At 35.3% G+C, this 288,358-nt stretch overlaps 5 protein-coding genes across 17 annotated transcripts; 4 read left to right on the forward strand and 1 right to left on the reverse strand.

Moving 5' to 3' along the window:
* Window positions 1-10,673: 10,673 nt before the first annotated feature.
* On the forward strand, window positions 10,674-19,155 carry LOC149774483 (sex peptide receptor-related protein 2-like). Its single transcript, XM_089945130.1, has 2 exons — window positions 10,674-10,787; window positions 16,511-19,155. The coding sequence occupies exons 1-2, from the start codon at window positions 10,784-10,786 to the stop codon at window positions 17,788-17,790; spliced, it is 1,284 nt and encodes a 427-aa protein (XP_089801256.1). The 5' UTR covers window positions 10,674-10,783; the 3' UTR covers window positions 17,791-19,155.
* Window positions 19,156-56,374: 37,219 nt separating this feature from the next.
* On the reverse strand, window positions 56,375-76,398 carry LOC149774484 (uncharacterized). 11 transcript variants are annotated; one of them, XM_089945162.1, is made up of 9 exons: window positions 76,010-76,398; window positions 73,923-74,008; window positions 73,493-73,641; window positions 73,210-73,338; window positions 72,681-72,987; window positions 72,068-72,252; window positions 62,524-62,638; window positions 59,153-59,230; window positions 56,375-56,748 (listed from the first exon to the last, which is right to left on the reverse strand). In XM_089945162.1, the coding sequence occupies exons 3-6, from the start codon at window positions 73,516-73,518 to the stop codon at window positions 72,190-72,192; spliced, it is 525 nt and encodes a 174-aa protein (XP_089801288.1). In that variant the 5' UTR covers window positions 73,519-73,641; window positions 73,923-74,008; window positions 76,010-76,398; the 3' UTR covers window positions 56,375-56,748; window positions 59,153-59,230; window positions 62,524-62,638; window positions 72,068-72,189. The 11 variants fall into 11 exon arrangements, 8 of the variants coding, with proteins under 8 accessions (XP_089801288.1, XP_089801290.1, XP_089801289.1 ...); XM_089945164.1 differs by having other exon boundaries at window positions 59,149-59,230; XM_089945163.1 differs by lacking the exon at window positions 76,010-76,398 and adding an exon at window positions 74,236-75,190.
* Window positions 75,495-238,675, forward strand: LOC149774485 (multifunctional protein CAD-like). Of its 3 annotated transcripts, none has more exons than XM_089945160.1 (45): window positions 75,495-75,567; window positions 79,256-79,389; window positions 81,809-82,078; window positions 86,494-86,552; window positions 90,623-90,706; window positions 94,490-94,631; window positions 97,438-97,609; window positions 100,665-100,850; window positions 101,679-101,780; window positions 105,114-105,258; window positions 107,914-108,045; window positions 109,850-110,083; window positions 110,524-110,745; window positions 111,737-111,925; window positions 118,149-118,382; window positions 118,743-118,880; window positions 122,486-122,653; window positions 129,973-130,055; window positions 132,287-132,533; window positions 132,874-132,972; window positions 144,136-144,237; window positions 147,694-147,816; window positions 150,201-150,383; window positions 152,731-152,949; window positions 161,429-161,596; window positions 163,080-163,262; window positions 163,969-164,073; window positions 165,787-166,029; window positions 169,424-169,505; window positions 172,758-172,924; window positions 176,237-176,401; window positions 176,890-177,021; window positions 179,052-179,253; window positions 184,134-184,252; window positions 185,870-186,323; window positions 193,600-193,623; window positions 204,491-204,660; window positions 210,241-210,318; window positions 218,719-218,860; window positions 219,360-219,430; window positions 223,505-223,630; window positions 227,363-227,518; window positions 228,326-228,427; window positions 231,127-231,221; window positions 235,092-238,675. In XM_089945160.1, exons 2-45 carry the CDS (start codon window positions 79,302-79,304, stop codon window positions 235,192-235,194), a joined length of 6,708 nt encoding a protein of 2,235 aa, XP_089801286.1. In that variant the 5' UTR covers window positions 75,495-75,567; window positions 79,256-79,301; the 3' UTR covers window positions 235,195-238,675. The 3 variants fall into 3 exon arrangements, with proteins under 3 accessions (XP_089801286.1, XP_089801285.1, XP_089801287.1); XM_089945159.1 differs by lacking the exon at window positions 75,495-75,567 and adding an exon at window positions 79,032-79,129; XM_089945161.1 differs by lacking the exons at window positions 75,495-75,567; window positions 193,600-193,623 and adding an exon at window positions 79,032-79,129.
* Window positions 238,676-243,617: 4,942 nt separating this feature from the next.
* LOC149774486 (perlucin-like) lies at window positions 243,618-257,214 on the forward strand. The gene is made up of 5 exons (XM_089945276.1): window positions 243,618-243,759; window positions 251,826-251,914; window positions 252,366-252,456; window positions 255,319-255,529; window positions 257,143-257,214. Exons 1-5 carry the CDS (start codon window positions 243,723-243,725, stop codon window positions 257,168-257,170), a joined length of 456 nt encoding a protein of 151 aa, XP_089801402.1. The 5' UTR covers window positions 243,618-243,722; the 3' UTR covers window positions 257,171-257,214.
* Window positions 257,215-270,839: 13,625 nt separating this feature from the next.
* LOC149774487 (perlucin-like protein) lies at window positions 270,840-282,550 on the forward strand. Its single transcript, XM_089945122.1, has 5 exons — window positions 270,840-270,958; window positions 272,266-272,354; window positions 272,941-273,031; window positions 274,200-274,410; window positions 282,405-282,550. The coding sequence occupies exons 1-5, from the start codon at window positions 270,922-270,924 to the stop codon at window positions 282,424-282,426; spliced, it is 450 nt and encodes a 149-aa protein (XP_089801248.1). The 5' UTR covers window positions 270,840-270,921; the 3' UTR covers window positions 282,427-282,550.
* The last annotated feature ends 5,808 nt before the right edge of the window (window positions 282,551-288,358 follow it).

Raw genomic sequence — 288,358 nt, forward strand, 5'->3', positions numbered from 1 at the left:
TATATATATATATATATATACACTAAGGTACTGAATAAACCCTAATACTAATATATTTTTGTTTTTACACACATCATTTGCTTTAAACTATTGACATCTTGAAAACAAGAGATCACGGACACTTGAGTGATTTAAGTGTAGGAATAACTATAACTCGTCCTCTTCAGGCGTATTTACTGCTATGAGTGAGTGGTAGCCGCCAAAAGGTGTTTAATGGGCACCGCGAAGGAAATGACCGTGAGCGGTGGTTTCGGAGCTTAGTAATAAATAGAATCATCACAGTAACGAAATAACGTGGAATTCTTATCGCATCTGATGGTGACAAGATACGTGAATTTTTTTCTCCATTGTATCACTGAGACAATCTACTGAAACAATGGTGATATATGACATAAGCAGAAGTATGAATCTTCCAACGACAACTTTCATAAAGTATGTCAGAGTAAACCACATTATGGATAACAATATATAAATAAATGTATTGAAATTAAGAATGAATAAAAACATTTTTAAAGTCACTTACAAATTGAATCTCTTTTCATGCTGTGTTGTCTGCATTTTTAATTTTTTTCATTTGATATGTAAATTCTTCAGTAACATACTGTATGTAATGTCACGAATCTGCAGTCATAAACTAAATAAACAGAAATTAGCAAAATCATTAGGTGTTCTGAAATATAACAAATAATTTCATTATCAAAGTTATAAAATAAGAATGTAAGATAAACTTAACTGTTCTTACGAAATACCCGACAATGCTTGGCTAGACCACCATAGATTCCAGTATTATTCAGGTTACGTGTTTGGCGCATCATATTATTTTTGTAAATATACTTTTTCCTTACATCACGTGGCTCCTAAATTGCTTGCGCCGCACATGCGTAATACATGTTACCGCGCGCGACTATATTTATATACTTGAGTTGTTTTACCATACTTTTAGTTTAATTCACCAAGAGTGTTGTTGTTGGCATCCGTTAGTCTCGAGAGACGATGGAACTGCGCCCATGAGAGATGTCCTGGTTGGTGGTTGTGCAGCGTCTGCTGTGGCTAAGTAGTCTAATGCGGGAGTGGCAGTCCCTGCTGCACTTGCTGCACTTGAAGGTTGTGTCAGGTGTTGGTTGAAGCTGCTTCTTCTTCCTCTGCGATCGTCTTTTATCAGCTAGCAAGCGTTGCTTGTCCTCTCCGGCTTTCAGACCAGTGACCAGAGCATGTCGCCAGCCTGATCTGTCTAGAGCAAGCTCTTCCCAGGTGTTAACATCAATATCAAGGGCTTTCATGTCATGCTTACAGACTTCCTTGAAGCGGAGATGTGGCCGTCCGATCGACCTTTTGCCAGAGGCGAGTTCCAAATAAAGAATGTCTTTGGGGATCCGTCCGTCAACCATCCGACGTACATGGCCCAGCCATCTGATGCAGCGTTGGCAGAGGAGTGTGATCATGCTGGGAATCTTGGCACGCTCGAGCACCTCGTTGTTTGTTACTCGATCGCTCCAGGTGATCTCGAGTATGCGTCGGAGGCATCGCATGTGAAAGGCGTTCAGTCTTTTCTCTTGTGAGGCGTACAGAGTCCAGGTTTCACTGGCATACATGAGAGTGCTTAGCACGCATGCACGGTACACGGTGATCTTAGTGTTCATGGTCAGCATGCTGTTGTTCCACACTCTCTGCGACAACCTGGAGAGAGTTGTTGATGCCTTTCCGATCCGCTTGTTGAGCTCAGCATCGAGCGAGAGGTTGTTGGTGATGGTAGAGCCAAGATACATGAACTGACTCACCACCTCAAGTTCGTAGTTGTTGATGATGATGCTTGGGGGGGTCTGCGTCCTGAACCATCACGTTTGTTTTCTTTAGGCTTATGGTTAACCCAAACTCATCACATGCTTTAGCAAAGCGGGCCATCAGGCGCGGAAGCTCAGCTTCTGTGTGGGTGGCTAGAGCAGCATCGTCTGCGAAGAGCATGTCCCTGATGGTTACTTCACGCACTTTGCTCTTTGCCTTCAGTCGTGCCAGGTTGAACAGTCTGCTGTCTGATCGAGTGTGTAGGTAAATCCCTTCTGTGGACGTCCCAAAGGCGTGCTTGAGCAGGACTGCGAAAAAGATGCCGAAGAGCGTGGGGGCAAGGACACAGCCCTGTTTAACTCCACTGCGGATGTCAAAGGGGGCGGATGTTGAGCCATCGTACTGCACTGTGCCTTTCATGTCATCGCGGAAGGACTGGATCATGCTTAGCAGCTTTGGAGGGCAACCAATTTTCGCCAGAATTGTGAAGAGTCCGTCTCTGCTGACCAGATCGAATGCCTTGGTGAGGTCTATAAAGTCCATTAAGAGGGGTCTGTGTTGTTCTCTGCATTTTTCCTGCAGTTGCCTGACAGAGAAGATCATGCCAATTGTGGACCTCTCTGCGCGGAACCCACACTGCGACTCTGGGTAACCTCTGTTAGCAAGCGTCTGCAGTCTGTTCAGGATGACGCGGGCGAAAACTTTGCCCACGATGCTGAGAAGTGATATGCCCCTGTAGTTGTTGCAGTCCCTTCTGTCGCCCTTGTTCTTGTACAGGGTTATGATGTTAGCATCTCTCATATCCTGAGGCACTGCACCCTCGTCCCAGCACTGGCAGAGGAGCTCGTGTAGGTGTGTGAGCAGCACGCTACATCCACACTTGATGAGTTCTGCTGTGATGCCATCCTTCCCTGGGGCTTTACCTAGGAGCAGTTTCTCTAAGGCCTTCTTTTGTTCATCTACAGTAGGTTTCTCATCCAGTTCGGCCATGAGAGGAAGGTTCTCAATGGCGTTGAGGGCCTCATTGGTCACGTGGTTCTCTTTGGAGTACAGTTCGGAGCAGTATTCCACCCAACGCTCCATCTGCTTGCCCTTGTTGTGGATGGTATCACCTGTGGCAGACCTCAGTGGTGCTGTCAGTTTCTTCGTGGGACCCATTGCTTTCTTTATGCAATCATACATGCCTCTGATGTTTCCAGTATCTACTGCTGACTGGATACTCTGACAGAGCTGAAGCCAGTATTCATTTGCACACTGCCGTGCTAATCTCTGCACTTTGCTTCTGATAGACCTATATGCCTGTAGTGTCTTCTGACAGGGGGATCGCTTGTATTGCAGGTGAGCACTGCGACGCTCTTCTATGGCTGGCATGAGTGTGGCAGAGTTAGCTTCAAACCAGTCATTGTTCTTTGATTGCTTCTTACCAAAGATCTGTGTGGCTGTGCTGTATACAGTCTCTCTAATGTAATCCCATCTTTCTTTGGCACTGTCGTTGGGGGGTTCTGAGTCAAACGTCTTGAAAAGAGCATATGTGAATTCCTCAGCCTTGTCTGGATATGATGTCTTGCTCACATCAATGCGTGGTTGACCCTCTTGCCTACAGCGGTGGATCTTCTTTGGCTGAAGCTTCATTTTGCAGCACACCAGCGAGTGGTCAGTGTCGCAGTCAGCACTGTGGAAGGTACGGGTAAGAAGCACACCCTTCATGGCTGACCGTCTTGTAATGATCAAGTCGAGCTGGTGCCAGTGTTTAGACCGGGGATGCCTCCAAGACACTTTGTGCTGTGGCTTTGTCTGAAAGAATGAATTGGTGATGCTGAATTCGTGGTACGAGCAAAGCTCTAGAAGGCGCTACCCATTCTCATTCATCTTCCCAACGCCGAACTTGCCAAGACAGGAGGGCCAAGAGTCATGATCGGCACCCACCCTAGCATTGAAGTCGCCCAGCAAAATCAAGTTCTCTTCCTTGGGAATTTTGACAATGAGCGAGTTTAACTCATCATAAAACTCATCCTAGGTATCTGCGGCGGATCTTAGTGTGGGAGCGTAAACACTGATCAGGTTGACAGGCCCGTTTGTGGTGTGGAGGCGGAGGGATAGCAGTCTTTCATTTCCTTGTTGGCAGGGTTCTATCATTCCCAGCAGAGTGTTTCTGACAGCGAATCCAACACCAAACTCTCTGGCTTCATCTGCACTCTTTCCTTGCCAGAAGAATTTGTAGTTCTTTTCTCTGAGGGACCCAGAATCTGGTAGTCTCCAGTAGTGAGGCGATGTCGACCTGGAGCCTTGCAAGTTCGTCGTTGATGACTTTAGTCTTACGAACATCACTGATTGTCTGCAGATCATCTGAAAGCCCAGTCAGCATCGTCCGGACATTCCAGGTACCTAGCTTGAGGATTGAAGTCTTCTTTTTTATTTTTATTTTGTTATTTCTTGGTGCAGTAGTTGCAGTCCGCTTGTCAGGTACTCGCGTACCTTAAGCCTTACGCACCTAGCAAGGCAGGCGAACTGTGGCGGGACGGCACCTTATTGGCTGGGGGCTGCCCAGTTTGAGGCGGGCGGTAGCTGTCCAGTGAAATATGTTGGTCTCTCCCACCGTCAGAAGCAACCCCTGGCGTCTGGCTCTACGCCAATCGAGCGGTGACTTATAACCGGTAAACTGCTGATTCCCGTGTTGTGTCGACGCTATGGAGCGAAGCTGGAGTGTCCTCTCCAGGGCGCAAGCCTGGGCAGGGTGATATGGAGAATCAACTGTTGCCCATGCAGCTGATCCCCCCTCTCCACGCAGCTGATGGATCCAAGGGAAAGGACAAGCCGATACGTCATGGCACCAACTGCGTCGCAGGAGTTGCCGAGATGACACTGAAATCAATGCCAAGTCGCCTTAGGGACTCCGACTCCGGATTTTCTGTTGGTGTTTACTCCCTTAGCCTTTCCCCTGAGAGGGTATAGTCACAAGGACGCGAAGGTTTGAAATCGGAGTTTACCTTCTCCTAGATGGGCGGCCACCCAAGGTTAACAAGACCCATCTGCCCGAAGCATCTGGTTTTGAGGCGCCAGAAGCAAGCCTGTCATCCCTTCTCCAGTCAGTTTAAACAGGTTCCGCCACTCGTGAAGGCCTGGAGCTGGATTTGGTTGTCAGAGGGTGTATGGCTTTTGTAATCTGGTAGCGGAAGGTTATAGTGCGATTCAGATTATTGACAGGGATATGAACAAGTATGCAGTACTCTGTTTGCATGTTATTTTGTCGCTATTATAATAAATATTGAAAATGTTTGTGTGTATATAGAAAAACTCATATGGCTAAATAATAATTTTATTTAGCCATATGAATTTTAGTATATCATGTTTTTTATTTAGCCAATCAATGGTATGTCATTCGTACATTACAGAAAGTCGAACATAAGGAAATATTTCAGGTGTGTTTATACTGATTCATTTGAAACGCTCAGATGCTATTAACCCGAATATAAGCAGAAAACAGATTATTTGGAATATTTTCTCGTATTCAGCTTACTAGGTGTGGATAACTAGGTGTGGATATATAGGTACGGGCTAACTAGATGTAGCTAGAGACTGATGTAGTAAGGAGAGATGAAAGACCGTCAGTAGAAGTGTCAACGTGTGTGTGTGTGTGTGTGTGTGTGTGTGTGTGTGTGTGCATGGAAGGCCATGGTGGTTAAAGTGACCGAGCCGGGAAAGTAGGCCAAGAGCATATGAAATGTCAAGTAAACATTGGCCATATGCATGAGAAAAGTCACAGTAATGTTTGACTATAGGGAGAATTGTCATTATAATGTTTGACTATATAGAGAAATGTCATTATAATGTTTGACTATAGGGCGAAATGTCATTACAGTGTTTGACTATAGAGAGAAATGTCATTATAATGTTTGACTATAGGGCTAAATGTCATTATAGTGTTTGACTATAGAGAGAAATGTCATTATAATGTTTGACTATAGGGAGAATTGTCATTATAGTGTTTGACTATAGAGAGAAATGTTATTATAATGTTTGACTATAGGGCTAAATGTCATTATAGTGTTTGACTATAGAGAGAAATGTCATTATAATGTTTAACTATAAGGGTAATGTCATTAAAGTGTTTGAATATAAAGATCAAGTCAGTATAATGGTTGACTATACAGACAAACATCACGATAGTATTTGACTAATACAACGTCATGGTTATTGAATATTCCAAATAATTATTTGCTATTCATCATCGTTTTCCATTGGTGCCATATTATTTATGTCCCTTTGTATTTATTTCAGCGTCCTGTTTCTTTATTTTACAATCATTAGTGCGAGAGGACAATACATTTTTCATTGTCACTCACATACGTGTTTCTTATTTCTTGAATCCAATTTAGTTTCAGAGCGTGATAGTTCGAATAGGTTACAACTGTATTATGAACGAAATCGAAAAATAAAATCCTAAAAATAAGTTATATTTGAGTCCAAAAGGATCGAATGTTTGGAATAAATTTCCGATTCTCGAATGCACTGATCTGCCAACAGTCTTGGCACATTAAAACGGCATTGTCCAGATCTCCTCTGAATAATTTAATATAGTGATCCTCGTGATTCATTTTGAATATTCCAAACAAATGTTTCCTTTCATATATGTAAACCCACAATTAAATAAATCTAAACAACAACAACTATTACTACTGTAACTACTACTACTACTACTACTACTACTATTAATACTACTACTACTACTATTAATACTACTACTACTACTAATAATAATAATAATAATAATAATACTAAAACATAGTAAATGAGACTCCAAAATAGGAATCCGAGATAGGAACGAATCCAAAATAGGAATGAAATAATTGTTCTGTTCTCTTCCTTTATACGTCTCCAAGTGTCTGTTACGTTTGTATGTCGCATTATACAAGTCATACACCCTACTGCTCAAATATTTCACAACAAAACTGACCTAATTCGCTCCAATGGAAAAAAAAACAACTTAATTTTAAAGAACCCATCAGTTAATAAGAAATTACCCCCAAAGTGTCAACATTTCAATAGATAATTTGTACTTAAATTGTCAACACCAATTTATAGCTTAATATCAATACAAATAATAAATATCAATGAAAAAATAATGATTCTGTTTATAGAAAATGAATACAATTTAGTCATGAACATAAATTGCACTCAACGTAGGCACAGTCATGTACCAAAAAGATGCAAAACTATATATATACATAACGATGATTTAAAGCACGCTTCTGTGATCTATTTCAGCGCAGAACAAACATATTTGTTGGTTTCACAGGTATTCAAATTGGTGGAAGCATTCGACTTCACCCTCTACGGAGATTCCAACAACCCACTTAATATTTTCTGTAAATAATTGTAACAAGAGCTGACACGGCTATGCTTACTGTACAATGCTTCAAACATACTTGGCAAAATAAATATTAATGAATGGTATCAGCTGATTTCAATGTGTACCAGATTATAATAAAAATCATTTAAATACATATTGTTATTAAAAGTCCATTGTTTAATCTGGGTGGGCCTTGTCCAAGAAAACTGTGTTCCACCTAATTCCGATATTCCCGTCTGTCAAACGCAGCTTGTCATGAATTGTTAGCTGCCGTCAGTCGTATCAACACTTCTTATCATGGATCGTCCTTTACGCAGGAAATCAGCTATTTTCTGCATTTCTGTCAAAGGTTCCTTGCTTGTGGAAAACATTGTTTCTGGCTGCTACATATTTGTCATTTTCGTCGAGGATGACCGTAAATTATTCCTTGAATATCTTGTTGTTGTATAGGCCTTTTATAACACGTTGTCGAGGATCGTATTGAACTTTGCATTGGACAACAAGCAAAGCTTGTTGGTCAGTGTGGTGCTTTTAGCCTTCATGTTCGGATGCCGACTAACGAATTACCAACTTTTCAACAGCCGACCTCAAAACAGCAAAGGGATGTTGTGGTCCATTGTAATGGCAAGTGGATAAATGTTGACTGATTCAGCCACACTATCCGCTACAACCACAAAAGAATGGCGTCGATCGCATTTATGGCGCGAAAGTAACTTTTGTAGATACCACGCCATTGCGAAGTCTCATCATGTATTCTCAAGATCCGAAATTTCTTTTCAAGCTAAGTTGATGGGGATCATCTAGCTAACAGCTGGTTAGCTCAGGGCATTTCTTTAAAAATACAACCCAGTGTTCAATGTCTTCATGGTTTGCATTCTCGTTTCATTATAATATGTAATGTTGTTTTTCATAATCAGTTAGGGTAGATTCTCTTACCAAATCATTTGTGCTCATTGTCTATATCAAATTGTTTTGTAAGCTTCGTCAACACTCCGTTGTCAGGATTGTCAGGCGGCATCAATTGTTCGTATTCTATGTTCAGCTGACTGCTTCTTGCTTTGTTTAAAGCAATAACGATACAATGTGAGATACCCAAAATTGGTTCGAGTCGTTGAAAATCCCGTGAACTGTGCACACCTAATAATGTTTCTGGTGGAAAACATATACAGAACGATACTTGAAAGGCTTTCATCTGAGGCGTTAGCCAGAACGGCAGTACTGTCATTATGTACGAATAATACCCAGTTTACATAGATTGAAATCGATGACCGGTGTCTTACCTTGGCTGCCGTAAAGGTTAATGAAGTACGGACTGGCGACAGCTACGGTGATGGAGTAATGTTTAAAAGTTTTGGTGAGGTAAATTCAACTATAATACCTATCGAGAGCTCATAGATGCCGCTATTACATAATGTGGTCTTATTGTCTCCTACACGATATTATAAGATTATCCGATTGCGACTCACTGCCACATAAACAAATCTTGTATCAAGGCATTTGTCAGACCAATAGGAATGACACTGCAGCAAATAAACGCTTTAATACCGATGTATAATAAAGCGTCCTCTGCGACTTTAACACTAGCGATGCAGAAGTATCCAACAGCGATGCAGACAAACTGCAGATTTAACAACTGTTGACCAACAACCACGTGTAGTTTGGGATAACATCTCATTAAGAAACAACAAATTGCTCGATGTATTCCATCAGTACTTGCTGACCCATGTCGAGACGGAAGACGTATAACCAGTGAAGCTCAGGAAATGTAGACTGTAAAATGAAGTTCTGAAAAAATCAAAAAGACCTTTTTGCCGTTTGGTGCGCGATGAACGGTAGTGGCGTTAACATGTTGTCGTTTCGACTGCAATATCACGAATAGCAACGTTAGCACGACGAAGTTTCTATTGCTTTTCCGATTATTATCAGGAAAGACAAATTTAACATCATATGAAGTGCCCCTCACCGGACTTCACTAAAGACTTTGGTAAAGCCTTTGTGATTTCTGCAGATCCTGAGGATTATCTCATTCTTAGCTTGGGTTATAAGGTACCAACTATATGTCATAACAAACTGTTCCACCAGCATAGGGCTCGTATTTTGTTGCTTTACGGGTGGCATTTATATCGTCCCTCTATTAGAATATGATATTGTGCACCTCCACAAGGTGAGGGTTGCTGGCTGTGTCGTGCATGGTCGTTCCACAATTTTAGATGTCTTCGTAATCGACGTCCCACAGGGTAATTACACGTTTAAGACATATTATGATGTTGGCTATGCCGTTGCATTTTCTCCTACTTTATGGATTCGCATTTCGCACTGCTCCAGCATTTCTGTGACGGACATCAGTCAGGCCCTGTCGTCTGCCACCATTTTAAAGAATCCCACCATCCACCACGCGATTCAAATTAGCTCAGCATCCACAAGCTGGAAAATGTTTTGTTTTTTCGGTTGGTCTCACACATTTCAAAGAGATTTTATACTAATGCTACCAGTGGAGCTTTCGTAAAAGGATTGTCAATACATGGAAAAGAGTGGACATGTTTCCATGAAGTTCTGCATAGGCTACTCGCAGGTGACCAATCCTTCTAAAAAACCTTTTAACGCCTCGCTGCTCATGGGCAAGGGATGCTCACCAAAGGCAAGCTCGTAATCCTCGCGATATAGCTCCCGATAGCATGACTCATCACAATGGCTTAGTATATATTTTCCTGTAGTGCATTCCCCACAATAGGATCAGTTTATAAATGACAACATCTGTCTCTAAAACAGCAAGTATGACTCAATCATTAGCACTCACGTACTTCATACAGCAACTCTGTGAACATCTACATACTGCGCTTTAGAATATTTTCCCACACGCTGAAATTTGGCCCTCATATTAACGTTGGGTCTTTTCTCCGCGTGCCTTTTCTAAGAACATAGGACAATTTAACTAGTTTCTTTTATGCAGTGTCTACGGGTGCAATATCCAGTTGTCAAGCAGGGACTAGGCCTTCAAAACTTTTTGTATCAAAATCCATACCCACACCCACCTTCACCTGGTCAGCACATGCAGGTAAAATGCATCTAAAACAAACAAAAACGTCCGCTGAGACCCAGCTAGAGTAGGACCGGCTAAATTAGTTTTGTCACCACCGCCACCTAACTTCTCATTTGGTTGGCCTCACCCGTTACTTGAGATTGTCTCATGGTTCAGGGGGCCCATGTTATATCCGTTAAAGATATAGAAGTCCTAAATGACAAGGGTAGTAACAATGTGTGCTAAATTGGCATTAGGTGTCTTCCATTCTCACAATGTTAGCAAAATCAAGAAAACGCAATCCACCTGGTACATGTTCCATGCGATCATAGTTGATACCAATGTTAAATTTCTCCTTATGGCTTTATTTACTCCATATGATACCTTTGCCTAGAGCACAGGGTCATACCAATCCCCTTAACTACTGAGAGAAAGGCTGAGCGGAAGTTGCCTCAACAACAATATTTTATGCATAGAACTGCGCATATTGAACACATGTACATCAGGAAATTATAGATACTTTATCAGATATACAACGCCTGTGTCAAGTGGACACATTGTGAGAAACACTGATTCAGTGATTCAAAGACACATTTGTAACCGGGGTAACGTATAAAATGCTTTCTTAATACATGTGTAAGAATTATATTACTGTTAGAGTGCTCTTTACTAATTAGTGGACAGCTAAGTTGTTTGAGGTATAATAAAATAAATATGTCTAAATATTGTCATAAGGACACGCAGTCTCCCTTGCCAATTTCTAGCTACTAGATAGAATGCTAAATCAAGGTAGATTTAATTTTTATTTAAAGGTTGCAAACATCAGTTTCACTGACTATTCTCGATTTTGTCTTGTCAATCCTGTGTAGACCGGTAAACCTTAGTACTGAATAACAATAAGACTTATCAATAGTCACCCTCTATGTAATGCATTGTATCGTGTACTTTGTTCAAGATAATTACTATTTTACACAAGAAATGGTTTTCTTCCGCAATACATATATGATGCATATTTATATCAAAAAGACTGTTTTGGGTGGGGTCTCATCACCCTGGAGTTATCTAGCTCGAAAGTTTTCAGAGTGTAACGACGTTTATTTTATTAATTTCATATGTTATCGATTGTGAGTTTGCATGTTATGATCTGTGGATCGCTTTCGTATTTCTGAATTCAAACTTGAATAGTGTGGCCTTAATGGTCTGGCAGTCTAGTTCAGTAACATACGCTGAATTTAATTTTGATTTATTTTTCAATCAACACTCATCCACGATAGGACTGCTCGACTGTTGACAAACATAGGCATGTGTGTGATGACAGTTAACGTCGAATGTTACATAGGTGTTATTGTTTAATTATTATTAACTTCAAAAAAACTTTCCGTATAATGTTTTGTTTGTCGTTGGGGTTACACTGAATTTTGGGTATAATCATATAGGTGAAACTGTACTTTAAATAGTACCAAATCATCCAATGCAGAGATGATGACATCGTATATGTAATATAACAAGGCCATGGTAGGTATAGGTAATGACACCGTGTATATAATATAACAAGGCCATGGTAGGTATAGGAAATGACACCGTGTATGTAAAATATCAAGGCCATTGTAGGTATAGGAAATGACACCGTGTATGTAATATAACAAGTCCATGATAGGTATAGGAAATGACACCATGTATGTAATATAACAAGGCCATGGTAGGTATAGGAAATGCTACAGTTTATGTAATATAACAAGGCCATGGTAGATATAGGTAATGACACCGTGTATGTAATACAACAAGGCTATGGTAGGTATGGGAAATGATACCGTGTATGTAATATAACAAGGCCATGATAGGTATAGGTAAAGACACCGTGTATTTAATATAACAAGGAAATGGTAGGTATGGATAATGACACCGTGTATGTAATAAGAACAAGGCCATGGTAGGTATAGGAAATGACACCTTGTATGTAATTTAACAAGGCCATAGTAGGTATAGGAAATGACACCGTGTATGTAATATAACAAGGCCATGGTAGGTATAGGTAATGACACCGTGTATGTAATATAACAAGGCCATGGTAGGTATAGGTAGTGGCATTGTACATGGATTTGAACAATGCCATGGTAGGGATAGGTAATGACACTGAATATGGAATATAACAAGGCCATGGTAGGTATAGGTAATGACACTGTATATATAATAAAACAAGCCCATGGAAAGTATAGATTATCACACTGTATATATTATAGTATAAGGCCATTGTAGCTATATGTAATGACACTGTATATGGATTTGAACAATGCCATGGTAGGTATAGGTAATGGCACTGTATATATGATAAAACAAGCCCATGGAAAGTATAGATTATCACACTGTATATATTATAGGATAAGGCCATTGTAGCTATATGCAATGACACTGTACATAGATTTGAAGAATGCCATGGTAGGATAGATAATGACACTATTTATGGAATAGAGCAAGGCCAGGGTAGTTATAGGTAATGACACTGTATATGGAATAGAGCAAGGCCATGATAAGTATAGGTAATTACACTGTGTATGGAATAGAACAAGGCCATGGTAGATATAGGCAATGACAATGTATATGGAATAGAACAAGGCCATGGCAGGTAGAGGTACTGCCATTAAATTTGGAATGGAGCACGGTCTTGGTTAGTATAGTTAATGCCACTGTTTATGAAATAGAGTTAGGACAGGGTAGGTATATGTTGTTGTTGTTAATGTGGGGTTTAACGCCATTTTTCTGCACACGATAGGCTATACATGGCGGCCAGTATTAATGGTGGAGGAAGAACCCAGGGAAACCCGGAAAGAACCAGCGACCCACGAGAAGCTACTGGCAAGCTTTCTCACATACCCACACTGGCTGAATCTTAGACTCGAACCGCCGCAGACAGAGGTGAGATGGCAGTGATCCGTAACGAAGAGCGCTTTAGACCACTCGGCCACTCGGCCACTCGGTTGGTATAGGTAATAATAATAATAATAATAATCATAATAATAATAATGAGGACTTTGTATAGCGCCTAATGTTTAGAAGCTCTAAGCTCTTTACAACATTAGACAACACCTATAACATAAAAGACATAATAATATTATTACAAAAACAAACACTATGAAATTAGAAAAACATTCAAAAATAATAAACATGCTGAGAATATTTCAGGTAGGAAACATTATTAGGTCTTTTAGTCGAAATAAGTGAGTTTTGAGAGCCCTCTTGAATGCGATCACTGTGTCTTTGTGTCTAAGTTCAGAGGGCAATTCATTCCACGTTGCTGGGCCCTGATATGCAAAAGAACGCTCACCATATGACTTTGTTTTCATACTGGGAATAATGAGTATACGATTGTCAGAAGAGGAGCGTTAGTATCTTGATGGTGTGTACACATGGGTGAGATCGGATAGGTATGTTGGATTAGAGTCCGACAATGAAACGTAACACAGAGAACAAAATTTGTCTTTGATTCTGGATCGAATGGATAGCCAGTGTAGGGTGCAGAACAGTGGGCAGGTGTGCTCTGATCGTGGTACTCTAAGTATGATCCCAGCAGCTGTGTTTTGAACTTTTTGAAGTTTCTGGAGTAGATATTGAGATGAACCAGACAGAACTGAGTTACAATAGTCCAGTCTTGAAAGTACTAATGAACACACAAGTGTTTTAGTGGCATCAACTGAAAGATATTAGCGAATTGAGCTGATGCGTCTCAGCTCAAGATATGCAGCCTTGCATACGTTCATGACATGTTGGTGCAATGTGAGAGTACTGTCCAGAGTAACACCTAAGTTTCGTACTTATTGTGTGAATTTAATGTTGGCGTTGCTGATATTTATTGTTTGAGGTAAAGGATATGAATGAGAAAGTCTTTGTGTTGTGATCACAATGGCCTCGGTTTTATCATCATTCATCTGCAGCTTGTTACATGTCATCCATGATTTCACAAGTAATGACACTGTAGATGGAATAGAGAAAGGCCATAATAAGTATAGGTAATGACACTGTATGTGTAATAGAACACGGCCATCGTCGGTATAGGTAATGACACTGTATATGTAATACAACAAGGCCATGGTAGATATAGGTAATGCCATTGTATATAGAATTAAAAAGGCAATGATAGGTATATGTAATGACACTGTATATGGAATATTATAAGGCCATGGTAAGTATAGGTCATGGCACTGTATATGGAATTGAACAAAGCAGTGGTAGGTATAAGTAATGACACTTTATATGGAATATAACAAGGCCATGTTAGGAATAGGTAATGACTGTATGCAGAATGTAACAAGAACATGGTAGGTATAGGTAATGACACTGTATATGGAATAGAGCAAGGCCATGGTAAGTATAGGTAATGACACTGTATATATGATAGAACAAGGCCATGGAAAGTATAGGTAATCACACTGTATATATTACAGAGCAAAGCCATGGTAGCTATAGGTAATGACACTGTATATGGAATAGAACTAGGACATGGTATGTAAAGCTTATGACACTGTACATGGATTTGAACAAGGCCATGGTAGGTATAGGTAATGATACTGAATATGGAATATAACAAGGCCATAGTTGGTATAAGTAATGACAATGTATATGTAATATAGCAAGGCCTTGGTAGGTATAGGTAATGACACTCTGTATGAAATAGAACAAGACCATGGTAAGTATAGGTAATGACACTTTATATGCAATAGAACAAGACCGTGGTTGGTATAGGTAATGACAATGTATATGTAATATAACAAGGCCATGTTTAGTATAGGTAATGACACTGTATATGTAATATAACAATAAAGTAATGAATTTAATGTGGGGAACACATTATCTATGGGCACATGGATCTCCGGAATGGGAACAAGAAGTATTCCCCAACGTCGTTCCGTGATGGTGGAGTTATCACTTTTATTGCAAAAGAGGCGGTGTCAATATTTTTCATAATAAAGTATTTTATTGTTCCTCTACCATATACATTCGAAATTAGTTTACATACTAAACTCACTTGCACACTTACTTACTACTTTCGTGATTCATCATGCATCATAATAATTACGTTCCGTGAGTTCTTGCTTAACCTATTTCGTTGTTTTCGTTATTTTGTTATTGTGCTATTGTATTTTTTTCTGCTTTCCATCTGTTGTTAATGTGGTTAAACTTCCCCTAAATTGATATGTTTGTATGCATAGGTTGGTGTTGTCAATATAAATCTGATAGCAATTTCAACTTTTTGGTTGATTCCAAATAACTGGGACCTCTGTGACTTTGGACGAAGGACTGGGACGAATCCTTCAATCGATATTATCATATGTTCCGACTGTTCCTTGATGAATTGAAGCGAGGCTAACTTTGATGTCAGCCGCGCTCGAACGTTAAAATTTCCTTACTTGTTTCATTATAGGCTGCCTAGTATGTACAGACATATTCTGTATAAAACTTTAGGATACAGCTGTGATATTTCTTGATTAATCATATCCGTATCTCGTCTTTACAGTCAGGCCATTGTAACAATTTGCCAGGAACGTTTTGGAAAGATTTTGAACCCTTGGACTTCCATTTAAAGCCAAATCCAACGCTCCCACCCATTCAATGACGACATTCCTTGTGACTTGACAAATACTTGCACACATAAATGTATATATTAGGCTAAGCAAGCGAACGAGGAAACATCAATTTAGGTTAAACTTTTATAATCTTATTTCGGACACAAGAATTATGTTAATTACCATGTGCATACCTGACAATTATCAACCTATGTACGTGTTATTAAAGCAATAGCTATGATGTAGGTTCTAGTCATCACGTACATACTTGAGAACTCTTACGTATATGCCTGTTACTTATCACATACGAATGTAGTTGTTCGGAAATACGTACGTACTATTTGCATGTATACGTATTAATTGTCACGTACATACTTGATAGTTGTTAGGTATATATTTATTAATTACCATATGCACACACACACACACACGGACGCATATATATATATATATATATATATATATATATATATATATATATATATATATATATATATATATATATATATGTGTGTGTGTCTGTGTGTTATAAAGATTATTTTAACATTTCATAGGGGCCTGGAAGATTTTAGAAAGTTATCACCGATACACGTTAGTTCCTTCTTCATCTTCTGTTCATAATAGTTATGTACTTGTCCACGTTCTAAATGGAGAAACGGGAAAAGTAATAAATGATTATTATGACGCGCATTGGTTGGTGGTATCATGTTAAGATTTAAATACGTATTGCAATTATGTTCATAATGAAATGACATCTTCCTTTGATGGTATAGTAAATATAGCCACTTAAAATATTTTCAGATTTGGAAAAGATTCACACAGCTCAACGTAGCCAGATGGCTCATACAAATAGCAGCTTTCAGAAACATGACGGGCCTGATATGCGTCCAGAAAATGATATATCCTGGTCAAAGTCTTCGGAAACTTCTGATAGCCAAGACAACCATCTCCTGCATCCAAATCATGGCTTATATACTTTCTTCGAGACTTCAGATTCAGTATACGATTCTTACTATTATTCCGAGTTCTTGTACCCATTGCATGATTTTGAAGAGAAGATTTATATCTACGTTTGGACATTCCTGGTTATTTTAACAGCCTTTGCAAATATGCTGATCGTAGCCGTTTTCGTCCGAAAAAGCATGCGAACAACCACCAATCTTATCCTTCTTTTCATCGCAATATCGGACTCTCTAACTGGACTTGTCACCCTGCCTACGTATATACATGTCTTCACCAGTGGAAAGCAGGGATGGGTCGGTCTGAGTGAAAGCTGGTGTGAGGCATTTATGATCTGTAAGTTTTACATATCTAAGGCTTTCCACACGGTGTCCATATGGCAGACATTGTTGCTTGGATTTCAAAGATTTTTTTGTGTCTGGTTTCCATTCAAAACAAACTCATGGTTTACGACTCGCCGAACTTTGATCACAGTCGCTGTCATTACTATATTTGCGTTCGTCATCCATATTTACCATCTTAATGAGAAGAAAGCAGACAAAACGCAAGGTTTCTGTCAGTGGGCTATAGAAAATCCATGTGTGGAATCTTGCATCTTTCTGTGGATAACTTTGCTTCTTGTGAATATATTGCCATGCGTCCTATTACTTGTCCTCACAATCTTAATGATCCATAAGTTGTTTCATCGAAACATTCGAAAAGGGTCATTCAGTGCTGAACAACGTCGAGAGAGGGACCAAGAAAATAAAAGAGCCTCCATTATTGTGGTCTGCATTGCTATCATCTTTCTGATTCCAGAAATCCCATACGGAATTTTTCTACTGGTGACTGTAGTTAAAAAGCACAGCGGTCAAGACATTTTGGCACTAAGAGAAAATCGTCTTTTCCATTTCATGTACGAGATAGCCTTGTTGCTAAGTTTCCATGCAAACTTTTGGGTCTATATAATTATGAACAGACGGTTCAGGGACGAATTGAAATCCATGTTCCTAGATATTATGAGAACATTGCTGCCAAAGCGTGTCATCGTCCCATTTATTACTGTTTCCATGGAAACAAGTCAGAGTCAATCCCATAGCACAAAGGTAACGGATGTGAACGAACATTCTACCTTAGTTTAAACCAACATCCTTAGCTAGTTACAAATATATCGGGTTTATATTTGTTTACCAGGGAAAGTAGTTCCTTTATGCACGTGAATGCTATATGTGTATTGGCGCGCGGGTTCAGTATCGGTTAATACTGCACGATTCTGACAATGTATAGTTAACAGGGGAAAAACAAATGAGCATATAATACAAATATTTAAATGCTGTATCATTGTAACATAGAACTAGATTCACAGACCAATATAAATTTATTTGGTTTACAAAATATGACTGAAATGTTAGAGATTAGCGCTATATTCCAATTATTAAATATATATGTCTTAATGCAAACATAAAAATAAATTCAATAATTATAAGCTGGTAAGTATAATAGAAAACCTGATTTAAACTCAGTATATGTGCACTCCAGACCAGTAAACAAAAATTCCAAAAAGATGCAGTATATAATAGGTCCACTTTAAATTCAAGATGCATACCAACAACAGCATACACTTAGATGTTTAGATGTTTTATGATGTTCAAAATGCACTCAAACACAAACACATACGTATGTATGTATGAATGTAGCTAAATCAGTATGTATGTATGTATGTATGTATGTATGTATTTATGTATGTATGTATGTACATAGGCGCCCGCATCATATGTCACGTGACCCACTGGAAATCATATATTTATATATTATGATATTGCACTTGCACAAATCAATAAAGTAACAAAATTTCCCGCGTTTACGCACGGAACTACGCAACTAACTGTCCCGGCCGTGATTGACTTACCCCGTACAAAAAATCCTGCGGGCGCCCATGTGTATGTATATGTGTGCGTACATGCGTGCGTGCATACATCTATGTATGTATGTATTTATGTATGTATGTATACTGCACATTCGTGTTTCATAGTAATCAAAATGTACAAATCACATACACATGTATGTATACATGCATAGTGTTTTGCTGTTGAATAACTAGCTATATTGTACATGAAATTAACATCATTTGGATATATATTATGGAGTATTTAAACTATTACGTCCGTTATTTACTCGAAACAATGAACATTTATTTTTATTTTGTGCTTCAAAACGTGTTGGAGGGCTACAGTGTATAGAATAATCAAGTGATGTCGAATGTTTATAGTTTATTTTCTGCTGTGCATTTTGTACATTCGAACAGAAAGTATGAACAGTGCCATAACTCTACAAAATACAAGGTAAACAAAGCACATGCACGGGGGAAATCTTTTAAAAACTAATATTCATATTCTTGCGTTTTATATTTTATACCAATGTATAAAGAGATTATCATCCTGGCGGATGACATTTTTTTCATCATAATGTTACCATATCTATTCAATAAAAAGATGAAAGTAATACAATCTTTCTCTTGGAACATCCACTTCTTCAAGTATTTCATAACACAAGAACTGTATACATAAGAGAGCACGTCACATTCGTCATGTAGGCTCGTCAGCGTTCGTTCTGTTTAGCATTGTGACATAGTTTTCGTGTGACTGATGCACGAAAACCATGTACTGAGGTGTGCCTGCTGTGGGAACGACGAGTGATAACATTACCGCTACGAATGCACCTATGATACTTCCAGAAAAAACCTTTAATGTGGATTTAGCTGATTTCTGACCCTATTTTCAAGCATTTTCCCCGCGCCAGTGGTACCAACTTCTCCGCTATTTTTTCCATCGTTAGTATCGGTGCAGGATTTCATAAAGAGAAGGAACAACTATAAATAATGTTACAACGACAGAAAAAAAGCAGAAACATTATGGTGTATTCAATAACAGCAAAAAGAGGAAAGAAAAAGATATTGAGAACAAGAGACAGTGAAAATATTACAGTGAAAGGGGATAAAAGAAATACATGAAAACCTCCCTCCTCAAAATCAATAAATAAGTACTAAGCTTTTAACGGAGACGACATAAATATAAATAGCATATACCCGAGGCTGATATAAAAGGGCTCTCAAAACTCACTTATTTCGACTACAAGAACAAACTTAAAGACCTAATAATCTTTCCTACATGAAATATTCTCAGCATGTCTTTTATTTTTTAATGTTTTTTCTAATTTCATGTTGTTTGTTTTTCTAATAATATTATTATGTTTCTTATCTTATAGGTTTTGTCTAAAGTAGTAAAGCGCTTAGAGCTTCTAAAGATTAGGCACTATATAAAGTCCTCATTATTATTATTATATATATATATATATATATATATATATATATATATATATATATATATATATATATATATATATATCACACGTGCAAAACATCTCTTTATATATTAACATGCATAAAAAGCGAGTACTTGTGAGCTGGAAAAAATAAATAGAAATTGCCTTTTATTGCAAATATTCAAGTTAATCTAAAATAAAGAAATTTCTTCAGACGAAGTTTGCATTTCTCTGAGATTACTTCCCTTTAATTCCTTGACAACAACGATAAACCCCATGCTGGATCGGACGGACTCGCATTGTTTTCAGATAGGTTCAAATAGTTTACAAAATGGCAATTTGTTTTAAATTTATTGTAGCAGATTAGATCGACCGAATCTTACCGCTTTCTTAGGTTTCGTATTTGTATATGATCAGCCAATGAAAGTACTGCAGATTTAAGAAAAGTTTGTGGAGTTTAGTGTGTTGTGCCGGAGAACGAGTTTAATTTTCTAAACTGCGATTCGGGACCATGTTAGGTATATAATTAAAAATAATTGTCTGTTTCTACCTCGCCCGATTCATACCAAAGACTTATCAAAACGATACTAACAGTTACTTCACAAAGAACTCAGCATTAAAAGGTTAAGGCTAGGACTGGTCGGCCTGGTGTCAAGATAATGTGCCTGAGTGAAACATGACGCAACATGTCTGCGGCCCCGGTCCTAGACATCACTATAAACTGCCACACTGCAGACAGCAACAGGACATGACTGAACAACTGTTAAAGCTACGTTAAAAAAAAAACTAAACTAAAACTCATACGTTAATATAATATATATTTTATCGCGTGAAACAAAAATCAAAACTACTCGTTACAATATCACATTTTGGTACCACACGATAAATATATCCATTATTAAGGTAATATATTTCCATGAAAATGTACTGAGATCTTGTTCGTGTTGGCGATGCTAAATACATTTAAAACAATATTCATTGGGCAACGCTTATTGTATCAACGCTAAATAAGTTGATAACGAGAAATTCAACATATTTTACCATTTATTACAAAGTTATTGCGAGATGAACATTTTGTTTGATTATATATTGTCATAAGCATCGGGTTTATTTTTGTCAGTCTAAGCTCTAAGTCTAAGTAGTCAAATCTGACTTGTACCTAACTTAGTGAAAAATGACTGCATGCGTTATCAGCATAGTTCAACCTAAGGTCATAACTAATAAGTATCTATGGAATCTAGAGTACATATCTGCTACATCGCTTGTCATATGACTAGATGTGCTGGACAGTAACAACGGTACACTGAATAGTCAGTTGAAAGTAAAGCTTGATATAGTCATCTTATATACACACAAATAATAATAATAATAATAATAATGTATATTTGTAATACAGTCATATCCACACATCATGCTGTACGAAAATATGTTTTAGTGCGGAAGACAATAACATCGTATCTATTGGAATTTATACAGGAATGTAATCATTATTGCATTTTTCGAATAGGGTAAGACACAAATATGTATTACAACGGAATCACACAAACTAATTTAAAGAGAATCCTAACGATTCAAGAGAGCAATTTTTGTGATATTGATTGAGATTCTTATGAAGCAGGAGTCGATGATAAAACGATTTCTCTAATATCTAAGGCTTTTATAGTAAACATTGCTAAGTTAGTCATCTGAATTTTACACTTACCATTTTTGCATACCAGTCCTAAATTTTTCAAAAGTTGGATTTTTAGATACAAAAGTGAGTAAATAGTTTCTACGGAATTCTCCATATAACCGACAAGTAACAATATTATGGAATTCGTTTGTGATATTAACGTTACAAATTTGACATAATCTTTCTTGAAAACAAATACTTTCATATCTTCCCGTCTTACCTCTTTTTGGCAAGTTTCCCAATCTAAGCACAGTGATTATGTAACAAAAATCGCTATCTTCATCTTTGTCTAAAATTATCTTCACATATCTGGCTGAACAATCAAATAAATGTATTTTCATTTTTTACACCCTGGGTACGCCAAACTTTGTCAAATCCAAATGTAAATATAAGCTTTTCAACATTATTAGTCCAACAATCACAGTTTTCGCCCCTTAACTGTAAATTGTTATATTTTTTATAATATCTGTCTTTTGGCATTGTTATAATTCTTAGCCAAACTTTAAAATACGTTTATATGTTGTACTCTGCATACTAATTGTTCTTAATGCATTTTATATGAATACATCTGGAGTCGACTTGGATGTACCGAGAATATAGTTACAAAATGACAAATGAGAATTTTCAGTATCAGAGGCATTGTAAAATCCCGAAACCTCAGCCACATTGTTAAGAATGAGAGCTATTTTTTGAGTTAAACAGACGAAGCAATTCAATTACACAGTCACATCGGCAATAAGATTGTGGAACTTACCAAATGCTTTACATGATAAAAGTTACCATAATGATTCTTACTATTTTCCACTAATATCTTCGATAACTAGCTTGTGGTACCATAAACGCCTCTCTATCCTGAAGTTTCAAGCAAATTTCGATTTCGTCGTTTGTCACAAAATGTTGGAGATGATCATTTGTCTATGACATCTTCGGTTCGTACGTCATACATTTCAATAATTCTTATACACGCCAAAATAAATCTCTATAAATTTCCAACAGCTCTTACTCATGTTCTAAAATTGTTGATACATATTACCACATGATTGTGGCAGACATATGTTTGCATTTAGCTATAGAACTAACTTTAAATTTCACATTTTTATTAAATGGTAATGGACTACAGATAACACCGACAGGGATTATACCCCTACCATAATCTCTCCAGCTTATAAAGCAATATATTAAATGACTAATATACCAGGATAAGTTTAAACCTTTCACTCCTTTTCGGAATATGTTTATCAAAGATTCGACAGGCACCCTCTTCTCCTAAATGTTAGCATGTAAGGTGTAATTCACGGCTTTGCATTCACGAATTCAAGTATTCATTATTCTCTCAATCGTTTGCTTCTTTGTATCTTCGTGATTTGTATCTCTCTGTATTTATCCAGCAAGGTCAAGTTCTTTATTAAGGTCAAATGGTAAATGTATACCATTTTGGACTAAAAGAGCTAGCGGCACACAATTATTACTAAGATCACGGGAAGCTGATTTCAGCCATTTCAAGTTTAGATGAGTACTGTAGTCATTATTATTGTTGATAAGTTCTTCCTACTACTCTCGTTTTTAAAATTGTGCAATGTTTAAATATCAAAATTGGATTTTATAATACTCTTTTTCAAGTATCCGAAAAATGATTATTGTTTACAAATTATTCTGGAAATAGTTGTCTCGCCTTGACAGAAATAGCTATCCTTTAACGTAATTCCCATTCCTTACTTTATTATTTTGACAACGTGACTTCGTCTACTAATGTATCATCTTGGGGCTATAATGTAATATGGGACTAAGGTCGTCAGTCACGTGCGATCAGGACATAAATAATGCTAATTACATTTAACATTAACGTTTAATTAAGGTGATAGATGAGCAACATGCATCAAAATAAAAACACATACATTATGATCTAAAATAATTCAAATAAAATTCATTTATTAGGTGGTGTATCGTGACAATGCTGTAAAAGCCATAAGTGATTTAAAGGACTACTCATTCCGGCTGTTGTGAGACTAAAACTCGGGTAAAACGTCATCGGTACAAGATCGGCGGTACCAAATTCTTTCTTAGCATTATGATGGATATCTGTTTATTACGTGTCCCTTAATGTCAAAATCGTCAATAGCTGTCAAATGTATGACTGTCTGACGACAATGTCATATTAATATTGTTACCATTCATCAGGAATGCTCACAAATATAATCATGTCAATATTATATATATATATATATATATATATATATATATATATATATATATATATATATATATGCATAACAGAGGGTTAAATTTTGCATCTAATAAATAACGTTGACAAAACAACAAACACACGAAACACGGAGTTTTGTCAATAATGGCATGGTATCTGCTAATTCTAGGTGACACTGAAAATTATCATTGGTTCTTGTTCTGTATAGCTGACCTTATCAATATATAGGACAATTTCACATTTGGAGGTATATCTATCTACGGACGAGGTAGGATCATCTATAAGTGGACGCATCGGCTTTAATCACCCCATCTGTCGTTTGCGGGGTTAGGCTTGTTCCGGCTGCTGATATTAATATAGCTGATACCACTGTAGTTGTTGTCGATGCTGCTGATGATTTCATACCTTCCGGCCTAGTGTTATTTCTCTCTACCGCTTCTTTCTTTGCTTCTTCTGCTTTTCTTCTGTCCATGCCCTCTTAATTTTGTCTTCTTTTCCATCATACTATAATTAATACTTTAGCCTTCCTAAATGAAATCATCTCGATGTGAACATGTCTCTAGTATCATCCAGCCCAAGAAGACTCCCATCCGCGTAGGCATCACCGAGGCTGTGAGGTTTCCCCACACTGCAGTATTGGGTGTTCATTTTTGGCAAAATCGACCAAGAAGCCAATATGGGCAAAATCAGAACTATATACAGATCAGGCCCATATTAAAAGTGAACTTTATTCTATATCTGTCAGAAATTATGCATCGTATTTCAGGAATGGCGTGTATTTCATCAGCCGATCAGAAAGCTTATACCGTCTTTCAGCAATGGTATTTGTTGTATATGCCAATCAGAATGTATGTATTGTATTTTAGAAACGATGTGTGTTGTATATAACAACCATGAAACATGTATCGTATTTCAGCAATGGTGTGTGTTGTATCTGCCAATCAGAAAGTATGTATCATATTTTAGCAATGGTGTGTGTTGTATCTGTCAATTAGAAAGTATAATATTTCAGCATTGATGTTTGTTGTATCTGCCAATCAGAAAGTATGTATCATATTTCAGCAATGGTGTGTGCTGTATCTGCCAATCAGAAAGTATGTATCATATTTCAGCAATGGTCTGTGTTGCATCTGCGAATCATAAAGTATATATCGTATTTTAGCAATGGTGTGTGTTGTGTCTGCCATCCAGAACGCATTAGCATAAGCATGGTCAGATCCGAACGTGGAAGAACGTGTAATGTAAATTTCAGTTTCATGTACAGAAGGCAGAATAGACTGACACCGAGGAAATGAAAGTTATTGTTCAAGAATTCGTTTTACAAACTACAAAACAAGGAACATAAATTTGAAAAAAAGATTTGCTTCTGTTTTGTTTATAAAAGCTGCGTTGAATCAATAATCATCACATAATGAAGTGGAAAGATTATAACATTGCGTTATCTTCCTGTACAATCTAATAAAATTCCCAGGCAGATTCCACTAACAGAATAAGCTACTCCAGCTTTCTGTGCTTTGAACAACATTTTCACAATCATTACATGTGAGCTCAAACCTGAGACGATCGGAAAAATTAGCCTGATAGAAAGGTATATGGTCCGACAGTAGGTAAAACCCGTAAGGAATTTTTAAAAAAATCTGTTTTGAGAGGGAAGCGGCGAGAGATGAGCTGAGCTCTTTTGCAGCAACAGCATTACCAAACTGCCTTTTAAAAGGATGTTTTGAAAACCTAAGCGTGAATCTAACATTTACGGCTAGTTGTGATGGTATTTTCATTTTTAAGCTTAGAAACAAACAGTAAGTCGGATCACTTGAGGCTCTAGCCATTTCAATATTTGTCATTGTTTTGAGGATAAGGCAAATTACTGCATTAAAAGACAGCCATGCTCAAACAAAATTATCTGTTGCAGCCGACACATTTTCTTATAAAGTATTCTCTAAATTTGCTTAATAGCCTATAATTTCTACTCTAACAATAAAATATCCGGGATATAATTTGCGCTTTCAAAAATGTATATAAAACAGTAGCTGATCTAGGTCAATATAAATATTTTCCAGCATCCTCTACATCTTGAAATAAACTGGTTGGAAAACACTAATTTTAAAGGTTCGATTCCTGTAGAAACAGTAATGTAACATTTTGCAAACACAACGGTTTGTTTTGTGCTTTATTTGTTTGTCTTGTCTGTTTTGTATTTGCCTTTGAAAAAGACTCACTGAGAGTCGAAAGCATTCATGCTAACTATATATTAGTTTTTCACTGGTCGTTGTCAGTTTATTGCATTTATCTTAATATAGTAAGTTTATTTTACGCTGGAATAATTCACATCACGGTCAAAATGAACATGTGTACAAATCATGATTTGATAAACAAGTAAATATTTCATGTTTTAAGTTCCATCTGTGGGAATCGTTTACAGGTGATTCCAGAGGAAGAATCCGGGAAAACCCAAGGAATGAACCGACGACCCACGAGAAGCTACTGGCAAGCTTTCTCACATCCCCACATTGGCTAAATCCGAGACTCGAACCCACGCAGAGAGAGGTGAGATGGCAGTGATCCGTAACGGAGAGCGCTTTAGACCACTCGGCCACTCGAGGCCCCGCTAATAAAGTAGAGTGCTATATGCTGCATTTTAATCCTATGGGTGTATACATTTAAGTACTGTATAGCAACATGTACACCTGTATAATATTTTTATAATGTTTTAATTATGTGCACTGTGTAGCTGATTTTTCGTATTCCCGTTGACTTTGCGTGATCTTTTTGTCATTTCTTACATACTGATTCAACACCGGAAAGTAGTCGTATAAGTGAATCAATGTGATCAGGAAATTCTACTATGATACGGATCAGTACTTAACCAGTTTTCGAAGGAAGTAGAGAGTGTACTTGTCATAACGTCTTAACTGTTTCATTCGATTCAATTAAATGTCAACGTCTCCTTTCAAAAACAAGACAAAACTAATCAAGAGTAAATGGTGAATAAAGCAAGAGACTCGATAGCGAAATAGACGATATTTACGAGAACTCAAAGTGAAAAATATACAGAGCTCATAATAAATCAGAGAACAAATCTGTTCATATAGATTTTATAACGTGTCTTCAAAATGGAAAGGTCACTGGCTTCAATACCGCTATATTGCTTTCAAAATTATATTTCTTTCGTCAATTCAGTTAAGATGTAAGATTGATAGAGCACTGATCCATAACGAGTGATTGCTACTCTACTATTCTCCAGAATTAAAATTATTTTCTTGTAATTGTACGTTTTGGTTTCAATGGATTACAAAGTAGCAACATTTTGTTAATTTCAAATTTAATCCATAAATAATTTGAATTTTGTTAAGTATAATGATAAGATGATGTTAAAAAACAACTTACAAAAATAACATAAAACGTCCTCAGCGGAATTTAAAATCAATGAAGACATAATGACAAACTTTAATGGGTGTCCCTCGAATCAAAAAGAGATGACGGTACTTAACACTTATTCTTGATGACGCAAAAACGGTACCTACCTTACTTTACATTAAGGGCCTCGTCCTAAAAACACAGCACATTAGCTGCATTTACCACAGACCATATACCAGATGTCGCCAGCCAGGACCTATCCCAAATAAATGCCAAAATCCATACTTAATTAATAGATGCAAATAATATAATAAATACTGATAAATTAGAATATACCCATAAATATGGAATAAACCAAGAACGCCATTTTGATAAATTCTCCCCCATCAGAATCAAGTATGAAAACAGCAAAGGAATGAAAACTAGAGAAAACGGTTACATGAGGTCAAAGGACAGTAAGTATTACTCTTAAGTATTCAATACAGCATGAAATGGGGCCATACATTATTGAAGTTGTATCAATCGATAATTGATTTTTTTTTACATCATACACTTTATTTGTGGAGGAAAATTTCATTATCGCCCAAACAGAAAAGACAAGGGACGATGCATTCCACACCTAAAATATATACAAGAAGCAAATATAGTAAGGCTAATAAACCACCTAATAGGTAACACATTTTATGCATGGAAAGTGATATACATATACTAGTTTGGGTATACAGTTAAGCATGTCCTTCATTATACAGAAATAATACATCTATGGAAGTCATAGAACAGCCAATACACGTTTAAGAGTGCAGTTTAAAAATGCAGACTGTCAATCGACACCAGTAGGGAAAAATAAGGCAAAAGTCAAATAAAAAACAATTCAAAGCAAGACATATAAATACTTATATGATGTTTGGATTACACGAGAAAAAGATTTAAACACTCATGGTATACAAAATAACCCATGACCCGTGTACAAAAGGGAAATGTACAATAAAAACATGTAATAACAAAATGTACAGAAACAGAAATAACAAGAAACAAAATCATATACAACGTAAAATTCGAAATCACCAATACCACGAAAATAAATCTGTTATGTACAAACATCATAGATAACAAATTCCTACATCAGCAGATAATCGAATTTATAAAAGTATAGTGATATAGTGCGGAAAGTAACAATAATATAAAACACCTAATGTACGACAAGGCAACACATATGAGTAAATCGTTATGAACGTACAACATATGTACATGTGCGTGATATATGAATAATTTATATCGTATCACGGTACCAATTGTTTTTTCCATATACCTCAATGCTAATGTTTTGTGAAATAAATATACTTTATATCATACCTCAGCATGGATGTCACTCACTGTCAAAGAGAATAATACTAGATTGTTAATGTGACAATTTGACAAGGACAAAACCAGGTACTATATTGCATTTTAAGAGAGATAACTCTGCTGGTACTAGACAGTGCAAGAGTTATCTAGTAACAACAGGCAGTTTCAACCATGTGTACCACATTTAAAAAAAAGACCATAAAAATACAAAATATGATCTAGATATGAATTAACATAATCTCACATGTTGCCCAGAGGCACAACTTTTTTAAAGCCTAACAGAAAGTACAACTCTTACATAATGCACCAATCATAGCTAGTGTCGTTCTTTATTTCTGAATGCAATGTTCCCTACACTTTAAGCTCCACCCACCAGGACTTGCGCAATTTGTACCGTTATACCTATAGCAAACCTTAATTTTTCCAATAATCTGTGAAATTGTTCGGGACTGTATAAGTAACAAATGTACTTAGTCTCACTTGCGAAAAACAATTGTATGAGGTTGTTGTTGTTGTTGTTGTGGGGTTTAACGCCATTTTTCAGCACGCGATAGGCTATACATGGCGGCCAGTATTAATGGTGGAGGAAGAACCCGGGAAAACGCCGGAAAGAACCACCGACCCACGAGAAGCTACTGGCAAGCTTTCTCACATACCCACATTGGCTGAATCCTAGACTCGAACCGCCGCAGACAGAGGTGAGATGGCAGTGATCCGTAACAAAGAGCGCTTTAGACCACTCGGCCACTCGGGGCCCCCAATTGTATGAGGTACTAAGCTATATCTTATATGAATGTTTATAGTAATGTCATTGAGCTGTTTGAACTCTTGTTTTCATACTTTTGCTTCACTATCAAAATCATCTTTGGAAATAAAATGAATTATTTTAACTACGAATTGTATCTTATTCATATCAGCTCTTATTGAACTTCACCTGAGTGATATGGGATAAATCACATTATATCATAGTATGTAATAACTAGGTTAAAGGTCAATGTACCAAATAGTATGTACCTATTCTACTTCAAAAAGTACAATTCACCTAAACGAAATGAATTTATATTTGTTTTGGTAGATGAAGAACTTAACTTCAGAGACAGGTGGATATAGGGGCCCCGAGTGGCCGAGTGGTCTAAAGCGCTCGCCGTTACGGATCACTGCCATCTCACCTGTGTCTGCATGGGTTCGAGTCTCGGGTTCGGCCAATGTGGGTATGTGAGAAAGCTTGCCGGTAGCTTCTCGTGGGTTGGTGGTTCTTCCTGGGTTCTCCCTCCACCATTAATACTGGCCGTCATGTATAGCCTATCTTGTGCTGAAAAATGGCGTTAAACCCTACAACAGCAACAACAGGTGGACATGACCCAATCTTATTATAAAGTATAAGCTTTGAATAATTTACACTGTCTGAAGCTACATGAGGTCACTAACTCCCATTCCTCACACAAAGGTCTACTTTCCAGTCCTCTTTGTAACACAAATAGAAGGCTTCCATCCTTTGTGTTGTGAATAAAATTGATTCAGTAAGCCACTCATTCAGCAAATATAGCAGATTACAGCTTCTAAGTGGTTATGTTTGATTGGGGGTTAAATTAGTGAAATCAAATACATAAAAATGCCAAATCTAAACATGAAGCATAGCGCGTCAACTGGAGTTTAAAACAGGAAGAAAATGTGTATCTAAAATGGAGATGTATCTGATGATAAAGGAATTAAAGGAGACAAAAGAAGTAATGAGGAGAATGAGAAGTGAACGTTTGTGTTACAAAGGTAGACCTTTGCGTGAGGAAGTGAAAGTTTGATGACCTCACCTTGGACAATATATGGAGGAAGTGTCCCATATGTCTAAGGACAGCCCGAAGGCACCTGTACTAAAACATCCCATACAGGCACCAAAATTCCAGGTGAAATGGTGTTCATTCCCATCTAATATAAAAGGGCGAATAATGTAGATCATATAGATGCATACCATTTATATTTCTTCTACACAAGAAATTAATAATAATATACAGAAAATACCTAAACCAAACAAAACATACTTTATCAGTTTTTAAACTTGTAAACGTTACTGTGAGAAATTATTAAATTGCTTCTAATTACATTTGCATAAAGATTGAGGGCCAATACATTACTTCACAAATCTTCTATTTATTTTCATGAGTTTTTATTTCTTGAAATGCTATGTCTGGTGTAAGGGAGATAACTGAATGATATACATAAGGTGTGATATTTTTAATTACTCCAATAGATGAGTTCATGAACACATGTATTAACTTCAATGCAATTAAATTATCCAAAAATACATTACTGGTAAAGTGAGAACCTAACATTCAGGTTTCTATATGTAATGGATACCTCAATATTGATGTAACTTTGCTTTGTGATATGATGTGACATTTTTATATCACATATTTTACTGTTCTCTACAATGCTGGCATATGGAGTGCAGCCTTCCATAAACATGCATATATGGTCCCATGCCAATTGGGATTCTTGCGATGGGATGCAAAGTTTGAAGAACAGTGTTGACTTGAATGAAAGGAATGGGCCATCTGTGACTAATATGGTTATCACTCAGGAATGTTTAACCTAATATGGAAATTGCACAAGAACAGCTGGACAGAAATAAATAGAATTAATTGAAAGTCAATAGTAGGTTATAACTGGGCTTATACAAGTGTCAATGGGAAATGCTGACTTCAAGAAACTGCTCTTTTCTGTTGGTATTCCCTGCAACTTCAATAAAATGGTATGCAAAGAACTTCTCGAAATAAACTGCATGAACAAGTTCAAGGCAGAAAAGTGTACAAAAATGAATAATCAGAGCAGGACAATTAAAATAGAGGTGGAAAGGAGTACCATATCTTTAATAAAATTACCTAATATTACTCATACCAGAATATCCTACATGATACAAGTGATCTATCTACATTGTAGATCGAGTTTATGGTATGTCTTACAAGAACAAGATAGTTGTTTTTTACGCATTTTTTTGTAATTGTTTGCAGGTAAAATAGTCAATATTTGGCCAAAATCAAATATATGATGTTTACATACATGTTCTGTTACATGTATTCCAATCCAGTAGCTGACAAAACATACATAAAGGCATCAGGCAACACAAGTATATATCTGTCATAGTTATAGTTAACAAAAGGCCCCATCCAAAGCCAACTTGTGCTATTTTCTGGAGGTTTCGTACATTGTGTTCTCAAAAGACTTTCATTATTTTGCCAGAAGTGTTCAACAGCCATTTATTTTCCTACATCAAACTAGTACAGTTCATAAATACCGCCCACGTGTATGCGTTTCTGTGGATACACTGTGAGGCTATTCTTCCCTTTAGGTATCAAGATACCATTTTTTTTCCATATATCTCAGTACTAATGTTTTGTGAAATAATTATACTTTATATCTTACCTTTATAGAGAACAATGCTAGATTGTCAATTTGACAAGGACAAATTCAGGTAAAAATTCAGGTACTCTATTGCATTTAAGAGAGATAACGCTGGAACTAGACATGGGTAAGAGTTATCTAGTCACAACAGACAGTTTCAGCCACGTGTACCACATTTTTTAAAAAATCATAAAATATACAAATTATTATCTAGATATGAATTAACATAATCTCACATGTTGCCAAGAGGCACAACTTTTTTAACCTTTGCAGATAGTACAACTCTTACATAATGTACCAATCACAGCTAGTGTTGTTCTTTATTTCTGAATGCAATGTTCACTACACTTTAAGCTACACCCACCAGGACTTCCGCAATTGGTACTGTTATACCATATTTGAGTGGCACGGAATGCTGTAGCTGGAAGAAGAAAAACTAACTTTATTCATATTTGACAATGTTTTTAACTTGTCTACCAGATACACAAACAATACAGAGAAAGCAAACCTGCAGCTTTCGTCCTCACGCTATGGACTTTATCAGCAGACTGATTTAATCTCTATTGACAAATCTCTCACAGCAAAACATTAACATAACAGAACAAATAACATAAAAGGGGAAAACAGATCTATCGGTACTAACAACGGCGCGTTGTCTCTAAATAAACACAGCATGTATCCACTCAGCAAGAAAATGATTAGTTTGTGGGAGTCCATCTCTTTCGCCAGAGATACAAATATGGATACTAATTTATAGTACTCTAAAATCGTCCAAATTGAATTATCTACCGATATAGTCCTCAGAATTAATGTTTAACAAATATACAAACTGAATAAAATATGAATACCAAGTCTCAGCGTACGTTTTCCAAACAAGTATAGACGGTGATCCCCTACGTTTTGTTTCACCTGGCGCCTGATTAAACAAACACAGTAGAAACTTCTGAAAACTATTATAACCTACACAAACATTCAATTCTTAATAACTCACTTTGAAATGGATATATAATAAATTGGACACAAGCACACGCAAAATAATTATAAAAATTTGGGAAAACCAAAAGATAATACGATGATTAACATTGGGGATTGAACGAAGTAAAGCCATTGTGACGAAGGCGCGTGTGTATATCACTCCAAGTATTGTCTGGTACGTTTACCGGACCATCTGTCACCTCGCATGCTAAAACTCTTCTGCTAATGAGCACCCACCAGGAGAAACTGAAAAACTACTTTCCAATATTTTATTTTCCTTCTCACTTTTTAATGAAACAAAAATATTGACATAAAAGGTATAGAAATATGAGTCAGTTAGTCCAGTCCAAAGAAAGACTTATCGGATAATAGCACAACCAACAACAACACACCACAATATTCTTTGGTTACATAAAATGAACGAAAAAATATTCCTCCCTGGCTAGGATAAAAACAATCAACAAAATAGGTGATGAAACCTGCTATAACGTATAATGTCTAAGGAGGAGGCAATTTTATTTTCTGAAAAACTTTAGGCGAGATTAAGGAACCAATAGAAACTTGGTATGTGGAATCCAAACAAGCTCGTCCCCATAGAAAGGAAAGAAGACCCCTTATCAAAATCAACCCAAATAACTAAATCTACTATGTGTTTCGTTTAGAAGGAATTCCTAAAAGACAGCTGGTTTATGGCCATCACAAAGGCCTGCCAGTATATCATAGTCTGAGGTCTTGGATGTGTCTTAAATTTACTCATAAAGTATAATATTTATCTCACGGTACATCATCATACACGTTCTTAACGGAGTCCGCATTAAAATGCAATTGTCCACAAGCAACAACTGGTGGCTTCACGCCAATGATGGTCATGCTCGACAATAGTGATTGACAATTAGCAGTGGATCCCAGAATTGTTCGAACTACGGTTTGATATATATATATATATATATATATATATATATATATATATATATATATATATATATATATATATATATATATATATATATATGTATAAACTTATTCTTAAAAGCTTGCATTACAGTCTAGTTTCTCCTTTGAACAGGAAAAAGTTTGCTTTAAGTATATATTTAATACTGAGATATTGAAATATATAAGTGGAAAGAAATTGATAAGCCATAATTGCAATATCACTTTTGGAACTATTTGCTTGTCCGAAATGTCAGACAACTCATATTAGTTCAAGAGTTCAAGAATTGCGTCCATAGTGACGTTAGGATTTAGCTTGATGAGCATAAGGTCGAAACTCTATAGCATGCAGATCGTACTGCTGATTAGTATTCCTTAGCTTATAAAGTGTCTTTTGTCAGTAAGTCTTCTGGTACAAAATATTTCAACCTAACAGGAGCACTTCAACAATTCAATCTGGCACAACTGTTAGAAAGAAATCAAGTTTCTGATAAGATTGACCAGAAGTCCTAATCTCTTCATACGTGTACCTGTTGCAAGAAGAAATGACACGTTATTTATGATTGCTACAGACTGCAAAATAAGCAACAGAATCAAGACAAATGCTCTTACTTCTAGGAGGTCATGGTCACGATCATGTTTTGAAAGCAATTCAATTGTTGGGTCAGATAAACCCCAGTCTGAATTTATTATCGAGATGTATGGACCATTCATTTTATGATTCGGTTAATCCTATTCCTATCAACATTTTAAGGGACACATGAGCTTCTCAGAGTCTTTTATAGCCATATACTTTTTCTGATAAATTTTCTTCTAATGAGAGTGTTCTTATTCAGGGAGTAGAGTGCTGATTTGTTAATGTTCCTCTTCATCGTGTAAATTTGTCACCCGAATTAGTCTCAGGACCTGTGACAGTCTAAACTGTGTATTGTTTTTACACATACAGGGCATTCATTTATTACTAGGCAATGACCATTTGTAAGACCCTTGTTTCGTTCAAAAAGTTGATCATATTGTCACACGTGTCAAATAATACGAAAACAAAATTAGAAGATACTTAAGGCTCATCTGCAACCTATTCCTGCATTTGACGAACCATTTAGTAGAATAACTGTAGATTCTGTTGGTCCCTCGCCTAAGTCTACGTCAGGTAACCAATGCTTGTTGACCATAATGTGTGCGCCAACAAGGCTCTCAGAGGCACTAGCTTTGAGGAAAGCAAAACTAAATCAGTAGTAAACGATTTTATAAAGGATTTTACTCCTTCCTTTTGGCCTTCCGAAATCAGTTCAATCTAAATTTTATGTCTGGAATTTTCCAGCATGTTATGTACGAATTAGGAATCCAACAATTATAGTCTTCCGCCTATCACCCTGTGAGTCAAGGGGCATTAGAAAGATTTCATCGCACTATGAAAATAATGATTCGGTCGTATTGTTTTGATACGGGTAAAGATTGGGATCGAGGTGTTCCTTTACTACTTTTTGCTGTTAGGGAATCAGTTCAGGGATCTTCAGGAACCCGTCCCTTTGGACTAGTTTTTGGACATGCTATGCATGAGCAAATGACGTTGTTAAAAGATAAACTTCTTTTAATTGAAGATGTGAAAATTAATCTTCTATTTTCAGCATACGTTGTCAAAGGCTTGTGAGGTTGCAAGAACTAATCTGCACTCTTCTCAATTAAAAATGAAATTAAGGTATGATAAAAATAAAATGGAAAGTATTCCGCCTGCCGATAGAGTTCAGGATCTCTTGTCCGTGCCACAAAATCCTCTTCAGGCCAAGTATTATGGTCCTTACAAAGCTGAAGGGAAAGTAAATGATTTAAATACTCTAATCAATAATCCAGCGAGGGGAAAACACAAACAACTTTACATATAAATATGTTAGAGGAGCATGTGGATATATATAGCCATTTTAATCACGCAATTAATTTAGTTGTATCGTCCCCACACACTGACGATTTAAGCGATATAATGCAATCAGACTGTATTATATTGGAGTAACTAATCTTCAAAATTCAGAAATTATGAATTATCTAGACCAGAAAATTTAACATTTCCAACAACAAGAAAAGAATAAACTACAACAGTTATTACTTGAATATGAGCACTTATTTCCAGATGTTCTTACAAGAACAAATACAATCTACCATAACATTGAAATTATAAATTCCACACGTGTGAAACAATGCCACTAGAGGATGATCCATCACAAACATGAATGTTTGAAAAACGAAATTCAGTATTTGCTGGAGAATGATTTTATAGAGCCCAGTAAAAGTCACTGGAGTTCACCATGTCTACTTGTTCCGAAACCAGATAATAATTTCCACATGTACGCTGATTATTGAATGGTCAAGAGTGTGACTAAAACATATTCATCTTCATTACCACAAGTCGATGACTACATGGATACAATTGAAAATGCAAAATATGCCACCAAATTTGATCTTCCAAGAACATTTTGGAAATTTCCACTGACGGAAAGGGCAAAGAAAATTTCGGCATTCGTGACTCAAGACGGACTTTGTTAATATAAAGTGATGCCATTCGGGATGAATGGTTCGCCAAGAACTGTTCAAGGTTAATGAGCATGACTACATCTGGTCTCAATAATGGTGATGCTTACATCGATGATTTCATCATCCTAAAGGGCACATGGAAAGATCATTTAGCGACAATTCCGAAATTTTTTGACAGGCTCACTGATGCAAATTTGACAATTAATTTATCCAAATGTGAGTTTTGACATGCTTGTGTAACATTTCTAGGACATATCGTGGGACATGAATAAGTTAAAGCTATTGATGTTAAGGTCAAGGCTATTTCTGAATTCCTGTTCATATCAGTAAAAGCAACTGATTTTATTTCTAGGTATGGTTGGATACTATCGGAAATTTTGTTCCAATTTTTCCTATAACTGCTATACCCCTGACTTATGTATCGTGTTTATTGATCTCAATCCCTTTAGTTCCATCGGCAAGATCAAAAACAAAAATCAGAGATTATTAAAGTAGAGTTTGAAGTTGCAAGAATATCTTATTGACATCAGGCACGTTTAGGGAAAGACAATTGAATAGCAGATGTACTTTCAAATATAGTGTTCTATGTATAATTTGTGTCATTCTTAAGATTTCATCTCATGTAATTATTTTACCTCATGTCTATTTGAATTTTAGTATAAAGAAAGCTTTACTGCATACATATTTCTTTTTCTTTATGAAGGGAAGTGTTATGCATATTTAAGTTAATTCTTTGTTTGTTAGTTTTAAAACATTTGTATCTAATTACATACTATTCTTATGTAACATTATATGCTGGGCATGTCCATTTCCAAAAACTGAATGCATTTCCACTTGACCTGACTGAAATTTTTATTTTGTTCATTGTAAGCAACTAATACATATCTAAATTATTCTCTATGTATATAAGCCTAATATCAGGATCATTATTAATAGAAGAAACAAATATGTTTATTTGAGTTTAGGTTTTGAAATGTCTTGTGTGTTATCCAGGTTATGGTTTTGATTTTGTAAACAACGTGAGCATTCTTAAAGGTTATTTTCCTTTATATACTTTTATAGAAAAATTGAATTGCGGTCTGACGTCAAGTAGCGATCTATATAATCTTGTAATTGTGAGGACTTGTATATGTCTGTTATTCTTTGATTATTTGGGATTTATATCGCAATACTGTAAGTTATTTTTTCTTTTTTTCATTTTATGTTCCGGGGAAAAAATTTATTTGCTAAATTATAGTTAAACAGTTGAATATAATTATGTTTCTTTAGAAAAAGTTTTCATGTTTGATAGCTGAGAGTTCTCTGAATGTCCACGAGAACCTCTAAGTAGTGACTGTAGAAAGTATTGCAGCTGATGGATTCCATTAGAGGACATTTTCGATATTAAACTTTATATATATATATATATATATATATATATATATATATATATATATATATATATATATATATATATATATATATATATATATTAAAATACTGAACAAAACCTCTTACTACTATATTTTTGTTTTTATACACATCATTTACTTTAAACAAGTAACATCTTGAAAGAAGCAAGAATGAACACTTGCGTGATTCAAGTGTAAAAAGTAACTATACCTCATCTTAACCAGGCGTATTTACTCCCATGAGCGCCATTTATTGACCAGATAAGACTTAATCGAGCAACTAAAAGTAAATACAATGAGATTTGTTTTTGGAGCATAGTAATTAATAAAGTCATCACAATAATGAAGTAACCTGGAATTCGTTTCGCACGTGATGGCGAAGAGACACCTGAGGTTTTCTCCATTTTATCGGTGACAAAATCTAATCAAATAATGATGATTTGTGCCATGAGTAGAAATATCAAACTTTCAATTACATAGTTTATAAAGTATGCCAGAGTAAACCACACTATGGGAAGCAACATCCAAATGTATATATTCAAATTAAGAATGACAAATTGTATTGTTTAAAGTCACTTACATCTCGAATCTCTTCTTATGCTGTGTTATTTCCCTGTTCGTCCTTTTTTATTTTATATGTAAATTCTGCGGTAGCGTACTATATATAACGTAACAAATCTGCTGTAATAAAAAGAAGTAACAGAAAGAAGCTAAACCATCACGTGTTTTGAAAGATAACAAATAATTGTATTATCGAAATTATAAAATGAAATATTAGAGAATCTTAACAGTATTGCAAAAAAATGGTCTTAAAAATATATATTTGAGTCCAAAATGATCAAATTTTCGGAATCAATTTCAGGTCTCGAATGCACTGATCTGTCAACAGTCCTGGTGCATCATTATGGCATTGTCCAAATAAAATCTGAATAATTTACAATAGTCCCAGAACAATATCTCAGTGCAATGAGATCCTTACGATTCCTTTGAATAATCTAAACAAATGTGTCCTCTCAAAAAATATGTAAATATAACACTAAACACTTTTGAAGAAAACAAAATAGTACAGCAAGTATGCAGTATATGAGACTCCAAAGTAGGAATCCGAAATAGGAATGAATTAATTGCTCAGTTTTCTCCTGAAATATATCATCAATGTCTCTTACGAATATATGTCGGAAGATACACCACGTCACAAACTTACTACACGCTCTAATATTTCACAATATTCACTCATATGACTTAACCCATCCAATGGAAAACGAATTAATTATAATAAGAACCTATCTCAAAATGGGAAATAAACTCAAACGTGTCAATATATAGTTTGAGTTGAGGTTGTAAACACCTATTTATAGCTTATCTATAAAAATATAATTATACCAATGGACACAAAATTAACTATGTTTGTTTTGTCTATATAAAATTATTACAATTTATAGTAATTGCACACAACCTAGACAAATTCATGTACTAAAAATTGCAGAATATTATTAACATACACACCATTGATTTAAAGAAAATTTCAATGATCTGTTTCTGTGCAGAACAAAATTACGGTTGTTGGCCTTTAAGTTATTTAGTTTGGTAGTAGCATTTAACTTCAACCTGTTCTAAAATAACCAAATATACCTGTCACCACCAGAAGATTATGTGCATGCTGAGTGCTCGCTGGGTGATTGGATTGATTGCCGACATCTTGCGTTCCAACCATAAACGGTCACTTCTGCAACCTATTTAATATTGTTCTGTAAGTATATTTTGCAAGAACTGACTCGGTTAAGCTTATTGTACACCGTTTAAAAATTACTTGGCAAAATAACTTCAAATTTAGTACAACCTGTCTGGGTTTTTTTTTTTTGTTTTTTTTTTAAGTCCATAGCGGAGAGAATATTTCTCTAGTTTCAACCCTTATCATTTTTCAGCCAGGAGAAAGTCTTTCCTTTCTTAGAATGGGATTATTGAGGCATACGGACAAATTATTCTGGTGCGCATTTGATGGTATATACTCGAAAATCACGCTGCCGGTTTGATTTGCATCAAATAGACAACCGCTAATATTTCAAAGTGTTAACTTTTATTATAATTTAGTAAAGTATGAAGGTGTTCCAGAATAGTATTAGCTGATTTTGGTGTGCACTCGATTATAACATAAATCATTTAAATGCATATTTTGGCGACTTGTTATTATTATTGTTTGGAAATCAGTTTTCCAGATGACTCAAATATACCCGTCTATCCAACACGGCTATCATGAATTGTCAGATGCAATCATCAATGTAATATTTTTTCAAGAAATCTAAGCATGCATCGTCCTTTAGGCGGGTAATTAGCTCGTTTTCTGCATTGTCCTCCAAGGCTCATTGTTTATGGAAGACATATTTGTCATTCTCGGCGAGAATGAACTTAAATTATTCCTTGGATATCGAATTGTTGTAAAGAGCCTATGACACGTGGTCGTGGATTACATTGACACGGTTTAGATCAACAAGTAAATCTCATATTTTTGTTGCGGCTCATAGACTTCGTATTCAGTCCCAGACTACCTAATCTATGGCTATCAACAGACGACCGCAACACAACAACGCGATTCCAGTGCCGGTTGTGATGGAAAGGCGATGATTGTCGACAACAGGTTGATTCTGCTACACTCCCCGCCATAACCACCACAGAGTGCCTCGACCGCATTGACGGACAGCAGTACCTTTTGTAGACACCACACCACTGCTAAGTCTTAGTCTCAGCACTTAGGGAATTTTCAACCATCTAAATTTCTTTTCAATTTACACTTATGGGTATCAACGTTCTTTGAGCATTTCGGCACATTCATATTCCACAGTAAGGAGCGTAGTGTAAATTTATTTTTTGTTTGGGGTGGGGTAGAGGCCTCATCTGACGATAGCGGAAGGCATATTGCAATATGCCGAAAGACTGTACCAGCAAGACGGAGATGATTTCCAAGAAAATCTCAGTTGCCTTAATGATATGTGTAGATCCAGAAAAAGGCATGGTCTTCAAGAAGCTAGTCAAGAGTCACGATTAGAGCTCCGTCTGTTCAGAGGTTTAGTGATTGCTTCATTTGCTGGCTGATCATTCTAAAATGAAAGAATACATCTTTCTCGATAAGAACTATGTTGTTCCTGCCGGCGGGACGAGTGATATATAGTATTACATATCACTAAGGATATGTTATTATGAAGTACGTTTCGCAGAATATCAGAATGCATTGTAGTTGCAATCGAGCCAGCAAAGCTGTTTAGGATAGTACTTTTATATGTTTTGCCAAGCGCAATTACCCATAGCTAACAGAAGATTACCTCATGGCGCTATGGAAACAACCCAATGTTCAATGCCTTTATAAATTCCATTCTCTTTCCATTATAATAGGAATTGGTACTTTTCAATCACAGCTGGTGTAGATTCTCCACTTGCAAATCATTTATATTACTTGTCGAGTAATTGTTTTGCAAGTTGCGTCAACACTCCGTTGTCATGTTGCATCAATGATTTGTATTCCACGTCTAATTACACGTCATCGGCATTTTTTATGATATTTGGTTACCAATTGCGAAAGCCAAACATGGTTAGAGTGGATACACATCCTGTGTGCTGTGCTCACCTAAGAATGTTGCTGGCGAAAAACATGGATATAAAGTTAGTTGCAAATCTTTGGTGTGGAGCGTTAGCCAGAAAGGCAGTACTGCCCTTATGTGCCGTTAATGCCAAGTTTGCATAGATTGTAACCTATGCCCGGTTCTGTCGTCTTAATGCCGTGGAGGTTAATAAAGTAAACTCTAGCGACGGTGATGGTGTGGTGCTGATGACTGTGCTGATAGTACTAAGAATAACAACCACGCGGTTGATGTCCCAGCATGATGTCCCACATAACTTGTGCAGCGCCAAATCCCAAGAAACCAGACCAAAACAACTCATGGTGTGCCATTACCTGTGGTGAATTCAACTGAAATACCTATCGATAGCTCTATAGGTGGTATTATGGTCTTCTAAATGATACAATTATATTATCCCAGTAAGGCTCATTACCGCATAAAAAACACCATGTAGCAAGATATTTGTTCAACCAATATAATATGGTATTGAAGCATTAATCAGCGAGAGTAGGACGGCTCAATTAGATACGGTCAGTAACAGCCGCCCAGCTTATTATTTTGTTGGCCTACCCGGTTACTTCAGATGTTCTAATGGATGATGAGGCCGCAACCATTTGTCTTCACAACTCTTCCACCATATCTATTTCATGCCCTTTTATAGGGATCGGTCACATCAGGAACATCTAATTGAAGTGTTATTGTTTTATTGTTTTATTGGAGCTGGTATAATCGCACTCCTTCTTGCTCCACCTGGTACTTTCAATGCTATGTAAATCAAAGGTATAGTAGATCCGGTTAGTAACATTATGTGCTAACCAGCTATAAAGTGCATTGCATCCCCACGCCGTTAGTATATGGCTAGGCTTGTTTCAAAATTAAATAGAGAAAACAAAATGCGGTTGGTACTTTTTCCTTGCAGTCATAGTGACCACCAATATTAAATTTCTTCTAATAGCTTTATCGATCCCAGATGTTAACTTTTCGTTACAGACCAAACACATGGTTTTACCAATAACCTTAACTTCTGAGAGAAAGGCTGAGCCGGAGTTGCCACTTCAACAATATTTCAGACATAGAACTGCGCATATTGAACACATTTACATCGGGATATTAGAGACAATTTATCAGATATACAACGTATATGTTAAGTGGACACATTGGAAGATATCTAGATTCAATGATACGAAGAGCGTCATTTCACGTGCAACAGTTGGAAAATTATTTCAAAGAAGACACACTATTTTGCGACGAGGAAACTTGTCTCACCGGGGTAACGTATTAAATGCTTTCATAATACAAGTTTGAATTAAGTTACTGTTACTCTTACTAATTAGATGACCTCTACGTGGTTTGAGTTATAATATAATAAATAAGTCGAAACATTATATTGTCACGAGTCGCACAGTCATTCTTGACAATTTCTAGATATGATGGTAGATTTTCTCCCGAATATTTATATTTCAGGGCGGCAGACGTTCATTTTCCTGAGTCTTCTCCATCTTATAATGCCAACGCTTTGTAAACAGGTAAACTTTATTACTACACAGAGAATTGTATAATAATTTGGGAATAACACGTACCAATAGTTATCATCCATGTAATACATTATATGCTGTATTTTGTTCAAAATAATTGCTTTTTTATACACGACATTTGTTCCATAATAAATATCTAGTGCACATTGATATCAGAAAGATTGTTTTGGGTGGGAGTCCATCATCATGGACCTGTGTGAGTTTCCATATTATGATCTGCGGATCGTCTTTTCTATTTATGCATTCAAACTTGGATAATGTGGTCTTAATAATCTAAAATTCTAGTTCGGTAACAGTAGCACGATCATAAACGGTCTGGAATAAGCAAACATTTGCCTGGAATGCCATGGAAAGACTTTGAAACCTTGGGCTTCCACCCCAGGCCGAGCCCCATGCACCCTGCCATCATTCAATGACGACATTCTTCGTGACTCCCCTATCACTTGTACGAAGAAATCTATATATCAGGTTAAATAAGCAAATGAGGAAACAGCAATTTGGGTTAGAATTTTATAATCTTATTTCTGACACAAGAAAAGTGTTAGTATCCAAGTGCATGCCTGACAATTATCAACGAATATTCGTGTTATCAAAGCAATAGCTATGATGTAGGTGCTAGCTATCACGTACATATGTGATATCTATTACACATACGACTGTTACATATCACATACGAATAGTGTTGAAGGGTCCTTGGTGGCTGAGTGATCTAAAGCGATCGTCTTTACCGATCAATGCCATCTAACCAATGTCCGCTAGGGTTCCAGTCTAGGGCTCGGCCAATGTGGGTAATCACTAATTTCGGAAACAATATCCACATGGCAGAACACATTTTCATATCACACCTGTGACAGTTTCACGTTAGGAATGAACATAATCTAAGAAATATGCATCCTTTTTACCAAACCTGTGTAAGAGTCACGCTCCATAGCGAGAGGTTCATTAACATCGTAATCATTGATAATGACATTTGTTCGCTCAATAACTCCTGCCTTAACAAAATAGTTTGCAACACATTCTGTAGAAAGATCACGCTTTGAACGGTAAATCATATTCATTGCGGAAAGTTCATTTAATGTACGCACCTTTGTTGCTGTTGTAAATTTGTCGTTGTTGTTGTCGTCGTCATAAAGGTTCGTTAGGCATCTTTGGATTGGAGCACGTAGGTGCTTTGACGTATATTCCTAATATCTTTATTTCTAATTTTGTGTATAATCAAATATATTTTATTTTACTCACTTGGAAAATTTCAAACATGTTCTCAACAATCAGAATTGAAAACTTCACGCTGAACCTACTTAGCCAACATGACTGTTTAGAACTAAAGTGTTGCAAATCTATGATTTCAAACTAATTAATAGAAAGAAGCAAAGCAATAAAAAGTTAGTGAAATTAATGAATCAATTATTTATGCAAGTTACAAAATGCAAATGTGAGAGGAATTTTGAATCAAATGCCAGATAATTCTTAATATTGTATCACAAGTCTACAAGCAAAGTGTGTACCGTATGAATTTCAATACTTAATGTGTTGATGTTCCAATAATTTTGAAAATGTTAATGGTCCAACGATCTTGACGAATCATAATGAATTGTATATTCCAGAATGTCTTTAAAAGAACTGACAATAATCCGAAAGTTGTGTTATAGTCCAAAACGTCAATGAGCAATTACAATTTCAATGAGTTATTTTAAAAAATGATTCTTCCCTATGTCTGAACACAGCAGTAAATATTATACAGAGAGAGAGAGAGAATATCACTTGACCCATTGTGCAATTGTATTTGCCCGAAAACGTCGCTAACTTGTAAACAAGTTCAGGTTTCTAGTACAATATAATCTAATAAATAAGGTTAGGCATTGAACTCAAGCCGAATTAAAAATCTATACAAATTCTGAAAATCAGGTAGGCGAAAAATCTATTCTCAATCACTGACAAAGGTCAAGCACATAATATAAATTAAATATACATAAAAACAGCCAAAGGATTTTTGCTGAAGTATTCTTCAGAAACTATTTCAGGATTCCATTCAACCATCAATCCGTGATAGTATGGAAACAATTATGAACCAGGTATGATTATCATGCCTTTGTTCCATATCATCGCTGTTACGCTTTTGATATTTACTGGTTATTAATGACGTGTGATTATCATATTTTCGTTGCTTGTGGCTTTTGTGCTATGCCTTTGTTCGCTAAAGGACCGTCGTTGTTTTTAAATTGAATTAGAAGCCTCAGGTGATGAAAATCTTATAAGTGAGCCATTTATTGCAGGCGAACAACACAAATCAAACGCTGTATCGATCTAAACGTTATAAGAAAGGAATATAATAAACGAGCCTTACATAGTAAATAGAAATTTGAGCTGGTATACTAATGTCAAACGTTGTAACAGAAGAACCGTATCCAGGAAAGTAATAAATATTATCACGTTCATACATGAGAGTTCAAATGACATGCGTATTACAATCAAGTATGTACGAAAAAATCTTGCATTGAAAGTATAGTAAATCTATCCACTTAAAATATTTTCAGACTTTGAAAAGATAGATAAACGTATCTCAACTAAGCCAGATGTCACATGGAAATAGAAGCTTGGAGAAACACGAGGAGTCGGATATGCTTCCAGGCAATGACACTTCGGGGCCAAATTCTTCGGAATATTCTACAGTAAATGGTAGCCAAGACAACCATCATCTCCTCCCAAATCTTAGCTTAAATCATTACTACTATGATTCATATTATTCGGTGTTCTTTTACTCATTGCATGATTTCGAACAAAATGCTTATATCTACATTTGGACATTCCTTGTTATTCTAACGGCCTTTGCAAATGTGCTGATCGTAGCCGTTTTCGCCCGAAAAAGTATGAGAACAACAACCAACCTTATCCTTCTCTTCATCGCAATATCGGACTCTCTTACTGGGCTTGTAACCTTGCCTACGTATATACATGTCTTCACCAGTGGAAAGCAGGAATGGGTCGGTCTGAGTGAAAGCTAGTGTGAGGCATTAATGATCTCTAAGTTTTATATATCCAAGGCTTTCCACACGGTGTCCATATGGCAGACATTGTTGCTTGGCTTTCAGAGATTCTTTTGCGTCTGGTTTCCATTCAAAGCAAAATCTTGTTTTACGACTCGCCGAACTTTGATCGCAGTCACCGTCATCACTATATGTGCGTTCGTCATCCATACTTACCATCTTAATGAGAAGAAAGCAGACAAAACACAACGTTTATGTCGGTGGCTATTGAAGATCCATGTGTGGAATCTTGCACCTTTCTGTGGATAACTCTGTTTCTTGTAAATATACTGCCATGCGTGTTATTACTTGTTCTCACAATCCTAATGATCCAAAAGTTGTTTCATCCAAACATTCGAAAAGTCTCGCTCAGTGCAGAACAAAGTCGAGAGAGGGACCACCAAAATAAAAGAGTCTCCATTATTGTGGTCTGCGTTTCTATCATCTTCATGATTCCAGAAATCCCATACGGTATTTTTCTACTGGTGACTGTAATCAAAAGACATAGCGGTCACGGAATCCTGACACAAAGAGAATATCGTCTTTTCCATCTTATATACGAGATTGTCTTGTTGCTAAGTTTCCATGCAAACTTTTGGATCTATATAATTATGAACAGACGTTTCAGGAACGAGTTGAAATCCATGTTCCTAGATATTATGAGAAAGTTTATATCAAAGCGTGTCACTGCCCCCCTTACTACTGTCTCCATGGAAAGGAGCCAGAGTTAATCCCATAGAACAAAGGGAACGGATGTGAACGACAAATCTATCTTTGTGTAAATCTACATCCATAATTAGTTACAAATATATCGGGAGGTTAGTTTATGAAAATTACGGTAATGCAGACCTGTGAAACTAATGAGGCGCGAATTAAATGTCATATCTTTCTGTAAGATGTTGCTTGACCCTCGAAACAATTCATCTTGGAATACATCACGTCTAGACATGGATAATAGAAGAGATATATTTGGCTAATAACAAAGGATGGATATATGTCACTGATATCAAAATTTAATTAGTTGGATACTTGTGAGCCCCTTGAAATAGTTTGGAAATAGATACTCTGCAGCTCAAGAGGATCTGTTATCTTATTTATTTTTAAGACAACATGTCCACGTTAATGAACTTTCAATGTTTCAATTCGAATCAGTATGGTATATGCTTCAATGACCTAATACAGGAAAAATCGTAAATGTTGAAGATACAAAATTCACAACATACCAGTTCTAATTATATACAATTTATCGCATGTCGTATCAAATAAATGGAAACATTTAATTAAAAATCTGTAAATAAAAACAAATTTCAATGAGATTCTAATTAGTGGTTTAGAAAAATCTGTTGAGCATTGCTTTACTAGAAATGAATCATATCTGTTCTTAATTATGCTAATTAAAACATTTTAAAAGTGCACTAAGCACAAACTAATGAAATGGAATTAACATAATATTCGGTTTTACTACTTTTATAGCTATCCAAGACAACACGTACTAATATAAATATTAAATGCTGTATTATTGTCACACAGGTCTTGATTCAATGCCAAACACAAATTTATTTGCATCACAAATTATACCCGAAAGGTTGCCAATAAAGGTGCACATAATATATTCAACATGTATACAGTCAAAACACACACATATATGTATATATGTATACTATACATTCGTGCTGTATAATGTTCAAAATCTACACAAAAACAACATGTTCGAAATGCACAAAACACAATAAAAATTTATTTATATATGTATAACGTTTTGCTGTATAAGGACTACCTATATTGTACTTGAAATTGGTATTATTTGGACATATTTCGTCGACCACGTGAACATATTACGTCCGTTAGTTATTTGAAACAATGAAAATATATTTTTATATTATGCTTAAAAACGTATCAGTGCTTAAGTGTATAGCAGAATGAAGTAACAGATCTCTAAATGTCATGACATTTCTTCGTCGTTTTTGTTCTGCTGTGCCTTTTGTACAATCGCACAGAAAGTATGAATAGTACCATAATTCCTCTACCTAATCTGAAGTTTATAAAAGCACATACATGGGGGAAACAACTTGAAAAAAATAAAGTTCATGGTGAGGTTCGAGCGAGCTTCTCTTGCGTTACATATTTCATTCAAATGTACAAAGCGATCGCCATCATGGCGGATGACATATTTGCATGATAATGGTACCATCTCAATAAAGAAGTTCAAATAATAACAATCTTCTCTTGGAATATCCGCTTCTTCATGGATCGCATAAAATAAGAATTGTATTCATAGAAGAACGTCTGACTAGTGTGTGCGTTTGTGTCCATTTTACATCATTCAGTTTTTCACATGTATGTCTTGTACGTAGGTTTGAGGCAGTAGAGTCTCCCGCATATTAGCTATGGAGTCTAAGAATGTATGGCCTCAAACTGTTTCATAGTCTCAAATGGAATGCTAAAGTTAAAATGGCAATGTGATTATGACTCTAGTGGATTTAAGTTCTATTCTTTTGGTTTCATCACAATGAAACAAAGAACAAAATAATAACACAGATGTCACTGACAGACTAGTATCTCTCTGTTCTAGTGATGTGTGTGGTTCTGAAAAGGGCCGTTCGCGTTTGCAAACAAAAGAGAGTTAACATACGTGGCATCACGTCTTTCTTATTTTCTTCCCCTGACGTTGTCACACAAGTGGTCCACACAACGATGATCTTTTCAGACATTCTTGTCTCTCGTCAGAGATTTCTTCCTTCAATATTGCTTTTTTTCTGTGATGTGCGTGATAATGAGCTGACATATGATAATCATGGTTAAAATGCATTTCCGTAATCGATGTTGATGCCTCTACCCTAGCGGACACTTTACACATCTTGACCGTGCTGGGGACATGTGAAACAAGGGGACAAGGAAATCTTGTGTGAGTGTGTTCGTACATTCAATGGCATTATAACATTCCCAAAACTTAGTCTCACAAGTCATACAAAAAAATATTCGGATAGCCTTGTCTGTCCCCATACATTGTTCTCTTCAATATTGTGTTTTATGTGACGCGCATGATCGCCCACGATGGTCTGACATACATCTGATAGTCCTGGATGAAATGCATCCACAAAATAAGTGTTCATGCCTGTAATCTAGCAGGCATGTTATACGTCTTTACCCTCTTCAAAACATGTGAAACAATAGGATAAAGCAATTTTGTGTATATGTACCACCAGCGCAAAACACGTGTCACCAAATTCAGAATGGGAAGTCTCTATTTGAATGCGAATACAAAAGGCCCTTGACGTCCCATTCAGCATGTAGGCGCGTCAGTATTCGTACTGTTTATCATTGAGACATAGTTTGAGTACGTCCAAACCATGAGAACCATCTACAGGGGTGTGCCTGCTGTGGATACTCGGAGCCATAGTATTACCACTTCGAATGCAAATGTAATACTTCCAGAACAAATTTTCTTTCACTTGGAATTAGCTGATTTTCTGTCGTATTTGCAAACCTTTGTGAATACGATAGTAATGCTACTTTCACCTCCTTTGTCTATCGTTATCTTCGGTGCAGGATTTCAGAAAGAGACAGAAGGAAGAAATAAAAAGTTGGTTTTACAATGTCAGAAAGAAGTAAAAGTATTTTTATGTAAGAACAACAAGAATAGGAAAGAAGAAGAAATCGAGAAGAAATCGTGAAGGATGACAAAAGAAAGAAATGCAAACGAAACCCCTCTCATGTTATAAGGACAAAATAGAAAGAAATCTGGAGTGAGAGAGAAAAAGAATTCGTACTGGATGAAAACCTTGAAATAGAAATTACGTAAAGTAACCTCCAACAATATGGTTCGTTGTAAGGGTATGTGTACACTTGCCATGGGATTTATTTACAATGTTTATGTAATAAATGATACAAAGTTGCAAAACGTGTCGCCGGACTCGGTTACGTGGTAAACATAATGCGATGTATTTAATCTTTTTTTTTTTTTTGTATTTGCTTCCTAAACCTATTTTGATGTTCTGAAAATAGATTATTAATAATTAAATATGACAATGTCCAAAGCCCATCCACCACACTCCCCCCCCCCTCGATCTCTCTCGAGCATCGTAGCAAGAGAGATATGGCCGAAATTCCATGAAAAACGACCCTCGTTTCCATTTAATAAAAGATGTATACATCATGTGTGTTCGATCATTGATACACCGTGAATACTTTATGTGTGTGTGTGTGTGTGTGTGATATATATATATATATATATATATATATATATATATATATATATATATATATATATATATATATATATATATATCACAGAGAGAGAGAGAGAGCTGACATATGATAATCATGGTTAAAATGCATTTTCGTAATCGATGTTGATGCCTCTACCCTAGCGGATATATATATATATATATATATATATATATATATATATATATATATATATATATGTGTGTGTGTGTGTGTGTGTGTGTGTGTGTGTGTGTGTGTGCGTGTATTGATCTTATTCATTCTTTCTCCATGTGCTTGTCGTTTGTGACTAAATTCATCCATTATTATTTATTAATTGGCTGTTGCACTAAAAGATAGAAAACATTAATTGTTTGCAATATCTAACAAGGCTATATTCTTCAACATCCCTCACCTAATACATTTTTAAAATAAAGTCTTATTTTCTACATTTTGGTTCTCTTCTGTCCTCCAGGACTTAGGGTGTAGTGAGCTGATTTCACCTGTCAAGAGTATACATTCACTCAGTGATATATTCAAATAGACTACAGTTATGTTGATCCCTAACCGACTGTAAAAGAATACCCTGCACGTCCAGAATGCCAATAAACACAGTTTTATGGTTCACTCTCTGGATGGGTGTACTGACAATTTAGTATGTGTTTCTTACGGATTGACGGTGTGTGACTTTACCTTTATTCGTGAAGTTGTGACATATGTGATTTTGCATTGATCAGCGAAACATTTATGCATAGAATTGTCACGTCGGGCCTCTAACTTACAATTGATGTTGTATAGAAGTCTTTGGAAATTTGGGGTAAACTTATGACTTCTAGTGGAATCGTGCCAGTGTTTGACACCGCTCGGTCAAGCAAATACCCCTGGCTTTTAACAATACCAGGAAACTCGCCTTATCAGCAATGACAATTCATTTTTGACAAAATAGAGGAATATCTTCCTTGACTAATACGCATACCACTCTCTCTCTCTCTCTGTTTCTCTCTCTCTCTCTCATTTTTTCGTCTATTCTCACGATTCACCTTCCAAAACACTTAACTTATTCATTTGCTAATTCAAGGTACCTCGTAAAGATTTTTTGTATCGCTGATTCGAACTTTTAAACACTTTTATTTCCACGTCGCCTTCTGTGTAAAACATACTGAAAAAAAAGACTAAATGAGTAAGAATATTACAGTATAATGCTGCTCCAAATAAATGTTCTTTTAAGTTATAAATACAAGTCGGTCCAGTAGAACATCCTGAGCATTATGGCTATTGTTAACAACCTCTTTAAATTTGGGAAAACAATATAGATGGACGCCTTGTGTTTACATTTTGTGTGTTGTTTTAATAAGACTTTGTTTACAACAGAACTATCGATACAAACGTAATTCATGATATGTTAAGCAAAGTCATAAAATCAACAACTGAAGCAAGAATGTAGATTTGAAAGAAAACTGAATGCATTCAACAGTTTATCATTGATTGCACGTGAAGTTGCAAGTCTTAAGATCGCGGTATTGAAAAACATATTGCTATAATTAAATAGTTCATTTTTGGACTGATCATTTTGATGATAAATGTTTGACCGCTATATAATGTTTATCTTTCTATATATTTACTGAAATTCTGTGCGTGAAACTACCAAACTCGATTAGTGATAATTCTAACTCACCTTAGCGGGATTTTTTAGTTGGTTCACATTCATTCTCTCCTGTTTGAATATTAAGTAGGTAAATGATGAAATGGGGGCGGATATAGCTCATTCAATTATCATAAAATACATTTTGCATATCAAGGATGTCTTTTCATAATTTTTTGGGTATTTAAAATCTCCCCATTAACAGGACGTTTTTACTTTACAGATGGATGGGATAATTAGGCAATTTCGGTACAACTCTATAATGATGTCATGCGTATTTCAAATGACACTTTGATGTACTTATTTCGTACATGTAGATTTATTAGCATGTATTGGACGTATATGACATGAATATATCATGAGTTTCCCAGCACTATTGTTTCACGTGAATGAAATTTTTATATAGAAAAATATCAGGGACTGTTATATGCACCAGCTTTTCTTCTTAAAGTTTAAGTTTGGCATTTGATGCTTCGGTCTAAGGGGAGATTTAACGATTTTCTACAAATTATATCAAGTTCAAGGTTCATGTCCATCACAAAGAATTTTGTACTGCACGTATAGGAATAATGTAAACATGTCAGCTTGGACATGTAGGAAAAATACCATTTTAATAAATATTTGGTTTGGTGGAATTTTATAATGTATCAATGATGGTTACCATAAAAAAATAACAGGACAGTCAAGCATTTGCCCCTTTGAGGGGCATTTCCTTTTGTTAAATCAGACTATAAGGTCGGATTTCATCATGCACTTCACCAATAGGGAAGATCCTTGTGGGACAGCATATGATTACCGATAGGGAAGATCCTTGTGGGACAGCATATGATTACCGATAGGGAAGATCCTCGTGGGACAGCATATGATTACCTATAGAGAAGATCCTAGTGGGACAGCATATGATTACCGATAGGGAAGATCCTTGTGGGACAGCATATGATTACCGATAGGGAAGATCCTTGTGGGACAGCATATGATTACCGATAGGGAAGATCCTCGTGGGACAGCATATGATTACCGATAGGGAAGATCCTTGTGGGACAGCATATGATTACCAATAAGGAAGACCCTCGTGGGAAGCATATGATTACTGATAGGGAAGATCCTTGTGGGACAGCATATGATTAATTAATCCAAATCCTCATATTCATTTCATGAAGATTCTTCTGATCTCTGATATAATTTTTTCTGATCAAATTATTGTTTGCATCCTATTGCAATTAATCTTAAGACTTACCAGTATGTTATATATATAGTATTAAAAGGCAGATAATAACATGTAGCAAAAAACACTATCCACTGAAATACTTTTTACGGTCTAAGTGACATAGAATCAATATCATTTATATTTGAGTTGTTGATATAAAATGAGGAATATTGGTCAGCTATCCACCCATGAAAATTTATAGACAGCTCCATTGTTACCAGTCCAGCAATTGATGTACACTTATATATCAATGGATGCTCCAAAGTATGTTTAGGTATTGATCATGGAATCAAAATTTGGTCGAATAATGATTCTCCAGCTGAGAGAAGAATTAAGTTCAAGAAATGTAAGGACTTCGGGAAGATGAGCTGGCTGAAAGGAGTGCAAAAGGTGTTTCTTAGCACATTACATGACCTCATTACTGAAGCAAAAGTAGAAATTCTTCCGAAATGGGTCACATGTATTGTTCTTTTTTGATCATTTTCCTCTTTGAAGGTGTCGATATGTCATGTTTACTTCATTCGGACATAGTTATGCCTGCTGAACATTTTACATGTAAGTGAATTTATTTTCTCCACAACGCTGCATTTATATATATATAATAAAAAGCTTTATATGGATGTATGCATTACATTTGCAATCAAATACAAATCAAAATATGAATCAGATATTTATAGAGTACTTCAGTTTTAAAATTGTAAATGTTTTGACTAAAACTATCATTCTTTCAATTTGTAGTATTTTACTACTTATTGTTCTCATTTATTAGAAGCTAGGCACATGATAACACATACCTGGCTTAATTTAAGAAAATTTAATCTCATGATTCAATCTATGAAGTGCTCGGGTGAACATGTAAGGCAAAGGTCAAATCAGATAGCGCTAGGTTAGCCAAATCATTTACTGTTTTCACAAATATCTGGCAACAGTCACTGTACAGAGCTACATGGAGTACTTTGAGAATTCAGTACAACCACGTGGACTTGAAGCTTCCAAAGAGTTTCCATTTACCATTTCTGGCTGCATCTTCAGATGGTTTTGTAAATAGAACTCGTTGTGCAAATCATATGTACATACGTGTCTGGGGATTAAATTTTTTCCACTGATATCAGTTGATGTCAGTACCATAGAAGTGCCTGACATTTAAAGAAATTTTAACCTCAAAATTCAATCTAGGAAGTGATTTCTTTGTTTACCTATTGAAGGTAAAGTACAGAGGTAATCCTATTAATTGACTAGTAGCAGTGGTGGCACCTAGGTAGTAACGATAACTCACTACTTGCTCCCATTAAACCACTGATTAAGATCTTTTACACATTTATAAGTGGGTTGTTGCAATTAAACCATATTTACAGCATTTGATGAGTGTATAATTTCTGCATTTTTTAAAACAAACCCTTACATTATGCCAATCATCTGTCAAACGTACTTGCCCTAGATCTTATTTTAAAAGACACTGCCATACATGCCAACCCCCGATGAGGAAAAAGTGTAATCCAAGTGGACAAAAAGAGGAATCCCATATAACATGCTAAAAATTCAATAAACAATAATTTATTTGCCCCTCTCATCTCTTAACATTTTTTTCTGCTTCAAGTTTTCATATGTAGCACGTTTAGCTTTAGAAAGCAACAGATTTTCATGTTGCATTTTAAAACACTTTGTACCAGCTGAGACCATGAATGTTTTGCACACCATTAGAGCACAAAGTACTGGGTTACTGAGCCTGGCCCTGAATTCACCTTTTTGTTTGTTAACAATACTGAACAACCTCTCACATTCAGCATTAGAATGGTAAAGAACCAATATTCCTTTCATAACCTGACAAAGAAGAGGAAATTTACATCTTCCAGTGATTGTGTCTTTTAGCTGGGAAATAAGGTGCCACTGCATATCAACTCTATCTGCATTAAGTATATTGTCAGGTAGAATCCCAACTTTATACTTCAGGAATTCTCCTTTCAGATGATCCAAGGTACACAAGGATGGTAATAGAAAGGGATATCTAATGACAAAGAATCTAACACTTTGGAAGCTTTTTAACCGTCTCTCATTTACATCAGCAACTGAAGCATTTAAAAGCACTTCATCTCCATAGGGGAATTTCTGGAGCATGTAATCACAGGCTGTAGCATAATAATCTCTAACATTATCATAAAACACCTTCACAACTAGAGTAGAATTGTGTTCTATGAATTCTCTTGCTTCTGAACCAATAGCAAGATCTTCATTATTTTTCTATAAAGAACTCGGTAAATAACACCTCTGCATTTAAAACATTCATGTCCACACTTTAGTTCTGCTGCAGATAAGAAGTTATCTTAGTATTGGAGTTCGTAAGACAAGCTAATTCGACGCGTTTCTTTGTTTTCAAGTGTTTCTCCACATAAAATTTACCAACATGCCCAATATTAAAATCGTTTCTGCACAGACTGCAATGAGCATAATGCTGCCCTAGAATACAGGGACTCATACTGTTGCTTAAAACTGACCTATCATACATGTACTATAACATGTATGACATGTCAATTTTAGGCAACGACACGAGCCCCTGTGCCCGAGAATGGAACACTGTATTATGCCAAAAAGTGTAATCCATATAGGTTTACGCATAAGGTGTAATTTAGTGGAAAAAAACGTAATGATTACGCCAAAATCGTAATGGTTTCATGTACGCACTGCTAAATCAATCCTGAAATTTATCAATGTTTTCGGACTTTTGAATGTCCACATATTTACACTGGCTTCTTTCAATCAATGAATCAATAAATATTTATAACTAAAATGGATAAGAAGTACCCATGCTGTCATTGTTACCTTCTTAATGTACAAAAGCAGAGTACTGTTTGATATTCCTATGATCTGAACATGACCCCTAACTAGTGAGCGACACAAAAGACACTAAAATGGGAAGATAACCCTAGCATGAATCTCATGACTGTTGCTCTAGTAGTCCGTGACATTTAGTTCATTAAAACTGACTGTTGTTACAATAAATGGCTTTAATGTTTAAGTTATTGCAACCAAAAATACATTAAATCTTAAAAAAACCTGAGTAACACATTGTGAGAATTATGTACTGAATTAAAATTGTATGATGCAGACCAAAATATAATAAAAAACACCACATCGTTTAATATTGAACACTAGGAGATAGGTCAGTTCTGTGTGATTCTCACATAAACATTTCTATCTGAATCAGAGAAGCATACAAGCTGAAGTTTCATGAATGGCCTAAGGTGGAACAAAGAAATAAAAAATGGTATCAGAAAGCAGAATGCTGCTCCATTTTAGAACTTTTTTCATCTTTCAGCTAATGCAGAATAACAATTAATCATGTTATTTTCAATATCATGAGCAAGTGAGCCAAAAACACAATAGAGACTTAACTTTCTCAAAATGAAACATTTATTGAAGAATGAAGTTGATGTCTCAAAACATTTCAAATAGTGTATGATCTGCTGTAAGCATGTCCTAAGTTACATTATTATCTGGTTAGAAGATAATGAGATTATAAAATCATAAAATACACAATGGGTAGTTATTACTCTAAATGATTGTTTGGCTTCTCTCATCAGTTATGCAGCAAATAATCAATAGAATAACCATCAATGCTCCAGTCAGAGAGGAGTGCAAAGCTTGTTTCAGGTGAACATCTGTACAAAATCATGTATGATGTTCTTTTCTGTCTATATTGTTCACAATTAACTCCTTCTGTATGATTACTGCAACACCTGTTCCTTTTTCAAAGTATCTAAGATCTTCTGAAAAAAAGACAGAAAACAAATATAACTGGTGCACTATGATGTTTAATAAAATTAAAACTTTCTTCCAAATTTCACGTGATGCTTCTGTGATTTGTTCTATCTCATATGGATTTTACTACATAATATGACAGACACACTAACAGGGAAATGTCATCAACCAGTAATATAAATGGGTGACATCATTATTACAAGCAAAATTTTACTAACTTACCATGCTGAAATCTATTATGGGAAGTCCATCAAAGCTAGATCTTATGCAAAGATACCGGCCATTAAAGTTATTGTGTGTGTGTGTGTGTGATTTGGATTTTTAACGTAGCTTTAACAATTTTTCAGTCATATCGCTACAATGTCTCAGTGTGGCAGTTTATAGTGATGTCTAGCACTGGGGCATCATGCTGCAGACATGTTGCATAATGTCCCACCCAGTCACATTATCCTGACACGAGGCTGACCAGTCCTAACACTAACCTCTTAATGCTGAGTGTCAAGCGAAGCAGCTGTTAGTACCATTTTTATATATGGTTGTTTAGCAGATGGATGATGGACAGGTTTTCTCATTTTTGCCAGATAATCAAAACTACATCAATCCAAACTGTATCATAAAAACTAAACTGACATAATTTGAATACTGCAAATAGTAACATTTTAACAAGTATAACATTTTAAAGAATTTGGAGAGGAAGATAAACTGAGGAAATTATTATGTGCTGAAAATACACCTCATACATGATATCAATTACTCACTCACTTTAAATTAAGTTGATTTTAAAGCAACTGAAAAATTGTGATGATGTTACAATATTAAGATTTAGCATAGAATTTCACATTAACCCTTAAAGTGCTGTATTGTTTTGCAGTACAGGATCCCTCAGTGCTGATTTGTTTAAGAAAAAAAAGAAGAAAACTGCAGTTTTTAAATTGCATGTATTTCAATAAATATACACAACAGATACACAAACTCTTTATGAAAAATGATGGTGGATATCTAAGCTTTAAGATTATCATCAAGGCACATGTGTAAGTTTAACATATTTGCATGTACAGGTGCAAATACAGGTAAAATGACAAGTTATGATTGTATTTCATAAGTATTGTTGTTTGTTTTTTAATGGAAAAGTTCAAATATATAAAAGAAATATTATATTCTTTAGTAGTTCAACCATGTACATCTAATGTCAGTCACAATATTTTATCTAAATAGTGAAATTCACAGGTAAAGAAAATGTAAAAGTTTTGTAAACATCCACTCCATGAATGTCAGTCAGTAAAATAAATGTTCATAAACAATTTTCACTTATTTTTTAATCTAATATCAAAACTAATGTTCATAACTGGTGAATAAACCTCAGCAAATGCTTCTTTTTTTCTTCTTCAATCATTGAGTGGATCTTGTGTAAAGGGTGTAATTTGCTTAGAACAGCTAGAAATCTTTCCCATACTCATTTTTTTGCTTAAGTATGGTGTTGATGTCACATCAACTGTAGCCCAGTAGGAATCGAGATCAGATTTAATACCAAACCCATTGCTTTAATCAATGCAAAAAAAAAAAAAAGAGTTTTAGCTGCTCAGGTGTGACGGGCTGCCAATGCTTCATGCGACTGTTCTCCTTCAAGTCTGCCCAGTGAACTCTCTCATCTGCATAATGATCTGTTTGATCTACTATCAGATGCAATAACTCAGCATTAAAAAAAGTCCTAAATAGTCAATAGGTTTAGTAATTGCCATCTCTACATTTAGTTTTGAATTACCCGTGAATGCGGGATTGACAGGCATGCCATCCTTTTTTTGTCCAGCCAGCATGTACAACAGACTCCAGTTCCACGTCAATTCCTGGCTCAAAATCACTCATGGGTATTTCCATCAACACTTCACTAGCTCCAATAATTTCATCCACCTCAAATCCTTCAAAATCATTATCATCATCACTATCAGAAGCCAGCATTTGTTGCAAGAAATCACAATCATATTCAGTGTCAGCCATTTAAATTTTTTCCAGGTACCACATGCTCGAAAGCGAGTATTTGTAAAACTTCTTCACTAAATGCATAGTAAAGTACAGCGGAATGCTTGTTCTGGGCCTCTATAAACCAATCAAATATAGTTTTACAAGCAGTCATGGTGACATGAAGTAATAGGATGCATACATTGTTGTTTACCTGGAAAACGACTTAAGTTGCGACAAGCACTATGAGACATCGATCAACAGCGCAACTAATGTCGCGACTAGCACTTTAAGGGTTAATAATTGGGTATAAAATATCTTGCTAATCCTATATGCGGATGTCACAGTGTTTGCAAGCTAAAAGTGGTAATTTCACTCTCTTCCCTTCCCTCTTATCATGTTTCAAAACTTTATAATGCACAATCAAATCTGTAGACCCATATGGAAAATACCTACACAATTTGGGTGACTTTGGCACATCCACATGCTTTCACTGGTCAGAGCACAGATCACAAGATCAGCTGGCCAATGGACCTAAAATTGACAAAGGAAACATACTATATTAGACAGTATACCAGTTTAACTATCAATGATACATTATTTACTCACTCAGGCTGCAAAGCTAAAACAAGAAGATTGTTTGTTGCATATATTCAAATACAATCAACACATCTGAAGGATAAAATAAGCAAAACAAAATTGGGACCGCATGTATTTATTATCTTATAAAGAAGCCTATACAAGGTAAAAATTGCATATTTGCAATCTACTATAGCATAAATTATACAGATAAAATAATGCAAAAGAAAAGCTTTTAGATATAAAATTTTTTTAAAAATATTATATTGTTCATATTCAAATCCTACCTAGACATAGTTTACATTTGCTTATATATAAATATTCATAAGATGAAATAGAAATAAGAAGAACAAATAGATGTGCTTATAAAACAGGACAGCCCCATTGAAAAAAGCTACAGAGTAAAATTTGATGACAATTTTAAACATTGCTATACTTGCAGGACAATCCAAAGATGTATGCATATCCAATTGTCTATCTCACTTTTTGGGGGAGAGGGGGGAAATGTGATAACGGATTTTTTAACAAGCTGAGGGTAAAAATTTAAAAAAACATTTATTATACTGACAAATTTCTGTAAGGATACAAACATTTATTAAAATCCTCTGCATATAAATGCAGATAAGTCTACCAAATTTCAACAAACTCAAGTGTGAGGGTCCACATAATTTACAATTTAAAATATTTCCTGTAATGGACTAAAAACATAACCAAATCTATATCCCTGATAAAATGAGTATAATTTAATAGCTTTAAACTAAAATGGTTATATAATGGGTATATACAGATCAGGAAAAGTGAAATTCAATGACTTTTCACAGCTTCAAGTGCTCTACTTCAATTACTAATTTAAATAAAAGAAATAAATACAAACACAATACAGAAATAAATGAATGATTAAAACAATTCTTTGTTTCCTTTTGTGTGGCTACTTTGCGCAGGAATGTCCATTTCTTCAACATCTGTTTATCTTGCACATTACGCAAAGCAGTTACTGCTGCAAGGCTGCATCTTTAATCAGCCATTTAATAAAGTCTTTGTCTTGAAGCTGACTGTCAATGAATGTGCCTTTTCCAGGTATTTTGTGATGATTGCTCATTCAATCACAACCTTGCAAATTAATTGTCAAAGCTTGTGGAAAATTTAAAACCTTGAGAAATGAAAGAATGCACAATGTTAATAATACACTGTGCAAAGGATGCTATGCAAGATCACTTTCTTTAGAGTCTGTTAATGGGCATGACGGAAAAGCAAATCATAATTTCAGTTCCCACACAATGTAAATTAAATGACTGAAGCATACAATTTTCAATCACATTTTATTTTTAAGCAAATTTTCAAATTTCATGATTTTCAATGACCATCTTCTAGGTTAACCTTTATGCCAATTCCATAGTTACTTTCAGGATCCTTGGAAACTATGCCCCCAAGAAGGAAAATGACACTGCCTCAACAATGTAGAATGAAATGCACAAGACTGTCATAGAGAACTTAAAAGGATATACAAATTTTTATCATCGGATAGTTCTATACTTTAAAAAAAACGATGAGTTTCGTGGTCTTTCAATTGTCGAGTTTACCACATAAATGCTTGTCTGCTTTTGTTGGGCAATTGTTGTGTTGTAGAGAACTGTCATAATTAATAAAACTGCTCCGGTGGCCTAGTGGTTAGAGCATCCACCTCGGTTGCAGGAGCTCATCGGTTCGATCCCTGGTAGAGTCATACCAAAGACTTACAAAAATGGTACTAACAGCTGCCTTGCTAGGCGCCCAGCATTAAGAGGTTAGTGTTAGGACTGGTTGGCCTGGTGTCAGGATATTGTGACTGGGTGGGACATCATGCTACATGTAGGTGGCATGATACCCGATTTCTAGCCATCACTACAAACTGTCATACTGCAGGCATCCTAGCAATTTGACTCAAAATTCCATAATGCTGTATTAGGGTTTTAGGTCCATAAATGCCATAGCTTGCTTGCTCTGACAGTGGTATTCTGACCAAATAAATAATTGTACTTCTTAATATCAATTTTATTCTTATTTTTTCAACCGATCATAACCCTTAAAGGCTTTATAGGCTTTATAGTTTTGAAGCACATGATCCAGCAGGACTAAATTTTTTGAGAAAAGAAATGAAAAGTGCACTTTAATTTTAAATTGTCTGTAATTTAATTAGGCTTGGAATTATGTCTGCTTTACATTAAATTTTGAAATAACACTGACATTGGAGGGACTGGAAATACTATTCTTACCATTCAGCATGTACATTGGACTCGTATTTAACACCATTTTTGAGCTCAAAATCAGTCACTGGTATCTTCATTAACACTCTCCCAGCTCCAATAAATTAGATATACTTCATAACCAGAAAAATCATTGTCTTCATCAGTATCAGCGGCCAGTACATGCGGAACAAAAGAAGATGTACCAAGCAGGGAATCAGCCATTTTTATTTATCTAGGTTGGCTGTATTTTAAACGTGCACTTGTCAATCTTCCTTGTTACATGGCTTAAACTATGCCATAATGTTTGCCCAATGTGTCAATCAAATCTAGCTTAAGAACCATTGATGTCAAGCTGAAGAATACAGATGTAAACAGTTTCCTACCTGAAAAAAGACTCATGTTGCAAAAAACACGATCATACCTCTACTGTTGTGACTTAACTGAAGCACTTGAAGAGGTAATAAAAACTGTTTACAGTGTAGAGTACATTTTCAAGTGCCTGACTTTAAACTAAAATGTGGAAGTTCTTGTGCATCAATATTTGGTAAATTCGTACAAATTTTGCATGACTGATACCCTGGAAGCATCTCTTTATCTGCTCTATAAAAAAAACAGCTACTAGATAATAAATTGTTTCAAAACTTATTTATTAATGGATGGGTAGTGTGGTCTTTAAAAAATTTTAGTTCATTTTGCTCCTAAAGTAACTTTTATGTTCTCAGAAATTTTCCAGCATATTTTCAAAATATTTGTGGCTAAGCTAACAAAACCCTCAATCTCAAAATCAAAATCTCTATCATCACATCGCTTAAACGTAGCACTGTGAATAACTGTAACCAAAAGTAAAAAAAATAATGGCCATAATTGATAGTTTGGAAACAACTGGGTGTTCAGTTTACTACTAGATCAACGATTATGCAACCAACTTTTGACTCGTGGTAAGCAACTGATACATGTAAATAATATAAAAATTTCTAATGCTGCATCATTATACAGACAATACAATGACTGGTCATGCAATACCTCATACTACGGTTGGTGGTCATTATGGTTTAAGTTTCAGTCTGGGTGTGGTATTTACCCATCTGCCGTGACACCAGGTGGTTTCTCTGACAGGTCAGCAGAGAGGTATACAGTACTGAAAACACAAAAATAATTTAATTTTGCCACCAGAACAACTTCAAACAAATTTTAGTTACAAACACTATTCTTACAGTTGCATGGCTGGTTAATGTAAAGAGTACAACCTGTATCAATTTATTCCATGCTACTGCAGATTTAAAGATAAGCAGTGAATTTTTATATTTTACACAATCAAAATGACTAAAATCCTGGAGACAAATTGTTCGATGTGTTGAGAACACATTATCTAGGTTAAAGCTGTACAAATGTCACTTTCTGCCTATTATGCCAATACCGCATACAGCTGATTATTAAAACTGCCAATACCGATTATGAGACTGATTATTTCATTATTATTTGTTTTATAACAAGGACTGGTTCAGAAATATACATCTATTAGTGTAATGCAAGCAGGTATTTTGCTGTGTGAGTTATAACAAGGTTGTTTGTGTGGTAAGTGAAATTGAACTTCTATTAAAAAACAAATAGAAACCGGATAAGAAGTACATTGTTATTTATAGAAAACAGTGATCACACAAGCATGAAACTTGAACAACTTTAAAACTAACACTTATCAAACTTATGGTTTGCCAATTCAAGATATAAATGAATAAAAATGTAATAAGCTATTCTTTTAACTTACTTTCAATGATGCAGGTTGTCAATACTAGATTTCAATAAATTACTTTAAAAAATGTTAACGATAGCCCAATAATAATTAAAATTAATAATACGCATGCTTTAAGACTAAAGTTAGACATCACTGTACGCAGGCTGCAGCTAATACTGAAAGCCTAATTGAGGTAGGTTGTATTTAAGCAACAGTAACATTTCTCCCTTCTTGCCAAGTAACAATAAACGACAATCTAAAACAAATCTGGCCTATGCCACTAAACAGCTGCTCACTTGGAACACTTGAAGCTGGTGCAGACAAATAGCATCTAGCTAATTTGGCCAAGTAGGGGAACTGAAACCTGTGAGCGTTCCACCAGCTGTATATGTCTTTTTCTCATGGCAATAGAGGGCTGATATAATTCAAAGCATTGTGTCAATGACATCATCCACATGGGTTGTTTCGTTGACAGTACGAACAGGTTAGTCACAAGCCACAGAAAACAAATCCCAGATGCAATAGTCCAGTGGAGTTTGTTTCAGTTTTTATGTTTTTGGTCGGGGGTTTCTCCTGCTTATCAGCTGACACAACTATGATGCATTCTGCTATAAGCCATTCTTTGAATCCTGAGTGGTTTGGCTGAGTGGTCTAAAGCGCTCTGTTATGGATCACTGCCATCTCACCTCTATCTGCATGGGTTCGAGTCTAGGATTCGGCTAATGTAGGTATGTGAAAAAGCTTGCCAGTAGCTTCTCATGGGTCAGTGGTTCTTCCTGGGATTTTCCTGGTTCTTACTCCACCATTAATACTGGTCACCATGCATAGCCTATCGTGTGCTGAAAAATGGTGTTAAACCCAACAACAATAACAGTGCATCCCCCAGGGATGTAAAATTGAGGGTAAAAAAAGACCCTTGGTGTCAGAACTGGGGGTAAAAAAAAATGTGGGGGTCAAAAATGTACGGACAAATTTTGATATGACTTGTACTTTTTCAGCTTGAAATAGGATATTGCAACTTGCACAACTTTCTCTCTCTCTCTCTCTCTCTCTCTCTCTCATAACATACAAATAAAGCAGCATGCACAATTAACAAATGCATTGTCCATTCAAAGAATAATTGTATTATTTCCTTTTTCTTTTAAAGTCGTACTTTTAAGTCTTCTTATAATCAATATGAAGCAATATTATAGCCCAACACAGTACATACAAGCCAATACAAAAAGCCAAATAAATCTTTTTAACAAATTGGCAGTTAATTTACTGCCTTTCATAAAATGTGTACTATCATCGGTTTCATTGTACTTCATCCTTGAACACATTTATCCAAATATCAAGGAGGATAATGATTCATCTTCTTTCTAATAAGTTACACTTGAACTTTAAGATCTTTCTTTTATTGCAGCAAAGTTAAAAACCAACAAAATCTGCAATGACTCGCTGACTTTGTAATCTAGATAACGCATCTGTCTATGCAAGTTTACTGATTTCTTTGTTGTGAAAGAATGTCTTGGGTTATAATGTGTTCTCCAGATATCTTGTGGCGAACAAGGGCAGATTTTTTTAAATTCTAAAACCCTCTCACGAAAGGATTATTCACTTTTGCAGTCTTCGCAATCACACGTTCATAAGTCACACTGGTAAACAACTGTATGAATACGTATTCCAGTCAAGGGTAATATTTTCTCCATTTTTCATTAAAATTAGATCCACAGTTACTCTTTTGTGTTCCGTTTCTTTCACTTTCTTTGCTAATAGTTTTTTAGTGCACGATGTTTTAATCTGGAGATCAGTTTCTAGTACAACAAGCATTGAGATTAAACATCTAGATGACAGCTTGCTGAATATGAAAATCGTGTGACAGCTCGCAAGATTAGGGGAAGCTACTCCGCCATATCATTGCCTATGCTAGTCTGGTTCATTATTTCGTATGTTCCCTGCGTTGCACTCTGCTATACGAATAGAGGAGCGCAAGGCAGGGAACAAACAAAGCGGGGAACCAGTCAATGCCTATGCTCGAAGTATATACGATGCCATCAATCGTCCAATGCATTGGGTATTAACTAAATCCTGATCATATTATGAAAATCATTTGCGTCAAAAAAACGCACGGCAACAAAATGTGTGCATCAATTTTCTCCAGCATGTATCCCTGACGCACAAATGTGCATAAAGGCAAACACTGTAAAAAGCCATTCTTTGGATCTGATCACAGGTAATTCTTCGCTGAATAGGAGATGGTGTCCATGACAAGCTTCTTGTTGCTGGCAACATCAGCAAAGCCTGCGTTCAGTAGCATCAACATATCATGGTGCATTGCTTGAATAACTTGCTTCATGCTCTTGAGCCAGCAACATTCGAAGCATTTTCAGCATAGGAAGGATGACGGATGATGTTTGGCTATCACTTACTTCCCTTGTAATGTCCACGATTGGGCCTAACGCTGACGCTGGCATGCCAATATCAATGCTGCATAATATTTGTATGTCAGCGTTCCGCTGCTTCAGTGTGTGACCATTATTCGTTGATTAATATCATTGCAGGATTGGCTAAAGAACAGGTTAACTATAGTGAGTCATAGTTTCGTAGTACTGTAGTTGAAAATTTCGCTAGCTATCTAATCTGCCTAGCTAACTGCTAATGTGTATGCTGGAAGTTCAACAGCCACACAAGGTCTCATTGGCTGGTTCGCTGCTGTGATTGGGATGAGTGCATGAATGGTATTGATAATTTGTTGTGAGCAGACAATCAATAGTAGTTTTCAGCAAGTGTCTTAAAAAAATATTTACTTTTAAAAATATACTGTCTTTCAGTTAACCCCAAAATCAAATGTTTATTCCTTAATTTCCACTATTTAATTCTGATTTAAAGTTCAAGCCATGTCAAGATGAGTGTCACGATATTTACATTTTTATATATACGCGGTCACAAGAGATATTAACTGGTAATCACAAAACCAATATCATAGTAACATTTCTAAGGACGAAATTAAATCTTTATATAATCTAATGAATGACAACGGCATAATGATTAAAAAGGATAATCAGTCAAATGCTATTATTATTATGAATCAAGAAGATTATGTTAAAACAGTTGAACATCAATTAAATGTCTTTTTTTTAATGAAAAACACTACAAACATTTTAACAAAGACCAGTCAATAGAAATGAAATAAAAAAATGTCCACAGGCATTAATGAGTCGCTAAAAATAATAATTCTGCATATGAGGAATTTGATACTTTCCCTCTTAACATAACGTACACCTCAATTCAACATATTACCCAAAAATCATAAAAATCCTGACTATAATTTACCTTTAAATTATCCAGGTTGACCCATTAAATCAGGTTGTAATTCATATACTGAAAACCTATCCAAATTTATTGATAGGGTTTTACAACCTTTAAAGAAATCACTTTAATCATACATTAAACATACTACTGATTTTATTAAAAAGTCTAAGTCTATTCCATATCTATCTGATAATTTCAATCCTAGTATCAATAGATGTAACATCACTATATACCAACATTCCGCATGCAGATGGTATTGTAGCGTTTAAATATTTTCTTGATAACAATTTTAATAATAGCACATTATCTAGTGAAGATATTTTTAAAATAATAACTTATCTTGGAAAATAATGATTTCCAATTTAATAATACGAATTACATAAAATTTAACTGGTACGGCAATGGGAAGTCCTATGGCTCCTTCATACACTTTCCTTTTCATGGGTAAATTAGAAATTATTTTCAATTTATTAATACGAATTACATACAAATACATGTAATGGGTATGTCAATGGGTATCAATATGGCTCCTTCATCCTCTTCCCGTTCATGGGTAGATTAGAAAAGGATTTTCTTCAAAACGAAAAGTTTAATCTATCTCTTTGGTTCAGATTTTTAGATGACATATTTATGATCTGGAAGCAGTCAAATGAAGAACTGAAAAAATGTATTGATCGCCTAAATCATTTTCACCCAAAGATTAAATTTACTTACACTGCATCTAGTATGTATATTTCATTTTTAGATGCAAATGTAATAAAAAATATTGGTAATACTATCTCTACAAATATTCAAATCAAGGAAACTAATATCCACCAATATGTGGAATATTCTTCATGTCATCCCATGTCATCTAAAAATGGTATACCATTTTTCCAGTCCAAAAGATACAGACTGTAGCATCCAACCCGGTCTAGATCTTATAATGGATTCTGTTATACTAACTTAACTTCTAGATTTTCTCAGATTTTTCTATCCTCCCTATAACTGTTCCTGACGGTGACAAATTACAATCTTTTCCAAGATCACAAGGTCATTAACCTTACATCTGAAGCCTATAACAATATCACTGCCTAGAGAACACGCACCAGCCAGCTTCTGTCCTTATCAGATCCTCTCTCCATTTTAAGGCACCATTAGACAAACACACTGATATAGTGTGACCTCTATCATTTAACAGGCTTGCTTTGGGAACTATTTACAAAGTCAGCAAAGATAACTTCTACAAGACGCATTATTTGAGATGAATGTCAATGACGCTTGTACTTTTTACCTCTGTGAAACGTCACACGCAGTGATATCAGTTTATAAAATTAGCCATTCAGACAAGGCGAACCGGTGTAATGGTGTTCAGTGTTCTTTTCCGTGTTATTGTTTGTATTATTGTTCTTACTGAAAACCATGTACCAGGCGTTAAATTTGTTAATCTGAATATGGATGTGCATTCCAATATTTAGCTACAGTGGTACTTAAGCCTGTATAAAACATAATCACTTTTAATGAATCTTTCTAGAATGGTATAATACACAAATTGCTTGCATTTCATCACCTATAGATACACCCTGAATATTTTTAAATAAAAATTCCAAGGGAACTGTCAGCCCCACCACCTTAAATAATGTCGATGAAGTATTATTATATGTGATTCATGTTTTAAATAGAGAGGGATGTATGCAGGAAAGTGACTATTTCTGATATTTGGTTTAGCGCATAAAATTACACTTTGCTTAGCTGATGCGATATTATGTATGTACTATCGTGAAATGTTGCATATATTTTCCATATATTTAAAAACTATGCATCACTGTTTGTTTTTGGTTGTTTGGTTTGTTTGTTTTTTGTTATTGCTTTTGGTATTATGCATTAGTGATTTTGTTTACCTTTTCTGATTCTGATGTACTAATCGGTAACAAAGTTAATAAAAAAGGTGAGAAAATTTATGTTTATCTCAAACATCGTAATTTTGAATGACAGTTTAGAACATAAAAGAATGCATTGTGTTCATTAGAGTTACGGTGTTGAAATATGCAGCACTGGTTGATTATATTTATACAACGTGAATAATATGTTTCCTTTATTAAAAGATATATACAATTACATTTTGTTGGGAGGAATAATTGTATGAATGTGTTGATGGAAACATCAATTCAAAAACTGCTGTCCCTAATGACAACATCCACCCTTAACATGATACACATTTTACACACAAAAACTAACTGAAAAGGAAACAAAGTAGATATAAACAAATATTATTGATATTATTGGTTTCAACACGTTCATTTGGGGGCACACACCACACCCACACACACACACACACACACATATATATATATATATATATATATATATATATATATATATATATATATATATATATATATACAGATATATAAAATGTGCACATACAAGAGTTTTACTAAGCGTAGATTTAAAAACAACACGAAAAAGGTGACAGAAATAAAATGTACAAAATTGTTACTGTAGACACTCATGTTTTATAGTTGAATATATCCAGACGGATTATGGACGTTTCGCCCCATGGACGTTTTGGCCAAGGTCATTTCGCCCCACTTCAATTGACATTTCGCCCCATTTCAATGGGCATTTCGCCCCACATGGTATATGGATGTTTCGCCCGATGGACGTTTTGGCCCAGGACATTTCGCCCCACATCAATGGAAATATCGTACATTTATAGAAATTCACAAGCATTACACCATTGTCTTCATTTTACTTTAGGGGCCTACCGTTAAGATTTAATTTCATGCCCCATAATCCCATCACTCTCATCCATTTCAATTACATTCAGTGTGCCGTTATATCAGACAATATTTTCCTTTTTCTCTTCATTTATGTAATAAGACTGATCAGAAAATTAATCTATCGTTTACAGTGATCATTTTCTATATGGCAGTACTTTTATTTTCGCTGTTAAACAAACTGATGAAAACCACTTTTACTGTTTGTAGGAAATTGGCATATTGCCACTTATCAATCATGCTGTTCGTTTACCCAATCAGCGAGTGTAAATTAGACACAACTTAAAAGGGGGCTTTGTAATTCTAACAGTCAATATCAAGATCATATATATGGAGTTAGGTTTATTCCTTTCGCAAAACATAAAAACTACAATGATTAAAGACTTGTGGTTGCCTGCAAAATAGCTTCTTTTTTATTAAAATGTTGAACTTTACTCATTTTTTTCAAGCTCGGGTTAATTGGCTTTTTATCTCCTGCCATTTATTGTCATTGTTACTTTGAATTTTGTAAAACTAGCTAGAAATCAGGTCCTAATTACTCGACTGAACTGCTGACGGAAACAGTCCAAATTAATGTATTTCATTTCTATAGCCCGATCGTTATACATTACATCTTTTCAAAGCTGTGCACAGAATAGCCTGACATATCGCGAGCAAGGAAAACACGGGGGGTGGGGGGAGGAGGAGGAATGTTAATTGTAATTAACAAAAAAGAGATATAAAAATGGTTTCAGAGATTTATATTTTTGAAATAAGAAGCATGTATTTGCATTTTTAAATCAACACACATCACTAATCAAAATTACATCTCATGACAAGGTATAGGTGGCAAATTATGACGTGCAAAAGTATACTTCTAAACAGTAACTATCTATGATTTTATTTTTTTTGAAAATGCATGCAAGTAAAACATCAGCTACTACTATACGAAACTGAAATACAAATATACGTATTATCTCTACTGAAGTATAATGTTTGCAACATATGGACAACGCAAAAGGCATGTGTATATAAAATATGTCCAGTTTTGGAAAGCAATACTCCGTCCAGCTTTACTGTTGCTATGTCTAACACGGGCCATACAATCTGGCACAGCATTTAAGCAAGGTGTTCATGCTGATCTGGTGGTTTCCATACTTTTCCCATAACTTGATAAGGCGACCCTGAACTTTTGTTGTCTGTTTCTTCTGATGTCGTCTTATCTTCCCCTCTTGCAACAGACAAACTACAGATCCAATTTCTCTGGCTTCCTAATTTCCCTTTCTTGCTCTCCTGTTCATACGATTATGCCACCCATCCACATCATTATTGATTCGGATGCTTCTGCCATAAACTGACCAGGAGTCAACAGTCCATATGTCATTGTGAATCCAGGTGTCTTCCACATATCGTAGGAATGACTGCACATTCACTGCCTCTAGATCAACTCTTCGTTGTAATTCTGCAAATGATGGTGGTATGTTGTCTGCTGGTAATAGGGGGAGCGCGAAAACCTTTCGCAACAGTTTGTACATACTGTCGTGTTCCTGATAGACCTGCTATAATTGGAAACGAAAATACAATTATTTGTGAAGAAAATTTTAAAAATTTGGGATGAACAGATTATACATTTTCTTAAATAATTAAGATTTTGACTTCTCAAGATAATGAATTTCCCAAAAACATTTGAGTTATAAGTGATTTTCAGCATTTCGAAAATTGTTTTGAACTAGCTATCTAAAGTCTAAAGACATCGTAACTAGACTAATGAATATTAACATCGCAGCTCAAAGGAGTGGACTGAAATGTGTTTACCTGTAATTCCAATTCCTGAACCTTTCTTCAAAGGGCCTGTCCAAAATGAAATGTGCAACCATGTATTTGCGGGGTTTCAAAAGCTGCTCTGATCCCTTGCCAAAGACCCCTTTCGAAGTCAACAACAAATGACTGGACTTTCGTTTCAGGCAATAGGTCCTTGATTGACTGAAAAACCTGAAAATGGAAGAGAAAAAGTAAAACTATTCATGGACATACTGATTATTCAGTATCGTTTAGTGTCTTTTATTTGCTCGTACAATAATTAATTTGATTACTGATTTTCTAAATCGCTTTTTGATCTGGACTTGTATATTTAGGATAAATAAATTGAAAATATATTTTCTGTGATAAAATACTGTTCATTATTTTACACATTATGTTATTAAAGTAATTATTATAATCTTCTCTCATCCTCAGTACACACACACACACCTTTCTGTAATGTCTCTTCTTTCCTGACATGATGCAAAAACACAGCGGTATCTGTTTCAAGTCATCACTGGATCTCACAAATCCATGTATAGATAGCAGCTGATAAAATGGCTTCTTTACTAATTTGAATGTGCCATCAATATACCAGGTTTTGGCCATTCCAAGAAGCTCCAGCTGTTTGTTAGTGGCAAAGATCAGGTGACGCTTCCTGCCAACGACGACATCAAATCTAAAGAACGGTTCACTGATGGTCGAGTTAAGAAATCCGTCGTCAAGCTGGAATGTATATATATATATATATATATATATATATATATATATATATATATAGAGAGAGAGAGAGAGAGAGAGTTATAACGATACAAGAAACAGAACAGCAAGTGCTATCACTGGCTTCTTCAAGAGAATGTTTGATAATACTTGGCAGAATTTTATAAATATGAATAAATAACACGTAGAGTACAAATTAATATATATATATATATATATATATAAATAAATGGAAAAATACAATGCAACCACAGATTGTATACAGAAATAACCATTCACTTACAGTAAATGTAAGATCTCTGGGATCTTCTGGTCTGGTTGCGGACCTGGTCCGGTTGACCATTCTAACTACGTTCGTCTCAGCTACCCTGGATGCCTCTGGTTGTAATGGTTCTGCATGAACGTCTATAACCTATTAACCAGTCCATGGGCTGTTTCAAACAAATTCTCTTTCCCTAATGCCTTGGCCTAAACGAAAACAAAACCTTATATAGTATATGTACGGATCAATGTATTAATGTATTTTGTGTTTGTATGTATGTTGTGTTTTTTATGTATGTATTCATGTATGTTGTGTATGTATATATGTTGTGTATGTATGTATGTTGTGTATGTATGTATGTATGTGTAAGGACGGATCATTGTATGGATGGATGGATGGATGGATGACGAAATGTCGTTCATTATTGGCAGCGGCGTATAATTTATCAAAAATGCTTATTTAATATAGCAGAAGCTTGGAAGACGATCTTTACTGTATATAATAAAGCGATATTTCTGGAATTAGCATACATTAATTATAAATATATTGCTTACAATTTAACCATTATATACTGTTGATAATATATTGATAGAATATACCCAGTATTTAGATTAATCATGTTCATGCCAAATACCTTGGTTTTGAATTTGACGGCTGTTAACAACCCAGGAGTGGCAGTATGGTTATGGCTCTGATGACTTGGCAGAAAGTCTGATTCTGTCTGTCGCATGGTTGCAGGGCATTGCGTATTCTTCCCACGCATGCTACAACCCCATTCGATGGTTCCATTCTTCAGCTCACGCTTAACAACAGAACTATATCCAGCACTAGATATTAATTTCCTTTTTCCTCGAGTGGATCCTGTGGCTACTACTTCAAAGTTTATACGATCCTCAGAATCCACTGGCACTTCTCCATAAACAGTTTCATTCCTAACTGACCTGAAGAAAGGAGAAAAATCGTGATTATCAAAAAACCAATATTTTACATGAACAAAAAATATGCATCAGTAAAATAACACAAGATACCTAACAAGACTGAGTAAAGGATGATCATTCTTTGATTAGAAGATAGACTCTATAATGATTTATGTACATCAATATTACTGAAATAAATTGTTGCGATTTTCTGTGCTTTTTTGTCCGCTTCGATTTTTAACTTACGCTTCTTCTTCTTCTGGTGTCAAAGATCTGTGTGGGCGCTCAACGTCAAATGAAGAGATATCGGCTGCAAGTGTTGATGCAGCATCATTGTTGACCATAAACTCGTTCACCTGTTGACTTCTATCCAGCCTGTAATTAGAAATATGTCTGAACTTGTCAGAAAATGTTGAAAACATACAAGCAAATATATAGAAAACCAAGTTTAACTATACCGAATATGGTATTTACACATAAAGATGTATGCAAGCACCCATACGATTCTGATAAATAAAATAACATTCACCTTGTCGAAATATCATCTTTATTCATAGAAATCAACGTCTATTTTCTCGTGCTCTCCATCTGCCCCCATGCTGTACTGGTATACATTTCAAATCTGTCAGATGTATTTGGTATGCCGCTTAAGTCCATTTGGACATCGTAGCCATCTGCCTGTAAACAGTATTAATATTAAAACATTATAAAAGTGCATATAAGAATGCTTACTAGAATGGAACGTCGTGTAGCCCAAGAAAAACAACGAAATATTTGATACAAGAAAAATTATTTTTACTAATCTTCCAGCATTTGTGATAGGGAGAAAGTAGGCAGCAATCCACGTTTTGTTCGCAATTTGTATTTAACCGTAGCTTAAGTACATCGAATGCAAATGGAAACCAGCTACTGTAGCATGTCTTTATTCTTAAAATATTTTGTTTGTAATTAAATCTTACCTCAGGTTTAGAATTGCACAGGTCACACACAAACTGAAAAGATATCTTTTTACGTCTAAGGAGACCAAACTTGTAGCTTGATAAACCTGTAAATAGAAACCATTTCTTAGTATCATTTAGTTAATTCTATCGACGTCTTATGATAACATTTATTTTGAAAGACATTGGATATACTGAAACAAGAACAATAACATGCGAGAAAGGGTCACTAGATACATAAAATTATTATAAAAAATGTATTTATTTTGTTATGCCCGTTCAATTATGGAATGATCGTAATATGATGTAGAAATAAATAAATAAATAAACTTACCAGTATTTCCACATGCTCTGTGTTGCCATAGGCCGCAAATATCGCAATCTATGGCTTGCTGACGACGGGTAACTGGTTTTCTACAGTAAATGCATGAAGGCATTGTTCGATCTATTGATTTCGTGACATTAAAACAACTAGTACCAAGAAAAGGAAAGTCTGCAATTTATAGAGCCACTGATAAATTTCCATGCAAACACGTGCACGATCTTCTATACCAAACGATCTGTCGGACAATGCACTTGAAGAATCATAATTTTTATCCTAAAACTCAGATTTTGATATACTAAGATCAAACGTTTATTTATATGTCATTGTTTTTGTTATTAGTGAACGCCATAACATCTGTGCTAAATTGTAATTTCCTTTTCATAAAAGCTTACACGACTTAACTCAAAACCCTAGCTGCAGCTTAATTACATTGATACCACATTTAGTGGATTATTTAAATACGAAGATCAAAGAAGTTACCTGGCTGTAATTAAGTCCTATTAACACTTGCTGGGAGCAATAGTGAATGCCAGAACATTTTTTTTCTTTATGGCACCAGACAGATGCACCCCTATTTATAAAAAAAATAAAATTGTTTTATATGTGTATGTTTTCCCCAAAGGTATGTCGTTTGTTTACTTTATAAAAGATTTTTGAACAAAAATTTTTAAAATTTTGTCGGGGTATTTATGTATTTTCCTAAAGTAATCTATAGGGTTGTTCATCCTAGTCCGGTTTTTGTCACCTTACTCGAAATCACTCCCCATAATTTCAAGTTGACCTTGGCTAGAGGGACAGCCACTAAATCAAATTATCCATGTTTTATTATTATATTTTCTTATTGGATACAATCCATCCAATGATAATTTGTCATTGTTTTATTATTTTAAATTTAATTTGGGATTTTAAAATTTAATTTGGAATTTGGGCAAATAAACGGTGTATTATATTTAAATGACAAAAAAAAATATTGTTTTGTATGATTGATGATGTGTGTCGTTTCTCGCATTACCATTTTACTGAGACAGGCTATACTCTAGTGAGGATCCATACTTTATTTAATGTACTTCTCCCGACTGGAGCAGGCCGTCTCTTTAACTATTTAATATAATGCCAAAGAATTCAGATCACAAGGGACACTTAATTATATTTTTGAAGAACGTGGTGTAATGCTGATGAATTTCTATAAATGTCCTATATTTCCATTAATGTGGGGCGAAATGTCCTAGGCCGAAACGTCCATGGGGCGAAATGTCCATTGAAGTGGGGCGAAATGTCCATTGAAGTGGAGCGAAATGTCCATTGAAGTGGGCCGAAACGTCCATGGGGCGAAACGTCCAGGTACCTATCCAGACATTACATAGTGAGGGAAGTGCAAATGAAAACAGCTCTAATTTATTTCTGCATATTGTGCTTTGTCCGAAAACAACATGGCGGGAGCCGGGCACAGTGATGTTATGGTCTATGTTTAGCACAAGGTAGATTTAAGTACAAGCGCCATTACACAATTCGTTGAATAAATTACAAACATATTTTACAAAATATAAATTATTCTACACATGGAAAAGTTGAAAAACTGCAGATTTTACAGATTTAATAAGTTATTATTAAGTTGAAGAAAAAGAACAATAAATAAAGGCTTAACAACCATGTGGCGACATCTCAGAATTACTACTGTATATATGATCCTTGGGGCGACTTCTCCTGACACCTGGGATGACTTTTCCCAGGGCGAGTTCTCCATGGGGCGAGATATCCGCTATTTTTATATATATTTACCTACCTTGATGCATTTAAAGTCTCTTGTGTAATAGTTTCAGCTATAAAACAACCCCGTCTAGGCCAATTATTAGGTCTACGAAAATTGCTAAACATCTTGCCTGACATGACATTTTGTACTCTTCAATACTAAAGATTCAGCATCCCACAGCATTTCGAGAAACAACCAATTAGAGTGAATCTTAGTGAACACTTAGGTATACTATTGGGTCCAACGATTTCGCATGTGAGCGATCTTCCACGGCCAGAAAACTTAAAATCGGGTTTCTCTCTGAGAGCATTTTATTCGTGCATCATAGGGTAAACCAAACTCAGTATTTTGAAATAACTAAAGACCAACAAAAAAAAAAGATATAAAAAAATAATAATAATAAAAATAAAATAAAAATACCATCAGGCAATGCTGGACGCGGTAAAAACATAAACCGGGTACATTTTCGCTCTTTTATAAAACATCGACAGTACGAACATATAATTCCTTGACACTTGCATTATCACCATGAAAAACGTAGATAACTTATTTCTATCATATCTGGTAATAGTATGCCTTCTGAAAATTACATAGCTGCGATGCACAAAAATGTTTTGTTTGTTGACGACTAGACTGAATAATAGTGAACAAGTGGATAATTTTGCACTTTGAAAAGGTTTTTGACACTCTTCTTTGGGGATTGTTAAAGAATAACCTATTTCAGTATGCAACTGCAGGTAAAACTCTACGCCGGCTAAACTCTTTGTTTACGTTTCTGGGACCAACGTGTCGTGGTAAATGTTTTTAAATCTGGTTGGTCCAAAGTAGCTTCAAATGTACCACAAGGCACAGTGCTTGGACCAGTAGTCTTCTCCGTACATTTGGCATTAGACTGTAATTGACGAGAAAATTAGCCTCTTTGCAGATGTTTGATATGCTAAAGATCAATCAAAACCCTGCAGGATACCAATATATTACAAAATTACGATGTTAAACTAGACAGTGAACATGCGATTGCATCCTAACAAAATACAACACAATGCAGACAATATCAAAGTGATGCCTTAAAATCAGTATGTCATATTCGTTGGGAGGTAATTCTTTAGAAAACCTATATCAAATAAAATAGCTTTAAGTCTCAATTACCAATGGCCTATCAAGATATAAATTATCTTCTTGCCCACAAAACAGTTAATTTTTAATGGTTAAGTTAGATAACTTTTAGAATATTATTTTATATATCGGAATCCTCATTTCCAGGTTTTAGAGGATGAAGTTGAAAAAGTGTAGAATAGAGCAGAAACGTTTCTTACATGCAGTTATGACTATACCCCAGGAAGTATGACATCGGTGTTAAATAAATTGTCTTGAAACCCATTTAAATCCGTAGACTGAAAAATATATTAATGTGTTTCCTTAAAGGTCTAATAAAAGCCAAACGTACTATGCTACAGATTAATTAGAGCAAAAGAAGCAGTAGAAATCAGTATGAATATACTTATCTACTACCATACTCAAGAACGGAGAGTTAAAAATTCTGATTTTTCTCTTGAATTTGCTACCATAAATAGTATCGTAATCATGACTGAAGACCAAGCCTAAAACTTCTCAAAATTAGTACCTTTATACATTTTTATATATATATATAAAAGTCTTGTCAAGTTTGACGATGTGAGGTGCAAACATTACATTATGATGCAGCACCGAACTAATCAAGGTCATACGAATGCAACGGTGTTCGTACGCGGGCTGATTATAACCAAATGACAAGCTGATTCGGACGATGTGAAATATTTTGAGAAAAACAATGACACACTCATACCTAATTTATCTAAGTAGTTATCACTATTTTCAAAACATATTTAGAAAATGCAAAATTTGATATCCAGTTAATTTCTTCGTAAATTTCCATCCGAAATTAGAGCAAAATAGACATGATCGAACATATTCAGATTTATTATTTCAAGGCAAATAAAATTCAAAGTTGACAATAATAAAACATAAAGTTATTTTGTAAAATTAATATGGTTGAAAAACATTTAGAAACTTGTCACAAATCGGACTGTTACGGCTGACATTCATCACTGTAAAACAGTAGTTTATATAATTGATCAATAACTTGTATCGATTTCTCATTGAATTTAAAGAGTAATTGTTGAGTAAGACACTATTAAAACGTACTTGACTATTATCGCATTTTTTTTAAATCTTGCGAGTAAAATACCTAAGCAGCAAACAGCTTATTTTAGTTTCATTTTAACCACTGAAAATGTAGCAAACATCAATGAACGTAAATATATCATTTAAGCACGTATACAATTCCTTATTTCTTGACATCCTAATATTTCTTGTATCGTATTAATACATATATAATATAATAACATGTCCATGTAACTAAAGATTACAAAGTCATCTCAAGTCGGCATTACGTTTTGTATTCATGAATGGTATTAAATTCAACAGATCAGAACATGATAACAAAAACGTTTTAGTCAATGATCAGACGTATCTATCATATTGATGGTCAGGTGATCTTACAAGTATTGTTTGAAAATTAATTAGGGGCCTACTGATGGCGATGTTTATTGAATTTGGCTTCCGTTAGTCTCGAGAGACGATGGAAGTGCACCCATGAGAGCTGGCCCGGTTGGTAGTTGTGCAGAGTCTGCTGTGGCTATTGAACAAACAGGTTTTTTTTTCATTAGTGGCTGCATTATTTATCAATACAATAAAGTAAACTATTTCGATTTTGCACAACCAAGAATGGACTGCCTTTTTTTTAGATAATGTTTTACTTTTAAACTGGCATTTCAAGAGAGTTTTACTTTATTTAATTCATTTTCCGTATACATGAAAATGCCATTATGAAGTTTTTAACAGCTGGACGTACCCGGGAAATATTTAGAAATGTCATATTTGAAACGAATGTAATGGTACTTATATCTAAGACAAAACTTTCGAATCAGTCCGTAATATGGTCAGAATCAGGTTGGCTTTTTGTCCGAATCAGTCCGTAATTTGGTCCGAATATACGTCGTACCTTGAGTTGGGCCGGGAACCAGGCTACGACTCTGCGTGCACCTTAAGACATAAATAGCCGGATTTTGCTGTACGAAACATTATCAACTGTTTGACTAAATAAATTATTGCATGGTACGTATATTGTTCCTTTGTCCATTTAAGTCATTTAGGTAAATTATTTGAAACTTCCAACTTACATTTGATTGATGTCAAAATGGTTCACATTAGATAAAGACTGAAAAATATCGTTTTTTACAGTTGTACCAGCACGTGTCTATCCGTTGGTAACTAGGCCTACGCATAAATGGGAAAAGCTACTCTAATTCTTGAAGATGGTTCCAGCTTTGAAGGAGAAGGTTTCGGTGCCAATATCTCTGCACCAGGAGAAGTTGGTATGCAATTCCTTACAACATCGTGCATTGTACATTGACACACAAAAATACACCCACCCCTATAATAATGATAATAATAATAATATTATTATTATTATTATTATTATTATTATTATTAATAATAATTCGCCAATTTTCCACTTCACTACAAATAGATTCTTTTAAAATCTTTGTACAACTTTATCGCATAAATGTATTTTGCATTGTTATAGTTTAGATAATAAACGCCAGTAATGCAGTGCACATTTGTTTGGCATGATGGTATCGTTGCCGTTTTTGTATGATGAAAATACAATTAAGAAACTGTTAATTTTTGTAAATTTTTTTTGCATTTTCGTACATGTGTGAAGCCTGTTGATTTTGTTTTAGTTTTAAAGAACATGTACCATTGTACCAGGTGTACTAAATATTCATTGCGAATTTTCATTTATTTGATCCATGTTTGAAAAAGTTGTCCCCAAAATATTAACATTTGTAGATATATATATATATATATATATGTATATATGTATATATATATATATATAATCAGATAATAAAATTTTTTTGCTAAATTGTTGCTTATGCAACAATTTAGAATATTTATTGACAAAACCAAGTATAAATAAATGCTTCTAAGAATAAGACCCAAATACTAAGCTAACGGAAAAGTTGATAATGAATGGTTGTAATGGTGTGTGTGTGCTTTCAGTAGCCATTAGAACTATTTTTCAGGTAACTATTTGGACATGTAGCAAAACAAGAAATGAGGGAAGCGCATTAAAATTTATTAAAGAACAATTATTTATGGGAAAAAACCCACCTTTTTTTTAACAATTAGTAAGGTATTTTTTGTCCATCAGTGAAGTTAAAATTAGGGAGAAAAAACATATCTTAAAAATTAAGAGAACAATGTGGGACAGTCTGGGGTAATGTGTGATCACATGAGGGGGTGCTCACCAATTAATATGTACTTTAGAGAGAGTGACATATGTAAGGTAAAGTAGTTTGCATTTAAAACATGCACAATGGAGAGAATGTTGGCATACCTATATGCTAGAGTAATGTAATGTGGATGATATTTCTTAGATATTGTACTTTTGGAAATTTTACATGATTTAAGCACACTGCTAACTAAAATTACTGCTCCCTTGTGTTAAAAAATCAGCTTGAATTAGTCTAAAGTACACTATACATAGCAGCTATTAAAATAGGGAAAATGAATTTTGCCAGACTAGACAAGACCAGCTTCTGAAAGTGCAATGAATGAATTACCAAATATATAAAATGTAAAAAAAAATTATCATCTTTTTTATACAATTTACCTCTGAAGTTCAGGATGTGAAAATGACCAAGTAGAGCTAGCACTTTTTTGAAAGGTGCACATTTGAAGTAAGGCCAAGCTGTATACTCTATAATCATAGTACACCCATCAATCATACACCAGAATAGAGGGAATTAAAGGTTCTTTGAATAATACCTAAGATATACAAGGTCTTTTTTAAATAGCCAGTATAACCAGTGAGGAAAATGGGGGAAATTCTTTTTCTTTAAAATCCTAACCTTATGCAAAATACGAAACTGTAGAGTGCCACCTGAAGGGCATATGGGATACTTAATGTGAAGCATTATTATTGTGCCATTTGTAGCAAGAAGAGTCATTTGGTAAGTCTGCACAATAAATGGAAACTGCATTACCTTACAGGCATGGAATTTCTCACCCATCACTTTTTGCTTTAAGTATGGTCTCATTTATTAGTATGATAACAGCATGAACAACCAGGTGCACAACAGTTTTAGTCAGATTGGGTAAAATTGTTTGGCCAGATTCTTTTGTCCCAGAAGGTTGATATTTTTTGTGATCAGTCAGTCGATAAATGTGATATTGAGATGAGCATTCATACAGATCATGGGTTTGGTATGAAACGGGGAGCTTTGATTCAGTAGCATATATTGGTATATAATAAAGTAGACTTTCTTTTCCTGTGTTAATACTGGATATAATTCATGTTGTGTTTAAAAAAAAACATACTAGCTTATAAGTTGAGTAAAACTTAAAGCAACAAAAACCCTGATGATCTGCCATAGTAAAATGCACCTGCAGGTCAGATTCAGTGTTGTCTTTATTCTTTGGATTATTCATAACTGTATGGACCCACATCTGCTGGTGCATTAATGCACTGGCATGTCTGGTCTGCAGTTTGCAAATGGACTTGTTTTATGAGCAAGTATTTACGATACTGAACAAAAAAAGGCGCACGTGTAAGCCACTGAATGAATCTTTTTATTAACAGAAAGCCCTCTGCAACTTTTTATTACTCTCTGACAACTCCTGTCAGCTGTAATACATGGTCTGCACATGTAAATCAGAAGAATCCAATTTCAACAACCCTTTAAGTATCTCGGTTATAATCTTGTATTTTTTCTAACTTTTTTTCAGTGTTCCAGACTGGAATGGTTGGCTATCCTGAATCTCTAACAGATCCTTCCTACAGGAAGCAGATACTTATCCTAACATATCCACTAATAGGGAATTATGGGATTACAGAGGAATGGGGTGATAAGTATGGCATGTCCCAGTGGTTTGAATCTAAGCAGATTCATGTGGCAGCTCTCATTATTGGTGACCTTACAGAGGAGTACAGTCATTGGAGTGCCACCAAGTCATTGTCCGTATGGCTTCAAGAACGGAATATTCCTGGCATTTTTGGTATAATTTCATGTTCCAGAAGTTTTGTTTTGTGCATCGTTGTTTCTTTTTGTTTTGAAGTTTGGGTGAGAATTGCAATATTGTGCTGCTCAGATTAGTTAATGCATGTTGGTTTATTTTTTAGGTAATGTATTATTTACATATAATCAACCATCATAATTAATGCTTGCTACTATATTTACAGACCTGCCAACTCTTATGATTTTGCCATAAGTCTTAACAAAATTACCCTTAAAGTATGGTTTTACGGCATGCAAGCAAAAACTATGGAAAATTATGGTTGGCAAAAATTTTGATAATCAGTTGATATGGGTTTCATATTAGGATTAGTGAAATAAATCAGGGAATCAGACTAACTTTACAGCAGCATCCCAGATGCTTTAAACTGCGCCTATTTATTTGTGCAAAGGGTCTGCATGATCAAACTCTTGACTATAGAAGCTTGTTTAAAAAGCGATGCATGTCTAAGAAGAAAGGGAAAATAAACTTATAAAAAAGAGTTAATAATTAACACAGAAGATTAAAAAAGGAGTATTCAGATTCTTATGAATAAATGCTGGAAAGGACACCATTACATTTATTGGATATCACATGCCAATTTGAGTATGCCTTGTGGTGGGAGATATGATCGCTGTCGTCATGTGAAATGGAAAAAGACTTTCCAAGAATTATGTCAAGTTGAGATAGCAACAAGTCATTGAGTTGCTATGGTTTGGAACTAAACTTTGCGCAACTCTACTAGAGGTAAATAGTCCATGCGTACTTTGTATGATGTTTATCATCGCTGCGTAAAACTTTTAATTACGTTTTCCAGCTTTACAATAGCAGTTGTTGATATTTTGTTACACCTTGCTGAAAACTGATCAGTCTTAAGGAAAAAAAATAAACTGCCTTACTGAGGCAGACAAGTATTTACCGTATTAGTTGCGACACTGTATTAGTTGGAACACCATAAATTAATTTTAAAAGTAATTTCTTTTTGTGCACTGTTCTGGGACATTGCAAGTTGTAGGACACCTTTTAAATGATTCAAAAATTACATGTTGGAAAATGCACTCTTAACTGAAATTTTATTTTAAAAAATATTAAACTCTAATTGAGATAAAACTCCTTTATCCACTGCAGCAGCATCTCATCAACACAACCCTTCTCCTGCACATGTACAATCCATTCTTTTGGTGCATGAATATTTGTTTTAGTTTTCTCATGCTGCAATTTCTTTTTAGAGGCAACACATCACCTGAAACAGAAACTGCAAGGACTAAAGTGATTCTTTCAAATCTGCACCAATCTTGCCAATTCTCACACTTTTGACTCCCATTTTATTGTGTATCTGTCTGGGAATGCAATCAAAGTACACTTTAATTTCATCTATGTTAATGATCATATTGTTGGAGAAATCTGCTTTTGGCTTTCACAAATTTATCACATTTTATTTTCTCCAAATATTCTGGATGATGCTGTGTCATGAAGCACTATATTGTGTCACTTAAACATTGTTCCATTGTTTACATTTTTACAATTCCCATGGATACCGGTGAAAAGGAACCAAAGTTAGCTTCCATAACTTGGTTGTTTTTGTATATTCCCAAATAAATCTGCTCACTTAAAAGAATCCAAAGTTGGCTTCTGATGTCAGCTTGCTTTGCAAAAATATAACCTCTGTATTGATGTCCTTTAAAAAACATGGCTTCAAAGGATCCAAAGTCATCTTGCTTTGTTCCATTGTTATTTTAAAATTCCTATGAATACTGGTGAACAGGAACCAAAGTTAGCTTCCTTATCACGACCATCTTTGTGTATTAAAAAAAATAAAAAATTTGACACCCTTAAATGAATCAAAAGTCGGCTTTTGATGTTGGCAAGCTTTGCAGTAAATAACCTTTTTATTTATATCCTTTTTAAAAAAAAATGGCTCCAGTGTATCCAAAGATGGCTTGCTTTGTAATAAAAATAACCTTTGTCTTTGATGTCCTGTCGGTAAATTCAAAGGAGTTTACTGCTCACTGCCAGTTGTATTTATTCAACATCTGGGCTTCTGTGTTCTTGACATCTGTAGTTATAATCAATAGAATGGAGCATTGTTGTCTGTGGGTAAATAATAAACACTGCAATAACTTGCTTTAATGATACTTTTGTAATGTGTGCTGGCAAAAAGAGGTCACATGCACTCAAGTGAATGTGTTTTCAAATAATGATTTTATTTGCAAGATGCTGTCATACAGTAGACCTGGATATAATTTGTCTTGATTATTTTGCACCTAACTCCGTGTGATGACAGTAGTCTTCAAGATATCGGTTGATTATTTCCTTCTCGTTTGAAAATTTGTTGGATCCACTTTTCAGTTGGATAACATTCAAACCTTTGAGCACAACCAAACACGATTTGATTCTCGATGTTCATGTCACTGACAGACGTGTGTTGTGGGACAAGTGATGAACGCTACAGTATGGAAGCCTATGCTACATGTACAGATTTTGTGGTTATATTTTATTCTTTAATGTTCATGTTATAAAAAAAAGTAATAAATGATAGCAATACAAGGTTAGTTTCTTTCTTTTTATTATCCAATAATCATTTTGTTTGTTTTATTGCAGTGAGGAGGGGGCAGAAATGCAATACAAATTTATTTCGTTTCTCAAGTCTTGGAACATGTGTTTTAGGTGAAAAAGTTTCACCATAAGTTCTGGAACAGGAAAAAAATTTAACTATTTTATCGTCTCCCAATATATACGGTAAATATGGTGAGTGACCTTTAATAAGTGTGCAGTGAAATGCTTTCATTGATTATCACCAGTGAATATGAAGTACTGCCTTTGTCATATAACATGACCACTGGAGCTGTGCCAATAAAATGAAGATAATTAATTCATTAGGTTTCTTGAAACATACTGTGAAGGGTCTATTCTTACTGTTAGAATAACTGCCCTCCTTAAACACTTGAATCATGACTAACAAAACTGCGAGAGGGGAATTATATTTCCCGTTTGGAAGAAAATCCTAGATAATTTACTGTTTAAGAGGTGAGTTTTCATATGTGACGAGGCTAAGCCAATCGAAATGTTAAAGATATGTATAGGTCTGTGACCAGTCTAATAAAGGACTTTTACAGTTTACAGCAGATTACGTTACTCTGCCCAAAATAGTGTACACGTGGAATTAAATACCAAAATGTTCACTTTGGCAGTAAAATTACTGCCATAAAGATAGACCAGGTTTTATTAATACGAGGCCATGCAATATACAGAAAGATGGTCTGAAACCCTAGTTCATTGGTTCCCAGTCTTCAGGTCCTGGCCTAAAACAGGGTTGTGAGAACATTCCAGAGGGTTGCCAGGAGTTTTAAAGGGTTGCAGAACTTTCAGAATGTGGAAACTGGGCTGTGAGGCTCAGAACAAATAGTGTTATGATCAGTAAAAATTGAGAACCGACGCCCAAGATAATTAAATTTATTAACTGGCTTGAGGTGGAAGCAGATCATTTGTTAATTCCCCACTCAACTGAAATCTTTTGTTGATTTCTGTTTTGACCAAAGTTATTGGGGTTTGTACATGCTCTAAGTCACTTTTTGCTGCTATAAGTGTTTTTTATTTGGAGAATTTGATTACACATACCTTTAAATGGCATTTATTCACTTTATTTTGGACTTGTCCATCAAAAGTCCATTGAAGATTATTGTATAAATTCCTCGATAATGCTTAATGACACAACGTGCTATGATGTAAAAGGAAACATGTCTGCAGTTTGTAAGAAATTGTACTACAAAACATAAACAGAGATTCAACAATGTCATCATTTATAAACAAAGCCTGGCAGGGAAGAACAATATACGACAGACAAGTCCAATAAATTTGAGGCAGTTATGTATCTTCATATGTTTCTTCTGTATGGTATGCCATGTCTTTTATTTCAGTTTGTACATAATACTTATCTTTGCCACCGAAATAACAAATGGGTGTTTGTTTGGTCCATCAGAGTTGTTCCATAAAATGGTCCGGTTCTTTGGACCCTGACCATCATGTTATAGTGGGGTCACACTATAGGTGGTCTTTCATGATGGGTTACAACACTATATGATCAGTATATCCATGTGCTATGAATCTGTTCATTTTATGCAGCTAAAATAAATAAGTTCCTTTGTATGAGGGCCTCAAGGTAGATTAGTTCTTAGCTATTTGTGTTACCCTCTTTAAATAAGGTGGTTATTATTAATATTATTATTATTAGACAAATGGGTTTTTCAAGACAATGGGTTTTTCAAGACAGGCTTTACTGTTATGTTTAATGTCAGAGTTGTTTCTTGGCGTAATCTGCTGTGCCTTTATTCACTGTTACTGAACTATATACACAGATTGGGACCTTCATTAATGCAGTATATTCTCAAATTAGAATTTTTCTATTTCATTTCTTTCAGGATTGGATACAAGAATGTTAACAAAGAAAATCAGAGAGAAGGGAACTATGCTGGGAAAGGTAAGTACAGGCATACTGAACATTCCACTTTTTAACGAGGCATTCATTCTTTCAAATCATGCTTGCCTATTCTAATATAATCCAATAGATGAAGTTGACATTAATATTTATATTTTTAGCATTCATGTTTGAAGTTCATCATTTCATTACTTCAAGAAATTTACACTATAGTGAAGTTTTATATAATTTTTGGCTTAATATTCATAGACCAGAAGAGCTTGTGGGATGGCCATTGCTCATTCAGTGTTTTGTCTAAACTACTAGTTGGTCTTAAATAAATATGTTGCTGCTCTGACATCCAAGAGCTGCAATCTTGACCGCTCCAGTGGCCTAGTGGTTAGAGCATCCGCCCCGGATGCGGGAGGTCGTGGGTTTGAACCCCGGCCGAGTCATACCAAAGACTTCTAAAAATGTACTAACAGCTGCCTCACTAGGGGCTCAGCATTATATTGTGGTATTATAGAAAGGTCGACAGATGTAGCTCAACAATGTTACCAAATAATCTGGAATATCCAGTTGCACTACAAACTACAGATAGAAAAACCTCATTTTTTGTACCCTACTTTTTTTTACCCAACATTCGCCCGTGGTTGAAATCCGATTTTGTGTATGGATTTTAGACTTTTTGGTCTCAGATCTAAGGCAAACCAGTATGAACTGCAAACAGACAGATGAGACTTTGCAAAAAGTAGGATAAGATGGGCATTTGGGATAAAGAGTGGTCTCCATACAAAAATAATGGCTTCGTTTAGCAAAAAAAATAGTCTAACGTTTACCCTTCTGCTCATGCGCGAGTCAAATAGCCAACTAAAAATGATGTTTCTAACACATCTAGGCAGTTAGTTATTGAAAGATGACCGGGGATTTGGTGTTTTTGAGTCTATTCAGAAATAACTTTCAAAATGTGTTTCCTACTCAATTTTCAGGCAAAAATGACAAAAAGCTCCAGGGGTTCATGTGTTAAGCGACACAAAGAATGATTCATAATTTATACCAAGGATCACATTTTAAAAAACTAATTAAAATAAAATGAATATGATTGGTAAATGGTGTTAATTTTCCTAGAATTAGACCTATGAAAAATGGTCAAATATAATGTGATTTAAACTTAGGCCTCATACAATATTTTAAGCTGGAATCTTGAAACTGTTGTCCAGATGAATTCCTACATTCTTTACACGTTTATACTTAAAAATCATTATTCAGAAAGTTCATTAGGTCCTGATTATTTCCCTCATTTTTTTCCATTAACAAAACGTTTTAATTCAATAACACGCACAGCTTATGTGTATAAACTCCTCCTTACTTGCTAAAAAAGGCACTAAGCAATTTATACTAGTGAATACAGTAGTCCCCCTCTTATAAGGCCACCTCTATTGCAGCAGGAAAGTGGCCTTAGAATGAGGGTGGCCTTTCTAGAGGGGATGACAGTGCGAATAGTAAATACACATGAAGAAAGTCATTTAATTCTAAAATTTAATATTTTCATTAAAAAATCAAATGCATGTTGTGAACCTGTTTCATCATTTTCAAAAGACTGTTATGAATAATCATTTATATAGTTTTAAAACTGTCTTTATAATTATGTTACAGATCACATCATCTGTCACTTTGTTGGTAACAGTCTAAAAAACAAATTAGTCTCGGCACAATTAAAAATATCATTGCTGTCATATCCCCTGCATATATTGTTTCATCTTTTGTTCCAATCTTTGACAATTACAGTATTAACATCAGCTGATTCTCCACTAAGGACAGAACACTTAATATTGTGTCGCACTTGAAATCTGTGCAACCATCTGTTACTTGCGGTAAATTTCAACTGACAAAATTGTTGCTTTTTCTTGTCATTCAAATCAGGAAACAGTCATCTCCTGGCTCAAACAATCTTCCTTTCTCCGTCCATTTCACCTTCCCACTTCTGCAGAATTGTTTCCTTATCTTTCACGATATTGTTTATCTGAGTCTTTCCGACATTAGTTTTCTGCAAGGATCCTTGACCACCCCCACCACCCTGAACTTCTTGGTCAGTTGAATTTCTTTCACTTTCTCTTTTAAATTAAGATATTTTCTTTTCCTCGATGACATGTTGATCTTTTTGCAGTAAGTTATGTTACCAACTACAATACTGATAAAACAATTTTTTATGCATTTAAACAAATTGCATGTGATTTTAAAGGAAGTGATCTTGTCACGTGATTCGTTAGTCACAGTCTGGTACCCTATTGTGTTTTACATTTCTTTACAGTAAGTGAGAGAAGCCAAAATGGCTTCGATATGTACCATTAAAGTCACGCGGATTTGACCTCGCTGCCGTTAGGATTTGTAATTTTGACAACTGTTGTCATTAGTAATAGCCACTAATTATCAAAGTGAACAAGCTCAACATCTTACTGAGGGAAGCCATAAAGGCTACCAAACCATTTTCCTGCTGACTTGTGTATTGTACATTGATGCTGCCACATCTCAGCTGTTACTACTGTTAAATAATTGTAATCTTAACAATTATCAGAGTGACTAAACTGGACATATTATGATAACACAGCAGTATGGCTAATTGGATTACATGTACTTACCCTTTTGTATGGATTAAAATTTGAGTCTTTCTTGGCTTTATGGAATAAATGTGGCTTCTCTTGAGGCGTAAATGATATAATATTAACCTTAGTGGTACATGTACTTTAGTCAACACTTCTTTCAGTAATGAAAACCATAGATCGGGAAACAGAAATCGGATTACTTTACACACGTCATGAATAAAATACTGGTTCTGGATACATATTAAAATAAAATGCGGCCGCTTGTGAGGGGTAAATTTGATATTATTGCACTAATATGATGGTTGCATTAGCCGGGTGACCTTTCGTGAGGGGTACTTTTGAACACAAACCCATTGGTGCCAACAGATTCTGGCCGTAAGGAGCGGGTGGCCACTGGTCAGGGGGGCCTTTCAAGAGGGGGACTACAGTAGTATAACAGATTTTAAGCAAAACTCATTTTTAATATTGTGGGTTTATTTTCACTATTTATATTTTATGTGTACATTAATTCTCAAACATGCCAATATGTAGATTTTAGTTTTCATTTGTATGAAATACTGAATTGTAATACTTAAATGTAACAAAATTTGTACTACAGGAAAAGGGGTGCTTAATTGCAGTAATGCCTCTAGTTCTTTAGCCAATCTCTTGATTAAGCTGTGTACATTGTTTGACCTTTTGAATAAAGCAGACATTGTTAAATTAAGTGATGCACTTAAGCTGTGACATTTTCAGTGTTGGATTGGAAATCTTGATTGTGCTGTTGATGCAGTTAGTAAAGAAAAAGTTGTCCCATGAAGGTAACTTTTTGACATTTTCCATCTCCCCTTCCACCTCCCCCAAAAACAATTCCATAATTAAGGGTGTCTTTCAACATTTTCCAACCATAATAAAGAAAAATAATTGCATAATGAAGGTAAAATTTGCCATCTACCATCCTTTTGTATGCATTTGTTAGGGTCATGAGTTGTATTAAACCACATTAAATAGCTTGAGAAAGTGCTTGATTTTTAGAAAACTCCAAAAAGAAACACTTGTTCTGGTATTTTACTTTTGAGCATTGGGACACCTCACTGCTTTTTCTGGTTATTAAAAGCATTCTTCCAGTGAGAGCAGTGGAACACTTTCATTGTTTTTTCTGGTTATTAAAAGCATTCTTCCAGTGAGTGCAGTGGAATGCTTTCACTGCTTTTTCTGGTTATTAAAAGCATTCTTCCAGTGAGAGCAGTGGAACACTTTCACTGTTTTTATTCTGGTTATTAAAAGCATTCTTCCAGTGAGAGCAGTGGAACGCTTTCACTGTTTTTATTCTGGTTAATAAAAGCATTCTTCCAGTGAGAGCAGTGGAACGCTTTCACTGATTTTTCTGGTTATTAAAAGCATTCTTCCAGTGAGTGCAGTGGAACACTTTCATTGTTTTTTCTGGTTATTAAAAGCCTCCTGTATGAAAATTCCAGAGCAGGAATTTGCCTCTGAGATGATTCTGGAGAAATCACAATATCAAATATGGCATATTTTTGTTTTTATCAGGTTGTCATGGGTGATGATGATCCAGAGAAGATCCCATTTATGAATCCAAATGAGCTTCATCTTGTGGCAGAAGTGTCTACTAAGGTAGTCCAAACAATAAGCGTATTTTCTACATGAGTGCAAAGCACAGTATAGAATATATATTATATGTAGAATAAGTGTTTAGAATATATCCCAATGCTTTAAAGAATCCCATAGCGATATTATTCTACACCTGTCTGTCCATTAATCCTTTACCGTATCTCACCTAAACCACTTTTTTGTTAATTCATTTAACAACCTGGCTTAAAATTCCATGGCTTAAAAATGCTATTTCCGGTTGTGACAAATATAATTAAGGGTTTATATTTTTGCCTTTACATTTTATTGTTTTATACATTATACATTTTAAAGACTGCTCCCGTGGACTAGTGGTTATAGTATCCGCCTCGGATGTGGGATGTCGTGGGTTCGATCCCCGTCCAAGTCATACCAAAGGCTTGCAAAAATGGTACTTACAGTTGCCTTGCTGGGTGTTCAGCATTAAGAAGTTAGTGTTAGGACTGGTTGGCCAAGTGTTAGTATAATGTGACTGGGTGGGACATCATGCTACAAGTGTGCGGCATGATTCCCCAGTGCTAGACATCACTATAAACTGCCATATTGCTGACATCATAGCAATATGACCGAAAAATTGTTAAAGCTATGTTAAAAATCGAAAATCACATGACATTCTAAAGAATATTACCTTGTTACTCTTGTCTTTATCTGGTTGTACTTCAGGTTTACTTTCATTTGGATGGGTTTATCTTCTTAAAGCTTTTATGCAATTGGTCATTTTCGTTAGAACTTTTTATCAGCATCATGTATTCATTTTTATATTGATGTGCTGTTAAACCCCAACATATACATACATTCAGTCCAAAAGAGGGTGTCAAAGGCAGGGTTCTAATGCTCCTGGGAAGGTTTGCTGTTAAACCCCAACATACACATACATTCCATCTAAAAGGGGGTACCAAAGGCAGGGTTCTAATGCTGCTGGAAAGGTTTGCTGTTAAACCCCAACATGTACATATACTCCATCTGAAACGGGGTGTCAAAGGCAGGGTTCTAATGTACCTGGGAAGGTTTGCTGTTAAACCCCAACATACACATACATTCAATCCAAAAGAGTAGTAACTAAACTGATTGCGAGTTACATTTATCGAATTCTAACCAGAATATTTGGAGGGTGCAGTATGGATTATTTGGTTGCTTGCAATAAACATATATGCTGAGTTAATTCAAACACCCAGTGGGTTAGATTCATCTAGTAGACTTTTATTTTCGAGTCGGCTCGATATCCGTATCTTTCCTTAAATGGAAGATATGAAAACCAGTCTAGCATCACATCAGGCCAACATGGTGGTGGAAAAGTGTAGCCGCTTACCGGATGGCCTAGAAAACTTTAAATGTTGTTAGATCGAGTGATACATACATGAAATCGATATGAAAATTCCCAGAAATTGTCAGTATTAAAATCGTTATGTCTTTACTCTGCTGAAAGACATGATAAAACTACATCATTGGTGAAATGTGACCTGGTACTCATGATTTGCATTGCTAGTCTCATCAGTACCAATCTAACGACCCACATTTTCAAATGGTGTAGAGAAAAAATAAAATGTTAAATGAAAGTAGTATACTGGTTGTAATAAAAATACAAAAATGAATGAACAAAAAATTCTCCATATTTACATATTCCAAGAACTACCTCTGGCGTTTTGTTGTATCATGTGACTACCATGTTGACATTTTTCTCTGCTTGATTGCTGGTTTTACGAAAAGTATCTGGCTTCAATATAATTGAATTTCTGTACAACAACATAAAGGTGTTCGTTGTTGATATCATGTTGCTATAAGACTTCCAACAGCGTCGTTTGAGATTTGTGAAATCATGTGACTAGTAATGCAAATGGTGAGCACTGGGTCAAGTTTCATCTACATGGTAGTTTCGTCTTGTCTGTCAGCGGATTAACGACATAACAATTATAATACTTGCCGTTTCTGAGAAAATAAATCATTTTCTTATTGATTTCTTTCAGGTTTGAGTCGATACAAGTTTAAATTTTTTAGGCCCTCTGGTAAGCGATTACCATAAGTCGCCTCCGCATGGTGGTGGCAAATTCCAAATTTTCTATATGCAGTTGCAATGACCCTGCACCCCATCCTACTGTCAAAATATGAAAAATGGGGTGGGAATATTTGGAGGAAACCCTGATTAGAAAACAGGCTGCTATTAATTTTAAGCCAAATTTGTAGTCCAAATTGCTAAATCTCAGGGCTGAAATGAGAAATTGTCGTCCATTGTATTATATATTAAAAAACGATATGGGCCCCTGTATCAATACAGGTTTGGGGACTGGTTTAATGAATTAGAAGACAAGTTGATTTTACAGAAAATTCAATCATTTTTTATACAACAGTATATAATTTTGAATGTCTTTTGTCAAAATTTAAATCCATTCATTTGAAAATGTTTTTTAAATGGTGGATTTTTAACCAGATCTTCTTAAGGAGATTAGGTTGTTTGAAAAATCATGTTTGGGATTTTATTGGCACAGATATAAATTCAGGGTTAAACTCTTCATTACAAGACAAGATTCTAATTATTTTTATTTGTTTTTATTATACTGTAATAGGAAATGTTACTTTCTATGAAATGCATATGCATGCATATACATATATATATATATATATATATATATATATATATATATATTTATATTTAGAATTATTAAAGGTTTGAAAGGAAACAAAACATACCATAGGTTGTTCCCACTTAGCAACATAATGCAGCAAAACAGTTAGAATTTTTATTTTGTACATTGAAATGATTTTACATGCCAGTTTTAGGAATACAATCAAACTTGATTCATGTGATACATTTTGTGGTTTTGTACATAATAATAATAATAATAATAAAGAGGACTTTGTATAGAGCCTGATCTTTAGAAGCTCTAGGCGTTTTACAGCAATAGACAACACCTATAACATGAAAAAGAATTTTATCGTCCTTTCTGACTTTGATGTTTTTGGAGAGCATTGAAACAGAAACATCGTTTGATTTAGAAAATGCATGTTTTGTAATCAAAAATGTTTTTTAACACATTAACCCCTAGCGACGACTTTACGGGGCAGGAGGTAGTAGCCTACTGCCAAGCTCTGTAGCGTCATGGTCATTATTGATACACTAAAGTGGATGGTATTATAGAAAGGTAGACAGATGTAGCTCTACAATGATACCAAATAATCTGGAATATCTAGTTGCACTACAAAATACAGATAGAAAAACCTCATTTTTTTGACCCAACTTTTTTTAACACAAAATTCGCCTGTGGTCGGAATCCCATTTTGTGTCCGGATTTGAGACTTTTTGGTCTCAGATCTAAGGCAAACTGGTATGAACTGCAAACAGACAGATGAACCTTTGCAAAAAGTAGGATAAGATGGGCATTTGGAATAAAGAGTGGTCTCTATACAAAAATAATGGCGTTGTTTAGCAAAAAAAAAGTCCAACTTTTACCCTTCTGCTCATGTGCGAGTCAAGTAGCCAACGAAAAACGATGTTTCTAACACAACTAGGCAGTATGTTATTGAAAGATGACCGGGGATTTGGTGTTTTCGAGTTTGTTCAGAAATAGCTTTCAAAATGTTTCCTACTCAATTTTCAGGCAAAAATGGCAAAAATCTCCAGGGGTTAATGTGTTAATGCTATTCAGCAATGGTCATATGTGAACCTTGAAAAAGTAATTTCATCCTGGAAATTTGTCTTTAAAAAAGCATGGGAACCATGGCTAAAACAAAATTGCAGCCGCGAGACAGATCAGTAGTTCATTATTATTTTAGGTTCCAGCTGTGTATAACCCAGATGGAGACATAAAGATACTTGCAGTGGACTGTGGTATTAAATTCAACCAGATCAGATGCCTGTGTCGGAGAGGTGCTCGTGTCACTTTGGTACCATGGAATTACAAGCTGGATATAAACGGTAAATTTGCTCCTTCTCTTGTAGTTTGGTTGCTTATCATTTTTATGATGCTGTTTAATCCCACACTTCATATAAATTTATACTATTCTAAAAAAAAAGCTGCATAAGAATAAGTGTTTATGTCCATTGTAGATTTGCATATAATTTCCATAATTTCTATTTAAAGCAACCATATATTACACATAACCATGAAAATAGATGGGTTTCTTAACTTTGAAACCTTGTCTCACAGATTCATTATGATAATGAATAGAATTTGATAACAAACTCATCTAGACTTTAAAATATGGAACTAGATGATAAGCAAAAATGTTTTTTCCACTGACTTGTGGATGTTATAACTGAAAAAATCTTAGACAAGAGGGATCTTTTTAAACTTTAAAATGTGTCTGGTCAGTAAAATGACAAATAAGTGCTTTTTGAATTTAAAAAGAATGTGATTAATACAATATAGCACTCAGGTTGCCCACATTGTCATACTTTTTGTGGAATTTATGGAGTTTTCTGTGCGATCAATCAGCAAAAGTTAGACAACCAAAAGTGGGTGTTGTATATAATTTGTCAGTATATTTTATGTTTATATTCTGGTACTGATTAACAGATTTTTGACAAGAGCCTGAACCTGTTGTAGATCCAGGTTAGTAGCAATTAGAAATGTACATTGTTCATTCAGTTTATTGTAATTTTGGGCTTGTAATACATAAATTAAACTTTATGCACAGATTACATTTTTTTAAAATATTGGTAATGCTTATAACTCTCTTTGGGTTGGCAGGTATTTATTAATTTAATTTCATTTCTTACAAGGACACTCACGTTCATATAAGTGTCTATCTTAAAAGGAATGTCACATTCATTTAATTACCTGTCTTACAAGGAAAGTCACATTCATGTAGTTACCTGACTTACAAGGAAAGTCACATTCATGTAATTACCTGTCTTACAAGGAAGTCACATTCATTTAATTACCTGACTTACAAGGAGAGTCACATTCATTTAATTACCTGTCTTACAAGGAAAGTCACATTCATGTAATTACCTGTCTTACAAGGAAAGTCACATTCATTTAATTACCTGTCTTCGAAGGAAAGTCACATTCATTTAATTACCTGTCTTACAAGGAAAGTCACATTCATGTAATTACCTTACAATAACAGTCATATTCATATAAGTGTCTGTCTTAAACGGAAAGTCACATTTATGTAATTATCTTTCTTACAAGGTAAGTCACATTCATGTAATTACCTGTCTATTAGGAAAGTCACATTCATATAATTACTTGTCTTACAAGGAAAGTCACATTCATGTAATTACTTGTCTTACAAGGGAAGTCACATATACATGTTATTACCTGTCTTACAAGGGCAATGATATTTGATGTTTTTACCTGCCTCTTAGTAAGTCACATTCATGGAGTTAACTGTTTTACAAGGACAAGATCCTTTATGTAGTGACCGGTTCCAGCTTGTCAGTACCATTAGCTTAATAATGTGACTTCACGTGATGTATTATGCACACAGGTGTAATTGTACCTGACCATTAAAATTAACTGCATTGCATGATGCATGCATACAGCTGTATTTTGACATCATATATATGCATCCTATGGTTGCTGTGTCCATTACCTGGTTTTATTCACTCATTTACATCATAGGGTGTGGTTTTGAAAATCGCTTAATGTTTTACATTAATAGTATAAATTATGCACATCACATGCATGCATGCAGAGTACTTTCTATCAACTATATATATATATATATATATATATATATATATATATATATATATGCTGTAAGTCACATGATGCATGTACATGAGTATATCTATATATACTGTTAATAAATAAATATTACCAACATAAAAATCTTAAAGTTCATCCAGTTTAGTGAGCGAACTAATGTCACTAAAAGTTTGGTGAAGTAAAGATATATAAGCTTTTAAATATTGTGATGTAAGATACCTGTAACTGCTGTGTATTTTTCGTTCCTGTTGCTCGATTGTTTGGTGGTTAGTTTTATATGTCCGTCATAAATGTACTTGCGGACCGTTATGCTGGAGTTCTTTATCATCTCGTTTGACCTAAATTTGTGAATGGCTTACATTTGAGACAGGGAAGACACTTATTCAATTTGGAATTGAATGGTCTGAGGTCAAATTCATGGAGTCTAGATGAGGAAACAATTTCCACAAAACTACATGCCATGAGTAATTGTTGTAGATGGCTTGCAGATAAGGCTGGAAAGACACTTATTGATTTTGAGGTCAGGAGGTCTGTGTTCAAGGTCAGTTGGACTTTAAGAATGAAACAGTTTATACAGAATATATAGTCCAGTGCAACAAACAGTGACTTAACTTTGTGGATAGCATGCGTTTGAGACAAAATAGGGCACATGTCCATTTTGGAATCGATATGACAAAGGTCATAAGGACTTGAACGAGAAAAATGGTTTCAGCAAAAATGAACTTGACATGGTGGTCATGTACTGTTTCATTTATGATACCAATAAGAACTACCACAAATGATGCTTTGTTTGTAATTCTAAAACTGCTTGCTGTTGGCAGTGGTTTATTGCTTGACAATTCCCATGTGTTGCAGTACAGCAATCATACTGCATTTGTTACATCCAAACCCCACCACCACCACCTCTGTGTTACCCATAGTTTTCTGTCCATGTACATTTTTGTACTTTGATAAATGTCATATGCTGAAGTTGCTGGACAGGCATTTACAAGATTTTCATAAATATGATTTAAAAAAATATACATAGGTTTAATATGGAAATAATCACAGCATTTTTTTAAACAGAATTTGATGGCCTTTTCTTAAGCAATGGGCCAGGTGACCCAGAGATGTGTAAGGATACAATTGACAACATCCGCCACTTAATTGAGGATGCAAATTTCAAGCCCATCTTTGGCATCTGCCTGGGACACCAGATTCTCTCCCTTGCTGCAGGATCAAAAACTTACAAGATGAAGTAAGAAATAAATTGCAAAACAATTGTACAGCTATAGTTCGAACTATTTTATAAATCGGTTTGGGATATAGACAGGTACATTGATAGTGCATTGCATTATATTATACAATTAAATCATTGTCTCAAAGAAATTTTACAGGTGTTCAGTATGTAGACTGCACTGCAGGCACTAAAACTATTTGGACCCATTAAACATTATTATTTTCATGGAAAAATGCATATGACCATTTCCTGGTTTTCAGGTATCATAGATATGTGTAAATCTGAAATTGCAGAGTTTTTGTTCAGCGGGCTAGAAATGCAGTCCTGTTTTGACTAACATTTACATTTTACTGGTGAAACTACATAATTTTTGTTTGGTGTGCTTGTCTTTGCAATAAAACCAGATAGTTCTTTGCTGGTATTGAGCATCCTTTCTTTGTATTGATCATCATTTCATGGTTTTGAGCATCATTTCTATCATAAAGTACCATGTATCATTTCTAAATTGGCTGATTGCACTACAAATGAATGATGAATATTCTTTCTCTGCAGAGTTTATTGTGTGCATTGCTGTTGAAAGCTTTTATATAACTGAGTGGTTTTTGTTTCTTTTAATAAACAAATGGAGGGAATGCATTTTGAGCAGTAGTCAGTCTGGCAAAATAGTGTCAAGTTCTGCTGGTGACAAATTAAAATGTGTTTGTCACATTCAGGCAACATCCTTGTTAACACATAACCTGCATTGATACTGGAATGTGGCCATTCTTGTGTATAGTATTAAGTGGTCAAAATAATGCATCTCAAAGGAACAAAGGCATCTGCAATGCCGTGGTGAAACTTGGTGCCATCCCTGATATACACTATCTTGTATAGTTAGCATAGCAGCGAGAGATTAATCATTGGTAGAAATTTGGGTCTCATTTGTTTTCAGGTGATACCATAGTTGTATAACTGTTATTTGAAAATATTTTCATATTTTGTCAAGGGTAGGCCCATATTGACATTGCGGTACCAAAGTCTTCATCAGTCCAACCATATGTCCATACACACCCTAGATTAACCTCCATTTTGAGGTTTGTATGCAGTCAATTTCTTCAACAGATTTGGACAGCAACTCCCGTTACTTGGTATGTGGGTACATTTTGTTGTGCACAACAATTTTTCCAATAATGCCAGGGAAATTGACATGCAGGCAATGGCCAAGTTGTTCATTACCATCCTTTTTTCTCTTATTCAATTGGTGCCCATGTACTAAAGCACTTTTTACAGACTCAAAAATAGGTAATTCTTCCATATTTGTATTATTTTTTCACTCCGTTCGTATTAGATTCAGATTTTGCATTTATTGCTTTAATCCATCAGTTCTTTCCTTTTCACTAGTGTTATGTGTTTAGGCTTGAATAATCAGTAACAAAAGAAAGAGTGAAAACAACAAGCTTTGAAAAATTTAACAAAGTATTTATTTCCTTGGAAAAAATACTGTAAAAATAGAAACAATAAGAACTTAAGGTTTTAAGAATCAAACTAAAAAATAATCCAAGAATAATCCACAAATTACATTTTAGTTCTAATAATGAAATGTTCTAATGAATCCATGTTCGATTCGCAATGAAGAAACCAAGATGGATGGTGATGACGTATACTGTATCCTTTGTGTTGTTGGAATGTCTACAATTCTGTTATCCACAAACAATAATCCGGTGACTGAATAATGAAATGTCTTTGTCCAAGAATTCTTTATGAGCCCTCAAATATTTCCAGGAAAAATAATTAATCCTTTTGAATACAAATAGTTCATTAAAATAACTCCAAACTGACACAACAAAAGAAACACCTTTACATCTCAGCCTTTAGAAGCCTAACTGTGAGATATCTCTATAATCAATGATTATACAGTAACTCGAAATGCAAAATAAATCCCCGGATGAGGGTCAACTTTCCAGAACCTTCGAGAAGTATGTACATATAAAAACACGTAGTCCCAGTATGACCTTGACAAGAACTAATCATTTTACTCTTAAAAATAAGATAAAAAGTAAAAAGTTGTTTACTTCTCTCGCTGATTTTTGAATTAAGGTTGGAAACTAGGTCAACTTTAAGTGTTTACAAATGAACAGTCAAGATCATACTGTTTCCTGGAAAAGTATCGAGTTCCTAGTAAACAAACCTACATTATTTTGACATATAATGAAATTAAAAATAAAAAGATTTTAAAACTTACAAACAATTAAATTCAATATAAATTAAATCAAATATAGTAACACTAGTTTTGAACAAAATGGAAGTGCATCTACCAAATTTGGATTTTCTGCTTTTGAGTGTTAAAGGGAGAGAATTATAGCTTTTGCATCTAGCCTTGATAAATACTTTTAATGAAATACAAAATGCATCAGATGTAAAAGACAGTATGATAAAATGCAGCTGCAGCTAAAATAAGTGATAAAATAAAGATGTAGTTGTTCATTCACATATAGTACACAAGTACGACCACTGGTGATGTTATCACATCAGGATGGTTGCTGTTTATGTCTGCTTTGACACGAACGCTGTCAAGGACTGTAAGAGCTGAAAAATCAGTCTAAAGTATGTGATCCTGAATTATTATGCAAGAAGCAGTTCAGCTGTGGAAATTTAGCAGCAGCTTGAAAATGTTTTATTTGCAAATTAATTAATGAAATGTATATCAATACATTTTCTGTTTCTCATTCATCATTCTGTATGTTTTGCATATGTGCTCACCATTTTCTTCAAACTGCATTCATTTCATTTGCATTCATTCATCATTTAATTAGTTTGCATTCTGCATTTGTATTATTCATTTTCAATTTTAAAATTCAGTTTCCAACACCAACACCCACCACAAGAACCAATTGATTGTAATTAGTAAACTTTGAGTTTGTGACCAGAAACAGAAGGTTCGTGAAGCAATTACAAGAACTCTGCTCTTCTCGTGTTTGAGAAATGCTGTCAGGTGTTTGAAACTTAAATATACCAAACTGTTGGATGAATTTCATCAATGAAAGTGGTATGTGTGGCTTTCATACGTTGTGATAGATACAATTGCCAATTTCAGGTATGGAAATCGAGGTCACAATCAGCCTTGTTTGTATGAGGGGTCTCTACGATGTTACATCACCACACAGAATCATGGCTTTGCAGTGGATGCCACAGACCTTCCCAAAAATTGGTCCCCACTCTTCACAAATGCAAATGATCACACTAATGAAGGAATTGTTCACAACAGCAAGCCATTCTTCAGGTAAATTAGTATCTATTAAGGATTTTTTCTGTAGGTAAGTAAAGACACTGTGACCTGGTAACTTGATAAGGCACCCAGAAATGCTAAAGGGAAGTACTTAATAGGTTATTCTGATTCCTCAGTTCCAGAATAGATATGAGATCTTAGTGTACAGTAAAGCTGGATTTGAGCAACCTCTGCTATAAGCGTCATTAATGACCAGAATCGTTGTGCATGGATTGATTTTATTATACATCTGCACAGTTGTGAGTTACCACTATCTGTACAAGACCAGGAACCACAATGTTCTGGCCAAAGATGTGTTTCAGCATTGCTGTGAATGACTACATTGCAAAGTCAGATATAAATGCTAACAATCTTAATCGATTCATTTGTTGCCTTGATAGCTGAGGAAGATTTGCAGGTAGATTGTAGACTTTGTCAGCCCAGATAAAGAGAAAAGATAAAATGAGGTCTGTGTATCTGTTCAAAGAAGTACATTGGCTCATGTTTTGATTTGGAAGTTTTTCATTTGTTGGCAATGAAAAAGGCCTGTGGCGTTGTCAGTAAATAAATTTAGATGATTCTGTCTTTTTATTGGTACATGTATCTCCCACATTTACCCAAGGCTTGATCAGAAGATTCATTATTACAACTGTGCATTCATGAAAATCTCCCCCAAATTAAGATTCCCTGCAGAAATATTAGGTTCAGTGCGGGGAGAGGCACACAAAAAATGTGCTCATTGTGAAGAAGGCACTATTTTATAATAAAAAAATTTGAATCATCAGATATGTTATAGTTGTATAGTTGTGTTACTGACTGACATTTTTATACTTTCCTTAACAGTGTACAATTCCACCCAGAACATATGGCTGGACCCCAAGACATGGAGATGTTGTTTGACATATTTTTGGCTCAAGTTCGGGAACAGACTAATGGCTGTGATGGGTAAGATTTGCCAAGACCTTTCCTGCGGTATTTAAAATGCATTAGAAAGGTACTGGTTCAGACAAGTTTTAGACAGCCCAACTGAATAGGTATAAACATAAAAAAAATGCAATACCTCTGGATAAACTGATGCACACATTATGTTTATTTAGGCAAACAACGTTACTAGAAAGCCTAAGAAAAATGAACGTTAATTTGCATGTTGATGAATTTGCTGACTTATATTTGTCTTTTGCCATTTGCATAGTGTAGAGATGAATTGCAGTTGTGATGATGTATCATTCACCAACAAACAAGCTTAGTTCTTTCTCCATTTCAGGGAAATGATTCCAATTCGACATGCCTTGTTCTTTTCATCTCATCTAATGTTGATTTATTTTTCTGCCATTCCCATGCTTGCTTCTCATGTACACAAAATTTGCATGCTGCAACAGTTATTTGCCTGTGCACAATCTAATTAGTAACTTTAAGTTTGATGCCATACCATGAGCAGAATGCTTTCTTTCATTTCCACCGCTATTTATTTGAACTATTGCCTTAAACTTCTAGATAGAATAAACTTAAATAACCTGATATACTATTTTATTTAATTTTTCAATGGGTAGTTGATAATCAGATTTTATTGGATAGTTAGTTATCATTTCCTTTGTTTTTCGGCTTGATTCAGTAAAACAAATAAGATTGTCCTTGTACCACATCCAGAGTTCCTGTGTGTCCTTTAAAAGTTTTGGAATTTGAAAAATAAATTTCAGGTGCCTTGAAAAGACGAGGAATTTTTAGAAATCTAACAAAGTTTTGGAAAAGACATGGAATTTCTGACAATGGAGTTAAAAAAAATTGATAACTGCTAATTTCATAGAGCGCTAAGCAATGATTAAATGAATCAGGTTTTGAACACAAGTACATTTGATAAACAGTGATACTGTGGTCATTGAGTTGAGTGAGATGGCCCTGGAAAGGTTTTGGAAAAGTCAGATATTGTTGTTAAGTCTGAGGACTGTTCTGCTTTAAACATACATGGTGAACGAATAGTTTTTAAAAAAATACATGTTATGTTGCTTTGATTTCAAAGTTCATATTAAAAATGATAAGAAAACTCTAAATTGCATCTATGGGTGAGTACCCCACTTTAAAAGTGCCTTTCCTGGCTGCCGTGTATGTTTTAATGGAACAGCCCTGCAGTATACCTTTGCATCGTTACACATGGAACCACTTAAAGCAGATCATTTAACAATATACATCATAGGATTGGTATAAATTAGTACATTCATTGGCATTGTGAAACAAAACAAGCCCATTGTCTCTGAGGCATCATGTACCATGAATTGAGCAGTTGTTGTTCTCTTTGCTGTATTAACAACTATGGGTAAACAATAGATAAACTATGATTGTGGGAGCTACATTTTTGGAACTTGTGTGCTTTTATTTAAATCCATGTTGCTGCCTTTTTTATTTCCAAACACATCTGCAAATGAAATTCACAAATAATAGGCATATGTACAAATAATGATATTTTCATACAAATGTTGACATATTAATCATGTGGACTTGCATATTGCTCCTTGATATTTACACCTTTGTTTATTGCATCCCTGATTTCTGGAATCCCTTATAATATAGACAATTTGTTTTTGAAAATAATGAAATATTACAGAAGTGGAAACGTTTCATTATCACAAGTGGCAAAGTCTTTTTAATAAATCAAAGATATTAATGAATGTGAATTTATTAAGATATTTTGTATTTGGCATATTTCTGCATTAAAATATGCATGATATGCCCTTGGCAGGTTGCATTCTAGTTTAACAGATGCCAACCCATAATTTTGATCATAACTTAATTTAGTTTGATATCAATACTCTATCAATCCTGTTTTTCCTCCTTTTTCCAAACACGATTTTGAGCATGAGGAGTTAAAATCACTATTTAAACAATTTGTCAAAATACTCTATCATGCGTTTTCCAAAGAATGACTAACATTTGTAACAGGCATCGTATAGATGACAATGAATATAAAATAGAAATGCAAGTTGATCACTTATATTTGCAATGATTTATGTGGCTAAAGTTAAAATTTCAGAATTAAACTTTCTTTGCTTGGTGTTTAATTTAGACATTTTGTTTTCCTAAATTTTCAAATAGCTATCTCTCCTGGAACACTTTATTCTGGGATGATTATTGCCCGTTCTTCTAATTCATTCCGATTTAATTGGAAGTTGTTGCTGGTTGTCTCAATCGGCATGAAACTGTGACCTGATTGTGATATAGACACTTGCTTACAGCATGATATAATCACCTAGCTGTATATCACCATGACAACAAGCAGATAGATGCTGTTGATAGATCTTAGGTGTATTACAGATTGTGTCTATTTTGACATTATTCCAATGCAAACTCGAACGCCAGTAAATTGCAATACTTGACTGATAGGTTGACATAAAATGGCTATAATTTTAAATGAGTGATTTGTTAATTCCGAAATTTAAAGTTTGATAGCGCAGCCTAACCCAATGATAGCAAATTTGATATATTCTAAGACCATACTGGCCAGATTGTAATGTGTGCATATAAGGTGTATTGCATTAATAACCCCATTTGTATGTGATGTAAAAACCTGCTTTGATTAGGATAAAGAACATAAGTGCTTAGAAAGAATTTTTATCAGAATATGATGAATTAGGCAAATTCAGCAAGATAACGTGCTGGAGATAGTTTATGTAAGATTTGGTATTATGATAAACTTGCTTACTAAAGTAGTCAACTATTAAGTTTTGTAAGTCAGGTCAGCAATACCAGGCCCACTTGAGCATCTTGTTTGATAATTTAAATTTTTAGTGCATTTAATACCATTGTTGGAGAATAAAATGGAAATTTTTTTTTTGTTTATTTTGATTTGAAGAAATTATACAAAATACAGAAGGTAATTTACCTTGAACAATTACTGTGGTACAAAACAAAAATATTTTGAGTGCAAAATAGTCATTGTACAGATCTTTAATTCATTAATATTTTTCCGACTTATATGTTAGTGATTTTATATTTTTACCTTTATATTTTATTTTACAAATCTTCTACATAATTTAAACTACTTTACTGAATATGTGTCATCTTTTTGGACTGATTTTACCTTTTTTTAGAAGGGGTTGTCATGCTGTAGCTGTTTTTTTGTTGTTGCAATACTTCCTGTTAACAGTTTTAGAATGTACCTTTTAATTACACCCAGTAGTATGCAGATGTGCCATTAAACCTTGTACATATTGTACATTTGTGATGACCCTGAGAAATGCGGACACCAGTCAGGTTTTGTTGTAAGCATGTCAAACTGTTTTGTAGGTCAAGTGTCAAGGAGAAACTTCATATGGCACTGAAGGGTCCCATGGACAGAGTATTAGAGAGCCGACCCAAGAAGGTTCTCATTCTGGGGTCTGGTGGTCTTTCTATTGGACAGGCTGGCGAATTTGATTATTCAGGGTCCCAGGTAAATTCAGTATACTAGACATGTCTCAAAGAAAACTGAGTGAACGCCTAATGCTTCCTTCACATGATTGCATGTTGGCATGGTTTTACATACATGCCCACCATTAAGCTTTTGGCGTAATCATTACGCTTTTTTTCTCTAAATTATGCCTTCCACGTAAACATGTATGGATTATGCTTTTTTGTTATATCCACCTTCCAAAAAATATCGTTTGTTTTCTCGTTTTTATTAACATCCCATTAATCCCACAGACCATATTTTAGAAAAGACGGCTTCTTCATAACTACAGTATAAGGGTCCCCTTGTCCGTGCACTTTCCTAACAGTATAATGTTCTATTTATAGCAACTATCCTATTACCCAGAAACATGCTGGTTCTACTTTCAAATTTTCGACCTTGTATTCTATGTATAGCAGATGTAAGGATTAGCGAGGAGAGAACAGACTGGTTTTCTAATTTGTAATCTTTACTTGCAGATTCTTTTTTCTAATTTATATTTAGTGCAGAACCAGTCTACAGGTATTTGGCGCTAAAAAGTATAATTTATTTTAGTTGATGCGTGTATGAGAGCAGAAATATCTCCTTTCAAATAATTTTCACAGATGGATTAGAAAAACAAAACCTAAAATAACAGAATCCTCCAAAGATGAGGACACGAGGGTAGCATCACATGACGTCTATTGCAGGCCATTTGGAAATAATTTTACTATTTGGCGCTAAAAGTCATCAGATGTATTCTAGTCGATGTTTGTGTTAAAGCACATATTTTTTCAAAGAAAAAAAAAGAAAAAAGATTTCTTTAAAGATGAATACATGAATGGCATAATACAGCATTCCATTCTCAGGCACAGGGACTAGTATCATTGCTTAAAATTGACCTGTCGTACATGTACTATATAGCACATGTATGACAGGTCAGTTTTAAGCAACGATAAAAGTCCCTGTATTCTAGGGCAGCATCATGCTCATTGCAGTCTGTGCGGAAAGGATTATAATATTGGGCATGGTGTTAAATTTTATGTGGAGAAGCATTTTGAAAACAAAGAAACACATCGAATTAGCTCGTCTTAGGAACTCCAATACTAAGGTAACTTATCTACAGCAGAACTAAATTGCGGACATGAATGTTAAAAATGCAGAGGTGTTTACCGAGTTCTTAATAGAAAGATAATAAAGATCTTGCTATTGGTGCAGAAGCAAGAGAATTCATATAACACAATTCTACTCTAGTTTTGAAGGTATTTTATGATAATGTTAGAGATTATTATGCTACAGCCTGTGATTACATGCTCCAGAAATTCCCCTATGGAGATGAAGTGCTTCAGCTCGCTGATGTAAATGAGACAGTCAAAAAGCTTCAAAAGTGTTAGATTCTTTGTCAAGAGATATACCTTTCTATTACCATATTTGCCTACCTTGGATGATCTGGAAGAAGAATTCCAGCAGTATAAAGTTGGGATTCTACCTGGCAATATACTTAATGCAGATAGAGTTGATGTGCAGTGGCACCTTATTTCCCAGCTAAAAGACACAATCACTGGAAGATATAAATTTCCTCTTCTTTGTCAGGTTATGAAAGGAATATTGGTTCTTTACTATTCTAATGCTGACTATGAGAGATTGTTCAATTTTGTTAGCAAAAAGAAAAGTGGATTCAGATCCAGGCTCAGTAACCCAGTACTTTGTGTTCTACTGGTGTGCAAAACATTCATGGTCTCAGCTGGTACAAAGTGTTTTAAAATGCAACATGAAAATCTGTTGTTTTCGAAAGCTAAAAGTGCTACATATGAAAACGTCAAGCAGTAAAGGATGTTAAGAGATGAGAGGGGCAAATAAATCATTTTTTTGCATTTTTAGCATGTTATTTGTGGATTCCTCTTTTTCTGCTTGGATTCCTCTTTTTGTCCACTTGAATTACACTTTTTCCTCGTCAGGGGTTGGCATGTATGGTATTATCACTGATACCTTCATTAGCTTCTAAAGATGCTTACTGTAACTGGGACAGATTTGATGAGATTAATTTTCAAAGAAAGTTATGACAAATTGTTTGAGAGTTGTGCAAGAAATTTAAAAAAGCTGAATGGAATGGAGAAAAGTGAGAAAATGCTTCCTTTGATGCTTGATTTTATTGTCAGATTGACATTAATGGGAAAGTGACACACAGCAGCCACTTTTCAACCATTATTGTCATCAACAGTTTGATCCAACTTTTTGTTCATGTTTTTATATTTCATAACCACATGATAGATTCTCCTTGTACTTTGCATGAATCATTAAGAAGCTAAGACAATAAATTTTACAAAATGATTTCTTGCACCAGTGATCTGGGAGTTGAGGTCATAGAGTATTTGCCTTAACGTTTTGGTTTGTTTATATTTCCTAAATGTGCGATAGACTCGTCTTCTTTCTTGTTAAGAATGATTAGGAACTTAAGACAATTCATTCCACAATAAGTTCAGGAGCCCCCATAAACTTAGAGTCAAGGACATGGTTATAGAAAATTTCTAGTAAGATCTTTTATGTTTTTTATATTTCTTAATATATTTCCTGAACTCCTTTCATAATACTTTGGTTAGATCATTATGAAACTAAAAACAATTCGGCAACATGGTTGCATAACCTTTCAACATTTTTGGTATCTTTTTCTGTTTGCAGGCTATTAAAGCTCTGAAAGAGGAAGGGATCATAACATTGCTGATAAATCCAAACATTGCTACAGTGCAAACATCAAAGGGAATGGCAGAGAAGACCTATTTTTTGCCAATCACTGAGGATTATGTTACACAGGTACATGTGCATCATCATCTTGTTTGCATTATAATGCCTCTAGTGCTGGAGTTCCCACTGGTGTCAAATAACTGAAACATAGTATTATATTGCAGCTGCATCTTTTGACAGGTGTAGTTGCTGAGAAAAACAATTCTTGAAGCCATCAAAGAGAAAAGCTGACTCTGCTTCTACTGCTGTTTTGTGTGACTAATTGCTGATATCCTAAGCAACAAAAATATTGAAGAACCTCTATTTCTGCTTCATGGATGTTATTCCAAGGTTTTATTTCCTTTTGTTCAAAACAAATTAATAACCACATTTATTAGCCAAGGAACCAGCATTGTTTGGAGTTTGCTGCTATTTGTTGATAACTGTACATTTTGTGAACTTGTAAGCCATGCTAGAGGTATTGCAATTGGATTGTTTCCTTGAGGAATTTAGCAAATTCATCAATCGGTCAGCCATTAAGGAATTGTCTGAATTGCAACTTCAGTGTGTCATGTTGAAACCAAACTAATTTCTGTGGGGAAGTCAGTGAGATGGAAAGATATTCTGTTAACAACAAAAGTCGATAGGATGAAACAACTGATACATATTGCAGAAAGTGATACAGAAATAACTGGCATGATGTCATTTACTATTGTTTCAGTCTTGCATAGAGTCTTATACATCAACAGAATTGCCCTTCCCCAGGTAAATATGGGGGACCACCCCCTTTTAAGACATTTCTGACAGCATCTCTGCATATCTTAAATAGAAAGGACCATTAGTAATATTAATTTTCTGACCATATCAGTCCAAATAGGCTGGAAGGGATCTGTTCAGTGCAAAGGGATCTGCGTACAATTCTAGTGATATATATTGTATATTGTAATCCTTCTGTCTATTCTTTCATCTCTCCATCCTTCTGTCTGGCACTCGTTAGTGCACCTTGTCTCTCCCATTTTGATGAATTATCATGGCAAATGCTTCTGCTTTATTGCCTATTTTGTCTTGTAGCAGTGTATGACAATTGTCAAAACAGGTAGTCCCCATTTTGTAATGGATTGTCATAAAATGTTGTTGTTGTGGGTTTTAATGCCATTTTTCAGCACGCGATAGGCTATACATGGTGGCCAGTAATAATGGTGGAAGAAGAACTCTGGGAAAACCCCTGAAAGAACCACTGACCCATGAGAAGCTACTGTCAAGCTTTCTCACATACCAACATTGGCTGAATCTGAGACTCAAACCGGTGCAGACAGGTGAGATGGCAGTGATCCATAACAAAGAGCGTTTTGGACCACTCGGCCACTCGGGGGCCCCCATAAAATGTAGCAAACTTAGTAGCTACACAAAAGAAATTAGCACCAAATGATGTGGATTGCAACAAATCACTTTGCACCCATACATTTCAAAAAATATTTTTTGCCCTTTTGTGATGTAGTTTAATGTAGTATGAGACAATATTGTTAGCACAACTAGTCATGGTTTTTTCGGGGGATTGGTCAATATGACGGTCATCACCTGTAGAAGCACATATTGACAAATTGCTTTACTCCCACAAACTTTTTGCCCTTTGTATTTTGTAGTTTATGTGCTGTGTTTGAAAAAAAATTATTTAGCACAGTTAAATCTGCAGTTTATCTTGCCATTTTTAAAAGAAATAAATTGCCGTGAATTAGTGAGAAACACAACTTGACTAATCTTTCTGTTGGAATATTTGCACATTTTCAATTACAGCTGGATACAATCTGTCTTAATTTTGTCAGTGCAGTTATTTTCTGTAAGGTAAGGATTAAATTGTCACCTTTGTGCAAAAAACATAAAATATCATTGACAGGTGATCAAGAGTGAACGACCAGATGGAATTTTACTGACATTTGGAGGTCAGACTGCTCTGAATTGTGGCATTCAGTTGAACCAGGCAGGTGTTTTAGAGAAATACAATGTCAAGGTGCTTGGTACACAGGTTCATTCCATTGAATGGACAGAAGATCGCAAAATATTTGCAGAAAAGATGGCAGAAATTAAGGAACATGTGGCGCCCAGCGAGGCAGCTTATTCTGTTGAACAGGTAGGTGAATTAAATCTGAAACATTTGCAAACATGTCACGATCATTTTTTGTTGGGCAAGTTATATATAAATAAAGGGAAGTAACTAGTATCTCTTAGTTTAACCCCCCCTTGCCCTTGCTAGGTGGCCAACCATAACTTGGATGCTTGCCAGTTTACACTTTCAACCAGTTTAAGCTTTCACTCAGACTATTGAATAATACCTCTGAGAATCCTTTGCAGTTTTTTAAAATTTTAAGCCATCTAACATTTCAGTTCAGTGTTGTAGTAAGTCAGAGAAGCATAATGTACTAAAACATTTACTGATCCATGAATACATTTCTATGTAGAATTGTGATCTTGGTTTCAAACATGCAAAACTATGCTGTTAGGGAATATTTAGCTTTGGTTGAGATGAATATTGACTGTAAGAAATTATGGAATGTGCTTACTATCAATCAGGCTGTTAAAGCTGCAGATAGACTGGGTTACCCATTGTTGGTGCGAGCTGCTTTTGCCCTTGGTGGACTTGGTTCTGGATTTGCAGCCAATAAGGAAGAGTTACTGGCCTTGGTGAACACATCTTTTGCCCACACTAGCCAGGTGCTTATTGACAAATCCTTGAAAGGCTGGAAGGAAGTGGAATATGAGGTCATCAGGGATGCATATGACAACTGTATTACAGTAAGTTATGCATTATGTAATTGTCATACACTGTGCTTTGGAAAATCTTTTCCATTTAATTACAGTGAGATTCATACAATATCATTACATATAGGCACGTGTGTGTATATATATATGTATGTTATCTGTATATATATGTGTGTATATATATATATATATATATATATATATATATATATATATATATATATGTGGAAAAAACACACATGCAGTTATCATGATTGTAATTGATATTTTGCGTTATTGAGCAATATTTTTCTTCTCTTGAAGTTAATGGATTGAGATTCTTGGAGATGTACATAATTAAAATTATTTCACTTACACACACCATTAACTTGTTTCTCAACTGTTTCAGCTGCATTTGTATCCTGGTTAATGCATCATGCAGTATGAGTAACACATTCTGAAACCAGGTTTATTGTGGGTTCTGGAATTCTGGTAAAGTTTTGGAACTTAATTTTTTTTTTTCTAATGGCCTTGAAAAGTAACGGAATTTTTCAAAACCTTGCAATGTTTTGGAAAAGTCATGGGATTTCTGACTGGAGTTAAAAGTATTGATAACTGCTAATTTTATACAGTGCTGAGAACCGATTAAAAGACTTGTTTAGAATGCGATTGATAAATGGTTTCATTTCATATGTTTTTTTCATTAATATATCTTTCTTTATATTAATTTACTTGACAGTGCAGGGTATTGTGGTCCTTGAATTCTGTGAAATGGCCCTGAAAACATTTTTAAAAATCGAGTAATTTGTTTTTCTTAAGTCTGCAGGAAACCTGTGAAACTTATTAGTATGAAGCCTTTTCTTTTTACAAACTTGATTGGAATTATTGCCAGATGTTTATTTCTTGCAGAAAGTTGGAAATTATGAACATTTAATTGAAAGGAATCGATGTAATTATTCCCCATTTTGCTTTTGTAATCTTCGAAAAATGCACCATACATTTTTGACAGCATATCTTGCATCAATTTACCTTTTTCACCTTGTAGGTGTGTAACATGGAAAATGTTGATCCCCTGGGGATCCACACTGGGGAATCTATCGTAGTTGCCCCAAGCCAGACCCTCACAAATACTGAGTACAATATACTCCGTAGCACAGCTATCAAGGTTATTCGACACCTGGGCATAGTTGGAGAATGCAACATTCAGTATGCCCTGAATCCAGAGTCACAGGAGGTAAACAACATAGTTCTTTAAAACCTACATCATTTGCTTGCATGTGCACATTTAAATTGTACTGTTGTCCACATCACATGGCTGCATTTTTAAAAACTTTATACCATTTAATTTATTATCCCAGACCCATATAGTGTAAATAACAAAGATAGGTATTGTATTGAGAGTATAGTTGTTCAAAGATTTGCTAGCTTGATATGTTAAGTTTTTTAGTAAAAGCAAGCTTCTTTATCATGTTTCACATTATGTTAGCAATATTAGCCTGCTTCCTCACAAATCCAGCCCTACTAAAAGAAAGAAAAAACATTTAATCCTTTCTATTTCAGTTTGACAAAAGGCAGTAACTCTTTCTCACAACCTTCCCTTGGCGCCGCCATGTTTCACTAGAGTTTAGCTCTGCTGCTGCACTGAGCAAACGTCGCACAGTTCAGCTTCCAATAAGCTAAACTATTTTTTAGTTCATACAGGCCCATCCAGCGTTTCTTTTGGATCTATTTTTGAGGATTCATCAATCTGCTGCAGGTTGTTTACATTATTTTACAGTTTCTGCCAAATTTGAGTGATTTTGCAGTTCACCATACTATGGCCAGGCCATGATTCAGCCAATTTTGAGACCTAATCCAGTGGGTAGTGTCCCTTAAACCGCACCATACATCCTGTTTTTTATTTTATTTTTTAAGGCTGAATCAAAGTTCGGAGACAGGCAGCTCAGGAACTATCCCTCCAATTCACTGCTACCTGTGTACAGGCATTTGGACCCACTTCTGCCACCAACAGTGTGAATGGATTTCAGCAGCTGTTGGACAGGGGATTTCCTCAAATCTACACCAGTATCGGTCCAAACCCAGTGCCAAGAGACCTCAGCTAAATCAGTATAGGAAGGAGATGGGAAGAAATGGACATTCTCTGCCATCAAACCTCTAAACCATAAGTATTGGCTTACTTTCCCTACCACCTGCAGATAGCATACCTTTCGGTGGCCAAAAGTTGCATATTTTTACTCACTTGATCTCCCTCTTCCTTCACAAGAGGTGGGTGATCCAGGTCATTTTGGAGGTGCTTAATATTTTGTTCATCTATCCGCTTTCCATTTCGTCTTCTCCCTCTTCATGAATGATTGAGAGAAGGATGCGCATTTTTAGGTCCCATCAATGAAACAATTATAACCATGGGAATCCTGCTGGAGAAATCCCAAGCAGAAATAATGGTATGTACTGATGTTAGTGCATACGTTTGGGTGCCTTCTTGTTGCCAGACGTCATTGCCATCAACAGCAGGTGGGAGCCATTGAGCAGCCACTGCACATCATTCTTGAAATGAAGGATGTCATCTTCTGGGAAGATGGACATTCAGGCAAAATGGTTCTTATTTTGTCCAGCAATATGGTAGAAGTGACCTGTCTCCTCAAATCCAGAGAGTATCAAATCACCCCACCTGCATTTTATTTTGACTTTTTCTATGTAGGTTTAACAGTCTCCGTATATTTTCCATATAAATATACAAGTACGACACATTCCCAGTAGACTTAATGTCTTGGCCAACACTCGATATAGGAGAGGTCAGGTCCTTCGCACAAAATGGTCTCTCATTTAATGTCTTCACTTGAATCTGCACACTTCAGGGATGTCCTGTAATGGACCTTTTTGCGACGAGGTGGAATCACAAGATACCATCTTCATCTCTCCACTTCATACCCAGATGTGTGGGCCATGAATGCACTGTCAGTCAGTTGGGAGGGGTTGTGAGCCTTTGCCTACCCTCCCACGGTCCTGATACCAAAAATAATCCAGAAAGAATGGGGTCAGAATTGCAACATGACTCTTATAGCCCCTCAGATGGGACAAATCTTGCATCAACACTCCTTTACCCGATCTTGTGATAGATCTGCCCAGGAAGATCTTGACCAACCCGAATCCCCTCAAGCAACCACGGTCATTGGTGTTCATCAGTGCCCAGACCCTCTTCTGCTGCACACTTGGCTGTTTTCAGGACAGCCTTGCGAGACAATATTCAACCTTTGATTGTGGAGAGAATCTAGAGCATGAAGGCCCTCCACTATAAAGGCTTATGAAGGAAAGTGCAGCGTTTGTAAGGACTTGTCAGACCAATAGCATAGTCTCTAATGCCTCAATCCAACTGGCTGCCTTTTCTCTGGCTCTTTGAGAAGAAACAGTTGGTCCCCTACCACTATCAAAATCTATTGCTCTATGATATCAGGCACATTCTGGCATCATGGGAGATATGACATCGGGCATGATATATAAAAAAACATTCAAATCTTTTAGCCAATTTTTGATATCATTCGATCAAAATCCCTCACCCTGTTTCCAAACTGGAACCTGTCTAGGGTTTTAATATGGCTCAATTAAAATTAATTTGAGCCTCAAACCCATACTTTGTTAAAGTTTCTATCATACAAGATGTGTTTCTTGATAGCTTTAGCTTCCGCATGCAGGGTAAGCTACATACCCTTTCGGTCAACTTGAACTATCTTCAGTTCAGCATACTCTCAAAGTCACCTCATGAAGATTACCGCTCACAATACCCATTTCTGTTGAGCCTGGCATTCAATCTTAATGTTTTGCTCCAGGTTATAATAGAAGCTGTTGGCTGGCATGCAGAGTCAGCCTTCTTGAGTTTCTATCTCAGATTTAGCATCAAAAGAGGCAAATCTTGGATCTGATAGAACCACTAATAGCAGCACAGACAGCCACCAGATTCATCCAAATCAATCAACATAGTGTTAGCTTTATTGGATTCACCAGTGAAATTTTTTAGGTAAGATTTCAATTTCATCTTCATAACCATAGATAAGTCACAAGTCAAGTGATCCCAGGCATTGTTGCTTATGTATTTAGGAGATTGGGTTATTTTTCACATGGGGAAACCAGCTATTTTTCCCTAGAAGGATACCTGAGGTACAGGTTAGATATTCATCATCCCCTCCTATTATTTATTCTCCTAACGTAATGTGGTTGGGGAATGTATTCGAAGGAGAAAGCAAATTTTTGAGTAAATTGATTCTCTAAGAATACTTAGTCAATTACATTACTTAAAAACTGTCTCAAACACCCCACCATCATCCTCATTAGTTTTTCACTTAGAGAAAAACAAGCAACACCTGGCGGTGACAAGGGGATATAATGGGCAAGAGTTACTACCCTTTATCAATTTTAAATAGTCAAGATAAGACGATCTTTGTCTTTTAGTTGGGCTGGATTCGTGAGGTAGCAGGCTGATATTCCTAATGTCATTGGGTAAGTATTCTCAGAGAAATATTGACTTTCAAATTTGCTTTCTGCAGGTATATTGTAGCATCTTTCATTAGATTTGATATAGATTTGAAATACTTGACAGGTAGAACTCTTTCCATTGCTCAGCCTTGAATAATTATTTTATTTGAGGGGTTGTCTTGAAAACTTGGAATTTTTCAAAATTATATTTTGTTATTCAGTAATTGTATTTGTTGAAAAATCTCCTTGAAATGTTCCCAACACTTTTGAATGTGTTTTGGGAAATACATACTCTTAAAATTAAGCATAACATACCACTTTTTAAATTCAGTTATTTTATTGTACATGTTTTTCGAAAATTATAAATAAAATGGGATCAGACTGGTTGGATCAGTGGTATGATATTGGAAGTTACCAAATGGAGTAGTATCCCTCAACTGTATTGGTGTGCTAATCATTTGAGCATATCCTGACCACCTGGTATGGCCTTTGTTATTCATCCATCCTTCAACACTTGTTTGTGAACACTCGTGATGTTTCATTTCTAAGCAGATTTCGGTTAGATTTTGGCGTATAAGCCTTTATCAGTAGGACATCAGATGAATTCAGTTACGAGTAACATCCATACATATTTATGAGAGGCGATCTTGCATCAGATTGGTTGAGCTTATGAACATTACAGATGCCATTTTTCTAATAGGATTTTGATTAGGTATGCAGGCTTTTTGTTGTTGTTATGGGTTTAATGCCATTTTTCAGCACAAGATAGGCTGTACATGTCAGCCAGTATAACTGGTGGAGGAAGAACACAGGAAAACCCTGGAAAGAACTACCAACTAACATGAAGCTGCTGGCAAGCTTTTTCATGTACCTGCATTGGCCCGAGACTCGAAATCCAAATATGTAGGCTTGTATTATTGAGATCTTGAGTTTGATTGCAAGTAAAAGCCATTAATGAGGTCATGTGGAATATGATTTGCTGAGCTTGATAAGTCTTGAGGCAATATTTCTGATCCGATTTTGAACAGATACAGTATACAAGATTATATCAAGATCTTGGATGAGTTTGATTTTGATATGCATATTAATGAGGTGATCTTGCATCCAATTGTCTGAGTATGATAACTCTACAGACCATATTTTTTATCAGATTTGGTATGTAAGCTTAAATGCTCAAAACCCTAGATAAGTTCTGAGTGACATCCACTCAGTGAGGATTATGATGCATCTAATTGACATAGATCTTGAATACTCTGGAGGTCATATTTCTAATCATATTTTGGTTAGATATGAATGCTCATATCATCTGAATCTCAGACAGGTTTGGTTATGAGCTAGATCTGTGCTGATCAGATGGTGGGAATTGAATCTAGAACCTTCTGGTCAAGAGTTCAGTGCTTTAACTTTGACTTCAACATAATACTTCTCTGTGCTTGGAGAATTTGAACTAGAGATCATTAGTTTAATTGCAGGATTAAAGCACAGTTCTGTGTATACTCATGACTTCATTGTAACGATGTGTACACCATTTGTGAACATTTGTTCATTATTCAATTTTTGTGATTTGATGTCACATAAACATTTCAGTATTACTTCTGAATTTTTTTGTTGACAATGACTGAGAAAATAAGTAATTATCAAAGTTTCTATTAAATAGATGGGTCCAAACTTAAAACTTTTGAACAAACCTATGTGATAAAATTACCATACTACTCAAGTTAATTTCCACCATTTTAGAAGTGGTGCCTTTCCAAACCTTTTATGACGAACCTAATTAAGGCATGCAGTACTACCAAAATAAAGTTTTTAAATCCATAGCAAAGACTTGTCGCTGACAAATTGAATCTGGAAAGTAAATATAAAGTAAATAAATAGCTCAGTTGTAGAATTAAAGCTACAATCATCCATTAGATTTAATGGTGTTCCCATCATTTGTAAAAATGCCCTCACTATCCTGCAGTTATGATTAGAAATCATATGACAAATTTTAATATTAGAATATTTGAAACAATTTTGATAATTTAGACAAGAACATGCCATTCTTGAATTAGTTCCAGTATTGAGGCTTCATTAAAGCAAAAGAAGATGGCAACCAATCACATACTTTTGGAACAAGGTTGTGTGTTAAAAATGCTGATGCATTCACATCTTAATTTTGTATCTCTGTCAGCGTTAGCAGTGAATTATCCATTATAAAGAAAATTACAAATAAACTATTAAAAGATCCCAAATGACTGACTTAATGGATAAGTTCTGTGCAAAGAAGGGAATTCAACCACAGTATAGGGTTAAAATATCCCAAATGACTGACCTAATGGATAAATTCTGTGCAAATTAGGGAGTTCAACCACAGTAAATGGTTAACCACAGAGCCAACACTATTACTTTGGCAGTCATCACAATGTTTTTGAAGTTTTGACTCTTGGGGCTGAGGCCAAGGTGTTAAGAACAGACCCAGTACTTCATGCTGACTGACAGATTAACTCCCCATACAATGTCAGTTTAGTGCATTGACTTTAAGAATAGGACTACAATCAGTTCTAAGTTGTGAAATCGGGCCTAGTATCCAGGATCAGGGAAGAAACCAAGGAATAAGGCTGGTTAACTTCAGTGAAAGTGATTGTGTATGCATGGTGTATGAACAAGAGATGAACAGCAGCTGTGTGCTCTAAACATTTCCTTCTCCACCACAGTTTTGAAGAATATTTGAATTGCACTTGTGAGTTATGTCAACTAGCAGGTTGCAATATCAGGCTCACTTGGGCCTCTTTATTTAGTTTTTATATATATTCATGCAGTGATAAACAGGGTAACATATGGAGTAAGTATTGGTTTAAAAACATAATATTTAAAAAGTTTGAGAGTCATGAAACCTTTAAAAATCATCAAATTGCAACTTACTGGCGCTGTGCAAACCAGTGCATCTAAAGTTTTTCTTGTGCATTTGGAGCTTACGTTTGATCTTAATATAATCTTTATTTTTCTTTCAGTATTTTATCATTGAAGTCAATGCTAGACTTTCCAGAAGTTCAGCGCTTGCTAGCAAGGCTACAGGCTATCCACTTGCCTACATTGCAGCCAAGCTTGCTCTGGGTATCCCACTCCCTCATTTGAAGAACGCTGTAACCAATTCTACCACAGCATGTTTTGAGCCTAGTCTGGATTATTGTGTGGTTAAAATTCCTCGATGGGACCTAAGGAAATTTTCCAGGGTTTCAACGAAGGTATGTCAGTGATATTTGGGTCTTGGACATGGCATATTGTTTTATATACCTTGAGGTGTTTGGCTGTTGGCAAGGCATGCAATTTTTACCAGTTAAAGAACAAATTATGCTGTGAACTTTATCTGAATAATTATTTCATTCTTATTATGAATCCTCATATAGAGCTTAAATAAAAAATATGGTACTTATACAGTTATTCTGTGGACTTTATTGGTTGGTTGTCATTGAAGACTTTCTAAATGTGTCTCATATTAAATAACATGTTCATTCTGAAAGATGGTCATATTGGTAAAAAGAAAAATGTAACCATTTATGTAAGAACATCCTTTGGTATAAATCAACCCAGTCACATACTTTCAGATTGGGAGTTCCATGAAGAGTGTAGGAGAGGTGATGGCAATAGGCAGGCGATTTGAAGAAGCCTTCCAGAAGGCCATGAGGATGGTAGATGAATCTGTTGAAGGTTTTGATCCAGATCTGTATCCAGTCTCAGAACAGGTTAGATTAAGAAAGCAGTTGGAATTCAACTTATTACAGATCAATGCAGTGTGATATTTGGCCTGTAGAGGTCCGTCCATGCTTGTCATGTCAGTTCTATTTTCACAAATGTAGTATGCATTATAGTAACAGTACTAAACTTCTTGCTTTCATCAAAAGTGGCCAAATGCATCCTTGGGACCTGCTAGCATGGCTTAGTGGTTAGAGCGTACACCTTGCATGTGGGAGGTCACAGGTTTGAACCCCGGCCAAGTCATACCAAAGATTTATAAAAATGGTACTTACAGCTGCCTTGCTAGATGCTCAGCCTTAAAAGGTTAGGCTAGTGTTGGGACTGGTCTGCCTGGTGTCAGGAGGATGTGACTCGGTGGGACATCATGCTACATGTCTGTAGCATGATGCCACAGTGCTAAACATCACAATAATCTGCCACACTGCAGACATTGTAGTGATATGACTGAAAAATTGTTAAAGGTACATTAAAAATCCAAATCACACACACACACACATACTTGGGAATGATGCTTAATTATTTCTCAGCATGTTTTGGCCAGTAATGCATTGAAAGTGCTAATAAAGCTAAAAGAAAAACAATTTACTGAAAATGTTTTTAATTTTTTTTGATCAAGAGAGGCAAGTCAAATTTAGATTGATAAACCTGATAGGAGTCATCTCCCATATCTGTTCAACTGGTGGTAATAATAGAAAATGCTTCAAAAGGAGAGCACATTGATTCCTCAGAAAATGTTTAAGCTGTTAGTGTTCTTGTGACATGTAAAGAAAAGATTCAAAATATTATGCAAGATTTTTTAAACATAATTTTTATGATAAAAGAACCAGGAATAGCAGTGTGTCTGGAGTAGTGTTCTTCCATTTGATCTTATGCAAATTATAACTTAAGCCTGCTAATCCACCAGTATTTTCATTACTTTTTGTGTTGATTGCATCTGCTATTGTTGTGGATCTTGGAATTCAGTTTTTAACTCTTGACTGCCTCTATTATGAATCATTCATCCATGAAAAATTGCTTTTTGGCACTCTTGAGTGCGTGTTTCTTATCTGATTTCAGCCACACTTGAACTATGTGCTTATATTATCAGAATTACAAAGAAGTATTTTTCTGAACTTGTTACTACTGTTGTCTCCTTAATTTTTGTGTGATTTTGATAATATCTGGAACCAGTGTTGGTATCATCGAGGTCTTTGACAAGTTCAACAATGAAGATAGATGTAGACATATTAATGAGGTAATCTTGAATCAGATTGGTGGACCATGTTATCACTCTCAAATCCATTGTTCTGATCAAAGTTTGCTTGGAATATATAAGTCTATCATAGAGATCTTGCATCATATCGTTAATAAGTGAAATGCAAACATACTATTGAAATGATGCATCTTGGCTGGTATTTTATTGCTCTGGAAGCCACAGTCAAGAGTTTCATTGATTTCAATAATGATAATGATCCATGGTAAAGTCAAGAAGATTTTGGAGAAGTAAAGTTGTGAGAAAGGGCCATGTATATTCAGGAGGTGATTTTGTGTCAGATTGGTTGATGCTTAGCTTGTCAAGGAATAAACTAGAAATGTCTGGTTGACATTGATGCTTCCAACAAGTATGATGCACTTCATGGGTAAATTTCATATCTAGTGGTTGGAAAAGGGTTAAAATCGAGCACTTAGATATGCTAATGTAAAACCTAATAAATTTGGTTTCAGTCCACAATCTGAATGAGAGTGAGAGTTTAGAGGACATTTCTTGACAGGATGGAGGTACATTGGTAACAGCTGGCTCCATTTTTATATACAATTCTCTTGAATCACCCAGTCCATCTCACCCAGTCTGTCTCTCTTTAAAGGCCATGCAGTGCTTGTGGGGAGACCCTTCCTAGCCGATACTTATTCGTTATAATGTAACAAATGCTGCCTTCTACTGAAAGGCCTTGTGTCATTTTATGGACTGGTCAGTCAAGAAAGGAATGTTGATGTAAACTTTGCTTTGGTTTTTGGGCCGAGTGACTGATCTATAAGCAGTCACAAGGCTCTCAGCACCAGGACTATCATTAATTTTTCATCTCGTACCCATTATATAAATGAAATACTTTAGCTGGTATTGTGTTTCAAATTTGTATTTTTCTTTTCTTAACATGTTGGTCCCTTACAAATTAACATACTGTGAAGTTGGTATTTTTCATGGGCATCAGTTTTTATTGGCTTTGAGGTTGCATCAGATCACAAGTTGAAATTCAAAGTGTGTAATCTTCTACTGAAGCAATAATGATAATTATGTGGACTTAGTGCAGTGCCTAATCTTTTAAAGAGCCAAGTACTTTATAATATTAGATAACACATACAAAAATACACAAGGACAATATTACAAAATCATGAAATTACAAAACAAAAATATGCTGACAATAAGTAAGGAAGTAAACATTATTAAGTCTTTTAAATCTCATGTAGTTAAAATAGATGTGATTTAAGAGCACTCATCATTGTGTATAAGGTCTATGGGCAAATTGTTCTGTGTTACTGGGCCCTGGTACACAAAAGAACATCCGTACGATTTGGGACAATAAAACACCTTCCCAAATGCAGTCTCCATAAAAATGTCAAAGGTTGCAAAACCACAAATGAATTTGCATTAAATTCCATAATGTTTTTTAGGGTTAATACTGTATTATATAATTGTTGTTTTACTTACATCTAGGAAGCAACTGTATTAAAAAATACTTTACATATACTGTGAAGTTGGTATGTATATGGTACCAATTTGTAGGGATTTTGAGATTGCTGCAAACCAAAATTGAAATTTCTAATTATCTAACTAACTTCTGTTGAAACAATAGAACACCTTCCTTACATTACCCCGTCCCCATAGCACAAAAACTAGACACCTGCAACACAAAATTGGCTGACTCCCTCAACAAACCCTGCCCCACTAGGTGTTTATTTGCCATATTACTGGGATGTAAACCACCCTGTTGAATGTTTATATATTTGTTTCTAAGTTTCTTGAGAAGTGTGTCAATTACATATGAAAAAACTGGCCAAAGAATGGATTAAGGTTTCTGCTGTGTTGAACCTATGTTTAATGTTGGCCAATATATTTTTCAGTTTATTTTGCGGCATTGAAATTTTAGCTGTGACTTGTATTGTTTGATTCTTTAAAAAAAATGAGTTCTGACAGTTTAATTTGGTTGATTTCCATAGAATAAAACACATGTGCAAAAAAGTCGATTTAAATTATATGACAGCATTAACGTTTATGATTAGGAAATGTACTGTTGTTTAATAATCATTGAATTAAGATTTGTTATTTGCTGATGCCCTATTGGTATAGATACCACACTGAATTTAAATGTAGTTAATTTACTATGGAGCATAGATTCATGATTCAGTTAACACTTCTACATAATACGCTGCATAGATGTGATTAAATTAACATTTATTATTTTGTATACTGTTTATGTACAGAAACATTGAATTAATGTTTGATATTTTATATTCTGTCAGCTATAGATACATGAGTAAATTAACATTTGTTGTTAGGTAATGGAGTATTGTGTAAAGATACATGCATATCACATTTTATGTATGTTGTCTATAGGAGCTTCAGGAGCCAACAGACAAGAGGATGCTGGTGTTGGCGGCTGCCCTGAAAGCTGGTTACAGCATTGACAATCTGTACGAGTTGACAAAGATTGACCGCTGGTTCCTCTACAAGTTCAGAAATATTACCAACCACTTGACAAAACTGCAGGAACACTGTGGGAAGGTACTTGGATAAAAATAGTTATTAATTTCTGATATTTACTTTATTAAAGATCTAATGATTTTATGTACCTGATAACAATTAGTCTTGTTGAAAGAAATTTGTCTTGTCAGTGATGAGGATTGCATATAAACAGATAAGTTTGTCTCACAGCAATCTTCATGAAGAAAATGTTACCAGTATACCAACATGTTTGAAATTTCACCATCCCACCCTTGACGGCCCTTCATATGATGACCTGATCTTCAAAGTGTATATACATATTGATACTGTATCCATGGTTCCCACGCTACAAAGAAATATTGAAAAAGTCAGGAGAAATATTATGTTGATCCAAGGTGGGGGAAATTAATTTTCAGCAGGGTCTTGATGACAGAAAAAATACATAATTTAATTGTAATGGAACTGTCTGTGAGTTAAATGTATCAGTTCTTATTTGAATTTTCAGATGTTGTGCAAACTCGAGTCAGGATACAGTTACTGTATGGATCATTTAGTTGCTTGTTATAAACATATTTTGTATAGTCAGTCCAAAGCTCATCTTACCAGTTCCACTTGCTGATATGCCTAAGCAACTAACCCTTTTCTTAACTCACTAACTGTAAACATTTTAATAAACACACCAGCCACCCCTGCGAAATCACAAATTAGTTTTGTTTCAGTATTATACTGTACCATGCATGTGTCAAATGGAATTTGGAATTCTTGGTTTTGTTCAGTGTCATGTAAACATGGTGTCGATTTTTCCAGTGGATGAGCATAGCCTTTTGGTGAATGTTCCCACAGATAGAAAGGGAACTATATAACGATGGTTCCCAATAAGACAACTGCCAAGCAGTTATTTCAGCAAAAAGGCATAAATTTTCAACTGAAGATGACATGCAGCAGGTCTGTAGACATGAAAGAGAAAAAATGTTGGGTTTCGATGTTGTCTTAATATATTTGTCATCTCTGAAGATATAAATTATAACTAAAAATGTTGACATTTACCGAATGATTTTCTTACAGATTTAAATCCTTGTATTAGAACGAAATATTGAATCTTGTCCCTATTTTGAATATTTATATTGGCCCTATAACAATAGCATATGACTACATATTCTGACAGCACCTTTAAGCTTAAAGAACTTCATCCATATTCGAGTCATAATCTGCATCAACTTGGAAAGTCTGATTTCTAGAAACTATGTTCCACTGAAATATATTAAAGATGTTGTTTGCATGCACAATTAAATTATAATACCAAATTTATATTATTAAACAGTTCAGTAGCAGACTCACCATTGGTGAACTGCTTCTAAGATAAATTATTCTAAACATACTGACTGAAAGAAAAATGTCACTTGCATTGGGTTAAAGTGGATAGTGGTGGTCCCATTTTGCCGTCATCTGACACTGTTTGGAAAAGTTTTGTGCAGAGCACCTTTCAGCACAGCAGTTGACATTTAATTTTTGTGGAAGTGAGTTGGGTCACAAAGATGCATGCTGCTCTGACATGTGTGAAAATTTGCATGGTGGATTTTGAATTGAAGAAGCCATATAAACCTTTTTATTCCAGTTTGTGACAGTAATGAAAACTGAATTTAATTGCCCCAGAAATTGAGAGGTATTACATTGGAATTGGGGAGAACCACCTGTGATATATTGGCTTTCAGCATTGGGTGAATTGTTGAAGAAAAGTTTGTCAACACGTTATAGGATTTTTAGAACTGCCCCAAAGAGCTAGAGGGGATAGATGAGAATTCAAGAAATCTATTCTTATTATCATCAGTACTTGGTCATGCAAGATGGCCGCTATCGCTTAACCGGCTTGAAGCAGCTGTTCCATTTTTTATTGCCATTTTCATGATATTTGTGCTTGTTGCCTGTTTTCATCTACGTTATTGTGTTCATTATGTATTGGCTGTTCAATTCGTATGTGTTTCTTCATCCCCTTGTTTTGGAAATGAGAACACGTAGACTTTTTCTCAACTGTCTTGCTCCACTGTTTTTGAACAAATCGCCATCACGTGATACTTGCCAGTCAGTCCGTTTATGCTACATTGGACCCTCATTAATTGCTTTATATGATCACTCCTTGGCTTTCCACACTATATTGTGCTCTAGACTAAACGAACTGGGACTACATTCATCATTACCTAAATGTAAACAGAAGCAAAAAAAAGAAATGTTTCAATGCTGGCTGGCATAGAACAGGAAGAATTCCAGTTATCTCCTTTTATCGGTTCAACAATTTAAAAAAATTTCGACCGTTAATTTAGATAACCTAATTCAAATCCCTATTAATTTGTCAACCTTTGTGTCAACTATCCCGGAGATACCTCTGTGTATTGCATTATTCAATGCCCAGTCAGTAGGACCACAGGAAAAGCACACAGAAATAGTTAATTTTATCAACGACCAGAATATTGACATTTTTTTCCTGACAGAAACATGGCTAAAAACATAAGGCGATGAGCCCAAGTGTGCGGATCTAACACCCACCGATTACTCTATCAAGTCGTTCCCCCGTAATTCTTGCGGAGGTGGAAGTGGAATTGCTGTCATCACAAAATACTCCATGATATAACGTCTTTACCACACCAAAACATTCAATTTCGACCACACCTTTTGAAACTAGTCCAAACCACAATCACACTGGAGCAACGGTCAGTCCATTTTTTCTGCCTATACTGCCCTCCTCCTAGTAGAAAAAACAAGCTGACTGAATCTCTCTTTTTGGAGCAGTTTCCGAATTTCCTGGAGTATGGAAATTCGATAGGTGGCAACCTGATCATTCTTGGAGATTTCAACTTTCACTTTGACTGTCCCGGAAACCTAAACACATCATAACTTCTAGATTCCATTAATGTTTTCAACCTCAGTTAACCAACCCACCCATAAACATGGTCACATTTTAGACTGGATTCTTCATAGACCTGATGGTAACATTCTACGGTCCTCCCTGGTATCCCATGACCTTCCATCAGATTACCTCTGCACTATATGCCGTCTTGACATATCAGTCCCGAAGCCTCCACCTTTATCTGCTACTAAGAGAAACCTCCGTATGATAAATAAAACCAAACTAATGCACGACATCCAAGCTAACCTAACAACTTGCTTACCTCTTACTGTGGGGCGCAGAATGGCCGAGTGGTCTAAAGCACCTCTTCGTTACGGATCACTGCCATCCCACCTCTGTCGGCACCTGTTTTAGTCTCAGATTCAGCCAATGTAGGTATGTGAGAAAACTTGCCAGTAGCTTCTCGTGGGTCGGTGGTTCTTTCCAGGGTTTTCATGGGTTCTTCCTCCACCATTAATACAGGCTGCCATGTATAGCCTATTGTGTGCTGAAAAACGGCATTAAACCCACAACAACAACCTCCTCCTACCGCAGAACAACTTGATAACTGCCTGCGTTCATTGCTCGACAAACTTGCACCAGCTACCAAGTGCAGAGTATCAGTTCAGAAGTGTTTTCCATGGTATAGCAGTGTTAGGGACCAGCTTCGCACTGCTAAAAGAGACCGCCGTAAAGCTGAGAGCCTTTGGCATTCCACCAGACTTGCTATTCATAATCAAATCTATGAAACCGCTAAGAAGAATGTCACAAATATAGTCCATGCAGCGAAATCAGCCCACTACACTAGTAAGATCTTGGAAAGTTCCAGCTGCAAAGAGCTCTTTGAGATTACTAACAAGCTAATGTCACAGAACAAATCTACACCACATGCAACTACCTTCTCTGCAGTCGACCTTCCAGACATGTTTGCATATTTCTTCTGTGACAAAGTACAAACCATTAGAGATAAGCTTGATGCCACAATTTCAATTGACTTGTAATCACCATACAGTTGGGATACAGAATTTCAGCGGCAACCATTAGCAGGATTTGTACCAGTCTCTATGGATTTCGTATGTACAATCCTGATGAAGAGTGCACCAAAGTCATGTGAACTTGATCCAATTCCAACATCACTGCTGCTTGAATGCTTAGATCCAGTATTGCCTTCACTAACTGATGTTATTAATACCTTTCTCTCATCTGGGGAATTCCCATCATTTTTCAAAACTGCCATTGTAAAGCCTCTGCTGAAGAAACCAACACAAGACCGTAATTTAAAGAACTACTACCCAGTTTCTAATTTCCCATTCATATAAAAAATCTTAGAAAAGGTTGTTTTATCCCAGCCTGTATCTCATCAAAATGCAAACATTCTTTTTAGCAATGAACAATCTGCATATCGCCCTTGCCACAGTACTGAAAATACTCTTCTAAAAGTAGTCAGTGACATTCTCTCAGGGTTGGATAGTGGGAAGTTTACAGTCCTCACCCTCCTTGATTTGTCTGCAGCATTTGACACAATAGACCATGATATATTACTTCACTGTCTCCAGCATGTATTTGGCATTCATGATACAGCCTTACTGTGGCTCAAGTCCTACGTGGTCAACAGGACACAAATTGTATCTGCAAATGGAATACACTCCAGCCCAGTTGATCTATGATGTGGTGTTCCACAGGGGTCTGTTTTTGGACCTGTTCTCTTCATTCTGCACACTCATTCGTTCTCAAGTGTCATAGATCATCATCCAGTGTCTCACCAATTGTATGCTGATGACACCCAAATATACAAATCTATCCACCCATCTGAAGTTGATGCTACCATCCAAGGTGTAGAGAGGTGCATTTCTGATGTGCAGTTATGGATGACATGTAACAAGCTGCAGATGAATGATGATAAAACTGAGGCCATTCTGATCACAACAAAGACTTTCTCATTCACATCCTTTACCTAAGACAATAAATATCAGCAACACCAACATCAGATTCACACAATCAGTATGAAACCTAGGTGTTACTCTGGACAGTACTCTTACATTGCACCAACATGTCATGAACATATGCTAGGCTGCATTTCTTGAGCTGAGACGCATCAGCTCAATTCACAAATATTCAGTTGTTGCCACTAAAACACTTATGTGTTCGTTAGTACTTTCAAGACTGGACTATTGTAAATCAATTGTCTGGTTCATATCAATATCTGCTCCAGAAACCTCAAAACACAGCAAAGTGATTGGTGTATTTTGAGTTACTGTTCCACAGAGCAGTCTGTAAATAAAGGAAAGCTGATATAAAATGGATGCATTTTGACATCAAATATCTTTATTTATAAAATGACATCATGGAAATTATGATTGATACGTCACTTAGTTCTATCAGTTGAGACCAGTTTATTCTGTGAACAAGTTAAAGTTTTAACCACTCTTGTATATGGGGTGGATTATGTTACAGATATACTGCCCACCCCGACCCCATGCCACTTTCAGTTCACCCTTAGTTTTATTTGTTGTTTGGGGTGGTTAACACCGCTTTTTAGCACATTATAGGCCATTCATTGCATAACTAGTGCCTGTGGGGTAAATTGGCCATATTCATACATGACCTATTTTCCCAGTTCTCATTTGGAATTCAGTTTGTAAAATGGCCACTAAAATTTTGATAGTAATAGTAAAAACAAAAAGTTCCAGAAGGCATGGAAATTTTTTCCCATAAATGCAGCCAATTAGTAAAGGGAATACTTTGCAGTAATTGCATCTGCACATTTAGACCAATCAAAATAACTATGTCATGTTAAACATATTAAACTGCATGCTCTGTACGTAAAGTGTACGAACTGTGTGATTAGAGTTTATGGCAACTTGTTTCTTCCATGGAAAGTGCATGGAAACTTTTTCCCTTATATCTGCATAAGTATGTATTTTTTTAATCAACCTATCTATACAAAGATTCATAATTAAGGGCATTTTGTTGTAATCTCGAACAACCCTTTTCTGTAATTAAACTTTCTTCATATGCAGTCAAGTAGAGTACACTTAAAATTTTTATCATGTAAATTTCAGTGACAGATGAGTTGTATAAATAAAGAATTCTGCATGACAGTCAGAGAGACTCTTAGAAGCTAGATTGTCTTCCCTTTGAAGGCATACAAGATTAAGGGGTGTGTTTTTACTGACTGGTTTCATATTAAGGACATCACACCACTCTCTGCCTCCAATCCCCAGTTGGTGAACTTCCTTTTCTAATGTGAAAAGAAAAAGCTTGCCTGTATCAGAATCAAGGGATACGGCGCCATGATTTCAGACGTGTTTAGACATGGAAGAGATATTGGCCACATCAAAGATCTTTCTTGCTGTTTTTGACATGGCCCTATTTGCTGACCTTGTTTCTGAAATGGGACTGCTTCTGGGTTTTGACATGGCTTAGCTCTTCCAAATTTGAGACCCTGTCTTGCAACGTTGCTGATGCTATTCTCAGCTCAGACAGGATCAGGTGCAACTTGTGTAGATTTCACCTCACAAAATATGAGCAATTTTGACAAGCTCAGCCTTTGAACATTTTGTGCGAATTTGAGACTTGCGGTCATTTTCTATAGGCTTGTATTTATTTGACAACTTAGTAGAGGAAAATGCTAAATATTATCAGTTCTCTGGTTGCTATCCATCCAGTTACCACACCTCATTGATGAGAACACCACTGCAATCCTGGGCATGGCCTTAAAACTTGCAGGATTCACCCGAGAATCTTGTATACACAAGGTTGTATCTTAGTGAAATGCCATAGGGATCACCCTTGCATGAATATAAATGCATACTTTTGTTCTGCTGCTTTCATGTCAGAAGTTCATCCTTCAGTCTAGCAGATTTTGTGCTCCAAAAAGGTGATTTGTGTAGGTGTTGGATAATTATAATTATCTCCATTCCTATTCTCTTTGTCTTAATATGATAGGGTATTGTATTTGACAACAAAAGGAAATGTATGCAGTAAATTGTTACTCCAATCACATTACTATTAATACCTCCCACTGTTCCCACAAATTAGAGTAGCCTTACAGGTTTTGCTCAGACTTAAGTTTGTAAACATCTGGATCCAGTATACAGTTGGTCACTTGATGAGGGTAAAGGGAATTAATCTGTAATAATTAATTACCTTCTTCTGTTTGGTGTATAGATGGGAAGATTTTTGTGTGTGTCTTTCAGTGATTTTGGATTTGGAGGTAGCAGATGTTATTTCCTAATATTAATCTAATCTGGCTAGTATTTTCAGAGGAACATAGTTCACTAAAATATTTCCTCTTCACTAAAATATTTCCTCTTGTATAATTCTTAATTAAGGGAGACTTGCACACACGCACACACAGACAATTTAGGGAGAGGGACAGGCATTGCTCACAGATTGATTTTAGGAGTTGATGGAAATATTCAGATTGTTTTTACCCATTTTGCCCTTATTGAAACTTTTTTTGCATCCTATTTATATTTCTTTACCTGACATATAGGCTGATGACTTGCCAAAAGATCTGCTGTTAAAAGCAAAGCAGCTGGGATTTTCAGATGAGCAGATAGCTAAAGCAATCAACAGGTAATCAGTTTTTTTACTGCATTGGTCAGGCATTCTATGAATACCGAAATCCAATTTATGATACTTTCAGAGTTACCTACCTATATGATATTGGCTAAAGCTTCACAATTTTCAGAGGTAACTTATACCATTAAGATTTTCATTCCTTCCATTCTTCAGGAAAGATCATAAATTCTGTTCCAGAATTGTTTTCATTTGGATCTGCTATTAATATTGGAACAACACAGCCATTTCCGTGAAGTTGTGAAATAACCTCAGAAGACCTTGTAGGAATATGCATCGTTTTGATGTGTTTGGTGATTTGCCTTTGCCAGAGCAGACCACATATGTTGCAACAAGAAAGGCCAAGATTGTTCTGGTTATGACTTTGTCCATCTGCCACCATATTATACCATGACAGAAACCAAAGTAGCTCAGAATAGAATTCTCAATGGCGATGAATTGCATCTGAGATTTCATTCTCGACTTGACAATAAAGGTATTTGTTTTTAGACTTGATGGAAAAGGCTGAGGATGCTCCAACTGCCAGTATTAGTGTAACCAAATATGGCGACAAAGAAGAAACTCACATTCTCTTGAAACTGTTGAGCTACCAAGAAAGATTACATGAAAAAATGGGCACAGAAGTTCAAGTCAGAATATGCTTAACGTTTCCCTGTTATCCAGAGATCGGCTAAAGGTGAAACCTTCGCTTTTTGTAATACATATAGTCAGTATTTCATCATAGCACACAAAGAGTGAATGACAGTTTGTTGTTGTTATAGGGTTTAGCACCATTTTTCAGCACAGGATAGGCTGTACATGGCAGCCAGTATAAATGGTGGAGGAAGAACCCGGGAAAACCCTGGGAAGAACCATCAACCCACGAGAAGCTACTGGCAACCTTTCACACGTACCCACATTGGCCAAACCCAAGGGAAGGACAGTTGTAAAAAGCATGTTTCCATCAAGACCCAAAGATTTAGGTGCGTCGCAAAGTTTGTCAATGAAAACTCATCATTCTTTGAGCCCAGAAAGAATTCTGAGACTTAGATGTTGTGTTACGAATGCAGAAACTCTTTAATGAATTATTGTGGAGCATAATCTGCAAATAAGCGTGGCAGTTTATGTAAGCAAGATATTTGTCAAAATGTTCCCTGACCATAAAATTACTGCCAAATACAGCTGTGCAGGGAGCAAAACTTTAGCAATAGTAAATGAACTTTCTTTAATAAAAAAGGAAAATATTGTTGACAATATAAAATGCAAAGCCTCTTCTTTTGCCACAGAGGGAAATAGTGACTTGGTCTTACAGCAGTATCCAGTTCTGGTAAGATTTTTAAACAACGAAGGGCAAGCTATTTCTAGGATACTGTCTGTGCCTGTTTGTGAAGAGAATGCCACTGGAGAAAATTTATTTAAATTGATTCTGAAATGAAATTGTCTCTTCCTTGTAATAGTATAATTTCACCTGGATGTGAGAATGCTAATGTGATGATTGGAAAAAACAAAGGAATACTTAGATATATCTTATATAAACAGCCAAAATTGTATTGCTCTGGTTGCCCATGATATTTGATTCACTTGGCAGCAGAAAAGGCTTATGTCAAACTTCATGCCAAAGTGGTTTATCTTATTGATATTTTTGACTACTTAGATAAAAGATCCACTTGGAAGGATTATCCAAAGTTCTATCAGGAATTTCACAGCAAAGAAAATTGAAAAATGGTCAAACATGCATGTACTCGTTTATCACCAGACAAGTGTCTGAATTGTCTCTTGGACCATTGGGTCCCCTTGAAGGATTTTTGCACAAATGAAAAGAAATCGTATGCAAATTATTGTGTAGCCAAAAGAAAGGAGCATTGAAGAAAGACCAGACATCTTGTCCATTAATAGTTAGGGTTTGTCTATAACTTCTTAGTATTTCATGCCCATCCTTACTATTTTTTGTTTTCTGCTATTAAATATATTGAGGTATCCATTACTTTCTTTTCAGTTGAAAACTGAATTATATTTTAATGAGCTAATTTCATTGGATCATGGGATTTCTTCTAAATGATTCCATTGTCATAGATATGAAAAATGCACATGGACAGAATTGTGCATTTTTTTTATTCATTGATGCTACAGACCAGTGATATAATCATGTGTGAACAAATTAATAAATGACAAAAAAAGGCTAAAAAATAAACTTCATACAGATTTCTCATGTATGCGTCGATTTAGAATTTGTTTACTCTTTATTATAGCACAAGTTTTGTTGTAAGGACTGCACGTATCAACAAAGGAATCAAGCCATATGTCAAACGTATTGATACAGTGGCTGCTGAGTGGCCTGCCCAGACAAATTACCTTTATCTAACATACAATGGCACAGAACATGACATTGTATTCCCAGGAGGGTATGTCATGGTGATCGGCTCTGGAGTCTACCGTATTGGAAGTAGTGTGGAGTTTGACTGGTGTTGTGTTATCTGCATACAACAATTGAGACAGGTATGGTTTAGCAAGCTCATGCAAGAATATTCTGAATTAATGTAGAACTATCAATTCATGAGTGCTTTTTCTCAGGTTATGATAAACGTTTGTTACCTTTCCTGTGATTGTCAACATTGGATATGTATAAAATGAAGTAATGGAAGGATCCCATAAAACTTGATTAGTCTTTGCAGGGTTATTGAGATAACATGAAATTTATGTTGTAATTTTATCCAATTCGTCCCTTGTGCTGATGAACTCATTGCATGATGGGGAGTTGTCTAATTGCATGCCATGCTTCTTAACTGTGGGGAAAAAAATTAGCATGTGCTTATTATTTTTCACTTTTATTTCACAGATGGGATACAAAACAATCATGGTGAACTACAACCCAGAAACTGTAAGCACAGATTATGACATGTGTGACCGGCTTTACTTTGATGAGATTTCATTTGAGGTATTTTATACTAAAATATCTTTGTTTATAAAATAGAATTGAAAACTTTATATCAATTAATCAATATGTATGTTATTATTTTTAGAGTATCCTAAGGTCTAACTGGGAGGGGTGGAACATGCATACACTAGAGAATCCAAATTAAGTACTAGAATTTTTCTGGGACTTGTTTGTTTATCCTAACAGGAAAATCACTTGGGCTTTGAAACCATCTATTATAATTTAACTAAGATGTAAAAGTTGTACAATGGTTTTCAAAAGCTCACCGTATTTTTGCGTGATGCATGGCATACATCTTATAGGTGAACTAAGTAATACATAAGATAAATACATGTCAGCACTCTGCAGCAGGTATTTCAGTAATTTAGCTAGTTAGAAGAATAGGAATACAATTACAACCCTTTTTTGTACAGGTATTGTTCAGGTCATCATCAGCTTTTGAATAAGAAATACTTTTTTGAACAAAGTATCTAAAACAGCATTAATACCACTAGTGAAGTAATACATTTTGAACATAGACTGGAAAGTGCATGTGAATGAATTCGTTTCACATGGTGTTCTTTTCAAAATCTTGCGATTGAGTAGACTCTAGTTGTTGTTTTTCTGTTAGCTTTAGCCTTTTAAATTCCAATAAACATTTTCCAAGTTGAATATCACGTTCATTGTTACATGGATTTTTATGGTACTAATTTCTCAGGTGATTTTTCAATTTTAAATTGACTTTGCTTTTTGTGTTCACTGACTTCCATCAAGGAAATTTGGAAAGATGACTAAACGTGGTTTTAAGATGTTAAAAAGGTTAATTATAGTAAGTCACCTTACTAAACTAGTAGTCAAAAATAGCTTCAAATGTCATTCTCTGTGTCATTAATTTAGCAGTGATAAAGAGTCTTTATATCTGGTTTGTTTCTTGTCTATTTTTTCCAACTCTTTTTTGCAGTTAATTTTTGCAGAATATCATTTTATGTGCCATTTACAATAGCTAGGTTCATTTTCTTTTTGTATTGTGTATTTACTATTGTTGTTTTCACTATGGCCCAATTCTGTTTACAACTGTTTGTCTATTTCTCCATCAAGTACATTACCCATCACATTATTATCAATCTGCCCCACTTTTCCCTGCAAATGCAAGCATCCCGCAACACGTTTCACTAGAGTTTAAATGGTCAGCATCTGCAAAGAAGGTGGTTACCTGTGGGAAAGAAGAGTTAATCTGGAATGGTTACTTCACTTCATTTAGATAGAAAAACATTTTTTCATCTTTCAGGCAAATTGAGATTAGAGCTGATTTTCCTAATGTTCATGTGATCAGGTATTTTCAGAGAAACAATCTTTACAAAATATTTCCTTTCTTTGTTGCTTAAGTGAAATTTAAAAAAAATGCAGATTGACATATATTGAGTATCTTTTTTTTTCTGTACATATTTGGGCTGATTTTTCATAGACACCAGTATTTTTTTTTCATTCATTGTAATATTTTTGACATTGTTTATTAAAAAGTATTTGTGCACTAATGTTTTCAGACCCAATTGTAGTGCTATAGTAAGGTAAGAGACTGACTAATAATGCTTTGAAAAAGTGCAAGAATGACCTGCATATCATTGAAAGTAGCCACAACAAGTTACATATATGCATCAAAATTGCCAACATTTCAGAGAAGCACCCCCACTTTCATGAGATTACTAACACTGATGCAAATTGTTTCAAAAACTGTACTACTCACTTGAGAACACATCTGAACCGTAGAAGCATTTGAAGACTATGTAACATTTTATTAAGAGAAAACTGATAAAAGTCAAATCCTTTATTTGAAAAAAATACCATTAAAACCAAATGAATTAAAGAACCTTTATTTCATTTGTTTTAATTGTTTGTTTTTTTTAAAGATGACAAACACTGTGACCCGTTTGTGTTATATTTGCATGCAGATTTTCCTGAGCAATAAATAATGGTAAGAGAATACAACTTTTACTTGTGTGTAGATTTGTTTTTCAGTGTGCTTGTATTTTCCTGATTTACTGAAAAAACACTAAAAGCAAGTAATCCCAGTGTTAATTTATTAATGTACATGTAAATTGCATTTACATTGCTGTGTGGCTTTATAACATGTTACATTACATCTTGTACATTACTTGGGCATGGAGTTTTCATCAGTTTATATACTTTTGGACAGAAAAAGTGATAATCTTCTTCCACCTGAAACAATGGAGACTGAAAGCAATAACCTGTGTGCTGGACACTATGCTGGTGTGCTTTGTGTGCAGTATGCACCTTCAGTGCATATTTTTTGCATAGAGGAGGTGGTGATTATGATCTCGCATTTGAAAATCCTGTATGTGAAATTGATTTAATAGAGGCTCAAGATCAAATTTAGGAAGTAAATTTTGATAATGATATTGCTCCAAGTGAAGTTACTAGTGTTTCATGCTATGTTCTTATCTTTGTTCAGAGGTATCAAGAAGAGTCATTTGAATTAATTTCAAGAAGCATCTGTAGAATTTAGCAAACGAGAACCACTTTGTTATATAATTCTAGATGGTAATTCAGTCCTAATCTGGAGTAAAGTAGATTTTGTGTGATTTGGATTATTAACGTTGCTTTAAAAATTTTCCAGTCAAATCACTATGTCAACATTGTGACAGCTTATAGTGATGTCTAGAATGGAGCAGCATGCAACAGACATGTAGCATCATGTCCAACCCATGTCACATTATCCTGACACCAGGCCGACCAGTCCTAACACTAACCTCTTAATGCTGAGTGCCAGCAAGGCCGCTGCTGGTACCATTGGTATGGCTCACTGGGGTTCGAAACCATGACCCCCTGCTTGCGAGGTGGACGTTCTAACCACTTAAGTCACTGGAATGGTTTGTTCAGTTTTTGTGCACACCAGATTCCGGTGTAAACATAATGCATAATTGCTCCATTTGGAACTTGTGCACCTAATACAGACCTGCCAACTCTTACAATTTTGCCATAAGTCTTACACAAATTACCTTTAAAATACGAACTTAAGGCATGCTAGCAAAAACTAAAGAAAATGATCGTTGCCAGAAAAATCCGGATAATTGGTTCATCATTTGGATCCAGGTTTCATCTTAGAATTAGTAAAATTAGTCAGGGAACCAGACTAACTTTACAGCAGCACCACAGACGCTTTCAACTGCACCTATTTGTTCATGCAAAGCATCTGCATGACTAAACTGTTGGTTATAGAATTTTAAAAAATGGCCTCCAGAATGGGATGCATGTTTAAGACGGAAGGGACAATAAGTTTCTAGAAAAGTGTTAATAATCAACACAGAAGAATAAAAAGGAGTCTTCAGATCCTTATGAATGAAAGGTGGAAAGGACGTTTATTCGACATCACATGCCAGTTTGAGTATGTCTCATGGCGGGAGATATGATTGCCGTCGTCATGTCAAATGGAAAAGAATTTCCAAAAATTATGTCAAGCTGAGAGATACCAACAAGCCATTGAACTGCATAGGGTTTGGAACTTTGGAATCAGAGTTTGTGCAACTGTACTAGTGGGAAATAAAGTCTACATGTACTTTACAAAATTTTCAAGTGAACATAATGTTTATCGTTGATGCATCAAACTTTAAATGACATTTTCCAACTTTACAATAGCAGTTATTGATATTTTGTTACACCTTACTGAAAACTGGTCAATCTTACAGAAAATAATTTGCCTTACTAAGATGGTCTTGTCCGGGTTGGCATGTCTGCTAGTATATGCAGTTTACATAATACCTTATACTTTGATTGAACTGCACTTTTCTTTCATTTGAGAGTCTTGCTATCAAAACAAATCCATCCAGTATATCCATTACTTGAAGTGAAGACCAGTAACATTGTTCTGTTATTGAATTTTGTTTGTTTTTTAACCTTGGTGTACAGTTTGTAATAGCTTACACAAGACCATGAGTAGGCCCTAGAACCATGGTGTATAGATTGTAAATAGCTAACACACCATGTGTAGACTCCCCAAAACCTTGGTGTACAGGTTGTATACAGCTAACACATCATACATAGGGTCCCCAAAACCATGGTGTACAGTTTGTAAACAGCCAACACAACCCCACGAATAGGCCCTAGAACCTTGGTGTACAGATTGTAAACAGCCAACACAACACCATGAGTATGCTCCAAAACCTTGGTGTACAGATTGTAAACAGCTAACATACCATGTGTAGGCTCCCCCAAAACCGTGGTGTACAGATTGTAAACAGCTAACACACCATGTGTAGGCTCCCCAAAACCTTGGTGTACAGATTGTAAATAGCTATTCCATGTTTAGGCTCCTCAAACCTTTGTGTACAGATTGTAAATAACAAACACAACACCATGAGTAGGCCCCAAAACTTGGGTTTTCAGTTTTGTTTCCCTATCCCATTCTTGTTCAGCTAATTGTCTTGTTTTCTTTCTCTATCTCCAGTAATGATATGTTAGAATTAAAAACTTGTATATGAAGTTAATTTGTTTCATATCTTGGTTTTTATTATTTGATATTTGTTTTTATTATTTTACTTAGACACCAGCTTTCACATCTGGAAATAAACATGAAATTTGTATACTGATTTGACCAATCCTGGTATGTTTTTTATCTAGCAATAACAGTATGTTGCCTGCAACAAGATGTTGTCATCTACACCATCCAGATAATTCTGCCAGAATGTCATATTGTTTTGTTATCTGCACCTTTTCAAAGTGTAACCATTCACATACTTTTATGCATAATTATCAAATGTGTTAAATGATTTTTGTGCTAAAAATGGAGTATTTGTGTAATTTACTTGTATTGTAAATATTTTGTTTATCAGGATTGAGCTGGGCATTCATTTTAGCTGCAGGGCAAAATTCTGTAATGGTCTGTATTTTTAAGTTTGAAGAGTGCTGAACTCAGTTATACAGTACTGCTTTTCTTATTGAGCCTCTATTTTTATATTCACATGTAATTCTCTTGATTTCTTTCTCAAAACTATTGACTTCCTCTGAATTGAAACCATTTTATTATCATTGGTCTACACACTCTTTGGATTTAGTGGTACATGTATTTCATTTTCTGTTTCTTCTGTCACTTTGGATTAGTGGTACATGTATTTCATTTTCTGTTTCTTCTGTCACTTTGGATTTAGTGGTACGTGTATTTCATTTTCTGTTTCTTCTGTCACTTTGGATTAGTGGTACATGTATTTCATTTTCTGTTTCTTCTGTCACTTTGGATTAGTGGTACGTGTATTTCATTTTCTGTTTCTTCTGTCACTTTGGATTAGTGGTACGTGTATTTCATTTTCTGTTTCTTCTGTCACTTTGGATTAGTGGTACGTGTATTTCATTTTCTGTTTCTTCTGTCACTTTGGATTAGTGGTACATGTATTTCATTTTCTGTTTCTTCTGTCACTTTGGATTAGTGGTACGTGTATTTCATTTTCTGTTTCTTCTGTCACTTTGGATTAGTGGTACATGTATTTCATTTTCTGTTTCTTCTGTCACTTTGGATTAGTGGTACGTGTATTTCATTTTCTGTTTCTTCTGTCACTTTGGATTAGTGGTACGTGTATTTCATTTTCTGTTTCTTCTGTCACTTTGGATTTAGTGGTACGTGTATTTCATTTTCTGTTTCTTCTGTCACTTTGGATTAGTGGTACGTGTATTTCATTTTCTGTTTCTTCTGTCACTTTGGATTAGTGGTACGTGTATTTCATTTTCTGTTTCTTCTGTCACTTTGGATTAGTGGTACGTGTATTTCATTTTCTGTTTCTTCTGTCACTTTGGATTAGTGGTACGTGTATTTCATTTTCTGTTTCTTCTGTCACTTTGGATTAGTGGTACATGTATTTCATTTTCTGTTTCTTCTGTCACTTTGGATTAGTTGTACGTGTATTTCATTTTCTGTTTCTTCTGTCACTTTGGATTTAGTGGTACATGTATTTCATTTTCTGTTTCTTCTGTCACTTTGGATTAGTGGTACGTGTATTTCATTTTCTGTTTCTTCTGTCACTTTGGATTAGTGGTACGTGTATTTCATTTTCTGTTTCTTCTGTCACTTTGGATTAGTGGTACGTGTATTTCATTTTCTGTTTCTTCTGTCACTTCTTTTGGCTGCATTTGTAACATTTTAGAACTAACTAGAACTTTTATTTCACTAGTTCAGTTTCGGTTTCTACAAGATCTCAAATGAAAGAATAGATTGTAATTCCTAAATCATAAATTTATGCACTGGAAGGGTGTTACTGTAGTGGATTTTACTTTTGTTAAGACATAAGTTAGTATTAACTGATTTTTGTTTGGTAATTCTTTGTTATAGAAGGTGCGGGCCTTTGCCAAAATTATACATAGCAAACATTTTGTTAGGAATGAAACTTGTTTTGTTAAGAATGAAACTTTTGTTAAGAATGAAACTTGTTTTGTTAAGAATGAAACTTGTTTTGTTAAGAATGAAACTTGCACAGTTAATGGTATAGTTACGACAGATGAAATGCAGTTTGGTTAAAACTTGATGTTTAAATATTATGATGATATCGTGATGACTGAATAAAAATTTATTGGATTTTTATTACTTTTGTTTTACTCTGAATGTTGTATACCATCTCCTTGTGTTTGTTTTTCAGCTTTGTGATTAAGATGGAATCACTTCATCATTTTCAATGTAATCTTGTTCTCTTTCTTCCACAAATTCTTTTATTATCGTTATATGACATTGTGCATAGTGTAGTAACCATGTGTTTCATGTGTACCTTTTTGTTATGTACTGTTGATATTTTTTCCTTCTGGTTTCATGATCATTAGAAGTTTGCATGCTGTGCATGCCTTGCACGTTTGAATTCAGTTAATCTGTGTGCTGGTATTCTACATCTGTCATATTTTGTGCTGTGTGATGTTTCTGTGTAATGCCTTTTCCTTCCCCTGTCATTGCTGCGGGTGTTAAAAAGCAAATTTGTATGACATGGACAACACATTGTCTGATGCAGCATATGGAAAGTTCACGTCTGGTTATGTTTGACACATTTTTATTTTAATGTTTTGATGCTTTTAGCAGGTCCTCAACTATTAAGATATATTATATCCTTCCATTTTATGAGTACATCCTTTATATCATTGATTATTTTGGTCTTCAGAATCTTTTTAATGTATATATTGTTCATTGTTGTTTTATACATTATTTCCTGTTTGTAATTTATGCAAGACCAAGGAAACTACTTGTCAACTAATCCCAAGTAATTATTGTCTGTGCTATGGAAAACCTGTCCATTTCCCAAACACTGCATATTAAATGCAAATTTTGCACCTTGAGAATAAATATCTTCATTATCTGTCCTTAAAAGGCACTGCTATTCAACATCTAGTGTGCATCAATTATTGAATACTTTAACTTTTATGGACTACTTTTTGTTGGTATTGAACATGTCACTAAGGAAAGCTGATGCTTTGGTCCAAGCCAAGAAAACATTGTTGCAGTTGAAGACATGAGGTTTAAAACTTTAATAAGGGACCCCGAGTGGCCAAGTGGTCTAAAGCGTTCTCCATTATGGATCACTGCCATCTCACCTCTGTCTGTGTGGGTTCGAGTCTCGGATTTGGCTAATGTGGGTATGTGAGAAAGCTTGCCAGTAGCTTCTCGTGGGTTGGTGGTTCTTTCTGTTTTTTTTCCGGGTTCTTCCTCCACCATTAATACTGGCCGCCATGTATAGCCTATCGTGTACTCAAAATGACGTTAAACCTTACAGCAACAACAAACTTTAATAAATGGCTTGTTTGATAACTATATACTACAAGACCACATTCGTAAACTAATCAGTAAGCTGCAGTTTCACACCTAACCCTCAACTTTTTAAATCTATTTGCACTTGCAGTGACATTTCTCAGGAATCAAGATCTAATTTTAATGTGGAGAAATTTTTATTTTCATGATACATATATCTTTATGACAGATACCTTTTGGTAAATGTCAAAGCTTAGTTGTTGCTCATCTACTCAGACAATACAGTGTTGTGCTTGCTTTTGTGGTAGTGTCATGCCCAAGCAAAGATGACAAAATATTTCTATATGTAAGCATGTAATTACTTTTCATTATAATATTTCTACATGTAATTATTTTTCACTATAATATTTCTACATGTATGTAATTACTTTTCACAAGACAAATGTTGCTAACTTGCATTTAAAAAAGCATTTAAGTGCATCTGACAGTTTCCATGATGCATCTGTATTAACCTCCAGCCACCTATCATACCCTTGAAATATGCCTCGTAAGCAAAACTTACTAGAATGGAGATTTGAGTAAAATGGATTTCTTAGTACAGAAGTTAATGGAAACTGTGGAGATATCTAGAAAATTTTCACATGAAAGTTTGCAGTATTTCTCATGATTAAAGTAATTACATAATTGTTGGAATATTTTCTGGCATCATCACTATGGCATGACAATGTTTAAAAAATCGGCACAATCTTTAAACTGTCAGTGGGTTTGTCAGAGTTTAAAACTGTTTGACCAATCAAAAATCCACAAAATGTTGGCATTTTCTATCTCTTCTCACACATAAAACTTAAAATATTTGACAGATCATTTAAAAGACTTTTTCAGTACATTAAAATGGCTCCTAGATTGCTAAGTAAATATCGCTGTAAATGTAAACACAAATAATAAATTGAGTGCTTGGTGTGAAACTGGAATTTCTCATATCACAATGTATCTGAGGTGATGTATATTAGACAGGGTTTTAAGCTTGACATCTTAATCTTGTCATACCAATGTTTTGCTTTTGAACCCACTTTAGTATCAAACTTGCCTAGGGTACCTTTTATTTTAAACTAAGTAAAATTAGTGGAGAGAGAAATGTACTGTATTGAGTAAAATGATGCTAGGGTTGAGTATTTGTTGCAGGTCCCACATCCCAGGAAGCAGTGCTGGAAAATGTTTTTTGGAACCCAGTTTTTTACCCTCTATTTCCTGCCCTTACTTGCTTGATTTCACTTTTTCCTCTGTAAAGTTAGGAAGTTGGCCTCATCCAGAGATTGTTTTTTTTTGTATTTTGATGTTCTTTTTCACCATGATTTAATTTAGATGTTCCAAAAGGATCAGTTGTGGAAAAAAAATCAAATAGATACATGCTTTTGATCAGTTTTATACCTTGATTTAGCAGAAGTCATATCTTTTGATATGTGATGGGTATGCTTTGTTAGCTTCAATAAGATGTCATACCATTGTCTGATTTCATATGGAGTGAAATACTTCCATGATTATATATTTAAGATTCCACTACAGTTTTCATACGCTTGCATGTCATCAATATCTATTTGCAACTGTTAATCCAAGTGAGTAACATGCACTTCTTGCTTCAAAATGATTTACTTCTGCATTATGGTAGGTTGTTTGGTATTCCATTATTTCAGAGTATTTTCTTTGTGATCCCATATAATTTTTTCTCACAATTGAGGGACATTTGTGTAATAACTTGACTTTGAACATTGTAAAATATGTTGTAAATACTGATCTTTGTGAACTGTTGAAAATGGTATAATAACATACAGAGAATATGTTGATACATTGGCTTGAGTATTTATCAACATGTCTACAGGACATCCATCTAAAATGGGTACTTCAGTTTTCAACAGTTCCCAGTGTTCAGTCATTTCAAATGTATGAATGGTTTCACTTGCTATTTTATATCAACAACAGCTAATTCATATAATCTATATATCTATTGCTGGTATTAAAATTCAAAGTGATCATGAGCATATTGAGTTTGCAAACATGTCACTGGCATCAGATGGTACTGAATAATGACTTAAAGCAGCAATCATTAACAAAAAGTTCATAGAAGTACTATAACTTAAATAGCAGTACATCTTTTTATGATTAATATAACAAAAGTCGGCATTTGCATTCTCTTGAATGTTGTTTTTAATGCAGCCTAGTTAGACCAGTTTTATACCATCCCTGCATGTTAACATACATTAGCTGTTGGTATTGACATTATTGCTTTTCCCTCACCATTACGGATCACTGCCATCTCACCTCTGTCTGCGTGGGTTCGAGTCCAAGGCTTGGCTAGCGTGGGTACATGGGAAAGCCTGCCAGTAGCTTCTCATGGGTTGGTGGTTCTTCCCTGGATTTTCCAGGGTTCTTCCTCCACCAGTTATACTGGCCGCCATGTATGGCCTATCTTGTGCTAAAAAATGGCGTTAAACCCTAGAACAACAACAACAACAACATTATTGCTTTTATGAAAACTCGTGAAATATCTTTCACATCTCTGAAAAGTATTGAATTCAATAGCATACCATTTTTACATTATTTGTGTTGTGTGAATAATTTTCAGATTAATATTATTCATATATATATCAAAGAAACTAATAATGTGCATTTTTGATCCAGAGACTTTAGCAGTTTATTGTTTTGTTCATTCTTTTGAAGCATCTTCATATCAGACTGTATGGTGTTAGTAGGGACTGGATGAGTGGTCTAGGATTGGATAGACGTGTTTATTTGTTATCAGTAAAGATATCATATTTTTCACTCCCAAAAATTAATACCAATTTTTGATAATATTATAAGTCATTTTGTCATTACCTTCATACATTATTCTGGGTTTCTCTGTAAGGCCAAAAACATATGGAGTTGAGGGGACTAAAAGGCATGCTGCCCATCATAATTAGATGAAAATATACTTCAAATGCATTAAGAAAAATTTCACAAAAATTTAAGACTTTTTAGTTGTTTTTATTTCTTTTTTATCAGTGGAGATGGTGATATGCACATCTACTTAAAAATATGCCACAAACACACAAATATACCACAAACACACAAATATACCACAAACACACAAATATACCACAAACGCATTAGTAGTATGTGAAGTAAAATCATGAAATAAAAAAGAATTGACTTCATGTGCCCACCACTTACATCAAAAGTAAAAGTAATTATTTCTTATGTAAAAATGAAACTCAAATCCGGCTAACGATGTGCTTCCTCACATCGAAAATGAACAGGAGTTAGACTACAAGGTAGGCTACAGTTTGTACATAAAGCTCAAAAAAGAGTTGGGTAGGGGATGCAATTATTTGTATTTCAGAAATTGTTTAAAGTCTTAAAAATTAGAGCAAAAAGGTGTGGGAAAAAGTTTTTAACCTGGTTTTTATTGCCGTTTTCAGACTGTCATGGACATTTACAGTCTGGAGAATCCCAAGGGCATCATTTTATCTGTAGGGGGACAGATCCCAAACAACATAGCCATGCCTCTACACAGACAAGAGGTGAGTAGTGAATAGAAGTTGGTGAAAGTTCGTCAAAACTGCCTTAAAACATATTTAGATACTTTTTTTTTTACATATTGTCCGCGTCAAGTCAGACAACTGCCATGATATGATGATATCATAATTGGGGGTTATATGTATCTGCAGACTTGATTTCAGTGGATTAAAACAAGAAATAAAATTTGCCGATAATATACAACTATTTTTGAAGTTATATTTTTTTAAAATGGTAAATCCAGTGCTGTGTTTTCAGTTTTAGTTCTACTGGTGACCAGAAGAGTTTATGGGATGGTCTGTTGTCTGTTTGTTAGCACAAGGTGTCTCTGGTCCACCAAAACTACAATGAGGAATGCCTGGAAATGTTGCATAGCAATTCATCCCATTGTCTAATTGGTCCTAGATGAAAATGGTATTACTCTGTTGAAATCATTTTTTTGCTACTCTTGCTAAATGGAAAGTCATATTGATGTCAGATTTACACCAGAAGGCTTCTTGTCATGTCCAGTTGGTCCTAAATGAAATTGTTGCTGATTCAATGTCCAATATGTGGCTATCTTGAAAATCTATTTATCCTTACTCTTGAATGGATGGTCATCCCATCATAGAATTTTCCCAGAAATACTTGTAATATTTAGTTGAGCCTAAAGGAAAATGGGGTCAACCCAATGCCAGATATGGTTGCCTCGGCAGCCATCTTGAAAATCTTGTTATTGCTACTTCTGCTAAGCAGAAAGTAATATTGCCATGCTGTTATACCAGAAGACTGCTTCTATATCCTGTATACTTTGCCTTAAATGAAAATGTTGCTTTTTCCACAACAAATAGCTCTGCCAGAGTGGTATTCTTATAAATCTTGTCAGTATTCCACTTGGATGGTGAAAATGGTCATATCAAATGGGTTTTTTATTTTTACAAACTGATTTGTGATGTCCGCAGACCTGCCAAGTCTTACCATTTAGCTGTAAGTCTTACGAAAATTACCCTTAAAATATGGACCTAACGCCATGCAAGCAAAAACTACAGAAATATTATTGTGGTGGAAAAATCCAGATAATTGATTCATCCATGTTTTTTTAAATCCGGGTTTCATCTTAGAATTAGTGAAATTAGCCAGGGAACCAGACTAACTTTACAGCAGCATCCCATGCGCTTTAAACTGCACATATTTGTTCATGCGAAGCATCTGCATGATCAAACTTTTGATTATATAATTTTTTTTTGGTGGCATCCAGGAAGCGAAGCATGTTTAAGAAGAAAGGGAAAATAAGCTTACAGAAAAGTGGTAATAATCCACAGAAAAATAAAAAGGAGTATTCAGATTCTTGTGAATAAAAGCTAGAAAGGACACTATTATGTTTATTGGACATCACTTGCAAATTTGATTGTCTAGTGGCAGGAGATATGATTGCCATTGTCATGTGAAATGGAAAAGAATTTCTAAGAATTATATCAAGTTGAGAGATATAAATGCATCAAACTTTTCATTACACTTTCCATCTTTGCAATAGCAGTTATTGATATTTTGTTAACTTTACTGAAAACTGGTCAGTGTTATGAAAACTGTGCCAATTCATCTCCAATATGGCCACTAAAATAGTCAGCTTGGAAATCTTATTGGTACTTCTAGATGGCTAATCATTTTGATTTTGTGCTTATACATAAAGACTTCCTACAATGTTTAGTTGGAACAAATGGAAGTGGTGTCAATGCATTGTTCTAACTACATTCTCAGATTTAGGGTTTCTTTAATGCAAAACTGGACATAGGAAATGAATTTCCTATTTGTTACAAACAAATGGAAATGAGTGTGTTGTGTGTGTGATTTGGATTTTTAATGTAGCTTTAACAATTTTTCAGTCATATCGCTACGATGTCTGCATTGTGGCAGTTTAGTGATGTCTAGCACTGGGGCCTCATGTTGCAGACATGTAGCATGATGTCCCACCCAGTCACATTATCCTGACACCACCAGGCCGACCAGTCGTAACACTAACCTCTTAATGCTGAGAACCAGGCAAGGCAGCTGTTAGTACCATTTTTGTAAGTCTTTGGTATGTCTCTGCTGGGGCTCATACCCACAACCTCTCGCATCCGAGGTGGACGCTCTAACCACTAGGCCATCGGAGCAGTTCAGATGGAAATGAAAGAAAACAACTTATGGAAGCAAGAAATGCGAAATGAGGATGCATTTCTAAGACTTAACAAAAAAACAAAAAATCCAGATGCTAGATGAAATGGAAAATACATTTTAAACGCATTTCAAATTAATCAAAGTACAGATTAGGCAAAACTGCATGTTTCAAGGTCTCTTGCATGAGGACACATAATACACATGATGGATTTGGGGTTGATGGATGATGGATTTGGGGTTGCAAGTCCTTGAACAAGGTTTCTAGGGTGTGGTATGGCATAGCTGCCAACCCTCCAATTTTGGCCTGAATTTCTTGACTTTTTCAGCGATTTACGGATTCATGCCACAAGCAAAAAATTCACAAATTCTCCAGTTCTCAGTTATTTTAAATCTTTAATAAAATAACCAATTTCTTGTTAATCACTAGTTGTAATATTGGCAGTTGCCGAAAAGGTCCGGTTCTGCTGGTTGCGATATTAGAACTACAGCCGATTGATAGTTGGCCCGGTAGCAAGCATTTTAGCCTATTTTAATCTATATGTTTAAGAGTAGTTTTACAAATGCTTTTGAGGGAAACTGGCCTAACCAGAATTTTGCTCTGCACATGCATCACCAACACTGATTTGAATGACCGTTCGGCATCACATGTAAGGGCATGTAAGATCCTGACAGTTTAATTTGGAATATACCTAAAATTGGCAGTGCATTCTGCCATTAAACATTGATATACATCATGCTTTTTGCACACAGTGTGCCACAAATTTTAGTATTGGGCATGGTTTCAGAGACGATGTGAGGAAGCACATCAGTTGCAAAAAATAACGAAGTTGGGAAAATCAAGAATTTGCAGATTTCAGCTCTGGAATATTTTAAGCCATTGACAAAAGACCTGCAAGCCACTAACACTGAAGCATTATTTGTGAGTTTTCTTGTTGAACACAATCTATCTTTATTAGCTGGAGACCATGCTAAACATTTGTTCCAACAAATGTTCCCTGACTCAAAGATCACTTCCAAATTTTCATGTGGAAGAACCATAAGTGTTGCAGCTCCTGAACATTCCTCACAGCAACAGAGACAGTGAAAGAGTATTTTGTCTAGTGAGGAAAAATAAGACAAACTTTAGGGCCTCCTTAGCTGCAGAAGATTTTTCAGCAATTTTAGTCACCATGATCAAGCAGCAGGCAAGAAGTTTGAACTGTTTTGAAAACAAATTTATGATCAAGCAGTTGAGGAAGTTCAAGTCTGCCACAGTATCTAGATCAGTCCTTATTTTGATAGCAAATGTTGTGCAAAGATTTTATGGAAATTATTTTTCTTTGCAGGCTCGAATACTTGGCACCTCTCCCGAGTCTATCGACACAGCTGAGAATCGTTTTAAATTCTCACGTATGCTCGACAATATGGGCATTGGTCAGCCCAAGTGGAGGGAGCTATCCACCATTGATGTAAGTTGCATGCAGTTGTAGGTACCTTTTCATTTGTTCATTTGTAATTCAGGTTCCATCGGTCTGGTTTCAAAGATGTGACAGGCTGCAGTATCGTCATTTCTTACAAACTCCATGGGATGAAAGTTCATGCAAAGTACCTGTGGTCCCCACAATTTATTGTACCGCAGATTATTTTGAAAAAAATCCAATATAAAGGTTCATTATCTCTTTTTATGTCTTATTGACATGATTTCAGCTGATCTGTGCTTTAGTAAAATAATTGTTTCACTACATGTTCCTGTGTGAATGAAATCTGTTTATTTTGTGTAAACTATTGAAGGTTTCTGATTGAACTGTCACCTTGAGGGATGTAGCAAATTGGTCCATTGATCAACTATGAGGACAGTTTGTAGAGCACAGCAGCAAGTCATGTCACAATAAAAGATAACCGATTTTTCAGGAATTGGGGAGAGATGGAAAGATCATTTGCTGAAGATGAAACTCGGGAAGAGGACAGGTCTAAAGTGCAGATGCTGACAAAATATAGCGCAGAAAATGGTGTTAAAGAAATAGCCAGTACCCAGTCATCTAGGTTGTGTTAAAAGTGTTTTTTAAAAAAGGAATATGCCAGGAATAGCATGCATGAGTTGTGTAAAGTTGTGTGAATATCCAAATTTATTCAAACTGGCCAGATTGTTATTGGTTATGCTGTTACAGGCAGCTAATCGAAACAGTGGTTCTGCTTTTACAAACAGCTAATTTGAAGGAATTTAGTTGTCATAACAGTTCACACTGTTTGAAGGAAAAGGTATCTGAAATTTTTTAAAAAATGTTGACTATACAAATACAGGTGAGTCTAGTACATGAATTTCAGTTGCAGAATCTTTGAAGAAGTGGAGTAACAGAATCCTATGACTTTAAGACTTTTCATTTAACTGCATGCCCAGCAGGATGAGACAAGTATTGCATTGATGACTATTACCAACAAACTTTTAAAAAAAACCACCATACATGACCCCTTATATTATAATCAGTTTGTCAATACCCTAGATCATGGTTAATGTTAAAGATTTTCAGATTTATTGCATCATTGAATTCATTAAAAAAAATTCCTAAATAAAATGCTGACTCAAGAGAAATTGTAAGTTATGATACAGTAAAACAGTTTGTATGCATCTGGACAAGACCATTGTATGGGTTGTGGTCAGTGAGCTTTTTATATTAATTCAAGTAGTCACATACCAAAATAGCTTATGGTATAGTCTCTTGTCCGACATCCATCCACCCATTTGCAAAAGTTTGTAATCACTAATCCTCCTAAATTACTTGCAGGATTGCCTTAAAACTCTATACATGAACGGATCCAATGGTTGATTTGGTCCTAAATGAAAATGCTGCTGCTTGGACTTCTGGCCACTACTTATCAGTTTTCTTTTGATTGGTTGGTCATAAGAACATGGTGTTTGCACTAAAGCTAAAAGACTTCTTGTGATTTTTAAATGACAATGGTTATGATCTGATATTCATTATCACTTATCATAATCATTCTTTATCACTTCCATGGCAGCCATCTTGAGAATTTTGGTATTGTTGCTATTCCAGAATGGATGTTATATTAGCAATGGGGTTTTTGCTAAAAGACTTCTTGTGAAGTCTGGCTGGTCCGAAATAAAAATAATGCCAGTCTGACATCAAATATGGCCACCATAGTAACCATCTGAAAAATCTTGGCACAACTCTACTTACACAGAAAGTAATTGATGTAAGGTTTTCAACAGATTTTGTCATAACCATTTGGTCTTAAATGAAAATGGTGTTGATGACATCAGTATGGCCGCCATGGCAGCCATCTTGAAAATCTTATTGCTACTTCTGAATCAAAATTCATATCTTGAAAATGTTATCTTTTCCAAATGGATGAATATTTTAACCTTGTTTTCAGCAAAAGATGTTTAATGGTCCTGAATGAAAATGGCCCGGTCATGCATCCAGTATGGCTGCCATGACAGATGTCTTAAAAATCTTGTCACTAATCCACTAATCCCCTACAGATTGATCTGTAGGATTGCATGGGATTTTCATCAAAAGATTTGAAATGATCTCCACCTTTTTCCTAAATGAAACTGAAGCCAAGCTGATGTCCAAAGTGTGTATCACAGAAGCCAATATGAAAATCATGTTATGACTGAATACATATAGGAGATGGTTTCAACACTTGATAGTTAAAAGGTCTTGATATATAGTCTTGAATTGCTGGATATTTTCTCACAGAAGAGCATATGTCCTGTCGTAGGACTCTTGTGTTCATATGGCTGTACTAAATTAAGGCTGGTACAATACTGTGATAATGAGAATCTAGAGAGGTTCACTAAAATCAGTTTTACTGTCCTTTGTTTTTATAGATGGCAAAGAAATTTTGTGAAGAGGTTAGTTACCCATGCCTTGTGCGCCCTTCGTACGTGCTGAGTGGGGCGGCCATGAATGTTGCACACTCAGACAGTGACCTCGAGACTTATTTGACTAAGGCCAGCCAAGTTTCTAAGGAACACCCAGTTGTCATCTCCAAATTTGTGCAGAATGCCAAGGTAATTTCTACTCAACACAATAATTTCTTATATTTACATTGAATCTGAAGAATATTGGTAAAGTTGTCATTATAATAACATCAATTTTTGAAGTATAGGTTTCATAAGTATCTACCGAACTAAAATGTTCAATACTTAGAGATAAAAAAAAGATCTTGTGCTAATTTCTTTTGGTGTGTACAGTAGATTCATTTAGCAGGTAATCAGTAATCTATTCATTATTCATTTCTTCGCATCGTTATCAGTGATGGTCTTCCAATGGATAATTACATTCATTGTGTGTGTAAGTGTATATAATATATATGTGTGTGTGTGTGTGTATATATATATATATATATCTCACATGAATATAAATATTTTTGTGAATTTTGTTAGACATTGAATGTTTGGTTGTGACATTGAGGTTGGGGATGCTGAGTTGGACCATATTTAAGTTTCTGGCAACTGTTTTTTTGTATATACTATGTAATTTCAGTGAATGATAAAACTAAAAATTATTAAAACAAGATGTGGGAGATAAACAAGACCATAAACAACTAGGTAATATCATATTTGACATAAAAAGCTGGAAGTTGATATCACTATACCCACAGTAGTTTGAAATTTCTTGTATTAAAAATAATGAAAAATTAAGAAACGAATGAAAATTTTTTATAGTATAGTTTTAGTTCTTTTTTATAGTATAGTTATAGTTATTTGTGTCGATACATCCATTATTTTGTTTTCGTGGGTTTTTTCTTATTCCAAGTCCAACTCCATTTGTTGCATTTGTGTGACATGCATTTTCTGTGTAAAATTTTGAACTAAAGCGTCTGTTACTTGAAGTGGCATAGAACTGGAGCTTGACATGGGAAAGGCATGTAATTGATATGCTTCTTTAAATATCAGTCATGCCAGTAGCTTCTCATGGGTCGGTGGTTCTTTCCAGGGTTTTCCCCGGGTTCTTCCTCCACCATTAATACTGGCTGCCATGTGTAGCCTATTGTGTGCTGAAAAATGGTGTTAAACCCCACCACAACAACAACAAATATCAGTCATAGCTTTTTCTGTTGAGTTGGGCACTTTATCAAGCATAGTAGCAAGGGCGTTGCTTTGTACCACTGTTTTAAATTTTGAGGAATGTATTATGTTAAATGCATCTGTATGGTCAACAAAAGCAGACTTTCAAAAATTAGAAACGCATGGAATGAAAAAATTGTTTTTCATCTTGTCTGTTTGACACAACTTGAAGAACATCATATTCACTGTGTTGTCCAGCCATGAAAACTTGCTTTTGAAATTTATTGAGATCTGATTTTCATTCGGGTTTGCCTCACTTTCACTTGTTCAGATTGTTAATTCATTTTATGTATATTTATGATCTATCATAACTCTGGCAAAAATAATAATACTTGGTCTTTCTTATGTCGTTACTCGTTAAATATTTAATCAGTACAGATTTATGCCATCATTGTTTAAAATTTTGAATAACCAATTAACAAAACTCGATATGTTTTGTTTCCTTGAATGATCTTTGTTTACCTTTGTTTTTTCCATCATTTATTTTATTTGAAACAAAGCTGCAATGGTGTACATTGTTACAGAAAATGACAACAGTTTTCAAGTTGAGCTTGATACTTGTCATGGTTGCCATTAGATAGGTACATTATACTTTAGAGTTTTTGTAACTAAACCGTTTGTTATGTAAACTATATCATCAATGATAGGTCAAGGTAAAAACAAACAAATTGGACTTCAAAAAGTCTTAAACTTTTTACACTAAATCTTGGTAAGATTGACCATAATACAGAAATCCACTTGTATATCTGTTTTATTGTTTCCAATATCCTAACAGATGCAAAACAGAACTTTGCAAATATTTTTTTAGCCAACAATTTAATAAGTGAGTAATTTTCCATCATACAAAATTGATAAGGGCAGTTGTTAGAAAATAGAATCAAGACAGTTTTACAGTGAACTTATTATTGCACAAGGACTTCATATTGTTGAATAGTTGTTTAGGAATTGAATAGCTGAAGAGACGAGCTTGAAAAAGACGACGTTTGTGTAAAGCTATAGACTGCTAAATCTAATATCTGCTACTGGTAGTAAGCAATAATAGTCTGCAATTGACAGATAATTCAAGTAACAATTTATTGTATCCAGGCTGTACTTTTTCAGGCTAATTAATTTGTGCCACCAATTTGATGTTTCTCTCTTTCTCCCCCTCTCCATTGAGTTAATGCAATGCTACTCTTGCCTTTTATGTCCAAGAAGAAGAAACTACACAGTCCAACAAGACCAGTTTTAGTCATGGTAAAATATGTAAAAATTACTTTCCTGCATTTACTTTCCTGCATTTTTACAGGAGATTGACGTTGATGTTGTTGCTTGTGATGGGAACATCATGTGTATGGCTGTGTCAGAACACGTGGAGAATGCCGGTGTTCACTCAGGTGATGCAACTCTTGTCACCCCACCTCAAGATCTCAATGAGGAGACACTGAAGAAGATACGTTCTATATGCTGCGATATTTGTCTTGCTTTGGAGGTGACAGGGCCTTTCAATCTCCAGCTTATAGCTAAGGTAGTACGAAGTTTTTACTAGCAAAAGATTTGGGGGAATTTGTGAAGAAGTATGATGAAAATGTCAAGTCACGGTTGTTCTAATTTTTGTGCTGTGTTTTTAATTAAGAGGATCATACATGTTTTCATAGTGATTATGTTTAATAATAATTGAAAAACGCCTACAATCACAGAATTTGCGGGTATCCTTGATTACATTTCTGAGTGAATAATTAAACATAATTGTTTGGGTCTCATTCTAATCTTATTCATAACTTAGTGCAGCTGTACATTTGTCATCCATCACAATACTGTTTCCACTAATTGTTGGAGTTCAGAAGGTGTGATATATGCTTTATATTGATGAGTCTCAAAGATTTAAATTTACAACTTTCTGCCAATGTTTTTATGACTTGGGGACCATGATTGCTTGCATATAGTGTAGTCCCCACCTTGAATGGCCCCATGACCAGTGGCCATCTGCTTCTTAAGCCAGAATCCTTTTGCACTGACGAGTTTGTATTCAGAAGTACCCCTCAAGAACGGCCACCCCTCTAATGCTACCAGCGGCCAGTATATTAGTACAAATATATAAAATATTCCCCTCACAAGCGGCCACTTTTTTTTAATCTCAAATGTATCCAGAAACTCTACTTGGCACTGAACAAGTACATGTATTAAATTCACAGCTGAATCAAAAATTTTGTATATTCATTCGCACATGAAAAAATGTTTTTTGTTTAAAGTACTTGAAATGTGTGTACAAAATGAACAGTAGTCCCCCTCTTATAAGGCCAACCCTAATGCAGCAGGGAAGTGGCCTTATAATGCGGGTGGCCTTTCTAGAGGGGGATGACAAATGCGAATAGTAAATACATATGAAGAAAGTCACAAGTACATTTAATTTTAAATATTTAATATTTTAATTAAAAAATCACATGCATGATGTGAAATAAATGTAAAACAAACTTGTCATCATTTTCAAAAGAATGCTATGAATAACCATTGATATAGTTTTAAAACTGTCTTTATAATTATGTTACAGTTCACGTCATCTGTCACTTTGTTGGTAACAGTCTGAAAAACAAACCAGTCTCGTCACATTAAAAATATCCTTGCTGTCATATCCCCTGCATATATCGTTTAGTCTTTTGTTCCAATCTTCGACAACTTCATTATTAACATCAGCAGATTCTCCACTAAGGACAGAACACTTGATATTGTGTCGCACTTGAAATCTGTGCAACCATCCGTTACTTGCGGTAAAGTCGTCATATCCCAATTCAACTGACAAAATTGTTGCTTTTTCTTGTCATTCAAATCAGGATACAAACATCTCCTGGCTCAATCTTCCTTTCTCCGTCCATTTCACCTTCCCACTTCTGTAGAATTATTTCATTGATATCTTTCACGATATTGTTTATTTGAGTCTTCCCGACATTAGTTCTCTGCAAGGATCCTCGACGACACCCCCCACCCCACCCCCGTCAGTTGAATTACTTTCACGTTCTCCTCTAAACTGAGAATTTTTATTTTCATGGATGCCATGTTGATCTTTTTGCAGTAAGTTATTCATGTTGCCAACTACACTACTGATAAAACAATTTTGTATGCATCTAAACAAATTGCCGTGTGTTTTTAAAGGAAGTGCTCTTGTCACTTGATTTGTTAGTCGCAGTCTGGTACCCCATTGTTTTTATACATTTCTTTACACTAAGTGAGAAAAGCCAAAACGGCTTCGGTATGTAACATTAACATCATGCAGATTTGACCTTGCGGCCGTTAGGGTTCGTAATTTTGACAATTATTGTCAGTAGTAATAGCCACTGATTATCAAAGTGAACAAGCTCAACATCATACTAAGGGAAGCCATAAAGGCTACCAAGCCATTTTCCTGCTGACTTGTGTATTGTACATCGATGCTGCCACTTCTCAGCTGTTTCTACTGTTCGATAATTGTAATTTTAACACTTATCAGTGACTAAACCGGACATCTTATGATAACACAGCAGTAAGGCTAATTGGATTACATGTACGTACCCTTTTGTATGAATTAAAAGTTGAGTCTTTCTCGGTTTTTATGGAATAAATTTGGCTTCTCGTGAGGCGTAAATGATATAATATTAACCTTAGTGGTAAATGTACTTTACTCAACACTTCTTTCAGTAACGAAAACCTGACATCGGGGAAACAGAAATCGGATTACTTAACACACATTATGAATAAAATACTGGTTCTGGATACATATTCAAATAAAATGCGGCTGCTTCTGAGGGGTAAATTTTATATTATTGCACTAATGTGCTGGCCGCTGGTCGCATTAGCCGGGTGGCCTTTTGCGAGGGGTACTTTTGAACACAAACTCGTCGGTGCCAACGGATTCTGGCCGTAAGGAGCGGGTGGCTGCTGGTCAGGGGGGCCGTTCAAGAGGGGGACTACTGTATTATCATTATAGGGAAGAGATCGTGTATGAATTTGAATTTAATATGATTGTAGCATAGTTCCTGACATTTTAAATACATGTATGTGTATTTTTTATCGTATGGGGGAAATATTTTTTTTCAGTACAAGAAATAGTGTGTAAAACGCTTATTATCATTTAGGGGAAGAGTTCGCGTATGAATTTTAATATAATATGATCGTGGCATAGCTTCTGAAATTTAACAATTTCACCATGTTCTTGAAGTGTTATGCCAAAATAAGCATCGGAAATGTTACTTATTACTGATGCATGAGTAAAGCCAGTAAGTTGCCTTTGTGGACTGCTGTGGTGGCCTAGTGGTTACAGGGTTCCTGCGCTACCAGGAAATCAGGAAAAGGTCTGGAGAAATAATGTTTTCCCAACCGTGAAAAGTCCTTGAATTTTGCAATTATTGATGAAAATCTGGGAAAATCCCGAGAATTTTTTGTACCAGTTGATGCCCGTAACAATCACGTAATTGAGTCATAATTAAACTGATCGGAGGGTGCAGTATGGATCATTTGGGTGCTTGCAATAAACACGTGCTGAGTCAATCCAAACGCCCAGTGGATTAGATTCGTCTAGTAGACTTTTATTTTCAAAGTCAGCTCGATATCCGTCAGCTCGATATCCGTATCTTTCTTTACGCGGAAGGTATGAGAACCATTGTTAAATTGAGTTTTACATGCATGAAATCGCTCTGAAAATTTCGTATTTTCTAAAAATTTTGAGTATTAAAATTGTTATGTCTTTAATCTGCTGAAATACAAGGTAAAACTATGTTGTTGATGAAATTTGTTGTAGGGTTTAACGCCATTTTTCAGCACTTGATAGGCTATACTTGGCAGCCAGTATTAATGGTGGAGGAAGAACCTGGGAAAACCATGGAAAGAACCACCAACCCACGAGAAGCTACTGGCAAGCTTTCTCACATACCCACATTGGCTGAATCCGAGACTCGAACCCACGCAGACAGATGTGAGATGGCAGTGATCCGTAACAGAGAGCGCTTTAAACCACTCGGCCACTCGGGCCCCCTTGTTGATGAAATGTGACCTGGTACTCGAAGGTTTAGGGACTGGTTTAACGAATTACAAGACAAGTTGATTTTTAAAAAAATTCAGTTCTTGTTTATACAACAGTATATAATTTTGAAGGTCTTTTGTCAAAATTTAAATCAACCCTTTTAAAAATGTTTTTCAAATCATTGATTTTTAAGCAGATCGTCTTAAGGAGATTAGGTTGTTTGAAAAATCTTGTTTGGGATTTTATTGGCACATAAATTCGGGGTTAAACTCTTTTCGTTACAAGACAAGATTTTAATTCTTTGCATTTATTGCTTTTTTATATATATATACTGTAATAGGAAATGTTACTTTCTTTGTGATGAATATATATATATATATATATATATATATATATATATATATATATATATATATATATATATTGCTGTAGAATTCTTTAGAATTGAGGGTTTGAAAGGAAACAAAACATAATTTATGTTCATTATGCTGTTCCCACTTAGCAACATCATGCAGCAAAATAAAGTTAGACTTTGTGTTATGTACATTGAAATGACTTTACATGCCAGTTTATAGGAATATAATCAAACTTGTTTCGTGTGATAAATTTTGTCGTTTTGTACATGATCATTTTTTCAGACTTAGATGTTTTTGGAGAGCATTGAAAGAGAAACATCTTTAGATTAAGAAAACAGTGTTTTATAATCTAAAATATTCTTTAATTCCATTCAGTAATGGCCATATGTGAGCATTGAAAAAAGTAATTTCATCCTGGAAAAACCTTGGAAATGACATGGACATTTATCTTTAGAGAAGCGTGGGAACCATGTGGTTAGAGCATCCTCCTCGGATGCAAGAGGTCATGGGTTCAATCCCCAGCTGAGTCATACCAAAGACTTACAAAAATGGTGCTAACAGCTACTTCGCTTGGCACTCAGCATTAAGAGGTTAGTGTTAGGACTGGTGGGCCTGGTGTCAGGATAATATGCCTGGGTGGGACATCATGCTGCCTGTCTGTGGCATGATGCCCCATTGCTAGACATCACTATAAACTGTCACACTACAGGACATCATAGCGATATGACTGAAATTTTTTTAAAGCCACATTAAAAATCCAAATCACACAATCTTTTTTGTGATTGTCTTCAATTAATTCTGTATAGAATGATTGCTCAAATAATAGCCGAACAGGTTTCTTCTTTAACTGCATACAAAACCAAGCAGCAGAGAATATGGTGGTTGATCAAAGATTCTCTCAGTTTTATAGACATCAGAAAATGAAAGCCTTCAACATGTTTGCTGGGCTTCGTGGTGTTATTAGATGCAATCATTTGACCAATAAACAATGCCCGCTTTATTAGCTGGAAATTGAAAGGGTCTGAAATTGTACATGCGGTTCAGCTGTAAAAAAAAAATATAAAGGTGACTTGTGACCATTGCAGGCCTACTGCACTTAGTTCTCAGATTTTACATGTGTATGGTGTTTGCTTATGAACTCATTATTAATTTTCTATTTTTTATAAAAAAATATTTTACCTTTATGGAAAAGCAATTTAACAAGTGCAAGTCGTTTTCTTTACTTTGCGCAATGATTAGTTTAGTAGTTTTCACACATTTTTCGATATTCCCAAAATCTGAAGTAAACATTATATGCACGCTTAAAGCATGTGTTGATTGTTACTTATTCTTGCTGTAATTGTTCAAAGGAATAGGACTACAAGCGTTAATTATTGTAAATTTCCAATGAATAAATGTATACGGAAATGCATATGAGGAAGCTTTAATAGTCAGAAATTTGTACAGACACCGTTCATAAACACTAGAACAAATTGAACCATACATGTGCTTAGTCTTTCTTAACCTAATTTTGCTGTTAATTTTTCCTATTGAATTCAGACACGTACTGATCTGTGACAAAATTATTGAATAGTTTATGTATGCAATTTTTGCAATTGAATTACTTATATTATGGATTAATTGCAAGCCCCAACAGTACGATATCAGACAGCAAGTAAATGGTGTTAATACTCTGTTCATGCTATATATTAGACGTTGAATTCAGACACAATGATCAGGGACAAAATTATTGAATATTATAAATCTGTGTGCAATTTTTCAATGGAGTTAGATGCATTATTGATGAACTGTGTGCCACGACAGCACGATAGTAAACGTTGTTGATACCTATTTCATCATATACATTAGACACCTATATGTGCCCAAGAGTTGTTCTCTGAAAAAGTAAAATACTGTAAAACCCCGCATTAACATGACCCCGCTATTAATGCGTCCAATTTTTGGACCCTAATTATCATGTTATAGCGGGGTTCCACTATATGTGCAATTATTTTTGTTACATTACTGCATGTACATGTAATACTTTTTGATAAAGGTCACATGTATGTATATGTAATTATTTTTGTTATGTTCCTTGCATATACATGATGCAGGTCACTTGCATGTACATGTAATTTTTGTTGGTATATGTCAATTGCATGCATATGTAATTCATGTTGCTATGTCACTTGCATGTACATGTAATTCTTGTTGGTATATGTCACTTGCATGTATATTGAATTATTGTTGGTATATGTCACTTGCATGTACAAGTAATTCTTGTTGTGTCACTTGCATGTGCATGTAATTCTTGTTGGTATATGTCAGTTGCATGTACATGTAATTCTTGTTGTTATGTCACATGCATGTATATGTAATTATTGTTGGTATATGTTTCTTGCATGTGTATGTAATTCTTGTTGTTATGTCACTTGCATGTATATGTAATTATTGTTGGTATATGTCACTTGCATGTATATTGAATTACAGTAATACCTCGTGCATTCGCGTTTCTGGATTTGCGAATTCACGGATTCGTGAAATTTTCATTGGTACCCTCTACGTACATGTTTTCTTTATTTTATTGAATTGTACCTTCGTTATATGACTTCTGTGACATAGGAAGTTTACCTAGTTTACCTTCCTGACAATGACAAAGAAAACGTCAGTCATTAAGTTTACAATCGCATTTGTTACTTGGTTTTACCTTACTGTGAGTGCAAAAGAAAACGGCAGCCAATGAATTAGTATAGGGGTAATATTAGTATACATGTACCGTACTGTAAATGCGCTAGTGTGGCAAATACCCATTACGTGATACTGTACTCTGTTTTGACGTCAACCATTTATTTCTCTTTTTAAGGGTAATGTATTAAGCTAACTTTTAAATGAAATTGAAGTACTTTGGGAGCATGATTTGGATCATATTTAGGGTTTAAACCCTAGAAATAAGCATTTATTAGCATTTTTAGTGACTCGTACCAAACATTCACGATTCCTCCTGATCCGCGACTGGTTCTGAAACCTAACCTCGCGAATGTTCAAGGTATTAGTGTATTGTTGGTATATGTCACTTGCATGTACATGTAATTCTTGTTAGTATATGTCACTTGCATGTATATGTAGTTATTGTTGGTATATGTCACTTGCATGTATATTGAATTATTGTTGGTATATGTCACTTGCATGTATATTAAATTATTGTTGGTGTATGTCACTTGCATGTATATGTAGTTATTGTTGTTATGTCACTTGCATATATATTGAATTATTGTTGGTACATGTCACTTGCATGTATATGTAATTATTATTGGTATATGTCACTTGCATGTATATGTAGTTATTATTGGTATATGTCACTTGCATGAATATTGAATTATTGTTGGTATATGTCACTTGCATGTATATTGAATTATTGTTGGTATATGTCACTTGCATGTATATTGAATTATTGTTGGTGTATGTCACTTGCATGTATATGTAGTTATTGTTGTTATGTCACTTGCATGTGCATGTAATTATTGTTGGTACATGTCACTTGCATGTACACGTAATTATTATTGGTATATGTCACTTGCATGTATATTGAATTATTGTTGGTATATGTCACTTGCATGTATATTGAATTATTGTTGGTATATGTCACTTGCATGTATATTGAATTATTGTTGGTGTATGTCACTTGCATGTATATGTAGTTATTGTTGTTATGTCACTTGCATGTATATGTAATTCTTGTTGGTATATGTCACTTGCATGTATATGTAATTCTTGTTGGTACATGTCACTTGCATGTATATGTAGTTGTTGTTATGTCACTTGCATGTATATTGAATTATTGTTGGTATATGTCACTTGCATGTATATATAATTATTATTGGTATATGTCACTTGCATGTACATGTAATTCTTGTTGGTATATGTCACTTGCATGTATATGTAGTTATTGTTGGTATATGTCACTTGCATGTATATTGAATTATTGTTGGTATATGTCACTTGCATGTACATGTAATTCTTGTTGTTATGTCACTTGCATGTATATGTAATTCTTGTTGGTACATGTCACTTGCATGTATATGTAATTCTTGTTGTTATGTCACTTGCATGTACATGTAATTATTGTTGGTATATGTCACTTGCATATATATGTAATTCTTGTTGTTATGTCACTTGCATGTATATGTAATTATTGTTGGTACATGTCACTTGCATGTACGTGTAATTCTTGTTGTTATGTCACTTGCATGTATATGTAATTCTTGTTGGTATATGTCACTTGCATGTATATTGAATTATTGTTGGTATATGTCACTTGCATGTATATTGAATTATTGTTGGTATATGTCACTTGCATGTACATGTAATTCTTGTTATGTCACTTGCATGTATATGTAATTATTGTTGGTACATGTCACTTGCATGTATATGTAATTCTTGTTGTTATGTCACTTGTATGTATATGTAATTCTTGTTGTTATGTCACTTGCATGTATATGTAATTATTATTGGTATATGTCACTTGCATGTATATGTAATTATTATTGGTATATGTCACTTGCATGTAATTCTTTTTGGTCTGTCACTTATATCTACATAAAATTCTTGTTGGTATGTTTCAGTGGATATTAAGTTCTTATTTTATTTGCATATAAATCTGTATGTTTTATTTTCTGTAGGACAATCAGCTGAAGGTTATTGAGTGCAATGTCAGAGTGTCAAGGTCATTTCCATTTGTGTCCAAGGCATTAGATCACGACTTTATTTCCATGGCAACCAAGGTCATAATGGGTGAAACTGTGGAACCAGTGGACATTCTGCATGGCTGTGGTCGAGTGGCAGTGAAGGTAAATTTTCATAACATTGATTTCAGTAGAAATGCAAGGTAACTACAGCCAGTATATTGAATCTGTCAGTCCAGCTTTTCATCTGTCCATTGTGAACATTTTGGTTACTCAGGTGTCATGAGTACTGGTTTCTAGACAAAATCAGGTCAGTGACTTTTATATCCCACTTCATTGCTTTGAAATGAGGTTTGCTTTAAGCTCAGTTTCTTTGAGACAACTGCTAACAGTCTAGCTTTATGCATAGATTGGTTAAATCACTGTTTTTCTTGTGTGTAATTTTGTCTAGATTGGTCACACACTGTGTTTCTTGTAATTTTTATTAGACTGGTCATACATGTGTTTTTTTCCGTGTAATTTTATTTTAGACTGGTCATATAACTGTTTTTCTTAATCTTGTAATATAGTTGTGCAGATTTCAGATATTTATATGTATTTTTTTATATATACTTTCAACATAAAAATTAAAATCATGTGATTTAAATTCTGATATCAAAAGTATTTTCTGGTCTTTATTCTCTTTCCATTCCTGTTATATTTTATGTGTTACCATGGTTTTCAAACCATAGGCAGAGTATCTATGTCCACTGCTAAATTATGAAATTTGGTTGAACTATTTTTTTCTGTGCGTGTAATAAAGTAAAATTTTACATGTTCATGATGACTGCTTAAAAGAAGCTGAAGTCTGTTTTGAGGAGATGAAATCATATTGTAAAGTGTTTGGCAAATCTATAGGGGTGTATGGCAGATCTGTAGGGATGTTTGGCAAATCTATAGGGATGTTTGGCAAATCTATAGGGATGTTTGACAAATCTATAGGGATGTTTGGCAAATCTATAGGGGTGTTTGGCAAATCTATAGGGGTGTTTGGCAAATATCTATAGGGATGTTTGGCAAATATCTATGGGTGTTTGGCAAATCTATAGAGGTGTTTGGCAAATCTAATCTATTGGGGTGTTTGGCAAATCTATAGGGATGTTTGGCAAATCTATAGAGGTGTTTGGCAAATCTGTAGGGATGTTTGGCAAATCTGTAGGGATGTTTGGCAAATCTGTAGAGATGTTTGGCAAATCTATAGAGGTGTTTGGCAAATCTATAGAGGTGTTTGGCAAATCTGTAGGGATGTTTTTCAAATCTATAGAGGTGTTTGGCAAATCTGTAGGGATGTTTGGCAAATCTATAGAGGTGTTTGGTGTTTTTGCTAATCCATAGGGATGTTTGGAAAGATGTTTGGCAAATCTATAGAGATGTTTGGCAAATCTGTAGGGATGTTTGGTAAATCAGTAGTGATGTCTAATTATAAAACTAAATCTTCTTTCTTAGTAATCATATATATCCAGAGAAGTAGGTTAGCTTGAACTTGCTTTGAGCCTTACAAATGCACATATCAAGTATGGCATAAATATATTGCTAACATTACAATTAATGTATTTTTATTTCCTTTTGGAGGTAAAAATTATTTTGTTCAGTAATTTTTTGTCCTCAGGTTCCAGTGTTTTCATTTTCACGGCTTCAAGGTGCTGATGTGATGCTTGGTGTGGAGATGGCAAGTACAGGGGAAGTTGCATGTTTTGGAGAGGATCGTTTTGAAGCTTACCTAAAGGCACAACTCGGAACTGGTTTCAAGATCCCAAAGGAAAACATACTACTTTCGATTGGAAGTTACAAGGTTACAGTTAAAATTCATTGACTTTTTGCTTAGAATAACCCCTATGTTAAGTTTGTCAAAATAAAAAATCTGGTAAACTGACTTTTAAAAAATTATGGATAGAATTAGATTTTTAAAATGATTCCTCAATGTCATAATGATCAGCAATGTCATACTGATGTCATAATGATTCAGCAATGTCATAATGATTCAGAAATGTCATAATGATGTCATAATGATTTCAGCAATGTCATACTGATGTCATAATGATTCAGCAATGTCATAATGATTCAGAAATGTCATAATGATGTCATAATGATTTCAGCAATGTCATAATGATGTCATAATGATTTCAGCAATGTCATACTGATGTCATAATGACTCAGCAATATCATCCTGATTCTGATCATACTAATTCAGCAATGTCATACCAATATCATACTGATTCCACAATGTCATACTGTGTCATACTGATTCCACAAGGTCATACAGATTCCACAAGGTCATACTGATTCAGCAATATCATTCTGATGTCATATTGTTTCAGAAATTTCATACCGATGAAACAATGCAATTGTAGATTGAAATTTATTATTTAACCCAATGCATTTTGATGAAGAGGAAGCTATTGGTTTTTTCCCTAAAACATACAGATAATTCATAAACTTAATGAATTCTATATAAAAAAAATATTTGTCAGAAACTCATGTTTTGTCTTTCATTTCAGGATAAGATGGAGTTGATCCCTACCATTAAATCGCTAGAGAATATGGGATACAAACTGTATGCCAGCAAGGGAACAGCAGACTTCTATAATGAACATGGCTTTAAAGTAAGTTTTGCATTTAAAACAGTGTGCTGTTGTGGGTTGACGATAGAATTCATTGAGGTAGCAGAGATTTTTACTAGTTCATGTGACTGCTCTGGTGGCCTAGTGGTTAGAGCATCTGCCTTGGATGCGGGAGGTTATGGGTTTGAACCCTCGCAGAGTCATACCAAAGACTTGTAAAAATGGTACGGACAGCTGCCATGCTAGGCACTCAGTATTAGGGCGTTCGTGTTAGGACTGTTCAACCTGGTGTCAGGATAATGTGAATGTGTGGGATATCATGCAACATGTTTGCAACATGATTCCCCAGTGCTAGACATCACTATAAACTGCCCCACTGCAGACATTGTAGCGATATGCTTGATTTTTTTTAAAGCTACATTCAAAATCCAAATCACATACACTAGTTCATGCGAGTAAAGCAGGTAAGGTGTTGTAGGTAGAAAGTATTAAAAGGGATATAAGTACAGATGGACAGGACTGTGATATAAAATTGAGAGAAGAGAAACTGCACACACGGACACGTACACACACAAACATGAATGAAGAATTAAGGGAACTATTGAAGGCAGAATTTTCATACGTCACTTTATTCATAGCAAATGTATACAGTTAAAAATGTGTTCTAACACACTCAGCAAGGTCTGAAGTTGTACTTGATACTGACCGCTTTCAAGACTTTAAATTTTTAAGGGAATTATGTTGAAGACTATAAATATAAAAATGACATTTAAATATAAAAATGACGTTTCATGACTATTTCCAAAATTGGATATAAAGTAAGCATGTTAAAGTTGAGCACTGAATCTGACGGTTTTAAAGGAACTTTTTGCAGCTCCAAAAGTATAAGCTGGTTCATATTGAACCAGCCTTTGTACAATTGCAATTTGAGGTTTATTAACAATAAATGCATCGATTTATCGCACTATTCAAAGGCATCTAAGTGAATATGTTCATAGAAAATGTCAATTTATGTGAAGGAATAAAGGTAATTTAAAAAACTAAGCAGTGTATGGTTATTGCATGATCTGCATGACAACAGGCAGGTTATGATGTCTGTGGAAAAGTATGTCCAATAATAACAAGTATGTCCAAGTCATGGAACAGAGAGCAAGCTTCAGAAACATTCCCAGGTCTTTAGAGTCAAAGTCGAGCTAAATTATTTTTAGGTCCATGAGGAATCTTAGTGGAGAACACTCATACTTGCCATCTTAGGTTGTTATTCAAGCACTTTCATGATCTCTGGGTAATTAAAATGGTATTCAGAGAGGTGACCTAGTGGAGCATTTGGGGCGATTCAAATATGCATGTACACATGAACAATGTAAATACGGATTTGAAAGTTTTGTAGATTAAATGCAAACTTGAATGGAATTTAAGCAGAACAAAAATGGAAATTGAACTAAACCAAAATGAAAAGAAAACACAATGCATATTTGATCAAACTGGTTTCAGGGTGTCTGAGAGGGTTTTGCATGAACCTGCACCAAACCAGACATGAAAAGCTGACTTGCAATTTTTTTTTATACCTACTATTAGTCATGATTAAACAATTGACAGTGACTAATGTTTAATGAATGTATTGTACTGACAAAGATGACTTGCATGGTCCTACATTTATCAAGCATATCATGTCTTAATTAAAAATCTTCACATAGCCAGTTTATAATTAGTTCATACTAGAATATGCATGACTCAACTTTGGGGTAATTGTAGGTGAAGGCAGTTGAATGGCCTTACGAAGACCCATGTGACTCCAAGGGAGCTGGGGCACAGAGAACCATTGCTGACTATCTTGCCGATAACATGTTTGACCTTGTCATTAACCTGCCTCTTCGCAGTGGAGGCTCGTATAGAGCCTCATCATTTGTAACCCAGGGTTACAAGACGAGAAGGATGGCTGTCGACTATTCCGTGCCCCTTATCACTGATGTCAAATGCACCAAGATGTTTGTTGAGGTAAATTCTCAAAATTAGATCAAATTTGTTTATTTGATAAGTATATTTGATGAAGATATAGTCTTAATAGTGAAAGTGCATCTAATTTAGCAAGTATTTGTAGAGAGTAAAAATGATAATGTAAAGTTATGTTAGAGTATAAAACTTGGTTAGGATAAACATCTTGCCAAATGGTCTTTTTGGAGAGAAATTTAGACACAAAATCTGAGCCTTGACACAAAAATTGCTGATGTTGGATTACTGGCACTGCTTTTGTTAGGATGTTGATGCCACTGTTGCTGGTGAGAAAGCGATTCCAGTATCTTGCCGTTGTATCACATGTATGAAGGAAGAACTCTCATTATAGTACTGTTATTGTTATAAGGTAACTGATAGATTCCATTTCATTATCCTGTATTAGAATTGTTTATAATTTGCCTAATTTATAAAGGCAGCCTATCTATAAAGTGGTATATTCCATGGATTACAATGGACAGCATTATCATGTACTTCATTAGAAGGCATCCTCACTGTAAGGTGGTAGGTTTTACAGTGTACATTATAGTGAGGGACTAATGTATTATATACCTAGTCTGTAAGGTGGGCTCACTGTAAGGTCATTCATTGCATCATACTTCATTATGAGACAGTTTTACTATAAAATGGTGTATGCCATGGTTTACACTGGAAAGCATTATAGTGAGGGAGTACTGTATGATGTACTTCATTATAAAGCAGTCTCACTAAGATGGTATACTCGACGGTTTACACTGGACATCATTACTTTAAGGGCTACTGTATTGTTTCCTTCATTACAAGGCAGTGTCACCAAGTTGGTATACTCGATGGATATCATTATATTAAAGGTCTACTCATGTATTTTGTTATAAGGCAGTCTCGAAGATGATATTTTCCGTAGTTTATAATGGACTAATGTGTTGTGTACTTCATTATAAAGGCAGTCTCACAATAAGGTGGTATGCTTTTTTGATTACACTAGAACACATTATAATGAGGAAGTTCTTATTAATAATACTGATCAAAATTCCACTGAACCATGATTTGGTAAAATTGTATGCCACTTTCATTCTGAAAAGAAAAGTTAAATACAAGAATTTCATTTTACCTTGGAATTTCAGCAGCATCTACATCTTATCACAGATAAATAACTTGCTGCATTTGGCTGACTAGAAAAGAATTAACTGCTGGGGCATCCAGATTGTCTTTCAGTTCCTTGTGTTCTAGTCTGAATATACCTCCATTTATTTGTAAAAAAAAAAAAAAAACCACTGGTTTCGATAATGGAGGTCTTTAATGTGATAAATAGTGGACAGATCTTGGTCAATATATTCATTGATTTATAATTTCTAACCTGACTGTGGTCCTAACACTGGCATCCTCAGTGCCTTTCATGCTTAACAGACTTTCCATACGGTGCCATATTGCATACACTATGGGCAAGTCTAATTTTCTCAGACCAGACAACAGAGTGACGTTCATTCTTATTCAGTAACTGCCAGATATATCCTTAAGTTACAATAATGTTGAGAGTTTAGTGTTATATCCCTTTGCACACATGAACATAGAAATTACACTGCTTGTTAAATCCACATGAAAGGCAAATTTGTAGTTGTCATTCTTGGTGACTTGACAAAAGAGCGCATGACAAAAGAGTGCCGACATAAGGGCACCAGTGAAAGGGCGCCGAGAAAAGAGTGCCGAAAAAAGCGCCAACAATTAAGCGCAATAAAGTGTAGGTTCTTTTCAAAGTTTTGAGTTAATTATTGAGCTAAGAATCAATGATGCCATTTTGCATATATAGTGAAAAGTGTAGTACAAACTTTATTTGTAAAAAGTTTATTAATAAAGAAACATGGATAAGGTCGAGTCACAGAAAGGAAAGATTATGTTATTGGTCGACGGCTACAGATATCGCAAAGACAAAATGCGATGGAAGCACGTCATGGAGATGCTGCAGGAAAGATGGTTGCCGTGGAAGGATGAAAGTGTTAAACGACAATGTTCGGTTATTATTGGGACACAGTCATGCTCCAGATCCAGCTAGAAACGAAGCAGTGAAGGTTGTGTCTCCTATACGTAGACGAGCAGTGGAAGGGGTGGAAAAACCGAGGCAGATTATACAACAAACTAGAGTAGGATTTTCGATGGAAGTTGCACCTCATTTACCATCATATACCGCATCGCAATGTACAATAGAAAGACAAAAGAAAGGCAAACAGCTGCCATACCGTAATCCACAGAATGTTTTAATATTATTTGTATAACCTGCGCTGTTTTGTTTAGCACTATTTTGTCAGGCAATTTGGAGCTCTTTTGTTGGCAATTAAAGGCGCTCTTTTGTCGTCGCCCTTATGTCGGAGCTCTATTGTTGGCACTCTTTTGTCTTGCGCTCTTTTGTCAGTGTGCCGTCATTCTTTTCCTTTGCTTGATTTGACATAGAAAATTCGGAAGCAAACAACATAGTATTTTCCTTTGTATATACATGTGTAGATGTGCTTATACCCCTTTTGCTGAAAATGGACTTGTCCAGGAACTGGAAATCACTAGCAAGCAGGGTTGCCTTTTACAATGAAAAATTCCATTTGGAATGAAATGCATAGATGATAATGGTGTTAGGGTCCCCTAGGCATAATCTGGATTGAAATTATTAACAATAAATGAACTAAGTTCTGTGTATATTTTGTCTCGTTTGTACTTTGTTTTTTTTTTTTAATCAGTAGTAGGGTACAAATAAATGGGGGGGGGTATATTCAGACTATAGTTGATTGCAGCCAAAATACAGCACCCCTTCATTTGTCTCTCTCTTTATAAAGTGTCTTGTTTTAAGTCGTGTATGATAATGGGTCCAGTTTTATTATCTGAGAGTACATTGTGTTAACTACTTCATTTATGTTGTCTTGCAATTAAACATGATACTACATGGCTCTCCTGGAGAGCATTATAATACTGTATTTCTGATATACAATATAAAGAGCATGTGCTATAACACTATTTCTAATATACATTATAAAGAGGGTTCACTATAATACTATCTTTAATATATATTGTAAAGGTTTGCTATAACACTATTTCAAATAACTTGTAAAGAGGATGTGCTTATAACACTATTTCTAACATACACTTTAAAGAGGGTGCACTATAACACTATTTCTTATATACATTATAAAGGTTTGCTATAAAAATATTTCTAATTTGTAAAGAGGGTGTGCTTTTAAAACTTTTTAATTTTATAAAGGGCATTCTATAACACTTAATATATAATGTACATTATAAATAGAGTGTGTTATAACACGATTTCTAATATACATTATAGAGTGCTATAACACTATTTGTAATATACATTATAAAGAGGGTGTGCTATATCTGAATTTCTAAACAAATATGTTCCATTTAGGCATTGAGGAGGCTGAAGAATGCACCTTCTATGAAAACCTACATTGATTGTATCTCCTCACACAAGGTCTTCAGACTGCCTGGTATGTTGTCACTTCTTTAATATAGTCATCCTATTCTGTCTTAAAAATCTTTCATCAATAACATCTGGTATGTTCTCACTTTGTTGCCTTTATTCCATTTTATCATTGGTAAACTTTCTTCAATAATTTTGATGAAGATAGTGTCATATATAATGTAAATTTGAGAGTTTGCTTGTAGTGATGATCATAGAATACATAGAAGTATTTAACATTCAGTTATTCCATATTTGTTTTTGAAGATATAGGGGAAGAAATCAAAACTTACCAAGATTTTGTGATTTGGAACTGACAAACTTGAATGTAATAGGGATAGGTAAAGATACAGATCTGTTGTTGTAGGGGTCCCAAGTGGTCTAAAGCGCTTACCATTAAGGATCACTTCCTTCTCACCTTTGTCTGAATGGTTTCTAGTCTCTGGTTCGGCCAATGTGGTTATGCGAGAAAGCTTGTCAGTGGCTTTTCATGGGTTGGTGGTTCTTTCTAGGGTTTGCCCGGGTTCTTCCTCTACCATGTATTGCCTGTCTTGTGCTGAAAAATGGTGTTAAACCCTACAACAACAATAAGACCTGTTGTTAAAATCATTCATGTTTTCCGTAGAGTAGTCACATTTACTTGGAATTTTGGATTCAAACGTTTTGTGCAGATAAATGAAAATAATTATGTTTGGACTTCAAATTGAGCTGCAGGTTTCAACAGAATTTGTGCCTGTAGTCTAGGACTAACACAATGCTTAGTCTTGGTACTTAATGTTGAACTCTGTTAATCTAGTAGTGTGCTAATGCATGGAAAATGATGAATCTGGGCTGCTATGTTGAACTCCATTGGCACAGTAGTGTGTGATACTACAAGGAGTACCAGAATGCATAGTCTGGCTACCATTTGTTGAACTTCATTAACCCAGTAGTGGGGTACTACGAGGACTACCACAATCCTGAATCTGGGCTACGATTTATTGGACTACTATATGGACTACCAAAATGCAGTTTTTGTGCCATATGTTGGACTAGTCACCCAGCATTAGGATACTAAAGAGACTACCAGAAATGAGTTGGGGCTACCAGAATGTTGAACTTTAACCCATTACTGAACTACTACAGGAGCTAACAGAATGCCAATTCAGGGGGTACCATCTGTTGTACTAGGGTAACCCAGTAGTGGGTTACTACAAGGACTAATGTTGATAACGTTGAATCTGAGCCGTTTGTTGCACTCATATGCTCAATAACGGGCTAATTCAGTAGCACTCAATAGCTGGCTACTTCAGCTACTACCAGAATGCAGAGTCATGGCAACAGTATATTGAGTACACGTGGCTATTGCATGATATCACGACTTTTTCTCCATTTTAATACACCCAGTATAAATTGGGTTATGATGTTGTCTCTCCATTAACATTTGCTTGTCCTGTTAACTTTGTAACCATTAGAAGGATTTTCATTAAGTTTGCCAAGGTATATATATAATGATTTTAGATTGTGTTACATATTGTAACCATTTCCCCAACTTAGGTCAAGGTCATTACAAGATAAAATGTAATTCTGTGACTTGCATCTTTGTTTGAGTTAAAACTTAAGAAGCTCTGAGGATATTCCAATGAAACTCTGGTATATATCATGACTAGATGTGTCACTTCTATGTATTCAGCCTTAAGGTCAAGGTCATGGCAAGAATTATGTGACTTGTATAACTGTTGGATAATTGTAATAAATCTTTGCTCAGATATATAGTGAACCTTCCTGTGTCTTAATAATCACTTGCCCAGCATCAATATCACGGCAACAGAAAATGTGATTCAACAACTAGTGTCCTTGTCTTCATACTAAATTATTTTAGAGAAATTGTAGCTAGTTATGTCTTGTAGTTTGTTACATAGTTTAGCCATACACCTTACCCCAAGACATGTTAACAGCAGTGGATTGTGTAACTCTGACTTGTAACCTTGTGCAGAGTGCAACTGCTGAATGACTTGAAATATTATACTGCAACTTAAACTAGTTATATTTAAGACTACAAAGTACATCTCATACAACAGTCATACTGTCTGACTCGAGAAAAAATAGTGCATCAATGGTCTCTATGTAACTTTGAAACCAATGGAGATATTTTGCTGAAACTTCAGTTTTTCATATTCTGACTTGAAAGTGGTACATGCTCAATTAAATGCTATCTTCTTCAAGGCGAAGGTCACAGCAATGGCTGATCCAACTCATTGGCCTATTTTATTATCTGTTGTCACATTATAACTTCAGCTGATGAAACTTTTCCCAGGTATACATCTTTTCATGCAGTACTAATTGTCTAGTACCAAGCCCAACAGTAATTGGTAGCTCAAAGGTTATGGAGTATTTTGTGTGCTGTTTTTGGTACCCTTGTGTCAAAATATAACTATAAAAATATTTCATAAAGACCAATTACAGATGGAGCACTCACCTCTATAGATCACTCAGAAATCTCACCTCTGCTTACATTCGAGTCTTGGCTAGAACAGAGTGGGTAGGTGAGAAAGAAACTTTTCATGCATTGATGTGGGGTTTTTTTTGGGGGGGGGTGTTCTTTTTTCATCCACCAGAAATGCTGGCTGATGTATATAGTCTATCATGTGCTGCAAAATGGCATTAAAATCGACCAAGCCAAATCATAGCAATGGATTCCTCACATGGAGGGGAAAACATGTTAAAGCTGACTGTGCCTTATCTTGGCTTTTTCATCACAGAAAAATTATCAGATTCTTTTTCTTTTAGCACACTGGTCTGATATCACATTTATAACAGTTTTTAAATTTTGTGCTGGATTATTAATTGAGTCATCAAAAAACCTCCCTCAGTAAACTTTACATTTCAAAAACTATTTGCTGCTCCAGGCTAGAAAACTTTGTGTGAAAATGTACAAATGCAACCATTTGGTTTATACTGTTGTCAAGTTAGATTTCAAATTACGCAGAGTTTTATGACAGGTGTCAGTTAAAAATTGGACTGTGATTTTATTATAATTCTTACTAATATGCTGATTAACAGGATTGTACCCTTGCTTGAATTGTATTCCTATTGGAGCAATATAGTATTTTCGGTTGCAAAAATAATAATAATGAGGACTTTGTATAGTGCCTAATCTTTAGAAGCTCTAAGCGCTTAAATTGTACAAAATACTCTTATACATTTTACTATTTTTAAAATGTTCTTACATTTTTAATTGTTTGCAAAGATGTTTTTATATGTTTTAATAATTTTAAATTTTGTAGTCTGTGTTTTCCAGGATTTATTGATGTTCATGTTCACGTTCGCGAGCCAGGAGCCACACACAAAGAAGACTGGGATTCTGCTACAGCTGCAGCCCTTGCAGGGGGGATAACCATGATTTTGGCCATGCCAAACACCAACCCACCTACTATAGATGAGGCTTCCTTCATACTCACACAGAAGGTAAGGAGAATAACCTTTCAGATAAGGGGCCCCGAGTGGCCGAGTGGTCTAAAGCGCTCTCCGTTACGGATCACTGCCATCTCACCTCTGTCTGCGGCGGTTCGAGTCTAGGATTCAGCCAATGTGGGTATGTGAGAAAGCTTGCCAGTAGCTTCTCGTGGGTCGGTGGTTCTTTCTGGGGTTTTCCCCGGGTTCTTCCTCCACCATTAATACTGGCCGCCATGTATAGCCTATCGTGTGCTGAAAAATGGCGTTAAGCCCCAAAACAACAACAACAACCTTTCAGATAATTTAAGGAATGAACATCAGTAGGTCAGTTCAAATTAACTAAGAGGCACATTATAAAATGAACAAATGTTATCTTACAACTAAGTATGTACAAACTGTGTTTACTGCTTTATGTATTTCTTTACTTACCTTAAAATTTGGATTTTTTTGGTAATCTTCAATGGATTTTTATAAAAGAATTTATTCTATCCGTTTTATTTACAAAATAATATGGTGGCCATCTGCCATAGACTGCAGTTTCTTTACAGCAAAAACAGTTCAGCTAAGATGCATGTTTACACACTTTGAAATGGATTATTTTACCTGTGCATTGAAAAAGAAAGCAAATGAAAAACGGAGAAGGCAAAAACAAAATGACGATGAAGAAGTATTTTTAAAAACATATGAATGCATTTCACAAATGAACTTTAAAAACAGGTAAACTGTAATTTGGGTTACCACTATGGTGGTCTGAGGCACTTGCTTTTACAGTGTTAACATCTCATCTCCATTGACATTGATTTGAGTCATGGGCTTGGCCAACCTGGGTATGTGAGAAAGCATGCCATTGGTTCTTCCGTCCACCAGATATAGTGGTTGCCATGCATTAGCCTATCATGAGCGGGAAAATTGCACTAAACAAGAACAGCCACTACAGAAACTTCAAAAACAACATATATGTTTGAAACCACAGTAGGTTTTATAATCTAAAACTCCGCTTCAGTTTTCATATTCCTTCTGTATTTCAGATTTCTATTATTATATATTAGACTTTAAATACTAAGACTGACTAGCTAAATGGCCAATGTGACTGTGGTATCTAGGACTGTTTTTTGTTGGTCAGTCTAAATGCCTACATAGACTGTGGTATCTATGAAGATGTTTATCTTTACTTGGCCAGGCTAAATATCTATTGTAATTATGGTATCTATGACTGTTTACCCTTAGTTTGCCAGGATAAATATCTATTATAATTATGGTATCTATAACTTTACCTTTAGTGGACCAGGATAAATACCTATTATAATTATGGTATATATGACTGTTTACCTTTAGTTGGCCAAGCTAAATATCTATTGTAATTATGGTATCTATTACTGTTTATCCTTAGTTGGCCAGGCTAAATGTCTATTGTAATTATGGTATCAATGAATGTTTATCTTTACTTGGCCAGGCTAAACATATATTGTAATTATGGTATCTATGACTGTTTACCCTTAGTTTGCCAGGATAAATATCTATTATAATTATGGTATCTATGACTTTACCTTTAGTGGACCAAGATAAATACCTATTATAATTATGGTATCTATGACTGTTTACCCTTAGTTTGCCAGGATAAATATCTATTATAATTATGGTATCTATAACTTTACCTTTAGTGGACCAGGATAAATACCTATTATAATTATGGTATATATGACTGTTTACCTTTAGTTGGCCAAGCTAAATATCTATTGTAATTATGGTATCTATTACTGTTTATCCTTAGTTGGCCAGGCTAAATGTCTATTGTAATTATGGTATCAATGAATGTTTATCTTTACTTGGCCAGGCTAAATATATATTATAATTATGGTATCTATGACTGTTCAAGGCTGAGCAAATTTTTTTTTTAACCAGTAGTCCAGGACAAGCGGTTTCAGAAAATTCACTAGTCCCACCTTTCTCTTCACTAGTCCCACCTTACTCTTCGCTAGTCCCACCTTAACTTTTCACTGGTCCCAAAATGACAATCACTTGCGGAGATTTGATTAGACATACGTACTTAATCCATAGAAGAAAAAAAATAAAAATAATATACAACATAATTATTTCTTAAAAGAAATAAAATTTTCAAAAACATTGGTTGTTATACATTTGGCTTCTTCAGGTTCATGTATATATGTTTTAGCTAATGGATTTGAAAATATGTCCATGTATATGTCTGCCACCTGCACCAGCACTAAGCCAGCAGTTGATAGCTGTGTCTGGGCTAAAGTCCTCAAGCTCTGGTCCATTTGCAGAGATGTTAATTAGCATTTGTAAACTCTTTTGGTTTAAGGAACTCCTTAAAGAAGTCTTGATTAAGTTCATTGAATTAAATCCTTGTTCACTCAGAAATAGCTATCGCACACTCAGTATCCTTCTTACATTCTATCTCTCCATTTTCAAACAAATTTACCTTCTCCGAATCGCTGTTATTACCTTCCTTTCGAAAATAATTTAGCAAACTCATTTTATCCAGAGAGTAACTGTCAGCTTGCTTGACAGCTACTTATACAGTGATCATAACATCAATTTTCTCTTTTAAATACAAACTGAAACAGCTCTTTATTTAGCGTAATTGTTTCACTTCAAACACAATATCGCACGTGGAAGTTAATCATCTGTATAATCAATTATAAATTAAAGAACCATTAGTGTCATTTAATCAGTTCATAAAGGAAACCAACACTGATGTCGGTAAAGTACATTTCATTAATTTCATTACACTGACTCACTGGATTAAAATCATAGTGAGCAGCTCATTATGATCTAGATTGAGTAAACTCATTGCAACAACACTGCTAATTGATCATACTGGCTTTCTTTTGTTTGATGTGTTTTGATTTGCCGATAATTTGGTCGCTTAGCCCAATATGCAGTCAAGCGGTAACAAGATGTAAATGTATACACGAAGAGGGGTAGAATTAAGTATTCAGTATGCCCGGAGGGCATGATTGGCCAAATAAAGATAGATATAGTGATTAAAGCACGAAAATAAGGACTAGCCCGACTTTTTTAAAGAGCACTTGTCCCGGACTAGCGACTTGGAAAATTCTACTTGTCTGACTTCAAAAATGATTAGTCCGGGACATCCGGCTATGGGATTTGCTCAGCCCTGCTGCTTACCTTTAGTTAGCCAGGATAAATACCTATTATAAGTATGGTATCTATGACAGTTTACCTTTAGTTGGCCAGGATAAATACCTATTATAAGTATGGTATCTATGACAGTTTACCTTTAGTTGGCCAGGATAAATACCTAATATAATTATGGCTTCTTTGACTGTTTAACTTTAGTTGGCCAGGCTAAAGGCCCGTTGTGACTATGGTATCTATGTTGGAGCCAGCAGCGACAATTACACCACACTTCCAGAAATTGGTGGAAAAGCAGCAGCTCTCAAGATGTACCTAAATGAGACATTCACCACACTGAAACTCACTGACATGGCTTTGTGGATGAAGGTTTGCATTATCACATTTATTTGCTTTCAGCATTTCAGATATATATATATATTGCAGGGATTTGAATCTCTGCATGTAAGAATTCAGTTCTTGTTAACACCATATTAGCTGAAATATGGGTCCAGTGACTCAGAAAACTGCAGATATGTCACATTTAATATGAACAGAAATGGACTTTTACTAGTTAAAATTTAATTGTAATATTTCACAAAACTACATCTGCATGATGAAAATGACTAAATTGTGTTTATATTTTATAATTAAAACGGTTTTCTTTTGGGTTTTTTTAAAATGTAAAATAACTTATAAAATATCGCTGTAAATTTGTTGTATAGTTTTGATTTTGTCACATTTAAAGACCATTTATATATGGAGAAAAAAAACCATGGCAACATTTGCCACATAAAGAACATTCTATATTTTCAAGTTTTCTGGAATTTTCTTTAAACAATGTACATGATGCATACCTACACACTCTTTTTATGCAGCATTTTGAGCACTGGCCAAAGCACCTGCCACTATGCGTACATGCAGAGGGAACTCACACAGCCGCTGTTATTCTTATATCTGAGATCTGCAAACGCTCCATTCACATCTGCCATGTAGCCCGAAAAGAAGAGGTATGTATTTTTACAGCTGAAACTACATTTCATTTGTGGGTTCAAATCCAACTATTACTGCTGCAGAGGAAAATATCTGAATTCATCAAATACTGCACCTACTAAATTTTTAATAAAATTATGGAGTACAGTCATACCTGTTTATGTTGACATCCTCGGGCCCGAGGAAATATTGGTGACATAGGCTGATGTCGAGTTAAGTGTTTGGGGGAGGTTTTGAAAGAAAGATACAAGTTAAATTTGTCAGTAAGGGGTGACCTGTCATCATTGAATAGCATTTACACTTTGAGAAAACAAACAATGGAAATTTTGAGTACATGAAGATAAAACCATTGCAAAATACACTTGTATTGACAAATTACATTTTGGTTACCTTTGTGTAATAAAATCCACAGTAAAATATTGCATCGGTCACATTCTGATATGAAAAACATTCCCCACAAAATTCAATGTCCACATTAGCACATGGTTGCTTATTTGTTATTTACATGTTTAAAATACATGTATTTAAATTGTCCTAGATTTTTGTCAGTCTGTTCCCATCTTATTGAGGCTACCAAGGGGATGGGGCTATTCACAGGGAAATGAAAACCTGTCATCAGGTTGGTTTAAACAGTACATGTATTTAGTTACAGAAGTCATCGTGAAAAGTACATAAAAGTGAACAAGAGATATGCGGCTGATATGATTATTGAAGGCATAATATTGTATACATTGACACATGTTAATGAGGTATTAAAAGAAAATGATTCTTGCAATACAATATTGTAACAGTGTCAGCTCAAGTGGTAGACATTTAAATTACATCCCTGAGATAACAAGTTATGATTTCTCTCAAAATACAAATACTTGTTGCAGTAAAAGATTTTAATGACAAATACATATTGTTGAGAGAAGTACAGGTCAGACCTGGCCACTTGCCGACATAAATGACTAGGCGGGAAAATTAAAGCCTGGTGGCAAGATCAACTAATTGTTGAACAAAGTATTGGTTTGAACTGGCAGCTTGTTGACATAAATGATTAGAAAACAAAGGATTTGTTCAAGCTGGGACCAAGGGCATATGTCGACATGTATGTGTATTTTTTATCTTGATGTCGACATAAGCATGACAATATTGGTAGTAATAGTTAACCAAGGGACTGGGATGTTGCTTTTTTGTTGAAATAGGCGGCTTGTTGACATAAGTGATGTCAATATAAGTGGGTAGGACTGTACTAAATTTATTAATTGTACAATTTTTATAATGTGTAACTTTCATGTTTTAAAAAACTGCTAAAGAGGATAAAATCTTATCACACACATATCATCAAAATATGTTTGCTTGAGTTCTCTTGGGCTTCAACCGAGATCAAACCAAGATGACATGAGTGTAACAGGATGTACAAATTGACAGACAAAGCCAAATCAAGAAGACCCCACTTCAAGAAGATGTATAAGTGGAGAGATGGACAAAGCCAAATTGAGATGACCCCACTTTAACTTGATACATAATTGGAGAAAGAACAAGACCAAATTAAGATAACCCCACTGTAATAGGAGGTTCAAATGGACAAGATCAAATCAAAATGACCCGACTATAACAGGATGTACAAATGGACAGATGGACAAGGCCAAATCAAGATGACCACACTGTAACAGAATGTAGAAATGGATGGATGAACAAGATCAAACCACACTGAAACATGATGTACAGATGGACAGTGACAAATTGAAATAACCCCACTGAAAGCAGTGGGAGGCATACAAAAGTGATGTGGCATAATTTTGTTTACATGTTCTTGAGAAGCAAAAATGGGCAGCTACCAAATGAGTAATAATTCCAAGTCAGATACATTTCTCATTCTTGGCAATTTACTCTTGACACCATTTCATTCAATCATATTTGGTCCTCTAATGATGGACCCAGCTCTAATGCCTATTTGCCATTTAAAAAAGGCATGACGGTTAAAGGTTTATGCATGATAAATTTTTTTCTTTTCTTCGTAGAATTATTTATGAAGGTTTGAAGCATTCATGTCTTCTCACAGATCCTAATAATCCGTGCAGCCAAGGAACGAGGCCTCCCTGTGACATGTGAGGTGGCCCCACACCATCTGTTTTTGACCTCTGATCATCTAGGGGTCATAGGTCAAGGTCGAGGTCAAGTCAGGCCAGTTCTGTGCAGTAAGGAGGACCAGCAAGCATTGTGGGAAAATATGGACATTATTGATTGCTTTGCATCAGACCATGGTGAGATAATTTGCAAAACTTTTATTCTTCTCTTTGATACATATCTGGGGTTTTTTTTTTATTTTTTCCTGATGAAATCCATTTTGGCTGTTTGATTTGTGTGAATTTGTAACATGAGCTATACTTGGGACTTTGAAATTGCATGGCTTTAAGTACATTTTTTTCCCTTTTGATTTGTTTACTGATTCTCTTGTGTTGTAAATGATCAAATTTTGGTACAGTAAGGACTGTTGATCATCAGCAAACTTTTGTTCACAGCATATTGTGAAAGAAGTTAAATTTCATTTTTTTGGGCATATAGTGTGCGGTGCAGATCCTGTCTGCTTTAATACAGTATTGGTATTGTCTTGCAAAATTCTTCTACATTTACTGTCTTTGAAAAAGACCATCTGTCATCCTTCCCAACAGTGATGCAAGTTTAGTTTTGAGGTCGCAAGTGGAGAGAGGGGTTAGTGCACATGACCAATACAAACAATACACTGTTCGTACTCAAATGATCTAATAGAAAATAGACTGAAAAATTTAAATCTGAATAAAAGAAAATGTTTTCTTTGCAGCAAAAAATAATTATTAGACTTAGTATTATCATGTATAACCCCCTTCCTCCAACACACTAGCACACATTTGCACACAGACATAACAACACAAATGTGTAATAAAATCAATACGTAAATTTTTGTCTCTAAAGATCCACTGGAAAGTGGAATATAGTCTTTTAACGAGATATGACTTTGTACAGTGAAATGCAGTCTGTAGACAGTGGAATAGTCTTAACTAGATGCAGACTTTGAAGCTGTCAAAGGTTCTTTAGGGGTTTTGAAGGTGATGCAAGTGTTATTAGTGCAATCTTTACATTTTATTAAGACTGGATGGTATGGTTCTTCAAAATTGTACCCAAGTTTTTTAATTTCTTTTGGCAGTGAAAATGATCTTTCTGCATCAGCCATGATGTGAGGGACTGTCAAATATGGCCATACTAGTTAGAATGTCAAATCTTGGGTTTCTCCCATTTCTGCCCAGACCTAAATCGTGCAATTGTTTCATTGCTGAGTTTCATAGCTCCTGAAGTTTTTTTTGCCCTCTGGAAGTGCCCAAAGCTTAAAAACTGGATTTGCAAGTTAAATGTTTCAGTGAAAAAGCTTTTAGAATTGACTTTAGTCTCAAGGGTAAAGAGCTGATTGGATTTGATTAGTGTAATTACACACACAACATATAGTTTCCGTGATGCAACTCTGTTATAGGAATGGACAGCAACCCAGTCTAGCCATTTGGACCCAGCAGGATTTTGCACTACCCAGAACTGCCGGCCTGGCAGGGAAGATTCCCTGCTATGTATCCAGACTCAGCAAATGTCCCCACTTGTCCATTCCTAATATTTTACGACTGGATGGTATACAACCTGGCCACCAGGACTGTGCAGGATTTTGCACTACCCCATTAAAACTGACCCAGTCTGGTACCCAGCAATATTTCTCTACCTGTTCATCCCTTTTATAAATTAAAAATTATCTAAAGATTTATAAATTTTGTATCGTAAGACTTGTAAACAAATTATCTCTTAAATATGTCTGATGTTAGTGTATATTAAAATATTAAAATTGTCATTATTTTCTTGTTTTGTAAACTTTGCTTTTAAAATATTCACTGATCTTTTAAAGTGATGTATTGTAAATATATTCTAACTAGCATCTATGTGAATGGCAGTCTTTGTTAGAGAAGGATTCACAATGTCAGTCTGTTAGTTGATTCAGTGTGTCAGTCTTTATTAGAGGTTTCAGAATGTTTGCCTTTGTTGGAGGATTTAGGATGTGTCTGTCATTGGAGGATTCCATATGCCTGTCTTTATTAGAGGATTCAGGATGTTTGTCATTCGTTGAGGATTCTTGGTTTTTGTTGGAGGATTCAGAAAGTCTCAGCTGGAGGAGGATTTAAAATATTCTTTGCTGGAGGATGAATCGGGTTGTCATTCTTTGTTGGAGGATTCAGAATGTCATTCTTTGTTGGAGGATTCAGGATGTCAGTCTTTGTTGGCGGATTCAGGATGTCAGTCTTTGTTGGAGGATTCAGGATGTCAGTCTTTCTTGGAGGATTCAGGATGTCAGTCTTTGTTGGAGGATTCAGGATGTCAGTCTTTGTTGGAGGATTCAGGATGTCAGTCTTTGTTGGAGGATTCAGGATGTCTCTCTTTGTTGGAAGATTCAAGAAACTATATTTATTTAAGGACAATCTTTCAGTGGAAACTTGGTCTTTATAGAATTTCCTTACATGTCTACAAAAACTAATTTTGAGAAAATTTTAATCAGTAAACTGACATGATTTAGGAGCTATGATGAGTTAGTGGTTATTGCACAGGACTGGGTTGGCAACCATAGTGTGTCCATGGGCAAATGGCACTTTGCTTCAGTTCGTTTTGGCACTTAATCACCTATTTGTGTTGTTTTGCTTTAAAACATAAATCCGAACAAACTTGTGATTTTTACATGGTACAGGTGTGCAGTTCATACACAATTGCATTATCATGTATGGTCTGTTTTATTTTCCATTGAAAATAGTCATAACATTTATACAACAGGCACTCTGAAATGAATGTTTTTTTGTATACCTTCATGATTTCTTTGTCTCAAGGGCTATACATTGTTATTCATGCCACCATCCCCCTTACTTTATTCAGAGAACCACACATTGGTACATATGTGTATACATGTCTATTGTATAACATGAAAAGAGGATCAACCCCACATACTCGCTAGCTGATCTTGTGGCAGTCAGTGAATCCATAATACATCGGCATAGATTTAAAATATTCAGTTATTTTGTAACAGATTATTGTCTGAATTCAATGAAAAAAATAATGGCAACATTATGTAACGATAGAGGAAGCACAATGATGGTTCAGTACGGCCCAAGATCAGTAATTGGTTTTTGTATGAATATCATACTGCTTGAATTTTCTCATCAGCGATTCAGAATACTTTATTGATTTTTTGAGAAAATTGTTGCTTTTCAGCTGCTTTTTGTTACTGTCAGGTTTGCTGTCCTTGCTCTCCTTGGATGGTTGACTTGTTAACAGCTAAATCTCTAGCTTGTTGTGATTGTTTGATGCCAAACTTAATCCTATCCAGGGCTTCAGGCTTCTCTTTAATGATAAAGCTTTGTTTCCGTGTACATTTATCCATTGTAAATACCCACTAATTAACACTCTTACACCTATTTGTTTAGTGCCAAGCTATGCGTACATGTTGGCAGTTTTCATATTTTGATGTTTTATAAATTGTTGCTCCATAAAATGAAGAAGTTTTAGCTCAGTACGTAAAATAATTGAATTATAAATTCATGTTAGAATTTTTTATCAGCCACTACATTGTTTGATGGTTGGCTGTGTATGCAGTGTAAAGAACAAACAGATGTCAGCTATTGTTTGAGCAATGATTGTACACAGAGTTTATTTGAGGACAAACACAATGACTTGATGTCTTTATTGTTCATGGATCAGTAATAGTAACATTAACATTTTCAAGCTAAGATCTTCCGACACTAAACTGAGACCAAAGTTCTCAAATACCCAGCCAATGGTTCAGATGATTGTATTTCAGATAAATATTTATTCTGGCACAAAACTTCAACAAATTGGGTTATGAACTGCCACAATGCAGACATAGTAGCGATATGACTGAAATTTTGTAAAACTACTTTAAAAATCCAAATCACGCACACACACACACACACACTCAACAAATTGGTGAAAATATAAAACTTCAGGAGCCATGCCATGATCATGTTTTATTCGAATTCGTACATGATCCCTTCCCCAAAATGACAATAACCTTTCTTGATATTATTTTTTGTACTTTTAGGAAAAATAAATACCTTTTTTAAACCAGAAAAATACATGTATATGAAATTTCAGGAGTCATGCCATGATAGTGTTATATTTGAATTCATGTGCAATCTCTTGCCCCCAAATGATAATATGTTTTATACATTGTTTCTGATGCTCATGCTTCAAAGAAAAGATATTGTTACATGTGAAAACATACAATTTCGGGAACCATGCCACAATTGTGATATATCCTAATTCATGTTTTAACAGAGCATGCTATATCAGAGTCACTGTAAAACAGCCATAATAAACACTCTTTAGTTACAGTCATTACAAGTCTAAGCTCTTAAAATAAGTAACAGAAAAGAGCGAAAAGCAACAAGATTTGTACAATTCGGCAAATAATTTATTTCTCTAGAATACAAAGTGAAATTGATTTTTTTTTATGGTATTGCAAATTAAATACCAGAATAATCCTAGAATTACAGATGCAGGTCCTGATAATAAATGTTTTGAATAAACTTTAGTGGAAATCCCAAAATAAGTCCAGTGCTGAAGATGTTGATGTACCTCTTGTGACCTACATCATGTACCAGCACGCTTTGTTGAAACACAGTAATATAAAGTCTTGCCTTTTAATTGCGTACATGACAATTTGCTATATAAACTGCCCCAATGATTGTTTTAAAGTTGCTGTAAGTGGGACCATTTACCATTTATGCATGCTGCATGTTACATGTATATATTGTAGTGGTGGCATTTCTTTGAAGATTACTGAAAATCATGTTGTTAGAAATGTGACCATGCTAGGGTTGGTGCAAAAAAAAATGTTTTTGGCATGACACATCATGTTCTGGCAGGTATGTATTTGTATTCATTTTGCATTTCATTGTACTTATTCTGCAACCTGTTTGCATTCAGTTTTTTTCTCCAATAATAAATTGACCAATTTCATGGGTCTGTGCAGAATCTATTAAACTTTAACGCTTGGTTTGCATGCTACTCTCAGCTCTTCATTATTGTTCGCTCTTTAATTACTCTTCTTTTTTTTAAATTATAGCTCCCCATACAGTTGAAGAGAAGGACCACCCAGAGAAACCCCCTCCAGGGTTTCCAGGGTTGGAAACCATGGTGCCACTCTTGCTTACTGCGGTCAAGGCTGGAAGACTCACTCTTCAGGTAATTAGACTCGTTTGTCTGTAGTTTAATAGTCTCATTGTTTTTACTAAACCTGCCAACATGATCACAGGTATTCCTGAAATTACCCTTAAATTATGGATTTTCTGGAATAGTAGCAAAGATTATGAAAATATGATCATTGTGGTCAGATCCGAATAGTGGCTTGTCCAGGTTTGGCCTGGATCCAGGTTTTAATATTAGATTCTGTAGAATTGATCCAGCTTACAGAAGAATATTGTGTATCACACTGGAATCTTGTTATACCATGTCCTGCTTGGAAGTAGAGTCAAATTGCAAGCAACAAAGATCCAGATCTCCAGTATCATAATGATCCCTCATATTATTATTTTTTCTACTGATTGCTCCTAACAAACTGCACAACCAGTTCTACTGATGCATTGTGTGCTGGCAGATCCGGGTTTCTGCAGTTTGCATATGGTGTCATCTATAAATTGTATATACACTGTAGATAATTGCTCTTCTCTTCTGACAATCATATGCTCATTATTCCCACTATGAAAACAAAGTCATATGGACAGCGTTCTTTTGCATACCAAGGCCCAGCAACGTGGAATGAATTGCCCACTGAACTTAGACACAAAGACACAGTGATCACATTCAAGAGGGTTCTCAAAACTCACTTATTTCGACTGCAAGAACAAACTTAAAGACCTAATAATGTTTCCTACCTGAAATATTCTCAGCATGTTTTTTATTTTTTAATGTTTTTCTAATTTCATGGTATTTGTTTTTTTAAAATATTGTTTTTTTATCTTATAGGTGTTGTCTAATGTTGTAAAGCGCTTAGAGCTTCTAAAGATTAGGCGCTATACAAAGTCCTCATTATTATTATTAGTAGTAGTAGTAGTAGTAGTTTGCGGTCTATTTTATTAATGTAAATGTTTGGTTCACTTGTATATTCATGGTGAGGTACAGAAGTCACTTTCCTGCCAGACTAGTGTAGTTAATCATTGGATAGCTATTAGCAGTAAAGTTTAGTTTGCATTATAGTTTTTCATAGTCAGAAGCAGATGACAAACACAGATACAGGTTAGATGGCTCAGAAGAAATTGTTTCAATGATGAATATTCTTTAAATCAAAAATAAAGAAACATGATTTCTTAAGGATAGTGTTTTATGGGGGTGGCACTGTTGACCCCAACAAAACTTTTTATGTTAGATATAATTTCATGCATATTCAATAACTATGAATAAACAAGAAATAAATATTTTTGATTATTACATATATTCACTAAGTGGCTCAAAACATAATTTGATGCATAGGCCCAGAGTTTAATGAGGCAGTTCAGTGAAAGACGTTTTAAACTCTTTTCAATTTCATATTCATATCTGACTGTAGGGAGAAGATTTGAAAATTCATCTTTCTTAGATTGCCTGGCACATGTGGCATTTTGGTCTGTTTCAGCAAGGTGGACAATGTCAGTTCCATATGGAGATATTTCCTGTTGTTTAAATGTATTAAAAGGGAGATTTGCGAATAAGTATTTTTCCTGAAAACTTCATGAATGTAATTGTTCAACAATGTCATCACCAGTCCCTCTCAGAATAACTTTCTGGTACTGAATAAACATTAAATGCCTATTTTGTATTTGACAGAATCTGATAGACAAGTTGCATCATAATCCAAAGAAAATTTTCAACCTTCCTGACCAATCTGACACCTATGTAGAGGTTGACATGGAAACAGAGTGGAAAATCCCATCAGCCATGAAGTTCACGAAGTCAAAGTGGACACCTTTTGAAGGAATGAATGTTGTTGGCAGTGTGAGACGAGTAGTTTTGCATGGAGAGGTAGCATACATTGATGGTGAAGTTCTTGCTCAACCAGGATTTGGTACTGACGTGAGGACAATTAGTCACCCCAGTCCCTACCCTGAGCAACTGTCCATTCAGATTCCAGCAGTGATGACGACTTCTTCATCTTCCACAGGATTTTCTGCCCCTCTCTCTGAGCCTGCCAGTCCAACAAAAAGACTCCCACCAGCTGAGAGATCCCAAGGACCAGTGCCGGCAAAAATACCAAGATCAGCAGAGGTGTTCCAAGTTCAAGGTCAGTATCACCATGAATATTCCATGTTTCATTTTTAGCTCTACTGGTAATGGTCTTTTACTTCCTAAATGTGATTAAAAGCAGTGGAAAAGAAAAGATTTTATTTAGCCTGAGACATTATACTCTAGCAAAGAGGTATATAAATCTTGTTTGTTCAGCATTTATACCAGCCCTTCCCATTTTGTCATCCATTATTAAGTATGAGCCCCTTGTGTAGTTCCGAGTAAGGACTGGCCCAGTCAGTTGGCTGTGTACATAATTTTATCATGTCCTTAGGGTGGCCATCTCTGTAGTTTCCAAGGAATAACAGTTGAGGCCAAGTCCAGGGGAGAGCAGGGTAGGGATAGATCCAACAGCATAACCAAGGGTTCTTAATTCTGCTACATGTTGACACTTGGGTAATTGATCAAGCATGACAATTCGAAGACACATGACATGAACAATCGGGAGCTGTTGTAAATTTATGTAAAATCACTCTTACCCCCATGTCGCACTCCAACTTCAATACTGTATTAGGAGCTTAAAATTTATATATATGTGCACTATGAATGTACATAGGATAGACTGATTAGCACATTTTTCCGGCACTTCTTTGTAGCTTGGAAATAAGAAGCATATTATCCAGCAGTTGTTAATTGGTCCACACTGGTTTTGAGTTGATTTTTTAAAATCTGAATTCTGGATGGTGTGTGGTGTGTAGAGCTAATAATGAATTTTATTGTACTTTGTAGGAATTAACTTTGGCTCTTCAGACAGGTTCTTAACTTATTTGATTAATTACTTTATATTATATAAAGTTGCACCTTGTCTTGCCAGCAGTATCGAGTCTTACAGGAATTGTGTAGAATTGGCATCATTTCTTACGTTGAAGAGTTCATTTGTCAAAGGTGGTCAAAAAAGTGATATAATATTTGTGTAACTTTTAAGCGGTTACAAATGTACCAAAAGTCATTCAATATTTGATTTGCTCAGTATTGTTTTTATGAAAATTAACAAAATCAAATTTTCGATTTTCACGGATTCTCCTAAAGTTCCATATGTCACAGAACTTGGAATAATCCAGAAATCTTCATATTCATATGTCCAACAATAGTATTTCATTGAGAGGTTAAGAGCAAGATTGCATCTGACAGAATTGTATATGTTTGATGAAAAAATAGGAAACAAATTAAAATATTAAGGTAACACTTTAAAAAAAAATGTTAACCAAAAGAAAACTTTGTATACTTGGTGATCCTCATAAGCTTGGGCTTCCATTTGTGTGATGTGATGTTGCATTTGTTGTAAGTTTGAGATGTTTTTGCACATTGCTTTAGTTCGTTAGTTGTTTGTATCCCCTTTCACTTTTCTGGCTATGTGGTAAGTATTGCCTGTCCATTTTTAATTCCAGAATTATTGTATTTTACAAAAATATTTCTCTTTCTGAATATAATGTCACAAGGTATGGGAAAGTGGGGTCATGAAAAGGCCGTTTGCTCCCCCCCAAACAAAAATGCTTAATAAGCAGAAATGAATTGTGCACCCCACTGTAAAAATGAATAATTTCCCCTTTGATTCAGAATGTTTTGAGATTTCCATGGTTAGGGACTCTTTTTTAAGGACCATGTATCCCTTGCACATATGTCATCAGGGCTGATGAGGGATTAGCCATCCAGGTTAGCAAGGAGTGAACAGGTTGTTTTCACAGTGAATATAATGACCTAATCACATCTTCCTGTAAAGAATGGGTTGTATTTTTTTTTATTTCTATGATGTGAGCATGTCCATCAGATCATTAAAACCAGACCAGTCACTTGTCACCCATGGATCAAAGGACTTTGAAAACCAGCTAATGATGTTTCATTAGTGGTGTGGGGTAAGGAATTGGGTTGACAGTGGTAACAGGGAGTTGGCCAGTACTCACACAGCTAGAGAAAGTGATTGGTTTAGCGACCCCCATTTATTCATTACATTCCCTATGAACCCATATCATATGCGAAGACACTCTCTCCAGAAAGCAAGTCAATCCTTCCCCCATCATGGTACCAGACCTTTTGTTGCTTCCATTCCTCAGTGGTCCAAGGAGCTTGCACAGACATTTTTTCATGGACACAGATATGCCAGGCAACAAAACAATTGGTCTTCCCCCTCTTGTACCTTTTGTTCACTGGCCTATACATTCTGCTATGGAGTCCACTCTACAATCTGGACCACTTGTCCATCCACCTTCCCCATCAGTACCGGGACAACATAAGTGGTTATTTCAGCTGGGACCTTGCTCACCTCCAGGATATGACTTTGGGGGTATTCAAGCTTGGGACCCATAATATTGTCATGATGGCCTCTTATGCAGATCTATTTTGGCAGCCTCCTTCTCCTGATGGATGAGTCATTGTCTCCAGTGGTGCTTCGGACATTTAGGCATGTACTTTCCATGTCCATGGAGTCTCTACAGAGTTGCTCCACCTCCACAGGGATACTGCTTGGAGATCACAGCAGGAATTTTCCAAGGTCGTCTTCTCTCAAGGCAGTGATACTTTTTATGGGCTTCTTACAATTTTATGGGCTGTTTACAATTGAGTGGCAATTATGAGTCAGCTTCTCTTTTGTCAGCAAATGTTTTTGGTTAAGAATCCGCTCCTTTCAGTACCCCCCTTTTCTGTAGTGTTTCCAGATTGTTATATCTATGCAAGGAATGACAAAAATAGATTCTTTTGCCCAGTTAGGGCCTTAAGGTTTTATTTGGCTTCCTCTAAAGGGAAAGGCAAGAATTCAGCTCTTTATATCAGTTAAGGGTTTCTCAAATATTTCAACATCTATTTCCAGTGGATTGTGCTTTCATGAGTTTATTGGTTAGTCACTGAGATGGACATTTCTTGTATGAGAAGTTAGGGCTATTGCCTCTGTTTTGGCTAATTTGAATCATACTACTTTCTCGTCATTTATTTTCAATATTTTGGTCATGAGAGCAAAGGCATTTTTCTGTTTTGCCCAATAGTAATGGCACTTTTGCTCAGCCTTTTGCCAACTTAAGAGTAGTGCTCACTCTTGCTGCAAAGGTTAAGTACTGTACTCGTATGCCAGATTTGTTGAGGTCATCAGTGGCTCTTCTAAGCAAAGGGCAGGTACAGTTGTTGTATGCCTCAGATTTGTTGAGGTCCTCAGCCTCCCTCCTAACAGGTATATTCAGCAAAACAGCAATATCTAGATTTTGATATTAATGCTATTGAAATGTAGTTTTAGTTTGGGTGTGTTTGGTGAAAATAATTTTAATTCTGTAATAATTGCCTGCTATTATTGCAAAGATAACTTCCTCCCACCCCATCTGATGACCTATGCTCTCAGTACAGGTCAAAGAGAAGATTATTCTGTAGGCGGGCTATGATTCAGGAGTCGGACTGGTATAGAAATCATCTTGGCTCTGATGGGAGGAAGGAATTGTGCGGCTTGGATGAGCTACTGCAAGTCTTTTTAAATAAAACCAGTGCATTGGTAGCAAGTGAGTATCACATAATTAAAATCAGTTTCACCCCCACCAACCACCCAACCATTTCCAGAACAAAAGGAAAACTTTATCACAACTTGCGAAATTACTTGAAAACAAACTTCACAAAGACTGAAGACGTATGTTGGAATGACATAGACAGTTGTAGATATTTACTTCAGCACTGCTCAAGTATAGTTGAAGCATCAAAGACCATTTAAAGTTAAGAGGATTATATAATGTGATGGCAGGGATCATGCAGATAACAAGGTCAGGGTTATTTAATGGATTGGGGTCATGCAGAAGATAACAAGGTCAGGGTTATTTAATGGATTGTGGGTCATGCAGATAACAAGGTCAGTAGACAATGTAAGTGATGCCTCCATTAAATAGATTATGTAAATGATTGGTCTGTTATAAGGTTGTCTCATTAAGATCACACCACTGAACCTTATTTTCAAATAAAGGTTGCCAATTGGCCCTTTATTTGTCAAATCAGGCTGAACACTGTCATGGTGGTGTTGTAAGATTCTAATACTTCTCATGCAGTATTATTTTCTGATTTATAATTGCTTTCTTTTTAATTTTTATTAATTTGTATACACCCACCTTAAATTGAAAGTTATTATGCTATGACATCCAGCCATCTATTCCCTTTTTTATTTCTGAACAATTCAGTCATGTTCTCCACCATCAACATTGCCTAACATTGTGGTTAACTTGCCCTTGGGTAAGGAAGTTGACATATGTCAGGTCAAAGGTCTGTGCTCATCCACACAATGACGTCAAATTTTACATGTACCTGGACAAACTTTGTGGGTAACTTGCACTTGATGTACAGAAGTCATTTGTTTTTGGTGTCAGAAGTCAAGGCCAATTACTAACAAAAGAAAACCAGTTGTTACATAATAAGATTAGTTCTATATCATAGATCTGAACCAGTCTTTGATGATAACTTGCACTTTGGGTGAGGAAGAAGCCAATTACTTTGGGTGTTAAAAGGTCATATTTGTATTCATTACAACTAAGGACTGTGAAAGAATGGTTTTGGCACAAAAACTTTACTTTTATATAGATCTGGACAAAGATTTGTGGATAGCATGTACTTGGAATAAAGTAGAAACCTTATTTTAATTTTGGGGTTCAAAAGATCAAAGTTCAAGGCCAGAAAAATGAAATGCAGTTTCTGCACAAATTGTTAAATGTTTTTTTTACACTTTTATCAAAATTTGTGGATAATATGCACTTTGGGTAAGAAAGTAAAACCTGATGCTTTTGGAATCGATGGATGAATTTCAAGGTCACCTTTTTGACAGAATGCAGGATTTTTCTTTTGTCATAATGTTACCTCTAGACCATGCACATTTACAAAGTTTGTAGAGGCTTTGCATTTGAGGCATAAAAGGTCTATTGATTTTAGGTGACCTAGGTCAAGTTCATTGCAACTTGAAGAAAAACTAAGATTTGCAGAAAACTTCTGTTCTTTAATAAATTGTGACCTAACTGTATGGATTACATACACTTTGTAATAATGAAAAACCTATAGACTGTTTTGTTTCTACACTTGTTTGATAAGAAAATAATAAATTTAAACCAACTTTATACCATAACCCAATAGCAGCCCCGAGTGGCTGAGTGGTCTAAAGTGCTCTCCATTACGGATCACTGCCATCTCACCTCTGTCTGCTTGGGTTCGAGTCTCGGATTCAGCCAACGTGGGTATGTGAAAAAGCTTGCCAGTAGCTTCTCGTGGGTCGGTGGTTCTTTCCAGGGATTTTCCGGGGTTCTTCCTCCACCATTAATACTGGGCGCTATTGGCCGCCATGTATAGCCTATCGTGTGCTGAAAAATGGCGTTAAACCCTACAGCAACAACAATAACAACAACCACCATAACCCAGTAGAAAACGAAAACACACTGTGATTATTTATTACAGACCTTTTGGATCCATTTGTTACTTGAAACCAGAATTTAAAAAATATTGAATATATGGATTATATTTATTTCCTGACTCCAATCAAACCTAATTTAATCACAGAATTTTAAAATATATATTCATGTGAAGTTGGGTGGGCATTTACACTGCTGGGAAAGAATTTCAACTTGGATTTTGGACAGATGGCAGAATATTGGGAATAGGAAAATACTTTCATAAATGAAAGAAGACTTTAAGAAATTACTGGCAGAAAAAAATGAACAGCCCGCTTTTATCTGTAGTGTTATGGGAACCCTGTAAAAAATATTTTGTGATATCTTTGCTCCAGGAGTTTTATATTCCCACCATTTGTGAATAGTATAATGTTGTGATGTCCATACATTCATTTATCTGTTCCCTGTTTCTGCCATCTACATTTGACAAACATTAGGGCATGAATGGAATCAATTAATTTAGAGCACAGAAAGGCCAGTGGTCAAGGCCGCATGAACTGAAAGAAAGAAAATTATTTCCACTCAGTCGAATTATATACAGGATACAGTCACCAAACTTTGTCGGTTACTTGCATTTGAAATAAAGTAAGGTGCCTATTGTTTTGTATAGTTTTAAAGGTTAAAGGTCAGGGTTACAGTGACCCTATGCATAATGGTTTCTGATATCTTTTGGTTTTTCTTATCACCTTTGACTATACTTTATGGAGTGCTTGCATTTGAGTTTTGGAAGGCAGCTGTCTGTGGTCAGTCTTATTCAGAAAACAAAAATAATTTACACAAAATAATTCTGGATGGTTTTAAAATATGACACCTTTCAATTTTGGGGGTCATTAGGTCAAAGATCAAAATCGCCAAGAGTGAAAAGAAGAAAATACGATTGGATACATTACCTGGACCAAATGTTTTGGATGACTATGACAAGGAAGACCATTGAAAGAGTTTTAAACAGAGTATAAAAATAAAAATAAAATGGCTGCTAATGTAGGATTTACTGTACTCTTCTATATCATTTCTATAAAAATGAGAAAGCTATGATTGTAGCAGTAGTTTTGCTGCATGTATGGGCATGACAACCTTGCACTTAGGCCAAGTGGTCTAAAGCACTCACTGTTAGGATCATTGCCATCTCACCTCTGTCTGCATGGGTTTGAGTCTCAGGTGTGGCTAATGTAGATATGTGAGAAAGCTTGTCAGTACCTGCTTGTGGGTCAGTGGTTCTTTCCTGGGTTTTCCTGGGTTCTTCTGCCACCATGTATAGCCTGCCACCATGTATAGCCTATCTTGTGCTGAAAAATGGTGTTAAACCCTACAACATCAACTTCAACAACAACAGTAACTTTGCACTTAAAATATAGGCCTAAAATTTTATGACCCCTTTGTGATAGATCTATTAGACAAGCCAATATGTATTTGATTCAGCAGTAAAATGACCTGAATCCATGTTTTTGACGTGCAGTGAATGAAGTCCAGTTCATAACAAATGTTTAATCGGTGGATATGCGCAAATCCATGCCAATTGTTTGTTGTTACTGCTAATAAATTAAATCACAAGAATGGAGACAATTTGTGAGGGAATTCTTGATTAATTTATCACTGTTCTGGAGGTTATTGTGAAAAGATCAGCAGTTTTTTTGTTTCACAAAAAGCAGAAAATTTATTTGCTAAGTGTTATTCTCCAATCAATCATACAAGCTACAAACCTGGATATGACCTCTTCTGGCCTATTTAATTACCCTTCTTGTGGAAGAAACTTTTGTTAATGATGAATCTTGAATTTACAAATAAACCCCTCATAAGTCAGCTTCACTCAAATTTTGATTCGTTTATTTCATCTAGGAAAATGCTTGTTGTATTATAAATTCTCTTTGTCATTTACTTAATCAGGTCACCTGGTTTCCCCACGAAGAGGTAAGCTGTACTTTTAAATCCTTAAAGCTTCATTTTCATTGTATTAATCGAATCCTGAAAGAATTCAACATTTTTAATTCACACAGGTAGTATAACTTGATCCACTTTCACTTAATGAATATTTTTTGTCCTATAAAGCTGGTACTAAAATGGGAATCTCACAGTTAAGTATATTGTCTGATACTTTTGTTGAGTCCTGTATTATTGTATTGCATGGGCATGGAATAGATAGCTATCATATACACTCGCTTGTAAGTCATGTCAAACTACAAACAACAAAGATCCTGATATGCCATATAATGTGCCTGCAGATTAGGGTCTATGTTATTTGTTCTTATGATTACTCCTAACAAACTACATAGATCCAGATCTGCTGGCACATAATGTGATAGCAGATCTGTGTAGTTTGCCATTGGAATTGTCTTAGAAGTGAGTACATATGATATAGTAAGTAAACCTTTATCATTGAGAAAATTAAAAGTTGATGGCATGAAAATCTTCTCACTCATTGTAAACACATCTGATATTGTAATGGCGATACTTTTTAATCGAAGCATGATCAGCAATTCACAGTGGATTTGGTTAGAATTGACTCGTTTAATAAATACATCTGTTACTGCATAATTGTTAATCGGTGTTTGCAAGATATAGTGGACTGGGGTTGCAATTAATTTATATTCTTGATCAGGTAATTTGCAGCTGTAATAAAGTCTGAAGGAGGATCTAAATGAAAGATCTGTACCATTACATGACTAATATGGAACGCAGTTGACAAATGTCCTACAGTGTTTTCTTTATCTGTACCGTTACATGGCTAAGATGGAACACAGTTGACAAATGTCCTACAGTGTTTTCTTTATCTGTACTGTTACATGGCTAAGATGGAACACAGTTGACAAATGTCCTACAGTGTTTTCTTTATCTGTACCGTTACATGGCTAAGATGGAACACAGTTGACAAATGTCCTACAGTGTTTTCTTTATCTGTACCGTTACATGGCTAAGATGGAACACAGTTGACAATGTCCTACAGTGTTTTCTTTATCTGTACCATTACATGGCTAAGATGGAACACAGTTGACAAATGTCCTATAGTGTTCTTTATCTGTACCGTTACATGACTAATATGGAACACAGTTGACAAATGTCCTACAGTGTTTTCTTTATCTGTACCGTTACATGGCTAAGATGGAACACAGTTGACAAATGTCCTATAGTGTTTTCTTTATCTGTACCATTACATGACTAATATGGAACACAGTTGACAAATGTCCTACAGTGTTTTCTTTATCTGTACCGTTACATGGCTAAGATTGAACAATGTTGACAAATGTCCTATAGTGTTCTTTATCTGCACCGTTACATGACTAATATGGAACACAGTTGACAAATGTCCTACAGTGTTCTTTATCTGTACTGTTACATGGCTAAGATGGAACACAGTTGACAAATGTCCTACAGTGTTTTCTTTATCTGTACCGTTACATGGCTAAGATGGAACACAGTTGACAAATGTCCTATAGTGTTCTTTATCTGTACCGTTACATGGCTAAGATAGAACACAGTTGACAAATGTCCTACAGTGTTCTTTATCTGTACCGCTACATGGCTAAGATGGAACAGAGTTGACAAATGTCCTACAGTGTTCTTTATCTGTACCGTTACATGACTAATATGGAACACAGTTGACAAATGTCCTACAGTGTTTTCTTTATCTGTACCGTTACATGGCTAAGATGGAACAATGTTGACAAATGTCCTACAGTGTTCTTTATATGTACTGTTACATGGCTAAGATGGAACAATGTTGACAAATGTCCTACAGTGTTTCCTGATATAAATTCACTGTATATGTGGAAACTTGCTCTCATAATGGTAATACATTAACAATCAGTTACTATATAATTATTATAGATTAACAGTATACTTCTGCCATGTAAAGTTTAAAGTTTTTTATATATACATATCTTATAATTATGCATGCATACAATTTTGACATGAAATGTTTTATGTGAAAAGTGGTAAGTAGCAATAAAAAGAAACCAAAATGCTCAGCCTTCGCTTTGGTCACCCAACCTGCTTTTTACATTTCTTGGCTGTGCAGTCCAGAACCAATTTTCAGAGTTGATGTGATAAGAAAAGTCTTTGCATTAAAATCCTGGAATGTTCATTTTTATGTGCACATCACACATACGGTTTAATAGCATGTTAGCATGATACTGGCTCTATATAACTAAAATTGTCTATAAATGTACAATAAAAAGTTGCAAGAGAAAAACATCACAACAAAAAGGTGTTGTCATGTCAGAATTACTTCTGTTTTAGTTTGTGTTTTCCTTGATTATTACTGTTTACAGTGGAGTTGTGAGGTATGTAATCATTAATTACAATCTGGTTTGATAGCTAGAACTTTGAACACCACAAGTACATTGCATATCTATAGGTGTTAGTGGAACATCTATACAGTTCTCACTATACAGTGCCAAGTAAAAGTTTTGCAGTCGAGGTGGTTTTGAATAGTGTGCCATATCAGTGTGGTTTAACATGAAGTTATTGAACAGTATAACATAACAGTGTGGCTAACATAAAGGTATTAAATAGTATACCATAACAGTGTGGTTTAACATGAATATATTGAATAGTATACCATAACAGTGTGGTTTAACATGAAGATATTGAATAGTATGCCATAACAATGTGGTTTAGCATGAAGATATTGAATAGTATACCAAAACAGTGTGGTTTAACATGAAGTTTCTGGAACAGTACCCCATAACAGTATGGTTTAACATTAAGTTATTGAATAGTATACTATAACATTGTGGTTTAACATAAAGTTATTGAATAGTATACTATAACATTATGGTTTAACATAAAGATATTGAATAGTATACTATAACATTGTGGTTTAACAAACAGATATTGAATAGCATACTATAACAGTGTGATTTAGCATATAGGTATTGAATAGTATACTATAACAGTGTTTTTTAACATAAAGGTATTGAATAGTATACCATAACAGTGTAATTTAACATAAAGGTATTGAATAGTATACTATAACAGTGTTTTTTAACATAAAGGTATTGAATAGTATACCATAACAGTGTAATTTAACATAAAGGTATTGAATAGTATACTATAACAGTGTGATTTAGCATCAAGGTATTGAATAGTATACCATAACAGTGTGATTTAGCATCAAGGTATTGAATAGTATACTCTAACAGTGGTTTAACATGAAGATATTGAATAGTATACCATAACAGTGTGATTTAACATAAAGATATTGAATAGTATACCATAACAGTGTGATTTAACATAAAGGTATTGAATAGTATACTGTAACAGTGTGATTTAACATTTATGACATGGATGAATTCAAGTAACTTGTAGCTGATTAATACCATATAGTATTGTAAACATCTTTTTTGTTGTACAGTTTTGTGGTTTTGTTCAAGACGAGGGGATTTTCATATGACCTACTGATATTGTAGTGATTGCAGATTTAGTGAGTCATTAGAGTCAAAATTGGTATATTTTGATGGAACTTTTGTGATCTTCAAAATAACAATTTGCTATATGGTATTAATCTTTGTAAAAAAAATTGCATCATATTACTCATTTTGAGGCATGCTGACATGACAGAACTCCAACACAAGGTCAAGATAATTGAAGGAAGCTTTCATAAAGTCAAATTTTAAAATTTTAAAATATTTCTCCGTATTACTCTTGGAATAAAATTGATATGAGCAGTATTTGTTGTATATAAAATACTTTGCATTGGTGTTTTGTCATGTGACCTGTTTTATAGAAAATTAGATTTGTTAGCGCTTTTTTTCCCCAGATTCAACCTATGTGAAATGGACCATGATTCACCCTATGTGAAATGGACCATGATTCACCCTATGTGAAATGGATCATGATTCACCTATGTGAAATGGACCATAAAATGGTCAATTTTACTATTGATTTAAAAACAAAATATGGAGCAAATAAAAATATGGAGCGTATAAAGTGAAAAGAAAAACGATTAAAAAGGAACATTAATGGAATGTAGAATGAGCACAGACAAAATGTTAAATGCATTTTTTTAAAAGAAAATGAAGAATACAGATTGCACAACATAGAAGGCTTGGTCTCTATTTTGGTTTTCTAAGGTTTAATTCCACTGTTCAGAACATGATAGGCTATGCATGTCAGCCAGTATGCATTTTTCATGAATGGATTGGAAGGTTAATTATTTGCAATCTTACACTACATTTATTTCATGGGGTAAAACACTATCCAATGAAAATATGGTATTGGATACTTTATTATTTCACCTCTTAAAAGTTATGACACTGTTCTTGTCAAGGCAAGCATGAAAACAATTGCCATTGATGTGCTGCACATCATTCAGGGTTTTCTCCAGTCTTTATTTGAATGATAATAACAGTTGCTTATGTTGTTACAATTGGGTTTGTAATGTACTTTTGTTCATTCTTATGTGCTGTAATTGGGTGGATACTGTTTTAGGTCTAATGAACATTGATTCTTTTGTGGAAGTATTAGAACTCTTTTCTTCCTCTGAATTTTTTAATTATTACCAATGAAAATGTCATTCTACAAACCATGAAATTGTCATTGTCCTACAAATCATGAAAATGTCATTGTCATACAAATCATGAAAATGTCATTGTTCTACATATCATGAAAAAGATACTATCATACAAACCATGAAAATGTAATTGTCCTACAAACCATGAAAATGTCATTGTCATACAAATCAAGAAAATGTCATTGTTCTACAAATCATGAAAAAGATACTATCATGCAAACCATGAAAATATTATTTTCCTACAACTCTTGAAAATGTCGTTGTCATACAGATCATGAAAATGTCATTGCCATACAAACCATGAAAATGTCAGTCATACAAACCATGAAAATGTCATTGTCAAACAAGCCATGAAAATGTCAGTCATACAAATCATGAAAATGTCATTGTCATACAAACCATGAAAATGTCATTGTCCCACAAACCATGAAAATGTCATTGTCATACAAATCATGAAAATGTCATCATCTTACAAACCATGAAAATGTCATCATCTTACAAACCATGAAAATGTCATTGTCCTACAAATCATGAAAATGTCATTGTCCTACAAACCAGGAAATTTTGCCTTACAAACCATGAAAATGTTAAAATAATAATAATTAGGACTTTGTAAAGTGCCTAATCTTTAGAAGCTCTAAGCACTTTACAACTTTAGACAACATCTATAAGATAAGAAACATAATAATATTATTACAAAAACATGAAATTAGAAAAACATTTAAAAAAATAAAAAAACATGCTGAGAATATTTCAGGTAGGAAACATTATTAGGTCTTTAAGTTTGTTCGTGCTGTCGAAATAAGTGAGTTTTGAGAGCCCTCTTGAATGTGATCACTGTGTCTTTGTGTCTGAGTTCATTGGGCAATTCATTCCACATTGCTGGGCCCTGGTATGCAAAAGAACGCTGTCCATATGACTTTGTTTTCATAGTGGGAATAATGAGTATACGATTGTCAGAAGATGAGCGTAAGTATCTTGCTGGTGTGTACACATGGGTGAGGTTAGATAGGTATGTTGGACTAGAGTCCGACAGTGAAATGTAGTACAGAGAACAAATTTTGTGTTTGATTCTCGATCGAATGGATAGCCAGTGTAGGGTACAGAGCAGTGGGGAGGTGTGCTCTGATCATGGTACTCTAAGTATGATCCAAGCAGCTGTGTTTTGAACTTTCTGAAGTTTCTGGAGTAGATATTGAGATGAACCAGACAGAATTGAGTTACAATAGTCCAGTCTTGAAAGTACTAATGAATGCAATCCAATAAATGATGAATAATTGATATCCACAAAAATAATGAACAGTTTCTGTAACATTAGCTTTTGTGCCCTGATTATAAATACAAAATCAAACACTGGGGCACAGAATAATTTCTTGTCTGGGCTTAGGTTGCCAAGAATTGAATCCTTGCATAAATATTTTTTTTAATGCAAATATATAACAAATTCCCAGCTTTGTATATATAAAAAAACAAAGATTGGAATGGGATGCTTTCAATACTGTATTAAAAAAGTGGTCTTATATTGGATTTCAGGAAATTCTTTTAGGCCAGTGGAGTGCTAACCCCTTCAAGGGAATCTTGTTTATATTGTCAAAACGTTCATTCATCATTAAGCATACACTGGAATAAGGATTTCTTTTTATAACCCATCTGGTGGAATTACCCCCAGTTTCCTTGGATAAATGTATAAATGTCTTGTCCTAGTCATAATACAAGTGTACACACTACCATTGTAAAATTAGTAACTTGTTATCATCAGTGTTCAAATCATGGCATGCAAATGGTACACCAATAGCTGCAATGTTTTCACCATCAAATTGCTGTGGTGTGCAAGGAATAGAATCTTCCCTATAGGTTTATACAGGACAGGAATATCTAACTCCCATGGAGTTTGACTCTGTAATCCACATCTCTAATACAAGGGACAGAATAAGCAGTATTTCTGACAGAGGGACTTGGTAAGACATGACCCTGAATGGGGGCTTAATAAGCCATGTCCCTTACACAGGCACTCAAAATAAGTCATGTCCCTTACACAGGGACTTGTTAACCTCATCCCTGACAAAGGGACTTTGTAAGCAAAATTTCTGACACAGGAACATGGTAGGTCCTATTCCTGACATGGGACCTCAGTTGGCCATATCCCTGACACCAGGAATGAATAAGCCATATCAGTGACAAGGTGACTCAGTAAGCTACATTTCAGATCGAGGGACTTGATAAGCCATATCCCTGACACCATAACTCAGTAAACCATATCAATGACAAGGTGACTCAGTAAGCTACATTTCAGATCGAGGGACTTGATAAGCCTTATTCCTGACACCATAACTCAGTAAGCCATATTAATGACAAGGTGACTCAGTAAGCTACATTTCAGGTCGAGGGACTTGATAAGCCATATTCCTGACACCATAACTCAGTAAGCCATATCAATGACAAGGTGACTCAGTAAGCTACATTTCAGATTGAGGGACTTAACAAGCCATATCCCTAACACCATAACTCAGTAAGCCATATCAATGACAAGGTGACTCAGTAAGCTACATTTCAGATCGAGGGACTTGATAAGCCATATCCCTGACACCATAACTCAGTAAACCATATCATTGACAAGGTGACTCAGTAAGCTACATTTCAGATCGAGGGACTTGATAAGCCATATCCCTGGAAAGAAACTTGGCAAGCCATATTCATGAGGGAGTAGGTAATCCACCAGACTGAACACAAATCCTATTCACTTGGGTTACATTTCCCCATCCTGCCCAAAAATATATGGAAGATTAAGGTTAATCAAGGTTATTAAAAAAAAAATACAGGTTTTGTTCAAAAATTTTTCTTATCACATGAGATTAATCATTGTCAGTCTTATATCGTACTTATCACAGGCATGAGTGCCATTAAACAAAAATTCATTTGAACTTTTATGTTGTTATTACTAAATGTTTTATTTCTTTTAATCATCGTTTTGAACAAACCAGCTCAAATTGTACCAGGTCTTACCAAATGCCATCTGGAAATTTTCACTGTTGCAAACGCCATTAATTTTTTTTTTACTCAGTCAAGTAGTGTGGGACTTGAGCCCTTTCAGTTAGCCTGACTAACCCCTATCTGATGGGGCTACAGATTTTTTGTTTTGTACATTTAAGTCAAGCTAAACCCTATTTGATGGGACTATAGACATTTTGTTTGTACATTTAAGTCAAGCTAAATCCTATCTGATGGGACTACAGACATTTTGTTTGTACATTTATGTCAAGCTAAACCCTATCTGATGGGACTACAGACATTTTGTTTGTACATTTAAGTCAAGCTAAACCCTATCTGATGGGACTACAAACATTTTGTTTGTACATTTATGTCAAGCTAAACCCAATCTGATGGGACTACAGACATTTTGTTTGTACATTTAAGTCAAGCTAAACCCTATCTGATGGGACTACAGACATTTTGTTTGTACATTTAAGTCAAGCTAAACCCTATCTGATGGGACTACAGACATTTTGTTTGTACATTTAAGTCAAGCTAAACCCTATCTGATGGGACTACAGACATTTTGTTTGTACATTTAAGTCAAGCTTAACCCTATCTGATGGGACTACAGACATTTTGTTTGTACATTTATGTCAAGATAAACCCTATCTGATGGGACTACAGACATTTTGTTTGTACATTTAAGTCGAGCTAAACTCTATCTGATGGGACTACAGACATTTTGTTTGTACATTTAAGTCAAGCTAAACTCTATATGATGGGACTACAGACATTTTGTTTTACATTTAAGTCAAGCTATACCCTATCTGATGGGAGTACAGACATTTTGTTTGTACACTGTGCTTGTTTGATTCAGCAGATGTTGGGGAAGTCCACTATATTGCTATAATATGGTATTGGGGGTCCATAACTGCCAACCACATTATTATCAAACTATGGCATGCATATATATATATATATATATATATATATATATATATATATATATATATATATATATATATATACACACATACACACATAAACAAACACAAAAGATGCATTTTAGTAATAATTTTACTGCCCACTATTTTATATAAATATCAGGATTAAGACAGGCCCAAACTGAATGTGAATTCATTATTGCCATGTTAGATCATTATGATTGTTTGCTAAAAGTGTATTAAACATTACTGAATTAGTGTTATCAGTTACTTTGGTTAATGTTATGGGTAGTGTTAGGTGAAAAAAGATATCTGAGACATGAAAAGTGGATTCCTGTTGAAACTGTTTTATCCAAATGTCTGTTATAAACAAGCACATTATAGCAGGATTTCCATGAAGTTTTCCAAATTCTGAAAACTTTTGTTTCTACTTAAACAATGTTTACAATGAATGCTCATTGACATTCTTTTTCAGCAGTATTTTCTGCCTTTTGTAGAGATGTCTGAGGGACCATTTCTATGCTTCTCAGCAATGTGTTTCACAATAAATTGATGGGTTATACTGACATGTTTAGGTAGGACAGTATATCTAGATATCATGGTTATTATAGCATTTTCAACCAAAGTGTCCCTCACTATAAAGCCTCCTTATACTAAAATGATCCTTGATATAACACAGGGATAGTCATGGATCTTATACTAGTTTTATATTTTCCAGTGTATTGGTAATGTACCTAGGTACAAAGCAACCTCACCAATAAAATGTTTAAGGTTTCCATGAACAGCATTACAGTGAGAAGCAACTAAAGAATTATAGCGAGACAATTGTTGAGCATTACAGTGTGAGACAAATGTAAAGCATTATCAATGGAGACAAATGTAAAGCATTATAGTGGGATAACTATATACAGATATGATGGGAGGCAAATGTACAGAATTATAGTGGGATAAATATATACATATAAGATGGGAGAAATGTACAGCATTATAGTGTGAGACAAATGTATATCATTATAGTGGGAGAAATATGTACAGCATTATAATGGGAGACAAATGTACAACATTATAGTGGGAAGCAAATGTACAGCATTATAATGAAAGACATACAGCATTATAGCGAGACAACTAGACTGTATTTATAGAGAGACAACACTACTTGCATGTATAGTATGGAAATTAAAATAAAGTACTTAGAGCCTGGGAACAATTCATTCTTATGGCAGTGTGTTAGGTCTTAGCAACAAAGGTGGCAATTAATTTCCTTATGGCAATATGTTTGGTTTTGGAAATAAAAATGGCAATTCATTATTAATGCAGTGTTAGGTCTTGGCAACAAAACTGCCAATTAAGTTCATTCTTATGGAAATGTATTAGATCCTTGGAACAAAAATGGCAGTTAAGCTCATTCTTAATGGGGTGCTCACCAGTTATTATGTACTTTTGAGAGAGTGACATATGTAAGGTCAAGTTGTTTGCATTTAAAACATGCAAAATGGAGAGAATGTTGGCATACCTCTATGTACTTTGATGTAATATAGCTGACATTTCTTTGTTGTTGTTGTGGGGTTTAACACCATTTTTCAGCACATGATAAGCTATACATGGCGGCCAGTATTAATGGTGGAGGATGAACCTTGGAAAATCTCAGAAAGAACCACTGACCCACGAGAAGCTACTGGCAAGCTTTCTCACAAACCCACATTGGCTGAATCCGAGACTCGAACCAGCGCAGACAGAGGTGAGATGACAGTGATCCATAACGGAGAATGCTTTAGACCACTCGGCCACTCGGGGGCGCCCGACATTTCTTTGGATATTGTACTAACTAAAATGACTGCTCCCTTGTGCTAAAAAAATCATCCTGAATTTCTCAAATACGCTATCCTTAGCTGCTATTAAAATAGGGAAAATGAAGTTTGCCATACTATACAATACCAGTTCCTGAAAGTGCAATGAATGAATTACCAAATATATAAAATGTAAAATAATAATATTGGCTCTTTTTTTACAATTTACCTCTGAAGTTCAGAAAGTGAAAATGACCAAGCAGCTAGCGCTTTTTTTAAAGGAGCACATCTAGAGTAAGGCCAAGCTGTATACTCTATAACCCATATTACACCCATCAATCATACACCAAAATAAAGGGAATTAAAGGTTCTCTGAACAATACCTAAGATATAAAAGGTCTTTTTAAATAGCGAGTATAATCAGCAAGGAAACAGGGGAAATTCTTTTTCTTTAAAATTCTAACCCTATGCAAAATAGAAACTGTAGAGTGTCACCTATGGCAATGTGTTAGGTCTTGGGGGCAAAAATGCCAGTTAATTTTATTCTTAATGCAATACTTTAGAGCCTGGGAAAGAAGCTGGAGATTTTCTGCACCATCGCCGTGATGCAAACACCTCACCTCAGTATCAGCCTTCGGCAGCTGTACTATTGCATCCTGTGGGACTTCCGCATCATACTGAGGGGCTCACGGGTAACCATATCCTCACTGTGGCATCCTTCAACAAAGACCAGGTAAGAAAAATGGGAACAAATGTTCGGAATCATCATACGTTTTAAGCCCAAGCATTGATTGTAATCTGGTAACACAAGAAAATTGTGTTTTTATTGCATAAACGTTTGGTCACAGCTTCACCTTCTTTGGTATGTCATTTTGCCCAATCTGTAATTGCATGTGCATCCTTTCTGGCTATCCATTATGATAAGGTGTGGATTATGTCTACAAGTCTGGTGTGCTTTTTTGTTTGCTATCTCTTGGTAATTAATGAGTTGGTTTCCCATCTTTCGATGTGCTATCAGCAGCCTTGCTTCTCTAGTGACTATTTCCATATTGAAATAAATATTTAGGTTTTTTTCTTTCTATGTTGTATAGCAATGGGTACGGAAAATCAAATGATTTGATAATGATGAAATTCATTGAGGAAGTGCAGTGAAATATAACAAAAATAATGAGCAAAAAATATAAGATCTTAAATGGAAGCTAACCTTTTTTCCCACTGTACATCTGGGATAAAGACAAAAGGAAAGGCTTACCTGCCCCTCCTTAGTATATCCTTACATGAGAAAGTTTTGCATGTACATAACTTTGTTACTTCAGACCTGAGAACTACCTCCCTTTATTTAACAGAATAACCATTAGCAGCTTTTTGACTGACCTGGGTTGTAAATTGATTTTTTTTTTAAAGATGCTGCATGTGCAGCTACAAACAGAATTAACACAGATCTGACTTTGTTTAATGTATGAACAGATCATTGTTTACAAAACCCAAAGACAGATATGTCATTTGTGTAATATGCTGGCAGATCATTGTTTACAAAACCCAAAGACAGATATTTGTTACTGTGTAATATGCTGGCAGATAAGTTTTACAAAACCTAAAGACATATATATGTCACTGTAATATGCTGGCAGATCAATTTTTACAAAACCCAAAGACAGATATATGTCACTGTGTAATATGCTGGCAGATCATTGTTTACAAGACCCGGATCACCTTTGTGTAATGTTGTAGCAAATTAGTATTTACAAGACAATAAGCGACTGGTTTTTTTACTGACAGACCAGTGTTTGCATAACTTGTATATGCTGGTGTGTAATATACTGGCAGACCAGTGTTTGCAAGACTCGTATATGCTGCTGTGTAATGTGCTGGCAGATCAGTTTTTGCAAGACTCCTATGCTGCTGTGTAATGTACTGGCAGATCAGTGTTTGGATGACTCAGATATGCCACTGTGTAATGTGCTGGCAGATGAGTGTTTGCAAGACTCAGATATGCCACTATTGAATGTAGTGGCAGATGAGTGTTTGCAAGACTCGTATGCCACTGTGTAATGTACTGGCAGATCAGTGTTTGGAAGACTCAGATATGCCACTGTGTAATGTGATGGCAGATCAGTGTTTGCAAGACTCACATATGCCACTGTGTAATGAGTGTTTGTAAAACTCGGATATGCCACTGTGTAGTGTGCTGGCAGATCAGTATTTGGAAGACACAGATATGCCACTGTGTAATGTGCTGGCAGATCAGTGTGCCACTGTGTAATGTGCTGGCAGATGAGTGTTTGCAAGACTCAGATATGCCACTGTGTAATGTGCTGGCAGATCAGTGTTTGCAAGACTCAAATATGCCACTGTGTAATGTACTGGCAGATCAGTGTTTGCAAGACTCAGGTATGCCACTGTGTAATGTGCTGGCAAATCAATGTTTGCAAGACTTTGATATGCCACTGTGTAATGTACTGGCAGATCCGTGTTTGCAAGACTCAGATATTGCCACTGTGTAATGTGCTGGCAAATCAATGTTTGCAGGACTTGGATATGCCACTGTGTAATGTGCTGGCATATCAATGTTTGCAAGACCTGGATATGCCGCTGTGAAATGTACTGGCAGATCAGTTTTAGCAAGACTCGGATATGCCACTATGTAATGTGCTGGCAGATCAGTTTCAGCAAGACTCAGATCACCACTGTGTAATGTACTGGCAGATCAGTTTTAGCAAGACTCGGATATGCCAATGTGTAATGTGCTGGCAGAACAGTGATTGCAAGACTCAGATATGCCACTATTGAATGTACTGGCAGATGAGTGTTTGCAGGATTCAGATATGCTAATGTGTAATGTGCTGGCAGATCAGTTTTAGCAAGACTCAGATCACCACTGTGTAATGTACTGGCAGAACAGTGATTGCAAGACTCAGATATGCCACTATTGAATGTACTGGCAGATGAGTGTTTGCAGGATTCAGATATGCCACTGTGTAATGTGCTGGCAGATCAGTTTTAGCAAGACTCTGGTAACCACTGTGTAGTATAGTAGTGAATCAGTATATTCAAGTTGCATATGCCACCGTGTAATGTGCTAGATCAATGTTTACAAGACCCAAAGATTCAGATATGCCACTGTGTAATTGTTACGTGTCAAAAGTAACAAGAAAAGAGTGAAGACAACAAGCTTTTTAAAATTTAAAAATAATTAATTTCCTTTGAAAAACATGAATCAAATCCAAAAATAATCCAAGAATTAAAAAATAGAAGTTCTAGTAATAAAAAGGTCTAATAAAATTAAGTTCAAATCCTATTGAAATCCAAAATGGAAGGTTGTGACATATACTGTTGTCAGCGTTATACTGATGTGTCCAGTTCTGTTGAATCACAGAAAATAATAATCCAGTTGTTGAATTCTGTGTTAATTCTGTTAAATTTCTTTGTGTAATAATTAATTTAGAACACTAGTATTTCCAGGGAAAACAGGATTGAAATCCAAATAAATTGAAGAAAACAAAATAATTAGCCTAAAGCTGGTCACAACATAAAACAATTGAACTTCTCGAGTATTAAGGCAAGAATAACTATTATTTCTCAAAACATCAGCAATGAATCTAGCTACAGCACAAAACAGATGCCCTGATGTTGGTCATTCCTCTGGGAAAACCTAATTGATAAATGTTATTTGTCACATACTCCAAGTATGGCCTCAATGCCTCTTTATGACTCTTACTCTGAGAAAGAACAATTTTTTTTCTTCAAGTTGTTTACTACAAACTATCACTGGTTCTGAATCAAGGTCAGGAACTAGGTCAGCATTAGATACAATGTTTCTATAAAGTTGTTTATGTCAAGCATTAAAAAAATCAGAACTGACCTCTATATCAAATCTAGTAAATAAAGTTACATTACAATAGCATGCAATGGAATAAAAAAAATGTAACTTAACAAGCAAAAAATTCAAATAAATCAAATATAAATAAAATATACATAACAGTAATGTACTGGCAGATCAGTGTTTTCAAGACCCAGAGTCAGAGATATGCCACTGAGTAATGTACTGACAGATCATTGTTTTCAAGACCCAAATCTGCCACCAACATGCTGGCAGAGCCTAGTTATAATTAGAATAATAAAAGTATGAATATTGTCATCTTAGTAAATATTTATTTAGTTCTTTATTTGAAGTTTGAACTTGTGTTCAGAAAATAAACAAATCTTGCTTTAAAAATAACTTCTCTGCTAAGTAAGAGACAAGAATGAATTACCTGATTATTGTGAGACAATATACTCCCTTCAGAATTTTAAATCAATAAATGGAATGCACAGTAGTAATGTTGGCTTTTGACTGAGTGCATCATACATATAATAGATGCACCCTGTGAACAGACCACTCTTTTCATCATGTCTCCATTGAATGGTGTTGTGCTGTATATCAATACAATTAATGTTTAAATCGTTTACATGAAAAGAGTTGGATAACTTTAGCTACAATTTTTAGATGCTGTCATAAAAATCTAATGAGAAATGGGTGCAGATATAATTAATGATGCTGTGCAAAACAGACTATAATAAAACATCTCAGATTTGGCCTTGAATTCCCCACACTACAACACTAAGTTAATTTACAGCTTGTGTATACATGTTAACATTCTTTTCTTAATCTGAGTATTCAGCCATGCATCATTGCACTGGTTTTTGTGGGATGATATTTCCAGTTTCTTGTAGAAGGCTTCACAGTGGTTTATGTAGGTAAAGATAGAATGTGTACAAATTTCAGGTTGTTTTTTTTTAAATAATTTTTTTAAGGAAAACAATATTAACTTGTCAAAAGTATTATATTTCAACTTTAAAACTGGATGTACAATAGATGGCTTTTAAAATATTTTTGTCCTACTGCCAGTAGCATCACATGTCTGCATCTACTTGTCCTATGTTGTCTGTATGCCTCAGATGATCCATCCGTCTCATGTCATCCATATGCCTCAGATGATCCATCCATCTGTCCCATGTCATCCATATGCCCAAGATGATCCATCCATCTGTTCCATGTCATCCATATGCCCCAGATGATCCATCCACCTGTCCCATGTCATCCATATGCCTCAGATGAATCATCCACCTGTCCCATGTCCTCTATATGCCTCAGATGAGCCATCCACCTGTCCCATGTCCTCTATATGCCTCAGATGAGCCATCCACCTGTCCCATGTCCTCTATATGCCTCAGATGACCCATCCACCTGTCCCATGTCATCACATATGCCCCAGATGACCCATCCATTCATCTGTCCCATGTCATCCATATGCCCAAGATGATCCATCCATCTGTTCCATGTCATCCATATGCCCCAGATGATCCATCCACCTGTCCCATGTCATCCATATGCCTCAGATGAGTCATCCACCTGTCCCATGTCCTCTATATGCCTCAGATGAGCCATCCACCTGTCCCATGTCCTCTATATGCCTCAGATGAGCCATCCACCTGTCCCATGTCCTCTATATGCCTCAGATGACCCATCCACCTGTCCCATGTCATCACATATGCCTCAGATGACCCATCCATTCATCTGTCCCATGTCCTCCATATGCCCCAGATGATCCATCCACCTGTCCCATGTCATCCGTATGCCCCAGATGATCCATCCATCTGTTCAATGTCATCCACCTGTCCCGTGTCATCCATATACCCCAGATGACCCATCCATTCATCTGTCCCATGTCCTCCATATGCCCCAGATGATCAATCCACCTGTCCCATGTCCTCTATATGCCTCAGATGACCCATCCACCTGTCCCATGTCATCACATATGCCCCAGATGACCCATCCATTCATCTGTCCCATGTCCTCCATATGCCCCAGATGATCCACCCACCTGTCCCATGTCATCCATATGCCTCAGATAAGCCATCCACCTGTCCCATGTCATCACATATGCCCAAGATGAGCCATCCACCTGTCCCATGTCATCCATATGCCCCAGATGAGCCATCCATCTAGCCTAGCTTGGTTACACAATTATACAGACCTCCCAAGACAATGCATCTTGGCAAGTATATCGAAGGATAATTAGAGTTTTGTTTGTTTAGTGCCCTTTGTATTTTGTCTTTTGCTTTCTTTGGATGTTTTTTTTGTGTAAAATTATACAGAGAGCATAATTGTTTGAAAACCTCTTGACCTAGCTTATAAAAGTTGCTTGTATGACTTAATTAGATTTACATTAAATTTACATAATTTTCCAAACTTCAAGAATTTTGTTTCCTTTCCTTCCGTTTGGCTGCATTGTTTGGGCTGTTTTATAAACTTCGATTTATTTTTTTCCAGCTTCATCAACTTTTCAACTTAGCCCATAGCTTTCGCATAGCTGTGCAGAAAGAAAGAGCCTTGGATTTCATTCTGAAGGTAAAACCTAATTTGTAAATTGTAACACAAAGGCACATGCTTAATTTAATGTTAACATTCCTGCATATTGTCATTTTTGTTTCACAGGCCAGGAAAAAGGTATAACTTGTCTTGAACCAGCTAGGTGCTCCATCATCAGTACCGCAGTTATCACAAGTCTGCTGTTGTTGTTTAGAATAAGATACTTATAACTTTGTACTGTCCTATGGGAAGGAGAGCTGTTCTATCACCAGTGTCTATATCTGCATCGTGTTCAGCATGCTCACATATAAAATTACATATAAATCTTAGGTCATTCTTTCTTACTTGGTCCTGGGCAGTGGTTTTTAAGGGCTGTTCAGCACATTGTTTCTGAAAACAGTTCAGGTGTAGATCACAAAATACTGTTATACCTGTAATGATGAAACTGGTTAGGTGACAAGTTTTTTTTGGCATTCTGTATAATGCTTGAATATCAGGAATGTTGAGACCAGAAGGGGGGAATACTCCACCCTCATCTCAAAAGCTGAACACTGGCCCATATTTCTTTTATTCATTAACTTTATTTCTCAAGCACACAAATTTATACTCATCAACCTAGATGAGTGTGTGCATTTATGTTAAAGCCACAGTGCCACTATTTATCATAAATTTAATGTCTGAAAAAAGGAAACGATTGGTAACACTCTCTGATGTAAAACCATTCTTTGAAATGATCAAGAAGTTAGGATTAAGTGATGTTCAGATATTCAGATTGGAATTAAGAGGTGTCTGAGAACTCATTCATAATACTGTAATTTTTTGGGGAGTGCTTCAAGAGTAGGGATGCTATATTTGACAAATTCTATTAGCAACTACCATATTTCATGTTATTTTTCGTACCCCTTAATTTTCATGCACCCTCAAGCCATAAAAATAATTAATGCTATCATATTTTTTCATGCACAAAATTTAATAATTTTTTGGTCATCCTATTATTTTTGTACATAAAATGATCTAATGTGAAGATTTACTTTTGCCAAAGTGATAAAAAAAGTACGGCATTTTAAATTTTACAACTAAGAATAAGAGATAAAATCATTGTTTTAGTTGTATTTTTTTTTTTTAAATGCCGATGTATCACTTAGATACGCAAGACGACAAATTTATTCTTTGCCGAGCATATTTGGTATAATCCCATATGAGAAATATAACTATTTGTTTCCTCAGTGAAACACAAACGCGAATTATGTTATCTTCTCATAAATGTGTATTCGAGGTATCTAATAATAAAAAAAAAATATAAGAAAATAAAGAAATATTCACCAATTGTAAGTTTGTAGAAAGCCCTTTGCTCAGCTTACATCGAAAATGGTAATCAATTGTTTTGTTAACTGAAAATCTATGCACATTCATTTTATTGCCCTTCGTCTTTTGTATTGGCGAGAAAATATAATGATTGATGTAATTGTTCTGTTGTCCTTACAATATATACCGCTATTCATTAACAGCTGGACGTCGTTAATGAGCATTCTTGATTACATTTGGTGTAACAAACAAATGCATGCATTTAAAAATGAGGTCAGAAGCCATTTGAGTTTATTTATCCACTAAAAATCACAGTAAAGGAAGACGCGAAGACTACAGACAATTGGGCAATTAATCTTATTGTCTCAATATAGTAATGCAGTAAAAACTATAAAAACCCAGTTAGTTTTAATCTTAGATGCAAAAGTCACTGACTCCATGAGTTTGATTTATATATAGGTAATATCTTAAAAGATCTTGGTCTGTTCGTGTTTTGGCATATCTTCATTATTAAGTTTCTTCATACCCCTGCCAGAGGGAGAGACTTTTATCCCACTACCACCTAAATGCACTGAACCACCAAACAAAAGGCAGAAAATTGAACCTAGACAGACCAGAAAAGACAAAGGTGAAGCCCATCACCTGTTTGTTACTTCAGTTACTGGGATCGTCAATGTAAAAGATGATGCTGAACTGCACAAATCAAATATTGATGCAGCAGGTAATGCCATCATACCAAAAGATACTATTAAAAAGGTGCTCATTGTTGCTGAAAATTTTCCTGAGCCTGCAGTAGACAAGCTGGACTACAGCAAAGATATGAGGGATATAAGCCAGTTTCCTGGTACGGCAAAGTCACCAGTAAGAGGAATGTATATGAAATGGGACATTAACATAAAATAAGAATTGTTGAGGAGGCAACACTTTGTGGAATTAGGTCCATAGCTGCAAAGTTCCACATTGCACCAAATACATGATCAAGCTGGATGAAAGTGGATTTTTTGAAAAATATTCAAAGGACAAAGAAAGGATCTATCCCAGGTGCTGGCCCACTCTTGATGTATTCACAGGAGAAGGAGCAGGAAATTTTTTCCTGGTTACTGTGTGCAGGACACTCACATGCCTGTAACAATTGAGATATTACAGAATTATGCTACCGCAGTTATTCAGGAGGAAAATCTAAAGTTTCAGGTCTCAAGAGTATGGGTTGATGGAATTTTCAAGCGAAATGGACTTGTACTGAGATGTAGAACTTCAATATCACAAAAACTACCTTGAGACCTAGAGGAAAAAATAGACTGCTTTACCAGATATGTAAGAAGGCTGCGGGAGGATGAGGAATTTGATAAACATTTAGTTGGAAATATGGACAAAACACCAATGTATTTCAATTTGGTTCCAGGGAAGATAATTGATAAAGTTAGAACGAGAGAGGTGTGTTAATGTAGAGGTACCGACACTGACAAGTGCCATTTAACTTGTGTATCGACATGCCTGGCATCTGGTGACTTGTTGCCACCCATGATAATCTTTCGGGGAAAAAGAAACTTAAAAAATCTAAAAATCCCTAAGGGAGTTGTAGTGAAAGTTCAACATAAAGCATGGATGGATGAACACCTAATGTTGGATCATATGGATGAAGTTTGAAAAGTACACACAAAACGTGCACCTTCTCTCCTCGTGCTGGATTCATTCCATGGCTGATGGAGTGAAAATCTCCATGAAAAAATCCAGAACAACAATGGCAGTAATCCCCTATGGATGCACAAGTAAACTACAGCTACTGGATGTATATCTAAATAAGTCTTTCAAGGACTGCTGCAGAAAAAATGGTCAATATACATGAAAGACCAGGCTTCCAAAAATATTGCAACCAAGGAAGCTTGTGAGGAGGCAACCGAAAAAGATGCAGCCCCTTCAAAGCAGCAGATGATTGACTGGATTTTTGCAGCCAATGAAGAATTAAAGAAGAAAAAGGACATGATAATCAGTAGCTTCAAAGTTACTGGTCTTTTAGATGTAATAAATGGTAGAGAGGACCACTCCAAAAGGAGTGACAATGCAGCTCCATTGCAAAGTCTTTCTAGTGATAAAGAATATGAATGGTTTGAGGGTTTTGAGCTGGAAGACTTGTAAAACTCATGAAAACTAGGAATGTTTCATTGCATCATGTTTTTGCATTTGTTTTGTGCATTCGTTTAATGTTGGATCACATACTATATCCTTGAAAATAACATGTGACTATAATACAACAATATTTTTTTATACAAGTTGCTTTGTTCTTCTCTCTCTTAAATTCGTTTGGCTTTTTTGTTCCAACTGGCTCCAGAACAAGTATCAGTACATTAATATTGTTCTTGAGCTAATGGGCTTGTTGTACACATTTTCAATACCCCATGGGTAGCCTCATTTCCCTACGTAGAGTCTCCTTAATTTGCTTTGTAGAGGTGAATCTGGTCTTCAGTCCAGTATTTACTGGAAAAGACCAAGCTAAAGGTCAAGCGTATTTAATTAGCATATATATTATGTCTGCATAGCCATGTGGCCTGCTGACAATGGATCTCATAATTACAATCAAAACAATTTATTGATTCAGGTTTTAATTGCCAATGGAATATAATAGTTCCCTTGTAGTGTTTACATAAGGAATAAAACAACTGACAGGTAACTGAACAATAAAGATTATTCTCTCTCGCTTTCTCTCTATCTCTCTTGCTCTCTCTCTCTCTCTCTCTCTCATAACAACAATCAGATTCTTGATTTGAGAGAAGAATGAGACTGGATTTGTATATAAATTGTGTACAATAGGTTGTCAAGTGTCATATGTTCCACAGGCCTTGTCCTGGTATGATCCCTTTATTTTTCGTACACGGACATTACCACAAAATGATAATTATTTATTTTGTATATAGTTTTTCCTACACTGACATTAATAATTATTTGCTCATGTATGAAAAATAACATGAAATAATAACATTTGCATGAAGCACACAATGATTTGAGAGGGAATGAAGAGAGGCAGACATTTTTAAAAAAAAGTTGATCTGAGAAGAAAATTCATGCATTAGATAAACACAAGATTTATATAAATATTAGTGATCATCTGGGGTGCTGGAATACTTTGAAGGGCGAACTTGGGCTTAATACAGTCCAACTGTGGTGTTGGCTTCTTATGTTTACAACAGTGACATTATCATATCTTGTGTTCCAGCTTTCAACTGAAATCAGTTGATCCATCAAATTAATTCAAACATTTGAAAAATCGCAGGGTTTCGCAGTTTTAGGGAGAATTTACATGGCTTATAATGTAATGAAACATCAGTATTTGGTTTTAATTGAACCAAATGAAGTTTACAATCAGTATCTTTTAAAGATTCAGTATTATTCACATGATTTGGCGTATACAATATTTTGCATGTAGTGGTGGTATGGGTTTGTAAATGTTACACCTTTACAGCAAAAGTAGGTCAATGTGACCTGCATTTCATGTTTAACTGGTTTAGGATGTTTTTGCTTTAGCTCATGACTGTATATGTTTTTTTGCTCTCTGCATACATACTGATATACCTGAATTCATGAAACCGAGGCGAGATGTCTGGAGTTCTACTCTTATCACACAAGTAGGTCGCTGTGACCCATATTTAACAGAATTTGCACAATCTTGAAAGTGCTTGAATTTCAGTGGTTACCTTGAAAAGTGCACAAGTTTGACAAAAGCTCCATATGTGCTTGAAAATATTTTTAGTGCATTAATTTAGGAACAAATGCATTTCATTGAAAAAAAATATATTTACTGATATAAATATCAAGAAAAAAAAAGATCTGTTAAACAAAAAACAGTAGAAACTTGATCTTCTTGAATTTTGCTTCTATGTTGGGTTACTTGTTTATTTGGTCCAACTTCTGCTTGGATCACTTATGTATTTAGCAAGAATTCTGATTGAGTCACTTGTGTATTTAGCAACAATTCTGATTGAGTCACTTATGTATTTTGCAAGAATTCTGATTGAGTCACTTATGTATTTAGCAAGAATTCTGATTGAGTCACTTATGTATTTTGCAAGAATTCTGATTGAGTCACTTATGTATTTTGCAAGAATTCTGATTGAGTCACTTATGTATTTAGCAAGAATTCTGATTGAATCACTTGCGTATTTAGTAAGACTTCTGGTTGAGTCATTTGTGTATTTAGTCGCAGCTCTGGTTGGAGTGCTTATTAGTATTTAGTGTCATTTGGGATAGTAACCATCTTGTTTTCTAAGGTTGTTTACCAAAGGTTGGTTAAGTACTTTGTAATTGGAAGCATGTTTACAAACAAGATTGCCACGAGCACTGTACACATTGTATATATGGGTAAGGCCAAGTAGTAAGTTAAGCACTATGGCATGTTTGATGAAAGATGGATCAACAATAGCTGAGATTTTTTTCTCACCCATACAACGGAGAAATCTTGCAGTTTTGCTCACCTCATCTTAGTCTGGTTGTCTGTTTTTCAAATAGAAGAAACCCTTGCAGTCTTTTGCTGTGCCCGACAGAGATGTTATGAAATCAAACAACAGCAACAGATATATAACAAACAAAAAATCCATATAGCAAAACTTAGGGTCTCTCAAACTATGATAACACACCATACACAATATTTTGAGACACAAACACGCACACATAGTTGAGTTATTTGGTATTATTCTAGAAACTCTAGTTCATTCCACACAGCATGGTGAATTTTCCCCGATGTAACTCCCTTTTCAAATCGGCATGAATAAATGTAGCTATAAGTACTTAGACTTCATTTTCAAACAAATTAGGTATTTTTAGCTACATTTAATGATGCTGACCTGAAAATTTACTTAGCTACAGATGCAATAAAATTTGCGATGTATGTGGAATTAACTATATCAGAAAACGGACACAAACTATACACAGACAATACACACAGACTGTACACATCATTTGTTACAAAACTCCAAACTAACTCTAGAGCTACTGTAAAGATGGCAACAACAACTGAAAATGTGTTATGTTAGACCTGCATTCTTCAAACTTTGTCAACCCCCCCTCCACCAAGCCTCATTTGAATCAACATAGTGCAGGAATTTTCATTTGTTCACAATCAGAGCAGTTCATAAAATTTCCATGTTGCATATCATTGAACTAATAATAGCAACACTTGTCATATTTCCATGAAAGAAAATATTAATATCCAAGAATATCAGTATTAGAAATGACTCTTATCACAACACATAGTTAGCACTGTACCTGATATTGTAATGTATTGTATCATTCTCTACCATAGAACTTTTCCCATATTAGAACTGATGAAAGTTAAAAGTCATCTGTATAAAAGATATTAATTACTATTATTTTCATGTGACATCCATCAATTAAATGTGATAACACGGTAATAATTTCCAATGGTCTTGTGTTTTCTCATGGATAGAGCTTGTTTACATACGATCAACAGGTTGTCCCGTTGCCCTCATTAACATGTTTGTATTAATGCACATTATTTTGAAAAACAGTAGCACATGGCTTGAGACACTTATTGTGCAGTGCTTCCAACACATAACAATTATGACTTTTTCTTTATTTTTATTTTTTGTGTGCTATAGTGGCATATATACCTATATTCAATGATAATTATGCAGATTTTCTTAAGAGTACAAAACCTGGTCTTTATACAGGGAGAGAAGCAAGTACCTGATGAATACTGTTTTTTGAGTCGGCTAAGTAAATTGCAAAAATGCAGGGTTATTTGAGTTTAATTGGGAAAAATTGGGCTCGAAAAATAATCTGTTGGTTATACCAAGACAGTGAAATCCCAGGTGTGGGGTTGCATTATTTGTCTCACCACAAGGTCATGCCTCATTGCGAGACAAATATTGTAACCCCTTGTGCAAACCCCAACATAGATTCTTTTAATTTCTGCAAGCTTGCAGATTTTACTGATTGTGGAGACAATATCACCAACTCAATCTTTCATCAAACATTTCTCAAAATGTAATGTTTCTGGCTCAAAAATATTTTGTTTTTATAGATTGATTGAACAACTTGCACTTAATATTTTTTAGAGTTCCAGTAACCTCATCTAGATCATGGAGTGAAAGTAATCATAGTCTCATTGCAGAGTGAAAAGCATAAAAAGAATTAAGTGTTTTCAATACGTTTTGTTTAAACTTGAAAATTTGAATAGTCTGAAACTCTGTCAAATGAGACTGCTGACTCTCAGATTTATGTAAATAAAGATAACTGTCTGTTACTCCATGCCCCAAAGTTTTCTGAACTTTAAGGTCTTTCTAAGTCCTAGTTTAATTGAAAAATATTCTGGAGTTGTTGTTTAAGATTCTAAAAACCCAATTTTGAAAATTCAGTAGGCTCTGTTTATGCACTGTCAAGTATAGTGCTAAGATATTACATTTTTTGTCTGAAAAATGCTTGAATTTTAAGATGAAATGTTTGTATGAACCATGTTTCAGGATTCACTGATTTGGGTTCATTTTAGAGTTTATTTCTCAAGCACTGTTCATGTTAGAATTATTGAACTAGATTACATCTTTACACCCATACAACATAAGGTTATTGTTGCCTATATATATTTCACCTTTGACCACTCCAGTGGCCTATATAGTTAAGCATCAGAGTCGGATATGGCAGGTCACAGGTTCGATCTGAGTCTTACCAAAGACTTATAAAAACTGTACTAGCAGCTGCATCGTTTGGCATTGAGCATTAAGAGGTTAGTGGTAGGACTGGTCGGCCTGGTATCAGGATAATGTGACTGGGTTGGACATGACACCACATGTCTGTGGCATGATGCCCCAGTGCTGGACATCACTATAAACTGACATACTGCAGATATTGTAGTAATTTGACTCAAATTGTTAAAGCTACAATAAAAATGCCAAAACACATGCACACATTTCACCTTTTACTGACTTTGGTTTTGGTTAAGTATTTATGTTGGCTTCTGACCACATAAGGTTGTTTGCATGGCATGTACATAATATCCAATCTTAAATCATGAAATTTATAATTTATTCTTGAAAATATATTCTATGCAGTTGTATATTGAAGCAACATCTTTCGAAGTTGGAAACAGACAGATATACTAAGGAATTGTCTTTCATGTTTCCATAGGGAAAGGTAATGGCCTCCATGTTTTTTGAAGCAAGCACCCGTACCAGCTGCTCGTTTTCAGCTGCCATGCAGAGACTTGGTGGGACTGTGATACACTTCGATGAGGCCAACTCCTCTGTCAAGAAGGGAGAGTCCATGGATGGTAAGACTTTTTACAGTGTGAATGCCTGGCGTTCATAAAAAGCACATAATGAAAAGATTAAGAATGGTCATTCCTTGCATCATACGGTCATATTCAGTTACAGTGAAACTCGCTCCACCGTGCTTTGTTACAACTCAAATTTGGATATAAAACTCTTTCTTTGCATAACTGGGTAATACTCAATTATTACTGGAGGAAATAATTTGTTGTTATCCTTGTCATTGAGATGTACCATAAGGAACGTCTTATTCTGTGTTTACATTCATTTTGTTTTTTTGTCTACATGGTCTCTTCAGGATGAATCAGAAATGTTGTTAAAAATTAATGTTGTATAATGTGCACATTGTACCAAATTTGTATTGTGACACTAATGATTTCATCAGTAATGCAGACTTCAGAGTGGAGAGTCGTAAAATGTATTCCAATAGATGGTTGACAGCTTTGCATGTATTTTGAAAAAAAATGGGAGATTTACGGTGATTTTTCTTTTCTCTTCTAGACACAGTAAAGATAATGTCGAGTTATGCTGATGTGTTGGTGATCAGACATCCTAGCCCAGGAGCTGTTACTGTAAGCAGATCATGTGTATATTTGCAGTGTTGTACAAGACTACCTACATTGGTACCTCACTGTAATGCATCTCACGTAACTGTGGTACTTCACTGTAATGCATCTCACTTAACTGTGGTACTTCACTGTAATGCATCTCACTTAACTGTGGTACTTCACTGTAATGCATCTCACTTAACAGTGGTACTTCACTGTAATGCATCTCACTTAACAGTGGTACTTCACTGTGGTACTTCACTGTAATGCATCTCACTTAACAGTGGTACTTCACTGTAATGCATCTCACTTAACTGTGGTACTTCACTGTAATGCATCTCACTTAACTGTGGTACTTCACTGTAATGCATCTCAGCTGCTCTCCCTCTTAGTACGAGTATGGTTATGAATTCCATTAATTCCGATATATAATTGTCACTTGCATGATTTTCTGTTTTTAAATACTATGTATTCAGGGCACAATTGTTCAGCCGAAATATTTTTTTAACACATCATTTTAGAAAATTTAATGAATGCACTATACTTTATTCACTCAATTAAAAACATACTGGGAAAGTAATTATATTCATTAATGTACATCTAAATTGTGTTTACCTAGCTTTGTGACTTAAGTGACTAGCCTGATATGGTAAGCTTTGATTTGTTCTATCTGTTTTCTTTTCAGACACAAAATGTTTACTATGTTTTTGAACAACAAAAACAATGTTTTTATTGGCATAAAAAATCGAAAGTTATGTTATTCCATGTTCTATTGGGTCTTGACTCACTGAAACCAATTATTACATGATTGCACATTATTAAATATTATCTTTTCAAGTTTTCATGCATTATTAAGACATCTTATTGGGGAATCACTCGTTATAAAGCTTATGTGAAGAGTTTATATATTATAAGAGGGAGCAGTACTAATTTAGCTTGTACAGTGGTTCTTTATGGTAAATAGCCTAGCTCTATAGGTTGTATAGTGGACCTCTCTATAAGGTATCTCAATATAGCAGTGTATTAACTAGCCTTACTTGGTTTTGATGTGGTGGACCCTCACTATAAAGCATCTCATTATTACACTGTACTAATTACCTAAGCTGTGTTGTTGGTATGGTGGACCCTTACTTTAAAACATTGCAGTATAGCACTATACCAGTTAGCCTAGCTGTGTTACTGGCATGATTACCTCATACTATAAAGTATCTCAAATTAGCACTACCAGTTAGCCTAGAGCTGGGTTGTTGGTATAGTGGACACTCACTATTATAGATCTTAGTATACATCTGTTCTAATGAGCCTAGTTGTGTTGTTGGTATGATTGACCTTGTAATAAAGCATCTTAACACATTAACCCCTAGAGATGACTTTATGGGGCAGGAGGTAGTAGCCTACTGCCAAGCCCTGTAGCATCATGGTCGTGCATGATACACTAAAGTGGGTGGTATTTTAGAAAGGTAGACAGATATAGCTCTACAATGATACAAAATCTGGAATATCTAGTTGCACTGCAAAATACAGATAGAAAAACCTCATTTTTTGGACCCGACTTTTTTTTTACCCAAAATTTGCCCATGGTCAGAATCTGATTTTGTGCCTGGATTTTAGACTTTTTGGTCTCAGATCTAAGGCAAACTGGTATGAACTGCAAACAGACAGATGAGCCTTTGCAAAAAGTAGGATAAGATAGGCATTTGGAATAAAGAGTGGTCTCCATACAAAAAGAAGTCCAACTTTTACCATTCTGCCCATGCGCGGGTCAAATAGCCAACGAAAATTGGCATTTCTAACACCACTAGGCAGTATGTTATTGAAAGATGACCGGGAATTTGGTGTTTTCAAGTATTCAGAAATAGCTTTCAAGATGTGTTTCCTACTAGATTTTTAGGCAAAAATGACAAAAAGCTCCAGTGGTTAATGTGTTAATACAGTGTCATCCTTACTAGCCTAACTGTATTGTTGGTATGGTGGACCCTCACTACAGAGAATCTCAGCATAGCACTTTACTAATTAGTCTAGCTGTATTGGTGGTACAGGGGACCATTGATATAAGGCATCTCAAATTAATGCTATCAGTCTCACTGTGTTGGTGGTACAGGGGACACTTGATATAAGGCATCTCAAATTAATGATATCAGTTAGTCTCGCTGTGTTGGTGGTACAGGGGACACTTGATATAAGGCATCTCAAATTAATGCTATCAGTTAGTCTCGCTGTGTTGGTGGTACAGGAGACAATTGATATAAGGCATCTGAAATTAATGCTATCAGTTAGTCTCGCTGTGTTGGTGGTACAGGGGACACTTGATATAAGGCATCTCAAATTAATGCTATCAGTTAGTCTCGCTGTGTTGGTGGTACAGGAGACACTTGATATAAGGCATCTCAAATTAATGCTATCAGTTAGTCTCACTGTGTTGGTGGTACAGGGGACACTTGATATAAGGCATCTCAAATTAATGCTATCAGTTAGTCTCGCTGTGTTGGTGGTACAGGAGACACTCGATATAAGGCATCTCAAATTAATGCTATCAGTTAGTCTCGCTGTGTTGGTGGTACAGGGGACACTTGATATAAGGCATCTCAAATTAATGCTATCAGTTAGTCTCGCTGTGTTTGTGGTACAGGGGACACTTGATAGAAAGCATCTAAACTTAATACTATCAATTAGTCAAGCTGTGTTGTTGGTATATAGGACCCTTTCTATAAGCATCTCTGTATAAAACGTCTAATTTTCTGTGTTAGTGGTACAGAGGACACGTACTATAAAACATCTTAAATTAAGCCTTCCTATTAGTCTAGCTGTGTCATTGGTACTCGTGACCTATACAATATATCATCTTGATGTAACACTGTCCATTTCATCAGCTGTGTATAATCAAAGATACCATTACAGATGTAATATTTACACTTTATAATACATCTGAGTATAAGGTAGGCTTATTGTAACATGATCCCTCACTATAAAGCATCATAGTAAAACAAATTTCCTGTCTCAAGGTGGGTGTGATCATGGATCCAATTACATTTAATCTAGGGCTATGTTATCCTTTGTGCCTTGGAGTATACCTAATTTCCAGACCCCTTTTAACTATTCTATATCCATTCCATTCCATTCCATTTCATTTCTCATTAAGGAATCTAATGATGTACAATATGCATATATGCATCTTTTCAGTAGTTTTTGCTTATTTTCTAAAAAAATCAAAATTAAGAATTTTTAATCCAGTTTTATATAAACCATAAATTACCTGTAGCATGAACTTGCATATATATTTATTCTTGAGTACTTTAATGGTGTTGTCTTGCCTCGTAATATTAGCCACCATGTTTAAAACTACTTACCATCAGTCGCCCAGCACTGCTTCGGTTGTCTAGTGGTAATAGCGTCCGCCTTGGAAGCGGAATGTCGTGGGTTTGATCCCCGCCGAGTCATACCAAAGAATTACAAAAATGATACTAACAGCTGCCTCACTTGGCGCTCAGCATTACGATTTTAGTGTTAGGACTGGTCGGCCTGGTGTTAAGATATGTGACTGGGTGGGACATCATGCTACATGTCTGCGGCATGATACCCCATTGCTAGACATCACTATAAACTGTCACACTTCAGACATCGTAGCAATATGCCTGAAAAATTCTTAAAGCTATGTTACAAATTCAAATCACACACACACACACACACACTCAGTCGCCCAGTAACAAACTTTGTAATGTATATTTTTTAAATATGCACCCCTAATTCAATCATTAGTTGTGCTTTTGGTAAATTTAAGTCATGAGATTAATGAGGGGATAAACTTGAATTGGAATTGCACCTGTATCAGGTATATTTTAGAAAAAGTAATTATTTATGATGGGTTAGTGCCAGAACATTTAATATTTTAATCATTCCCTAATCAAAGTGAAAGAATTTAACATCTCGGACTTCGCCTGACCCAGATTTTATATACAAGCACAGAAATTTTATTTTATTTCAGCCAGACACAGACGTTTTGAAGTTAAACAGTGATACTGTTCTTTAGTTCTTTAATACTTTTTTTGCAGGTAATGTAGCTGATTGTCAGTCTAAGAATAATCTCTGTATACTCCACAGGCAGCAGCTCATTGTTGCCGCAAACCTGTGATTAATGCAGGAGATGGAACTGGGGAACATCCCACCCAAGCTCTGTTGGACATCTTCACAATCAGAGAGGAGATAGGAACTGTCAATGGTCTTACTGTAAGTAATGCATTAAAAACATCTTTTGATTTTGTGTTGTGGTAAATCCTTAAGAATTGGGATCTGATGCAGATTTTTCTAATATTTTAGAAGACATGAACTGTTAAAGGGTTTACGGTTAAGCTATGCTTTAAAAAGTTAAGTTGTATTTGGGGAGAATTGCATTTGATCATGTCCTTTGAAACCTACCAATATTATAAGATTTTTTATATCTACCAACTATCCAAAGAGGACAAATTTGTGCAGGGTGGGACTTGGTTATTTCACTGTGGAGCAGTAGTAACTTAAAACATTTCAAGAAATTTATCAAACATTTAGCATTTCAAGCAATTTATCACACCATCTGCAAGAAAGTGATCAGAAATTATAGATGTAGTTTATATCCTATAAAAAGAAATGGGAGCACATCTGTATTGTGCAGTCTGTAAAAGGTGAAATCCTGTTACTCATAGTATCAGGATTTGTTTTTTCATTTTCTCAGTTTATTTAACTTTGCTCAGCAAGTTTAACTGTGTTTGAAGTTAATTGATTTGCAAAACATTAAATGTTGTGTTATGTATATTTTATTTAATTGATATTTAATTTATTGTTTGTTAGTTTAAATTTTTTTTAAATTCCATTACATGCTATTGTAATGTAACTTTATTTACTGGAGTTGACACTGTCCAGAAATATAGTTCACTTCTGTTTGACCTTACTGTTTATCTACATACATGCCAATCATTACGCTTTTGGCATAATCATTACGCTTTTTTCACTAAATTACGCCTTGCACGTAAACGTATATGGATTATGCTTTTTCTGTATATCCACCTTCCAAAAAAAATCAATCGCTTGTTTTCTCGTTTTTATTAACATCCCATTAAACCCACAGACTGTATTTTAGAAAAGATGGCTTCTACGTAACTACAGTATAAGAGTACGCTTGTCCATGCACTTTCCTAACAGTATTATGTTCTATTTATAGCAGCGCTTCTATTACCAAGAAACATGCTGTTTCTACTTTCAAACTTTCGATCTTGTATTCTATTTATAGCAGATGTAAGGCTTAGTGAGGAGAGAACAGACTGGTTTTCTAATTTTTAATCTTTACTCGCAGATTATTTTTTCTAATTTATATTTAGTACAGAACCAGTCTAAATGTATTTGGCACTAAAAAGTATAATTTATTTTAGTTGATGCATGTATGAGAGAAAAAATATCTCCTTTCAAATAATTTCACAGATGGATTAGAAAAAGGCCAAAAATAAACGAAACCAAACATAACAATCCTCCAAAGATGAGGACACGAGGGTAGCATCACATGACGTCTATTGCAGGCCGTGTGGAAATAATTTTACTGTTTTACGCTAAAAGTCTTCAGATGTATTCTAGTCAATGTTTGTGTTAGAGCACATATTTTTTCAAAGAATTTCACATTTGGATTAGAAGAAAAAAATCGTTTGTTTTCTTGTTTTTATCAACATCCCATTAATCCCACAGACCGTATTTTAGAAAAGACAGATGGATTAGAAAAAGGCAAAAAATAAACGAAACAAAAAATAACAGAATCCTCCAAAGATGAGGGCAGCATCATGTGACGTCTATTGCAGGCTGTGTGGAAAGAATTTTACTATTCGGCGCTAAAAGTCATCAGATGTATTCTAGTTGATATTTGTGTTAGAGCACGTTTTCAAAGAATTTCACAGGTGGATCAGAAAAAGACACAAAAATACAAACAAACAAATCCTTCAAAGAGGAATAAATGAATGGCATAATACAGCGTTCCATTCTCGGGTACAGGGGCTCAAATCATTGCTTAAAATTGACCTGTCATGTACTATATAGTACATGTATGACATGTCAAGTTTAAGCAACGATACAAGCCCCTGTGTTCTAGGGCAGCATCATGCTCATTGCAGTCTGTGCAGAAACGATATTAATATTGGGCATAGTGGTAAATTTGATGTGGAGAAACACTTGAAAACAAAGAAACGCATTAAATTAGCTCGTCTTAAAAACTCCAGTTCTAAGGTAAATTCTTATTTACAGCAGAACTAAGGTGCGGACATGACTTATAAATGCAGAGGTGTTGTTTACTGAGTTCTTAATAGAAAGATAATGAAGATCTTGCTATTGGTGCAGAAACAAGAGAATTCGTAGAACACAATTCTACTCTAGTTGTGAAGGTGTTTTATGATAATGTTAGAGATTATTATGCTACAGCCTGTGATTACATGCTCCAGAAATTCCCCTATGGAGATGAAGTGCTTTTAAATACTGCAGTTGCTGATGTAAATGAGACAGTCAAAAAGCTTCAAAAGTGTTAGATTCTTTGTCAAGAGATATCCTTTACTATTGCCATCCTTGTCTACCGTGGATCATCTGGAAGGAGAATTACTGAAGTTTCAAGTTGGGATTCTACCTGACAATATACTTAATGCAGATAGAGTTGATGTGCAGTGGCACCTTATTTCCCCGCTAAAAGACACAATCACTGGAAGATATAAATTTCCTCTTCTTTGTCAGGTTATGAAAGGAATATTGGTTCTTTACTATTCTAATGCTGACTATGAGAGATTGTTCAGTTTTGTTAGCAAAAATAAAAGTGGATTCAGATCCAGGCTCAGTAACCCAGTACTTTGTGCTCTACTGGTGTGCAAAACATTCATGGTCTCAGCTGGTACAAAGTGCTTTAAAATGCAACATGAAAATCTTTTGCTTTCTATAGCTAAAAGTGCTTCATATGAAAACTTGAAGCAGTAAAGGATGTTAAGAGATGAGAGGGGCAAATAAATCATTGTTTATTGAATTTTTAGCATGTTATACGTGGATTCCTCTTTTTCTGCTTGGATTCCTCTTTTTGTCCACTTGGATTACACTTTTTCCTCATCTGGGGTTGGCATGTATGTATCTAGTTTCTGACATTGATTCAGAACCAGTAATAGTTTTAGTAAACAACTTTTAAAAAATTCTTTCCCAGAGTAAGAATCTTTGATTTCAATTAAGGCCTTACTGGGAGTATGAGATGTTAGGCATGTAAAATGCTTCTGTTTTGTTCTAGAAGGGTGACCATGTGACTGTCTTCTGGGAATCTGTTTTGTGTCTTTAAGTTAGCCTTTATACTTAATGTTTTATATAGAAGTAGTGAGTGGGCTTTAAACTTTTGACACAGTGAGTGTTTTGTTGTGACCAGTTTGGGCTGAGATTTTATTTTCTTCAGATTGTTGGATTTTAGGTGATTATTTTCCCTGGAAATACTGATGCTCTAAATTAATTTTTGGACAAGGACATTTATTGAAATTTATACAGAATTCAAAAAGTGGAATATTTTCTGTGATTCAACAAGAGACTGTTGACACTGCAGCACTTTGCAGGTTACAAAAGCCATCGTCTTCCAGGTTGGATTTCATCAGGATTCGAATTCAGTTTCATTCAGGACTTTTTATTACTAGGACTATTATTTAATAATTCTTGGATTATTTTAGGATTTGATTCATAAAACCATAAGTTCCTTTTTTCTCATTTTTCACTTTATATTCTAGGGAAATTAATTATTTGTTAAATTTTACAAAGCTTGTTGCCTTCACCTTTTTCCTGTTACTTTTTGCAAGAGCCTAGTCTCGTAATAGTTGGAATATGAAATGTTACACTTTGATAATTTCATGCTTTCCTTGTCTTATGATTACATAACTGTGCAACACACAAAAGATGAATTTTACATAAATTTGTATGTCCTTCTTGTAACTTTAGATCACTATGGTTGGTGACTTGAAGAATGGTCGTACAGTTCATTCCCTGGCTCGTCTCCTTACTCACTATCGAGTAAACTTTAAATATGTGTCTCCACCTTCTCTAAAGATGCCAGAAGATGTGAAGTGCTATGTGGCAGAGAGAGGAATCAGACAGGTACATGAACCTATCAGTTTTAATGTGCATGATTTTTCCACTACTGCTGAATGGAAATTAAACTGCAGTAGCAAACACAGCAGGTGGAGTTCATCATATCTGTAAACAGTGAATTAGTTGATTGTATATAAAACAATAAAAATGAATTTCAGATGGTAATACTTTCTGTTAAGCAGATATGGATTGGTAATTCCTGCAATGCAAATATAATTTTTTGAATGGAGGAATGCACCAGTCTGCAAGAAGCAAAAATCTTTAATCATGTGGAATGTAACAGCTTTGAAAGGGCAATATATATATATATATATATATATATATATATATATATATATATATATATATATATATATATATATATATAAAAATATAATAATAATAATAATAATAATTTTATAATCAGGTGGAATGTAACAGCCTTGAAGAGGCAATATATATAATTTTTTATTTAATTGGGTGGAATGTACCAATCTGGAAGAACCAATATATATACATTTTTATTTAATTAGGAGGAATATACCAGTCTAGAAGAATCAATATAATATATAATTTTTTATTTAATCAGGAGGAATGTATCAGTCTGGAATATAATTTTTATTTAATCAGGAGGAATGTATCAGTCTGGAAGAGGCAATATATATAATTTTTATTTGATCAGGAGGAATGTATCAGTCTGAAAGAGGCAATATATATAACTTATTTAATCAGGAGTAATGTATCAATCTGGAAGAGGCAATATATATAATTTTTATTTAATCAGGAGGAATGTATCAGTCTGAAAGGCAATATGTATAATTTTTATTTAATCAGGAGGAATGTATCAATCTGGAAGAGGCAATATCAGATACAGATGTTCTCTACATGACTCGCATACAAAGGGAAAGATTCACTTCCATGGAAGAATATAACAAGGTATGCTGGTGTTGTGGGGCACATGTACATGGTTGCTGCCAGCTGGTGCAAATGTATTGGTCATGAAGAATTGACAATTATGCAGTTGTAGTTAGCTATGTGCAAGAACTCATGCAGTGGAACCACCTCCACTACTTCCAGCCCCCACCCCCAATTAAAGCAATAAAACATTGATTTTGATGGATTAGAGGTGTACATAATAGTCAATGAATGGTAGTTTGTGAAGTCTTTTGGAGATGCAGAAATGTGAAAATTACAGTTTTTGACAAATGTATGCCCATTTACTTGTGAACCAAGTTTTTATTTCATTGTTTTTTCACCATGCCATATGTACATGTTAAATTGGAAATGCAGCCATTGTAGTATATATATCAAAATTATTTTTTGCATTCCCTGTAGCAAAATCATCATTTTAGATATAATTAATCCTTGAGAGTTGTAGAGATGCTATGTACCAGTGAATGCCAAACGGACTTGATTTTTATTTTTCACATCTTCCTTGCAGCAATCAAACTGATTTTCTAGTAAAAGGTTATATATATGCATTTCTTTTATAGTCACTAAATAGATGAATTTGGTTGCCACATGTGGACCACCTTAATTGTTTAAAAATTGCTCCAATTTTAGCCAAAAAATGGTTATTTCTGTAGCCAAATGTGCCATGAATGAGTACCTATGATGTCCTATCAAATAATTTGTAAAAATCAATTGCAGTTTTAAGTTTATTTCTTTTTTGAATTTTTGGGCCTATGAGAGGCCTTATAGCTCTTTTTGGTGAACCTCATTATTTGTCCTTCTTTTCTGAACTCTTTAGTTTATGGAGGTTGTGGTTGAAGCATTTCCAGTAGGTATTGCCGCGGGTCGATATTTTTACTGAATTAAGTGAATGGAATTATATTTATTGTTATGAGCACACTTTCCAATTAAATGCCCTAAATAAATATGCGATAAAACGATTAACAGATAATTATTAGGCATAATGGATACAATAATATATCAAAGGGTATGTGTCTAACATGTACTGATAATTGTAACTGAAATTTTAAAAATGTAGAAGAAGCTAATTCGGAAATAATAAAATGGTGAAATACAGTTCCTTGACAAATCAACAACAGTAATAACACAAATAAAAAGAGAAAAAATGAATTAAAGTGAATTTTGAAAGTAGTATTTTATTTGATTAAGCCAATTATGAAACTTCTTTCATGTTTATGTTCTATATCATACAGAGTGCTTAGGATATCCCTCTGATGATAAAGTCCTTCTGTTAAACTTTTTTAATTAAACAAATCACTTGTAAATAAAATTTGTGTATTATATTTCTCTTGCGTTAAAGCTGTGTACTATTCAGCAGTGAACATTATTTCACAAGTTACCCCATTTGCATTTAGTGATTGCATACTTTCTCAAATGTGCACTTTTCATCAGTTATTAGCATCAGTACTTAAAATTCTAATATCTACTGTGCATTTCAAACATCTATATATGCATCGGATAATTAAAAGCATCTTTTGATCTTTTTTAATTAAAAAATTGAAAACAAAAATAATTTCAGTTTGTTTCTATTGTGTTCCATTTTTCCATTACAAGTTTGATTTCTTTTATGTTCCGCCTTTTCATTGCGTATTTTAGTCATACCAATCTATAATCCATTGATCATGTTCCATGGCAACTTGACCATTTATCAAATTTCTTTCTCAAATAGTAAACCATATACTGCTTTTCTGTGGGCACTTCTGTCATTTAGCTGTTAAGCTATCAGCCTTGGAAGTGTCCTGTCGACAACCATCCGAACATTTTAAAGGCTTTTATGTGTTTCTCTATCCCCCATAGTTGTTTTTCTGTACCAAAAAGAACTAGGAAGGAAAAGTTTTTTTTTTCTTCTGGGGTTGCTATTTGCATTTAATTATTTTACATTGGGTCATACACATGAGGACCCAGAAGCTGGCCCCTTATTTTCCTTCCCAGTTTATTTTTTAATTACATATACTTCCATCATGGTCCTTATATATTAGTAATCTTGGCCAAGGATCAGTCTGATGCCCTGTGCGTGTTATATGTTTATACTGTATTGTTTTAATCATGCTATATCTTGTTTGTGTTAGGACTGGCCTTTGTCTATACTTGAATTACTTTTTTAAAATGTTTTTATATACATATGAAAAAGAAAAAAATAGTGTGAGATGTAATAGTTTTATAAAACTGTGTTGTGTTAGTTCTCCAGTCTCGGTCTGGTAATTCTTTTCATAGAGATATTTTCTTTATTGCATTGCTGCATTGAAGTATTTGCTGGCTCCTTTCCTCCATGTGAATTGTATAATGTGAAATTGGTTAAAACATCACTCAGCACTGCATGATGGTTAACATAACTACGTACAAAACACTTGTCAAAGGCGGATTCCTTAGTGACAATAGCAGTTATTCTTGTCCAGCAGCGTAATTACCTACTAGAAGTAGTAAATACCTTAAATGAGAGGGAGATGATGAGGTTACCAAAATCATCATTAGTACCTAACCCTTTTCAGAATTTACTGTACATGTATAAAAATGTTAAATGAGAAAATATGATTGTATTTTTCTTGTGCTATGCATTGTCTGTGATATGTTTAGGTTAGTTGATATTGTAGTTCCAGTGTTAATGACTAGATCCAAGAAGAAAATGGCTTGACATGCATTATACTGTATCTGTTGTATTTTAGGTGTGTGGATATTGTATTGTCACTCCAGAGTTAATGACCAGAGCAAAGAAGAAAATGGTTGTCATGCATCCATTGCCTAGACTTAACGAAATCAGGTAATGATTCAAAATTTCCAATACCTATTTCCCTCATAAGCCTCTGGCATATTGTCCACTCTTTGTTACTTAAAAATGTTTTATTTGCAATAATAGATACTTTTTTATATTTAGTTCTAATGGCCAAATTATAATCATAATCCTAAGAGGCATTTATTACTTGGACATTTATTGTAGTTTGCATCTGTAGTGTTTCAGTAGAAAATGATTCCTTAAAGATGATGGAAGGTATTTAAGCTACCAGCATTTTAGAATTTTCTTATCAGATTTTTGCATAACTGTTATGGATACTAAACTCCCTCATTGTAGTACTGTCAGTGGGATCCATATAGTGAGATTGCCTTGTAATAAAGTACGTGCCACTGATAATATTTATAAGATAGATTGGCTGAGTGGTCAGAGCGTTTGCCTTCACCAATCACTGCCATCACACCTCTGTCCCTGTGGTTTTGAGTCTCAGGTTCTGCCAGCATGGGTAGATGAGAAAGTTTACCAATAGCTTCCTATGGGTTGGTGTTTCTTACCGGGGTTTTTCCAGGTTCTTCCCTCATCAGTTATACTGGCCGCCATGAATAGCCTATCATTTGATGAAAAATGGTTTTAAACCCAAAACAAGTACCATCACCTGATGAAAGGTGATCCATGACCACCCTTGCCATAAAACCAGGAATGGCATTGTAACAAAGAGTCTTATAGTAAGAGAGGCTATTTATTTATCATGCTTATTATTGGTATGCTTTGTTAAAAGAAATTTAATGAAGTGCATACAGTAAAAGTTTGCTTTGGAGGACATTTGAAATTCATTAACAGCATTATTTTCTGTGCATTCCAGAACTAATTAGTATTTTATCTGCTTGAAAAAAAAGCTTAAGAGACATATTTCTAAAAAAATCCACTTGCTTACTCATGCAGGTGCTAAAATATCTAACTGAATAACTTGAAGTTCAAACTTTTTTTTTAGCCCATCTAACATGTGCCATTTGTAAATAATTTTACAAACATAGACCAGTCTGCTCTCCCACAAGTAGGTCTATATTAGTACTGAAACGTTTGATCAAAATAAATGGAAAACAAAATGTAGAAAGTATGGACTTTCAGTTAATAAAGTAGGCAGTATTCTTGAAAGAACATTACATTTTGAATTGGGTGAGTGAACTTTCAACCCTTGCAATTGTAATACCCTTATTATAATGTATTTTGAGAGAGAAATAAACAGGGTACAAAGCATGTTGAGCATTCTGAGGGCTGTTCCATTAAAAAATACATGGGACATAGGAAAGGCACTTTTAAAGTGTGGAATAGATGCAATTGAAAATTTATCATTTTTTAATGAACTCTGTGAAATCAAAGTACCTTGGCATATATTTTTTAAAATCTGCAGGGCACTATGCATGTGTTTAAACGAAACAGCCCTGATATATCTGACATGTTGATGATTGGAATCAATAGAATACCATTGTGCTCTGTATTGTATCCTGGTATCTGCAAGCAAGTCAGTTAACTGAAGAAACCTACAGCATGTGATCCTTAGTTATACAAAATGGAGGGGAGTGCTAATACAGAATGGAGGGGGTAGTGCAGAACTAGACTTCGTTGATGCAATCAGTTGTTGCTTATTAAACAAGAATAGTGTAAAAGAGTTATTATGTATTAAATGTATTCTAGGGTGGAGTGATATAAATAATTCATTGATGAATATAAATGTATACAAAAATATGCAATTAAAGTATAAATTAGGGTTGATGCACCTTCCTATTTAAGGAGGTCATGGAATTCAACTGCAATTTTTTTTACTTCAATGAAAATATCCATGAAATCTCTTTGAAATTTTTTTGGCATGAAATATCCTGGAATTTGATGTCCAAACTAAACTAAATATTTTGTTAGAGAAAGTTCTTTTTCCACTGTGGTGTTGCAGTGAATGGTTTTATGCTGTGTATAACTAAATATCTTTGATCTATTGGATAATTTATCCGTTTATCCTGGATTATGTGTATGATTGTAAGAAAAGTTACCTTCAGCTGCTGTATTGTCTTTACTTAAAGTATCAGCTTTGAAAATGTCTTGAAATTTGTCATTTTCTCATGGAAAACCCCTGGAAAATAGACAAACATTATGGTGCAGGAACCCTGATAAATAGAGTATGTGTACTGACCAGTCACCAGCCATACAAGAGTAATTCTCTGAAAAATACGCTCAAAGAAGCAGTGTCAACAGATTTTCTGCTACATCCATTTGAATCTAAATACTTAGTTTCTTTACGATATGCTCATGCTTAATATTTCCAAAATTCAATATTTCCAAAATTCGTATTCGCTATGCATATCCAAAGTATATTATTTCTGACCAACAATAAAATAATTATAACAAACACTGGGAGTTTCTGAAATTAACCTGTATTTAGGCTTTACAAATTCTTCAGTTGAATATACATACAAACATTGGCCTCATAATGTACTTTGGATTAACACTTGTACAGTTTTGTATAATTGACTGGACCCAGTATGGGAGTGAACCACTTGATTCACATTACAGAGAGATCAGTTAAAACAAATTTATGCATTTGTGAAAGAAAGAGAAAAAAAATGCAATATTAATTGAAACGTTTTATTCATATTTGACTTTGCACTACTACAGATGAAAAACGGAGCATGATATGATCAACCATAATATAAAAAATCTTGACCCCTACAGCTTAAATGGGTCTGTTCCAGCCAGCGGTACACAGCAGTACAAACTTTATGGATGCAACTTGACCAATACAGTGGGTTGTTTGTATGCAGCTGCTTGCATTTCTGACATGAAACCTAAAAGAAATAAGATGGGTTGGTGTGTGGCAAAGACTAAAAATGCTCCTGACAATTTAGGTGATAAACACATTTCAAGAGTTGTGTGTGATGGTTGATTGAGCAGGCGTTGATGGTTCATTATTTGCCATAAATAGGTGAATACATTGACTGAGTTATAAATTCAGATGAGAAACAAATTACCTCTTCATTGTTTGGTGCTTGGTGGACTTGGATAGATTGAGCAAACATATTTGTTTACCCTGGGTTTAAGGGTTTGAGTCTCGGAATCAGCCAGTATCTGTAGGTGAGAAAGCTTGCCAGTAGCTTCTCGTGGGTCGGTGGTTCTTTCTGGGGTTTTCTTGGGTTCTTCCTCCACCATTAATACTGGCCGCCATGTATAGCCTATTATGTGCTGAAAAATGGCATTAAACCCTACAACAACAACAACAACCCTGGGTTTAGCAACAGTTGTTTACAGGATGCATTGAAGACAAACACAAGGAAGACCCAATGGCTTTATTGTTGGTAATTTTAAGTTATTTTGTTAAGGTGGTTACATCTCAAAAATAAGAGATTTGCTTTTATTAAGAATGCAGCACATCTTGTCAAATTATGGAGCTGTAGTGGTTTTGATATCAATTTAATGAACCTCGTGAAGGTATTATATCTTGGTTTTCCACACCTTTATTAATACAGGTATTTTGGTTGTCCACACCTTTATTAATACAGGTATTATCTCTTGGTTTTCCACACCTTTATTAATACAGGTATTATATCTTGGTTTTCCACACCTTTATTAATACAGGTATTATATCTTGGTTTTCCACACCTTTATTAATACAGGTATTATATCTTGGTTTTCCACACCTATATTAATACATGTGGATATTTAAGATAGCACATTTGCATTTGATTTATACTACCTTATCTTTCAAGCCCAACATGTCTTTTGGAAAATTCTTTGTTTTAAAGGGTTCATATATACAGAAAACATCATAAAAGAAAGCCAGTAACACTGGGGTGGGGGGCATATTTATAAGAGATGCTATAAAATTATAGTTGTTGCACCCTTTATTTTCAGCCCAGCTTTTGACACAGATCCAAGAGCTGCCTATTTCCGACAGGCAGAGAATGGGATGTATGTCAGGATGGCTCTCCTATCTCTTGTACTGGGCAAGTGTTAACAGTTTTAGTAGGAGAAGAAGAAAGAAGAATGCGGTTTAGAAAATCCCAGGAAGTCTTAAGTCTGGTTGACAATGTTACCTTAGTTGGAAGACATGACAAGTGAATCTCAAATGTATTGAAGCCTTTTCTATTTTAGATAGGCTAGTTGTAGGTCAAAGGTTTATTTTTCTATATTGTAATCATTGTGCATGGAGAAAATGGTTTCTTTTCATAAAATCATCTAATCTTGCAATAAATTAAAGAGAATATGTATATTACATGCTTGTACAGGTGTTTTTGTGTGAGCCATTTCACTGATACATTTCAATAAATTTTCACTTTTGTTATTAATATGTCCATTTTTGTCCTGCCTGCAATGTATAGGTCAGCTGAGTGCATCATCATCCTTGGTGACATTAGCATTTTCATCATCCTTTATTTAATCATTTTTGTGCCCTAGTTTTGAGAAAGATTGTGTTCAGGGTTGAGAAGCAGTTCTCAGGAAGAAAAAAAAAGAAAACCATTCATGTCTTAGACAATGACAGGAATAAAGACTTTGTTTAAATCTTTATCTCTAGAAAGCCAGTTTTATGCCTCTAAAGGTCATTTTTTTAAGACAAGTAAACACTATGTTCATTATCAATTTATATTACTTTTAGATGCAAGAATTATGTTGTAAGCAGGAAATGTGAGAGTTGCATTCTGGGGTGTTAAGTATAAAAGTCATCCCATAATTGTTAGACATAACCATAGCCATGTTATTATGAAATACTATGCTCTATTGAGGTACTTTATAGTGAAACTAGTGTTATGTGAAAGATTATGCTCTATTGAGATACTTTAGTGAGAGACCAATATTATATGAAGGATTGTGCTATACTGAGGTACTTTATAGTGTAACCAAAATATGAGGAATGTGCTGTATTGATGTACTTTATAGTGAGAAGCCAATGTTATGAGAACTGGTATATTGAGATACTTTGTAGCGAGAGACCCATGTTATAAGGACTATGTTATATTGTGGTATTTTAGTGAGAGACCAATGTATTTCAAAGGCTAAAGTGAATGTGGTACTTTACAGTGAAACGAATGTTATATGAAGACTTATATAGTACTTTGCTGTCTGAGACGAGTGTTGTGAGTATGTAGTTGGTATATCATGGTACTTAAGTGACAGACTAATGTTATGAGGGACGTTTCTATATTGAGGTACTTATAAACCTGCATCAACAGATCTGGGCTTGTGGAGTTTGCTAGTAGTATTGGGATCGATGTTGTTTGCAGTTTGAGTTGTTTTATTAGCGAGTATACAGATTTTTTTTGAGCAATCCATTTTGGAATGCAGAATGTGTACTAGCATTACTGTAAGTAATGGCTATTCATGTTTCTAATTATGGTCATTACTATACTTGTACTGTATTCTAGTCAGAACCACAGTATGTCATCTCTGCAGTTCTAGTACAAAGCATTGAACCAGTCAAGATGACGTGATTGGAATATACATAAATTTGGTAATTCTGTTAGTGTCATGAAAGATAAGGAAGTAGTATCTAATCTGCAAAACTTAGAAGTGTCAATTCAGTTTATATCTCACTGTAATACTGGGCACACCCTCGATTAATTTACTATGCGCTAGTAGATCTGGGTTTGTACTGTTTGCAGTTCCAGGGTTGCATCTGCAGTGTATGAATATGCCATTCCTATACATTGTAAAAATAGGCTGTAAACTTATAGTCTACTTGAACTGTCTATAAACTTGTGTACTTTCCCCTTTATGATTGGTTATGCACAGAGGTCTTTGCTTGGCTGTGGAGAAACAACCAATGCACTTATCATTGGCTTGTCAGAAGCAGCATTTTGAATGTCTGTTTTACCTCCACATACAATACACCACAAGTAAAAAAAAACTGAAGTCCAATACTTGATACTTTTTTGATTATTTTTTCTCGGAGATAATTCAAAGAAAGCAAAGAAGTCTTGAGGCTGAAGATTGGTAATTGGGGAAAGTGAGAATGTTTAAACGTAGTAACTGATAGTTTCACCAGTAGTACTGAGAATAATGAAAATGCTGTAACTTGAACTGAGGAAGGTAAGTACTTCTTGAATTAGATGATGAATTTGTTTGCTAACAATTTGTTTAAAATTATGTTCTGACATTATTGGGTGTCACAAAATGAATAGACATCGGCAGAAAATAAGATGCTTCCATGGCTCAAAACAAGTTTGAAAAAATATTCTTTGTTGATGTTTGGAGATGGTGGAAAGAGTATCTTTTGTTGGAAATACAAACTTTTGAATATTTACATTGTGTTTGTTATGTGGATGTATCCTCCCACATACAAGTTGTAAATGTGAAATAGCATCTGTATGTTACATCTGTGTGGCAGCCAAATTGTTTTTTCCTTTACATGGCTTTCATAATGATAGTGAAACCCCATCTCTCGTTTGTGATCCCCTGACCCCTTTTTCAAGAAGTATGGGGTCTTGTGTCTACAGTTCTCAAAACAACCTAGATGCATGCCTGCACTTATATGTAAGTGTGTACATAATCAAGTACATAATTTGGATCTTAATAATGATATGTTGTACATGTAGCAGGTGATATCTTGGTTAGACAAGTTACACATGAGAAAGAACATAGCCTAGATCTCAGTAATGACATGTTATTGTATATGTACCGTGTGATGTCTTGAGTCGGAAGTTGCATATTGGTGTACACATAACCTAGGTTACAGTAATTACACATTATTGTATATGTACTGTGTGATGTCTCAAGTCAGAAGTTGAATATTGGTGTACACATTACCTAGGTCACAATAATTACGTTATTGTATATGTACTGTGTGATGTTGCATATTGGTGTACACATGACCTAGGTCAAAGTAATTATATTGTTAATGTGTTGTATGAGAAGACAACTTACACATAAAAAAGTACATAAACAATATCTCTGTAAATATGGTATTGTATGTTTACTGGAATTTCTTGGGTAGATGAGTTACAAATGAGCAAATAAATTACATTGATCTCAATTATGTTATATCTTGGGTAGGCAGGTTGTTTTAACAGCAGCTGATGAACTTGCAAATCAGCTACCCCAGAATGAGTGCACCAGAAATATCACAATACACATGAAATAGTGTATTTCTTATGTAATCAAATTTATGATTAGTATCAGTTACATCTCTTAACAGCAAGAAAGGATTTAAATATTCAAATATTTTTTTCTATTTGTTTAGCATCATTCAGAATTTCAGTAGTGTTGCAGATGGATATAGCAGTCATGTATAATGATGTAATGCTGTAAATGTTCTATACCATCATAATGTCATGACCAGCATTGTTATGGATGATATGTTGAGTTGAGGTTGATAGCGGTGTTTACCACCTGTCTGTATATAGTGTCTATGATACAAAGTAAAAGTACATAAGAATAAGAAACCATGTATACTAGAATGATTTATGTATACAAATATGATACCAATAAAAGGCCATTTTCAAGCCTTCTCACTTAATTTTAACCCATAAAGACGTATATTCTTCTTTGGCAAAGGAGCAATACTTGAAATGCCAATATTTGCATTGTACCATCGTCTTTTGGTTGTGGTGTTAAGGTATCTTCCCATCTTAAATTAACTCGATATCTGAATGGAATAGCTTGAACTGGCAGCAAATTTAGGTTTAAAAAAAAGGTAATTTTAATTTTGATCCCAGAATAATTTGATGAGGAACATCCCAAAAGTTTATACTTTTATGGTATACCACTTTGTGCACAACACTGATACCTCTGCTCTCCATTTTCAAAACTGCTTTTTCTAACTGCAGTTGACATTAATTTTATTAAAGTCAAGTTCACTCGACAGGTTCTACTGCATGCAACGAAATCCCTCCCATCTGTACACTGATGCTGGGTGGGTTACTCGGTCTTATGGCATACTCTCTCAAGACCATTGGGCCCAGGAATAAATTCTCCTCTGTATAGATAATTTGGAATCGAGAGCTGATCTTTGTCCTGAAATTGTGCATGTCTGTGGATGCATACCTCAGATGACAAGGAGGTACTCTGTCACATTGTGGGCGAGCAAAATAACCTTGTGGCCAGTTTGTTGACATAAACACCAGAAGCTTCTTGACTTTATTGCAACTGAGACCAAACGACAAATTCCTGTTTTATGTCTCTCCAATCCCTAACCACAATTTGGGTAGTGGAAGCATTTATTCTGAGGTTTAATTGTCTACTTGCTTATGCGCTCGCACATGTCAGATTGATTCCATGGGTACTTGGAAAGTTGGGACATCCACACCTCAGATTGTCCTAAAGCAACCTTTTTGGTCTCAGAATCTATTGGTGACCTTTTCGATCTGTGTATAGACCAACCCAGGATGTTACCTCTGTGGAAGATATATTGTTGCAACACGAGATCTCTACTTGACAACGGTCATCAGCTTCTCGACTTTGATGTTCGATTCATATCAAGTGATCTATCTGCCAGGTGAATATTTTGTAGAAGATCATTGGCAGCATAGTTCAGACCCGGAGATGATCTACCTCCAAGATCTATGATGCCAAGTGGAGAATTATTTAGGATTGGAGCCGAAGAACGACATAATCATTGCTATCGCTCTCTTCGGCAGCAGCTCTTCCCATTTGAGGAAAGATTGTTAGGTTTCCACATAGTATATATGGCAACCCTTTGTCCAAATCGCCGGTCATTTTTACAGACCCCCATTCAACAGACAAGTACTTAAAGCATAATATACTGATACAGAGATAGAATCTCGTGTTTTTATCGGCTATGACAAAATTCCCAAAAGAACATGAGCATGACTTCCATTGAAAATTTGTACCTCAGATGTTTTCTTCTAGCAGTTGTCTAAATCTAGAGAAGTGAACCAAATGCCCAGTGTTTATGTAAGCAATGTTTTCACACAAAAAATAAAAAAAAATGAAAAAATCTGCCGTCTCAGATGTATAATATCTTCAGCTAAGTCGCATTTGCGCTAGCGATGACAAGTCTAGTCTCCTTAGACAAGCTATAGTATTTCAGTTCTTTTGGGCATTTGCACTAGCGATGACAAGTCTAGTCTCCTTAGACAAGCTATAGTATTTCAGTTCTTTTGGGCATTTTTAATAGGGGAAAGAAAGGGTAAGCTGCTGATTTAACTTCCCGTAAAATGATCTGGATATTTCAGCATAACTTATTAGACCTCACAGACAGACCTGTCGTTCCGAGAAAGAAAAAAACAAACCATGTAGTAAGTTAATCACTACTTCATGATAGCTGCTCATGAGCCTCTTGCTATATAATTACATTAGAAGCCGATTCTAACTATGCCGCCTCAGATGCATTAGGTAGTGCGTTCGATCGCTGGCCGAATCATACCAAAGACTGGTAATAATGGTACTAACAGCTACCTCGCTTGGCACTCGGCATCAAGAGGTTAGTATTGGGATAATTTGACCAGGTGGGGCATCATGTTACATGTCTCGGTATGATGCCCCAGTACTAGACATAACTATAAACTGCCACACTGCAGACATCGTAGCGATATGGCTGAAAAATTGTTCTAGCTACGTTAAAAATCTAGATCACACACACGCACGCACATTGTCGATACTATGCAGCCCAGCACTGAATTAAATAACATCAATGACTTTACAAATGCCATTGATATTATTTAATTCAGTAGAATCTGTTTCTCGTTATGCGGATAGCGTGATGTGCAATTATTCTACTCATTTTCTCCACGTTCCTTTATAGTAACAATAACTTGATCCGTCTCTAATACATTTAAAACTATCATTGTAATTTAAAGTTCATGCAAATGTCTATAGGAAATCGTGTTATCAACTTGAACATTGATAATCCAGTGTGTATAGTTTAAAATGTCAACTTAAAACCATTGTCCAAAGGTTGGAAGCGCCTAGAAAAGAGGTGGATAAACTTTCCAGTGCAAGTGCCGCATACACAAATTTACACCTTGTCGCGGGCCGCATAGTTCATTAAGTAAAATAATTCATATTCGAAATAGCAAAAACAAACCGTTTTTCTAAATAACTTCTAATTAATTTTCATTTGTTAATATGTTAATATTTGAAAACATTAGCTTAAACTTCAAAAGAAGCACATTTGATAAACAGAGTAACATAAACTGAATCGGTGCGAATGATGACTTGTTCATAGACCGCATGAAAACCTTTGGCGGGCCGTTGTTTGTCCACCCCTGGTCTAGATCATTTATATCTGCTGTAAAGTTTCCCGTTTATTGTTCCACCGTCTACATGATCGATCAAATTATATTTGGTCATCGTTTTGTAGATGTGGATATGTAGAAAGTACACACTATTAATTACCATATGGCATTTGTTACCAAGAACATCGAATTGTGTCTCTCGCACCAGACGGAAAACCTTGTGTGGTGATACAACGCTTCTGTGTGAAGCAAACATTCACATTTTTGATGCCGTTCATGCTGATCAATTTATTGAGAGAAAAAAAGATTTATATAAGCGAACACTTTACAATCATGCATGCACGTCCTCGGGTCATGAACAACTGCAAACGGCAATTTCCCGTGTTTTTTTTTCTTTATATGATTTGCCACTGCTCGTGCAACGACTGGCTTTAATCTCGCTTTTTGTTTCTTTTCGTTTTATTTCTTTTCTCTTTATTTTGTCAACGTTCTACATAATTTTTGAGACCTTTTAATTGACAATAAATTCTTCTTGCAACTACTTTATTTTCATTATCCACTGGCTTTAAATGCCTTGGCTAAATAACAACACAAGATAATCTCCACTTTGACTATTCAGCAATTTCCTTATCCATTAAAACAATATCATCCGCCGTATAATCATATATCTGAAAATATTTGTATTGTAAAAGAAGAACATGAAAATCCATTCGCTTTCGTTCCAAATAATTTCGTCTACATTGTACCTCTTGTAATCTCCAGTCAGAAATTTATGAAGAACAGTATATTTAAACTAATCCCATTTGTACAGCCAGCATTTCCCCAAGACACATTTATTCTGGAAACTGACATTTAATAGTGTCCATCACCTTCTACAGCGCACTTATTTGAATATGTATGGATACCCCCCCCCCCCCCCGCGCATAATATAACGTATGACACAAATAACTGCCTTGCCACTCTCTCTTCAAATCTGAAATTTTTTGACTTAGAAAATAAATTTCAGCTCACATGTTTAGAATGTATGTTATGGGTCAGATATCCGAATCTAAAAAATATTAAAATACATCTATTATTGTGATGCATTGATTAATTCTCGTTTCCATCACGCAATGATACTTCATTGGATGAAACAAAAATAATCAATCGATCTGTATAGGTGAAATATATTTACAGAAACATTATCACTTGAAATGTCATCGCAAAAGAGAAACAGCAATCCATTTGAACCACTTCGGATACGTCTACGATTGGATTGATCAGGAAGTACGAATTAAAACGTCCGATACATTCTTCTTGGATAATCTGTTTCACAAATACCCGAGATTGTCAACATGGTATATATATATATATATATATATATATATATATATATATATATATATATATATATATATATATATATATAACATACACTTGAGGTATGATCGAGAGAAATGACCTCGTAGTTTATGAATGTACAGTTGGTGCAGTGAAAGATATGGCCTTTTCCATTGTGCCAACCACGCTTTTGAAGGAAACGAGTCGGACATTACACAAGTAAAAATAATGATGTAGATTATTATTCCCCCAATTTATTAAATAATTAAATAGTCCATATTCTCTGATACGTTACAGTGATATCCAAATAAGTTTGGCACTTTGGTGAAAGATATGTACAACTATATTCAGCACTGCCTTAACATATCCCATTTATTTTCCCATCAATCGTATCAGTGCTGCGGCATTCTCCTCGTTGCAAAATGTAGAGAGTGGCCAATAAAAAAAGAGTGTATTAATAGTGTCTTTGTAAAGTTAAAAGTTATATCAATGTTAATAGAAAGTGGTCAGATGAGAATGAATTTCCAGTATCTTAATTCCAGAAAATCTTTCTCTGAAAAAAAAAAAAAAACACCTAACCAACTTTGTTTCGATTGCTCAAAATAGGAAAATAAAATGGTCTCTGTCAGTCACAATGCCACCAATCTATTTGAAGTCGTCATAAAGGACGTTAGGTTGGAGACCAAAGTGCATCGCATGATATTATCTACTAGGCATTCCGTTAAATCTACTGGTGTTTTATATTATACAGAAATAAAATGAAGGTGACAAACTAACCTATTTTGTTAGTGCTATTAAGGCCGAACCAATATATGGCTTGACATTACATGCAAGAAAGAGAGGCTAATTTATCTGTGTGACTTACAATACTGTGTGAGTATAATCTATAGGTCATTAACTTATTGATAACCTTTCCTTTGCCCGTGACTTGGACTGTGTCACCCCGAGTGTCAATTGTATGCGAAAGATAATTTTCGGATAATGTAAATACAAAGTAGTCTTCCCTCCAGTAAGGACATTTTTGTTAGGTACAATGATGTTTCTGGTATTATTTAGTCTACTTGTTTCAGGTATGTACACATGATTCTTCTTCAGTTTTTGTCCAAGTCAAGAGATGTCATCGCAGCGTAGTACGTTTTCTTGGAGCTGATTGGTTTGATTGAGCGGAAGTTGTAATTAGGACATGCATTTCGATAAGATCGATCACTATCTTGTTAGGAAGAGTAATCAACTAAATTCATAGTCGTGTGTGTGTGTGTGTATGAATGGATGGACTACATTATTTCCTCTTTGAAACCGATTACATTTCAGTTATTCTTATTAATACACAAAGGTAATAGGAGCATTTGAAGTACCATGAATGAACACACTAAACGCGTAACTACAGTTACAAAGTACATTGATTTCTATTTGACATCCTCATTAAGATTGTGTTTTCTGCCTCGATTTCATAAGTATCCTATCCTGTATGGAGGCAATGGAAATGTAAAGATGTATGATATTCAAAACAGTGCTCATTTTTGTAAGAACAACAATTTGGACGTAAGTATACGGTAAACCATGTAAGTAATAAACGTAGTGTAACATACGTTTGATATGTAATGTAGTTGTTATAAACTAGTAATGCAAATTAAACTTTAATCATTTATATACATGAAATAGACGTAAGTATACAAGGATAAAAACAAATTTGAAGGCGTTCAAAGTATTATTACAAAAGAATGCATGTCTACGTATGCAAATGAGCCTGTTGAAGAAAATGCAAACACCTTGGAAGCATTGGAAAAATGTACAGTTGACAGCACGTTTTAAATGAATTATTGCGTTGGCCTTTCCTCAGAACACTGGGAATCTAACAGCTGTAAATAATATGCGTGCTAGTCTAAAACGAAACTGGTCAATTCACCTAATCTAATCTACAAGCATATCCGATTGTTCAAGTTTATCTGTTCTTTTGTACATCAATTCTAATCCTTCTGCCACGAACCTCGTACCATGTCAGGTCATCCATAAAGGCAGTTTTCCACTCTCTTACCCAACAGGATGTGAAATAGAGTGTCATTGTCCTGACATAAAAGCAAAATGCGTGTCTAAAATGGCGTTGTTGTTGTGGGGTTTAACGCCATTTCTCAGCACACGATAGGCTATGCATGGCGGCCATTATTATTGGTGGAGGAAAAACTAGGGAAGAACCACTGACCCACGAGAAGCTACTGGCAAGCTTTCTCACATACACCCATTGGCCGAATCCTAGACTAGAACCCACGCAGACAGAGGTGAGATGGCACTGATCCGTAACGGAGAGCGCTTTTGAACACTCGGCCACTCGGGTCCCCGAGTCTAAAATGTATGTTGAGTCTAGTACTTGCTCCATCGTTTATAGTTTGGCAGAATAGAAGCATATGCCTGACTGTCTACAACTAAATAATTTTACAAAGTTTATAATTATACACACCCTCAGACAAAATTGAACAAGTTGTTAAATATGCAATGTTTGCAAATGGCCAATTATAAGGTAAATATTTTCGAGCTTCTAGACAAGGAGTGCTTTTAGAGCAGTATGGACTGTTGCATAATGTAAAAGTTCAGTTCTCGACTTTTGATCTCCAGTCTCACTAAGAAACAGTGCGCTATTGCTTCGATATTCCTTTTCCAAAAGGGTTTTTGACACAGAGTATAGGGTATCCACATTGGAGTGAAAAAGGTTGGTATATCACAAGAACACGATATATGTTTTAACAAAGGCAATACTGTCACGCTCGTTTATTGGGAAATCAAGATTTCTCCTGGTGAACACTTTTTCCATCCTAATAAACCTTTTGCTCTGAAGATTTTATTGAGAAAGGTCTAATTCGATTTTTAATCAAGATAGCCATCAACCGATCCACAATCCAAGATTGCTTATTGTTGTCTCATTAGATGATAGTTGATCGAGACCTTGCATTCTTCTTGCAGCTTTTCTTTTACAAACTTTTAAGTCATATGACTGTAATCGAGTCAAGGTTAATAAAGATTCGCTTCCGTACATTATAGCTAGTAAACCGTTTTGGATAGATTTTAGCACTGTTAATTGGATTTATACCATCCTTGACGATTTAAATCCCTACAAAGGAATAGTTGACCTTTTTGTTCACTATCATTTTTCAGCATAACAGTATTTGAAAGGTCTGAAAAGATAGTAACACCAGTATATAGTCGTAGCTGCACTAATCTGCTTGTCTCCGAGCTCGAACGATGTTTCTTGCAGGATTATTGTCTTTAAAAATATGACAATACTGTTTTTTATCAGCACTATATCTTAGTCTCTACTTTGTGGCAAAGTCACGAATGTATCGACGCCGAATACCCATGCTAATAAATGCTGTGTCGTCAGCTAGTAGAATACAAGAGATGCTTAGGGTATATTTCAGATTCTGTTAACTCCAATAAAGATATTTGGTCCTTTATTACGATCAAGGATAGCCATGTTAAAAGAGTTCTTTGCCTCGCCCAATGGTTATTGTGTATGGAGGAGCCACCGGTGTGGCCCAAAGCGTACGCCTTTAACATTCACGGCCATCTCGCCTTTGCCCGCTAGGATTCGAGTCTCAGGTTCAGCCAGTGAGGGCATGGGAAAGCATGCCAATAGCTTCCCGTGGGTCGTTGATTTTTACCTGGGTTTTTCCTGGTTATACTGGCCGCCATGAGAAGTCTATCTAGCGCTGAGAAATAGCGTTGCCCCCCCCCCAAAAAAAAAATCACCTGACCTGGTTTAGAAAGTCAGCATTTTACTTTAACTAGGGCCATAACATCTTTGAAAGAATAATAAATGTCATCACTATTTCCTTACTTAAAAAGGGTAAAGTATATAGAAAAAGCCATCGTGCCATACTGTACTGAGGGCTTTCACAGTCATATTTGAGTGTCCTTCAAAATAGTGGGCCATACCGTCAATTATAATATCGACTGATGTTATGACACTACACGGGTCTAGATATCCCTGTTGTAACGGGTGAGGAAAACATTTAATTTCACTGAATTAGGTAAATCTCTCTTGAACTGTATCTTTTGTCCTTTACTTTTCGAGAAACAGGAACGATTGACATGTAGTTATTCATGTCAAGCATATTGCTCTTCCCACCTTTGAAAATAAGAACAACTAATACACATTTAAAACAGTCCCTGGGCCCCCAGGTGGCCGGATGGTCTAAAGCACTAGCCTTTACACACCACTACCGTCTCACCTGTGTTCGCGTGTGTTCGAATCTCCGACTCAGCCAATGATCCATGGAAAAAAATCTCGTCAGTAGTTTCCAGTGGATCGGTTATTATTCCCAGTGCTTTTCCTAGTTCTTCCTTCACCAAATATACCAGCGCTATTCATAACCTATCTTGTGCTGAAAATTACGTTAATCCCTTAACAACAACAAAATGGTCAGGAAAATATTGCAAGGAGGCGATGCGATTGTATATATGGTATAAAAATGAAAATAATCGATTGATGAGGATAGATGACGTATTCTGGATATTTTTTTTTATCATGATTGTATGCTTTATTTTTCTTCATCTTTCCCACAGTCGCTTCAATGTGATTTTACAAAATGTTACCTCAGACTTTGGTGTCTGTTCTGTTTCAGTATTTGAGACAACAATATTCTTCAGTGTATTCCTAATTTAACCCGCAAAGGATTGATTGAAATGACTGTCAACTGTTTCAGTTCCAGTTTTATTTTTGTTTGTTCAAAACGCTGACGCCACAACTCACTAATCATATGAGGGTTCCGAATTATGTCCTTGTCTACTTTAGTTCAAAGATATCTTGTCTGTTTTCCTTTCTATGTATTCCTTCTTTTATGTAGTCCCTACATCCAATTATGCGGATTTATCTTACTCATCGAATCGTTTCGGTTCACACTGTTCTTTTTGCTTTTTTTAATTGGCTTCTGAACTTCCTCTTCACACTCTTGTATTCTGCATATGGGTTATGTTGCATACCACAAGGACTATCGTCTTATATCCACGAAGTTAGTTTTCTTCTCAACTCTATGCATCTCAGCAACATTACGAAATCTCGAATGGGGTTTAAAAATGCGGTTGGAAGATTTTATTTGGGAGAATTTTATCAACTGAATCGCCTAAGATAGTCGCAACAGCATCTTGAGCGTAAAGTATATCCACGATGTCGTGTGTAAGTAGTTTTAACGATTCTAATAGCTCTTACTGTACTCACCGGAAAGGCATTCCACAGTTTCCATTACTTTCTTACAATCATCTAAAGAGGTATTCTTTACAGGACACCACACACAGAACATGAATAATTTTCAATTGCACATACTAATTTCATCTGCAATAATTGTAATTTCCCACGTTTTGCATGGATCAGACCGGCAGGGACTTGTGATAGAGAATCGCAATTCCTCCAGAGCCAGAGGGACGTTTTCTCTCCCACTGAAGCTTCAGAATTCTTTTATCCAGTCAGTCGAAAGCTTAAACTCTCTCTTGATGCTTTGTTGAAAGTGCAACTGTTCTGAAGGTAGTCAATTCTCACACACGAACACAGTATCTAAATGTAGAGGGCGTTTAAGTCATAATGCCCTTTGCGTTTCAAGTCAATATGTTAGAAAAGTCATGCGAAGGATAACCAAAACGCCCCATCCTGGCAGCTGCATACAGAGGTCATTTATCTTTTAGACCATTACATGGCTTATACAAAACTTGCCTCTGATGTATTGTTCTGCAGAGTAGCGTTTCGGGAACATTAATTCGAATGGTATAGGCTTCTCCTCTATCATTCGATCACCTTTCTCGTAATCGAATATTTATTGTGTTCTCTCCTCAATTATACATAAGACTGTACATTACTTGATTTAGTTCTTCTGGACCGCAGTCTGCCTTAATTCAAGATAATAAAAAAAAACTATTATTATGTTTTCTGGTTTCATTTCACTGCACTGGATGGCACGTCAATTCGTATGATTTATATCATATGGTGTGAGTGTGATATATCCAGTAGCCCATAACTGGCACTGATTTGCTCTATTTTCGTTCTTGTCTGTTCTGCTTTCATCTATTTTGCCTTATCTGCTGACCGCATCACACTCTGTGTTGTGATGTTTTAGGATCTTTGCTGTCGGCGATTGTAACACCTCTGAACTGCTTTTCTCTACTCTGCGACGCCTGACGCTGATTAAGCCGATATTTCTGTCAACCTTCTGGTCAGGCGAAATTCTGCTTCGAGACGATGTTGGTTATTGATTATAGTTTGATTCGGTCTTGTACTGGTGCACTTGGTGTATTCTTAGGTATACAAGAAAAATTTGCCATGTTTGCATACGATCACGACAGATGGATACAGCTTGTAAGTTGAAACTGAATTCCACTAATCTGGGCGTTTGTAGTTTAAATTTGCTTCCCGTTTACAGCTTGCAGCTTTACGATTACCTTTGCCCGACGCTTAATTTTTTTTATACTTCTGTCGTGCCATGTAGGGAAGCCTCCGATAGCAGTTCCGATTCCTTTACCATGTCCGTTCTAGATTCCAGTCGTTTGATTGTATCGTCCTTCTACGATCGATATCTCTTTTCATTCGCTTAATTTCCTCCAAAGTATTTTCACAATTGACGTTTAGTTCATCAAGTACAAATTGTTTTAAATCAGTACATTTTTCGTACGAACTGCAGTTAATGTTTCTTTTATTATTATAACTCCATAGCATGTTTATTTCTAAATAACTAAGCGTAAACAGGTGTCAATTTGAAATGATGAAAATTTGGTTTAACTTTAAATGTTTCAGCACAAAATCATTCAGCAAAAATGAGCATGATTTCACATATTACTAAACCCCACAAAAGTTTTTAAATGATTTCACATAATACTAAAATATAGATTTAAAATGATTTCACATATTACTAAACCCCATACAGTTTTAAAATGATTTCACATATTACTAAACCCCATAAAGTTGTAAAATGATTTCACATATTACCAAACCCCATAAAGATTTGCAATGATTTCACATATTACTAAACCCCATACAGTTTTAAAATGATTTAACATATTACTAAACCCCATAAAGTTGTAAAATGATTTCACATATTACTAAACCCCATAAAGATTTGCAATGATTTCACATATTACTAAACCCCATACAGTTTTAAAATGATTTCACATATTACTAAACCCATACAGTTTTAAAATGATTTCACATATTACTAAACCCCGTACAGTTTTAAAATGATTTCACGTATTACTAAACCCCATACAGTTTTAAAATGATTTCACATATTACTAAACCCCGTACAGTTTTAAAATGATTTCACATATTACTAAACCCCATACAGTTTTAAAATGATTTCACATATTACTAAACCCCATACAGTTTTAAAATAATTTCACATATTACTAAACCCGATAAAGTTTTAAAATTATTGCACATGTTACTAAATCCCATAAAGTTTTAAAATTATTTCACATATTACTAAGCTCCATACAGTTTTAAAAAATGATTTCACTTATTACTAAATCCCATAAAGTTGTAAAATGATTTTACATATTTACTAAACCCCATAAAGATTTGAAATGATTTCACATATTACTAAACTAGATAAAGTTTTAAAATGATTTCACACACACACACACACACACACACACACACACACACACACACACACATATATATATATATATATATATATATATATATATATATATATATATATATATATATATATATATATATATATATATATTTTTTTTTTTTCTTTTGGATGACAAAAATAACTGTATTTATTTTAGTCATGAGGCTAACACTGAAAGATATCAGTAGTGAATTAACGTAATTTTAATTGTAGAGACCAATGCATGAGCCTTTACACGAATTGCGATATTACAATATAAAAGTATTTTACTTCATGTTTGTATGACTAATAACTGATTTTTAAATGCCAAAAAGGCACTGAGAACGCACCATTTGACTATCGGCCCTTAATTTCTAAATTAAGGACATTTCATGTTTATATGGCAGTAACGGGTATTGCATGTTCATTGTGTGTTGTTGTTCATGTAAATATGCTAATTACAGAGTTTACAGCCAAATGATTAAATTCATTCATCACGGATGTTAATAAGAGACACATGTGAAAATCAGTTCAGAAGTTTGTCACAGGTTTGGTCTGAGTTATGTAAACTTAAGTTCAAAAACGACTTTTAGTTAATATGCTATATATTTTGATGCTTAACTCTGAATTCCATGATTTAAATACGGAAAGGTTTTTTGTATGGCCGATTAACAATAATATTTTGATACAATATAAGTAATATTAGTTTGATACAATTTATGTAAAATGTTTAATATCTTGATTATTTGGAGACAAAGAGAAAACGGAAAAACGTGCGAGATATGGTGCAACGTTAGTCATGATTAAAGGCATGATGAATTTCGAGGTATTCCAAATTTTGTAATGTTGCTGGCAAGATGCAACTTGAACGCTATTCTTATGACATGGCCATGAGACCGACGTGCGTCATTTGTCAACAAAAGTCTTGTTTAAGTTTCTTCTAAAAACAGTAACTGGAAAAATTCAACCAAATGTGACCGAGAACTACCTTTCAAATTTGCAAATTTGTACCAACGATGCCAATCCGCCTACAAACATGGTCGCCGTTACTAAAAGAAGAAAAACACTTTAAATGGTTTCTTCTGAAAAACTGTTGAACTGGATTGAACCAAAGCTGACAGAAAACGTTCTTTAACTGAGGTTTACAACTGATGTCGTTCCGCCATAAAATACAACAATCTTAATAAACAAAAATATAAACAAACTCTCAATGACTTCTTAAGAAAACCAACTTTACAGTCTTTAACTTAATTTCATAGAAATTAATAAGACATAAATATATTTTACTGTATACTAATGATGCCCGGCCGCCGTCAGAGTTGGCTACATTCATAAAACATTTAAAGAACTTCTTAGGTTATTGATCTAAGTTCCTAATGGACTTGCTACTATTGCCTTTTTTTATTGCTTCTTCGTTATATATTTTCATTTATTTATTTATTCTTGAGGACAGGGAGATGGTTCTTTAAGTCGGAACGACATCTCATGTATATTTTCGTAAATTTAATTACGAAGTTATAAACATTTTATCTTATTTACAGTTACAAGTTCTTGTCCAGTTGGCTGGACTCAGCATGATGATTCCTGTTATCATTTCAGTCACGATAAAGAATCATGGGGAGATGCCTTTGTGAGTTTCTTTTGTTGTCAAGCATACATGTTTTCATTTTCTAAAAAGTAAAACAAAATCTAAATTCTGTGAATGATACTCTGATCGTTAAAATATCGGTTTCGTATTGTTTAAAATTAACTAAAAAATTCCATGTGCAATCTTGATTCTGATAGTTAGTTTGACAATCTTTAAATGGTCGAAATACCTGTCTTGAATTTCTCAATTTTCTAATCCACCCATTGTTTAATTTATACACTGGTCCATCGAACGTTCATTCAAATAATTCGTTATGTGTCTATCTTTTCGTTTATTTCGTTTTATCTTTCTTTCATTCCATGTAACAGCCATGGGCGCGTAATAAAAAAGGATTACAGTATAAACTGAGGTGATATGAGTAACTTTATCATTTTAAATTGTAATTAGCAACAGGCGACTATAGCTAATCGTGGTTTATGCTGTACCTTTGTAGACTTTTTGCAAGATTCTTGGAGGTTACCTGGTCGAAATAAGCACAGAAGGCGAGTCCAAGTATATTGAAAACCAGGTTAATATGTTCAATGGTAAATTTCGATTTTTGTAACCAATTTTTCTGATGACACTGTAAGTTATATTACAACATTATATATGGTCCCAGCGGTTGATTTCTGTTTGGTCCTTAATATTATTGTATTTCAGTGTATGAGGGTTTGTTAACACTATTTTCGTGCCGATGTACATAGGCAAGTGGAACGAAATCACTGTCGATGCCGGTATGATTTGTTAAGGCATCAATCGCTTTTTCAGTAAATTCAGTAACCTCATCAATGAGGTCAGATTCCAATCCTTATATAATAATAATAAATCTACTCGTAAACACAAACACCATAGACATTTAAGCACTCTTCCGAATAAAAATCTAGTCCTTTGAATTGAATACCATCTCCAGCGACTAATGATCTTGCAATTGCATATGTGTCAAATTCACCATCGTCCTGTTTATGATCGTGATATTAGTGTTACAAACTCAAGAACTATATGTTGTTGTTATTGTTGGGTTTAACGACATTTTTCAGCACACGATAGGCTATGCATGGCGGCCAGTATTAATGGTGGAGGAAGAACCTGGGAAAACCCCGGGAAGAACCATCGACCCACGAGAAGCTACTGGCATTCTTTCTCACATACCCACATTGGCCGAATCCTAGACTGGAATCCACGCAGATTGAGGTGAGATGGCAGTGATCCGTAACGGAGAGCGCTTTAGACCACTCGGCCACTCGGGGCCACGGAACTATATGCAGCTTATCATGTGCCAATATTCCCATTGTTCCTTTAGTTCAAGTTATGATAAACGTGTATAATCACGCATCTTTATTATGTGACGTTTCGGTATATGAAAAACATTTGCACCAAAAGTGAAAATAAGTCGTCCATTTTCTAAAGTTACCTTGTCGTATCTTTCATCTCCTTTCTTGATTAATATTTCCTTGAATTTAGCTCCAGAAAGTTATTACGCCTGGTGATTGGGGGGGGGGGGCACATCTGCAAGCTGTTCTTCTACATATTGTTTCATCCCACCATTAGCAGTATCGACGTAGTCATTGATAAACTCATCCGACACGTTGGTGTCCCAGATACCACCGTTTTATTTATCATAGCCAGATTATTGCGTGACAACCGTCTTACAACAATGCTTAATATATCTTGCAATTTATTGGCATTTATACGTTGAATTTAGTAAAACTAGCTATAAACCTGACCTAATTACTCGACTGAACTGCTGACAGAAACAGTCCAAAGTAATATATTTCATTTCTGTAGCCCGTTGGATATACATTACATCTTTTTAAAGCTATGCGCAGAATAGGCCGACATATCGCTAGTCAGGAAAACGGGGGGGGGGGGGGGGGGGGTATCCTTTTATCCTATTATTTTGAACAGAATATTCTGGTGACAATTGCATCTTTTCAAATGGTAAGCGTTGCTGTATTTTAATCGTGTCAATCGCTCGAACTCAGTATGCGTTTTGCTTCAATATTGGAAACGAAAACCTTAAGTGCGCAGAAATGCCCGTCAGCAGTGAATATTTATCATAATGTAAACTTACTTTAATGTATAATCAATAAGTGGTTGCGGAGTTGAGCTTCCCGCAAGCACATGCAATGCTTTAACAACACGATTATCTCATATTGGCCCTTGCAAGCGATTTTTTTTCTTCCTCAGCGGCATAGTTAAATAAAATAATGGCCTAACAATATTATTAGTTGTGTTCTCGACTATGGTGTACACGAGAAAAGACTAGTCGATTACCTAGACCAGCACTTGACGCTAGCAAATGTGATTTGCAACATTTATAATGGCATGTTCTACTGCATAGTTCTTATATTCCAACTTGTACACATTTATGGTTAATGCACTTCAATGCCATATAACTCTGTCTATATATATATATATATATATATATATATATATATATATATATATATATATATATATATATATATATATATATATGGGTCCGAGAGGCCTAAAGCGCTCACTGTTACGGATCACACCTCTCTGCGTGGTTTCGAGTCTTGGGATCGGTTAATGTGGGTAATTGTTACCATTTATACGTACCGCCATGTATAGCCTATCTTGTGCTGAAAAATGGCGTTACATTCTATAACAACACCACTATGTATGTATATACTGTTACGAGGTGCAGGTTAAAATACATTACCGAGAGCTACATTTCCAGTTTAATCAGAAGTTAGTTGGATATATATATATATATATATATAGTGTTGAATAAATACTTCTCTTTCATTTATTAGTTTGCTTCCATGAAGTTTACTTTTGACTGCAGTTTTTAACTTTGTATTTTAAAATCAGCAGAGAGGACTGTGATTTACATTGTATTTCTCCTATAGTTTCCTTTAGTTCAATAAATAAATGTGTTGTTTACTAATAATTTTATTTAAAATTTTTTTAAAAATAAAGTATATATATATATATATATATATATATATATATATATATATATATATATATATATATATATATATATATATTAATGCAAGTTATAAAGTTGACACTATTTGCATGCCAGCTTTGTGAAGAATTTTACAAACCCGTATCAAAGATGGCACAGAAGCTGTTTTGTTGGGGGTGGGGGTGGGGGTATTTGTTAATGATCGACATGCGTCAGAACTCCTAATGAAAATCAAAACGAGCCGTTTTGGGGTTCCCTTTAATGACTGTCGCAAGATAACGGTCTCATGTCTCGTGATACTTTACATATTACGCCACTTTTGTTAATTGCAATATATACTTCGTGTTGCTCAAATTTTAGCTTCTTTGCATTCTGTATTTACTTGTGTTATTTTAATACTGGAAAGCAGTATTTACCTTTCTTCTGTATATCATAATGTTGCACGTGTCTTTACCTTCACATCACACAGAAAAGTACTGGATAGGGGCCTCTGACGTTCTTGTTGAGGGAGAATATTTATGGATGACCAGCATGACGAATGTTTCCTACTCCAACTGGGCTCCGGGTCAACCCGACAATTCTGGCACAAACGAAAATTGCGTGGAAGTGTGGACTTCAAAGCAGTGGAATGATGGACCGTGCTCCAACCCGGTTCGATACATCTGCGAGTCAGAGTTGAGGTTGGACTTCAGTCGTAATTGATCGAAACGGATTTTGTTATTTTGTTTTAGGTCGGGAAAAACAAGCATGAAACGAACACAACACACACTAAACTATAGTCACATGCATGAGTATCCGTTATACCTCAGTTTTACTTGATTTAAATTAAACATTTATAAATGGCTAGGAGTATCACTCATTGTCCGGAAAAGTCACTGTACAACAACGCACATAAAATGACAACAGCATCGTCATTAAACACGAAAATGTACGGCGCAACGATAAGTCGCTTGATTCCAACTATCTTAAATCATTTATGACCAAATTGCAGGATGCATGGACCATTCAAGTGAATATGCTTATAGTTTCTGCAGATGGCCTTTGTATCTCTGTTGTCATGTTTGTTGAGAATTATTTTCAATTTGACATATCCCCTCGGTAAACCAAAAACCAAAGTTATTTGAGTGTAACCGTCTTTCAGCTATGTTCTGTATTATATATATATATATATATATATATATATATATATATATATATATATATATATATATATATATATATGGAGAAAGTACAAAAGCTATTATAACCGACACAGTGATTTTGAAACAAACCACACATTACGATTTAAATTAGAAAAAGGCATGGGACTTCGCTCTTACTGTAAATTTTTATTCTGTATATTAGATACCTCAGGGACAAATCTCAGAAAGTGCTGGATTGTATACGACTCTTGGTAAACACAGATTGTAAATCGGATCAAAAGATCTTACCAGGACATTCGTAAGATCTAAACTTTACAAATGACTCGATGCTTGATCTGATACACAATCACGAACTACTTTGTATGTGTGCATTTAGAATGTCTCCGTCAGAAAGACTCTATTTGAAAGAAAGTATAACCATCAATTTATTTAAACCGAACGGTTCTTACGTATGCTGCCAGTCTATCTTCTAAGCCTAGTCATGTTCGTGTAGGCAGGTTATGAGAGTGCAAATATAGCAGCCAAAGCTGCCCTATGGTTACCCCTTTCGGTATCGGTGGGGCATATACTTAATGCAAATATTATACAAATCAGCGTCTTCGTCATGTTTTACAATAAATGTGGAGTGCAAACGCCATAGACTTCAGAAGAATAATCCCATCGTTCGAGGGTGGCATCCCTTCTATAGAACTAATCGCAGAGATGTGATGGCATTGTGCCGATCGCGTATTAGACACACATACCTGACGCAGGCCTTCCTGCTAAACCTGAACCTGAATAAGAGTGCATACCTTGCAGGACTCCAAAGAAATTGAAACTGTTTTTGTTGCTTCTGTTAATTTCACCTCTGTAAAACATATTTATTTTTGACGTGAACAGCTTGAAGAAACTGTATGATAATATACCGCCTCAGAAAATCATCGAATTTGGAAAATTTACGGTTTATATTTTTAAAAATATTTTGACCCAATATATTAAGAAATTTACATTATGTAACTTTTATCTTTTATTTATTATCATTTTACAGAATTTGACATCTATACATTCGATCCAGCTGTAATTCCTATTTGCGTTTAATGTTTAGGAGTTTTTTTATATTCATAATTATTTGCAATTCATTTTGTATTTTCGAACTTATAATTCTTTTTCAGAACGGACCAGATTATCATTGGATATTGACCTATTTGAGAATATTACTTTAATTAAAAAGAAGTTAAGAAAGAGTTATTTTTCTTTTATTTCATATATGTTCCTTTGTTGACTGGTACATTGTATCACGTGTTGTTTTTGGTCGAACATCCAGTTTGTATCGAGAAAGAATGATCACCCTTTTATGAAGGAAGTGATATTCATCAAGTGTACAAATACATTCCACATTTCGACCCTAACTGCATATTAAAATATGATTTCTAAATGTCAACATGAAGACCCACTCCATGACCGTCATGAACTTGTAACCCAGAAAATCATATTTACTGTGTATCTTTTAGAATCATAAAATAAATACATTATATAAAAGATGGAAATGTATACCTTACAACATTGCTGCATTTTGATCCAAGTTTCCATTTTTGCAAGAAGTTGTCCCACACATAGTTTTATCGTCTGCTGTACAACACGTCAAATTGCCTCTAGGACGGGATTCTCAAACAATTCCCTGGCATAAAGTCTGTTTCTAAATTCTTTAGTAATTGTTTTCCCATAAACGAGAAGTTGTAAAAACAATATCCTATTCATCCTTCTTTCTCTTTAATATAATAGCTTTTTTATTATAAAACGTTGAACATTACTAATTTATTTTTGCAAGATCGGTTTAGTTTACTTAATATTTCTTGCAATTTATTGGCCTTGTTACGTTGAATTTTGTAAAACTAGCTATAAACCTGACCTAATTACTCGACTAAACTGCAGACAGAAACAGTCCAAAGTAATGTATTTCATTTCTATGGCGAGATAGATAAACACTGCAAATTTTCAAAGCTGTGCGCAGAATAGGGCGACATATCGCGAATTATGAAAACACGGGGGTTATATCCCGTGTGTCCAAAAATTAATTTTATTTTGAACAGAATATTTTGGTGACAATTGTCTCTTTTCAAATGGTAAGAATTACAGTAATTTATTTTCGTCAATTGGTCGAATTCTATATGCGTTTTGCTTTAATATTGGAGAAGGAAACATTAGGTGCGCAGAAATGCCCGATAGCATTGTATACATTGTATATACAGTACGTACCCTGTATCATTGATATACTAGGAGATGTATACATTTTTTATTAAATGGAAACAAGGCATGCCAAGTTTCCTTATAATGATTTTTTTTTTATACAACGAGTGATATATCATTGATAGAGCGTACATACCATACATATATTTTATTTATATCAAATACAAATACACATATTTGCCTTGTGCAGGTATGGAACTACTTTGTTTCGAATACAACAAATAATATTCAGCCTAAATACGTGTCATGTTTATCTTCTCTTGGGATCAAACAAAGATTCCCACTCTCTGCATCAGATATTGCATATCAAAATTCAACAGAACTAGCTATGGTCATTGCGCAACCCAATGCACACTTACAACCGGTTAACATGACTTTAGGTCTTTCTCGTTGGTTTCGCTTTCTAACGGAGATCATCACATAATTAAACCTCTCAGATACTATTAGTGCCCCGATGTGGCTATAATTTACCAGCTGAGCTATGTCTGTCGACACACATTCATGGAATTTTGGTAGAAAAGAATTCGCAATTTAAATATTCGCGAATTAATTGACTTACTCCTTGTCTTAATTGCGTTGCTTTGTTAATTAACCATAAAATGAGATACATTTTCAGACATTTGAAAGTCGATCCATAGCGTAAACGACACAAATCATTAAGACAGATAACTTACATATTCTAACAATTTCTAACAGAATAATGCATATTATCTTACACAACATGATTTCATTTGCATACAAAACAAATGGATCCGAACTCATTATATAACGAAATATTGTATGATGTCCTTACAATATATGAATAATATATCGTGCACGATTATTTCTAAACTCAAGGAAAAATTAAAGTACTAATTTAGAACGAATAAATTAAACAATTATTTAGAAACGTAAAACAGTGAACATGTATGTAACTGAGACTAATCATACTTACCCAAATCCTCGCTCGCTTATCACCAGAGGATTCCCTCAGTCTCTTCTCTGGATACAGGTCTCTAAAAGTTCCAAATCCTCTGTCCCACGGACTACTTATTTACCTAGAAGAGTACTCTCTACTAAACTCAGAGCCCCTCAGACTATCCCCCTCGGCCTACAAACTTGGACTGACTATTTTTGAAAAGGGAGATTATTTTAAAGCCCTGAATTCTGTATGGGAACATACATATCCTCGTTTAGCTTAGCAAATCATGATATATTTGAAGCGCCAACATTTTGTGTCACTCCCATGGAAGCTGGAATAATTATTTCTAGTCCACCTTTATTAATAATTATTCTAGAAAATATCATTTTACGACAACTGTTTCAAATGACCCATGAGTTCCTAAAAATATCCCTGGTTCGTCTCAACCCATGTCATTTTACCGTTATTGACCTTGCATTAACATTGCACTCTTATCTTACTCTTAGACTTTAACCGTGTGAGTCCAAATTAAAATTAAATTCACGCCCCAAACAGAACCGATTCCATCCCTCGCAGTCAGCAATTTGTTACGAGTCAAACCCATACGTCGAACTTAATCTTTACGTGTCACTCTGATCCTGACAGAACGTACAGCAAAATTATCTCAAAACAAATTTGCACGAATGCACAATACTTTATTACAATATCTTTGTGAAATTCACAACGGCACTCGTCAAGATGGATAGGTTATACGATGGTATGTAGTTTATTCTACACATCTATCATGCATATTAATATTACATTTAAGTTCCTGACACACCAATTACAATTTACAGATAAAATACCTTTCTCTACCCATGGTTTCTCTCTCACTTTTGTTTTTGTTTTGCATCTTTTGTTTTCCACTTCTGTTTAGTTTTATTTCTGACTGTGTTACTCGTCATTATGGAGCAAACTCATGCGGATATGTGATGACACATGTACCGCTCAACCAAGAATGTCTGTGTGAGTTTGACAGTTTGATAATGTTCATGATCCAAACAGACGATGATTGTACTGCATCTAATTTGTCTGAAGTGCACAAGTCCCTACATATTTCATATAGGATCTAATTGAAAGTAACTCGAGACGTGCTCTATCACACGATTCTTTTTTAAGTAATGTCAATTTCAGATTGTTTCTCGTGCGCGTTCTACTTACCCGTTTTTGTCCACCTGCTTGTTGAACCTACTCATAATATTCGGTTACATTAATCCTAATCCGGGTCCAAATTCTACAGCAGCATCGAGCAATTCCTCATACCATACGTCTAGCTCATCAGTTTCTCCTCGCAAAATACCTGACTTTTCACACCACCTGTCCACTAAGCACTATGACGTTCAAAATCTTTTGTTAAACTTTGATACATTGTACGAAAAATTGCATGTATTTTATATTTTGGCCTTCATTGAAACTTGGTGTATTCCCTCCGTTTCTTCTTGTGGCATTTCCCTCCAATTTTAACACAGCCAATTTAGGAAACATCGTGTAGGTGATATTCAAGGTATGTGAGAGAAGAAAAACAACCGCTTCATTTCCAAAGGCGACATGATCTCGAACTAAATTCTTGTGAGTACTTATGGAGTGAACTTTCACCAACATACAAATACAATAGACATCGAAATGCAAACAACGCATATTCTTCAATGATGAATCTGAAAACCACCAATTGCTAGAAAAATTACAAGAAGCAAAGAAGGAAAATGATAAAATGAGAATTGATATGAAAGATTATGAGAGGAGATCAGAGCAAGCAAGTGCAGCTTCAAACCAATTCGAACAATATTCGAGGAAGCTGAATATAAAGTTTTAGGGCTGGAGGAGGAGGAAAATGAAAATCTGAGATAGAGAATTCCGAAATTGGTGAAGGAAGTTACAAAAATTAATTTAGATAACAGGGACATAGTGGCTGTGCATAGGATTCCAGGTCGACAGGGACAACCAAGGCCAGTGATTGTCAGATTTTGGAGTCTGGATTGTAAACTTCCAATTATCAAGAAGCGGAAGGATTTTCTGCAGTACAAAGGAATTAGACTGGTAGAGGATGTAACCAGGATGAATACTGAACTTATCAATAAATTATCTAGGCATCAAGAAATTGACAGTGCATGGTACTTTAATGGATCTTTGTATGGTAAAACCAAATCAGGAAAAAGGATAAAATTTGACATCTATGATGAAATTGATGAGAAAATTAGATTATAAGTGTAATATGCAGTTCTGTGAACTTATGAAATTGACCGAATAGGTATGTGAACTTTCGTTTTTATACTCCTTTTTCTACTCTAATTTGTTTTAATATTTTGTTTATAAGACATATCTTTCTCTCACCAATTTTATCCTTAATTAATATGTTTGTTTATTCGCTGGTCCACTGTTATATCTCTCCCTAATAAATTATCACTAGTTTATAAATCATCTTTCACTCTTATACTCTCATATACACATTTACTCAGTTGTTTACTCATTTTTCTCAACATTACTCTTCCACGATAAATCTCTCAGTCTCACATTTTTTACTCATACATTCAATCACCCACCACTTCCATGTATGCGCTCTTTCACCCGTTCTTTTTCTTCCCTTTTACCCCTTCTTTCATTCATTAAATTGTAATTTATATTCTTTTTAATCTGTGCCGTTTGGTTTACAAAACTGTCTTAGCTCTGGAAAGGTCTGTCAGAGGTGCATAAGAGTTATCGCAAATGGAGTTGTTTCACTTGTTGTCCATAGTATACTGTATCAATGTTAAACGCAGCCAAAGCTACAGCATTTACTGTAACACCATGGATGATTTTATTATGGATGTTTGTATTCTGTGTGAGTGTGAGTGTGAAAGTCATGCATATGATAAACACAAGGTGATAATTACTTCATACATTCCTGTACAAGAATATGTATGTGTAAAATTTCTGCTGTTTTCATGGATAATAACATAAAAATTATATCTATTAATGTTAGAGGCCTGCAAGGTTCAGTCTTAAAACGAAGGGATATTTTACACTGGGTAAAACAAAAGAATGTATCTATAATATGCTTGCAAGAAACTCATAGTACAAAGAACGATGAAATATATTGGGCAGCTGAATGGGGATACAAATGTATATTTAGCCACTGCTCTAGTAAGAGTGCTGGGGTTGCAATATTTTTTAGAAATACTTTTGAATTTATAATTCATAGAGAAAGATGTGACAGTCAAGGGAGATTTATTATTTTAGATATTACAATTAATGGCAACAGAATAACCCTCGTGAATTTGTATGGTTATAATGATGATAATCCTAGCTTTTTTAGAAAGTTAAAGGAGGAGACTTTATTTTTTGAGAACTCATCAATTATAATGTGCGGAGACTGGAATACTGTTCAAGACTTAGATTTGGATACTTATAATATTTTACATGACAAACACCAACAGTCTAGGGCAGCGATTCAAGACCTGAAAAACGAATTGGAATTAATTGATCCCTGGCGAAATTCCAAACAAGACTTAAACGATGTATACCTGGAGGCAAAAATCTCCCTTGAAACAAAGTAGACTAGATTAATTTCTTGTATCGGATGACATTCATATGAATACAGCTGATGCATGTATCTTACCAGGGTACAAGACTGATCATTCAGCTATTGTTCTGAGTGTGGCATTTTCAACGTTTCCAAGGAGAAAAGGATATTGGAAATTTAATACCCAACTGTTGAGGAACATTGAGTATACTGATTTGGTCAAAAAGTGTATAAATGACACTGTAAATGAATATTATGGAGGGGGAAATAAAGATGACTCTCTCCATGTTTCTCTTTCCTGTAACGACCAAATGTTCTTTGAAATTTTGAAAATGAAAATAAGATCTGAAACTATATGTTATTCTATTAGGAAATCAAAAGAGAAACGGGAAAAATTAAAGAAAATTGAGCAGGAAATAATAGAAATTCAGGGGGGACTGTCGAATAACATAAATGGGGAAATTCTGGAAAATATAGAGAGAAAAAAAGCAGAATTAAAGGAATCTAGGAAAAAATACATAGAAGGTGTTATATTAAGATCTAAAGCTAGATGGCATGAATTTGGGGAAAAAAGCACAAAGTACTTTTTAAATCTTGAAAAAAGAAACTATGTTAATAAGACAATAAAGGAAATTATTTTAGACGATGGGACAAATATATCTGACCAAATAGATATTTTAGAAGCACAAAAACAGTTTTATATGGAATTGTTCAAAAGTAGAATTGCTCAGCTTGATGACGAGGCTACTCAAGAAGCTCGAAATAGATTTTTTAATCACAATATTAAACTTAGTCGAGAGGAAAGAGAATCATGCGAGGGTCTGCTTACAATTAATGAATTCGGTATGTCTCTAAAAAGGATGGAAAATGGAAAAAGTCCTGGCTCGGATGGATTCAATGTAGAGTTCTATAAATTCTTTTGGAAGTCTCTGGGGGGATTTATATGTAGATCAATAAATTACGGATATACTGTAGGAAAACTTTCAGATTTTCAGGCTCAAGGAGTCATCACATGTCTACCAAAGGAGGAAAAAGACAGAAGATATTTTAAAAACTGGAGACCTATATCACTTTTAAATACTGATTATAAGATTGCTTCGGGAGCAATTACAGCTAGGATTAAAAAGGTTCTTCCATCAATAATCAGCGATACTCAGAAAGGATATATGAAGGGTAGATTCATTGGAGAAAACACCAGACTATTATATGATATCATGGACCAACTTGAGAATGAAAACAGATATGGTTTATTATTGTTAATAGATTTCGAAAAAGCCTTTGACTCAATTAACTGGATCTTTGTGGAAGAAGCTCTACAATCTTTTAATTTTGGTGATTCCGTTTGTAAGTGGTTTAAGCTGTTTTGTAATGACTCTAATAGCTGTGTTATAAATAATGGACATATGTCATCTTTTTTTTAGACTTGAAAGAGGATGTCGTCAAGGAGATCCCCTTGCACCTTATTTGTTTATCATTGGGGTTGAGATTTTAGCTATAACTTTAAAGCAAAACGTGGATGTACGGGGAGTAATCTTTGATGTCAGTGAATATAAATTGGGTCAGTATGCCGATGACGCTTTTATTCTTCTTGATGGATCTAGTTTTTCTCTTGAAGCAACTATGAATATCTTGCAAGGTTTTTCTCTATTATCGGGACTTAAATGTAACATAACAAAAACAAAAGCTATTTGGATTGGAACATGAAATTTTCTAATGAAAGAATATGTCCCGAAATGGGCCTAATTTGGTCCTCTTCTAACTTTACACTCCTTGGCATAGAATTTTCTCCAGATTTACAACAGATGGTGGAAATTAATTATATGAAGAAACTAACAAAGGCAAAACGAATACTGGCAAGCTGGAGTCAAAGACATCTGTCAATAGTTGCTAAAGTAATTGTTGTAAAGACTCTTGTTCTGCCCATATTCATACATCTTTTTTCAGCACTTCCTAACCCATCAGCAAAAGTTGAAGCAGAACTAAATCGCACATTGTTTAAATTTGTATGGGGTGGAAAAGTAGAGAAAATAAAACGTGATATACTAGTTTCCCCAGAAAACGAGGGAGGACTAAATATGATACACATATTTTCATTCATTAGGTATATTAAGATAAGATGGGTTAAAAGATTGCTGGAAAAGGAAGATGGAACGTGGCAGAGCTTAGTCAATACAACTATACTCAGAAATAAAAAGGATATTTGGAATTTAGGGAGAAGGAAATTAGAAGAATTTAGTAAGTTCATTAAAAACAGTTTTTGGAGAGATGTAATCTTGGCAGTATCTAAATGGAAAGAAGAACCGCAAAGTCCTAACGAGTATCTATCCATGAGTATTTTAAATTTTGTCCCCCCTAAAATGATTTATCAATACAAATCCTGGACAGAAGCTGGTTTTGACATTCTGAACGATCTAGTAGATGATCACGGTAATTTAATACCTTTTGAGATAATAAAACAACAAACTGGAAGCGATGATTTCTTGAAATACTTCTCCTTAATATCCAGAATTCCTAAAGCATGGAAAGATGCCATAAAAAATCACCTAGTACATAATAATTTTGATAAGCAGGAGGATAAAATAACGAACTTGTGAAAACAAGATTCACTCAAGTTTGTTTACAAAGATCTTTTACAGGAAGCTAAAAGGCAACACACTGCGAAGCAAGAAACTTGGATGCAAGTATTTAATAAAAATATAAGTAGTGAGGAGTGGTCTGATATATATAGCCGGGCAAAATGCTTTACCAAGGATACCAAGTTGGTCTCTTTTAACTTTAAATTAATCCATAGAATAATCGCTACTAATGATTTTCTTAAAAGAATTAACATATTAACATACATGTCCAAAAAAGAAACATTTTTAGGAAGTGAACAACTGGACAGTTTGGGTAATTTTCTGCTTATTTTGACAAAATATTATATTTATACTTGCAGATTCAATATGAAAAATCCTTCTATTTTTGCTTTTAAGCAAATAGTTGCAATGCATAAGAACATTGAAAAATACACTGCTAAGGTAAATAAAAAAGAGGACCAATTTCTTCAAAAATGGACCTCAACAATGAACATTTAACTTGTCTCTGACTTGATGGTAAACAGGAACAAAATATTGTAATATCACAAAGGCCATGTCACCTAGATTGTGTGCCATATGCATGTGTATATGAATGTGTGTGTGTGTGTGTGTGTGTGTTTTCTTTTTTACTTTCTCTGTAGATTATATTTATTATCCCTAGATTATCTAATAACCAGAAATGTTTGATTGTAAGGTGACCCTGGGATGGTTCCCCGACCCATTGGTCAACCTATTACGGGGTTAATAAAAAAAAAAAGTATTCTTCAATGATACCTTGCTACTGAGACTTGGAATAGAGACATAATCTCAACAGGTGACATTACATTCATTGTGCTAAATATCAAACACTCTCCGATCATGAAATGAAATCACTGTGTGATGAATTTTCCATTTACCAATGTATTAAGCGGTCCACTAATTTCACAGAAAACCCTTCCATCCACCACTATGGATGTTCAACCAAAGAATTAAAGAAATTGAAGTGCACAAGCATCTCGGAATTTTGCTCTCAAATGATTGCTCATGGCACCAACAAAGTATGCAGTGGAAAAGGCATGGTCAAGAATCATTGTAATGCGTAGCCTCAAATTTCAACTTGACAGGAAATCTATAAATTATATTTACGTCCTTTAGATGAATAGTTTTGGAATATGGTAATGTTGTGTAGGACAACTACAAATTACTCTAGAAAAGAGAACTCGTAAAAATGCATAATGAGGCAGCCAGAAATGTATCTATTAAATAAATATATCAAGCATATTTAATTCAGGAAAACAAAAGACAAGCTTATACTTTTGTATAAAAATGACAGCTAGTTCAAGCTATCTCTTTCCCATATCACTGATTCCCTAACAAGTTTTTATATTACTCGCATTGACCTACGTAATGTACACATTTTCTAGTTAGAATATACTAGAATTTTGGCCATTCGAGAATGAATACATTATCTACTGAGACACGTCAAACGGTCTCCATTAGCAACTTTAAAAGCACATAAATGCCCGCGACACTTTTGTTCCAGACACTTTTATTGGCGTTGAAGTAAATTTAAAATTTTTCGTATATGTTTTAGAACACATTGCAGTTTGCCTAAACAACATTTATGTACAAAGACTATAATCGGATCACAGATTGGTAGATGTGGATGTGTTGAACGTACATAAATCTTATTTTTACTTGCGTTTCTTACCACGAAGAAGGCATCGAATTGTTTCAATCCCTAACACGATGTGATAAATTATTCTTAACTACCTTCTTGTATAGTAATACAACGTTTTAGTATGAAGTACACATTCGTTTTTTCTATGCCGTTCGTAAATTTAAGGAAATGTTAAAAAGATTTACACGAGCGCACACTGTACTATCCGCATGCACTTCCACGGGTCACGAACAGCTATAAACAGCAATTTTCCGTACTTTTCCAACCGATTTCGCCATCGACTCCGCGAAGGAAGCACTGTTCACTTTTAATATCGCACTTTTGTTCCCGAACACTTAGTCTTGTCCATTCACCTTTTTCTGATCTCCCTTTTTTCTCAACCTTCTGTACAATGTTTGACACATTTTAATTGACAAATTTTCCTTCCTTCTATTCTTTATTAACGTCTTTCGGCTACCCTCCTTGTTTATCTTTCTGCTTTATACATCTTGGCAAAATGCTAATGTTTAACCAAGATACTCTTTACCTAAACTATTAGATAATTAAGTTATTTTTTGTCATTAAAACTTAACATCATCCAGCATATGTTCATAAATATTTACACTTTTTGTATCGTTACATGAGAAGAACTTTATACACCATTGAATTTCGTCCTAATTCTTTGCCTTCTGTATTTTATCTCCTCTAATTTCCAACTATAAATTGATGCAGTAAAATATGTTCAAACGTTTCTTATAATTGTCAAGTTAGAATTTCAATTAAATCAGGTAGCTAAATTTTATATATCTGATATGAAAAGAAGTTTGTAATAAAACAAGTGTTACATGTGAAGAAGGTAACTCTGTGATTATACATTCGGTAAAAGATTAAACACATTATTTGTTTAGTACTTATGATGCTGTCAACGAATCCAGATACCTTGATTCCTGATTTTCTTGAATGGTGTGCTGTGGGGGTAACTTGAACTTTAACCTGAGCGGTGAGATATTCTTGTTTGTCCTCGTGCAATTTATTTTTTCTATATATCAATAAAAATTGAATGTCTTGTTGGGCGATGGTTACAAAGTTCTTTTGGTTCACCGAATCCATAGGCGTTCACCATCGTTTCGTCCCTGAGCCGAAAGGTCATACATTTTCATGCATATTCCAAGAATTGCAATTTTGTAGTTGTTTTTTTTGGGGTGGGGCTGGTAAAACTAATGTTAATTATCCAATACTTACCCATGGCTATTGTTTACCTATCGTTTTCTTGCCGGGCACAGGTCAGAGGGTAATAGGCGGTATAATTCATGTATTTCCTTGTCAAAGATCATACCTCCTTTTACATATATAGCAAAGATGTAGTAGTAGGCGAAAGAGCAGACGTCCCTTGTGCTTCTTCCATGTCAAACTCGTTAGAGTGTTTCACAACGGAGACAGCATTATCGAGGACACTCTGGGCTGAAGAGTGTAGGAATCACTAATCCTTGGGAAGTGAAGATGGATATAGGAACACTCTGCGATACATCCCCTACTGCAACACGGCGAGGAGGGGCTGAAAGAGTGGCAAGAGCTGGAGAGAGACGATAACGTATGTTAGTCCTGGAAGAAGTGACGCATCTAGCTTTCCGAATGGTTTCCACCCGAGGATAAGGGGATGGCGGGACAAAAACTGCAGCATCGCGCTGTAATGAGGGCAAGATCCAAAAGTCAGAAGTCCCCTAGCTTTCTGCTGACATGATTTACAAAATGTACGATTTGCCCTTGTACATTAGGAACATTTAATAAATTCTGGATGTATGCCCCAGGAAGACCTCTTATGGCCACACTTTCCCCAAATTACAATATTTCCAACGTCACGTAGAACTCAACTTTTTTATATATTGTGCGTACGGAGTGCATTCATGTGATTTATATAGCCGTAGTAAACCGTAACATAAATTTACCAGTCTTTTTCCTTGTAAGAAGGAGAGTTCTCGTTGTTTTATACAATTTTATTGAGAACTGGAAGTATAAATACATATAGTAACAATGGGAACAAAATTCAACGCGTTGAATTAAATATCTAGAATGGATACTGTATACGACGTGGCTATTGCGGTATCAATCTAAACTGAAGAGCACACAGCGTTTAGTGAGCACGCTGTCGTTATTTCTTGCATAAATAATTTAACGTTGCCTATTTATAAAATGACTTTGATAGAAAGTGTATCCGACCCATGCCGATGTAAACGAAGTAACCCCAAGTCCCTGGAGGAACCGAAACTGGAGGGACATGGTTACCACATAAATACTTGGGAATACAATCAAACGGATAACGTAAAACCACTAGACATAATTTATGAAGAGACCAGGTTCCAGTTGCGGTTGGCACAGGACTGATCACACCAACATCCTTGAAAAGATAAGCTAACTGTGCTTGTTTTGCACATAATATAGCATGGACAAACGAGCTTCTGGAGGTATTGTTAACATACTGACAATTCCTCACTCTAAGGGAGGATGTAAGAATATTAAACGGACGATTTTTTTTATATTATTTTTTGTTGTTGGGCACCACAAAGAAAGCTATGGGTAAGCTATCGCTGATATTAAAACCAACATATTAATTAATTATCGGAACATATAAATCACACAGGTCTGCAAGTTGTGCTTGTTGTGAATCAACGATACATACACATGCTGACATTTTCACAACCAAAACAAATGCTTTTACACAGTAACTAACAAGAATTGCATCGATGATTGTAACAGGATAGAAACCGAATGTGTATCGATTAAACGAAAACACCGACCAACACCTTGTATGCTAATGATATGTGTATGATTAAATGAAAACACCGACCGAACACCTTGTATGCTAATGATATGTGTATGGATTAAATGAAAACACCGAACACCTTGTATGCTAATGATGTGTGTATGGATTAAATGAAAACACCGACCGAACACCTTGTATGCTAATGATATGTGTATGGATTAAATGAAAACACCGAACACCTTGTATGCTAATGATGTGTGTATGGACTAAATGAAAACACCGACCGAACACCTTGTATGCTAATGATATGTGTATGGATTAAATGAAAACACCGAACACCTTGTATGCTAATGATGTGTGTATGGATTAAATGAAAACACCGACCGAATACCTTGTATGCTAATGATATGTGTATGGATTAAATGAAAACACCGAACACCTTGTATGCTAATGATGTGTGTATGAATTAAATGAAAACACCGACCGAACACCTTGTATGCTAATGATATGTGTATGGATTAAATGAAAACACCGACCGAACACCTTGTATGCTAATGATATGTGTATGGATTAAATGAAAACACCGAACACCTTGTATGCGAATGATATGTGCATGATATTAGATATAAGTCCCTACAAAAATTCGCCGCACATAATAATACAGCAATGAAATAAAAAGTAAAAACAAGTGACTGTTCTTTAATAAGACTTAAAATTGGGACGCGATATGCAATGCCTTACGCAACATTACATTAATAAAAAAGCTTAAGCGAGACCCTACCATAAATAAATGTAAAAATTCACTGGATGGTACGATGCTGTCGTTGTCATATACAACGAATACACTAAGCTAGAAACGCTCCGTGCGTGTTGCCTGACCCATACGGAAGGATTTCCCAGGTTATACAGATTTTCGTCACAGTGCCTTCACACACACACACACACACACACACACACACACACACACCATATTTTGTCTTGTACATGAATTATCATTATTTCTTTAAACTTGCGAGAATCGCATATAACCGTCTAGTAAATTTAAACTAAAAAGAAAAGTTGCGAAGTCAGTCCTTTTTTGTACTGAAGGTACAACAGAAACGAATATCTCCCAAATGACATTTCCAGAGCTAGTAGAATGCAGGGGGTTATCGGTGTGAGAGCAATATTAACGATGCAATGATAGAAGGGCAACATGTAAGGTTATCACAAACTGTCTATGACATTTAAACGATGCATTTATGTCTAATATACTTGTGATGCCGACAGTGATAGTGTGATCTAACATCATGACTATTATTTTATTCCTGTGTGTTCTGGTAACAGGTAAGGACACTGCACACATTTCTTTGAAGTAATATTTAATTATATTGAGAGGTTTTAATTGGAAATGTTAACTGTTACAATATGCATAATAGAGAAATGTTTTGACTTTATCATAAATCATAATTTCATATAGTATGTATGCATGCATGTATGTATGTATGTATGTATGTATGTATGTATGTATGTATGTATGTATGTATGTATGTATGTATGTATATGCAGGCACTAGTAATATTTCATATTAATTATTATAGAAGTTCACTATTGAAATGTACTTATGAACTGCACTCATATCATTTATACAGACTTTATAAATTATGCATGCAACGTAAACATACATGAATATTGTACTTCGATATAAAAATGTATTGTAAGTGTCTGTCTTTCAATATATATATATGCATATAACTATATATATATATATATATATATATATATATATATATATATATATATATATATATATATATATATATATATATATATATATATATATATATATATATATATATATATATATATATGTGTGTGTGTGTGTGTGTGTGTGTGTGTGTGTGTGTGTGTGCGTCATATTATCTAGCACCGCTTCGGTGGCCTAGTGGTTAGAGCGCCCCCGCCTCGGATGCGGGAGGTCGTGGGTTCAATCCCCGACCGAGTCATACCAAAGACTTACAAAATGGTACTAACAGCTGCCTTGCTTGGAGCTCAGCATTAAGAGGTTAGTGTTAGGACTAATCGGCCTGGTGTCAGGATAATGAGAATGGGTGGGGCATCATGCTACAAATCACACACACACACACACACACACACACACACACACACACACACACTATCAACTATCAACACAGAAGAGGAAGAAAATAACCACAATATCTACTATCAAACCAAACGTACGCGAACACACACACACACACACACACACTATCTATCTATTTACCATATTTGTATACAGCAATCTCTCATACTATCTACTTATTTATTTATATAGCAAACTCTCGTGCCATTTATTGATGTATGTAGCAATCTTTCATTCTAGCTATCTAAATAGTTATATATATATATATATATATATATATATATATATATATATATATATATATATATATATATATATATATATATATATATATATATATATATATCATACTATCCATGTATCTATTTACTATTCGTAATGTAATTTATTCATAAAAGTATGATTCATTTTTTTAAAAACATGAAATATTTTCAACCATTACACCGGTATTTTCTTATATGGGTTTTCAAGAGAAATGTAAAGCAGTGCTGATTATTTGATTCCTTTGCAGCTGTAGGTGCGTGTCCGATCGGCTGGACTCAGCACGAAGACTCTTGCTATCACTTCAGTCACGATCAAGAAAGCTGGGCGGATGCGTTCGTGAGCCTGATTATTGTTTAATATTATTAAAACACCGCTGTCTTCTGCTCATGCACACAACACACACATACGTAATCACACAAATGACGAAAAGAATAGAACTACGCCGAGAATACAGGATTGTCCGAAGTATGACCCTGAACGACTTTCTCGGGGGAAGAAGCACATGAATATTGACAAGAATGCGACAGAATGAATAATTATCAGAACAAAAACAAAATTGATACTGTTTCACTGTATCTGATAAATGCGGGCGTAATACCTAGCCAAATCAGAGACAATTATGTTTTGGCACAGGATATGACTTTATCTCAAACTAGCTTTTTTCTTTTTTCTTTCGTTTCGGAGGTGTGGTGGGGTTGTGTCCACCTACACCAGAAATGTCCCTCTCTCTGTGCCCACCTACACCCCTCTTCCTATCTCTTTATCTATCTCATGTCATGCTGGCTTGCGTCCAATACCTCCATAAAATATTAATTTCGCCACGAAACTTACTGAGATATATTGATGGATTATATTTGAATATGAATCGAAAGAAGCAAAACTTACACATGGCCCAATTGTGGTCTTTTTGTTTCTTCTTTAGACTTTCTGCAAAATTCTTGGAGGTCACCTGATAGAGATTAACACGGCGTCAGAGGAAAAGTACATCGTAGATCAAGTTAATCAGCTGAATGGTAAACACAGTTTTATCTGCGACACATTTAAGTTTTTCCTGGGCTTGATAAACTTGAAGTGTAAAACACTTTATATGGTGTATTTCTGGTTTAGGGAGTGCCATAAAAGACTGCACTCAATTCATAAAGTAATAATCTGTAGAAATTCAAATAGAACAATCACTCTATTAAAACCGCTCCGGTGACCTAGTGGTTAAAGCACCCGCCTTGGATGCGGGAGGTCGTGGGTTCGATCCCTGGTCGAGTCATACCAAAGACTTACAAAAATGGTACTAACAGCTGCTTCGCTTAGGATGTTAGTGTTAGGACTGGTCGCGGCTTAGTGTCAGGATAATGTGACCAGGTGGGACATCATGCTACATGACTATAAACTGTCACACTGCAGACATCGTAGCGATATAAATAAAAACTTTTTAAAGCTACATTAAGAATCCAAATCACACACACACACACACACACACACACACACACACACACACACACTTTATTAATAAAATAATAACTTGTAGACACTCAAATCAAACACTCATTCTATTCACAAAGTAATTACATGCAGAAACTCAAATAGACCACTAATTCTATTCATGAAGGAACAAATTGTAGAAATTCACATAAAACACTCATTCTCTTCATAAAGGAATTACTTGCTGATACTCGGTTCAGTGCGACTAAACTGTGTTCGCTAATTTTTACAAAGACTAATAATGACAATCGTGTCATTTTCGGCAGACTGGTTGGTTAGTTTTTCATTTTATTTCACAAATGGTATTGAAAGTATCAATAAAGTATACATATAAACTAGAACATTTTAGTAGAACCAGTTTATGTTGAATTACAGTACACAATGGCAGCCTATTATCGTTGCAAACATTGCACTTACTATTAACTTGCTGTTAGTCTTATTAAACCAAGTTCCTATAAGTTAGTACTTTGCATATATAATGAGGACGCATTTCGGTTTGGGTTTATCTAGCTTATTACTCAGATATAATAATATTAAAAAGGAAACTATCAGAAAACACACACAAAATACATTTTAAATCGTTCATCACTTGCTTACTATAATAACTGCATGCATTTAAATTTACAAATCATTTGTTATTAGCAATATATTTTTTGAGCATTCAGTCCTGGGATTTAATTGAAAACGATTTTTCTAACTTAACAGATAGGTTTTGGGTTGGAGCCTCGGATGTTCTTGTGGAGGGAGAATTTACATGGATGACCAGCATGACACAAGTTATTTTCGCTAACTGGTATCCAGGGCAACCGGATAATCACGTTAGAAACGAAAATTGCGTGGAAATCTGGTATAACAAGTATTGGAACGACAGAGCGTGTTCCGATCTGAGTCAATACATTTGCGAGTCAGAGTTTAGGTGGGTCTGATGTTCCAGATGTAATATGATAATGACACTTGCAAAGTTGATATGGACGGCTTAATGCTGTTCTCTGGTGAGAAATAAAAATTTACTGAACATCTCAAAAGATATAATTTATCCATGTTATCGTCAGATATGAGATGTCACACATACGTATGAGTTCACATTATTTTGATTAATTACGAAATCTTGCTTCTATCAAATAAAATATGAAAACTCATCGAAAAAGAAACAATTTAAATAAATAAATACTAAGAACAAAAGTATTCGAAAAATACTGAAACTTCCAGAAATTTAATAGCTTTAGTAAACTGACCGTTTTCATCATGAAGACACTCTACCGATGATATGAACTTCGGATAGAGGGACATGGAGTTGTTTTCATTTGCAACATTTACATTGGAGACAGGGCCGGCGTTTGACCCGGCCAGACTATCTGGCGCCCTAGGCAAGGTTAGATTCTGGCGCTCCCCCCCCCCCCCCGAAAATATCAATTTCAAAATTTATAAACAATATTTTTTTTTAAAAAAATGCGCCTCCTGAAACACTGGACAACAAATTTTTACAAAAGTCATGTTACTGAAATAAAATTAGTCAATTCTTATCAATTTTTATGTGCTGAACACGAATATGACAGTCAAATTGCAAAATTGGCTCTAGTTTTTTTGTAATCTGCAAGAAATTAATGTTTACATAACGAAATGAATTCCAATAGTAAAAGGTCAACTGTAATAGCCTACCTATAAAAAATCAAGTCATTGACTACATCTTAGATTTCTTCGCCTGTCTCTTGTACAGCTGTTCGGGAGCATCTCTGAGGAGTGTCCAGCAGTAGTCAGCCAGCATTGTAGTGGACCATTTTCCCTGGTATCTTTGTTCCATTGTTGCGATATCTTGATGAAAACGTTCGCCGTGTTCATCACTAACAATACCACAGTTGCTAGGAAAGAAATCCAAATGGGAATGAAGGAAGTGAATCTTTAGAGACATATTGCAGCCAAGTTTCTTATACTTCATCAACATGTCTTCTACTAGTTCCTTATAGTTTTCTGCCCTAACATTTCCGAGGAAGTTTGTAGAAACTAGGCGAAAAGCATTCCATGCTTGTTTCGCGTCACCTTCCAGCAAGTTGTTGAACCGGTCATCTTTGAAAAGCTCTCGAATCTGAGGACCCACAAAAACTCCCTCTTTAATCTTTGCTTCGCTGAGTCGAGGGAATTTTTCATGCAGGTATCGGAATGCTGGCAAAGTCCGGTCAATGGCTTTCACGAAGTTCTTCATCAAACCTAGTTTGATGTGAAGGGGTGGTAGCAAGATTTTCTGAGCCTCAACCAGAGCTGGGTGTTGGATATTCTTCTCTCCAATGGCTACATTCTGCCTGTGAGTCCATTCCTTCCTCATGTAGTGCATTTCCCTTGCTCGGCTATCCCACTCGCATAAGAAACACATGTATTTTGTATATCCTTGCTGCAGTCCCATTAAAAGGGCAACTACCTTCAAATCACCACAGAGGTGCCAGCTGTACTTGTTATACTCAATGGAATTCAGTAGCTGCCTTAAGTTATCGTATGTCTCTTTCATGTGGACAGCATACGCTACTGGAATAGATGGAAGAATGTTTCCATTGTGCAAAAGCACAGCCTTGAGACTCAGTTTCGAAGAGTCCACAAATAGTCTCCATTCTTGTGGGTCATGAGTGATTTTTAAAGCATTCATGAGGCCCTCAATATCGGAACAGAATATCAGATTACTTTCCTTTCTGAAGAAAGGCTCCAATTGCTGGTGGCGCTTTCGATATGCAGTAATTGTGACATCTTCTTCTAGAAGATTCCATTGTTGGAGTCTTGATCCTAGCAATTCTGCCTTGTTCTTTGATAAGTCCAAATCACGAATCAGGTCATTTAGTTCTTCCTGTGTTATTCTGTGTGGGGTTGATGATGCACCACAGTGAAAATCTGGATCACTGCATGCTGATGGACCAGGAGAAGAACAGGTCGACTCACCTTTGTCTTCGTCAGATGAATCAAGAGAATATTCTGCTGGAGGTTCTGGAATAGGAAGTCCCTCACCATGTGGAACTGGTCTCAATGCAGACGGAATGTTTGGGTAGACTATTCTCGACTTCTTTCGCTTCGTTATTCCGCCGGAAAGAGGAGGAACCAAGCAGAAGTAACAGTCATTTAGGTGGTTGCTTGGCTCTCTCCACACCACTGGGACTGCAAACAGCATTGATGACCTTTTGCAATTCAACCACTGTGAAAGCTGTGTTGTACATGTAGCACAGCATATATGCGGAGCCCAAGGCTTGTCTTGGTCACCAACCTTGCATCCGAAGTAAAGATGACATGCCTTCTTCACTTGAGAATTGATACTTTTCTTCTGGTTGGCAAATGTCACTTCCCCACAAATATAGCAAAAATTGTCCGCGGTATTAACACACTTTCGAGGCATTACTGTTCTTTATTGTACATAAATGGATAAAATAATAAGTTTTATGTAACAGTAGCTTGAACTGTCTCGCACAACGTCTAAAATATTTTAAATGCTGAACCTATCTGATTGGGCTTTATATAGTACACTGCTTACGTCAGCTTCAGCAGCCGCCTGGCATTAGTATAATAGGCCTACACATGTATAGTACACTGCTGACGTCAACTTACTTCAGCAGCCGCATGGCATTAGTATTGCATTGCATCAGAAAATGATGCAATCAACTGTGGATGATGTGAGCATGATGGTATTATGCAATGTTACATCATTATTCCGGATGTTGCTGCAGTCCTACTGGAGAAATTTACACAGTGAAACATAGAAAATGAGGTATATGAATATCTTCAAAACGAGAGCCAATACAAATTTTTCACGGTTATATTCGTGTTCGGCACACCAAAATACTACAGATTAGGGCCTTTTCAAGTCAGTAATGATTTCACTGTTGACCAGTGAAATCAGAGCCCTAGGCGGCTGCCTAGTTTGCCTATATGGTAGGGCAGGCCCTGATTGGAGATAATCTTGGCATACCTCTACGTTACTTTCATTTCATAAACATTCATTAAATATTGGACTTATGGATACTGTTTACGATGTATGCACACAGCTGACCAAAAGGACTGCTCCCATGTGCTAAAACTATCAGCCTTAATTCGCCTAAAATATACTATCTTCAGCAATTATTAAAACAGGGAATATTATTTTTTTGCCAGATTAGACACTACCAGTTTCTGAATGTGAAATGAAGGAATTACCAAATTTATAAAATGCAAAAAAATTATGGGATATTTGTATTGTTTACAATTTAATTCTGAAGTCCAGGAAGCCAAAATTAGCAAAAAGACTAGCAGTTGTTAGACCGATGCACATCTGAAGCATGTCCAAGCTGTATACTTTGTCACCCAAAATACACCCATCAATTACACACCAATATAAAGGAATTGAATGTTGCTTTGAAAATAATTAAGAAAGACAAGGTCATTTTTAGATATACATTACAACCAGTACGAAAAACCTGGGACAATCATTTTCTTTACAAATGTAACCCATGCAAAATGGGGAAATTGTAGAGTGTCACCCATATAGGTTGTTTCCATTTCTATCAAAGAATTGCTTTCCCACTAATAGTATTTTGATTACTGAATGATTTATTCATTTTTTTCTTGCTGATAATAGCTACAATAAAATAACTATAAACGAAAAACCGCTTGGGCCTATTTTGTATAAATAATGCATGAATTCATTGAGAACTATTTCTTTACAATAAGTTTAAAATCTCAAAAGTTATATTTTAGCTATACATGCTGTATAGTAAAATACGTACTATGTTTGGAGGGTGAGCGTAAGTTATACAAAGCACAAATAGGGTATCGTCGTCAACATTTCTTCGCTTCGTACTAACAGTTAAGGATTTAACACAAGTATTTTCATGGAATCTTTCAACAACATACACCTTTGGTGTACAAATTCAGGAGGATGTGGTTTTTATGAACATAAATGTCGCATATTTTTGAATGCCAGTGATACAAGTTTTTACTGACAAAAGGATCGGCGAGTGTGGACGTTAAATCTCTTTCCTACCTCTGTGTATTGTAAGATGATTTTAAAATGTGATCATGTTTTCAAAAATTTAGTAATGCATCCTTAACACTGTAAATTCTGAACCATGAAACAGTGTGACAAGATATTTGCAATTATTGTAACTTAGATCGTTGCTTATAGATATTCAGAAAACTCTCAGGAACCATAGTTGCTGTTAAAATTGTTGTACATATTTGTTTTAGAGAAATGACAATGAAAAAGATTTTTGAAATTTGCACATGCAAATCTCTCTCTATCTTTCTCTGTCTGTCTCTCTGTCTCTCTGTCTCTTTCTCTGTATATATATATATATATATATATATATATATATATATATATATATATATATATATATAACGTGGGTTATATTTTCAGATCATTATCAATCTGGGTAAAAATGTTTGTTTGGGTCTGAGTATAAAATATCAGAATTCCGCTTGGGAATACCTGTTGACAACGTTGAATGTTTAATAAAAGAGACTGGCATACATACCGATTCAATTACCCTGTCTGAGCTTCTTATATAATAATGTTGTTTCCTTAAAAAAGTGTTCATTATTGCCTTAACATCTGAAACAGAATCATTCTTATTGTCAAATTGAGTTTTTTGGGGGCTGATTACACTGGTCAACAGTGAAATCATTACTGACTTGAAAAGGCCCTAATCTGTAGTATTTTGGTGTGCCGAACACGAATATAACCGTGAAAAATTTGTATTGGCTCTCGTTTTGAAGATATTCATATACCTCATTTTCTATGTTTCACTGTGTAAATTTCTCCAGTAGGACTGCAGCAACATCCGGAATAATGATGTAACATTGCATAATACCATCATGCTCACATCATCCACAGTTGATTGCATCATTTTCTGATGCAATGCAATACTAATGCCATGCGGCTGCTGAAGTAAGTTGACATCAGCAGTGTACTATACATGTGTAGGCCTATTATACTAATGCCAGGCGGCTGCTGAAGCTGACGTAAGCAGTGTACTATATAAAGCCCAATCAGATAGGTTCAGCATTTAAAATATTTTAGACGTTGTGCGAGACAGTTCAAGCTACTGTTACATAAAACTTATTATTTTATCCATTTACGTACAATAAAGAACAGTAATGCCTCGAAAGTGTGTTAATACCGCGGACAATTTTTGCTATATTTGTGGGGAAGTGACATTTGCCAACCAGGAGAAAAGTATCAATTCTCAAGTGAAGAAGGCATATCATCTTTACTTCGGATGCAAGGTTGGTGACCAAGACAAGCCTTGGGCTCCGCATATATGCTGTGCTACATGTACAACACAGCTTTCACAGTGGTTGAATTGCAAAAGGTCATCAATGCTGTTTGCAGTCCCAATGGTGTGGAGAGAGCCAAGCAACCACCTAAATGACTGTTACTTCTGCTTGGTTCCTCCTCTTTCCGGCGGAATAACGAAGCGAAAGAAGTCGAGAATAGTCTACCCAAACATTCCGTCTGCATTGAGACCAGTTCCACATGGTGAGGGACTTCCTATTCCAGAACCTCCAGCAGAATATTCTCTTGATTCATCTGACGAAGACAAAGGTGAGTCGACCTGTTCTTCTCCTGGTCCATCAGCATGCAGTGATCCAGATTTTCACTGTGGTGCATCATCAACCCCACACAGAATAACACAGGAAGAACTAAATGACCTGATTCGTGATTTGGACTTATCAAAGAACAAGGCAGAATTGCTAGGATCAAGACTCCAACAATGGAATCTTCTAGAAGAAGATGTCACAATTACTGCATATCGAAAGCGCCACCAGCAATTGGAGCCTTTCTTCAGAAAGGAAAGTAATCTGATATTCTGTTCGATATTGAGGGCCTCATGAATGCTTTAAAAATCACTCATGACCCACAAGAATGGAGACTATTTGTGGACTCTTCGAAACTGAGTCTCAAGGCTGTACTTTTGCACAATGGAAACATTCTTCCATCTATTCCAGTAGCGTATGCTGTCCACATGAAAGAGACATACGATAACTTAAGGCAGCTACTGAATTCCATTGAGTATAACAAGTACAGCTGGCACCTCTGTGGTGATTTGAAGGTAGTTGCCCTTTTAATGGGACTGCAGCAAGGATATACAAAATACATGTGTTTCTTATGCGAGTGGGATAGCCGAGCAAGGAAAATGCACTACATGAGGAAGGAATGGACTCACAGGCAGAATGTAGCCATTGGAGAGAAGAATATCCAACACCCAGCTCTGGTTGAGGCTCAGAAAATCTTGCTACCACCCCTTCACATCAAACTAGGTTTGATGAAGAACTTCGTGAAAGCCATTGACCGGACTTTGCCAGCATTCCGATACCTGCATGAAAAATTCCCTCGACTCAGCGAAGCAAAGATTAAAGAGGGAGTTTTTGTGGGTCCTCAGATTCGAGAGCTTTTCAAAGATGACCGGTTCAACAATTTGCTGGAAGGTGACGCGAAACAAGCATGGAATGCTTTTCGCCTAGTTTCTACAAACTTCCTCGGAAATGTTAGGGCAGAAAACTATAAGGAACTAGTAGAAGACATGTTGATGAAGTATAAGAAACTTGGCTGCAATATGTCTCTAAAGATTCACTTCCTTCATTCCCATTTGGATTTCTTTCCTAGCAACTGTGGTATTGTTAGTGATGAACACGGCGAACGTTTTCATCAAGATATCGCAACAATGGAACAAAGATACCAGGGAAAATGGTCCACTACAATGCTGGCTGACTACTGCTGGACACTCCTCAGAGATGCTCCCGAACAGCTGTACAAGAGACAGGCGAAGAAATCTAAGATGTAGTCAATGACTTGATTTTTTATAGGTAGGCTATTACAGTTGACCTTTTACTATTGGAATGCATTTCGTTATGTAAACATTAATTTCTTGCAGATTACAAAAAAACTAGAGCCAATTTTGCAATTTGACTGTCATATTCGTGTTCAGCACATAAAAATTGATAAGAATTGACTAATTTTATTTCAGTAACATGACTTTTGTAAAAATTTGTTGTCCAGTGTTATTTTATTCAAAATATTACTTACTGTAATTATAAAGCGCCCGATAATAATGGACTGGAACATTAATTTGGAATTATAGTGAATTCAGGCAAAGACATTTTTGGATTATGTTACTGTGATACATCAAAAGACTGTCAGCACATCATCACACTCCAGTCCACTGGCACATTATCATATTTGAGACAAAGTAACATCTCTTTTTTTTTTTTTTTTGTTTCTCGGGGCACCAGACAGATCCCCCCCCCCCAGCCAAAGAGTAAATGTTTTTATGTGTTACTGATTTCCCCCGATATGTTGCAATGTGTTTTTATAAAAAGAATTTCGTTCAAAAATTTAATGAATTTTTGACGGGGTATTTTAACTTCCTAGTGTATTCTATAGGTTTGTTCTTACGAGTAGGTTTCTATCACCTAACTCGGAGTCCCACTCCTATTTTTGTTTTGTGACCTTGGCTAGAGGTCCCTATATCCCGTGTCTGCTATATTTGTTTATGTTATACATGTATGTTTGTTTGTGCTATAAGTGTTTTCCTGTAGGGATAGTCTTATGTCGCATCATACCTAGTTGTCTTATGATCCTCATAATCGGATTTTATAAAATTATTCAAAAAATTAATTTAATTCATTTTAGAACAAAGTTACATCAGCACATTCAATATCGAAACTTATTTGGAATACCACTGGAATTCCATTGAAACTACTTACATTTGGACTTGTAATATACATTTTAGTACTATTTGGGGTTTAAATCAGAATACTGAAAGCTATTTTTCAAATTTCACTTCGTATTCTGGAGAAATAAATTATTTGTCGAAAATTGGAAAGAATGCTGGTTTTTGCTGTTTTCTGTTACTTTGTTTAAGACCATATGTTCTCAACAATATATCTTCTTTCTTGCAGTCCGGACCCAGTAGTTGGTTAGTGACCAGTCGAGACAGCAGGATCCATCGAATGTTGTCAGTCAAAAGTACACTTAATTTGCTGCCGTTATATATTTTCCCTGTAATTTACTAGGATCAGATTTTAAATAAACGAGTTAAGCGTAAGTTTATTTCATTGACAACTTTTATATCTATAAAGTTATGTATTAATACCTTGTTACAATCGATTTAGAATTATACCAAAGTTCCCTTTACAACCGCTGATGCATCTTTAATGTGTTCCGTAATCTATAAGGAAGGATAACTTGAATTTAGTGAGTGAGGAATATTCTGAATGCGTGTTCTTTTAAAGAGCATCTTCCTTATCATCAAATTAGAGCTATGTAAGTGAAAATAGATACCATGTATGCAAGTAAAATCGATAATGTCAAAGGGATAAAACACACACACACACACACATGATATGGTAAAAAAACGGTCCATTCAAGTGTACCGGATCAAGAAAGGAGTCATGTGTGACACGTATTGATTAAGAGAAATGTGAAGAAAAATCCAAACGGACAACATAGAAACTTCACTTTAAGGCCAATATTCACATATCGAATTGGATGACAAAGGTGCTGGACGCGAGTCCAGTAGAACACTACTCTTCCCATGGTTATACATTCAGTTGGATATGGGGAGGTATATACATGTAAGTGCAAGAAGATTTCATATTACGGACCATGTGGGCACATTACTCCATAGGATTATCATACCTGAAATCAAGTGGAGCTGAAATGTGAAAAATGGACAGAAGGGAACTGAAGATGAAATTAAAATTAAATATCCCTTTCTGCTCATATTTTAGTGTGTCTGTGTGTCTGTGTGTGTGTGTGTGTTTGTGTGTGTGCATGTGTGTGTATGAATGTGTTGGTACAAATGTGACCCTGTGGGTACAAGAGAAGGTAGTACTAAAAACGTCCAAGTGACGAACATGTTGGACCGCTATGACCAAAAGTAAAATGTTAATTTAAAATATCGTCTTGAGATGTACGTGAAGATACGGTTTTTGGACAAAGCGGAACTGAAAACCTACTGGCCAACACATAATCTTAATGAACAAAACGACATTCACTAACCAACACTTGCACCTACTAACCAACACCATCATTCTTAATCATCAGTCACCTATATTGGCCAGCACCTACATATGCTGACCGATAAATTGTCTTACTGACCATCACCCATACCAAATGGCCAACATCCACCTCAACTGACCAACAATTTCATCTACTCACCAGCGTTCACACTTATTAACAGAGGCATAAAGGTTGCAAATAAAGTAAACGAAATAAATAAAAATTAATCACCATTATACACAGCTTAAACCTTATCATCTTATAACCCTACGATCCCCTACAATCACTATAAACAAAACCAAAAGGTCATATAGACCATATAACTCTATGCAGCCAAAGCGCACTGTAAGGGGAAAAATAGGATTGCTCAGACATTCAAAAACATGCGATCACTCACGCTTGCACTATCACACACATCAAAGGACAGAAGGGTATAATATTATTCTGTGTTTGTGAAAGATAAAAACGATAGATAAAAACAAGTTTAAAAAGCAAAAATGACGAACAATGAAACACAAAACAGACATCACAGAGTTCTTGGCAATATTGGAAGAGTTTCTCCATTTTGAGAAAACTGGATAGCTGTGGTTCATCAAAGACTGCTAACACATTTCACACTCACCTTAGTGTACTAACCTATTGCGTCTAGCACGCATCGTCTTGCCCACCTTGTCTGCCTTCTTTAGTCTACAAAAATGAACAGGGCAAATTGAGAATGTTCGTTTTGCTTTCACAGTCGTTTACCATTGAATGAGCGTCGTTGACAAGTTGAAGATGAACCGTAATACTGGTGAACGCAGTGCTTTATATGCTCTAAACGAATTTGGATTCAGTATGTGACGTGAAATAATTACCCCTCCCCTAGAAATAATAAAAACGGATTGATCGATCAAACAGAGAGAGAGAGAGAGAGAGAGAGAGAGAGAGAGAGAGAGAATTTAAAAAAGGTTTAAAAATTAACATTTTTAAGCCTAAATTTGCTAACTGAAAAACAAAAATGAAATAAAGAATGGGGCTTAGGAAAGTTCGTCCTATTTATCTATGGAAGTTAATTTGTCAAAATTTAAATCAATAGAAGTATAGAAAATATTTTCATTCTGAATTACAAATACTAATGCAAAATCTAATAAATATATGTGAAAGTTTTACAATGTTGACAATACAGGTAAGTCAGACCTAGGTTCCAATAATCTGCGACAGTGTTATTTTGGCATCAACGAACACTAAGTCTTTGAGCTAGTGTTCATTTCAGATATGTTTTACCATTTCAACGTAAATCAGTTTCTAATCAAGTCAACATATGATACAATTTAAATCCAAAGTTGCGTTAATGAAGACAATTTACATAAAAATATCCAATATATTGGAATCTGTTTCTTTTAATCTCACATTACTGAATTGCGTGGATACAACATTTCTTCTCATAAAGACTGCGATATCGTCTTCCACTAGAGCTGATACATAGAAAGTAAAATATTCCACGCTGTTATCGTTGGAAAAATAGACTTCCGCACAGTAGAGTCTTGGTTCTGGATTATTATCCGTGATAATAAGATAAGTTCGAACGTCTTTAGGTGCTGCGTGCGAATTGTGTGCCAAAAGATAATGAAGTTCCTTGGTATTCTTTTCTTTCTCACGAGCAATGACAAAAAGCAACGATTTCACATATGATTGTTTTCTTTAAAGATGCTTGTCGAATAAATCGTTTGACGGGAAGGATTCTTACTCTGCTCCAATAGAGATTCGGTACCCTGGGTCTCCAAAGGGAAGTGGAAGGAGCAAAATGTTTTGTGTAGATTTTATATCACTCTTTCAAGGTCATCTCTCGGGGATGATCGTCCATGTTTCTTCAGATAATTTTTCAACTTTTCCTCTTGGTTCATCATTAAATGTGTGGTGTGTTGCACTTGCCGAGGATGGTCAGTTTGAAAGGCATAACATTGTTATCTAGTCACGAGTCTGATTCTTTCAGGAAATTTGTCAGCAAAGGAGAAGAGTAATTATTATATTTTGGCTATGTAGACACAACTGTTTCTTTCGTTTGTATCCTTCCACGCTGTGAGATGATGCGGCTCCTATTCTTGGTCAAGTATATCCATAGCTTCGCGTTCCATGTTGTATAGTCCAAGATGATTTATATCACTGCCTTGGTCTGGAGTGAAATCATATTCACAGAAACAATTCCATCACGTAATGTTCCCAAACACAATTCCCTAATAGAAAGTCCTAAACTACACGAGTGTTTTGCTAAGAGTCAGCGAAACGAGAGGGCTTGATAGGGCGCAGGAATGTATCGAGACCGTCAGGCTGAATCGTATATTCTTAACCTTAGGTCTAGGAGGCTGAACTGGCTGCACATGTGGTCTAAACTTTCTGGTGTGGAATTGAACGATGCAGCAGTAGCGCGCCTCTTCTTCTCATATTTGTGATTAATGATATAATTTGCACAATATTTTAATGTAAGCCATATCGCAATGTTCACCATCTGTAAGGCATATTGCAACTTCCGTTTGTGTACTATAGAAAAGAGAACAGTGTGACCAAAACAGATTGATTTCAACGGGAAGAATCGATGACTGCATTGACAAATTGGAATTACAAAATCTTCATCAACTTTAACGTTTGGAAAGTATTCTGGCAAAATACGCTCACGAAAGTGTAAAAGCAGTTTCAGTATTTACAACTTGAGATTGGCTGTATTACATAAAGTGATTCATCTTGGTATGAAAAATTATCCGTGAACATCCCAGTGTTGAATAAACATGATAACATCTGGATCAGGTCATTGTGAGGGTTACGTCTATGTTGTCATCATCTACAATGAGACTTAGAAAGATGGTTTGAAAACTATTAGGAAATTCTCTGACCGACTCAGTAATGCAAATGTGATTATGAATGAAAAGAGAAAATGGTGCGTTTTTTGGATATGGTTAGATAGTATTAGAAATTTGGCTCCTGTTGTCTCATAACTGCCGAAGTTCTGATCAATATGTTAATAAAGAAATGCTAGTTCATTGGTATGACAAGTATCAGTTCCAGATTTTATTCAGACATTTAAATTATCTGTTGATACAGGCGATGAAGGGGCTGGCTGAGTAATGATTCAAGAAAATAAAACAGAAAAAAAAACCATTGCTGATCGTCCAGTATGGTATTTTCTTGAAAACTTAAATTTAAAAAAAAACACCCGAGAAATTATTTCAAAATCCAGAAGGAATGCCCGACTTATATATTTTCTTTGCAGCACATGTATGGATATATTAATTCAGTTCCTTCTCCTGTTATTGTATTTAGTGATAATTGTCCCTTACTTTGTTTTTAACAGGGTAAAGAAACAAACATGAGATACTGTTGCGGACTATGCAACATCGACATTAGGCGCGTTAAAGAAAGAGATAATTTAATTGTAAATGTACTTTCACGTGTAAAGAAGTACTATATTGCTGCATCCATATATCTGTGACATTGGTAAGACATCTTGATATGTAATTGGTATATATATATATATATATATATATATATATATATATATATATATATATATATATATATATATATATATATATTGGACTGATATGTAAATAAAAAAAGTTTTATTATTTAATCGTTTTCTTTTCTTCACCTGGTGAGGTGTTATGTATATTTCATTAATTTTATCAGCTTAAACCTTGTACATGTTTGAGGATAGAGCTTGGTGTGAACCTGTTTTTGTCATGATTGTAAGTTAAAATTGGTTTGTTCACTTAGGTTTAAGTTCAAGTCGGAGCCTTGATCATAAGATTCTAGAAATCAACCTCTTTACATGCTGGGGTAACTTGCCATTAAGATGATTGAGGTTTAGGAAATACGTTATTACGACATAGGTCAAGTGTTGTTGTATATACGTTTTCGAACACTCGGATTATTCATTACTTTCTTTAATTTCAGTCTGCTGAAGTATGCAATGTTGTGTTCATATATTATTTAACAATTATTCGGGAATTACAAAGTGTTCATTGATATCATGGAGAAAACGAATATTTTGGGATTATTGAGGACTCATTCAAAGGCATTCTGGATTATCATTATGATACATAAAGACTATTGGCATAGTCAATATTGGAATTTATTTGGCGCAATTGATAGTAATATAATATATTTGAGAGACTTTGTCCTTGCGGACTTTTGATGTAACGTTTAGGATTATTTTGGGATCTAATTGACTATACTAAGTTCCGCTTCAATTTTCATTGTATAACTTAATAATTAAAGTGTGTGTGTGTGTGTTGGATTTTTAAGGTAGATTGAAAAAAAATTCAGTCATATCGCTACGGTGTGTGCAGTGTGACAGTTTATAGTGATGTCTAGCACTGGGGTATCATGCCGCAGACATGTAGCATGATGTCTCACCCAGTCACAATATCATAACACCAGGCCGACCAGTCCCAACACTAACTATTAATGTTGAGCGACTAGCGAGGCAGATGTTAGCACCATTTTTATCATTCTTTGGTTAGAATCTGCAACCTCCCTCATCCAGGGCGGGCGTTAAAACCACTAGGCCACCCGATCGGTCTAAATTATGTTTTGATTTTTTATTAAACTTCTTGGTTCTGCTTTTCCGTGATTTAGTTTAATAGGATAGAGTGCTAACAGTAGAATAAAAATATAGCAAGAGTTACAAAAGTAAGAAGAAAGGTAAAAGGGAGGGAGGGAGTTACTTGACGGGACGGGGCGGACGGACGGACTGTCGGACGGTCAGTCGGTCGGTTGGTTGGTTGGTTGGTCGGTCGGTAGGTAAGACAGAGATACTATCAACGTTTAGAAGATAGATAAAGCGTACTTAACAAAGAATACATTTTATAAGAATATT

Source organism: Sinohyriopsis cumingii, unplaced genomic scaffold (genome assembly GCF_028554795.1).
Source record: "Sinohyriopsis cumingii isolate HCF-2022 unplaced genomic scaffold, ASM2855479v2 utg000229l, whole genome shotgun sequence".
Classification (NCBI taxonomy): Eukaryota; Metazoa; Mollusca; class Bivalvia; order Unionida; family Unionidae; genus Sinohyriopsis; species Sinohyriopsis cumingii.

Excerpts from the sequence above, each read along its gene's own strand:
- LOC149774486 (XM_089945276.1), top strand. The coding sequence starts at position 243,723 with ATGATGTTTCTGGTATTATTTAGTCTACTTGTTTCAG. Across the intron at positions 243,760-251,825 it reads ATTTAGTCTACTTGTTTCAG|TTACAAGTTCTTGTCCAGTT; the intron begins GTATGTACACAT and ends TCTTATTTACAG. Across the intron at positions 252,457-255,318 it reads CCAGGTTAATATGTTCAATG|AAAAGTACTGGATAGGGGCC; the intron begins GTAAATTTCGAT and ends CACATCACACAG.
- LOC149774485 (XM_089945160.1), top strand. The coding sequence starts at position 79,302 with ATGGGAAAAGCTACTCTAATTCTTGAAGATGGTTCCAGCTTTGAAGGA. Across the intron at positions 147,817-150,200 it reads GGGAGCTATCCACCATTGAT|ATGGCAAAGAAATTTTGTGA; the intron begins GTAAGTTGCATG and ends TTGTTTTTATAG. Across the intron at positions 176,402-176,889 it reads ACATGGCTTTGTGGATGAAG|CATTTTGAGCACTGGCCAAA; the intron begins GTTTGCATTATC and ends CTTTTTATGCAG.
- LOC149774487 (XM_089945122.1), top strand. The coding sequence starts at position 270,922 with ATGACTATTATTTTATTCCTGTGTGTTCTGGTAACAG. Across the intron at positions 272,355-272,940 it reads AAAGCTGGGCGGATGCGTTC|ACTTTCTGCAAAATTCTTGG; the intron begins GTGAGCCTGATT and ends TTTCTTCTTTAG. Across the intron at positions 274,411-282,404 it reads ATTTGCGAGTCAGAGTTTAG|TCCGGACCCAGTAGTTGGTT; the intron begins GTGGGTCTGATG and ends TCTTTCTTGCAG.
- LOC149774484 (XM_089945162.1), bottom strand. The coding sequence starts at position 73,518 with ATGAATAAAGATGATATTTCGACAAG. Across the intron at positions 72,988-73,209 it reads ACACCAGAAGAAGAAGAAGC|GTCAGTTAGGAATGAAACTG; the intron begins GTAAGTTAAAAA and ends TCCTTTCTTCAG. Across the intron at positions 72,253-72,680 it reads CCGTCAAATTCAAAACCAAG|GCCAAGGCATTAGGGAAAGA; the intron begins GTATTTGGCATG and ends GTTTTCGTTTAG.